Raw genomic sequence first — 288358 nt, forward strand, 5'->3', positions numbered from 1 at the left:
ATGTGCAGCCCGGTACAGCATCCTGTACAGTAGGCCCCATTCACATCTGTGTTTGGGCTCCGTTAGGGCTTTCCGCTTCTCTGTTCCGTTTTTTTTTAACTGAAGTTAAACTGAATTTAAATGGATCAATTTCTTTACCCATTGGGAGACTGAAATCCGCAATTTTGTAAAATAAAAAAAAAAAAGGCGGTATGTTTTTTAAAAAGTGGGCGAGGCCTGGCCTTAGTGGGCGGGGTCACACATAGCCCATCATTTTTGCTATGATGTACATCAGAAACTGGTGTACCTTATTGCATAAGTTGGTGTAGGTTTGTATCCACCACACAAAGGTACCGCTAGAAGAGACAAATGTATTAGGAGGTGCCTCTTGCTATCTTTGTTGCTCTGAGCCAATGGCAGAATTTACTTAGTCCGACATATGAAATGCCAGTCTATGTAAATATGCTCTATGTTTTTTATGGCAGTGCCAGTGGCGTAACTTAAGCCCCTGCCTCCTCCCCCCCCCCCCCAACCCCCGGGCACCCCCATACCCATATCTAAATTGTGCTGCATGCAGCTGCAAAATGAACTTTCATACATAATCTAGCCCCTGGCGTAATCTTTCCAAACATGACTCATTTCCTGTGTTACATGAAAATTTGTTTGCAGCCCCTTAGGCCACTCTCATACACACATCGTTTTTTACCGCTATCAGCGCAGCGTCCTGAGCATTGTGTTACCCACGTTACAACGCACCCATTGATTTTAAAGGTGTTACGCAGACCTGCGCTCGAATGTGGTGTTTCTAATGCTGCGATTTTTGAGAGTTATCTATTTTATTTTTTCGTTTTTGCATTGTTTAATGCACCACCTCACCATCACAATGATGGGGTGTATTAAAAAGCACTGTCAACGCTGTACCATGGATTCAAAAATGCAGCTCGAAATTACGGTAAAAATGCCACGATTTCGAGCTGAGTTTTCTGAACGCATGTGTGAGAGTGGTTTTAGCGTCTGTTCATCTTTTTTGTTGTACTTTTGAAACACAATTAAGCAAAAAGCGCATTAAAAAAACTGCATACACTATTAAAAACCACATGTGTTTTTTATGTGTTTTTTAAATTGTGTGTAAAATGTCCAATTACAGGATATACAGCAGATCTATAACTTATACCAGTGATATGGATGGATGGATAGATAGATGGATAGATAGATGATACCGTAGATAGATATGAAAATAAATATGAAAAAGATTTGAGATAGATAGATACCCCGGACCACTTCTCTGTGTGGGGAGAGCAGCAGGGTGTGCAGACGCAGCCGCCATACACTTTGTCAGCAGGATGATGATGTCATTCTATGTGTCTACCTCCCTCCTCCTCCCTTCTCCTTCCTCTTCCTGTGCTTCAGCTTCCTTTTCAACTTGCACTATTGGCCGCACCACACCAATCACGCGGCGGCAATGCTACCAGCCCGTAATTCACTGAATGTGCATTTGTATATGGTGGAGGGCGGCCTCTGGGCTCCCTCAGTGCAGGGTCCCAGTCGCCACAGCGACCCCTGACGGAACGCCTATACGTAGTGCTTTTTCTTAGAACTGTCAGCTCTTTGATTCTGAACATATGTCAAGCCTAGGGTCCACACCTGAAGAGGGGGCTACATCCAGATCCAGAACTACGTTTATTGCCGAGCAACTACAGGAGCTTAAGAAGAGCTTCAGTGACCACCGCTACATTGGGTCCAGTGAGAAGAAGCGTCTGTCCAAGGTGCTGAGTCTATCAGAGATGTAATAATGTAATAATCAGATGTAATAATATAATAATCACCTCTAGAAATCTTTCTGGTAAGATTTCTAGAGTTGATTATAACCATTATTGGAAGTCTATAAATCCTAAGCCTTGTAGTGTGTCTAGAGATTGCAAAACATGACCTGGAAGGTTCAAAGACCTCTATATACTGTATCTTAATACACCCTTTAAATATTTTCATACTATGTCTGTTTTTTTTTTAGATTAAAACTTGGTTTCAGAATCGAAGGATAAAGTTTAAATTTGCAAGTTTTAACTTGCTGATCAGTGGGGTTCTCACCCTTGAAATCCCTGCAAATCTTGAGAATGGGACTCCCGCATCCAGTTCTGCATGTCACTGTAGGGGTTGCATCTTCCCCAGCAGTGACATCAGCATGAAGGTAGCTCTGGCCGAACATGCATGGTCAGTACTGCATTCATATCAATGGGGCTGATGGAAATACGTGTGTGTGTGCCACTTACATATCTCACTGAATGTGTGCACTTGTGCGACCACTGCTGCATTTAGCCTCCTCCTTACTGTAGGGGGTGCAGTGACCCCGCAGTGAGAATGACGGTGGACCCAGGATCCCTATTTTTGAGATCGGTGGGGGTGTCAGCAGTGAGACCCCTACATATCTACAAGTTATCCTTTATCCTGTGGACAGGGGACAACTTATAATTCTGTTACAGCCACTTTAAGAAGCCTTGAAAACTTGCCTATAGAATCTTTCTGGTTAGCCAATAACGATCTCACCTCCATAGTACAAGAGTATTTAACATAACTCATATTTTTCCTGGCTAACACTGTTCCACATTTTTTTGTTCTGCATCTTAGCACATACAGTATAATCACTAGGTGCAATTAAGTGCTTTTCAGTCAATGCAACACCTGTCCATATAACCCATTGGGACAAATGGGGCTCCAGTCTAAAAGCCCTTTTACACGCAACAATTATTGTTCAAAATTTCTCCAAATGGCCAAAAATGAGCGATAATCGTTACATGTAAACGCGGGCATCGTGCACTTTTCATTTGAACGATGAATTTTAGTTTACTTGAAATTCATAGTTCAGCTGCTGAAAGACTGAGCAAATACACTCCATTTGAATGTATTTCGCTCATCTTTCAATAGGCTGCAGGAGGTTCTCCTCACGGCATGTTTACATTAGCCGCGAAGAGAACAATTTAATGTCCGGCAGCCGCGAGAATGATAGAATGTGCTGGCTGCTGTTTACACAGCTTGGAGTGTGTTTAAACACAAACTGGGCTCTGCAAACAACTCCTGGAGGTCCTTTTACGTGAAAATGATAAAGTGTTAATGGCCATTAATACTTTACGCAGCTAGATTGCTAAATCTTTCAATCTTTCAGTTGTTTGAAAGATTATCTTGTAAAAGGGCCTTAAGGCTTGTCTCAATGGTGAGACCACTTTAAATACACACAAAATTATTTTAAAAAATGAAAAGGCGGCACTCCTTGGTATTCAGAATTAAAAGCAGCACTTTATTTCATATCAAAAAATAGCAGATGCAAAACCAGGACACAGTGCACAAAAAACAGGCGACCTATGTTTCATCACTTTGTTACCCAAATGTCTGAGATGTGCAGCTCCTTCCCTCATAGCACATCATCAATGAGGGTCTAGAAGAGCCCCGGCGCCCCCATAATGCTTTAATACTATACCATGTTAGCTTCTCACTACAGGGCCCTGTACTCTGTACTCAGTGTTGACCAGACAGGTTTCAGTTTTCGCACCTTTCACCTTAGTAATGCTAACTAATCCACATTAAGTGTAAAACCACAACACTCGACTAAACAAAACAAGTGTGGCCACCACAACAAACCATGGGGGCTCTTTGATTACTTCTGCAGTGATGTGTATATGGTGGCTTGGAGAGATTTGCCTGGGGGGCCGTCAATAATGAAGAATCTCAGTTTCTCTATTAAGTCCACAGCAGAGTATACAAAAACTTAAGGAATAGCAACAGAATACAAATGCTTCGGGCTCCTTCACACCAGCGTATGTGCAAATGCTGATCTGAGTTCATTTTACTTGACCAGCATGGGGGGTGAACGTCTTATGGGCACTGGCGTAACTATAGGGGATGCAGAGGGTGCGGTTGCACTTGTCCCTAGGAGCTTTAGGGGCCCATAAGGCCTCTCTTCTCCATATAGGGAGCCCAGAACTATGAATAAAGCATTATAGTTGGGGGCCCTGTTACAGGTTTTGCATTGGGGCCCAGAAGCTTCTAGTTATGCCTCTGCCTGGCGGTACTGTAGACTTAATTGCAGCAATCAATACCAGTCAGCTGCTGCAAAGGTAAATAAAGTCTTGGGATGCATTAAAAGAGGCATAGGGGCAAGGGACAAAAACATTATTTTTAAAGAGTCTACTTACAAGTGTGTTTTTTTTTTTCGTTTTTTTTTTCTCTCCAAGCAGTGCTGCGAGACAGAAATATTGACGCATTTTCTATTTTTCTGCAGAAATTTTGCCTATTGTTTCCAATGGCTGAGAAATAAAATTGCATCGCACTCACGAGCTTTGCGCGAGTGCCGTGTGATGTTTAATTTGTTCAACGGAAAATACATGCTCAGCATAGCAATGTGATTATTTCGCAAGTCGCTCGCAGTATACACGCCACGCTTGTAAAATGCTATCAGTCCGGGTTTATCGGACCGATATTGCACTCGCCTGTGTGATTGCACCCTTATGCAAATACTGAACTGTAAATCTATTCTAGCCAGCTAAATGAGACCTAAGGACTCCTACACGGGAGAAATGCATGTGCAGAGTCAGAAAATGTGTACAAACTAGAGATGAGCGAGCATACTTGCTAAGGCAAACTACTGGAGTGGGTAGTGCCTTATTCGAGTACCTGCCCGCTCGTCTCCAATTTAAGGTGATATCAGTTTGGACGTGCCGTAATATTACTATTCAACTGTTTTTGGTGTAAAATGATGCTTGGATCTTGACTTCCTCCTGTAAGAAACATTACTTTCCCTCTGTAAGAACCAGCAAAAGTCGCCCATCATATTCGGATTATACTTTCCTTTGTAACGGTCTTCAATGACTGAGACGTCTTGTGTGTGGAATACGCAGTGAATAGAGCCTATGTAAGATCCCAATGTAAGGTTATGCACATGGGCAGGAGAAACGGATGTCACCAATGTACACTAAATGGAGTTCTGCTAGGACAAAGTGAGATGGAAAAAGACCTGGGGGTACTAGTGGATTGTAGACTTAACTGGAGCCATCAATGCCAGTCAGCTGCTGTAAAAGCCAATAAAGTCTTAGGGTGCATTAAAGAGGTACAGGGGCAAAGGACAAGAACATTATTCTCCCACTATATAAGGCACTCATCAGGCCCCACATGGAATACTGTGTACAGTTCTGGACACCGGTGCTCAGCAAAGATGTTACAGTGCTTGAGCAGGTTCAAAGGAGGGCAAATAAATTAATAAACAGAATGAACGGACTGGAATACCCAGAGAGGCTATCACTGAAACGCACTTACGTCCATGGGAATGAGCCCCAATAATGACTCCTATAGTGGCCCCAGTAACAGTAGTGACCCCCATAGTGGCCACAGTAGTAAGTGACCTCTATAGTGGCCCAAGTAGTAACAGTGGCCCCTATACTAGCCCCACACATTGCTCCACACTCTGCTCTGCTCCTACTCCACAGTCTTTCTACTTTCTCTGTCTGTCTGACTGACTATCTCTTTGACTGCTTAACTAACTGACTCATTCACTGTCGTACTGCCCTCCAACAGGATGTGCAGGGCCTTAAATCCTTCCCATCCAGAACTTTCTAGCATCTACCAGCTCAACCCCTACTAAGCCAATCATGCTTCAAGTACTTTTCTAACTAAATTCTGCCCATTATGTTACAAAAAAATAAATTATGTACAGGACAGGCCATGGAAAAGTACCGTAGCATGACACTCATGTCTAAATGTCATGTCTTATGTCCAGTGGGTGTTGATTCACAATGGGAATAGGTGGAGCCTTCTGTTCAGTTTTCACTTTCCACCTAGTTTCACAGGTGGGACATTTCTTGACACCACTTTTCTATGCCCCTCTCATAGCGATCCAATAAAATCTGCGGTGGATTGTAGCTTCTGTCATCTGGACACTGAAATGTCCTGACTGGTCATGGTAGGCGGTAAGGACCATATTTGCATCTCTTCATGGATGTCAATTTGTTGGATACAGTTGGCTGTAATGGGGTCTAAGTTGTTATAATACATTAGACCTTTCCCCATAAAGAGTTGCTTCCGCTTTCCCGACAGAAGACTCAACTTTGAATCTGCGTTGATCTGTTCCACTGGTCAGAAACTCTTAGAGTATTCTACTTTCAGTTTGAAGCCGGATCCGCTGTCCTTCCTCCAAAGGTAGTCCTGCACTTACTTCTTGTGGCTGTGATGTAGAAGTTGCACTTTGTTGAGCAACGCAGGCATAGAAAGTAGACATCTCAATATCTTCCCAGAGGTGTTCCTCTCATGAGGGGTCTATTGCTGTTGGCAAGAAGGGCAAGACATCCACATTCTCATTAGTCTTTCTAGTATGATACTTGATCACAAAGTTGTAGTTGGCAAGTCTTGAGGCCCACCTATGTTCTAGAGATCCTAGATGAGCTGTATTCAAATGAGCAAGAGAGTTGTTGTTTGCGGAGAGCACAAATGAGGTGTCAGCCAAAAAGTCCTTGAATTTCTCTACAACGGCACATACAACAGTGAGGAACTGAAACTTAAAAGAACTGTAGTTCTCATCATAGCGTTGTACTACCTTGAGACATCGGTTTTCACCTTTCCCAGCTTGCACCTTGCTTAAGACTGCTCCTAGTTCCTTCAGGCTTGCATTTGTGGAGAGACAAAAAGGCTTGTTGTAATCGGAGTAGCCCAATATGGGTGGCGCAGTCAATTTAGCCTTCACTTTTTGGAAGGCAAGTTCATGTTCCTCTTCCCAATTAATAGAGATTGGTCTTTTCTATCGCTCTTTTGGGTGACCTCGTACGAGTTCCTGTAATGGCTCACCAATCCAGGCAAAATAAGGTATAAATCGCCGGTAATATCCTGCAAATCCGAAGGAACTTCTGACCTGAGTCTTAGGTGTAGGCCAATTCTTGATTATAAAAGTCTTCTCTGAATCTGGCATCACTCCTTCAGCACTTACAATGTGTCCCAATTAACACACCTGAGTTGGCATTTAGAAGGCTTGACTTTGAGGCCATGTCAAGTGTTGTAGGTGACCTTCATAGGACTTAAAGGGGTTGTCCCACGAAAGCAAGTGGGGGTATACACTTCTGTATGGCCATATTAATGCACTTTGTAATATACATCGTGCATTAAATATGAGCCAAACAGAAGTTATTCACTTACCTGCTCCGTTGCTAGCGTCCTCGTCTCCATGGTGCCGTCCAATTTCAGCGTCTAATCTCCCGATTAGACGCGCTTGCGCAGTCCGGTCTTCTCCCTTCTGAATGGGGCCGCTCGTGCCGGAGAGCTGCTCCTTGTAGCTCCGCCCCGTCACGTATGCCGATTCCAGCCAATCAGGAGGCTGGAATCTGCAATGGAACGCACAGAGCCCACGGTGCACCATGGGAGAAGACCTGCGGTCCACCGTGGGTAAGGATCCCGGCGGCCATCTTCGCAAGGTAAGTAAGAAGTCACCGGAGCGCGGGGATTCGGCTAAGTACTATCCGTTTTTTTTTTTTTAAACCCCTGCATCGGGTTTGTCTCGCGCCGAACGGGGGGGCTATTGAAAAAAAAAAAAAACGTTTTGGCGCGGGACAACCCCTTTAAGAGTAAATGATTACATCATCCAAGTATAACTAGACAGCCTCAAAGTTCTTGTGGCTCCATGAGCTTTTAAAAGGCTTCCAGGACATTACAAAGTACAAAAGGTATACAAGTAAATTCAAATAAGCCCTTTGAGGTGGTAAATGTCGTCTTCTATTGGTTTTCTTCTGACATGGGTACTTGCTAGTACCCACTGGTTAAATCCATAGTGAAGGCTGTCAAGGATTCCTCAATGCGTAGCAATAGATAGCCTCTTCAATACGTGATGTTGCTGATCTTTCTATAGTCCACACAAAATCAGATGTTGCCTTGGATTCCCAATTGGGCTTGGCACCACAGCATGGTTTCAGTCCCAGGTTGCAAGATGACTGGTCCCACGTCACAATCACATCAAATCTGTCCTCTGGCATTTGCGATTTGCTGCTGTTGCCAACAACACCCTCATGGAAAAAGAGAGGGGTGAAGCAAACCTGATGGTCTTGGAGGTTTTGGTCCCAGATGAGTGTCTAGAGACCAAAAATGCCTTAGGGCTCCTGTCCACGGGAAAATTTTCACTGCGTTCCCCGTTGCGATAATCCAGCTGTGAGGAACGCAGTGAACGCTTTCCATAGCATTGCTAAGGTAAGAGCAGCCCCCCCCGTCCACGAGCGGAGAATCATAGGAATTCTTCACTCGCGGGCGGCATGTTGCACTTTGCCGCGATTCTCAGCAGTGAGCCTATCTGTCAGATAGGCTCACCGCCGAGAACTGAGAGTTCTTTCCCCTGCTCCCGGGCAGCGGAATATTGCTAGCGATATTCCGCAGCGCCCGTGGACAGGTAGCCTTAGGAAGGGCTGTGAACAATGAATGAACTGTGGAAGTACGGAGAACCTGGGCATGGCAGATGTGTTAGGAGTTACAGAAAGAAAAGATTTGTGGATAGGTGCAACTGTCCAGAAAAGATGGTGGGACAGTATGATGTATTATCTAACTTCTTTTTTATTAAGTATATTTAAAAAAACATTTTCTGGGAGAAATCCTTCTTCAGTCAAGCAGCGTGGGACTAATACATAACAGGTATACAAAGTCATAGGAGTAGTAGCAACATATAATAGATATGTTGAAAATGCAAGAACAGAAAAAGAATAAAAGATGAATAAAACAAGAAAAATTACAGTCAAATTACAATAAAAGAATATAACAAAAATAAATAGGTAAGTACATAGTTAGGTAATAGCAATAAGTAAAACGGCATGTTGTATCTATTATAACATGAATATAAGGTGTCATATTTGGTTATGCAAAAGTGAACAGTACAATAAAAATATCAGTGTCAGGCTAATAAATGCCTGTATGAGTGTATCTTGACGCCACCAGGAATTCCTGGTGGCGTCAAGATTGACAGGGGGTTGACGCCCCCTGTACTTGATTGGCTGCACGGCAGCCTGCCACATAGGTCCTGAAACATGGCAGCATTTGCAGCTAATGATGTAGAATAACAACTATTTTGCACATCACGCACACATCTATCCACACTGTCCTAGAAGGACCTGCGATCCTTGGCCCTATCAGGAGCTGGGGGTGTGGGAGAGGCGTTCCTCCTGTCAAACCACTAGCTTCCAGTGGCGTCAAGATACACTAATGCCATAAATACCCCCGTATGTACCTATTTATCTTAGTTATATTCATTTATTGTAATTTAACTGTATTTTATCCTTGTTTTATTCAATTTTTCTTCTTTTTCTGCTCTTGCATTTGCAACATATCTATTATATATTCTACTAATCCTATGACTTTGTATATCCTTTTTAGTACAAAACTACAATATTTGCTATATGATATGCTTTTACTACAATATTTTCCATACGATATTTGCTATACAATAGGCTAGTTTAAATGCCACATAGCTATCTTCTTGGAGCTCTGGAATTACTCTAGGCTTTTTGAGTAACTATTAAATATCTATACGTTGTCAAGAAAAAGGACAAATGAATACAATGAAAAGAGGCATAAAAGATGGCTAGGAAAAAGGAAAATGGCTACGCATAAGATAAAACATGGAGTCATATCCATTTCACTAACATCCTTTATGTATTAGTCCCACCCAGCTTGACTGAGGAAGGGGTTCTCCCTAAAACGTGTATCATATGCTGTTTTCTTAATATACTTCTTAATAAGAGAGAATTGGATAATACATCCTACCGTCCCACCATCTTTTCTGGAAAGTTGCACCTATCCACCAGTCTTTTCTTTCTATAGTTCTTCAAATAACACTTGATAGTCTTTTGCAGATCTTGGGAAGCTGAAGGCACGGATTTGTAGAGGGCTTTACAGCATCTCGTTATAACAGTTACAGATGACATTCATCCCTAAAACCACAAAAGGGACATCTCTCTCTTGAACATCCACGACAAGTACTCCTCCTTGGGGCATCTTTGTTTCACCTCCAATAATAGCCCAATATGGGTGGCTCAGTCAGTTTTGCCTTCAGTTCTTGGAAGGCAAGTTCATGTTCCTCTTCGCAATTAAGAGAGATTGGTCTCTTCTGTCACTCTTTTGGATCACATTGTATGAGATCCTGTAATGGCTCAGCAATCTGCACAACATTAGGCATAAAGCACCTGTAATATCCGGCAAATACCAAGAAACTTTTGATCTCTTTTACAGTCTTTGCTGAAGGCCAATTCTTAACTACAACATTATTCTCTGGGTCAGGCATCATTCCTTCAGCACTTACAATGTGGTCCAAGTAGCAATCTCAAGTTTGCAGTAAGAGGCATTTAGAATTCTTAACTTTGAGGCCATATCGAATCAAAATCTGGAAAACTGAACCTGGTGATGTAGGTGATCTTCATAGGACTTGGAGTAGATGATAACATCATCCAGGTATAACAAGATCCTCTTCAATTTCATGTGGGATAATCAGCACTCCATGAGCCTTTGATAGGTTTCCAGGGCATTACAATGTCCAAAAGGTATACAAGTCAACTCAAATAAGCCCTTTGGGGTGGTAAATGCTCTCTTCTCTTGGTCTGCTTCTGACATGGGCATCTGCCAGTACCCGCTTGGTAAATCCAAAGTGGAGAAGAAAGCAGCTGAACCTAAGCTGTCAAGGATTCCTCAATGCGTGGCAATGGATAGACATCTTTATGCGTGATGTTGTTGATCTTTAGATAGTCCACACAACTTGGCATACCAGGATTATGGATATCAGCTGGAGGAACAGAAGAAGCATTTTAGACAGGTTTAACAGAACTGGCTTCCTGAGGTGGAGGGCCTGAAGCAGCATATTGGTGTAGTCACGTACTTCGATGCAAAGAAGGGCTGTGGGTTTGTCTTGGACAAGGAATGAAAACATTCACTCAGTGCATGAGAACCCTGTTTTAGGTAGAACGCTGCTAAAAGCTTGGTTTAGCTTGAACCCAAATTGAGCTTTTAGCAAACTTCTACCCGAAACAGGGTTCTACTGGTTCGGCTTGCTCAACACTAGTCTTGAACACTCATGTATAACACTAAGATCCATAAAAGCTCTGTATAACCCTCTCCAGAGTATTATACTAGGCTTTCTTAGACAATATTATATATCAGTTTTAGGGGTTTTAGAGAACTTTCCCTTTCGTTCCAACTAATTCGAACCAAACCAAACTTTGGCAAACCAGTTGAACCGAACTTTTTAAAAGTTCACTCATTACTACCAATAAACGAAAACAAAGGTTGACATTGAGAACAATTTATACATTAATATTTGCACAAACTTAGATATTTTACACAACAAGAGAGATTACGAACAATCAGTTAAAAACTGTACAATTTACCATTAAATTACATAGATATTCATCATTTCATAGAATACATTTATCACAAAATATAATTTATCACAAAACAAAAAAAAATGTGGGAAGAATATTTTTTGACGCCAAAAAGTCCCTACATGTAGTGAGAATTGAAAAATGGACTGTATGGTTCTGGATAGGCATTGTTCATTATAGTCGGGGGTGGTACATGCATAGAAAAGAATCTTGGGTCTGGGGTGTATGATGTCTCTGGGGTTTGATATGAATGTATTGGGGTTTGGTAGAATGGCAGATTAGGAACTGGTATTGGAGGTCCGTGATAGTATTGGAGGGTGTGAGTGTAGTAGACAGAAGATGCGGACAGGCGGTGTTGGTGGTCTTGCATTTGTCTCTTGAGTTTCATCCTGCGATTCTGGAACCAAGTTTTCACCTGTAATGAAATAATACTGTTATAGGTCTATTTGGTGATTCGTCATGTAGGCTTTAGAAATGCTTCCCGTTTTAATATCCCAGATTTTCAAAAGAATCCCCTTAGTAGCTGACTTGTTTGACCTGGTAGGGACTATATACAAATTGCTCCCTAGTGGTGGCAACAAGCAGTCAAAACACTTTAGGCCTCATTCAGTGCAACATATTTGTGCCATGAACGAGGTTGATTTTTGCCCATATTGGCACATTGTAATGTACTTTTTGCCCATGCAGGGCATGTTCAGGTGCACGCCTTTGGCGAACCAGCCCTCATTTAAATGGTAATGTAGCCTAATGTGTTCTTTTTTCTTTTGGGTACTATTCTCTGCCTATTAAGTGTGCAAATATGCCCATGTGAAGGAGCCCTAAGTGTAAGGAAATAGAGAAGACTTGTACTTTAATATTTTTACCAGTGAGTCTGGAACCAGTGGAAATCATTGGGATCTTAGAAAAGATTGGAAAAACATTACATTTTCCCACCAAATTACATGAAAAACTTTCTCACCATTTTCTTACAATCACAATGGTATCAATATCGTCTACTGATAGCTAATAAATAAGATAAAAAACCTCTAGCTATGTGTTTAGGTCAATAAAACATTTCTATAGGTCAAACATCTAGAGAAGGACTACAATTATGAATATCATCAGTTGAATCACTTAAAGGGGTTTTCTGGGACTAAAGGATAGGTCAACAATAGTTGATCAGCAGGGGTCCACTGTTAAGGATTCCTGTAGATCAGCTGCTTAAAGTGACAATAGTGCTCAGGTGTCACTTCAGTTCACACCAGGCACAGCACCATACATTGTGTAGTGGCGGTGCCTGGTATTGCAGCTCAATTCCATTCACTTGAATGAACTGAGCTGTTCTTAGGCCATGTGACAGATAAACATGACATCCTAGGCCGGAGAAGAGGCTGAAGTGCTCACCTGAGTCTTCACTCAACTGATCAGTGGGAATCCCAAGTGGTGGACCCCCACCAATCAATTATTGATGACCTTTCCTGAGGATGTAGAGAGGAGTAGACCGAATGGAGTGGCGGTCAAGCATGCATGGTGCCGCTCCATTCATCTGCAGAGATGCACTTGCACTAAGCTTCTTCCATCAGCCCCAATGAAATGAATTGAGTGACAGCCACACATGACCATCCACCGCTCCATTCAATATCCTCCTCATTGCGCAGGGTGCGATGAGAAGGAGAAATGGATATAGGACCCCTGTTCTCAGGATTGGTGGGGGTCTCCTCAGCGAGACTCCGCCATTGATCAGACTTTTATGTAGATAGGTGATAAAAGCCAATTTTGGGATAATCGCTTTAATCCACGGGTTGGCTTGGTCTGTGCTAAAGCAGATAATAGTTGTGATTTTAATTGCTTTAGTGGACAATATGTGGACTACTATCACATGTAAGAGAACTTTTGTTATTTCATTTTTGATTAGCGTTGTAATATATATATAATACATATAAAATAATTGATGCACTATATAATCTATGATTTTGTCCTCTAGCATAAGACAAATAGTTACCTGAATTTCAGACATTTGCAGGGTACTTGCTAACTTATTCCTTTCCGAAGCCCCGAGATATCTTTGCTTCTTGAACATTTCTTCAAGCTTGCAGATCTGCTGGGGTGTGAAAGCTGTTCTCATTCTGCGTTGCATCTCACTTTTTGGACTGGTGCTCCTAGGGTCGTCGTCATCGTCGTCTTGAAGTCTGCACTCTGGACTGCGAGAACAGGCCTGCTCACTCTCATCCTCAGAACAACTGGAAGTAGATTCATCTGCACTTTCCCAATCTCTTTCAGGAGCTGTGGAACAAAGAACATAAACAATCAAGTAAACATTCCAAACTGTAAACAAACCTGATTGTTGAAGCATTGGGTGGGCGGTACAGATCTTCAACAGTCTTTAAAGCCCCCCCCCCCAGGACTTTTAACATTTTCAAAAAATACTAATGAAGCCCAATAACAAGAATAACAAGTAGAGTCTATGAGGATTGTTGATATAATTGCTTAAATAGGAACCCCAAACTGGGACATTTACAGTGTGCAAAGCTTTTGATTTGTAAGAAGACACAGAAAATCAGTGATCGACCAGTCAACGGGCCAAAGTGTCCATATACATATGAAAATTATATTCAAGAACGTCAAAAGGGAAAAGAGATTTCCTGAAGATCTAAGAATGGCTATATTAAAGGGCTTCTCCCAACATATGAGCTCCACTCGATAGGGGATGAATGTATGGTTGGTGGGGTTATGACCATTCGGACAATGAGAATTGCGGCCCGAGCATCCATGTTTAGGTAAAGGATGAGTTCATATATTGGTAAAACCCCTTTTAATATTTTTGACTGAACCAAACCAGTACAACCCTGTTTCGGGTCTAACCTTGCTAACTTTTGGTTTGGAACAAACCCGGAACGAGCTTTTAGCAAAGTTCTATCCGAAATAGGACTCAACTGGTTTGGTTCGCTCAATACCTAGTTCTGTACACTGTTGTACTCCACCGTCTAAGAGCCATGAAAGCCCTGTTATAATACTCTAAGTGTTCTATAGGGCTTTAATGGGTCTTAGACATAGGCCGCCTGCACACGACCAGATTTCAATTGCGGAATCAACGATCATCACCCGCGGTATTCTGCACCCATAGAACATTCGCAAGTCCGCTCACTTATAACGATTGCGATTTCCGCGAGCGGATTGAAAATCGCAGCATGTTCAATGTTTTGTGTGGACTCTTCACGGACGGCTTCCATTGTAGCCCATCCGCAATTGATGAATATTTAAGAAAAAAAATCTGTAATGCGCATGACCGAGGGCAAGCGTCCGCAATCATCCGCAATACAGAAAGCAAAGGTACACAGGGTCGCCAGCCATGTGCCAGCGGCCATATACCTTTTTTTTAGGTTTTTTTTGTCAACTTCCAGTTCACTTTGAACTAGTTCGGTAGTTTGGGCTGAACTGAAGTTTTCAAACGTTTGCTACTCACTACCCTCTAAAACATTAATACAATGGGATGTTAAATACTTTTGTGTCTATGGGCAGCTTCATACGACCGTATGTGAAATTGCGCATGCTTTAGTGCAACGTATTTGCGCAGTGAACAAGGTCGATAAGGTAGCTTTGTGCACATATCAGCGCATAGTACTGTACTTTCTGCTCATGCAGGGCCTGTTCACATATGCACGCAAAACACACCCGTCTCGATTTAAAAGGCTTTTCAGCCTAATACAATCCAGATGTGTTCTCCCTTTCATGGAATTGTGCAACGTATTGCTCATGTTCCTGCGTTTTGTGCACCTTCCACAGCCTTCTATTTTTTTGCATACCCACAAAATGCATACGCAAAAACCGCTCATGAGAACCAACCCATTGATATCCATGGGTTCTGGTATCTGCACACTGCGCCTGTACATTTTATGCCTGCAAATATGCCTGTCTGAAGCCGTTCTAAGGGTGCATTCACACATGGCAGATTTTGGTGCAGATGCACACCAAGATCCAAGTCACAATCCATACCATTTTCTGCAGATTTTGGCTTTGATCCACAGAAGATATCACTCTTTCATCTACAGGGGTCAAGTCTGCTTCAGATCTGCTTCAAATCCTATGACACGGGTTTAGGGCTTGCACAGATGGTTTAAGTCCTCGGTTGTAAGATTACTGGTCTCACGTCCCGATCACATCAAATCTGTCCTCTGGCATTTGCGATTTGTTGCTGTTGCCAACAACACCTTCATGGAAAAGAAGAGGGGTGAAGCAAACCCGATGGTCTTGGAGGTTTTGGTCCCAAATGAATGTCTAGAGACCAAAAATGCCTTAGGGCTCCTGTCCACGGGCAAATTTTCACTGCATTCCCCGTGGTGATAATCCAGCTGCGAGGAACGCAGTGAACGCTTTCCATAGCGTTGCTATGAAAAGCGCAGGCCCCCTGTCCACGAGCAGAGAATCATAGTGATTCTCCACTCGCGAGCGGCGTGTCGCAATTTGCTGCGATTCTCAGCTGTGAGCCTATCTGTCAGATAGGCTCACCGCAGAGAACTGACAGTTCTCTCCCCTGCTCCCGGGCGGCAGAATATCGCTAGCGATATTCTGCAGCGCCTGTGGACAGGTAGCCTTAGGTAGGGCTGTGAACAATAAATGAATTGTGGAAGTGCTGCCAACCAGGACAGTGGGCATGGCAGATGTGTTAAGAGTTACAGAAAGAAAAGATTGGTGGATAAGTGCAACTGTCCAGAAAAGATGGTGGGACAGTACGATGTATTATCCAACTTCTTTTTTATTAAGTATATTTTAAAAAACAGCATACACGTTTCAGGGAGAAATCCTTCTTCAGTCAAGCAGGGTAGGACTAATACATAACAGATATACAAAGTCATAGGAGTAGTAGCAACATATAATAGATATGTTGAAAATGCAAGAACAGAAAAAGAATAAAGGTTGAATAAAACAAGAAAAATTACAGTCAAATTACAATAAAAGAATATAACCAAAATAAATAGGTAAATGCATAGTTAAAGGGAAGAAAAGGTGTGGGAATCCGGACACATGGATAAAATTTTTCCTTTGCTTTATTTCCTTATCAGGCTTGCATAGTCAGATACATGGTTTCACAGATACATGGCTTTACAAGTACAAGAACGCGTATTGGCGTAAAGCCGAGGTGAACAAGGCTTTACGCCGATACGCGTTCTTGTACTTGTAAAGCCATGTATCTGTGAAACCATGTATCTGACTATGCAAGCCTGATAAGGAAATAAAGCAAAGGAAAAATTTTATCCATGTGTCCGGATTCCCACACCTTTTCTTGCTAATGAACAAGCCACAGGACCGAATGGCTCAGCGGATCTAAGGTTGTTTTTCCTTTGGGCAGACAAACTACAAGCACCGCAAAGCTCTCCTAAAGGTGAGATAATTTTTTCATAGTTAAAGGGGTTGTCCCGCGAAACAAAGTGGGGTCATACACTTCTGTATGGCCATATTAATGCACTTTGTAATGTACATTGTGCATTAATTATGAGCCATACAGAAGTTATTCACTTACCTGCTCCGTTGCTAGCGTCCCCGTCTCCATGGTGCCGTCTAATTTTCAGCGTCTAATCGCCCAATTAGACGCGCTTGCGCAGTCCGGTCTTCTTCTTTTCTGAATGGGGCCGCTCGTGCCGGAGAGCGGCTCCTCGTAGCTCCGCCCCGTGCCGATTCCAGCCAATCAGGAGGCTGGAATCGGCAATGGAACGCACAGAAGCCCTGTGGTCCACCGAGGGTGAAGATCCCGGCGACCATCTTCACAAGGTAAGTATGAAGTCACCGGAGCGCGGGGATTCGGGTAAGTACTACCCGTTTTTTTTTTTTTATCCCTGCATCGGGTTTGTCTCGCGCCGAATGGGGGGGCTATTGAAAAAAAAAAAACCCCGTTTCGGCGCGGGACAACCCCTTTAAAGGGGTTGTCTCGCGAAATCAAGTGGGGTTATACACTTCTGTATGGCCATATTAATGCACTTTGTAATATACATCATGCATTAATTATGAGCCATACAGAAGTTATTCACTTACCTGCTCCGTTGCTAGCGTCCTCGTCTCCATGGATCCGTCTAAATTCGCTGGTGGCTTGCTTTTTTAGACGCGCTTGCGCAGTCCGGTCTTCTGCTCTGAGCACGAGCCGCTTCAGTGTGCTCGCCGCTACAGCTCTTCTGCGCATGCGCAGACGAGCTGTATCTTCTCGGGAGCGCGCTGGAGCGGCCATTCTGCTACCATCCTCTCTTAGAGGAAGGTGCAGAGCCGCCCAGCCGTGCCGAGAAGCCGCCCAGCAGAGCCGCCCAGCCCAGCCCAGCCACCCAGGTAAGTGATGAGTGACGGACTGACGGGGGTGACACGTGACTGACTGCCGCCGTGGCCCCGGAGCCTACCGTTGTGGCCCCGGAGCCTACAGCTGGGCCCCGGGGTCTACCGCTGGGGAGCCTGAGCCGACCGCTGGGCCCCAGGGCCTATCGCTGGGGAGCCAGAGCCTACCGCTGGGCCCCGGGGCCTACCGCTGGGCCCCGGGGCCTACCGCTGGGCCGCCGGGGCCTACCGCTGGGGAGCCGGGGCCTACCGCTGGGGAGCCGGGGCGTAGCGCTGGGGAGACGGGGCGTAGCGCGGGGAAGCCGGGGGCTAGCACGGGGGAGCCGGGGGCTAGCACGGGGGAGCCGGGGGCTAGCGCGGGGGAGCCGGGGCCTAGCGCCGGTTACCTGCTGCCTGGCGGTGGGTGACTGGTCGGCCGCGTTCAATCCCGGGGTCCGGTCGGCGGCTGCGGGGCGTCTGGTTGTCAGGGAGACACAGCTGGTAGCGTCTCGGGAGCGCGCACGTCGGGCTACAGCAAGCGACGGGAAAAGAGCCGGCGGCCATCTTGGGGAAACTTTTTATAAGTTGCTGAAACGCTGGAACTGTAAGTACAAACCAGCTAGAAAAGTCATTTACAGGGGGGCTTAGTCATGTATGCTTAATTAGGGGGACTGGCCAAAAAAAAAATTTCACTGCTTCCTCGAGACAACCCCTTTAAAGGGGTTGTCCCGCGCCGAAACGTTTTTTTTTTTTTTTCAATAGCCCCCCCGTTCGGTGCGAGACAAACCCGATGCAGGGGTTAAAAAAAAGAAACGGATAGTGCTTACCTGAATCCCCGCGCTCCGGTGACTTCTTACTTACCTTGAGAAGATGGCCGCCGGGATCTTCACCCTCGGTGGACCGCAGGTCTTCTGTGCGGTCCATTGCCGATTCCAGCCTCCTGATTGGCTGGAATCGGCACGTGACGGGGCGGAGCTACGAGGAGCCGCTCTCCGGCACGAGCGGCCCCATTCAGAAAAGAAGAAGACCGGACTGCGCAAGCGTGTCTAATCGGGCGATTAGACGCTGAAAATTAGACGGCACCATGGAGACGAGGACGCCAGCAACGGAACAGGTAAGTGAATAACTTCTGTATGGCTCATAATTAATGCACAATGTACATTACAAAGTGCATTAATATGGCCATACAGAAGTGTATACCCCCACTTTGTTTCGCGGGACAATCCCTTTAAGTAATAGCAATAAGTAAAACGGCATGTTGTATGAAATATTACATGAATGTACGGTGTCATATTTGGTTATGCAAAAGTGGACAGTACAATAAAAAATATCATTGTCAGGCTGATAAATACCTGTATTAGTGTATCTTGACGCCACCAGGAATTCCTGGTGAAGTCAAGATTGACAGGGGGTTGATGCCCCCTGTAGCTGATTGGCTGCACTGCAGCCTCCCACATAGGTCCTGGAACATGGCAGCATTTGCAGCTAATGATGCAAGAATAACAACTATTTTGCACATCACGCACACATCTATCCACACTGTCCTAGAAGGACCTGCGAGCCTTGGCCCTATCGGGAGCTGGGGGTGTGGGAGAGGCGTTCCTCCTGTCAAACCACTAGCTTCCAGTGGCGTCAAGATACACTAATGCCATAAATATCCCCGTATGTACCTATTTATCTTAGTTATATTCATTTATTGTAATTTAACTGTATTTTCTCCTTGTTTTATTCAATTTTTCTTCTTTTTCTGCTCTTGCATTTGCAACATATCTATTATATATTCTACTACTCCTATGACTTTGTATATCCTTTTTAGTACAAAACTACAATATTTGCTATATGATATGCTTTTACTACAATATTTTCCATACGATATTTGCTATACAATAGGCTAGTTTAAATGCCACATAGCTATCTTCTTGGAGCTCTGGAATTACTCTAGGCTTTTTGAGTAACTATTAAATATCTATGAGTTGTCAAGAAAAAGGACAAATGAATACAATAAAAAGAGGCATAAAAGATGGCTAGGAAATAGGAAAATGGCTACACATAAGATAAAACATGGAGTCATATCCATTTCACTAACATCCTTGATGTATTAGTCCCACCCAGCTTGACTGAGGAAGGGGTTCTCCCTAAAACGTGTATCATATGCTGTTTTCTTAATATACTTCTTAATAAGAGAGAATTGGATAATACATCCTACCGTCCCACCATCTTTTCTGGAAAGTTGCACCTATCCACCAGTCTTTTCTTTCTATAGTTCTTCAAATAACACTTGATAGTCTTTTGCAGATCTTGGGAAGCTGAAGGCACGGATTTGTAGAGGGCTTTACAACATCTCGATAACAGTTACAGATGACATTCATCCCTAAAACCACAAAAGGGACATCTCTCTCTTGAACATCCACGACAAGTACTCCTCCTTGGGGCATCTTTGTTTCACCTCCAATAATAGCCCAATATGGGTGGCTCAGTCAGTTTTGCCTTCAGTTCTTGGAAGGCAAGTTCATGTTCCTCTTCCCAATTAAGAGAGATTGGTCTCTTCTATCACTCTTTTGGCTCAGCAATCTGAACAACATTAGGCATAAAGCACCTGTAATATCCGGCAAATACTAAGAAACTTTTGATCTCTTTTACAGTCTTCGGTGTAGGCCAATTCTTAACTACAACAGTCTTCTCTGGGTCAGGCATCATTCCTTCAGCACTTACAATGTGGTCCAAGTAGCAATCCCAAGTTTGCAGTAGGTGGCATTTAGAATTCTTAACTTTGAGGCCATGTCGAATCAAAATCTGGTGCTATATCTAATAAAAATAAAAAAGTTCCTGCGCTCCTTTAGGACCCAATTCCACCGGGGATTGGAATTACCAGTGTATAAGTAAATTAAAAACTTTCTTTATTCCATATCCAAGTGCAACGCGTTTCGTCGCATATAGCGACTTTCTCAAGCACAATCATCAAATTCAAAATCTGGAAGACTGAATCAAAATCTGGAAGACTGAACCAGGTGATGTAGGTGATCTTCATAGGACTTGGAGTAGATGATAACATCATCCAGGTATAACAAGGCCGTCTTAAATTTCTTGTGGGCTAATCAGCACTCCATGAGCCTTTGATAGGTTTCCAGGGCATTACAATGTCCAAAAGGTATACAAGTCAACTCAAATAAGCCCTTTGGGGTGGTAAATGCTGTCTTCTCTTGGTCTGCTTCGGACATGGGCATCTGCCAGTAACCGCTTGTTAAATCCAAAGTGGAGAAGAAAGCAGCTGAACCAAAGCGGTCAAGGATTCCTCAATGCGTGGCAATGGATAGACATCTTTATGCGTGATGTTGTTGATCTTTAGATAGTCCACACAACTTGGCATACCAGGATTATGGATATCAGCTGGAGGAACAGAAGAAGCATTTTAGACAGGCTTAACAGAACTGGCTTCCTGAGGTGGAGGGCCTGAAGCAGCATATTGGTGTAGTCACGTACTTCGGTGCAAAGAAGGGCTGTGGGTTTGTCTTGGACAAGGAATGAAAACATTTACTCAGTGCATGAGAACCCTGGTTTAGGTAGAACGCTGCTAAAAGCTTGGTTCAGCTTGAGCCCAAATTGAGCTTTTAGCAAACTTCTACCCGAAACAGGGTTCTACTGGTTTGGCTTGCTCAACACTAGTCTTGAACATTGGTGTATAACACTAAGATCCATAAAAGCCCTGTATAGCACTCTCAAGAGTATTATACAAGGCTTTCTTAGACAATATTGTATATCAGTTTTAGGGGTTTTAGAGAACTTTCCCTTTGGTTCCAACTAATTCGAACCAAACCAAACTTTGGCGAACCAGTTGAACCAAACTTTTCAAAAGTTCACTCATTACTACCAATAAACGAAAACAAAGGTTGACATTGAGAACAATTTATACATTAATATTTGCACAAACTTAGATATTTTACACAACAAGAGAGATTAAGAACAATCAGTTAAAAACTGTACAATTTACCATTAAATTACATAGATATTCATCATTTCATAGAATACATTTATCACAAAATATAATTTATCACAAAACAAAAAAAAATGTGGGAAAAATATTTTTTGACGCCAAAAAGTCCCTACATGTAGTGAGAATTGAAAAATGGACTGTATGGTTCTGGATAGGCATTGTTCATAATAGTCGGGGGTGGTACATGCATAGAAAAGAATCTTGGGTCTGGGGTGTATGACGTCTCTGGAGTTTGATATGAATGTATTGGGGTTTGGTAGAACGGCAGATTAGGAACTGGTATTGGAGGTCCGTGATAGTATTGGAGGGTGTGAGTGTAGTAGACAGAAGATGCGGACAGGCGGTGTTGGTGGTCTTGCATTTGTCTCTTGAGTTTCATCCTGCGATTCTGGAACCAAGTTTTCACCTGTAATGAAATAATACTGTTATAGGTCTATTTGGTGATTCGTCATGTAGGCTTTAGAAATGCTTCACCTTTTAATATCATAGATTTTCAAAAGAATCCCCTTAGTAGCTGACTTGTTTGACCTGGTAGGGACTATATATATAAATTGCTCCCTAGTGGTGGCAACAAGCAGCCAAAACACTTTAGGCCTCAATCAGTGCAACATATTTGTGCCATGAACGAGGTTGATTTACGCCCATATTGGCACATTGTAATGTACTTTTTGCCCATGCATGGCATGTTCAGGTGCACGCCTTTGGCGAACCAGCCCTCATTTAAATGGTAATGTAGCCTAATGTGTTCTTTTTTCTTTTGGGTACTATTCTCTGCCTATTAAGTGTGCAAATATGCCCATGTGAAGGAGCCCTAAGTGTAAGGAAATAGAGAAGACTTGTACTTTAATATTTTTACCAGTGAGTCTGGAACCAGTAGAAATCATTGGGATCTTAGAAAAGATTGGAAAAACATTACATTTTCCCACCAAATTACATGAAAAACTTTCTCACCATTTTCTTACAATCACAATGGTATCAATATCGTCTACTGATAGCTAATAAATAAGATAAAAAACCTCTAGCTATGTGTTTAGGTCAATAAAACATTTCTATAGGTCAAACATCTAGAGGAGGACTACAATTATGAATATCATCAGTTGAATCACTTAAAGGGGTTTTCTGGGACTAAAGGATAGGTCAACAATAGTTGATCAGCAGGGTCCACTGTTAAGGATTCCTGTAGATCAGCTGCTTAAAGTGACAATAGTGCTCAGGTGTCACTTCAGTTCACACCAGGCACAGCACCATACATTGTGTAGTGGCGGTGCCTGGTATTGCAGCTCAATTCCATTCACTTGAATGAACTGAGCTGTTCTTAGGCCATGTGACAGATAAACGTGACATCCTAGGTCAGAGAAGAGGCTGAAGCGCTCACCTGAGTCTTCACTCAACTGATCAGTGGGAATCCCAAGTGGTGGACCCCCAGCAATCAATTATTGATGACCTTTCCTGAGGATGTAGAGAGGAGTAGACCGAATGGAGTGGCGGTCAAGCATGCATGGTGCCGCTCCATTCATCTGCAGAGATGCACTTGCACTAAGCTTCTTCCATCAGCCCCAATGAAATGAATTGAGAGACAGCCACACATGACCATCCACCGCTCCATTCAATATCCTCCTCATTGCGCAGGGTGCGATGAGAAGGAGAAATGGATATAGGACCCCTGTTCTCAGGATTGGTGGGGGTCTCCTCAGCGAGACTCCGCCATTGATCAGACTTTTATGAAGATAGGTGATAAAAGCCAATTTTGGGATAATCGCTTTAATCCACGGGTTGGCTTGGTCTGTGCTAAAGCAGATAATAGTTGTGATTTTAATTGCTTTAGTGGACAATATGTGGACTACTATCACATGTAAGAGAACTTTTGTTATTTCATTTTTGATTAGCGTTGTAATATATATATAATACATATAAAATAATTGATGCACTATATAATTTATGATTTTGTCCTCTAGCATATGACAAATAGTTACCTGAATTTCAGACATTTGCAGGGAACTTGCTAACTTATTCCTTTCCGAAGCCCCAAGATATCTTTGCTTCTTGAATATTTCTTCAAGCTTGCAGATCTGCTGGGGTGTGAAAGCTGTTCTCATTCTGCGTTGCATCTCACTTTTTGGACTGGTGCTCCTAGGGTCGTCGTCTTGAAGTCTGCACTCTGGACTGCGAGAACAGGCCTGCTCACTCTCATCCTCAGAACAACTGGAAGTAGATTCATCTGCACTTTCCCAATCTCTTTCAGGAGCTGTGGAACAAAGAACATAAACAATCAAGTAAACATTCCAAACTGTAAACAAACCTGATTGTTGAAGCATTGGGTGGGCGGTACAGATCTTCAACAGTCTTTAAAGCCCCACCCCTAGACTTTTAACATTTTCAAAAAATACTAATGAAGCCCAATAACAAGAATAACAAGTAGAGTCAATGAGGATTGTTGATATAATTGCTTAAATAGGAACCCCAAACTGGGACATTTACAGTGTGCAAAGCTTTTGATTTGTAAGAAGACACAGAAAATCAGTGATCGACCAGTCAACGGGCCAAAGTGTCCATATACATATGAAAATTATATTCAAGAATGTCAAAAAGGAAAATAGATTTCCTAAAGATCTAGGAATGGCTATATTAAAGGGCTTCTCCCAACATTATGAGCTCCACTCGATAGGGGATAAATGTATGGTTGGTGGGGTTATGACCATTTGGACAATGAGAACTGCGGCCCGAGCATCCATGTTTAGGAAAAGGATGAGTTCATATATTGGTAAAACCCCTTTTAATATTTTTGACTGAACCAAACCAGTAGAACCCTGTTTCGGGTCTAACCTTGCTAACTTTTGGTTTGGAACAAACCCGGAACGAGCTTTTAGCAAAGTTCTATCCGAAATAGGACTCAACTGGTTTGGTTCGCTCAATACCTAGTTCTGTACACTGTTGTACTCCACCGTCTAAGAGCCATGAAAGCCCTGTTATAATACTCTAAGTGTTCTATAGGGCTTTAATGGGTCTTAGACATAGGCCGCCTGCACACGACCAGATTTCAATTGCGGAATCAACGATCATCACCCGCGGTATTCTGCACCCATAGAACATTCGCAAGTCCGCTCACTTATAACGATTGCGATTTCCGCGAGCGGATTGAAAATCGCAGCATGTTCAATGTTTTGTGTGGACTCTTCACGGACGGCTTCCATTGTAGCCCATCCGCAATTGATGAATATTTAAGAAAAAAAATCTGTAATGCGCATGACCGAGGGCAAGCGTCCGCAATCATCCGCAATACAGAAAGCAAAGGTACACAGGGTCGCCAGCCATGTGCCAGCGGCCATATACCTTTTTTTTAGGTTTTTTTTGTCAACTTCCAGTTCACTTTGAACTAGTTCGGTAGTTTGGGCTGAACTGAAGTTTTCAAACGTTTGCTACTCACTACCCTCTAAAACATTAATACAATGGGATGTTAAATACTTTTGTGTCTATGGGCAGCTTCATACGACCGTATGTGAAATTGCGCATGCTTTAGTGCAACGTATTTGCGCAGTGAAGAAGGTCGATAAGGTAGCTTTGCTCATGCAGGGCCTGTTCACATGTGCGCGCAACGCACACCCGCCTTGATTTAAATGGCCTTTCAGCCCAATGAAATCCAGATGTGTTCTCCCTTTCATGGAATTGTGCAACGTATTGCTCCTGTTCCTGCGTTTTGCGTGCGCATTTACACACCTCCCACAGGCTTCTATTTTTTTGCATACCCACAAAATGCATACGCAAAAACCGCTCATGAGAACCAACCCATTGATATCCATAGGTTCTGGTATCTGCACATTGCGCGTGTACTAGAGATGAGCGAGTATACTCACTAAGGCACATTACTCGAGCGAGTAGTGTCTTAGCCGAGTATCTCCCCGCTCGTCTCTAAAGATTCGGGGGCCTGCGGGGGGGCGGGGAGCGGCGGGGGAGAGCGGGGAGGAATGGAGGGGAGATCTCTCTCTCCCTCTCTCTCCCTCTCTCCCAGCCGCAACTCACCTGTCACCCACGTCGGACCCCGAATCTTTAGAGACGAGCGGGGAGATACTCGGCTAAGGCACTACTCGCTCGAGTAATGTGCCTTAGCGAGTATACGCGCTCATCTCTAGCGTGTACAGTTTATGTCTGCAAATATGCCTGTCTGAAGCCGTTGTAAGGGTGCATTCACACACGGCAGATTTTGGTGCAGATGCACACCAAGATCCAAGTCACAATCCATACCATTTTCTGCAGATTTTGGCTTTGATCCACAGAAGATATCACTCTTTCATCTACACGGGTCAAGTCTGCTTCAGATCTGCTTCAAATCCTATGACACGGGTTTAGGGCTTGAACAGATGGTTTTGTCCCATTATGTGGCCGTGAAAATCATGGCTGCATAATAAGACAAAGCAAAACCATTGATTTCAATGGTTTAGTTTCCACTATAGGGATTCTCGGACGAGGATACTTAATACTACGCCCAAGAAAAGATAGGACTTGCCGTCTCTTTTTCACACTTTTTTTTTTTTTCAAACTCGCGCGGAATAGTGTGGACTTTGGAAGGGAAAAGAAGAAAAAGATTTTTACCTTGTCCATGCGCAACAACGCTCCGCAGCAGCGAGCTAAAACAACAAAGCATTATAGGAGTGATACCTCATTTCTTAACCTGCCTCATGAAAGGGGTTCTTGTACTCCCAAAGCTTCCCAATGTAATTTTTCTGATTAGCTGATAAGGATCTCACTCTTATAATCATTTTCGTGTTCGCTAACACTAAGGTATTGAACAAGCTTTTCTGGCCAACTTGTAGATACATTATAAAATTATCCCCTCCAACAAAGTTGGTAACTTGACATGGAGTAGATCAAAAAAAATCCAATCTATTTAAGAATTACTTTTATCCATACTATTATGTTCTATACTTTTTTTTAAATTGAAAATGTATACATTTTAAAAGCCTACTCAAATCTAAAAACAAAGTAAAAAATATTAAAATTATACAAAATTGGTACTTACTGGCTGTGGAAGCCGGATCATATTGTAGACAATTTTCGGGTTGATCGGGGAGGTTCTGGAAGGTCTTGGTATCCTCAGCACATTCTGATTCGTCATTACTCTTGAATTGGCCGGTTGGCCTTTTGGAGAACTTGCAAGGAGCTAGTGGCTGTGGAATACAAGGGACGTGGGGTCTTGATGGCTGTATGTCAGACATGGTCTCCTCTTTACTCCCCGTTAGAATATAGTCTATAGAAAAGCTTTGCCTCACCATGTCGAAGTCCAGTTTGTTTTTTGGATTGAACAAGTCCACTTTGTTGCAGCTGGAAGGGCCAGCTTTGTCCGGTGTGTTTAAGTTTGTTGTGGCCATGGTGAGCTTCTTTTATAGCTCATTGAATACGCAAGTGTGAACCACATCAAAAAGGAAACAAAAACCATGGATAATAGCTGTCAGAAAAATATAATTAACATAACCTTTCCAGATTCTCACTTCCAACAAATGTTGGACAAGGCTCCAAAAAGTCTGCTGGATTATGGTTGTCACCCCCGAGTTTTGGTCCGCACCTACAGCATTGCTGTAATCTAATGGTCGCAGATAGACTATACAGACATGATGGCTCATCCCAACACTTTTCTTTCATACCTTTATTTTATTTACGAGGCAAGTGATAAGATGAGTCTTTTGTATTTTCTCCACTTAGACTCATTTATCTCTAATTATCACTGATAAGAGGAAATCATAAAAAATTAAACATTTGTTTAGAAATTAAAGGATGGGCTAAATCAATAAGGCCATACCAAGGAGTTAGTAGAATGCGAGAAGATCAGATTTTCATTTAACAGGAACAATATATTACATAGTTGTGCAACCTAATGTATCACCAATTATCTAATTATCTTCATGCCCACAAATACATTAGAGTTTAATCGTCCAAACCCGCCGACAACAGCAGAGCCGGACGGCTTCCTAATGGAAGAAACTCAACTTTCCCAACAGATGATGTCAGGCATTGATTTTCAATGTGCAATTCTTTTGTTCAGCAGCTTAATGACTCTTCTACATGGGACGATTATCGTTCAGATTTCCGTGTCCCCGTGGTAATTTGAACGATCATCGTCCCGTGTCCATGCATGAAGCCACTGAACGAGAGTTGTTCAGTCGTTCATTTTTTGCAAACAGTATAAACAACAGTCGTTCACTAGTAAATGGTTGTGCACTTACTGCAAATGGAGGCGGGCTGGAGAAGAACGCTTCCTGGACTGCTCCATCTCTATTCCAGCAGCACCGAAAGTGATACCAACGGTACTCGCTCCTTTGTAATAGCACTGAGATGGTGTCGAGCATTGTTTGCCTGACAGCTCGTCCCGCGTCTAAAAGGACCATAAGTCTCTAAACGCATGAATTCGCGGCCGAGATGAACTTTCACATGTATATGGGGTCTGTGGAAGCAGCTTTTGGATGAATGATTGCTGAAGGTGTATGGATACCATTAGAAGGTCAGAAGGCTACAGGCATAACTTAAAGCTCCTGGGTTAAAATCTGTAACATGGCCCCCATGTGCTATTTATTATACATGTCGTAAGGTGCCTATACACTTTGGTCATCGACTGAATGTTCATTTGGCCAATTGATTCTACTCAGAATTGTCATATTCCTACAATTTGGACATGGCCATCTTAAAGGCCAAAGATCTTCACAATTTGGTTGTCTTTGAGTGATTTTATCAATAACTGGCTGGAATTTAATTTAGTTTTAAATACTCACTTATCAGTATCACTGATCACTAATCTTGAGACTCACAAAATTATGAACTCCATTCTTTCGTGAAAAATCGTGGCATGTTCTATTTTTTCATGTTCCTTGGAACGCATCACCCATTTATTTCAATGGGACCTTAACCCCTTAATGCCACAGGGCATAAGTGTACATCCTTAACGCAACAGGACGTACACATACGCCCTGTGGGTAGCGCAAAAACAGAAGAGATCCCGCGCCATCAGGCAGTGAGAGCCGGCTGTTACCGATAGCTGACCTTCCACTGCAGCAGCGGGGCTGCATAACGATAGCGACCCTGCTGTTAATCCCTTTATGTAGATTGCGCCTTGTAAAAGGTTCACAGAAGGAGCATGCTTCCTCTGTGACGTAATCGGGCCTCCGCAATTTAGTCACGGAGGGCCGACGGGTTGCCATGGCAACAGGACGCTACATACAGATGCCCTTTGCCAGTGCCTATGATCACTATAACAAGCAATAAAGCATTGCAGGACAGAGGTATCAAAAGTGTAAAAAAATAAGATAAAATTAGTGTAACAAAAAATGTAAAAAAGCCCCTTTTTGTGCCCTTTCCCCCTATTAGTATAAAAAATGATAAAAAAATTAAAATTCAAAATATTTAGTATCGTCATATCCGTAATTCGAGATGAGCTAGAATACTCGTTAAGGGCAGATACTTGAGCGAGTATCGTCTTTTTCGAATACCTGCCTGCTCGTCAGAAAAGGGTGGCAGCGGGGGGCGGCGGGAAAGAGTGGGGGGGGGAACGGGGGGAGAATTCTATCTCTCTCTCTCCCACCCACCCCACCCCGCTCTCCCCGCTCACTCCCGCAACCCACCGCTCACCCCTGCTGGCACCCGAATCTTTTCTGACGAGCATACTCAAAAAGGACGATACTCGCTGTATCTGTAATGCTTATTTTTTTTCATTTTGCCTCCCAAAAATGTGATCAAAAAAGCCGTATGTACCTCAAAATGGTACCCCTAAAAACTACAGCACATCATGCAAAAAACAAGACTTCACAGAGCTCCTCCGTCCATGGAAAAAAAAGGTTATAGGACTTTGAAAGCAGCGATTTAGAAACACAAATCACTTCCAAAAAAAAAATGTTTTTGTATTGTGGAAAAAACTAAAAAAAAATAAGAAGAATTTTGGTATCGTTGTAATCATACGGACCCGCAGAAAAAATGTGTAATTTATGCTGCATTATTAACATTGTAAAAAAAAAAAAAACTCCAAAGAACAATGGCAGAATTGATGCGTTTTCTCTCCCTGCTATCATAAAAAAATTAACAAAAGTTTTACAATATAGTCTATGTAATCAAAACTGGCACTAAAAAAACTACAGTTCGCCACGCAAAAAGCAAGCCCTAATGAAAATCCCACAAAAATTGTTGCAACCCCAAAATAGGCCGTGTCCTTAAGAGGTTCTTGCATGCCGTACAATGTGCATGCAAATGCGATGCGAGGTTTCCCATTTGAAATCAATGGGAATCCCTTCCGATCGTCTATCATGAAACTCATGCGAGAGGATCAGAATTTCACCAAAGCGCTATACAGCGTTTTTGCCTTAAATTCGCCATGCATCTGCAGGTAAAGCATACGTTGATGAGGGCGATATCGGACCGAGTTTCTTGGCTAATATCGCGCTCGCCCGTGTGCAGTTAGCCTCAAATTTAGTTTATTTAGATTTATCCACATTTGTTTTGGTAGGGCTTTTACATAGATGAATAGTCATCTGAAGCCCTTTGGTTTCTCTGTAAACTCTGACTGTTGACTCTTCAGCCGAATTCATAAAAAGTTACCAAGGAGTATTATGCATAGAATGTACTTCTCCCATGTGCAAATCTAGCACATGGGAGAAGATTGACTACTGTGTTGTTCTCATTGTCTGACAGCACTTGCCCTTCACTCACGCCCGCTCTGTGGGCTTTTATGGAACTGACTTTTGTGCTGTTTGTTTCGAACGGTTGGCTAGACAGGTGAATAACAATGCTCCCCTGTTGATCTGGACACATACTGGGGCATACTACTGGGATTATGGTCATTTTCATGGTCATCTAATCAGTGTATGCAAATGGCCACTGACCCTAACCCTATTGTACAGGGTCAGATTTGTTTGCACTATGGGAACCACCAATTGTTCATCCATATACAGCTTTTTCCTAATGGACTGAATGAATAAGGCTATTGAAACCAGTTTTTAGTTCCATACTTTATTTCAATATTTTGGAAAACGTTACCATGGGAGGGGGTTAGTTCTCCTTCAATGGAAGGGTTCAAACAAAGGCTTTATCAGGGATGATTTAGTGATCCTGCACTGAGCAGGGGGTCGGACCCGATGACCCTGGAGGTCCCTTCCAACTCTACTATTCTATGACTTTTTTCTAAAAAATGTCCTTTTTTTCCTTCATATCCATGTTTTTGTTTTTTTTCTTCTCTCTCTGTTCATATACTTTCTCCTTCAGTCAACTCATTATTCCGCATTATTGATCATGCTGCCATTTTCTATATTATTATTATTATCATTATTATTTTCATCCACATTTATTATTATTTTAATGTCTTTGTTAATTTACAATTATCGTTCCATAATTATTTATCCAATTGGTTATCATTATTTTTGTATTTTTGCTATGAACCGTTTATAGGTCTGCGTTCAGAGTTTTTATGAATCAGTCATTTATATACAGGAGTTTTTTATTAATGTTTTTATGCATATTAGTGTTCATATGGTCAATTGTGTAACTGTTTTTAGATCCGGGATCTTGTTCATAGACTTATTCATTTATTTGATCACTTACTTGCCTTACATGTATATGTATTTACTTGTGTTCTTCTGGTCACTCCATCCATAAAATGTGACTTGTAAACTTATCCCTGCATAAAACGAACGCTGGGCGAGAAGCGAATGATTCTTGTTCGTCTTTCAGTTGTTAGATTGAATTTTACGAGTTCACTTTTGGGATGATCGTTTTGTTTAAAATCCCCTTAAGGCCTTAGTCAGACAGGCGTTTTTAGCCGCGATTTGCGCATGCGCATGCGTCCGGCGATTTTTTAAAACCATTGCTTTGCAATGGTATCGGACACATGAGTGCTTTTTATGCGCTCGTCCGATAAATTATAGAACAAAAAATCGCAGATCGCACCTATCTGCGATTCCTGTTCTCTTCTCTATATGCGCTCAATGGGGCCGGCGGCAGCAGCGCCGAACCCATTGAGAACATATAGAAGACAAATCATTCTTCTCTGCCACAGCTGTAACAGCTGTGGCAGAGAAGAACAATGTTTGCCCATTGAATTCAATGGAGCGGCAATACAGCCGCTCCATTGAAAGCAATGGGCTGCTGGCGTGCGCGGGGTGAATTGTCGGGAAGGGGTTAAATATATAAGCCCTTCCCTGCAATTGATCCTAAAATGTGTTAAAATAAAAAAAAATTGTATACTCACCTTTCCGCTGCAGCCGGAGTCCAGCCGCGGCCGCTGTCAGTTCTCCTGAACTGCTTCTTGGCACTATTCAGCCGACGGGGCTTTAAAATCCCCGCCTGCTGAATGATCTGCCTCTGATTGGTCACAGCCCTGACCAATCAGAGGCTGAAAACACTCACACACCCATTCATGAATTCATGAATGGGTGAGTGACTGCTGCCTCTCAGCGCTGAGCCAATCAGGGGTAGGTCTGACTCACATCCATTCATGAATTCATGAATGGGTGTGAGTGAGGCATGCCTCTGATTGGCTCAGCGCTGAGCCAATCAGGGGGCAGGTCTGACTCACACCCCCTTCACACCCACTGCAGGACGGCCGCGCGGAGCTCCGGCTGCCGGCAGAAGGTGAGTATACAATTTTTTTTTTATTTTAACACATTTTAGGATGAATTGCAGGTAAGGGCTTATATATTTAAGCCCCTACCGACAATTCATCCCGGGCTCGCCCGCAGCGCATTGCTTTCAATGGAGACGGCTGTATTGCCGTCTCCATTGAATGCAATGCGCTGGACAGCTCTGGCCCGTTTCTAATGAAACGCGGCTAGGAGCAGATTTTCGGGCGATTTGCGGGCGACTTGCGCGCACCGGTCACGCGATTTGTGGATGCGCATCCGTCATGCGATCCGCAAATCGCGCGAAAAAACGCCCGTCTGACTAAGGCCTAAGGCTGCATTCCCACGAACATATATCGGCTCGGTTTTCACGCCGAGTTGATATATGTTGTCCTCGTGTGCAGGGGGGGGGGTGGAAGAGCCAGGAGCAGGAACTGAGCTCTCGCCCCCTCTCTGCCTCCTCTCCGCCCCTCTGCACTATTTGCAATGAAAGGAGGCGGGGTGGGGCTAATTCTCGGAACTTAGCACTGCCACGTCCCGCCTCCTTTCATTGCAAATAGTGCAGAAGGGTGGAGAGGAGGCAGAGAGGGGGCAGGAGCTCAGTTCCTGCTCCTGGCTCTTCCATCCTCCCCCCCTCCCTGCACATGAGGACGTGAAAACCGAGCCGATATACATTTGTGGGAATGCAGCCTAAGGGTGCATACTAGAGATGAGCGAACGTACTCGTTACGAGTACTTACGCACCCGAGTACCGCCATTTTCGAGTACTTCAGTACTCGCGCGCAAAGATTCGGGGGGCGGCGTGGCGGCACGGGGGGTAGCAGTGGGGAGTGGGGGGGAGAGGGAGAGAGAGAGGGCTCCCCCCTGTTCCCCGCTGCTACCCCCCGCACCGCCACTCCTCTCCCCGCCCCCCGGCGCCCCCCGAATCTTTGCGCGCGAGTACTGAAGTACTCGAAAATGGCGGTACTCGGGTGCGTAAGTACTCGTAACGAGTACGTTCGCTCATCTCTAGTGCCTACCCACTGGCGATTTTTTTTCCTGCGATGCTAAATTGCGTTTTGCGTTTTTTCTGAAGAGCAATTAGCATAGAATCTGTTCTTGTCCATTTGGGTTTTTTTTTCGTTTCGTTGCAATTTTTCATATAGGAACTGTCAGTTGCATATGTGTCCTTATTTTTCTCTTAATGCACCCATGATTGTCAATGGAAATTAACGAAAAACGCTGCGAAAAAGGAGTGAAAAACGCTGCGAAAAAGGCACGGAAAACACGCGAAAAACGCTGCGTTTTTCACGCACGAAAATCGGCAACGCCAGTGGGTAGGCGCCCTTAGGTGTTTTTTTTTAGCACATTATAGGCGCCCAAAGAAAGCTCTTCTATTAGAGCCAATGCTTTCCTATAGAGGCGTTCAGATGAAGGAATATTAGATGCGCTAAATCCTCGCACCTAACAAAGACAGGACATGCGACTGCAAAGCTCGCGTCTAAGGTCCGTGGTGCGTGAAAAGATGGACCTGACCTATCTGTGGTGCATGCTTTCCATAGACTCCTATTGAAGCTTGATAACACGCACCTCTGATCGTGTGAATGGGCAATTTCAATGTTAATTAAAATAGCTGGAAATCACCCGTTCATGCAATCTTTAGTGCAGTATAGCCGCGATATTTTCACGCACCTATTCTGCGCTAAATCCATGCTCGTGTGAATAAGGCCTTATATAGGGAGACATGGAGCTGACCAGCAAGCATTTCTATACTTGTCTATCTGTCAGCCAACAAATGACCATTTGCTCACTCATGGGGCGTTTTCACATCGGAGTAAATACGTTCGAACGGTGGTAGCGTTTAATCGCCCAAAAAGCTTATTGTGGCCTCCGCCGTATTTCGCCCAAAACATAGTTCCAGAATTATGTTTTGGCCAAGCGTATATGTGCCGGCTGCATATGTTCTATTTTCCACACTGCTGGCGTATTTACGCACAGTATTGTCGCCTGTGTGAATGATTGCATTGAAAATCTATGCCTCTCATGGGCTCGTATAAACGCCCGGGCGTAAAAACGCGGCGTGTATGCGCTCGTATGAATGAAGCCATAAGCTGATGGTTGCTCCCTTTATACAACCAATTAGTCGGACGGATAAGCATTTGGAGGAAAGCTCAGGCCTGATAATTGGCCCGTGTAAAGGGTCATTAGTTGCACTTTTTTGTGCAAATCAATTTAGACAAATTTACTATTAACTTGCCCCAAAAAGAACAGATGTTACGCCACTCACTCCAGTTTTCAAACATGTGTGTAGCTTGCTGCTTGACCAGGAGTTAGAGACATTTATGTAATTTGATTTCTTAAAAAAAAAAAATTGCAACATTTGTTACAATCTCACTCCAGTAGCTGGGTAGTGTACAAAGTGCTGGACAAATATCTGTCTGGGATGATTTAGTAAATCCTGCACTGAGCAGGGGATTGGACCAGATGACCCTGGAGGTCTCTTTTAACTCTACCTTTCTATGAACTAGATCTAGCATCATTAATTGGATGGTAAAGAGAACATAATTTTTTGAAATCACCCGTTCACATGATTTCTGCACAAGCAAGATGCAATGTTTTAGTGCGGTTATTTGAGCATGAGAACAGCTCTCATGTGAACGAGAGTGGTCAGTGCTATGATTTATAATAAACTTATTAATCACCCTATTGATTGTCCTTGATTGGCTCCAGTGTATATTGATCTGGAGAGATCTATTTTCAAAAATAAAAATCTATCTTCTTTAGGCTGCATTCAGACGACCGTATATCGGCCGGGTTTTCACGCCCAGCCGATATACGGCGTCTCTCTCTGCAGGGGGAGGAAGCCGGAAGAGCCAGGAGCAGGAACTGAGCTCCCGCCCCCTCTCTGCCTCCTCTCCACCGCCCTGCACTATTTTTAATGAGGAGAGGTGGGACGGGGGCGTGGCTAATTTCCAGAACTTGGCCCTGCCCCCGTTCCGCCTCTCCCCTTTGAAAATAATGCAGAGGGCCGGAGAGGGGGCAGATCACTGCTCCTGGCTCTTCCAGGCTCCCCCCCCCCCCCCACAGAGAGAGACGCCGTATATCGGCTGGGCGTGAAAACCCAGCCGATATACGGTCACCTGAATGCAGCCTTAGGGCGCCCACCCAACGGCGTTTTTTTTTCCTTTGCGTTTTGCGTTTTTTCTCAAGAGCAATTAGTTTTGAATGTGTTCCTGTCCACTGGCGTTTTTTTTTTCGGTCCGTTGCGTTTTTTAACATAGGAACTGTCAGTTGCATATGTGTCCTTATTTTTCTCGTAATGCACCCATGAATGTCAATGGAAATGGCGCGAAAAAGCCGCGAAAATGCCGCGGAAAACGCGCCAAAAACGCGCCGAAAACGCTGCGTTTTTCACGCACGGAAATCGCAAACGCCAGTGGGTGGGCGCCCTTAAGCCGCTTTCAGATGGGCAACACAATCGCATGATTTTGCCATGAGGGAGGTAGCGCTGCTATCTCACTCCATACAGCGCAAGCGTCAGCTGTTTATTTCAGCTGACACCCGCGGGCAATAGCCGCGCTCGGCCGTTCGGCTGATCGTGGCTATTAACCCTTTAAATCGCTGTTCGGGGGTCCCGCACGCCCCCCCGCGGTGAGATTGGGGGAGCCGTGCAGGTGTCATGGCAGCTGGGGGCCTAATGAAAGGCCCCAGGGCTGCCTTAGCAGACTGCCTATCAAGCCATCCACACAGAAAGACTGCCTGTAAAAAAGCAGTATGACGTAATGCAATAGCATTATGTCATACTGCAGGAGCAATCAGCGCATCGCATGTTAAAGTCCCCCAGGGGGACTTCAAAGTAATGTATGAAAAAAGATCAATAAAGTTTTTTTAATTGCAAAAAAAAGTTATAAAAGTTTAAATCACCCCCCTTTTGCCATATTAATTATTAAAAAACCGAAATCATAAAATAAAAATATGTATTTGATATCGCTGCTTCCATAAAAGTCCCATCTATCAAAGTTGTGCATTATTTTTCCTGCACGGTGAACGTCGTCTGAAAAAAAAAAAAAGAATGCCAGAAATACACTTTTTTAGTTACCCTGTCTTCCAGAAAAAATGCAATAAAAAGCAATCAAAAAGTCGTATGTATTCCAAATTGATACTATCGGAAACTACAGGATATCCCGCAAAAAATGAGCTCTTGTACAACCATGTAGACAGAAAAATAAAAAAATTATTGCGCGCACAAAATGACCGCAATAATTGACCACAAATAATGACCGCAAATAATTGAAAAAAATTAAATATCTTTAAAAAAAAATTCAAGTACTACAGCAAAAAAAATACTATACAAGTTTGGTATCGTAGCAATTGTACTGACCCATAGAATAAAAATATCAGGTCGTTTTTGTTGCAGTTTGTGGGCCGTAGAAACAAGACGCACCGAAAGATGGTGGAATGTCGTTTTTTTTCCATTTCTCTCCGCTAAGAATTTTTCAAAAGTTTTTCAGTAAATTACCGTATATACCGGCGTATAAGGCGACGGGGCGTATAAGACGACCCCCCAACTGTCACCTTATACGCCGGTATTCAGTGGAGAAAAAAAAAAAAGGCGCACGTGTTAGCAATCACACTATTCAATGATGTCATTGAATAGTGTGATTGGCTGAAGCCACGTGCGCTTTAGCCAATCACAGCCATTCAATGATGTCATGGCTGCCGGCGTGTGTATTAGCTTTCTGGAAGCGGGGATTTCAAGCCCCGCATTCAGAAAGCTATGCTGCGCCGGGGACGAGGAGCGAGCGACAGCCTGCCGGAGCGAGCGACATCCTGCCGGAGCGCGACAGAACGCCGTGGGAGGTGAGTAATGAATTTTTTTTTTTTACACTTTTTTTTTTTTTGAATTACCGGCGTATAAGACGACCCCCGACTGCAGAGCAGATTTTTCGGGGTTCAAAAGTCGTCTTATACGCCGGTATATACGGTATATGGTACAATAAATAGTGCCATTGAAAAATACAACTCATCCTGCAAAAAACATGCCCTCATACAGCGACGTCGATGGATAAATAAAGGAACTACGATTTTTTAAAAGGGAGTAGGAAAAAACAAAAATGGAAAAAAGCAAAAGAGCTCCGTCACTAAGGGGTTAAAGAAATACAAGTAGTACCGCAAAAAAAAACTATACAAGTTTGGTATCGTAGTAATCGTATTGACTCATAGAATAAAGTTATTATTGTTGCAGTTTGTGCGCCGTACAAACAGGACGCACCGAAAGATGGCGGAATGTCATTTTTTTTTTTTTCATTTCTCTCCACTTAGAATTTTAAAAGTTTTTCAGTACATTATATGGCATAATAAATAGTACCATTGAAAACTACAACTTGTCCTGCAAAAAACAAACCCTCATACAGCGACGTCGATGGATAAATAAAGGAGTTACGATTTTTTTAAAAGGGAGGAGCAAAACGAAAATGGAAAAAAGCAAAAAAGCTCCATCACTAAGGGGTTAAATGTCCCTGTCAGACTTGACAGCGAGGTTAACAGCTGAGCTGTGATGGAGTTATCCTGCTGTTGTAGGAGGGTGTCAGCTGTCAAAGACTGTTACATAGACCTCCTGAGTTATGTGACTGCTGACCTCTACAGGTCACATGCTGTAATGATCTACCAGACACGATAATTAGCTAGCTTGTTACAATGGGTTGGCAGATTGTTAGAAGTAGGCATGCAACTACTTAGGCAAGTAAGGAAGATAGAACAATACCTCTGCAGCGCCACCTATTGGATGGCAGCATTCCTGAAAATTAATGCCCGGCCCTTTATACAGGTCTTTTTAACAATAATTGGGAATGGTAAACCAAGCCAGAATCCATACACAGACAGCTATTTAGGGGTGTTTGCCCCTTAGTGTGCTGTAGGTTTTTAGCTTTGCTAGCGAGAGGCCTATGATGTGAGTCGGGAGGGGTATAATCACTCCTTAGGGGAGAGCACCAAGAAGGTGAGTGAGGAGAATTTTAAGGCCATTCATGCTCCTCTGGGAAATATATGTAAATAAGGAACAATACCTCTGCAGCGCCACCTATTGGTTGGCAGCTTAGGCAAGACAAACAAGAAAGAAGTTTGAGACCTGGTAATTTGTGATATAATCTTTAACCCCTTAAGGAATCGGCCTATTCTGGTCATGAGGACGCAATGAATTTTTTGGATTTTTCATCTCCACTTTTCAAAAGCCATAATGTTTTTATTTTTCCGTCGACACGGCTGTATGAGGGATTGTTTTCTGCGTGGTGAACTGCAGCTTTTATTGGTATTATTTTTGGGTACATGTAAGGTGTTGTAAAACTTTTAGTATTTTTTTTTTAGAACTGTGAGAGAAAATGCATCAATTGTGCCATTGTTATTTTTTTAGCAGCGTTAATCATACAGCATAAATGGCATGATACTTTTTTTCTCCGGGTCAGTATTATTACAACGATAGCAAAAATATTATAATTTTTTTTAGTTTTTTTCACTTTTACACAATAAAAATTAAAAATATATATTTTTTAAAATTATTATTATCTTCATATCACTGCACTCAAAGTCCCAAAACTTTTTTTTCCCATCGTCGGAGTTCTGTGAGAGCTTGATTTTTGTGTGACAAGCTTTACTTTTCTAATTGTACCATTTTGGGGTGCAAATAGCTTTTTTGATTACTTTTAGGGTGAAGTCACACGAACGTATATCGGCTCGGTTTTCACGCCGAGCCGATATACGTTGTCCTCGTGTGCAGGGGGGGGAGGATGGAAGAGCCAAGTGCAGAAACTGAGCTCCCGCCCCCCTCTCTGCCTCCTCTCCGCCCCTCTGCATTATTTGTAATGGGAAGAGGCGGGGCAGGGGCGTGGCTAAATTCCGAGAATTAGCCCCGCCCCCGGAATTTTTATTCCGTACAAGTGGGCAATGGGTCCTGGAATTTATTCAGTTGTACCCTGCAATCCAACGGGTGTTCCCTCCATTATAGGCCTTGCCATGTTTCCTGTAAGTAGATTAGGGCCACAAGGGGTATGTTTTTGAACACGGGACAAACGGGGGTATCCATTTTCGGGTGAACATCTTCATTCCTATGTACACTGTACAAAAAAACTGTTTTTAAATTGACAAAATTGCCAAAAAATAAAAATCGTAATTTTTTCCTTTTGCTTTGCTTAGATTTATTCAAATAATGTGGGGTCAAAATACGCAGTACACCCCTAGATGAATTTGTTAAGGGGTCTAGTTTTTAAAATGGGGTCATTTGTGAGGTTCTTTATCGTTTTGGCTGCTCAATGGCTCTATAAGTGGGCGATGGGCCTGGAATTTATTCCGTTGTACCCTGAAATCCAATGGGTGTTCCTTCCATTATAGGCCTAGCCATGTGTCCTTTAAGTAGATTAGGGCCACTAGGTGTATGGTTATGAACACGGGACAAACAGGGGTATCCATTTTGGGGTGAAAGTCTTCATTCCTATGTGTGCTGTACAAAAAAACCTGTTTTTAAATTGATACAACTGCCAAAAAAATGAAAATTGTAATTTTTTTCCTACTGCTTTGCTTAGATTTATTCAAAAATTGTAGTGTAAAAATACACAGTACACCCCTAGATAAATTCGTTAGGGGGCCTAGTTTTCAAAATGGGGTCATTTGTGGGGGTTCTCTGTCGTTTTGGCCACTCAAGGGTTCTACAAGTGGGCAATGGGGCCTAAATCACCTTCATGCTAAATTTCTGTTCTGAAAGCCACTGACTACTCCTTTCATTTTGGGCCCCATTGTGCATCCAGACAAAAGATTAGGGCCACAATGGGTATGTCTCGGAACACGGGAGAAACAGGGGTATCCATTTTGGGGTGCAAGTCTTCATTCATGTGTGTGCTGTACAAAAAAAGCTGTTTTTAAAATGACAGAATTGACAAAAAAACGAAAATCACAATTTTTTCCTTTTGCTTTGCTTGAATTTATTCAAAAACTTTGGGGTCAAAATGGGCAGTACACCCCTAGATAAATTCCTTAAGGGGTCTAGTTTTCAAAATGGAGTCACTTGTGGGGGTTCTCCATCGTTTTGGGCACTCAATGGCTCTACAAAAGTGCTATGGGGCCTAAAATGCCTTCAAGGAAAATTTATGTTTTGAAAACCACCGACTACTCCTTTTGTTTTGGGCCCCGTTGTGCATACAGACATAAGATTAGGGCCACAATGGGTATGTTTCTGAACACGGGAGAAACAGGGGTATCCATTTTGTGGTGTAAATCCTCTTTTTTATGGGCACTATAGGAAAAAAATATGTCTTTAAAATGATATATTTGCAATAATATGAAATTTTATTTTTTCTCCTCTAAATTGAATTAATTCCTGAAAAAAACTGGTGGAGTCAAAATACTCAGTGAATACATTAAGGGGTGTAGTTTTTAAAAATGGGGTCATTTGTGGGGGTATCTATTATTCTGACACTCATGAGCCTTTGCAAACTTGGCTTGGTGCAGGAAAACAAAGTGCTCCTCAAAATGCTGAAAAGTAATGTTAAATTTGTACCTCCTCTAAATGGTTAAAAAAAACACAAAAGTTTTTCTAATGTGCATTCAGAATAAAGTAAACAGATGGAAATATATATCTTATCAAAAATTTGTACCGTATGTTTGAACATATTTGAGATATTACGGTTGAAAATGTGAAAAAATGACAATTGTTTCAAAATTTTTCCAATATTGGTACTTTTAATAAATATACACAAATTATATCAGTCTCTTTTTTCCACCTAAATAAAGTACAACATGTGGCGAAAAAACAGTGTCAGAATCACTCGGATATGTAAAGCCTTTACAGAGTTATGCTACGTTGAACGACGCATGTCAGATTTCCAAAATTTGGCTCCGTCACTAAGGCGCAAACAGGCTTCGTCACTAAGGGGTTAAGTTTGGTCTAGCCAAAGAAATCGTTGCATGTCCTCTTCTCATTCACTTGCATCAAGCAAAATAGTACATCCAATATGTATAATTCATGAGTGGTGGGCGGTGTGCTTTCAATGTGTTTTGCATCCGATTTTTCATGGGCGCAACATGTGAACGCAGCCTACTGTAAGTCACATAAGGGGCAGACAAATACAGCAGAGGGCTCCAAATAAAGAACAGTAAGTCTCCTCTTACATATGACGATAATTGCTCATATTCTTGTTGGATCCTATGAATCTAAATGATCATCGTTTAATGTAAATGATGGCGGCAACTGAACGCTGACGTTAATGCGTTCACTTACCAATCGTCACTCAGTTTCAGTAGTCATAAAAGTCAAACAATGCTCAGCCAGTGTAAACAGGCAGTCCTTCATCTACATGCCCCAACATGCTGTCTCTTGTCTATTGAGTCATACTCCATGAAGGCTGTGAAAACACAGCAGGCCATTGGCTCCAACATTGTTCCGTTCATAATTGCAAATGCTTAGGTCATTATATTAATTGATAAGGTGACACAGTGTTGCTAGACCAACCTTACTTTGTGATCTGATATTCATATCCCACCCTCCTCTTCAAGGCCAGTCTTTAGCTGATTTGTATGTGATAATATACAGTAGATGACATAACCGTTAAGTCAAGAAGAGCACCACTTAACCACTAACATCGGACTGCATGGGACATTATAGATCTATGACACATCCAATAAACTAAAAAAAGGATTTGTGGGATTGATCAAAGAGTCTCTTAATGGGAAACTCTCACCTCAACCTGTTTAACTTTTCATTGTCTTCTTCCATGTCGGCTGAGTGAAGACAATGGGGTAGAGCATTTAAATGGGTCATTTAGAATAGCACCTAATTATCTGCCATGAATGGAGCCAGCATTTAAATATGACTGATAAGGAAATTGATGACTGCTTGTTGCTGTGCTCTCTTCTTGAAGTGCTAAACCATTTATGCTCTAGGCTGTTCTACCGACTCCGGTTTTAATAAGCAGTGACGTCACCCTAGGAGTCAGGGATGACTCGGTGCTTGCCCCAAGGGACTTTACCTTTACCTTACTTTTCACTAAAATATCATGAAGTCATTCATTCATATCTCAGTATCTTGCTTTGTGGCTAGAGATGAGCGAGTATACTCGCTAAAGGCAATTGCTCAAGCGAGCATTGCCCTTAGCGAGTACCTGCCCGCTCGAGACGAAAGGTTCGTGTGCCGGCGCGGGGGAGCGGTGAGTAGTGGCAGTTAGCAGAAGGGAGGCCCGCTCTCCCCCGCAGCTCCCTGCCCGCCGCCGGCACCCGAACTTTTTGCCTCGAGCGGGCAGGTACTCGCTAAGGGCAATGCTCGCTCGAACAATTGCCTTTAGCGAGTATACTCACTCATTTCTATTTGTGGCTCATCTATATATCAACTGGGTATTGGAGTCAAGATACCAAGAAGAATGTACTCTGTTAAGCTCCATTTAGCCGGGGCAAATGATGCCCTATACTCTTCCCTGTGTGTCCTCGCTCCCGTCCTGCTGCACGGGAGCTATTTTTGTTGGCTCACAAAGCGACCAGCCGGGAGGGGGCGGCTGCAGGAGATTTCTCTCCTCGCGCTTACCCACCTCTCTCCATTGACTTAACATAGCAGACGTTCGGAACTGAATGGCTGCTATTTACACTGAACGATGATCATTCAGCTCATCGGCCATCGTTTATGCTGCATAAACGATGGACGATGAACAGTGTAAATAGCGGCCGTTCAGTACTGAGCAGCCGCTATGTTATGTCAATGGAGAGGGACGGGGGAGAGTGAGGAGCGAAATCTCCTGCAGCCTCCCCACTGTGAGCCAGTGATACTAGCTCCTGTGCAGCAGCACGAGGGCGAGCATGTGCCTGGACGAGTGTCAGCATTGTTTGCCTGTCACTCGTCCCGTCTAAATGGAGCTTAAAGGGGTTGTCTCGCGCCGAAACGTTTTTTTTTTTTTTTCCATAGGCCCCTCGCTCGGCGCAGGACAACCCCAAGGGATGTGTTAAAAAAAAAATACATATTACTTACCCGAATCCCCGCTCTGCGACGTCTTCCTTCTTCCTTCACCAAGATGGCCGCCGGGATCTTCAACCACGATGCACCGCGGGTCCTTTCCCATGGTGCACCGTGGGCTCTGTGCGGTCCATTGCCGATTCCAGCCTCCTGTTTGGCTGGAATCGGCACACGTGACGGGGCAGAGCTACGCGATGACGCGTAGAAGGGGGCGGAGCCAGAACGCCGCTCGTGCCGGACAGAGCAGAAGGGGAGAAGACCGCACAGCGCAAGCGCGTCTAAAAAAGCAAGAAGACATCAGAATTAGACGGATCCATGGAGACGAGGACGCTAGCAACGGAGCAGGTAAGTGAATAACTTCTGTATGGCTTATATTTAATGCTCGATGTACATTACAAAGTGCATTAATATGGCCATACAGAAGTGTATAACCCCACTTGCTTTCGCGAGACAACCCCTTTAAGAAATTTATTTTTTCTTGCCATAGATAAGATGATTTAAAGGGGTTGTTACAAGATATGAAGTACCCCCTATCCATAGTATAAATCTCTGATTGGTGGGTCTGGACGGCTGGGACCCCAACTGCTCAAACACTTATGCCCCTGTGGATAGAGAATACATTCATCTCTTGGGATAACATCATTAAATAGTGATAAAAAGGATTTGAAGACAATAGTTTGTGAGTCGAGATTATTGAAAGCCTACACAACACAAGGCCACAAATTTGATAGCCACACCTTGAGCTAAAGCACAAATACACATTAGACAAAAGCCGTCTAAGCCTGCCGATTTCAGTCTGTCATTTGTATGTGGGGTGGGCCTCCCAGCTCTCCCTTAACAGATGATGTAGGGTGAAAGAAGAATTGGGTGCATTGAATTCCAGTGCCCAATCCTTTTTACCCAACCCCCTGGAAATAAGCCATCGCCAGAACAAGTGTTTGGCTAACAGCCATTGAAGGTGTATGGGCACCTTAACTTCTCTCATCAGTAGAAGGTCATATGTATTAAGGTTGCCTTATTTAAAGCTACAGTACATTGCAACGTGTATGGTATTCTCCTCGTAAAATTACTTGTGGGTCATAATGAGAATCCGTGAGAGTCTTTCATGGACCTTGAGGTATTCTTTGAGCTTTGAAAATCCCCTAAACATGACCAAAGTATAAAACATAGAATAACGTACATAACATGTTGACATTGGCAGTTATGGCAAAGCTGGGAGGCCCCCCCCCACTTACAAATGACAGTTGTCCGGTTCCACTGAAATGGGCAGGTTTAGACACCTTTTGTCTAATGTGAAGATGATATAGAGCAGTGTTTCTCAGTTCGAGTCCTCAAATACTCCCAACGGGTCAGGTTTTTAGGATCTCCTTAGTATTGTACAGGCGATGTAATTATTGTCCGTGCCTCAGACATCGCCACAAGTGTTCTCTTTATAGGATGTCCTCAAATTATGACTTGTGAGGGAGCTTGAGAACTGGAATTGGGAATCACTGATCTAGATGCACCAGAATTTCATGCTGTCCCAGACTGTTTCACCATTGAATGACTTTGATCACACAATTCATTATGATGTTGCAGGGTTTCATCCTTCATTTTACATTAGTAGAGTTAAGGAAGCCGTAGATGCTAAGTTTTCCCTTCTTATTTCATGGGGGGGTTTTTTCTCTTTGGGAAAGGGCTATGTAGATATGAGTACATATTTCCTATACTATGAGTAATTGTTACTAGGAAAAAAATGTATTAATGAAAACATTGTATCTTTCTATTGCTTCACGTAGTCAACTTAAAGTTGACTACGCTATTCTGTTGTATAAAGTAATGGAAATGAATGGAAACCATATCAAATGGAGGCCAAAGCTGGCACCTTTGATGAATTAAAGTCAATGGTTCTGTACAGGGTTCCCCTGAATATCAATTTTGACTATTCAGACAGAATCATGGGATGGAAAGGCACAGTGTACACTGAAACAGTGTGTGAAAGCAGATTTACTGCTAAAACATCTTAGGTAGCCATACACATTAGATACGGACTGGCTGATTTTCTAATTTGTATAGTGGCCTCCCAAATTCAGTGGCAGATGTCAGGGATGACTAGGATTGGCATTTGGATGGTAACTGCCCAATTCTTTTGTTCTCAGTAGGCAAGCCACTTCCAGAGACTTCTTCCAGCTGCTTTCTTCCCTTTGCACATTGAGAACACATGAAGGCATGCAAGTGTATGGTTGGGTCATGAGAAACAGCTGTAGACTGAATGAACATTCACCAACAGCTATCTAATACATATTGGCAGCCTTACCATCAATATATTCTCTTGGATCATAGAGCCATTGAGGGTATTAAAGCCTATATAGGTGGGAAGGGAGCTCTTCTTGCCAGATGCATTCTTGACTTGTTGGGGGTGCCAGTCATTGGCCAACATTATCCAACTCAACAAATGAGCACTATTATTATTGAGACTCCTCAACTGCATGTGACTCAAACTTTGAAGATGGTCACTGAAGAAATTGGTTATCAAAACCAAAATTTCCTTTCAAAATACTATGGATTTGCAGGAAGTACATGCCCCAACATGCTGTCTCTTGTCTGTTGAGTCATACTCAGTGAAGGCTGTGAAAACACAGCAGGCCATTGGCTCCAACATTGTTTCATTCATAATTGCAAATGCTTAGGTCATTACATTAATTGATAAGGTGATACAGTGTTGATAGACCAGCTTTGCTTTGTGGTCTGATGTTCATATACCACCCTTGTCTCCAAGGCCAGTCTTTAGCTGTTTCACACAGTCCCAGTCTGCCCCATGTATACAGCGAAGGAGCAAATAGGCTGAGATATAAATGTTATCACTCTTTAGGACTGTTTGCCATCTAATTGGCCATCAAAGGGTGAGATAATATGGGGCAATAAGATCTAATGTCTTAGATGTGTGAGATGGGACTAGATTAGCAAGTAACACTTTGGTTTGCAAATGTGCTAATCGGTGGCTCCACTCTGTCTGCTGGGTCTTTTCCACAATCTGATGTGAATCTTGAGGACATCTCCTGCACTTGGATGGCGGGACATCCTGGAATAGCAGTGTATGATGGGACTCACCTGTGAACATAAACTACTCTCACTACAATTTTTCCCATTTATGTCATTTTTTGGGGGGTCATAACCTAAGCAGCACTGGAAGTACACAACAACCACTTATTTCCCTCTTTTTATTGAATAACATGCATACTATACTGGGTGAGATGCAAGTTAGGCCCAATGCACTCGTCCGTATTTGAAGTGTGGAATAACTGCCGCCTAGAAACCCTATTAGTGCATATGGATGTCATAGAGAAGGGTCCTTAATTGGGGACTTCCATTCGTAAGCCATAGTGGAGAGACGCTAAGAAGTCTTGGGTCTCAATTTGACCAACTTGGGTCATCCATGTATTATGTAAGGAAGCAGGTCCTATCTGCAGATTCAAGTGGTGCGGCCACTTCATGCAAAGCCCTGTCCTCTTGATAACACAGGCACGTGCCATTTCACTAGAGGAACATACCAGTCCCCTTCTGATGACACCACTAGCATCAAAAGAAGAAAATTAGCCAGGGCCTACAAACATTTCAGTTGCTCTCAGGCCTGGTGCTTATGGAAGGTCAAAGACCCACATAAGAAGACATCAGTGTTCCATATGGCACGTGGTAGGTGTGGACCCTTTTTTGCAGATTTTCCATTGAGACACTGAAGCTTCAAGTTGCACCTCTACAGAAAAGCAAGTAATCGTGTATGCTAGGACATAGATAGGTTAATTGGTATTGTATTAAATTGGATCTAATGCTTCAGTGTGTGTTGAAATAGTGAAATTAGACCGTGCCAAGGACTTTCATTGTCATTGAAGAAAGAAGGAAGGGTCTACCTATATGTTGTAGCATGAGGCAGGGAAATGTCGCACGGACTACGGCCCTTTTACACAGAACGATTGTTTTCAGATAATCATTGAATCTTCCAAAATTAAGCAATAATGATTCAGTGTAAGCATGGCCAACGATTGGGCGATGACCGATAATTCATTCATTTTATGTGGACATAAAAAAATCATCATTGGCTGTTTGCCGGTCGTTACATGCAAAAGGCAATCGTTCAGTTATTTGGTAACCATTCCCAGGCATTTCCAGACTAAAGAAGAGCTGAATGAGCTTTGAGAAAAAAAGAGGACAAAAAAATTTGAACGATTAGCTGCGCATGTAACGACCCGTTTGCTTTTTCCAGCAATGAATTGCTCCATGTAAAAAAAACTTAATAAAGCAGATTGCTATTCCAGGTAGACTGGCCGACACATCTCCCCTTCTTTTGTTTATTAAGGGGGAACTGTAGGGTAGCCCCTGAATGGGTTCACATGAAGAAAGGGGATTAGGCTAGCTAGAAATTGGGGTTCTCTCAAGGACACCATAGCAGTTAAATGGGCAGGCTCTGTGCTGCATGTGTTCTTAGGTATTAATATTAAATCATGAGTAAGGGTCTCATTAAAGGGGTTTTCTGACCTTTAAATATCTTGCCCCACTGTAGGGAATGGAAACAAAAAATAAAATAACCATCATTACTCAATCTTCCACTGTTCCTGTAGTCCAGCGCTACCGACCAATTACCATCCTCTTAGTCCCCTCTGAAACAAGAAGCAATGACATCATATTCATTGCTCACTGTAGCCAATCGCTGGCCTCAGAGCTCATGGGCTGTTCATGCTCACATGACCACCAAGGCAAGGGATTGGCAGTAGCAGCTATGTAAGCAATAAACGTGACATAATTGTTTCCTGTTTCAATGGAGATTGGAGCAATTGAGACTGGATTGGCACACATTGCAGGGATGAGCAATGCATATTTAATTTTTTATGCCAGTTCTTACCCCGGGTGAGTTTTTTTTTACAATCAGAAAATCCCTTTAACAGGACAATTTTTTAGATCAGTTTAATAACCAGGCAAGGACCAAGCTGTCTACTGGGAGATATTAAGCAGTTCCACTAATTCAGACTGTATTATAGTATCACACAGCAACATTTTCCAAAAAAAACTCCTTCTTTAGCGTCCCTTTGAAATAATGTGAAAAAGTTTTTTATTTTTTTTCATAACAGGTCTGCACTTTTCTAGCTGTTGTAGAAATGATCCTTTCCAAATTCTGAACAGATCTGGGAGGCAGCTGCAAGCGATGACATCTTGGTGTAATTTTGCATTTATTATGTACATATTTATATTTCCGTTAGCAGGTATTTAAAGGTCGTCAGAAATACACATAATTGGTCTCTGTAAGCATAATATTAAAATATGTATGAAACATCAGTTATCGGCAAAACTGCAAATATTGCACCTCAAAGTAGGGCATATGTATCATAGGGGAGACTTATAATATGGCTATGGGCACATGAGCACCAACAATGGGGGGACAAATCATCTTGAGCACCCCAATACCATCTAGATGTTGACATGACCTGGATTTTATAATATTAGCCCTTTCCAATCCACTGTCTGACCTCTGAAGACATTATGATTTAAGGCTGTACAGCTCCAATGCTGGAAGACGTCCGTCGGGGTTCTCTTACTGTATATTGCCAGCCTCTCTGCTGTTGAAGCCTATCCAACGTGTCACCTTATGCAGTACTGGCTTTAGCCAGCAGATAGCGCTATTGTATAACAGCAGAAAAAGACTAAGCCCCCTAGGAAAACCAGGATACAAATTGGATTGGAAAGGGTTAAATTGTTTTTCCATTTTGCGCTGGCACTAATTATGCAAATAGGGAATGGACAAGTACCACCCCTATGTCACCTATTGGAAGGTGATGTCCCTATAAGTCCCTCTCCTCAAAAAGAAGCTTTATTTCCCTATGCCTCTGCAATAAAATCTACAAGATGGTTAACTATCCGCCCTCTGTAATTTTCTTTATAACTTAAAAGGGGATGTCCACCTCTTAATTTTCTTATGCTTAGGATCAGTAGTTAATCGGGTAGGTTCTCCAGCTTGGGATCTATTTACAGGGTTATTGTGAACAGGAAGCAGACAGCTCCATACGGATTACAGTGGTCAAGGTTGGTAATGCAGGCACTGTTCCCATTGAATTTAATGTATTACCAATCCAGGGCACTGCATTGTGTACAGAGCTGGAACCTGCAAAAATACTTCCAAGCATATAAAAACATGGGTAGGACTACAACTAAAAAAACCTATAACAAAGGCAACCAGATGACAAAAATGGCCCCATCATATAGGCATCACCGAAGACATGCACAGAACTTGTGCGCAACGTATGCATCAGCAAGTAATATATATATACCCAAATACACGGTTCAGGTGATGGTAATGACTATTAGCCAATAAATCCCACAAATTTGGTGGCCTACGCCAAGTAATACAGAGATAACTGGGTAAAACTCTGTCTAGATCAGCATCTGCTAGCAAAATAGGCCAATGCTTCAGAAGAACATTCTCCCTTAGGGCGCCCACCCACTAGCGTTTTTTTAATGCGAAATTCGCAGCGTTTTTTTTTTCTGCAGGGGTCTTTGGGCTATGGGACATGCAAAGCTAAAATCGCGATCGCGCAAAATCGCGATATCGCGGTAAATCGCGATTTTGCGCGATCGCGATTTTTACATTACAAGTCCCATAGACCCCCTGCAGAAAAAAAAAACCTGCGAATTTCGCAGTGAAAAAAAACGCCAGTGGGTGGGCGCCCTTAGACTGCAACTAGTGTAGAATAAAACAGTTTACCCCACCTTACTGTTCCCCATAGAAAAATAGTGTCACAATGTAACAAAAAAAAACTGATATTCACCTTCCACAATTAATCTAGTGTCTCAGTCTCTTCAGGTCTGCAGACTATGAAATGTATGATGAAATTCCTGCACAGACTGTGTTGCAATGACATCAATGCATAGATTGCTGGTTTAAAGGGGCCTGTGGTCTATGAGAGAGAATGGCCGAGCGAGATGCTGATAGCTTTCCGCTTCACCATAGTATTCAACTGTATTTCTATCCTCAGGATACAAATACAGTTGACGGTAGCAGTTGATCGGAGGTCCAGGGCACCAGGGCAAAGATCTAGCCTTTGCTCCCTGGTTGCCTGGTGCTAACAACGCCCCTGGTGCTGGATCATATTAATTAAGGGAAAACCATCTTCAATTAGGAAACACTAGCTTGACAGGAATGTAATGGCAATAGTAACCCCAATGTCATATGGTAAGGTGACCAGACGTTCTGATTTAGTTGGGACAGACCCGCTTTGGAACCCGATCTCCCGCTTTCCGCCGGGACCCCAGTGGGACAGCCATTTGTCACGCTTTTGGGACATCTGGACACTATTAAAGTGATTACCAGCCAGGGTGCTGGCCGGTAATCACTCTACAGCGCAGCGGCCGGATACACACACTAACGGCAGTTGTGCATCTGGGATCTTCCTCCCCTCACCTCTACTCTGGTTCTCTCAAGAGAGGAGGCGGCGCTGCTGCTGGCGCCCACACTTCCGCTCAGAGGAGCAGCGGCGCTATGAAGATCAGAGGGAGGATAAGTATATGGGTCTTAGGGGAGTGCTAATAATATTGGGACTACTGTGAGGGTCACTATTTTTGCTGGGGCTAGTATAGGGGAGCGCTAATTCTACTGGGGCTACTGTGGGGGATACTATTATTGCTAAGGCTGGTATGGGGGAGCGCTAATATTACTGGGGCTACTGGGGGTCACTATTATTCTCAGGCTGGTATAGGGGAGCACTATTACTCCTGGAGCTACTGTGGGGGTCACTAATATTGTTGGGGCTGTTATAAGGGAGCACTAATACTACTGGGGCTACTGTGGGAGTCACTATTATTGTTGGGGCTGGTATAGGGGAGCAGTATTACTCCTGGGGATACTGTGGGGGTCACTATTATTGCTGGGGCTGATATAGTGGAGAACTAGTACTGCTGGGGCTACTGTGGGGATCACTATTACTACTGGGGCTGCTATAGAGGACACTATTACTACTGAGGTGACCCTGCATGTGGCAGCATACCTCAAGCTGACTTAGGAGATGTTTATACATAGTGGAAAAGCTGTGGAATGTCTGCAGCGGAAATTTCTACAGCAAATTCTGCATCTAAAAAAACTGTCAATATCCCTACCATTGGTGCAGAGCTTGACTGGAAACCAGCACATATCCGCAGCTGGTTTCATACTATGTGGTGCTCCCCCTCACCACCTCTGAAGGCTTCCCACTGGCAGCACTCCACGGCTTCCGGTTCCTGGTCAGGTATGGCTCCGCTGGTAAGGTGCAGTGCCGCTGGTTAAATGAAGCCACTACAGGTCGCTGGGAGCCAGAAGTCGGGGAGCGCTAACAGCGGAAAGCCTTTGGAGGTGGAGGGGAGCTACACATAGTATGAAATCTGCTGGGGATACGCAGCCGATTTCTAGTCAAAATCCGCAGCAATGGTACTGATTTTGACTGGTTTTTGGATGCAGAAATGCTGCTGAATTTGCTCCCTGTCTTTTGTTGAAACAGTCCTGTATTTTTTATAACGACAGAGGTAAAATCATACATTGTCATAAGCCCCACCCCTGACCACACCCCTTTGTCCAGCTTTAACCCCGGCAAAATCTGGTCACCTTATGTATAGTTCTCTAGAACCTTAGTATGTTCTCTAGATGTCCCATATGACTCTTTCACATGATTTCTGGTTATTGAGTAGTCATTTTTTGGCATTTTTGCCCCTACCCTATGCAAGTAATACAAAGGAGGACAAAAAAAACACTATTTAAAGCAACTTTATGTGAATACTGCAGTTGCATTTAGAGGGATATTCCAGAGGCTGGTAATCTTTTCATTTATCCACCAGATAGGTAAAATCTAATAGATCAGAAGGGGGTCTTATCCCTGGGGCCTCCAGTCATCCCAAGAACGGGGGTTCTGTTTTCCCCATCCTCCTCTCTATAGCCCTGGCAGCAAGGAGGAGTTTGAATGGAGCGGCGGCCGTACATACATAGTGCTACTACATTCATTTTCAATAGGAATGTCGGAGATAGCAAAGTACAAAGCGCTCAAATATTTCAGTAGGCCCCATTAAATAAATAGAGTGGCACAGCCAGTGCTTCATTCAATCTACTGTCACTGCTGGTGGGAGAAGCCATCTGGAATTGAGGAGGAATGGGTAAACGACTCCTGTTCTTAGGATTGGTGGGGGTTCCAGCAGTTGGACCCCACCCCATTAATCTATCAGTTTTCACCTATCCAGTGGATGGGAGAAAACATGAAAAAAAATGTCCATTCTCCAGAAAACCCCTTTAATATTCTAATGAATAAAGTAATAATATGGTGAGTACCCTTAGAATAATATCCTTACATGACAAGGGTAGTAGTATAAGGGTACTTTCACACGGGCCAACTGTCAGGCTCTTAAGCTCACTTACCTACCCTATCAGGTCCCTAATTGCTCTTACTTGGGCAATGCCGGCCCATGTAAAAGTACCCTAAGCCTTAACCCTTTCCAATCCAGTCTGCCGTCTTCCTGCATTCTGATTGAAGCTTGTACAGCACCAATGTCAGAAGACGTCCGACAGGGTATTCTTACCCTCTATTGCCAGCCACTCCGCTGTCAGAGCCTCTCTGGCACACACACGCTGGCTTTAGCCAGCAGATGGCACCGTTGTATATTTCAATAGGTTAATTGTAATGCAATGTACTTAATGGGGGCCACTGAATATGAACCCCCTATAGATGTCTGTAGGGGCTTCATAAACATTAGCCACCTTCTGCTGGAGACTATAGGCCACCATAACTCTACTACTATTGTGTGAAGAGTTTAATGTAACCCGATAGACCAATTATACGTCAATGAGATCCAATGGCTTCTTTATTGATAGAAGACATGATGCTAATTTGAACTGAGCTTAATTAACACAAGTGCATCTCATGACATACAAAATAATAAATACACCATTTATAATTGAAATTAGATTTTCAAAAATTACTCAAAAGCTGCAAAAAAGGCACATTTAAATAAAATCTTTATTAAACCCTTTAGCCATAATATTAATAGTACAATTTATTACATATATTTAAACTGCCGAATACAAAACCTGAATATAAAATCTTTATATCTATTCAATATGAATAAAGTGTGGCAGAAAAAATATCTCCTTCTAAGATAAAATGTTCGATATATCTCTTGGTATTGCAAATCCCACAAATGAAAATTCAGTGCAAGTATTTCTTCTTTCCTCAAAAAGAAAAATAAATGGGAAACTCTTTCTTAAAAGTCTTATTTCAGTTCAGACTCGGAAATAAAAGTTCAATCCTTTATGCTAATACCTCACAAACTGCTGCTTTTCATGGTGGACTGCAGGGGGCAGGAATGGAGGCTGGGGCAGGTACATCATTTGAACAGTGGGTGAGCTGAAAGTATTTGTAGAGTCAAACACCACAGGATGGCTGGGGTAGTTGTAGGACATGGGATCCACCACGGGGTTATGAACATGGAGCTGCTGCCCAGGGTGGGTGTACTGGTAGGTTGGCATGTGTTGAGTTGCATACCCATACATGCTGTAGAACTGTGCTGGATGAAATTGCATTTGTCTTCCTTCCTGTATTTCTCGCTTGTGTTTCATTCTTCTGTTCTGGAACCAAGTTTTAATCTGAAGAAATAAAGAAAGAACATGGTTAATATCATATAATAGAGGAGATATCACATAACCTTTTAAATTAGTGAGCGATTAGCAAACTTTTGGAAAGTTTCAGTTCATTAGTTTGCTGAACTTTTGCAAAACGTTCTGATCTGTCCGAATTAGTCTAAACAAAACTGAAAGTTCACCAGTAGCCCTAAAAGTGGCATATAACACTGTTAAGAGCGATAAAAGACCCATAAAACCCTATAAGAATGTTAAACAGGGCATTTATGGCTGTTAAGACAGTGTCATTCATTGGTGTTGAGCAAACCAAACCAGTAGAACTTGGCAAAGTTTGACCCAAAACAGGGCTCTACTGGTTCAGTTCACTCAACAATATTTTTGACAATGACTAGAGTATAACTACATAGCTTGGAATCAGGGGCGTAACTATAGGGGGTGCAGAGGATGCGATCGCACTTGGGCCCAGGAGCCCCATAAAGTCTCTTCCCCATATTGTATATCAATGAAGCTCTATAGCTGGGGGGCCCAGTACCAGTTTTTGCACTGGGGCCCAACAGCTTCAATTTACGCCTCTGGCTTGGATCATAACTGAAGAGTAGGTAACATGCTTTACATGAACTAGATAATACATAATAGGAAATAAAAAAACGACATACCTGGACTTCGGATAGATGGAGCTTGTCTGCAAGTTTGCGTCTCTCTGAGGCCCCCAAATATTTGTGTTTTTGGAAGGTGTTCTCCAGCATGGTTATCTGCTCTGTGGTAAAAGCTGTTCTCTGTCTTCGGCCTATTTTGCCCTCTTCATCAGATGTGTCGCTAGACTCCTCTGACCCACCACTTACTGGGGTTGTGGAGCTGGAGCGACTGGATTCACTGTCATAGCCAGAATCAGTGCTAGGACTGCTGCCTATTGTAATAAAAAGAATAATTAGTTCACATAGATCATAAGTATAAGAAAAAACTCTAATGATGAATTAACTAAGAGACATCATTACTTGACAATATCTATCTGGGACCATTTTAGTAGATACTGGCTAAGCTTGTACTATAGCTATTACAAAGTATGGTATGGTGCTCATTAACTTACCAGGATGGGCAAAGTCCTCATTAAGGTTTGTTTGTTCTTCTTGATTTTTAGAAGACCCTTGGCTTGATGAAGGAAGATCTTGCGAAACGTTGGAGCTGAGAAAATTCTCTGATGCCTTGTATTGTCCGTTATAACTTGGGGTACATGATGTTTCCACATCTCTCTGAGGTAAGTCATTCAAGGCAGATACTTTTTGACCATCCAATGTGTAGGAGGGCACCTCATATTCAATGGAATGAGTAGGCTGCTCATTGTCCCGTAGGTAGGATGATACATGGTTATTTTCTGTATGAGCCAGTCTCTGGGTTGCTGGATATGGAGCCATATGGGCAATTTTTGGAATTGGTGTTATTACCGGACTCCAAGGATGGAATGTAGTTTGCTGATTCTTTAAGATCGAGCTGGTCTTCTGGTTGTCCTCTTTGGAGCTGCTTTGAGAAAGCCATTCTACCGAAGCAAAGGACTTGCTGGCCATTTCTTCTGTGTCCTTGTGCTGTGCAAGCTAGCTGAGGAAATCTTTGAATGGCTGAGTAGAACAAGTTCAGCCTTTTTATACCCCAACCCCAATGAAAGGCAATGATTGTGCAAATACACATCAAAGCAGAGATCAGTAACACCTAATTGTCATCAATTACCTCAAAGAAAAGAGTTTGTGTCCCTGTATTCACACATACTGCACCACACTGGGGCCTGGCTCCACTGTGTCTGACTTCAGTTGTCTCTCCCAGTAGTACCTGATTTACATTAAATGTTATATCCTTTCCTATATTCCTTTTGACCTGCCTATAATTCTCACATTTGCAACAATGTCCATTGCCAAAACCCATAGCAGCATACACATAGGGTCCATGTGTACATTGTATATCATCTCATCACTTCTAAATAGAAGATAGCTGTGGAATTTCCTAAATAAGTTAGTAGTAATGAGGGCTGAATGTCATGGCTTATGGTCATTTTATATGGGCCAATTATTGGGTACGACCTTTCCTCCGAATGCTCATTCGCTCAACAATTTGACTATATAAAAGGCTTCCGCTCCAAACTCTGTGTATTTGGAGCGCTGACAGCATGTGCCCACTCAACTGATCGGTCAGGGTCCCGAGCGACGGACCGCAGACGATCAACTATTGATGACCTATCCTGATGAAGGTAGTTGGCGCTTGTGCAGAGCATTCAAACCGAATGTCCTGCTGGCGGCTCGCCAGGGATCTAGCGAGTGCTAATGAGTTTTTTTAAGCTGACTTAAAAGTTAGCTTAAACAACTGTGAACGACAAGTGGGCGATTATTTTTCGCTTCACACTGAACGATTTTCGCTCATTTGAATGAATTTTGAGCAATAATCATTGGGTATAAATGGGCCTTTAAGCAGATTTTCAGCCTGTATGAAGGAAAATGAAGTGAGTGCCGATTAACATGCTTTTTAATCGACGCTCATTAGATTAGACCGAAAACTTGATGAATCTAAAGGACCTTTAGACTACATTCACATAGTGCTTGGAACCCATCAGAATTTCCGTCCCAGGGCTCCATCTGAATGGCTGAAAATGGCACCCATGGCACCCTCGATGGCCCCGTAGACTGCTATTAGTAAATCAGACACCAAAGCTGAAAGCTGGTTTTAATTCCACCATAGTTGTAAAGTCTGTAGACAGAATGTGTGTATATATACACAGGTTCCAGTAGGATTCTTGTAGGTATGTGTATATGTATATATACATACACACACACCTACTGGAACCTGTGTATATATACACACACATATTCTGTAACATCACTGTATATATGTGATGTTACAAAATGCGTATGTATATATACACAGGTTCCAGTAGGTGTGTGTGTGTATATGTATATGTGTGTGTGTGTGTATATATATATATATGTATGTGTATATGTATGTGTATATGTGTATGTGTATGTGTATATGTATATATATACACACACACATATATATATCCAAGCAGCAAGCTGTGTGGGTTGCAGGTCTAAAATTTGCTTTAGGGACCATTTGGTTTTAGCCATACCCCTGTAGGATAGTAAATATTGCAATATACTGTATATTAATATAAAATGTATAATATATAGATAGATAGATAGATAGATAGATAGATAGATAAAAGTATGGTAGCAAGCCTATGCTTTAATTGAACTTTATCGACAAGCCATGTATAGCAATTTGATACAAACAATCTAAGTTCTACTTATATATTTCCCTACATTATACTTATATATTATAATTATGTCATATCTTTAAAGAAAGTCTTGCAGTATAAGTAAAATAAATAAATAATAGACACCGGATATACAGATAAGCCTCTGTTCCCACCCCCATTGGAGGCTCCAATTGGAATCTATGCATCAGAGTCCATCCAATAATGTAGCATGTGGCATAATTCTGTCCTGTAAAGTGACAGACCCCCATTATAAGTCAGTGGGGTCCTTTAGGCACCATAGGTGACCTTTACACAGGGGATGCAGAGGACGCGGTTGCATCCGGACCCAGGAGCCTTAGGGGGCGATAAGGCCTCTCTTATAGGCAGCCCAGTACTATGAATAAAGCATTATAGTTGGGGGCCCTGTTACAGGTTTTGCATTGGGGCCCAGGAGCTTCAAGTTACTCCTCTGCGGTAAGGGGTTAAGAGAAGTTGGGGGCCCCAAGATAAACTTGATAAACTTCACGTAATAGAGCCAGTACTTCATCATTTTCAATTTTCTGCTCGTATGATGGAACAGAAAAATTGAACTGATAGAACTTTACATGGCTAGATTATCAGACCCAAATGTTCATTTTTCCAATAGTTGGCCCCATGTAAATGTGAAAAAGATCCACCTGGTGAGGGCGCACCTATGTAGTCTGCAAGATGCATGCAGCTGTGGCTTTGCAAGAGGGCAGTGGGGGAATGCCGAGGAGGGTGAATATATAAGTTACATCGCCTCCCGGCACTTCAGCTCCTATGAGCCCCCATAACTTTAGTTTATGGGTCTCATAGAAATTGACAGATTCCCTTTAAAGACTCATCATGTGCCCCAGTGTTGGATAGGCTACATTCTCCATAAGCCCCCCCCCCCCCAAAAAAAAATCCAATTGACATTTATGGACTTTCACAGGATCACAATGAGAACCTTATCTGAATGTAAATGACTAGAAGTAGAATGAAACTATGAAGCCTGCAGCAGAATCTGTTGGGCGGCAGCCAGAAGCCATGACTATAAACACCAATGTATATATATGCAGATCTGTAGACTTTGTATGCCCAACAAAAACCTACTGGAACCGTAAACAGTAAATATCCATGTCTATCTCATGGAAAATACATTCACATGCCATAGTGACAATGCTGACCAAGGCAATTAATTACAACCAATAAACAACTCAATATTTTGTCTATTGGGATGATAGGGGAATTGAACCTGGAATAAAACAATCGAATGGTAGGGCAGAACAATTTTCAAACAAATGTATTCATAGTACAAAGTTACTATATGCCAGTTCATGGTTCACTAGCTTATCTTGTAGAGCTACATCCATGGGTGAAGAGAGAACATTTTGGGGACAGTGAGGATGAACGATCATTACGTAATTGCAGCAATACGCATTTTAATCCACATTGGCTGCTCACACTGGCCATGCGTATTCAATGGCACCTGATGAAGGATGAACGATCTTTCCTAGACAGATTAGTTGTGTAAGAGCTGACTGCACCATATACTAGCAACTGTCTTACGGAACTTTCAAATGTGGCCAACTTCTTTGAAGATGTTGACTCTCTCTGTCATCAACTGGCCAAAACTATTGGTCTTTGTTATATTTCAGCCGACAAAGAGTCATTTTGGTTGGAAAAGTCCTTTTTGTTTAGCTTTAGACAATCACGCAAGCTGAATGATCTTTAGGATAGCCATACATGTTAGATGCAAATTTGTCAAATCCGCTGATTTTCATGGGACGAGCCAATCATCTGATGTATATGAGGCCTCTCAACTCCCCCAATGACAGATGTTTGCGGTAGATATGGACCAGGTAGTTGGATTTCAACTGTTTGTTCCTTTTGTTCTCGGGGAGATAGGTTGCCACCACAGCAGGCTGGAAGCCACTTTCTACCTTCTCTCGATGTTCAGAGCACATACATGATCAGCCAAGCGTGCATTGTGTATGGGAAACTCGGGAAAGAGAGCTGTGAGCCCAACAAGCCTTCAGCCAACAGCTGTCTAAAATGTATGCACAGCCTTATGGTAGCCATACACATAAGAGAAAAGTAGGTTGATTGCTGAACAAACACTTGCCATACATATTTTAGTCCATACTGACTGTTACAGTTATGCAAAATGCCCGGACGTGTTCAATGATTTCAGGCAATTGATGAAAGATCTTTCTGAGATGGATCATTCATCCAAAAATTTCAGCAGACTTCTTTCCAGCAATGAGAGTCTGCCATCTCATCTATTGACTAAAAAGACCGTTCTTTGTTATATTTCCCCCATCGAGCGATCACTTTGATTGAAACTACCCATTTTAAGGAACTTTGAGTATATATATATATTAGATAGAAGTAGACTGATGGTTGAAGCACCATTGAGCAATTGTCTGGTTTCGCCAACTCAGCCATATACATTTTAGTCCATATTCGCTGTACAAGTTGTTCAAATTGGCCATACATGTTCAATAGCACCAGGTGACAGACAAATAATCTTTCTGAGAATGTTCTTTCAAAGAAAGATCGTTCATGGGCAACAGATGGTTTATGAAAACAAAAGATCTTTCGACCAACTACCGAATGAAAAATTCAAGCTTGGTTGACGTATTTCCAGACTATAATGGTATGTCATCACTTACTTTTCACGGCATATGACTGTTTTAGTTTAAATCTTCCGCTTCCATCAAGTTGAGTCTAATGTCTGTGGGCACCCTTAGGGTCCTTTTGGCAGATAATGTGCCCGTGCAAATGACCGATGACCGACAATGAAGATATCAGTCACCGCTCATTCCCTCTGTGTACATTGCCAGAATATCTGCTCCATAGGGACGACCGATTGTTAACACGATCATTCACCCCTATACAGCTGTCATTGATCGTCTGCACATCACATTTACACATGAAGATTAGAGATGAGCGAGCATACTCGCTAAGGGCAATTGCTCAAGCGAGCATTGCCCTTAGCGAGTACCTGCCCGCTCGAGAGGAATGGTTCGGGTGCCGACGCGGGGGAGCAGTGAGTTGCGGCAGTCAGCAGGGGGAAGAGAGGGAGAGAGAGATCTCCCCTCCGTTCCTCCCCGCTCTCCCCCACAGCTCCTTGCCCGCCGCTGGCACCCGAACCTTTTCTCTCGAGCGGGCATGTACTCGCTAAGGGCAATGCTCGCTCGAGCGATTGCCCTTAGCGAGTATGCTTGCTCATCACTAGTGAAGATGTGCAGCCAACCGGCGAGGATTCTTATTCTCATCCACATGACACGATCAGCCGATGAACTTGCTTGTTCTTCAACCGATCATCTAACTTTTTATGCAGCCCGAACGTTGCTTAAATATGCGTGTTTCTAAGTTCGGGTCTAATAATTGGCCTATGTCAAGCAACTTTTACTATATAGATGTTAAGACAGATTTAGTAATTCCATCTAATAGTTAGTCCAGACAGTCTACAAATTTGCCAAATTTAGTAGAATGGTTCAAGTTGGGTTATTAATTTGTCACATCTTTGGTTTAGCTTTATATCACCAATTGGCTGACTTAAATTTTGCCCTAATTTTGGCAGACTTTGTCACATTTAAGTCACGCTATTATGTATTGCAACAAGTGCTAGGCGCAGTCACAATGGTCAATCTGCCTATTGTTGAGATCGATACTATACTTATCCAGTAACATTAGTGCCATTAATGAAATGACAGAACCATGAATGTAGATGTGAATTCCATCGTCTCCCAGACCTCTTTCGGCCAGACTCCTGACCTGTCCTATTAGGTATCATTATGATGGCTGGACGCTGTAGCACTTCACATTCACATTCCTAATCACACTTGAACTACCCCTGCCATTATCTTTTAAAGATCAGTTTCCTAAATTTAAGGAGACAATAGAGAAGTTCTCAGACACTTCAGCGGAGACTCTTTGAAATGCCTTTTCTGTGATCTTAATCTGCAGTCTCTGTACTAAAGGTGCTTTTATATGGTACGATTATCGCTGGATTGTTCGAATTTGATATAATTCCATGTAAACATGTCCCGCGATGCACGAGGAATGATAATTTATTTACTTATGTGCCGCAGAGTGTCAAGGCAGCAGAATACAGTCTTAAGCTCTCACTCATGACCAGAAGGTTGTGAGTTCAATACCCACATGGTTCAGGTAGCTGGCTCAAGGTCTACTCAGCCTTCCATACTTCCGAGGTCGGTAAAATAAATGCCCAGCTTGGTGGAGGGTAATAAACAAGTTACCTGAAAGCGCTGCGGAATAAATTGGTTTTATACAAATAACCACTAGTTTCCCTTCCCTACTAATCGTTCATTTCATGCAAGCATGAAAATCATCGTTGGCTCGTACGCTGATCATTCGGTTTAACCATCGATTGCGCAGTCGTTCTCATTCACTAATACAGTGAACTGAACGATCCTGTTAAAAAAAGCAAAAGGATTTATACTTGTGATTTCCACAATGTCCCTCCTAATCTGCAGCCACCTCTTCCACCTCCTTTTACAGCTCCATTACATACAGACCAGGACACTGGATTCAACTACCACATAATGTAGTGAACACAATAAAGTACCATTTGCTCAAAGGTCATGACAGGTTCCCTTTAACCCCTTAATGGCAAATGACGTACGTTAACATCCTGGCAGGGTGGTACTTACCTCAACAGGACGTAAACTTACGTCCATGTGAATGGCACAGGGTCAGAAGTAAGCCTGCACCATCCAGCAGTTGGAGCCGGCTGTGACTGACAGCAGGCCCCCCACTGCAACAGCGGGGATCCGTGAGAGCACCAATCCCCACTGATAAGCTCTTACATGCTGCGATCAATGTAGATCATTGAGCATTACTGTGTGAGTCAAAGGAGAGGATATATCAGCAGAACTTCCTCCGTCCATGTATGGTGAGACGATATTAATGCCATAACCACTATGGATCCCAAATCAAGGCTTCAAATCAGGGTAATAGAAAACACATGTGGCAGCATAGGTGGTGTGATAAAACAGCAAAATTCCTCTTTATTCCTCCATAATGCACCCAGCAACATTTCAACCCTTATGGGTCTTTCTCAAGAAAGACCCATAAGGGTCGAAACGTGGCTGTGTGCATAACAGTGTGAGTCATTCTTCCTCCTCTCCCTCCCCTCTCTATAGAGTGCATTTAAAGGGGTTGTCTCGAGGAAGCAGTGAATTTTTTTTTTTGCCCAGTCCCCCTAATTAAGCATACATTACTAAGCCCCCTGTAAATGACTATTCTAGCTGGCTTGTACTTACAGTTCCAGCGTTTCAGCAACTTATAAAAATTTTCCCAAGATGGCCGCCGGCTCTTTTCCCATTGCTTGCTGTAGCCCGACGTGCGCGCTCCCGAGACGCTACCAGCTGTGTCTCCCTGACAACCAGACGCCCCGCAGCCGCCGACCGGACCCCTGGATTGAACGCGGCCGACCGTGGCACACAGTCACCCACCGCCAGGCAGCCCCCCCCCCGGCACAGCGGCAGCCCCCCCCCGGCACAGCGGCAGCCCCCCCCCCGGCACAGCGGCAGCCCCCCCGGCCCAGCGGCAGCCCCCCCCCCCGGCACAGCCGCAGCCCCCCCCCGGCACAGCGGCAGCCCCCCCGACCCATCACTTACCTGGGCGGCAGGACGGCAGGACGGCGGGACAGCTGGGCGGCTTCTCGGGACAGCTGGGCGGCTCTGCACCTTCCTCTAACAGAGGATGGTACAGAATGGCCGCTCCAGCGCGCTCCCGAGCAGTGACAGCTCGTCTGCGCATGCGCAGAAGAGCTGTAGCAGCGAGCACACTGAAGCGGCTCGTGCTGAGAGGAGAAGACCGGACTGCGCAAGCGCGTCTAAAAAAGCAAGCTGCCAGCGAATTTAGACGGAACCATGGAGACGGGATCGCTAGCAACGGAGCAGGTAAGTGAATAACTTCTGTATGGCTCATATTTAATGCACGATGTATATTACAAAGTGCATTAATATGGCCATACAGAAGTGTATAACCCCACTTGATTTCGCGAGACAACCCCTTTAAGGGTCCTTTTACATTGCTAGATATATTCCAAGTGATGAGCGCCAATCAATAAGACTGAAATAGAACAGACATTATATCATTATGTGTTCTACTAGTTTAGCAGTTCACCTGGCAGGCAGATGGGGATCCACCTTGCTACACACCGGTTTGACTTTGAGGTATCTGTGGAGGCAGCACCTGGGGAACCCTAGTTTTCACCCTTGACCCCTGCAAGCGGGATAAAGTCTTTGATGCTGCAAGATGCTACTTACTCAGATAGTCCCAGTAGTGTGACTGCTAATGTGGCACTGGGCCAGGCATGGTTCATGAAGGTCTGAACAGGAGCGTAGCAGAAAGACAAGCTGCATTTAGGGCTGGCAGCACCAGTGCTATAACACGGTTCAGGATGTAGGTGAGGGCAGTTAATAATGAAATCTAGAGTACAGAGTTGAGGTCATGGAGCACAGAAGTCAGAATAGTCAAAGACAGGCCTATTCTATCTCAGGGAGACCAAATTACTAAGGCAACCTCCACGAGGAGAGAATGCTGAACATAGCCAGTGATGCTGTGCAACTGGGGGTGGGGAGGTGGGTGGGCAGTGGAACCGAATTAGAGAACAAGAGCTGGCCCTTTAGTAAAAGGGACAGGAGCACATAGGAGCCCGGTGGTCAGAGACTAGAGAAAATGAGGAGAAAGTATGTTGAGCAGGACATGGAGAATGGCAGCATCCAACCGTAGCTCCAGTGACAGGTGAGCCACGGCGGCAGTGCACCGTGACACAATTATTTTAGCAGTTTAGCAATTAAGCGGATATTCCAGAAACATGTTTTAAAAGTTTTCACCCATCCACTGGATAGATGAAAACTGATAGATCAGTGGGATTCCGACCACTGAGAATCCCACCAACTCAAGAATGGGGGTCCGGCTGGTCTCTAACGGAATTGAGTGGAGGTTGTACAGACATACTGCTGCTCCATCCATTTCAATGAGAGCCCCAGATATTGCCAAATTCAAGTGCTTGGGAATCTTGGGCGGTCTCCTTAAAATGAATGAAGCACCAGTGTGCCTGTGGGACGTCCGCAAGATTCCCTTGGAGGCCAACTTGACCCCCGTCCTTAGTATTGGTGGGGGTCCCAACGGTTGGATCCTCACCAATCTATCAGGTTCCCCCTATGCAGTGCATGGGTGAAAACTTGAAAAAAGATTAAGTCTCTCTTTAAGTTTACTAGTGTAGCAATTAAAGAACTCCATGAAAGTTTTCTTTTGCTATTAGTGGTAGCCTATGGTGAAGCAGATGCTCCTTGGCCAAGTTTATTTGTGAAAGGCCCAACATTTGGTTTTGTCTTTGGACAACACTGGGATAAAACGTCATAAACTATCATGGCCCCATAGATGGTGGAACCATAAGTTATGGTAGAAGAAGTGATGGCCATCAACTAGACAGCCTCATCACACTTGAACTATTGGCTCTATTAGATCACCTTCATCAATGTGAATCACGGACACTTCACCGGAGACTCTTTGAAGTTTACTCACTAGGGTCCCAATCTGAAGTCTCTACCCAATTGTGTTTTGTTCTCACCAACTTTGCCCATACAGTCAACTTCAATATACTTTAACAACAACTTCACTTAAGGGGGAAAGGGATGATGAGTGTCTTACAGTAACAGGACTTTGTATTTGCTGACTATAAATGGTGGAGACAGGTGTTTATTCTGGGACAATCTTGTCACTTACAGTGGCTTATGCTAATATCCCTATAATAGACCAAGCTCTCTCCGCAGGAGGCTGGAGCCGGCGTCCTTACCATAGCAAGAGAGAGACACTAACAACTTCCTATTCTAAACTGTTTACATCAAAGACATTAGATAGGAATTGCCAAAGTGTTTAGCACCTATAATCCAAACAGCAAATCAAAGGAAAGCAACTTCTGCAAGAGCCGGTGAGATCTGCTGCTGTGGACATGAATCATATGGAGCACCAATCCTTCCCATAACAGCTAATAATGACCCCTTCCCTCATTATATGTATATATCAGAGACCATAAAACTATTTCATGTGTCATTCCAAGGCCCCGGCTCTTCCATTAACTTTGATTTAATTGCTGCCATAAATACAAAAAGTTAAAAAAAAATTTGTACAAAGAAGCTGAAATTATTGTAATTTATGCCGATTTCATTGAAACCGTCTTCTCTGGAGGACGACGCTACAATTCGTAAGGTTTGAACAAGTTTACTCCCAGACTACAGAATACGACTGAATATCATATATAATAATAATTAAAAGGGATAATTATGATTCCCAATGCATTATATATTTGGGAACGGCTTTGGTTAGACATCCTTTACGTTTTTTTCACACGACCGTATTTGCGAATGTCTTTGTACACCTAAAATATACATAAGCTAAATATAGAGAATAGAACGCATTTATTTTAATGGGTTTGTTCTCAAGAGTGTGTTTTGCGCACGTGGAGAAAAAGAGGACCTGCTCTATTTATCTGTGTTTTGACCAGCAAAGGTCCCCATAGACGTCTATGGGAGGTGCGCAAGGGGAAAAGTGAAACACTGCGCAAAACTGCATAAAAAAGAGCACAACGACGGAAGGGGGATGCAGCGTGTGTGTGTGAAGAGGCCCTGTGTGCGCAAAATGTACAGTACTGTGCGCAGACGTGAGCACAAATGTACCTCATCCAATCTCGTTAATGATTGGGTGAACGTTTTTGTGCATACGCTCATGTGAAGAAACCCTTGAATTGTAATGGGGTACGCCGGTAGCACAGAACAGCAACCATGAATAATAATGCCCGCCTGTAGTCGGTGTCCTATTTAAAGCCCATATGTTGCTGCACATTTGATATTTTTCATCATTAGATAGATAGATATGAGGTAGATAGATAGAAGATGAGAGCAAAAGAAAAAGAGAGAAAGAAAGAGCGAAAGAGTGAGAAAGAAAGAGCGAAAGAGAGCGAAAGAAAGAGAGCGAGAAGGAAAAAAACGGAAGAAAGAGAGAGAAGGAAAAAACGGGAGAAAGAGAGAGAGAAGGAAAAAACGGGAGAAAGAGAGAGAGAAGGAAAAAATGGGAGAAAGAGAGAGAGAGAAGGAAATAGAAAGTAAGAGCGAAAGAGAGAGAGAAAGAAAGAACTAAAGAAAGAACGAAAGAAAGAGAGAAAGAAAGAGAAAGAAAGATAGAAAGAGAGAAAGAAAGAGAGAAAGAAAGAGCAAAGAAGGAGAGAAAGAAAGAGCAAAGAAAAAGCTAAGAGGGAGAGAAAGAAAGAGAGCAAAGAGGGAGAGAAAGAAAGAGAGAGAGAAAGAGAAAAAGGAAGAGAAAGCAAAAGAAAGAGAAAAAGCAAAGAGGGAGCGAAAGAGAGAGAAAAGGAAAAAAACGGAAGAAAAAAAAAGACAGAAATAGAAAGAAGGAGCGAAAGAAGGAAAGAAAGATAGATATGAGGTAGATAGATAGAAGATGAGAGCAAAAGAAAAAGAGAGGGAAAGAAAGAGAGAAAGAGAGAGAAAGAAAGAAAGCGAAAGAGAGCGAAAGAAAGACAGCGAGAAGGAAAAAACGGAAGAAAGAGAGAGAAGGAAAAAACGGAAGAAAGAGAGAGAGAAGGAAAAAACGGGAGAAAGAGAGAGAGAAGGAAAAAATGGGAGAAAGAGAGAGAGAGAAGGAAATAGAAAGTAAGAGCGAAAGAGAGAGAGAAAGAAAGAACTAAAGAAAGAACGAAAGAAAGAGAGAAAGAAAGAGAAAGAAAGATAGAAAGAGAGAAAGAAAGAGCAAAGAAGGAGAGAAAGAAAGAGCAAAGAAAAAGCTAAGAGGGAGAGAAAGAAAGAGAGCAAAGAGGGAGAGAAAGAAAGAGAGAGAGAAAGAGAAAAAGGAAGAGAAAGCAAAAGAAAGAGAAAAAGCAAAGAGGGAGCGAAAGAGAGAGAAAAGGAAAAAAACGGAAGAAAAAAAAAGACAGAAATAGAAAGAAGGAGCGAAAGAAGGAAAGAAAGATAGATATGAGGTAGATAGATAGAAGATGAGAGCAAAAGAAAAAGAGAGGGAAAGAAAGAGAGAAAGAGTGAGAAAGAGAGAGAAAGAAAGAAAGCGAAAGAGAGCGAAAGAAAGACAGCGAGAAGGAAAAAACGGAAGAAAGAGAGAGAAGGAAAAAACGGAAGAAAGAGAGAGAGAAGGAAAAAACCGGAGAAAGAGAGAGAGAAGGAAATAGAAAGTAAGAGCGAAAGAGAGAGAGAAAGAAAGAACAAAAGAAAGAGAGAAAGAAAGAGAAAGAGAGAAAGAAAGAGAGAAAGAGAGAGCAAAGAAGGAGAGAAAGAAAGAGCAAAGAAAAAGCTAAGAGGGAGAGAAAGAGAGCAAAGAGGGAGAGAAAGAAAGAGAAAGAGAGAAAGAGAAAAAGGAAGAGAAAGCAAAAGAAAGAGAAAAAGCAAAGAGGGAGCGAAAGAAAGAGAGAGAGCAGGAAAAAAACGGAAGAAAGAAAAAAGGACAGAAATAGAAAGTAAGAGAGAAAGAAAGAGCGAAAGAAGGAAAGAAAGAACAAAAGAAAGAAAGAGAAAGAAAGCAAAGAGGGAGAGAAAGAAAGAGAGTAATAAAGAAAGAGAATACTCCTGTAGTACACTTCTCAGTAGGATGGAGCAGCTCTAGTAGTTGGTGATGTATTTTTTACAAGGCCCGTTCTATAGAATGGAGCCTACATATAAGGCTGTGATCTGGTATTATAGAGGGGGTGGTGATGGGGGGAGACTTTGCGGTTAAGATTTCGCTTTGACTTGGATCATTTAGCTGAAGTTTCTTTACTAATCGCTTGATAATATGCTACATTGAAGGACAAAGGAACTTGCTAATTGGCACTCCATTTTCCAGAAGTCTTCCTTTGAAAGAGAAGCTGTGCTTACAATTCAAGATAATCTGCTGTAGTTAATGAGTTATTTAACATCTCAACAGGAAGCTGATGAGATGTGAAGCTCAAGTCTCTGATCTCTGTTTAGTATTCAATTAGAGGGGCTTTGAAGGGCCCCACACCTTCAGTGACTGGCAGCCTGATGTTCGCCCTCCAACACATCCAGCCATTGTCTCCAGCACTCACATGAAAGGGGACAGATTCTCCACATTGCAGCCATAGACCTTAAGATTGTCCCCAGATAGGACCCGAGCTCTGATCTAGATGCTCACCCAGAAGGGACAAATACATATTTCTCTTCATATTTCCCCATGGAATACTCTTTGTGTCATGGGAAAGTTCATACATAGTCGCATTAACCCCCATGTATTGTCTTAGGTGTGGTATACCTTCTAAGAGTGGAAGGTATCATTCGGTTGTCATGGCAATACAGGACTACCATGTACTTCTACCTGTGGCCTCTTGGCCCATACTAATAGAATGCCGGCAGTTAGACCACGTTCTGCAGTACTGAAGTATTGCAGTATATGGTATGTCAAGGGTGTCAAACTCATTTTCACTGATGGCCACATCAGCCTTATGGTTGCCTTAAAGGACCAATTGTATTTGTAAGACTATATAGTAATAGTGATCCCCCATAATAGCTGTAGTAGTAATAAGTGTCCCCCATAATGGTCCTAGTAGTAATAATGACCCCCAAAGAGAGCCTAGTAGTAATAGTGACACCCATAGTGGCTCCAATGATAATAGAGACCCTCATGGTATCCTCAGTGGTAATAGTGACTCCTGTAGCAGCCCCAGTAATAATAGTGACCGCCATAGTGGCCCCACTAGTAATAGTAACCCTCATATTTGCCCCAGTTGTAATAAGTGATTCCCCCCATAGTGGCCCCATTTGTTATAATGACTCTTTTATTTGCCTCTGGCTGGGCAGCTCAGGTCCATCAGCCTCTGCTGATTTTGTGACCGCTAACCTTCGGCACCTGCGCTGTATACAGGATGGAGCTGGGGGGGGGGGGTGAGGTTAGCAGTCACATACTCTGCAACACCGCCGAACTGCTGCTGAAGGCTGGGTGAGTGGGATGTCTGTAAGGTTGCTGCGTGGCCTACGGGCCACATAACATGAGGTGGCAGTCCGGATGCGGCCCGCGGGTCTTGTGTTAACATGTGTGGTATAAGTGATGAAACAATCGCAAGTTTAAGTCCCCAAGATGGACTAAAAAAAGGTAAAAATAAGTAGAAGAAAAGTTTTCTAATATTGTAAAAAAATGAAGGATATTAAGAGTTAAAAACATATCTGGTACTGCCACATCTGCAAAAGTCCGACCTCTCAAAATAATGCATTATTTATCCTGCACGATGAACACCATCAGAAAACAAAAAATATACAACGCCAGAATTGTGCTTTTCGGTCACCCCTTCAAGAAAAAATGTAATAAAAAGCGATCAAAAAGTTGCATGTACTCCAAATGGTACCAATAGAAACCAAGTAGTACAGCAAAAAATAAATAAATTTAGCATCACCTGACTGGCGGCCTTTAGTAGCGGTTGTCGGGTGAGGGATACGAGGACTACTTCGTGAGGGGCTGCCGATTGCGAGGTGGGAGGAGCATCAGGCCGAATCAGCTGCAGATGTGCACCAATTATTTTGATGCAGAAATGCTGCAGAAGTTTCCACTGTGGACGATCCACATTTCCTCTCCATGTGAACGTACCCTAAAAAGGTGTTGTCTTCTGAGAAAAACCCTTCATCTTTGCCGTTTCTGAAAAATGTCTAGAAAATAATAGTTGACAGAAGAAAATATGGCAGTAAGAACTCCTCACAAGAATCTCTGTAGGATACATTGAAGTCGTAAAAGAAAATATTGGTCCTGAGCAAACTCTCCAGCTTCCTAATGCTACATCAGCCAAATCCTCCAGCTGACTGCTGCCACCTACTGGTGCATGGTGTCCAACCTTGGCATGCGTCTCACATCCTGCGTCTGCGGTGGTTCATTCACTCATAGTGAAGAGTAAACTCTTCAAAAATTTAGTTGGGAAGATTGACAAAACTTCTGAAAAAAGTTCGGTTCGCTCCAAATGAAGGCCTCTTTCACACGAACGTCGTGTTTTTTCGCTTAGCAGATTGCGACCAAAATCGTGTGACTGGACGATTTTCCACTAACAAGTCCCAAGGTTAATTAGAGTTTTCTCCTCCATTCACATGGCCGGGTGTGAAGTATTGCCGAAAAAATGTGTTGCTGATTGGAATTCCCTCGGTTGGCTCCTTCTCCCTCCTTTTTTTTTTTTTTTTTTGCAGCTCTCATAGGAGTCTATGGAGGCACCAGTGTCCTACTTTTTTCTGCATGAATGAAATGCGCTCATAAGTAGGGTTGCCACCTTTGTGACCAAAAAATAGCGACCATGGTTAAAAAAACGGGGCGTGGCTTATGGGGCCAAAATTGTGTTCTGCGCATGAGCAGCGGCCGCGGACAGGGGGCCATAAAGAATCACACATTGGCGAGCGCGACTAAAGGACTGACTGACTAAGTGAAGGATAGACGGACTAAAGGACTGACTGACTAAGTGAAGGATAGACGGACTAAAGGACTGACTGACTAAGTGAAGGATAGACGGACTAAAGGACTGACTGACTAAGAGACATACGGACTAAAGGACTGACTGACTAACTACGAGACAGACGGACTATATGATTGACTGAGAGATGGACAGACTATAGGACTGACTCACTAACTGAGCGACACACTGCCTATAGGACTGACTGACTCTCTCTTACACCTGACAAAGTTACTGAGGCAGGACTTCCCACCAACTGCCCCCCATAGCGATACCCCTCCCCCACTGTCACCTGTCGCCATCCTTCTCCGCAGCCCCCCGCAGTTACCATACACCAGCTTCTTTATCCACAGGCTGTTGTTCTCCTTCTCTGGGGCCCCCATTGGGCTGGTACCACATTCAGCGGCAGGAGAACAGAGGTGAGCCTGCGAGGGGGAGGGAGGGGAAAGGGGCGACGACATGGTGACCTCGGCATATATGTGCCGGAGCCCATGCCATGTGAACGGGTGCACAAACTGTAGATTTGTGTGCCCGTTTACGAGCTTCTACGCTCCATATGGTTGCCTATATCGTCCGACTGTGAAAACGCCGGCCGATATACGCTCGTGGGAAAGAAGCCTCAGACTGTGTTATACACCAGTGTTCAGGACTAGTGCAAGTAGAACCCTGTTTCGGGTTGAACTTTGCTAAAAACTTTTAGCAAAGTTCAACTTGAAACAGGGTTCTACTTGTTTGATTCGCTCAACACTATCCACAGGCAAACAAGCTTCACCGCCCAATTAACCCCCTACATGAATTTAGTATTATAGCTTTGGGGACACAGGGCTCACCAGTGGTGGCCAGACCTTAATGACAAGTCTAAAGGAGAAGTCAAAAAGTCAATTAAAAAAAAGCTGCTATGAAACAAATCAGCAGATGACGTTACATTACAGGAGTGGGTGGGAGTTAAAGGGGTTGTCCCGCGCCGAAACGGGTTTTTTTTTTTTTCAACCCCCCCCCCGTTCGGCGCGAGACAACCCCGATGCAGGGACGTACAGACAGCTTACCGGAGCGCTTACCTTAATCCCCGCGCTCCGGTGACTTCTATACTTACCTGTGAAGATGGCCGCCGGGAACCTCTTGCTCCGTGGACCGCAGCTCTTCTGTGCGGTCCACTGCCGATTCCAGCCTCCTGATTGGCTGGAATCGGCACGTGACGGGGCGGAGCTACACGGAGCCGCTCTCTGGCACGAGCGGCTCCATAGAAGATTACAGAAGACCCGGACTGCGCAAGCGCGGCTAATTTGGCCATCGGAGGCCGAAAATTAGTCGGGCTCCATGGGAACGAGGACGCCAGCAACGGAGCAGGTAAGTATAAAACTTTTTATAACTTCTGTATGGCTCATAATTAATGCACAATGTATATTACAAAGTGCATTATTATGGCCATACAGAAGTGTATAGACCCACTTGCTGCCTCGGGACAACCCCTTTAAGGCTCCATGTATTCTTTTTTTGTCCCACTTAGCTTATTCACATGGGGTTATGCAATCTTAGGTCTTATTTACCCGAGTGTATATCAGCCAGCGCTTTCACACCCGGCAGATATACGCTTCCATCGGAGCAGTTCCCCCCTTCCCGACTCTCTGCCTCTCTCCTCCACTCTGAGTGGCCTGCAATAGGAGGGTTGGGATGGAGGCGGGGTGGAGCTAAGCTACAGCCCCTCCCCGCCCCTTGTCCATAGCCAGCAATAGGAGTGGGCGGGGCAGAGCACAGCTTAGCTCCACTCCCTTCCCGCCCTTCCCATTGCAAACGCCGGACTGGAGGAGAGAGGCAGAGAGCTGATGAGGGAAAGGGGAATGGGGAGACTGCTTATATGGAAGCATATATTGGCCAGCCGTGAAAACGCCGTCAGATGTACGCTCGTGTAAATAAGTCCTCAATCTGTAAAAAACTCACCGATCTTAACGCTTGTGTAAACGCACGTTGTATGTGTTTTGTTGCAGTTATTTTTACACCGTGTCATCCATTTTTCATCTGCAATATACCCAAAAAAGCAGCGCATGCATGTAATATCCTTGTGCGCTGCCTTTTTTTAATGCTCCCATAGACTTTTATGGGTGATTTTTGGTATGGGAATCCGGACCAAAATAGGACATGTTGTAATTTATTTAACTTATTTATTTATTTTAAGTTAAATCGGACCACATAAAAAAACCACAGATCTGAATCCACCAATTAACTATAATGAGTCCCGTGTTATCTGTATTCAATCAGTAAAAAGATGCAGACATAAAAAAGCACGTGTGAGGGCGCTCTTATGCTGGGTTCACGCAGGGCGGATTTGCCGCGGAAATTCCGTGCGGAATTTCGCTGTGGCAAATCTGCTTGCGGCCACAAATACCGGAGTTAGCCAGCTATGTGAGCGAGATTTGTCAAAAATCTCGTCTACACGGGACGACCAATCCATCGCGGCAAAGCCAGCATTGCAGCGCGGATTTCCCGACCGCAGCATATCTATTTTTTTTCCCGTTGCAGCCATGCTCTCCTCTATTGAAGCGCCGGCTGCAACGGAAAAGCATGCGGCCAAGCCGCTTCAAAGCCTGTGGCTAAGTGTCGCCGTTTTGCAGCTGCGCTTTCCTGTCGGAAATTGTTTTTTTTGCTATGGCAAAACCGCAGGATTCCGCTCTGTGTGAACCCGGCCTCACCGTATGTTGGACATTTAATTATGGGCACAGTAGAACGATGGACCTGTACAATTAAAATACAGGAGATTTTCACACGTGTAAAAACCGCAGTTTCAGCTATGCGAATTTCTGACAAACTGCAACGCACCAGCAGTGAACATTGCAATTTCACAAGCGCAATATCGTCCCTAGAAACTCGCACTCGGACGTGTGAATGAACCCTGAGGCCTCATGTCCACGGGCATAATTGAATTGCGGATGATCCGCAGTTCAATATGCCGCATTGAGCATCCGCAGATAATTAAATATCTGCGGATATCATTCTTCCCGATGTGCGGATCGCACTTGCAGGAAAAAAAAAAAGCGTCGTGCTCCATTTTCTGCATATTCCTGCACGGGCGGAAGCCGTCCAATCCACGGCAAACTCTCAGCTGACTCTGCGGGAAAGCAGACATTTGGGGAGGAAAACAAATGCACAGTGCATGCACGCGGCACATCAGTAGTGCAGAAGAAAAAAGATCCAGCTGAGACAGAGAAGACCCGCACCGCATCCGGACAGGTGACTAAAATGTCCATGGCTGTGGGCACGGGTGGATTCCGCTGCGGATTTCTGCTGGGTTCACATGGGGCAAAATTGCCACGTGGACTTCTACTTGTAGTCTTGCACCTGAGACTAAGCGGCAAAGTGGATAAGATTTGCAAAAATTCTCATCCACACGCTGCGAACAGCCCGCTGCGCTGAAACTGACACGCCGTGCGGAATTCGAAGCCGCGACATGTGAATTGTATCGCCGTTCCCGCTGCAGGCTCTCTCTATGGAGAGAAATGGCCGCAGCAGAATAAGCCTCTTTCGCAACCCGCACCAAATGTCTCGGGACTTCAGCTGCGGAAATCTCGCAGAATTTCCATGGGGTACGGCTGCAGACATTCCGCGAGATTTCCACCCAGTCTGAACCCAACTTTAGGAATTCTGATGTCTCTGGGGATGTCTTGCAAGGTTAGACTGTACGCGGTGTGGTCCACTGATTTTCCCTACGATGCTATGAGCACTAGGGGTGTCTGAGCGCCGCTTATCTCTACTTCTGCGTAAGGCCAACTACACACAGCCAAGTGCAATGTCGCGTTCATGATCGTGCAATGTACCCGTGGATGCGAGGTGTTTTTCAGTCAAAACCGCCTGCCATGAATCCTGGGTGGTTGCGATCCTCCGGCGCGCCCTTCAACCGTGGAGTTTTGGTAAGTGTTTCCCATTGTTTTTAATGGGGAACCTCACATCGCAGGCCGTGCCATGTGTTTTATAGTCCCATTGAAAAAAATGGGCAATACGTTCCGAAGACTGCAAAAAGTCAGAACAAGCCACGGGAAAAAAAATAAAATTGCTCATGTCTATGACTCCATTTAAAAAGGGTAGGGTTTGTATTCGTGCGAGATTGTAAATTATAAATGGTCACTCCTCAGGATAGGTCATCCTTTGCAGAGTGTCAGGGGTCCGTCGTCCAGGACATCACATGGGCTTGTGTACTCGTACTTCCCACTGCAGTGGCCAAACCTGGTATTGCAGGCACTGAAATGAATGGGAACTTGGTCTGCAATACCAAACCTGGCCTCCGCAAGGAGAACAGTGCAGTCTACTTCCTGTAGAAATCACTTGAGTGCAATGGACCTAGATAACAGCTGATCAATGGGGGTCCTTTGTAATGGACCTCCACCAATCTGCTATTGATGACCTAGTTTAAAACCGGACAACCCTTTTAAATCCACGTAAGAGTAGGTTATGTAGAGTCTGCAGATTTTCTTTTCTTTCTGTGTAGGAATACAGCTGGATGCGTGAGAAGTTCAGCAGTCCGCTATCAGTCAAAACACATTCATTGTCCAACATTCATTAAACTCAAGGTTGGAGATATCACAGGGAGATAGCCAGAACTTCCAGGAGCGGGAAACTTACTGCTAGTAACACAGAGTTAACACTTCACAGACCGACGCACCAGGAATATGGAGAACGCCCCACAGATATTCCAGAGCATTTAAAATGCATGATACATTAACCCCTTCCCGCTGGCATCTTTTTCATTTTCTTGTTTGCCACACGGGATTAATAATGCGATAGTTTAATAAATTGAATTTTTACAAATGCCGCCATACCAAGCTTTTATTTTATTCTTTGATGTAATGACTCGGAAAAGTTTTTTTTTTTTTTTCAACTCTTAGTATTTTAACTTTTCTTTTTTTCCTGTGATTGTGTGTACAGTGTAAGACCATAGAATTGCATTATACTGCATTCTGACAAGTGTTCTGTTAAGACATGCCACTGGATGGTCTTAATAGGCACTCACTCATTACAGCCATGGGGCCTTTAGAAGGACCCAGGCTGCCATAACACCCAAACAGCATCTGGCAATCTCAGCATGTGTCTGAGGGGGGGGAGGGGGGGGGGTTGTAGCTGCCCGTCCTTGAGAACCAAAAGGAGCATTTAAAAGGCCACTTTCAGAATTGACAGCAGCATTTACAGTGTTAGGCCGGCTTCACACGAGCGTGACAGGCTCCGCCGCGTAATATTCCGCAGTGAAGCCCGTCACGGCGCCCCCCAGAGACCCCATACTTACCAGCGGAAGATAGCGTGAAGACGCTTCCCCGCCCACCGCCGTCGCGTCATGTGACACGCCCACCGCGTCACATGACGCGGCCGGCCGTATCACGTGACGCGCCGGCCGCGTCATATGACGCGGCGGCGGTAGGCGGGAAAGCGTTTTTTTACGCTATCTTCCGTTGGTTGCAGCGGAAGGTAGCGTGAACAGACGGCTTCCATTGACTGCAATGGAAGCCGTCAGCGCGTACACCCGCAGCAAATAGAGCATGCTGCGGGTGAGGACGGGAGATTTCACGGTACGAAATTCCGCGGTGGAATTCCGCACCGTGAGCATTGTGCTATTAGGTTCAATAGAACCTAATAGCAGGGGGCAACGCAGCGGATTTTTGCCGCGAATTTACGCGGCGTAAATCCGTTCGTGGGAAGGAGGCCTTAGGCTGGGTTCACACTGGGCGGATTTGCTGCTGAAATTCCTCACGGCAAATCCGCCTGCGGCCGCTAATCCCGGGATTAGCCAACCATGTGAACGAGATTTCTCGTCCACACGGGACTGTGAATCCGCCGCGGCAAAGCCGGCGCTGAGGCGTGGATTCGACAGCCGCAGCATGTCCATTTTTTTCCTCCTTCGGCTGTAACTGCGCTCTCCTCTATGGGGACGCCTGCCGCAGCTGAAGAGCATGCGGCCAAGCGTCTTCAAAACCCACGGCTTAAGTGCCGCGGGTTTTGAAGCAGTGGATTCCTGGTAGAAATCTCGCAGTTTTTCGCTGCAGCCAAACCGTGAGATTTCCGCCCAGTGTGAACCCAGCCTTAATATTCGCAATTGGCTGTTATGCTGATCAAGGCTGTTGGGGGCAGGCGTCAAAAACAGCTGATGCCCACTGTATATGGAATAGGCTTGGCTCCCAACCATGCTTGAAACACAGATACCGGATGTGCACCATGTACAAACGGTGCATGTCGGGAAGAGGTAAAGACTGATCAGATTTAGGCATTGAAGAGTAACTGCACTTTGAAAAAGAAAAAAAAATAAACTTTTGAGATGCCAGAACATGTTAAAGGTCTTGTTTAGAGGGGGGCAAGGTGCTAAGACCCCCACTAATTGCTATGCTAAAGGGGTTGTAGTGCTAACCTGAGTACTGTGCCCCTTCAGCTGTCCATTTGCTCTACTTGTCTATAAACGTCTATGCATCCATATTCAGCTGCCATTTATATGCCAGACTTCAGTATTGTTGACACCCAAAGGGGCATAGCATTTGAAGAGGTACTGCAACCCAGAAAGCATCTGTTCCCACCCCAGAAGCTGGCCAGCCTTGGTATTACAGGCCATTCCCTTTAATGGGAATGTTGCCTGTAATACCAAGCCTGGCCACTGCAGCGAGAACAGAGCTGTCTGCTTCCTGCAGAAACAAGCTCAGTGCACTAGCCTGGTGAACAGCTGATGAGCACGGATCCCAGGTAACAGATCCCCACCGATCTTCTATTGATGTCCATTCCCCAGCTAGGCCATTAATAGTTTATGACTAGACAACCCCTTTAAGATTGCACTATAAATATTATATATAATGGAATTTTTTTAAGCACTTTTGCAAAATGAGCCCACCTTCTATGAATTTTTTTAGTTTAGTTTATCACTTCAAGGTTATAAACTGCACATGTGCCCTATGATGCTTGTGAAAGGGTAGTGAAACCCATAACGGCACGGTCAACATAAAAAAGCCAGGTTCTTAGCACATCATTTTATATGTGTTTAGTGTATACAGCGGTGCATTAAGTGTTTGTGAGTGCTGAAGCGTGTGTTTGTCACTACAATTGTGGAAGCCTTAATGTACACTTTCACACAATTTTTTTTTTCTCCATCTCTATAGCAGTGGCTGCCTGCATGTGTTGTGCGCTGCATTCACCCAGCTGTCCCCGGTAGTTCATTAAGGTCTCATGAAGACGAGTGTGTTTTGTGCGCACATAATGCACGCTTCTAAAAGAACTAATGGGTTCCTATAGAAGAGTTCATATGAGAGGAATTTGAAGCACAAACCAGCACGCACCTAAAACAGATGGGACAGGTACACGTTTTGCAGGAGTTTCCATTGACTCCTATGGGAGCAGGAGTTAATGGAAACTCCTGCGCAGGGAATACCTTCCCCGCTGCTTACATCAGGGCATTTAAAAGGTGCTTATGGCCAGAATATAAGCCGTACCCCGAAAATCATCCCTAGCTGTAGAAAAAAAAAGTTAACTCACATATGAACGCCGTCCGGCTCTTCTCCTCGGTAGTCTTCTGTATTCTGGTGGCTGGGGATTGAAAAATCCCCGCCTCCAGAAAGCACTGCCTCCGATTGGCTGAGTGCTGTGATCAATCAGAGGCAGCACTCAGCCATTCATTTTTTTTTCTGCAGCTAGCGAGGGGGATAAAAAATAAATAAAAAATTTTTTAAAAAATCACTGCGGGGGTAGCCTTCATCCCATTGCTTTCAATGGGGCGGCAGCAGTGCCGGCCCCATTGAAAGCAATGGGATAGCATTGGGATTCTCTGCCACAGCTGTGGTAGGGAATTCTTTCGTCCCCGCTGCAGTCCCACTACCACTGAACACTGACAGTGCTGTCACAGTGTTCAGTGATGAGGGGACCTTCGTGGAGCAGCTGCTCCAGTGAACGGGGACAGCGGGGAGCACATTTTTTCCACGCACATAGGCAAGCAAAAAAGCACGCTCATCTGAATGAAGCCTAATAGTATAGAGCCAGCTTTTCCATCCCAGTGGAGGTTTTTAGGGCCAAACGGAGGCTTCTATAGAACCCATCCATTAAGTTTCTCCTGGATGTCGCGGATGGGCCTACATAGCTTGATCAAATTATGCGTTAAGAACCTTGCATTTTGTGATGCGGCTAGCATAAATAGTTGTGCATTTTTATGTGGATATTAACCCTCTCCAATCCACTGAATATAAGAAAAATGAAAAAAGATCCAGCGCTCCAGAGAAACCTTTCTGACTCAAATTAATCAGAGGCTCCTTGAATATCCATCCATACTTTTATTGAAAATGTATCCAAATATGTCCGACGCGTTTCGTCGCCTAACAGCGACTTTTTCAAGTGACATATACAACCATTACTGACCTTATATACTCTCTTAGAACAAGTCTTACCTAAGAGGCATGATCCGGAAGTACTCTGTAAACCCTCCGATGCGCCGGATGCGACTCGGGTGATTGATCATGGAATGAACGCCGGGTGCCTCTTAGGTAAGACTTGTTCTAAGAGAGTATATAAGGTCAGTAATGGTTGTATATGTCACTTGAAAAAGTCGCTGTTAGGCGACGAAACGCGTCGGACATATTTGGATATATTTTCAATAAAAGTATGTATGGATATTCAAGGAGCCTCTGATTAATTTGAGTCAGAAAGGTTTCTCTGGAGCGCTGGATCTTTTTTCATTTTTCTTATATTCACTGATACATCGTCGCATCACCACCCAGTGGTGCGACAGATCCCTGCTTGCTCCTTGTGTTTTATTTTATTTTTTCTGGACTGGAGGGAGGAGTTCTAGGAAACTTGGATCAAGGAATTCCAGTAATATATACAACGCCTACCAGGACGTGGGGGTGTTTGGTGGGGGGGGGGGGGGGGGGTCACATACCAGGCCCACCCACCTACACCGGGTAAGTCCCATTTATATATTTACCACACTAACAATATACCACAGTGGGAGGAGCGCTGTCTCACAATAGTCTTTTTGTTTTTGCTCTCCAATCCACTGTCTGACGTCTAAAGACATTATGATTTAAGGCTGTACAGCTTTGATGTTGGAAGACGCCCGTCGGGGTTCTCTTACTGTATATTGCCAGCCTCTCTGCTGTCGGAGCCTATCCAACGTGTCACCTCATGCAGTACTGGCTTTAGTCAGCAGATAGCGCAGTTGTATAACAGCAGAAAAAGAGCAAGCCCCCTAGGAAAACCAGGATACAAAATTGGATTGGAAAGGGTTAAAGTGTATATGAGTGCTGAAGCATTGTTTGTTACTGTAAATTTCCTAGGCTGTGTGAGATTATTACATGGACCCTACCAGAGAAACTGTGACAGGAGTATCTGTCCCTCTCTAGGCAATTACTGATGATGCTCATACAGCTCCTGTCACACAGATATAATGGAGATCACAGCTCATCCTCCTGACTGTATACTTATGGCCTGTAGCTTATTTATGTGAATACAGAAGGTAATAATTAAACTGTCTTCCCAGCAGGCAGAAATGGTACAGCTAATGCTGTGCATAATGCGAGTGATCTGAAAGTGAAAGCAAAAAATCTGACCATCAAGATGGTGCCTGATAAGCATCAGACAAGGGTATGCACTGCATAGAAGTGGCTGCAATATACAGAGGAGACCTCCAGAGTGTGACGGGCAGCAGGAAGAATGTGTTTTTGCCAGCATGGCCCTTTAATGAACTGGATAAGAGGGGGCAAACCGTGGCATGGTTTTCCAAAACCCTTATAAAACAAGAATGAGAGTACAGAGGCATGAAAATGCAAACACCAACACCTAACAAGTGAGGCGCATTTATTTTACATATACACAGATCAGACATGACAAGTCAGCATTACACCAGGGAAACTAAACAATAACCAAATCCATTGGAAGAGAGATTTATTTTTGTTTCTTTTCAACACATAATACTGAGCAAAAGGATCATACATACAAGAGAAGTACAGACAAGGGGTTAAAAAGGGGCAGAAAACACAAAGACTAGAGAGCATTCAACACATTACGTCTGTTTTATGGGACATGGATAACAAAATCATACAAAAATAACAATATAACCATAATCCTCATCATGGAAGGTTCCTGTCCCGGCCCGCTGTACCGGCCTCTTCACCGGGAGTCACACTCTACATACAAAGCCTAGCAATCCTTTAGAAGCCTTTCACACACTGAAGACTCACCAATATCTTGCAGATCTCGGTTCCAGTAAGACAAAAATATTTCTGAAAGTTACGCATTACCTCATGCTGATCTCAAGCAAAAAAATATCGATTTGACTTTAGTACCAAAATATTAAGAAACATGCTCGTCATTGTCTATTGGATCGCGAATGTGATTTCCCGTTCACATCCAGATATGTTCACTCCGGGCCAGTTGTCGAGTATACAAAAAATATTTATTTTATTTTTGCTTCATGTCTTTTTCACTTTTTTTTGTCAGGACAAGTATGGCTTCTTCTTTATGGCATATTATATTTACACTATCCAGGAAAAGGTGAAATTGGAATAGAACATGCCAACAAGATTTTGCCTCTTACTGTTCTGAAGTCGTATCCGGCACAAGTTTTCTTTTTTTTTTTTTTGCAGAGTGCCAAGCATGTATATTCTTATAGTTCATACATACACAGAGAAACCAATGGGTGTTATAGGCTGCACGTGTTAAAAGTCTTCGAGATTCATGCCCAGGGTAAAAGTGTACATACCATAAAGGCAGACCATGCAGCTGCTATGGAGAGAGGGGGTCTCCCACTTAGTTTTTCCATTCCCGTTGGCCATCGAGTGGTGGAAACCAGTGCAGGATTCCTCTAGACTGTACTTTTGGCAAAAATGGAGGTAGGGAATCAAACCCTAGACCCTTTTGTTCTAGGTTGCTAAACCGGACTTCATAACGTAGGGCCTTTTTGGAAACGTTGTTCTAGGACCCCCTCTCTTCCACGTATGATACTGTTCTAGTGTGTACATTGTAATATACATTATATTTTACGCAAGTATAGAACCCTGGAAACATGCACTCATAAGCCAAGAACAATTGTAAGAAATGCAAGATGAAAAACTTTAACATAGGTTTTCACTTCTTGGAAATCCTAGAATACCATTTGGCCCCGCCCATGAGGAGTCAGGATGCTACATATTCTAAGGAATAGGCCATTCTTAGCAGTTTCCTGCTTTGTACAGCAATTGGTTAAATTGATTTGTTCCTGTCTCTCTAGGCTAAATGTTATATAGCCATCATACAAAATACGAGAATCTGAATGTGGAAGACGATTTCCTTGTAAACGTTGGATTTGATCATGTAATCCTATGGGCTGAAGAACCTATAGATACACCTGAAATGTCATCAATGAAACAAAAGCTTTCAATACAAAAGGTGGCCACACATGGTAAGGGAGTCTCTGAGCATCAATAACACCTAATACTGCATATATTACCAAATGCTAGAAAACATCCATGTGTTGGTTCCTATTAGTCACAAAGGTCAATCGAAGTTGGAAATTTGGACCTACACCGTGCCAAAGGCTCAGAGGATAAGCTGTTTCACCAAGTGTTGGTGAGATAGCTTAAAGATGTATGGCAAGCTTAAAGGGATGAAGGAAAAGATCGCATCATTTCAGTCTATGAACATATTTGAATAGGTTGAGTGAACTATACAAATGGCACTTCATGAGTTAATACTAAAATATCTGCCACTTTATAAGCCAGAACATCCTAATATTATACAGAACATCCTAAGTCCCCGTCATTGCCATGCAAATCTATGCACATGGACTCTGAAAAGGATTTCTACTCACAACCTAAAAAATGGTGGTCTCCCAGGCATCTTAGTTATTTTAGGGATTTGTATGTATTTAGACTATTTTAAATGGGGTTTTCCAAAATCTCCACCAAAGTGGTCCCATTACTGACTCCCAATGGATAAGTAGCCACATGTTACAAGTCTTTTCGGAATATCCCTTTAAATGTATTACCCCTAATCATGCTTGCTAAAGTATACAAGCACAATTATTAACAGATTCAAGCAGGAAGAGGTTATATCTCTAAGTAACATTAACAGTCAGTTAACAGTCAAAGCTCGAATTGCCGAGGAACGCTGAACAAGAAATTTCCATGTGGTTCCATAAGGTCTATATGAAACACTTTAAGTGCAAATGTTTAGGGCTGGAACATACCTAGAACAGGCCAACATTAGGAATCTTAAGCATCTTCCCTTTAAGTCCATATTAAACAACGCCGGAGTGCGATATCTTAGTATCTGCCCATCATTGTTATATTGGTATGTAATGATATCTAACAACTCGAAGGGGATTCCAACATAGGATTAAAGAAACCTCCCAACGGTATGAAAACTCTAAAGTGCATCTTCAAAAAGAAAGTATATTCTCCTACTTGGTAACATACAGATTTTAGTTCATAGGGGGCATTTTGCTTGGCCAATTGATGAGTAGGCTTGAAAAGTGACAACCACTTATCCGAATCAGAGGTCATTGTGACTTCCTCTACCCAACACCTCGTCAGGTCACACATAGTGCACTACAGGCCTCATGTATCAGGGATAATACTGCCAAAAAGTGGAGCAGATGCCAATTACTTCCCCTCTTATATACAGCAACTTTTCTTTACTCCAGTATGTGAGGATTGAGGTATGCTGCTAATTTTCCATGTACCCAAAATATCCCCATTCTGGATTATCAGGAGTTTAGAGATAACACCGCATCTGTATTGTAGCCTCCCAACACATATGCAGACAATGAGCCATGTAGACACATGTTCATGTCAGTATCAGGGCTGGTGGCTGTGGAGGAGCACCGGATGACCTATGCTATGACTCCCCTCCAATCATACACAGATACCTCCTATATACCGGCACTGTGGTACTGGCAAATAATCATTTACGCTTCACTTTTTTTTGGTGGTGACCTTTCTATGCAGTAATTAATTTTTACATAAAAGTTAAAGAGGTATTTCCATCACTTCCCGTCTGAGGTGAAAAATGTGCAGCTGGTTTCCAGACCACCTCAACGGGTGTTACAGAACCCGCCGAGCACGGCAGCCTTATTAGTTTCCGTAACTCCCATTGAAGTGAAAGCGTAGCGCAACGTGTTACAATTTTTTCGTAACTCCAATGTAACAGAAACTGAGTAGCGCACTGTGCTACACCGTTTCTGCAACTCCCTTACACTTCAATGGAAGTTATGGAAATGGTGTAAGGCTGCCGTGCTCGGCTGTTTCTGTAACATCCGGTGGGAAAACTAGCCAACTGCATTTCAAGAACTACATCATCCAATTACTATGCTACTAATATCCCAAATGCCAGTATAGGAGATATCCCAGTAAAAAGGGAAAAAAAAACATTTTGTAAATGGCGATGCCAGCTATTAGCCTAGACTTCCTACTGCTACAGGACAATCCTATATTATATTGCACTTTGCCGCTGGTTGAAAGACGACTGTCAACACAGGGTGAACAGGATAATCAAAAAAAGTAAAATAAAATATTAACATGCAGCAAGTCTGCCATTAAAATTTTGCGCATGCGCGGTTTATCCCCAGCACATGCGCAGCACATAAGGGGAAAGGGGCAAATGCTGGGTGGGACTAAAAAATGGACAATCGGAGCAGTTATTGGAATTGTGACTGCCTTCAGGGTACTTGCCAGCTAACTTGCATATGGAATAAAACCTTATGAAGGGTAACAAAGGTCTCAACCTGTGTAGAAGTGCCCTACCAAGCGCTGGCAGTTGTTGCATGGGCATAATTTTGCTAACAGACACCCTTTCATTAAATGAATGGAGTCTGCAGGTGCCTATCCTAAGAGGTCATCACTCAAGGTATGTTTAACAGTGACCCTCCGGTCCCAGACAAACCAAGATAGCAGTTTTTGACTACATGATACACTCTGTTAATCAGTAGTCAAAGAAACTACACGCTGCTCTGATTGGCCAATGCTGATCACAAAAGAAGCAGTGTGGCCCTCATAGTTTGTCCAGGATCAGAGAGTTGCTGTAAGAAAATGTAAGCAACAACCAACCCTCTGGTACTCTCACATTTGCTCTCTGATTGCCAAATATAGGGTTTTTTCCCAGAAAAAGAGTGAAATGGTGACAAATACTGAAGGTTTTCCTCTGAAATATTTAACTTTTTTTTCCTATAATCTGATTGACATATTAAAATCACATTTTTAGAATTATTTTCAGTTTAGCTTGTGTTGGCAACCTATGGATTGAATTTAGTTTTCATCCTCATAACCAAGACTAATGAAGTATGTCACTTGAAGCCAGAATATTCTAAAGCTCAATGGACATGGGTAATGCACAGTGCTACATGTCCTTACTGATCAAGCAGAAGCCAAAAATAAGACTGAACATGATCTGAAAAACGCATAATGAATTACTGTATACAAAATATATGAGAAACTAGTCCAGACCTCCTTCAATAGTTGTGTAAGACGTAGTGACATGGTCACCAGTAGAGAACCAGGAACCAAGTATATATAAACCAAGTACAGTACGTAACAGAGAGCCTACATTAAATATGAGCCCTTTGCGAATATTTGTGTCCCCCAAACCACTACCAATATATAGACAAAAATAGCCCATCCAACACCCAAAACCTTGGTCAGTTCTTGGTTTACTCTTTGGTTCTTTTGAAGGGATACAAATGTGCAGGTACAGGAATGTCTATGGCTTTCACTGAAATGTTGCCTTCATCCTGCGCAGAGTATCCTGTATCTTACGAGAATGTTTCTCGGAGTTCAGATGATGGAAGTTGGCGTTGTTATCAGCAGCCAGGACGGAGATATCTGCATCGCTGAAATGGGAAATGCGCTGGCGGAAGTAAAACTGTAATTCTGGATCTGGAGTGAAGGAGTATGGGATTTCCTGAAATGCGTGAACCTGGCTCACAACTTTTGCAATATTCCTGTGGAGCAAAAGACATGAAGAAATTTCTTGGGGATATTCCAAAAAGAGACTGTTCTAGAAGGTCAAAAGTAGGAAGAAATAACCTCATTTTTTTAGGGACTTGTGTTATCATGGCATCAATTCCTGAAAACAAATATTTGATAAAGTTTCCATACTTTGTATTATTGTTTTAACCACTTTAGTGATTATTAGTATTGAGCGAACGGAACCAGTAGAACTCTTGTTTCAGGTTGAACTTTGCTGAAGAAGATGATGACGATGGTCTTTTACTTTTCCTCCAGGGGAGGAAGAAGAAACATGGCGGCTCAGTTGTTAGCACTGCTGCTTTGCAGCACTGGGGTCCTTGGTTCAAATCTGACCAAGGACGATTATCTGCATAGAGGTCGAATGTTTCTTCTTCACCACCGCCACCAATTGTTATAAACTTCCGGTTCAAACTAATTTGCACTGAACCAAAGTTTTTGATGAAATTTGGTGAACTGACCGAACCAAATACTTGAAAAATTCGCTCATCTTTAGCACTTCTTAATAAAGCAGTTAAATAAAAAAAAACAAAAAGTATGGATTCATTTTATAATGCACCTTTATAAGGGTTATCATTCAGGTTTTTTGTTATAGGGCTTCAAATCCTCTATCTAGCCACAGAGAGTCTCTAAAAGCCCATTTACACTGAAAAGATAAAATCGCTCAAACGACAGTTTGAGTGACAGTTTTGAGCGGTCATCTTTGCATAACTCTAAAGTAGCTAATTAGCTACTTTAGAGTTAATGCAGGTGGAGAGGGACATCACCACAATAGCTCCGAGAACAAAGCAGCTGTTTTGCATATGAAAACAGCTGCATTGTTCTCGGAGCTTTCAACTAGTGTGCCGCTGAGAACTGCCAGCGGGATACCAGCTGAAAGAATACTATCAGCACTACCCGCTGAGAAAAATCAGCATGCGGCGCTGAATAGATGCAAAGATTATTGCTCAAAAGATGGCTTTTGACCGAATTTTGAGCAATAATGGTTGTGTCTGAATGGGCCTTAAACCTTAATGCACATTTTATATTCTTCTCACATTGAGGTCAACAATAAAAATAAATAAAATCAGTATGCAGTAAATTTAGAGCTTTGATTTCTGTTACACAACTCCAGTATACTCCTATATAGCTAAAGCGTACCTAAACTTTCAGGTAAGTTTTCAGAATAAGCTGCTTTGTGTATATGAGGAATAATAATTTCTGAATGTTAAAGGACTTGTATCCTGGATTCATCACCCGTTTTCTCCTTTGCACGCTTCATAACAATTTCTTATTTTGCCCACAGCTTGTGGGAGAATAGCTGCTATGTCTCCAGTAGGCCCCCTGCACACGGGCGGAAATTCTGCAACGGGATTTCCGGCAGAATTTCCGCCCATGGCCGCTGCCATAGGATTGCATTAGAAAACGCAATCCTAGGCAGACGGCCGCGATTTGTCTGCGGAAAAAAAAATGCGCGGAAAACAAATCGCGGCAAGCTGTATTTCTGTGCCGGTCTCGCAGAGGCCCGCACAGAAATGTCAGTAGTGCCGGACTGGCTCCTCTCTGTGCATGCGCTGGCTGGCCGTCAGCCAGCGCATAGCAGAGAATGAAGACGCCGGGAGCGGGTAAGCCGCAGGCCTCTGCAGGGGCACGGGTCCGCATCCCACTGTGAGAATTCTCGCAGCGGGATCCGACCAGCTGTCTGCAGGCGGCCGTACACAGAATTTTCTCTTCTCTGTGTACTGCTTTCCGACCGCTGTCTCTCATATGTAAAGAAGTAGCAGCAGCAGCATGGAGGTCATTATACAGCAATACTGAGCAGTGTAGATGTGATTCCAGTAGTTGTGAGACAGTAAAACACCTAACGTTAGCTACAGCCCACATCTCTATGCAGAACCCTCTGCCTCTGCTCCCCTCTAGCAGCTCTCTCCTGCTCTTCCTTACCTATCCATAGACTTCTATAGGCAGCATGAGATAGCAACAAGTAACCCCCCACCCTGCCTTATAGAAGAGGCAATAGAACTTACAATCAGAGGCTCAGTGGTAACCCACCCAGATATCTTCACTCAACTTTCTGCACTCTTCCCTCTGCAACAGTCATTCAAGTTCTTGTGAACTTAAAAAAAACATCTTTCTGAGTTAGTCAAACTATTTGCAGTAGGCTGTAAAGTGATTTTCTTTCAACCAATCAGGAGTGCAGTGTGTTTAGCCACTAGAGGTCAGCAAATTAATAAAAAAACGATATTATATAACTTCTCTTTACTTGACATACTAAAAAACAAATAAAGGATTGTGTCCTTTTAAAGTTGGTTGGCATGTTGAATTCCGTGCAATATCGGTTGCTACCAATGGCGGTGATATACTGTACCTGCATGTAACGGTCATCGGTTTAACCCCTACCACCCCTGTAGAAAGCTCATCCTTGCAGCACTCACCTTAGCTTATTCCACTTAAATGCTCCGTTTGCCATAGTAAAGCCACCGGTCTCGAGCTGCTGAATATGCATGGCTAAGAGGTACGCAGAAGGAATTGTGGGTAATGTTCTGAATCTGTCTCCTTTCATCAGACACAAGCTGTCACTCTTTAAAAACACCTGGCGAGAAGCAAGTTGGGAAACACGGCCGCTGATTAATTATGCCACGTGAAATGTGTCGCTGAGGACGGGACATTGACAGAGAACTCAAAAACTACCAGAGGCGCCGCGGTAAACATTGTCATTATACATATGGAACAGGCGCAATTATACATTTCCATGGAACTCGCATTTCAAAGATTTTAATTTTATGTAAAATAAATGTTTACAAGAACATTGAACAAGTAATTAGAGTGGAAGCGTCAGTCGTCAAAACCGCACAGCGGAAGGTGGGGGAGCAGGACTACGGGACACCTCGTTATTGGTACGGGTTTAGGTTTTCAATGGACTTGGGTTCTATTTTAATAGGAGAATAGCAGTGAAATGGAATAAGCAAAAAAAACAAACAAAAAAAAATAGCTTATTTTTTTGTTAACTGCAGCACTACAGGCATAGCAAATGTTAAAGGAATTGTCCAGTTGTAAACGATTGATGGCCTATCTGCAGGATTGGCTGTCAATAGTAAATTGGCAAGGACCTGCTGTCAGGGTCCCTTGCAAGGCTGGTGTGCTTTTGCACCGAGATATTTTCTGCAAGAAGCAAACAGCTCCGTTCCCACTGTAGTGGTCAGGTGTGGTATTACAGGCAAAGTTCCCATTGAAGTGAATTGGAAGGTTGCCTGTAACACGAAGCCCCTGCAGTGGGCAGTGATGAGCGAACTTTTGAAAAGTTCAGCTGACTTGCTGAATTTCAGCAAAAAGTTTGGTTTGGTCTAAATTGGATTGTACCAAAACGTCAGCTAACACCCCTAAAACCAATGTAGAACACTACTGAAGGGTCAAAAAAGTCCTGGGAAAAGGAAACCGAAAAAGGAAAAGAAACAGGATGAAGCAGTTTTCTTCTTCCACTTTTTTTAATGGGTTCAGCGGAGTCAAAGTGTCTGAGGTTCGGGGTCATGCCAAACTGAAATTTTGGTAAAGTTCAACCCGAAAAAGGGTTCAACTGTTTCACTTCGCTTAACACTAGCAATGGGAATACTTCCTATAGAAATCAACTTAATACATGAGTGCCCTGGTCCAGCGAACAGCTGATTGGCAGGGGTCTAGGGTGGTGGAACCCCACCGATCTACTATTGTTGGACTACCCTACAGTCTACAGCTGGACAACCGCTCTAATAGGACTGGAGCATTGGAGTGAGTTAGCTTGACACTTATTGTGTTATGCTAACTGCTGCTACATCTGTCACTCAAAACTCAGACTAGCGGTCCTAGAAACATGGAATTAAATGGTTCTGACTACTGAGCATTCTGGGGGATATTTATTATGTTGGGTTTCCACAGAGCATTTTTTAGGGAGGTAGTGTGAAATCATACGCAGAATACCATTGTCATGGAGCAAATCTGGACGAGGCACTTCTGTTACGTGCTTCACCTGTTCTTGCTACAAGAAGGTGATGCACAGCACAATATAAAGGTTGGTGTAAAATGCATGTGATTTTGCTACTTCGATGGCACAAGCCTGTAGTACTCAAAATGACCACTAGAAATAATGCAACACTCTGAGTATGGACAGGTATGTGTTCAGATGTAAACACTGAAGAGACTGCAGGGCTCACACAAGCACCATGGCTCCTTCAAGCAGCTGATCGATGGGGATCCCAAGCAACACCCCCACTGATCAGATATGGATAGCCTATCCTGAGGGGAGTCCATCACTTTTTAAAGGTTGGATAACCTCTTTAATAAATGTAACCCAATAATGGCCACTCTCCCCTTCCCACTGGACCCCATCCATTTTTATCAACAGGTTTCAAAAACAGAACGTGCAGAGAAAACCAGCACTGATGAAATATAAGTTCCCCCTGTAAGTCAATTTTGGAAGAAAAAAAAATGAATTTGTTCTCCCATCTTAAAACAGTTTTCTATAGGTCCTATGAGGGTCTTTCATCACCATAGGAGTGGGTCCAATGCAGAGGACCTGCTCAGGGCTATTGCAAAGAGTGGCTTCTGCTCCAGCAGACTCAATGTGACTAAAGAGGGATCTTCACCATCAATGTAATACGATGTGCAAGAAACCTGGCATGGGTAATAATGACGGATTACCGGTAGTAGAGTACTCCAAGTCAAAAGATTAAACCACCATCCCCCTTACTAAAGGGATTGATTCAAGATATAAATTATCCTCTATCAACAGCTTAGGTGTCCGATTGGTGGAGATCCAACCACTGGGACCTCACCGATCAGGAGAACAGGGGTCAGTGTTCCATATATGAATTGGCAGATGGACAACCATGTGCGCTTCTGCTCCCTAGAGCTACGGGAGCTAGAACTTTGCCTCTCTTTGGCAGATTGATGAAGATGAACCTAGCAGCACATATGCCCAGATACTGTTCCATTCATACAGAGCGGCATGAGGGCCCCCATTCTTGTGATCAGTCGGAGACCCAACGATCAGATCCCACCGATTAGACACTTCCTGTGGATAGGAGATACATTCTTATCTTGGGACAACCCCTTTAAATGTACCTTCACACATATGTGAACTATATCCAAGAAAGGTAGACAAGTCTCACCACAAGGAGAGAGATGTCATTTTGATAAAATTTGGAGTAATTTGCACAATTTTTGACGAATGTTAAAAAGGCAAAACTATTCATAGATCTTATTAGGGTGCCAACAATAATATTACCTCCACAGCTTTGAGTTCCTCCAGAATTTCTGCCACCTTTGTAGTTAAATTTTTCCAAGCCTTAATATATAAAAACAAAAGATGATACATTTTATGTTAAATAAAAAATATATTAAACCCGTTTGTTAGGAGCAGAAACAGATCTCACCGGTAGTTGCCGCACAATAAGGTTTTCAAGTCCCCCGAGGATTTGAATAGCGGTTGCGAAGTCTCGTTGCTCGTAGCATAATTTGGCAACGAGAAGAAATTTAGTCAGGATGCTCGTCTGTAACTAAGAAGCAGAAAGACTAAATAAAAGGATAAACTACATGAAAAGGCTATAAAACAAACAGCGCGGCCTCCTGGGAGCCGATACCTCGCTAAATACTGAATTATTCAAGGCGAGATTTTCTTTTTAATCCCTGGACAGAACACTTCAATAATACATTTATATAGACTAACGGAATCTGTAGCGTCTAGACTATGTAGATGCACACAATGGTCTGTATGTGACCAAAAAAAGGAAGCCCAGAGGGGGGGGGCAAAAGAAGGGTGGCCAGAGGGGGCAGAAGAAGGGTGGCCAGAGGGGGCAGAAGAAGGGTGGCCAGAGGGGGGGGGGGGGGGTGGGCTACGGAGGGAACAAAAGGAGGCCAGATGAGGGGCTACAGAGGGAACAAAAGAAGGAGGCCAGAGGGGGGCAAAGGAGGGAGGCCAGAGGGGAGGCTACACAGGAAAAAAAGGAGGCCAGAGGGGGGCTACAGAGGGAACAAAAGAAAAGGGCCAGAGGAGGGGCTACATAGGGGAAAAAGGAGGCTACTGAAAGATAAAAGGGAGAAGAGGCTAGAGGGGGCACAGAAAGAAAGGGGGCTACAGGGTACAGCCAGAGGTTGCTAAGGGTAAAGATTATAGATGAGCGAGTATACTCGCTAAAGGCAATTGCTCGAGCGAGCATTGCCTTTAGCGAGTATCTCCCCCGCTCGAGACGGAAGGTTCGGGTGCCGGCAGCGGGCAAGAAGCTGTGGGGGAGAGCGGAACGGATGGGAGATCTCCCTCTCTCCCCCAGCTCCCTCCTGCTGACAGCCGCTACTCACCGCTCCCCCGCGCCGGCACCCGAACCTTCAGTCTCGAGCGGGGGAGATACTCGCTAAAGGCAATGCTCGCTCGAGCAATTGTCCTTAGCGAGTATATTCGCTCATCTCTAGTAAAGATACATCTCAATACATCTGTGTTAAAAAACTGAGTCCTAAAGAACTGTACTCTGGGCTAAACCATAAAAGCATAAAAATAAAAAAGATGTACAAGTCACTCAGTGAGACAATGTGGAAAAAGCAGTTTTGATCCAATTATTAAGATTAAAGTAACAAACATATGAAACATGTGAACCGACCTTGGATGTGTGGCAGGTTACGATCTCCGCTGCCACCCACGTACTAACATTGTCTGCAAATCGTAACATCTGTAGCAGATACTTGTCCTGCGTGCAGTTAGGGGAGAAGAGACTGCAGACGTCGACAGGAAGCGGCTCCATGGAGAAAGTTCTATCGAGAAATGCATAAAAACATACAACATGGGGTGTCGGCATAGTGATATTCAGCAATGGAAATAGAAAGCCAAATTCTACTAAAGAATCTTAGATATTATTGTATATACTACATAACGGTGACAGGGCTAATAAGCGTCTACCCAGTGATCGTCCGGCTTTCCTGCAATGTTCGGGGTCCATGCGGCTAAACGGCTCGAGATGGAACCCATTGACTATAATAGAGTCCGTCCGCTTTCCACTCAGTTGCCAAGCTTTTGCTCCCGGAACTTTGAGCCAGATCTGTGATGGAAGGTTCCGGCACAGATGTCCAACCAGCCCTGCCCCATGTTTCTGGTTTGTAAAGCTGTTCGAATTGCGTGCTGGTTATAATTACATTTCTATAAGGACTTTATATGATGACATTTGCAAGATATAGTTATGACACTTGGGAACTTTGGTTGCATAGTAGATTGTTAATGTGTCCGTACATACAGATGACTTTTCAGAATAAGCGACCACAAAATAACAATACTTTGAGCCATTATATGAATGCTATATGGTATTTTCACCAGTTTACCAATGTAAACTGGTGAAAATACCATATAGCATTCATATAATCCGTATCTCTAATTTTCAGTCTTGTGAATGGGTGGAGACTAGAGATGAGCGAACGTACTCGGTAAGGCCGATTTCGCAATCGAGCACCGCGATTTTCGAGTACTTCACTACTCGGGTGAAAAGTACTCGGGGGCGCTGTGGGTGAGCGGGGGGTTGCAGAGGGGAGTGGGGGGGGGGGGGAGAGGGAGAGAGAGAGAGCTCCCACGTGTTCCGCGCTGCTACCCCCGCTCCACCACGCCACGCCCCGCCCCACAGCGCCCCCGAGTACTTTTCACCCAAGTAGTGAAGTACTCAAAAATCGCGGTGCTCGATTGCGAAATCGGCCTTACCGAGTACGTTCGCTCATCTCTAGTGGAGACTTCTGCTAAGAGGTCTTCTCCAGACTTCATATGGATAAAACAGCAAATCCTGCTCCCTAACTCTCTGTAGCACACACACAAAGACAAAACAGCGTTTGGCATATCTGACTCCACTGCGTTATTTTAGGTCGTCTAGAGTCACCAGCAGCGCATATTGAACATTTTGCAAGGTGCATTAAAAAACTTGCAATGGTGCCTTTTTTTGTAAGTGGATTTAAGTGAGAATTTTCCATTGTGAAAAATCTGCACCATTTCCGCTACGTGAGAACGCACCCCAACTGACCCAAAGGTCACAAAAGCTGGGCTATAAACCGGTCAGACATGACAGCTCCATTTACAGAGGGAATCAGAACATTGGTTGGGGTGGGGTAAATAGGCTCAACTAGAAAGAAATATGTCTTTTTTAGTCTAACATGGGGTTGTTGATCCAGGAAATATTCCCAATTGCCAGATTGGAGTCAGGAAGGAATTTTTTCCCCCTTAAATGGTGGAAATCGGCTTTTACCTCATTGGGGTATTTCTTTGCCTTCCTCTGGATCAACATTGAAAGGGGGGGGGGGGGGGGGGGGTGAATAGGCTGAACTGGATGGCCATACATATCTTTTTTCGGCCTTACATACTATGCTATGAGTGTATACATACATAAATAAAAGAAAATTAATACAATACTGAATGTGTAAGACCTCATTTACAAGACAGATGATCACTCAAAAGTTGCTCAAACGATAGTTTGAGTGACAGCTTTGAACCATCATATTTTCATAGTCTATAGTAGCTAAGTAGTACTAAAGAGCTATGCAGGTGGAGTGGGACACCACCGCTATCACACGGCGAACAATACAGCTGTTCTGCATAAGCAAACAGCTGCATTGTTCTCCGTGCTTACAGCTTGCGTCCTGCTGTGAACTACCCGGGCTGTAAGAATCTTAACAGTGCAGCCAACTGTGATAACAGCCTGCACCGCTGCTAAGAGTTCATTGCTTTATTCAAGAAAATTAGAATTGAACGATGAACGACTCGTACACGAAAACTGCACGGTGTCCATGCATTTAGACACAACGATGCTTTGGGCCAATTTTGAGCGAGAATCATTGGGTCTGAATGGGCCTTTAAACGCCACCAATCTTATCCAGTCCTGATGGAAATTTCCTGAACCCAAAATATCAAAATAAAATGCTAAGTTTAATTTAAATAAATCAGCAGTCTAATAATAAAAACATCAAAAACTTTTTTTTTAAATTGTAGACCCCAGTCACCGTGAGTGTTGGGGAAGGGGGGGGATGTTCCGTTCATGAATACAGTAGTCTGTGTATTCTTTCATCACTCCTATCTGCCAAATCACACTGCCGAAAGGGTGCAGAAATACTAATATAATGACATATCATGTAAGCTAGAATCCCCCCCCAATCTCTACAATAAAGGGGTCATACCGTTCTCATGAGCACCGTGCCCCTCCAGCTCCACATCATTAGCGCACACCACCTGCATCAGGCTGGCATATCTCACTTGGCCCGACACTTATCTTCCTCCCCCCCCAACACAACACCGCTCCATGATGTGCCGACTTGACCTTGGCTTGCTATCTCCAGACTTACTTGGGAACATTGCTGGATTTGTCTTTAACTCCTAATGCCCGCGAGTTCAGGAAGTTGACAGGGTGGCACTTCTGAAAGATTTCCTACCAAACATACATGCAAAAAAAGCGTAAGAAATCATTAGATTGTTTAGTAATAATTACCCTTGAGGAGAAAAATCAGATGTAATGATAGCATAATGGCAGTATAATTAGGCTGAGAGGTGGCGGTCGGGTACAGCAGCCGTCAGTTACAGAGTCATTTCCATGATTATAGCTAATAATCTGTAAATGGAAGTAGAGCTGTAGGTCACCATCTGCATATTCAATTACCAACGCCTGACACCTATTTGAGTGTAAACCCACTAAATATTCCACTTTTCACTCCGTAGATCTATTGGTCCTTTCTCTTCAGTTTATAAGGGTACCAGATGGGGGTCTTCACAGCGTACAGACCAATATTATCTGTCAACTCTTCAGGTAGTCAGTGCAGGCGCTGCCGACAGTCAGTCTGCCGTTTGGTGAACGGCGCCTTTGCGGATTAGGGATGGCTGACGTGGGCTAAAGTGCCTAAACCGGCGTCCACACCTTATCTAAATGGCGAATGAGAAGCGAACGAATTATGCAGCATTTACACTAAGGCCTCAGGTCTACAGCATAGATTTACAAAGTCCACGTGGGTCTCGCGCACGCAAGATCCGCGCCCATAGGGAATCATTCGGCAGCCGCAGGTAAGTAAATGACTGCGCATTTTATTTTTCCCCAACGTGTGGATCGCACGCATGGGGAAACTACAGCATGCTCCATTTTTATGCGGTTTTCCAGCATGGACTGCTCTCGCAGCTTCCATTGAAGCCAATGGAAGCCATCTAGATCTGCGGCATGTCCGCAGCTGTCACTGCGTCCGTGCTGCGGACTGCAGGAAGCAAGATTGAAAAAACAAATAAATAAAAGGCAGCACGGCGAAAACAGTGCGGGCCCGTGGACATGAGGCCTAAATGATTGCCTGCGAGAATCTGAAGGATTGGTCCGTTAGCCCCCCCAAGGCCTCACGTCCACCAGCCGCACAGTTTCCCCTTGCAGAATCCTGCAGCGAACTCCACCCGGCCCGCAGACATGAGGCCAAAAAATACATTATACTTGTCTGTCCGGGCGCTGCGGGGCTCTCCTCTACAATGGCCGGATCTTCTTTCTTCTGCCCAGCGGATGTGCTCGGGACGCCGGCGGCGTGCCAGGCGTATGCGCAGTCTTTTTTTTCTTTTAAATTCCTGGACACAGTGTCAGCTGCGTCTCTGTCGCAGGGTTATGGCTTCCATCGACTTCAATAGAAGCCGTGGAAGCCATCTGTGCAGAATAACAGAACAAAATGGAGCATGCTGCAGGTGTTTTCCTGCACGTGTGATCCGCGTGCCGGGGAAAAATGACATCCGCAGGTATTTATTTACCTGCAGATGCCCAATGATTCCCTATGGGCGCGGATCACGTGACATAGTATGTAAGTCCGAATGAAGACAATGTCCATCTAGTTCAGCCTGTTTCTCCTCCTATGTTGTTGATCCAGAGGAAGGCAAAAAACCCCAAGAGGCAGGAGCCAATTAGCCCATTTGGGGGAAAATTCCTTCCCGACTCCCTAATGGCAATCAGACTGTTCCCTGGATCAACCCCTAATCATTCCTACCTGCCTGTAAACCCGGATTAACAATTAACCTAAGATTTATATCCTGTAATATCCTTCCTCTCCAGAAAGACATCAAGTCCCCTCTTAAACTAATCTTTGGATTTTGCCATCACCACATCCTCAGACAGAGAGTTCCACAGTCTCACTGCTCTTACAGTAAAGAACCCTTTTCTGTGTTGGCGATGAAACCTGCTTTCTTCTAGACGTAGCGGCACGTGCAGATTTTTTATGCCGCTATCTGCAACGGATGCAATGCAAGTCATCATTAAATTGATTTTTTTTTAAATTGCTTGCAGATTTTTTTTTTCTCCTGCGCAGAAAACCCCCCCAAAAAAACGCAATCCCACCTTCCTAATGGATTTTAACCTTCAAATCCGCAGTGAATCCACAAATGTGTCTGCAGATGCACTGCAGATTGTAAGCTCCCATAGAGATGAGTGGAGCACATCCACACGTGATGCTCGGTAAAGTGAAGCATGCTGTGATTTACTTATCCATGTGTGGAGTCCGCAAATCAAATAAAAACACATCTGCAGGTGTTAAATTAAGTGACTCCCTATGGGCGGCTTGGTTTGCGGATCTCACTCACGTATTCCGCAAATCATATCCGCCCGTGGACATTGGGCCTTAGTCCACTGCTTCTGTTCATCAGTCCAGTTTAAGACCAGCGCTACCTGGCGCCCAGTAACTTCACAATCTAATAGAAGTTACTGTGTTTGTGTCGCCATCTTGACTCCATAATGACAGTCAGAATAATCCCTGGAACAACATTGGAAAGTTCCTACCTGACTGAGACCTGGATCAAGAAACCAGCTGGTCACCTAATGTCTATGTCCTGTAATACCATAGTGCTCTAGAAAAAAATCTAGCTCCCTCTTAAACTCCTCTATGGATTTTGCCATCACCATGTCCTCAGGCAGAGAGTTCCACAGTCTCACTGCTCTTACAGTAAAGAACCCCCTTCTATGTTGGTGATCAAACCTACTTTCTTCTAGACGTAGCGGATGCCCTCTTGTTACCGTTGCAGTCCTGGGTATAAACAGATCATGGGAGAGATCCTTGTATTGTCCCCTCATGTATTTATACATAGTTATTTGGTCGCCCCTTAGCTGTCTTTTTTCCAGGGTGAATAATCCCAATTTTGATAGCCTCTCTGGGTATTCCAGTTCCTTCATTCTGTTTATTAATTTAGTTGCCCTTCTTTGGACCCCCTCAAGCACTGCAACATCCTTCCTGAGCAGCGGTGTACAATACACTGGGCAGCACTGATCTGTGGTCACGCATCCTTGGCAGCGGGCAGCCCAGTGTAAACAACGGTCGGTGGTTGCAGTCCAGTGTGATCACGGCCTTTACTTTCCAGGTAATAAAGTGGATTTGGCTTCCAAGTGTTTTGTATGATTTTGCCATCAGGCCGGTTTAGCATTTCATTATGAACATGATGGTTCACAGAAGGACCATACAGGTGTTTAAAGGGACAGCGTCAGCACACAACTGCATCATAAACTAAGTTATCGTGCTGTAAAGGCACCACGTGATGTATTTTTTATGCTCGCCTGCTCCCGGGTTTTTGCGCTGTCACCCACTGAAGATGGTGCACCGCAAGGCAAGGTGACTTCTTAGATTGCCGTTTGCACACTCTTCCATACAAGTCTATGGAAAAGCGCGCACATGTCAATCTGAGAAACGTCTGGCTGTAGTCACGGGGACAATTTTCCTGTACAAGTTCTGTTCCGATTGCGATATGTACGGAACTGGCGCATTAAAGGGACAAAGAATTTATTCACAAGTGATTTTTGTTCTCGGAGAGATAGTCCAAGATAAAAAAATAAATAAATGAATAAATAAATAAAATATTTTATTTTAATGCAATTCATTGCAAAGAATTGCGCATGATTATCTATGGGATCTTCAAAAACAAACTATAGGGCACATTTATAAAATGGTTTATACCAGAAACTGGCGTAAAAAAAAAAAAAAAAAGGCTAACATATTTGCACAAATTGGGTATTTGTGCAAAAAACTGCAACTTTTCCTCTTTTCGTGCAAGCCCTGCCAGTTTTTTTTTTTTTCTTGTAAGTGGGCGGAGCTTGGTGAGAGGGTTGTGGGCGCCTAGACCGGCAGATTTATGTATAACATACACCGGAAACAGGCGTAAAATATACCAAAAATTTACACCAAGCCAGACCTGGGTAAAATTCTCTAAAGCTGCATGGAGGTGCCAAGATATGCCTAATACATGGAGAGGCGTGTGCACCGGGGGAATCGTCCTAAGCTGGGCGCCGGCAGTGCAAGGCTTTTTTAATCCTATATTAACTATAGAAACATCGTGCAGTTTTTTTCATGCGCTTGAATGATGCCATCCGGTTTTTTTGCACTCACTGAAAAAATTGCAGGTTTGAGTGTGCGATATTGGTATTGCCCTCACCTGTGTGACTGCAGCCTCCCACCGCCACGCTTCGGTGGGCAACCGTACAGGAACCAGGCGAGAATAAAAAAAAATACAGGGAGGTGACAGGTAGATGTCATAGTGACATGTCAGGTTTTGATCAGTGGAGCTGCGGGTGCCGAGACCCTCACAATACTAAAGAAGAAGGGGCAAATCTGAGCTAAAAAGGGGTTCTCTGGGGTTTTTCCTACTGCAGTCAATGGGAGGTGTACCTGTACTACCGAACCAGGCCGCTGCAATGTTGACAGCGCTATCTGCTTCCAGCACTGTTCGCCCTGACAGCGGGTCCAGGAATCAGCTGATCGGGGGTTCCCCAAGTGGTGGACCTCTGCTGATCAACTAGCCCATCCTGAGGACAAGTCATCAATAGTAAAAGTCCCAGAGACTCCCTTTAATCCACCATCAGCCTCTCCCGGGAGAGTCCCGATTAGTTTTGTACAACACCCCCACCAATCAAGACTATGAATTTTCTTTCAAATGGTAGAAACCATTTAATAAAGCGAACAGCGCACAAATGAAGCGGCTGTTATATGTGTAGCAGTAAGAGGGAACCTTTAGCGCCCTCTAGGGGTTTTAAAATATATTACATCTGCTCTGTTAATGAATTAACAAAAAAAAATATATATATTTTTTTTCCCCTGGAAATTTAATAGAAAGGTGATTTCAGAGACCAGCCCAATCTTATATGCAGCAGAGCAAGACTGCAGCTACTACATAAGGAGTTCTCCTCACTGTTCTGAACGCAGGTACACGCTACATAAAGGGGGATGTATCAGAAAAAATGCATCCCCCTTATCAACAGGATAGGGAATAAGTGTCGGAATAGTTGGGGTCCGACCGCTGCCACTCTGCTCCCCCCAAAATACAGAAAGTTGGCTTCCACCCCATAGGGTGTTTTTGTCTTCCTCTGGATCAACACTGCAGGATAGTAGGCTGAACTAGATGGATGTGTGTCTATTTTTAAGCCACAGGCCCAATTTACACGGGCAAGCTCGATATCAGACCGATATGGTGCACCGAAACCTGCAATTTTTACTGCAATGGGATTTGAAAGAAAATTGCATTGATTTTCCGGCGCATGACAAATCGCATGTTACTTTAACAAGCAAGATTAAAAAATTCTCCTTGCACTCGCATGCAAATCCCATATGAGCGTGGGGCAGTTTTTTTTCTTTTATGCTTCCATAGGAAAGAATGGGCGATATCACCCCCTGAAAAAATAGGACATACTGCTGGGTAATTTTTTGTGTGCGATTTCTGTGCATCTCGCAACGGACAGAGATTGTGCATGCAATGCGCCCTACTATACTATTTTAACCCCCTCCACCACCATATGAATGGAGTGACAGCTGAGCATGGCTTATCTCTATATGAGATGGCCATAGACAGAGTAGAACACTTGGATATGTCCAGCAGTGCCATAGAGATGACTCAGCTGTTGCTCCATTAATAGAGGGGGCACAGGACCCCCAATCTTGTGATTAGTGGATGTCCACTAATAAGACACGCTTATCCAGCAGAAAGGAGTATATCTCTTCAGAAAACCCCAACCCAAATCACATTAAAGTACCCCCTAGGCTATGATCATATTTAGAGATGAGCGAGTATACTCGCTAAAGGCAATTGCTCGAGCGAGCATTGCCTTTAGCGAGTACCTGCCCGCTCGAGACGGAAAGTTTGGGTGCCAGCAGCGGGCAGGGAGCTGTGGGGGAGAGCATGGCGGAACGGAGGGGAGATCTCTCTCTCCCTCTCTTCCCCCCGCTCCCTCCTGCTGACTGCCGCTACTCACCGCTCCCCCGCGCTGGCACCCGAACCTTCCGTCTCGAGCGGGGAGATACTCGCTAAAGGCAATGCTCGCTCGAGCAATTGCCTTTAGCGAGTATACTCGCTCATCTCTAATCATATTCTATGCTGTCTGTTAAAAGCCCCAAATGAGCATAGTACAAGTACCCCAAGAGATACTGCAAGTACCCACCGGAGAACAAGTACTGCAGGTTGGAAGTCTAGGGTGTGCCAGCACAGGAGGGTAAAGCTGCCAAAACATTGGGGATTTCAGATGGTCGTTGAATGACTTCATGGTTGGTCTAGGACAGTTCTCCTAGGGGACAACATTTTGCCAAGAGATCCCTGCCGTGCTCTGGGCTGATGGGATGCAGATGTGCGATTCGGCATGAACAACTTTCCAACAACTAATTGCAACTTTCTGACATATCTGCGCCAGTAGGCAAAAGATGGTCCAAAATGAGCTTTACAGCTATTTTTTGACACCTACAGACTAAAGCCCCTTTTAAACTGCACGACTGTTGTGTGTTAAAGCACCCAGGAGCGGTGCCAGCGATCATCGGTTAGGCGGAGCGGGTTGGAGAACGTTCTGGCCCGCCTGCCTCAAATCACAGTAAGCAGACTGTTGTTCCTAAATGGCGGAATATAATAAATAAGCTCATAATCGCCTCTCCTGGCAAGCACCCAGTCAGCGGCTCTGGGAGTCCCGCATGGTCTACAGGCTACAGCAGCCTTTGTATGGAACGTCACAGGTTGCTGAAGTCAATGACAGAGCTCAGCCCTGGACTCTACAGAGGCTGCTGCAGCCTGTAAGATAAATACGTCACAGAGACCCGAAGCAGCCAACTAGGGATTTACGGGGAACCGGGAGAGGTAAGCATTAGCACCTTTACGTTATTTTGCTGTAAGAGTCCGAAAAGAACTCAGAACGCCCCTATACCTACCAGAAAGCTGTCTGGTTCCAAGTAAATTAGCTCATTGAGTCGATGCTTGTCTATTGCAGCGTTTCCCAAGGTGCAGTCCTCACGAACCCCCAACAAGGTCATGATTTGAGGATATCCTACAGAGAACACCTGTCTGAGGTGCTGACAATAACTACATCACCTGTGCAATACCATGGAGATCCTGAATACCTGACCAGTTGGAGGTTGTGCCGAATGGAGCTTGGAATAAGTGGTCTAATATTTGTAGACACCTTAGAAGGACCTTCTTAGTGGTCTTCTGATGGATATCCCTTCACATTCCCATATAGTGGCATACAAGTACATACTAACCTCTTGGAGTAAAGTCAATTGCGTGGCAATTTGCTGTACACTACACTCCTGTATAGAGTACGTTCCACACTCCTCTCCCTTGATATAGTACGAGGACAGGTCGTCAACGAATCCAGGGTAGCACGGCCGAGGCAAGGCTGCAGATATGGTGTACTGTTTATCCCGGTGATGAGGTATATGGAGGCCATTACCCTTGGAGAGCCTCCAGTTAAAGCTCTGAAAAAAAAAAGGACTTGGTAAATCTACATTCACAGCAAACAATGAGGGGCGGATGATATTTCCATTATCACCCTTCTCTTACAAATGGTAGCAGTAATGTAGTTCAAGCAACGTTTGGCTGAAAAATATCGTCTGTACGTCCTGTGGACAAATCTAACACAGTGTTATGCCCAACGTAGGGCCTGAGGGGCCAGTGCACGGCACAGGGATCCTCACTTTGGGGTTCTTCACATCCCAGTGCCTTGCACTGCTGCACTAGATTTAACAGGGTGGAGCAGAATTACTAAAGTATTCAGACTGTTAGAAAATGTGCCAAACGTGTTACAAGACATCTTAAGACACATCTGTACAGCAAAGGAGCCAAAAAGATGAATCAATTTAATAAGGAGGTGCGGCTCATTGGAAACCGGACGTGGCAGAGGTAGAATGGGACATGGTTTAAATGGAATGTGCGCCAAAATTTTAGAATGCAGATGATACTAAATAAAAGGTGGCGCAGAGTTCTGCTGGATTCACATCAGCATTTTGCTTTCCGTTTTTCTGTTCTGTCTTCACGAACCCCCAGCATGTGCAGATGGAAAACTAGGGCTAAAAATTAAAACAAAAAGTGATCCCTTAAAAATTGGGAAAAGAAACTTTAAAACAGATTCATGAAAAAAATTGGTTCTGTTTGTATCAATCTGTCAGAATACCAGATCTGTTTGCTTCAGCTAGGCTCCATTCACACTGGGCAGTTTGGTTGTAATAAAAAACACACCACAGTACATTTGCAAAACTTTGTGTGGTTTTTTTTGCCACATTTTACTACAAACTTAGTAGAAACACACATGGTTTTTACCTATGCACATTTTCATCGAGGGCCATATCAGCCTAATGGGTGCCTTTAAAGGGCCGATAGTAATTGTAAGACAGTATAGTAATAGTGACCCCCATAGTGGCCGCAGTAGTCATAGTGACCCCCGTAGCTGGCCCATTAGTAAGTGACCCCAGTAGTGATAGGGATCCCCATAATGGCCCCCATAGGATTGTAACCCCATAGTGGCCACAGTAGTAACAGGGATTCCCATAGTGACCCTAGTCATAATAGTGGCCCCAGTAGTACGCGACTCTAGTAATAAGAGTGACCCCCATAGAGGTCCCAGTAACAATGACTCCCATAGTGGCCTCAGTAGTAATAGTGCTACCCATAGTGACCCTAGTAATAATAGTGTCCTCCATATTAGCCCCAGTAGTAAGTGACCACAGTAATCAGAGTGGATCCAATAATAAGAGTGGCCCCAGTAGTGATAGGGTCCCCTATTGTCTCAGTAGTAAAAGTGACCGCACTGGTAAAAGTGACCGCCCCCCCCACCTCCCATAGTGGCCCCAGTAGTAACAGTGACTGCCACAGTAGTATCGACAGTAATTATGGCCCCAGTAGTAACAGTGACCCCCATTGTGGCCCCAGTGATAATAGTGACCCCCCACATCAGCCTCAGTAGTAATTGGCCCATGGCCGGCCAGCATTCCTACAGACATTCCACTCGCCCAGCCTGTAGCTCCGGTCCGGCAGCAGCCGCTCCAGAGCCTGCAACCTCTCCTCTCGGCATCCTCGTTGCATACAGGATGGCACACAGACACGGCAGGGAAGAGGTCAATGATCACAGACTCTGCACTACCACCGGACTGGAGCTGCAGGCTGTGTGAGTGGACTGCCTATTTGGTTGTTGCACAGCCGGCGGGTCACATAAAATGTGGCGACGGGCCGGATTCAGCACGTGGGCCTTGTGTTTGACACGCGTGGTGTAAACACTGCCAGCGACTGAATGACGAACCAGAATTTGTCAAGTATAAAAATCAAACGATCGGCACATATGAACAGGCAGTGGTTCATCTATGAACTGCCTGTTTACTGTAAATGGAGGCGGATGGCCAGAAGGGATCTCACCTCCATTCACAGGGTGATAATCATTCGGGAGAACAATTGTTCAGGGTCCTTTTAGATGAGCCGATTCTCGTTTGAACAAGTGAGTGATGTACCGCTAGCTCGTTCCTCTTGTGCAGCCTGTTTAGGCAGGCAGATGCATCGCTGGCTCATTCAAACAAGAATCGTTCAGTCTTTCACATTCGCTGTATAAGTGCATGAGAAGGACTGAACGAGCGCTGGTTAAACTGAGTAATTAGTGAACGAGCCAACGCTGGTTTTCATGCCTGCGTAAAATAAACGAAGGAACGGTGAACGACTCCTTAGTTCGCATTTAGACTGAATGATTTTCATTCACTTTCACTCGTTTGAACGATTGTTGGAATAGGAATAATCCTTCTATCTAAACGCAGTTTTCACGTCTGGCCGATATACGCTATGATCTGAGGAATAAAAGCTCGTTAATGAGCGCACAAATTTAATGTTAGTGCGCCAGTTCAGACGGCATGGGCCCCGACGCATATACGCCAAGGCCGCCATGCCGTCGCCCCTTCCCCTTCACTCCCCCTCACCAGCTCACCTCCTCTCTGGCTGTTTGCAATGGGAGGGGTTAGGAAGGGAGTGGAGCTAAGCTTCCACCCCCTCCCCACAGCCAGCAATGAGAGGAGGCGGGGCTGCACATAGCTTTGCCCTCTCCTATTGCAATCAGCCGGAGGGGAGAAGGGGGAGTGAGTTTAGCAATCACGCTGCTGAACTCCCTCCCACCTCCGGCCGCTGTCATTGGCTCCCATAGGAGCCCATGCAGCGGCCGACTTATTCCGGCTGGAAAGATAGTTCCATGACTAACTTTTGGGCCCGACGTAAAAGCGCCCAGGGCTTTACTGGCCACGGCCGAGCGCTTTTACGTTGTGGGAATACAGCCATGTGATCTAATGCATTGGAATCCAATGTATCAGGTCGTAGCGTATATCGGCCGACCCTGAAAGCAGCGGGCCGATGTACGCTCAAGTCAAAGAGTCCTTAGACAAACTTTCCTGAATTCATCATGCAGCTTGAGACGATCTGATCGATTTGATGAGTTTTCTACTTTTTTTCTACTGCCTAGACAGGAGGAGTAAATGTGTTGATCCTGGAGGATCGTTTCTTTAATAATTAGTAAAATGTGACCCGTCTGTTATTAGAGAATCTCGTTAAGGAGGCAGAAAGTTTCCAAGAAAGTACAAACCTTTCTAGAGATGCTATCTTCAGAGAACTTGGTGCACAAGGAGTGCAATGATTTGGTGTCGTCCTTCTTCTCGGAACCATGGGTGGGAGAGGAAATGGTGTACTTCTTACTGGAGACTTCCTGCAGCAGCGACGCCAGGTATTCGCCGCGCTCGTCTTTTGGAAGAACCTGAAATGTTTTAAGGAGATGTTCCTAAGCCTTCATAGTAACATCCACGTGCCTATGTACCATACTACATGAAACTGAAATTCAGAAGATATACTTAAAGGGGTTGTCAGAGTTCATAGTTTTTGGTAAAGCAGTGTTCCCCCATGTGTAAACACAATACTATACTCACCTGTCCCGGATTCCTGCTGTGTCCAGTAGTCTCTCCTCCGACGAGAGGTTGACAGGCTGCAGTCAGACTGTGTACAGGATGTCGCAGGCTGCTGCAGCAATCACAGACCTCGATACTTGAACATCAAGGTCTGTGATTGTTAACAGGACGTCACAGGCTGCTGCAGCCAGACTGACTGCAGCCTGTGAACTCTGCAATCATTGTCAATCACTGCATTTAAAAGCATGCACACTTTATTTTCTAAGGGTACGTCTATACAGGACACAAACTGTTGATGTGAACGAACCCGTAGACTGGTTCCACACGAGCGTTTTATCGAGGCTATTTTGCCGCAATAGAACGCAGACCCAAAATCGTGACCACCTGAAGCATTGGATTCCAATGCATCCGTTCCACGGCAGCGTAAATCGTCCGTATCGTTCCCATAGACTCCTGTGGGAGCCATCAGAAAAGGGAAGGGGAAGGGAGTTTAGCAGCGGCTCGCGTTGCTGAAGTCCCTTCCCATCAGCTCCCATTGGGTGGGGTGAAGAGGGGGAGAAAGTTTAGCGTACTAGCTCTGCTAAGCTCCCGCCTCCTTCCTTTGCCGGCAAGGGGTGGGGAGGTGGAGGTAGTTTACGAGAGCTGAACTCTTTCCCCGGCCGTCTGAATGGGCGAGAAAACGGGAGATGCAGCTGTGACTTGGTCACGGATGCCTCTCATTGATGCAACTTTCAGCCACGATGCGGACGGCCAAAAATTACAGCGCCCGTGTGAAAGAACCCTTAGACGTATATTAGCTGAAACTGCAGATTTCAGCAGTTCAGACTAGTATTTAATGTCTATGGGTGCGTCACTCTCCCGCCAGGCAGGTTATGGGAGAAATAAGGATCAGATACTGGATTACACCAACCCTGATACTTCTGTTCTCGAGAAGATGGCCAACACCAGAGATGCCTGCAACGACTGAAGGCACTTTTAATTGGAGCGATTCATTCAAAAAAGCATCACAATGATAATTGTTCGGTCTAAATGCGAGCCAACGATAATTCTCATTCATTTTCTGCAGGCATAAAAACCATCGTTGGCTCGTTCACTTATCATTGTGTTTTACCCAGCGCTCGTTCGGCCCTCTCATCAATTATACAGCGAATGTGAAAGAGTGAACTATATCTGCTGTATAAACAGGCGGCCCGAGCAAACGAGCTAATTGTTACGTCACTTGCTCATTCAAACGATATTCAGTTAGTCTAAAAGGACCCTTGAGGCCCATTTACATGTAACAATTATTGCTCGAAATTTGTTCAAACAACTGCAAATGAGCGATAATCGTTGCACGTAAACGAGGCTATCGTGCACTTTTTGTCTGAACGATGATTTTAAGGTGAGCTTAAAATCCATCGTTCAGCCACAGAGGGATAAAGTATCTCTCAACAGACCATATGTTGTGTTTTTTGGTGGGAGATAACATTGTATGCCTAGGAAAACAAAGCAGCTGTGTGCAGAGCCCAGCCTACGTGCTAAGATCTGCAAACAGCTCCTGGTGGCCCTTTTACACGCAAATGACATTAGTGTCCATTAACACTTTATGCAAAATGATCGCTAAAACTTTCAATCTTTTGAAAGATTATCTTTGCGTGCAAATGTGCCTTTACGTGGGACGACTGTCAGGAGCTTAGGCATCTGATAGTCATGCTAATGATTATTGCTCCTGGGCTTTCACACAGGAGTGACGATTATTCCGAGTGGAGATCTCTTTCAGCCAATTGCCTCCAATCAGTGTAAGGCGGGCTTCACACGACCGGATTCCTATTGCACAGTCAGTCATTGGCATCTGCAGCAAATCGCACGCATGGAAAGGTATATAACTTTTGCTTTTTCCTTCACACTTGCAGATATGAATTGCACATTCTACAAGCGGAGGAAAAGGCACAGCATGCTCTATTTTACTGCAGAAAGCCTCCATTTACATCAATGGAAGCTGTCGGACCCGCAGCCCTTACATAATTAATATTGCATATGGGACACGGGTACCGCTGTCATTACCTAGTGACACCGCAGAAATTACAACTATCGCAAAAAATAAATTATATATATCTGTACTACACATGGCTGACTGCACGCCTCCACGGTCATGCTCAATAAAGATAATTTAGCTACGTGGGGTCGCCAGCGGGCGTCACGAACGATAAGTGAACAAATTATCGTTCGATTGTTGCCTATGTTTACACTGAACAATCATCATTCAGTTTCACATGATCCAAAGATTAACTGAACGATGATCGCTCCGAGTTAGGCTGGCTGCACACGGCCGGATTTGCATTGCAGAATACGGAGCGGACGTCTGTCACAGAATGCTATGGCAAAGCGAGATTTCCTCTACACGAGCGGAAATAGATTGCGATTTTCTGCTCGCATCAGAGAAATCGCAGCATGCTCCATCTCTGTGTGGATTCTGCATGGGCGGCCTCCATTGAAGTCAATAGAAGCCGTACGATCCACGACCCTTCTGCAATCACATTGCAGAAAGGTCGGGGATTCCAAGTCATTACTAGGCGAGGACGCGGGAAAAGCAGAGATTTAAGAGAAAAAAATCTGTACTGCGCACGTCCGACGGCTCGCCGTGTAGCCCATCCGCAGTACAGATAAAAAGACTTCAGGACAGGTACGGGCGGATGCCGGCTGGGCACAGGGTCGGATTCAGCACCCGCCTAAAAGGGGTCTTACTCCTCTCACTCAAAGCAGAACGCATTGACCTTTGGTAAGGCGGGATGAGAGTGGCGGTAGAGATAGCTGTAAGCCGAATGAGTAACTATATAATGTACTGTATGTATAAGGGACCTTTCGCATGGTATGATTGTTGGGCGCCAAAGTGCCCGACAGCCATCCCGGTGATCATCGCTTCTGCGCTTTCACATAGGGGTAATGAATGCAGGTGGAGCGGCCGGAGATCTCTTCAAGCCTGCCCACCTCCATTCACAGTAAACAGGCAGTCACTCATAAATGAACGACTGCCTGTTTATACAGGCCAACTGTCATTCATTCGCTGGCAGTGTTTACACTATATGACCATCATTCAGATTTGCAGACCTAGTGAGAAGCTTAATGATAGCCGCTCCATGTAAAGTGGCGCCCTTAGGCCAGTGACAGACTGTTCAACGTCAGTGTAACAGTGTAGTTGTTCTTCCATCAAATCACCTGAGAATGACTCAAGTCTTCGAGCTTGTCTAGAAGATCTGGATTCATGGGAAAGTCAATGTGCCAGCATTCTTCAATCCAGGCTTGTAGGAGCACCAGTGACCGATGATAGATCTTGGCATCCATACAAGAGGGGTCCGTATCTTCTCTGGAATCATAGAGAACAGAATACTGTAAACTAATGACAGCCGTATCCTATTACCTTATATACAGCAACACACAAGCCAGTGCAGCCCCCTCCTTCCTCTTAGACAAGGCAGCAGCGACATTTCCCATGTGGCCAGCCTGTAATGTCTTTAACATGGCCTTTTTGGCCGACAACCAGTAATCTGGTACTCATTAGCTGCACGGTATAAACAGCACTGCAAGCTGCGAGCGCCATTTTTAAGTAAAATTCCGCCTTTTATTATTACTGTATGTTGTATTAGGGTCTAAAAGTCTCTGCCGATTAATTTCTTAGCACCCCTTTATAGGGGTCGAAGTGTTTTTCCGCAGGAGTTTAGTGCATACTGTGCTATTACTGAGTTCAACAAGCAGTGAGCGCCCTCTGGTGGTGGCTGGAAGTTATACAGGGGATTTGAACAATTAAAAACTAAAAGCTCTAACTGCGATAAGGATTCAGGTCAAGTTTCATTTCTTAGGCGTTTCCTTTAAATGATGCTGTGGTTTTGCATCAGTTCAGAGAAATCATGGCAAAACCTACCACCACCTGACCACAATCTAGGAAACCCAACGATATATCACATCACAGGTGCGCTCAGAGAATAACATGGTATTTAGAGGTAGACATTATTAGTATTTTTTTATTTTTTTTAAGAGTGAAAGGACAATTAATTTTTTTGAAGCGTTGCTTGCAAAACGGACAGACCGGGAATAGTTAATTCTGAATTCGCTATAGCATCCGTTTTTTAAAGGGGTTGTACTATAATAGACTTATCACCTATTCATAGGATAAAAGTCTGATCAATGGAATTTTACCGTTGGGACCCCTGCCGACCCTGAGAACGGGAGTCCTATGTCCCGCTCTACTTGTCACTGCGGGCTTGTTGTGCTCACGTACAATGGCGTTCGATTGAGCGAAGCAGCGGTCTCACGGTGCGGCGCCATTCATTTTGGTGAGGCTGATGGAATTAGCCAAAGACAAGTGCTCGGTTATCTCCGGCAGGCCTATTATAAGTGGATGGGGCGGCAATATGTATTCTGTTCTGCTACTACCGCAGGCTCGGTGAGGGTTTGATCAAGGGGTTATTTGGGAAAAAGAGGTCTCAACACCCAGCTGTCTAAGTGTTCATTCATTTCTAAGAGGAATTACAGAGGAACGACAGCACAGAGTTTAGGGCGAAATGCTCCAGAATTGTTGTTCCGTAGGGAATGCAAGTATTCATCACATGGAGAAGATCCGGCAGCAGAAAACACAAGACTTTATTTAATCCGTCAAAACAGCAACTTCCCAACTCCTCCGCACTTTTAGCGATGACACTCTTACTCCGAGAGCGAGGAGGGCTGACCGACGCCATGGATATTGAAAAACATAACACACATGCCCAATAAGACCTCGGAGCAGGAATCCATTCCCACATCGTGAACCCTTGAAGGACCACAAGATAGCTGCTAGTATATAACAGATGAGAAGGCATAAGAAAAGGAGGAATAAACATTTTTTTTCCTTTTTTCGCTTTATGGCAAACATAACATAGTATGTAAGGCCAACCAGTTCAGCCTATTACCCCCCATTGTTGATCCAGAGAAAGGCAAAAAAAAAAAAAACCCTGAGGTAGAAGCCAACTTTCCCCATTTAATAGAAAAAATTCCAATCTGACAAATCGGTATAATCCCTGGATCACGACCCTTCTGAAGTAATTAGTGACTGCAACGTGTAATATTGTATCACCAAGAAAGGCGTGACGATATATCATGATGCCAATTACATAACTTGACACATGTTCTCTATTAAATTGGGTTGTCCAGGAGCTTTTTTCCTATAAAACACAACTTCTCCTGCCATAAAACAAAAAAGGCATATACCCAGCCCTCCTCGCTGTGTACTGCTCAGTGCTCGCTCCTGTTGCTCCAGGCTGCAATCCTGCCTGGTTAACTGGATATCACAGGCTGCTGCAGCCAATGCGCGGAGCTCGGTTATTGGCTGCAGCAGCCTGTGACGTCCTGTAAATAGGGGGGCAGCCTGTAAACGTCACAAGGGAGACCTGGAGCAGCAGCTTGGATCCCAGGGGAGAGGAGGGTATATGCCGGTTTGTAGCTGGGTCTTATAGAGAAAAACAGATCCCATTTAAGACAAATACAACACAAAAAAAAGGGGGGGGGATGACATTTTTCATCTTTCCCATCATATATACCCCTATATAACATATTTAGACTATCAATTATGCTGTGATTCTTCAAGAGTTAAACGGTTTTAACAGCACTACACTACTGATGATGTAGCCTCAGGATAGGCTGTCAATAGTTGATCCCTGCTGATCAGCTGATTGAAGGTTGAGTGACAGTGCTGCCAGACACAGCGCCGTATAGAGTATAGCAGCAGTACCTGGTATTGCAGCTCAATCCCACCACGTCCAAAGCTTTAGAAGAGGCCACAGCGCTTACTTGAGCGTCACTGCTTCCTCACTCTGCAGATCGGCAGGCATCCTGAGCGGCAATCAGCTTCTGATGAGCGATCCCGAGAATGGGCCATCAATAGCAGTGTGTTGGAAAACTTCTTTAATGCTGTGGAATGTGGTAATTCAGCATGTGATTGGTTCATCGAGGGCCGAATTGATTGGCTGAGCAACGACGCTCGAGAACCAAATCAGAGCCATCGCATTGAACTGCTGAGCAACGGCGCCAATCAGAGCCATCGCTTCCTAGGAGGTGGGGTTTACGAACTCCGTTACCAGGAACTGGTCTTCTGTCGGCTGCCAAGGACTACAAGCAAGCTGCCGGAACTGCAGAGACCAGCAGGAGGGAGTCGGACGGCGCTTACTAGGTAAGTATTGCTTTTTTAAAATGTAGTGTAGCTAGGGCTTATTTTCAGACTAGGACTTATATTTCAAGACCTCTCTCCCCGAAAATTAGGGTAGGGTTAATTTTCCAGGTAGGTCTTATTTTCAGGTATATATGAAACACGGTATATATGGAAAGCCGATTACCGGATGGAGAGATGTATTCTCTTTGGACATATTTACTAAATTAGACCTGCCAGCAGATACGACAGATCCTCTTTAACAATCCAAACATGTCATGAGCGCAGCCAGCTTTCCTGGGAGGACGACACAATGATGGATATTCCATCCCAACGTGAACACAGACATTTCAAAATGATCTTTTAACACATGGAAACAAAACCTTGGCAACGTGTGGTTAATTCTGTCAGCAAGGAACTGCAGAAGATCTTCCTGGGAACAGAAGTATCGGAAGACGTAGAAGAACTGCTGAACGTAGCCGTCCACAACTGCGTTCCTAGAGGAAAAAAAGAGCATTGAGCACAATGACAACCAGTAAGAGAGCAGCAATGACCAGATCATGATAGGGCAAGTAATGGTAACACTATCCCTAGCCAACTATGGCATGGCAGACCCTGCCTACAAGCAGGGCAATCGCCCCGATAGTTTAATCTCCTATTGCTTAAATGGACTTTTCAGAACTAGAAGGAAAGGTCTGTATGCTAGAAACAGCGCCACATCTGTCCATGGGCTGTGTCCGGTACTGCAGCTCGTACTGGAAAAACAACAGACCTGTGAGCCCCTTTAAGGCCTCATTCACACAGTATAAATCTGCAATGAAAAAACCCGAACGTGGAATTCAATAAAAATTTGCATCAAAGATCCAGCGTGAAAGTTTTTTGTCACTGCTGCCCGCTTACTGAGAAAGAGTCAGTCACACGGAGAGTCAATGGTGCCCACCAGCCTCTCAGGGACAGAGCACTGGAACTGGGGCACCCGGTAAGTATGAGACAGCTCCCAAAGGCTCTACACTTCTTCACCCAAAACATAGTTTATAGGACTCAAAAGGTGAGGACAGGTTCCTTTAACCCCTTAAGGACCAGGCTTTTTTCTACCTTAAGGACCAGACACTTTTTAGAGATTTTACCAAATTTAACTGCCCTATTTTCTTTCCTTCAGCTACCAAAATTATTTTTGCTGCGTTTTTTTTTCCGTGACATATAGGGCTATTTTTTTAATGCCCTTTTCAATCACTTTTTTCCTCGTTTTTTAGTATTTGGGGGGCAAAAAGCTAAAAAATAATGATAGTCACTGGCAGAGCTGATCGGGGTCTACTAGGACCCTGCAGCTCTGCTGTGCCAGGGAATCCTGGCGGTCATGTGACTGCCGGCTCGTGTAGTAGAAGAAACATTTCCACTTTGAAAGCTATGTACCCAAGAAGGGGGATGACAGAAGTGGTTAAAAAACCCTCCTACCTTCTCCTCCGGGTTATCAGCTATGACTAACTGCTGACAACCCGTCCTGCTTCTGATTGATTGCAGGAGCAGAGGCTTTAATCCCCCTGCCATATTTTTTACTATCAGGCGGGATTAAAGCCCAGGACCAAGCGTCGTAAATTTACGGTGCTTGGTCCTTAAATGGGTTAAAGAGTTATTTAGTCATTCTTAGGATCCGCACAGCCAACAATGATGCAACTGTTTTAACCCGATTAGGACAGATTTTTACCCCCTAGGAATAAACAATGTAGGTGATTCTTGGAAATCACGAGGAATTGATATCTTTCCCTATACAAAGAACATTTAGTGTATTGGGTGAAAGTAGAATACTCCTTTAAATACTTCACACAACAGGACAATATACACTGAATGGTCATTTTATTAGAGACCCCCACCTAGTAGCAAGTTGGACCTCCGCTGGCCTTCATAAATGCAGGAATTCATTGTGATATAGATCCCACTAGTTGTTTAAATCGTTCTGCAGGAATATTGGCCCATGTGGACAGGAAGCTTCTTATAGTTGCCAAAAAGTAGCTGGAGGTACAGACACGTTCTGGACAACTGACAAGAAGGGGTCATCGATTCATGCTGCTTGTGTCAAATTCTGACCTCCCATCAGCATGTTGCAACAGAAATCTGGATTCTTCTGACCAGGTGATGTTTTTTTCAACTGCTTAGTAATCCAATATTTGCCCACTGGAGTCTCACCCTTGTGTTTCTCTTAGGCAACAATGGAGCTAGAACTGGTTGTCTGTTATAGCCCATCTGAGCTAAGGACTGGCAGAAGTGCAATCAGACATGTTAGTTGAAGCACCCATGTTGTATTCAGCTACAATTTGCTTGACTGTGCACCGTCTTTTTATCAGAATGATTCCCGACATCCTCCTATGACCCCTTTTATGACACGGTTTTCCTCCATATGAGCCCCTTTTGCTGGATATTTTCCCTCGTTCACACCAATTATGGTAGATTTGCCATACTGAAAAGCCCCACAAAGGTGGCAGTATATAATCTAATCTAGGAACGATGACCACACGCTCATATTACTGGATTCATCCATTCTAATGTGGATTCCCACTAAAATGATCCAACAGAAAACGGTTTCATGTGATTTTATGTTGAACTCTGGGGTCACGGGTCTATTTTTCGTACAGGGAAGCTCCGATTGTGAAAGCGCCGCAGTTTCTAATAAAATGGCCATCCTATGTAGAAACCATGTTGATTTTTTGCTCTACTTTAGGGGAAAAAGATATAATCAAAAGCAGTTAGAAAGCGAACAACACAAAGATAAAAGTTTAAACTCTGTCATTTTCAGCACTGTGGGTTTTTTTTTTTGGCAGCTTCTGTCAACGGTTCGTTTTTCAGCGTTGCAGGCTAAACTATACAGGGGAGATGTTTATTCCACAAACGCGGCAGATCTGAGACTAAAGCCGGAGATGAAAACGTAATCAGAGCCACATTACCGATATTAGATGTGATGTCTTTTCAGCATCAGAGATTATTTGCTGTGTTGTAACTCGCGTGATTTGCGCTGTTTTTGTGGAGGTCTCATGGGGCTTCGGAATATTAAAATGATAAGAGGAGGCAGAACAAACACTTGTGTCAGGTTATTTGTAGTTATCTCTGTACTGCAGCTCGCTAGAACCCAACAGAGAAACTCCACGGCTTGTGTTGCTGTATTTAAATTGGATCCATTATTTAAAGGGATGGATGACACATACGGAAACAATGTTGCATCGCGGCAAACTAGAATAATCCAGCAAGTGCTGCGTGCTTCATACAACTCACAGCTCTATCGAGAAACTCTTAAAGACGACCTAGATTCAAAAATTGGTGGATAGCGTTATTTTAAAAGCACCCCCCCTACACCAAAAACATACAGACCTTATTAAACGCTATGTGGACCCTTGCACTTTTTTTTTTTTTTTTTTTTTTTTAAATCAATACATTCTGGGCGTGGCCTGGACGGCTTTAATGGCGGCTGCTTTTCACTAAGCTCCGTTTGGAATACCACCCCAAGCAACTTCTAAGCTACTAAGAAGATCCCCGAGGACTTATAACTCACAGAAAAGGTGTCGGAGGAGCGGCTGCACGCACCGATGAGCAGGAGAAGGCAGAATAGAACGGGACCTAAGAGGCTGACTGACTTCTTCCCGGCGCGCGGTGCTGAAGGGGAGCTGTCAATGGAGGACAGAGCACTGAGCGGTGAGGAGGCAGGGGCGGCGGGAGGGGGGGACCTTGCTCCTGACAGCGGCGGGAGGCGGGCTTCCCCCGGCCCCTCGCCCCCACAGCAACCCAAAACAAGTAAAAAGAATAAAAATCAGAGCACTTACATACCTCCACAGGAGCAAGCTCCGGCGGAGCGGCAGGAGCAGGAGAGGGACATGACAACCCGGCAGAGCGCAGTGGAGGGAGAAGGAGGGGGGCTCACAGGCTCAGCGCCATCTTTCCCCTATCCCCCACTGAGTATGCAGCACCAACAACCCCTCCAGGCTGCCTCAGAGGAGGAAAATGTTAACACAGACTCCCCCAGCACAAGTCCAGAAAAGAGGAGGCCAAGGAGAGAGGAGCCTGGCCAGAATATGCCCTTATTTAATAAAATCACTGGGGAAGTTACATCAGACCCCATACTAAGCATAGCTTGCTCCAGCCAAGCCGCCTCTGAATTTTTTATCAGAGATATGGTGCTGGCATTAAGAGGATCCCTCAAAAATGATTTATCTGCGCTCAACACACAAGTAAGCTCAGCAATTAACGGCCTGGGTGAGAGAGTCGATCAATTAGAAAACAAAACAGGCGAGATAACAAGCTCTCACAATGAACTCATCGACGCCCACTATAAATTAAAGGAAGAGGTGGAGATGCTGAAAAACAAAATGGCCGACATGGAAGACCGCAATAGGCGCAACAATATTAAGTTCAGAGGGATCCCTGAAGATGTGGGCCCAGAGAAACTTAATAGCTATGCACAAGATATTATTAAAGCGCTATTGCCAAATTCCAAACCAGAAGAAACCATCCTAGATAGGATACATAGGCTCCCCAAGCCCAAAAGCCTACCAGACAACATCCCTAGAGATGTGATAGCCAGAGTGCATTTTTATCATATTAAAGATGAACTGATGCGGGTCTCCAGGAACTTAAGAGAATTCCCGCAACCCTTCATTAACATTAAACTGTTCTCGGACTTTTCACAAGTCACCATGCAAGCCCGGAAAAAACTCTCCCCTATAACAGCAATACTGAGAGACAATAAGATCCTGTACAGGTGGGGCTTTCCAACAAAGCTATATGTAAACAAGGAGGGCTCCCCCAATATCATTACCTCATTCGAAGAAGGCGCATCTCTACTAAAGAAATGGGGCCTTCAAGCACCACAAGAAAATGCTCCCTCCTATGTACCCAGGGACTGGTCACACAAACAAACCTCCAGACCCAAAAGACAGCCACCGGCCCACCGCTAGGGCAACTTGCATAACATTACCTCGGATAGAGGTCCTCGAAAAATTTGAAGGGGTGCCATCCGTCCAGTGGCCGAATCTCAAATAACCCCCTTTCAATGGCCTTTATTTGCAGGGCCATGGCAGGCCCTAAGATCTACAAAGGTCCTTTTTTGTTATATTCTCACGGGAATCCAACCCAACCACTGAGAATCCAAAGCAATACTCCGTTGTTGAACCTTATCCTTTCCCACAACCTACTTCCCACCAAGACCCTGTCAAAAGAACCACAACTCAACAGGTCCTCATTCGACCTAAACAAACCTAACCAGCCAGGAAACACCCGGGGAAACCACAAGACATCACTAGCTCACAACTCCACGCATAAATGGAGTTGAATCTTCTATCAATAAACGCCAGGGGCCTCAACTCCCCCTATAAGAGATCCGCACTATGGAGAGAAGCATTGGCCGCCAGGGCGGACATACTTTGTGTCCAGGAGACCCATTTTGCAAACGACAGGGCCCCCAGCATGACACACCGCAAATTCCCGAAGATTTTTCATGCTAACGCCATCAGGAAAAAAGCAGGAGTACTAGTTGCAGTTAGAGACTCTGTGGACTTCCATCTTATAAAAGAAATAGCAGACGTAGAAGGAAGGTATCTAATTTTGATCTGCAAAATAAGAGACATTCTTATCACTCTGGTAAACATCTACGCCCCAAATTCTAAACAAATTAGTTTCCTGAACAGAGTGATGAGGAAGACCAAGAAAGAGCAGAGAGGTGATCTGATCATATGTGGGGACTTCAATCTTGTTGCAGACGGGACGGTGGACACCAGCTTCTCGGGCAGACGAAGAGGCCCTACCCTATCGCCTTGGATCCAGAAGACAGATATGTATGACTCATTTAGATGTTGCAATGCGGGCTCAAGGGAATACACCTACTATTCATCCTGTCATAGGTCCTTCTCCAGGATCGACATGTTCCTGGTGGACTTTCAAATTCTTAAGAGAGTGCAAAAAGCAAACATAGGCGTAACATCCTGGTCGGATCATGCACCGATCACTTTAAAGCTAAATCTAGGTACCCAGGTTCCCATTTACGGAAACTGGAGAAACAACACATTTTTAATGAAAACCCAAAAATTTCAGGAGAAAATTCACAACGCACTCAAAGAATATTTCGAGCTAAACGACTCCCCAGGAACGTGTCGATTCAATTTATGGAACGCTCATAAATCTGTGATTAGGGGGGTGATGATCCAGCAGGGGTCCATATACAAAAAAGAACAGGGAAAATTACTTAAAGATACCCTTTCAAAACTAGCCACACTAGAAGAGGAGCTCCAAGATTCACCATCCCCTGGTAAACATGATTTGCTAATAGAAACAAGACTAAAAGTTAGAAACATCCTTATAGACAAGCATGAAAAAAATTTGAAACACTTAAGATCCACATACTACATGAGTAACAACAAATTCACGCGAGTAATGGCTAATAGAGTCAAACAAAAAAGGATCAAAACAAAGATTCCCTACATAATAGACCCAGCTTCAGGTAACAAAATATCCAATCCACTAGAAATAGCGGAAATATTTAGGAGGTTCTACGAGTCACTGTATAACCTGGATAGGGAGCCCTCAACTTCGCAACCTACAGAGGAGGAAATAAATCGCTTTCTGTCCTCCATCCAGTTGCCAACTCTTAGCGAGTCCCAACAGGATAAACTAAACGCACCTATTTCCCTACAAGAAGTAGTACAAGTTATAAATAAATCTAAGAGGGATAAGGCCCCGGGACCGGATGGTTTTTCCTCCGAGTACTACAAAACATTCCAAAAACAATTGGCACCCCACATGCATGACATGTTTAACCAAGCTATGCAAAAAGGCTATCTCCCCCAGGAGATGTTGCAAGCAAATATAGTCACACTACCAAAACCAGGCAAGGACACCTCATCCCCTGCCAATTTTAGACCGATATCATTGCTTAACAATGATACCAAATACTACGCAAAAATTCTAGCCCTACGACTTCTTGAGGTGGTCCCAGACCTAATCCATAGCGACCAATCGGGGTTTGTGAGGGGAAGACAGACATCGGACGCCACTAGGAGACTGCTGGACGTGTTGGGGGAGGTGGAGGCCTGTCGGACGCCTTGTCTGCTCCTCACTTTGGACGCGGAGAAGGCGTTCGACAGGATCCACTGGGGTTACGCCTTTTCGGTATTGAGGAGGTTGGGTTTTGGGGGAACATTTTTGGGGGCGATCCAAGCCTTATACGTAAACCCAACAGCAAAAATTCTTATCAATGGAGTTATATCAAACACATTCACGATTACGAACGGAACTAGGCAGGGATGTCCTCTATCCCCCGCCTTGTTTGTATTAACAATGGAACCCCTGGCCGAAGCAATTCGCATGGAGGCCAACATCAGAGGTGTCCCTTTATCCTCCAGACAACATAAGGTGAGCTTATTTGCAGACGATGTCATCTTAATGCTAACATCCCCCATTGAGTCTCTAAGAATAGCCTACGACCTACTACAAAAATTCGGGAAGATTTCATATTACAAAATAAACCCAACAAAATCCAAAATCTTAGCTTTTAACATACACCCAGAACTCCAATCCCAAATTGGGAAGGAATTCCCATTTGCGATGGAATCCAAAGAAATACAATACTTAGGTATATCAGTGACATCGCCGGTGAGGAATATAATGAAATCTAACATCACGTCCTTGTTGGAGGAGATTCAGGGCGACCTCCAGAAATATAGTGGGGCGGAATTCTCCTGGATAGGGAGAATTGTATTATACAAAATGCTAGTTTTGCCAAAAATACTGTATAAGTTCCGCACACTTGCAATTAATTGTCCCTCCAAACTCCTTAAGGAACTACAAAAGCAGATGATGAAGTTCATTTGGGGAGGAAAAAGACCAAGAGTAGCGGCATCTATTATGTACAGCCCTAGAAGACACGGAGGAATGGGAGTCCCCAACTTAACTGCATATTACAATGCAAACATAACCTCCCAACTAAGAGCATGGTGTATACCACAACCAGGGATTAGCTGGCCAAACATAGAGCAAAGCATACTGGGGAAGAAATCCCTTAAAAACCTACTCATGGCGACAAGTTTAAATCCCAATCTCAGACCAACAAAAAACCTTTTGATCAACACAGCATTAACCACATGGAAACTTTTGATACAAAAATCTGGGAAGCACGCCCCTAGGAGATCGGTTCCCCTCCCGATAGACATACTAGAATATTGGTCAAAAAACCTATGCGTACGTACGTGGTCTAATAAAGGCATTAAAATAATTTCAGATTTAATGGAAGGAAATGGAACAACCATGAAACCATTTTTATCCTTACAAAAAGAATTTGGTCTTACAGAGGGGGAGTTCCTAACATACTCCCAAATTCGAGGAATCCTAGCGTCAGCAACTTCTTGGAAATTATATCTACCATCCTATCTATACAGCTTTATTTTCAACCCCCCACCGTATAAATTAAAGCTTAAATACATTTACGAAGTGTTCTGCGGGGAGGCAGACTGCGACCCCAACCTACAAAAGAAAATCCATATTCTGAACTGGGAGAGGGAAATAGGCCAATCCTTTCCGACAGAAAAATGGAACACTGCTCACCAGGGGGCCATGAAAGCATCCTCAAGCGCATCATTGTTAGAGGTCCACAATAAGGTGATAACCAGATGGTATAGAACACCAGTCAGGCTTTCGGACTTCTTCGCAGAAGTGTCTGACAGATGTTGGAGAGGATGCGGAGGCCGTGGTTCGCTCCTCCACATCTTTTGGGGTTGCCCCAATATCCAAACATTATGGAAGGAGTATTTCACTCTTTTCAAAAGAATCACTGGAGTGGGAGTGCCACCCATACCTGAACTGGCAATCCTTCTACTGGGAATAAATGAGATCCCAAGGGAAGTTAGAAAACTGGCGTCGCACAGTCTTCTTTCCATTAAACTATTAATCACAAGGAACTGGGGAACGGCCCATGTACCTTCAATAACTGAGTTAACCCAACTACTCTCCGAACACTGCATTTATGAAAAAATTTTTGCTTACAGAAACAATAAAGTCGAACAGTACGGGGAGATGTGGAAACCCTGGCTGAACCATACCCAACTAAACGACTTCCAACCTCAGTAAACAACATCCTAACCCCCCCGGGCGGTACATGAATCACCAGCATAACAGGATACACTAGGGAAAGTCTAGGTTCAACACATAATAGATAAACTCTGAGTTGTGGTTCAAATCATCTGACAGCACCCCCCCCCCCCAGCCCCCCCCCCCTTTTTCCTACTCCACCCCCCCCCCCTTTTTTTTTTAGCATCTATCTCTAACGTTCTATTATGTTCCAGCCTATTAGTAGATGTAACACAATATCAGAATCAAGAAACAAATGTACACGAACAAAGCTTATAGTATCTGGATTGTTAAACGCAAGGAACTTTATGTCAAAAGAATTGCATATGTTTGAATGTTAAGTCATATTAATATCCAATTAAACTTATTGAATAACAGAAATATGAGGAACTGTGACGATCAATGTGAGACCACATAGTATGGATCCCATTTACCTGTTCCCCAGCTCCCCTAACCTCCCCCCCCCCCCACCCCACATCCCACCCTCCGCTCACCCCCCCCCCTATAGAGTTCAAATATAACAAGTTATTTGTAAACAAGTTTTATTTTCCAGTGCACATACGCATGTTAAGAATATTACAGCTCAAATTGTATTTGTATTTTGTATGTATGCACCATCCTTTTTTTACAATAAAAATCATTGAACACTAAATCAATACATTCTCAGTTGCGAATGTACATTCACTGCTTTTCCATTAAGCTATTAGAGGGCTGCATGACAGTGCCGTGGAATAGGGGAGGAGATCAGAAGGACGAAGAGCAGAGAAAGCTACTATTACAGAGGGCTGGAATTCATTCCGGGTGAAAGTTTTGCTCTGATTAGCAGTGAGAAGGAACAAGCCAGCAGCTACTTAGAGAGGAGGAGACAAAAATAGAGGTAGCTGTGTAGTATTGCGTGGGTGTGGTTATGCTACACAGCCTCTGAAAGAGGAGAGGGACGGGCTTGTACTTGTTCATTAGAGAGACCGGCTGATCAGTACATCCAGTAAAAATTTTAAAAAGGTGTGCAGAGAGGTCCATGTAGTGACCTTACCCACGTATATAGCGGATGTCCCATTGCGTACAGCCTATGAGACACCCACTGCCATAGTGGATCGCATTGCAACATGGTCAGAAGCATGGCACGGTAAGCCTCTACCATAGCCGATTGCCTTAAAAGGAGATCTCAGAGTTCTGGAGCTGAAACAGCAATCTTGAGACTCTACATCAGAGGTGATGTAATCTAGATTGGCTTGCCGATATACTATTTGTATCTTTTGATCTTACCTGTCTTGCATCTTTCTTGATATCTTGGATGTCTTTTTAGATCTTGCACGTAGATCTACTTTTATCACTTTACGTAAACTTGATTAATATTTGGCCAGTGTGTATATGAACCCATTTATTCCTGCCATGGAACTCGCCATAAAGCACATACAGAGTATAGACACAAGTGCGGCATCCATTGTCCCACTGAACCTACTGATGTAACAGAAGATTCCTCTGTACCCATCTCTTATGTAAAACTCACAAGAAGTATAAAATAAGCGACGTGCCCTCCGTATTCATCCATGCAGCTTCATCTTCGACTTTCACTCCTGATCCCTTTGAATGTTGACTTCCCGCAGGATCAATCCCACTTAAAACTATATGGTCTCCATATGATTAATCTGCCTCACACAGTAGACTGTACCTGGAGTAGAGATGTACCAGCAACCCAAGAGGGGTCCCGGCCTGGAGGTTCTTTGATGTATTGTCTCGCTTGTGACCTTTTTCATTATACATGAGCAGAAAGGCGTCATTTTCAGAAGAGCTCAGAGATGCAAGACTTGCAAGGTTAGCCGCTGTAGGAAGGTCCCGTGACTCCAAGCCCCACTGCTCAGCATAGGAAACCTCCAAGTAGAGAGAATGCAATTAATGATGGAATGAGGAGACTCAGTCATTGCAAATCTATTACACAGCATTGCCTAGGATTTACCAGGTACATGAAAGGCCTCATGTTTAGTGCAATTAAAAGGGGTTTCTGAAATTAGGAAAAACAAATAGTCTTTTTAATTTTAACTTCCAGATGTTTAACATTTTTAACCCTCTAAGGCCTCATGTCCACGGGCAAAATAGCATTTTAAATCCGCAGCGGATCACCCGCACGCGGATCCGCACCCCATAGGGATGCATTGACCACCCGCGGGTAGATAAATACTCGCGGATGGTCAATAAAAGTGATTTTAAAAAAATAGAGCATGAAAAAAAATGGACCATGCTCCATTTTCGTACGGGTCTCCCGCGGGGACGGCTCCCGCAGGCTTCTATTGAAGCCTATGGAAACCGTCCGGATCCGCGGGAGACCTAAAATAAGAATTACTTACCCGCAGTGGACCGGGCAGATCTTCTCTTCTTCACGGCCGGATCGTCTTTCTTCGGCCCGGCGGATGTGCCTGGCGCATGCGCGCGGCACGCAGCCGGCGTGCCGAGCACATCCGCCGGCCGAAGAAAGAAGATCCGGCCGTGAAGAAGAGAAGATCTGCCCGGTACGCTGCGGGTAAGTTAATTCTTATTTTAAGTGCTCATGTCCGCGGGGCAGGAGGGACCCGCTACGGAGTCTCCATGGAGATTCCGTAGCGGGCCTGATTTTCCCCGTAGACATGAGGCCTAAGGGGAACGCTCCCCCCCCCCCCTTTCCTCCATTTTTGGTTTCTTCTCCCCACTTTTCAAAAAGTCGTAACTCTCATTTTTCTGTAAACGCAGCCGTTTGAGGACTTAGGGATGAGTTGCATTTGTCATTGGTACTATTTAATGTCCCATATAATGTACTGAAAAACACTAAAAAATTTCTAAAGTGAAGTGAAATGGAAAGAATCCAAAATTTTGGCATCTTTAACCCCTTTCCACTGCAGTGTCGGGGTATATATGAAGAAAGATCGCGGGGCGATCTCTCTTCATACAGCGTGGGCGCCGTCTGTTTCTTACAGCAGACACCAACAGCTCCAATGAGCCGCAACGCTCATCGGTGCTGTTAACTTTTTAAATGCCGTTGTCACTTCTGACAGCAGCATTTAAATCCCCCGAATAATTGTAGGGAGCCGTGGGGTGGCTTGATAGACTGCCTGCCCAGATTGCAGGGAGCCGTGGGGTGGCTGGATTGACTGCCTGCCCAATAGCAGTATGATGTAATGCTATGGCATTACATCATATTGCAGGAGTCAAAGCACTGCAGTTGTGGCCCGTACCAGGTTGTGACCACAGAAAAAAAAAAAAAAGGGAAAAACGAACAATAAATTTTACTAATTATTAAAAAGAATGTTAAAAAAAAAAACAACCTTTTGCCATATTTACAATAAAAGAATCTAAACAATAAAACAAAAATACATATTTGGTATCGCCAAGTCCGTAGAAGTTCGATTCATCAAAGTAGCACTTTATTTACCCCGCACAGTGAACGTCATCCAAGAAAAAAAAAAAAAAAAAAGAACGAACGCCAGAAATGTGCTTCTTCGGTCACCCAGTCTCCAAGAAAAAAAAAAAATGCAATAAAAAGCGACCAAAAAGTGCTATGTACTCCAAAATGCCACCAACGCAAACTACAGGACATCCCGCAAAAATTGAGCCCTCACATAACTATGTCTACAGAAAATAAAAAAGTTATTGCACGCAGCAGATGGCGGCAGAAAATAATTTTAAAAAAAATTAAAAGGTCTTTGAGAAAAATAAAAGTAGTACAGAAAAACAACCCAAAAAAAAAACTACAAAACCTATACAAGTTTGCTAACGTAGCCATCGTACTGACCCATGGAATAAAGTTATCAGGTCATTTTTGTTGCAGTTTGTGCGCCGTAGAAACAAGACGCAGTGAAAGGTTGAGCAAAAAAAAAAAAAAAAGTGCAATTCTGGCATGAATTCTTTTTTCCTATTTGATGACGTGCACTATGTGGGATACATAATGCGCTATTTTCATAGATCAGGCGTTTTTACTATTAATTATAAATATGGAAGAAGGGTGGGTTTTATCAAGCTTGATAAAGACTCCATACGGGGGTCGAAACGTCGCTGACCATGGATGTGAGGATGTCCTGAACAGATCGCTGACCTGTCATTGTCCCTTGTACGACTACTAGGGGTGACCAGCTGTTGTATGCGATTGCCCTGCAGACCATCACACCAGTAGGGGGCAGTGTGCTGCTCCACAGCAAAGGCAGGATTGAGGCGCTTCACCATAGGTCTCCAGACATGAACACATCCGTCGTCATTGCCCAAAATAAAGCGCGATTCATCGCTGAGGACAACTCTGTTTCCCTCCATAGCAGTCCAGTATAGTTGTTCACGACACCACTGCTAACAGAGGCGACTGTGGGTGTCATAGGCAGTACATATAATGGGTGCCGTGAGACCAAGTGTCCTTCAGACAACTGCCTGGAAACGGTTCCGACAAACACAAGGGCTTGCAACAACAGTGCCACCTGTCTCTGGATGGTGGATAACGAAACACCCGTGGGACAATCAGACGATCCTCTGTACTAGTGGTCTGTCGGGGGTCCTGAGCCCGGTCGCCTTGTGTGCCCTCATGCATCTACTGGTCCTAACACCTCCTAACAGTCTGGTCAGAACGGCCCGGTGGGGGACAATTCATCCATACGACCATCCAGCTTCTCACATCGCAATACTGCGCCCCCCCTTGGACTCTGGTAAGGGGGTGAAATCCCTTCTCTGCTTCGCAGAGACGTCTAGTGGTCAACAAGCCCTACAAGAGCGGAAGAAGAGGTCACTACACACAAGGAGCCTCTGAGAGCCTTTTATAGGCCAAGGGTAAACAAGTTTTAGGACCTCAGGTGACAAGACCGTTCATCTAATCACCCCACAACTCTGATCATTTGTATAGCTGCCTGAGATGTAAATACAAAGTAGATTTACTAAAACAGGGGTGTTACAAGTCCTATTAAGCAGAAGGATTTATGACAATAGCCTTACCTGAAGTAACTTTTTGGCCAGTTCAAGAAATTGCACTTTTGATTTCATTTCTTCCAAATGACCTTTAAGCTTGGGTAACAATTCTTTTACATCTGAGCCTACGGAAAAAAAAAATATTAAAAAGTCTGGATGATGAATACAAGGTGTCAAAATACCACATTTTGAGATTGTTTTAATTTAAGGAATAATCTGGCGATGGGACTTTTTCTCCAGTTTTTACTCATCAACTAGATGGTTGAAAACTGATAGATCGGTGGGGGTCTGACCGTGGGGACCTCCACCAATCCCAAGAATGAGGGACCTGTGTCCCTTTATTTCACAGTTCAAGATACTCATTTCTGTAGTGCAGTGGGTGAATGAAGCCGCTGGTCACACATGCACCGCAGGGGATACATTCGCCTCAATGGCGCAAGCAGAGAGCGGAGTGCTGTTTAACCTATTAAAATGAATAGAGCATTGCCGCTCCATTCATTTCAATTGGGCAGACAGAAGTAGCCAAGCAGTATACTCGACTCTGCCTGCTACATTAATTTCAAGGGGCACAGGAAGGTGAAATTCCTTTAATCTGGCATACAGCAACCTATAAAGTAATAATAATAATATAAAGTATAATAATTAACCATTTGTTTCCAGCTGCACTTTGAAGACTTTCCTAATTTTCTTCTGCATCTGGTTATCTTAGATTTAGGTCTATACAATAGTTTTCCTGAAAGCCCCTACAACTGGGTTTTATATAGTTGCCCCTTGTCTGCCCAATAACCCAGAGTATCTGATAATCTGCCCACTGATCTCAGATTAAAGGCTTTCTACCCTGGGCACCCCATGTCCCACAATCCTGTACGTGACGCCATCATTGCAGCGCCATTTACCTTTATTCCTCTTTCCCTTCAGCATCAGGTTCTGGTAAAGTTTTACGGTTTTCCTGTAGTTTTTTGTTTCGATCATCAGCTGCTGTTCAAGTTCCTGCAAAGGGAAATAAAATTACATTTGCAATTTCACATGTATAAAAATACCTCAGTAGAAGGTAAAGGTTCGGCCCCAGCAGAATATTACCGGATTATTTTATTCTCCTTATTTTATGAGATCATGCTAATTTCGCTGTGATGTTCCAGGGACAAATCCCAGAGGACCTAAACCTGGATGCAATTAATTTTTACATCAGCGTGGCACGACTCTATACCACAAGTGGTTTCAGCTGCTGTTGCCGAAGTGTTATATGATGGTGTTAAATATTAACGAGAAGGGGTATTTTTAGGGTGTTGTAAATGACAGGCTGACAAGTCACCTATAACCGAGTACAGCTATATGGAGATGTATTTGAGAATTATAAACTGTGTATATCATCGAATTGGACAATAGTGAGAATCACCACACAGGGCCACTGCATTTGTGAACAGTGGAGGTTCCAGAGGTCCGGACCCAACCAATCAGGTACTTATCTCCAGTCCCTAGTATATGTATGGGCACTTTGGAGGGGTGATCTCAATATATGAACACATCCCTTAGCCACAATCACATTGAATGGCTGTGATTAGTTCATCGAATGCCGCAGTGACTGGCTAAGCCGCGACGCTCGAGAACCAATCAGAGCAATCGCTTGCTGGAGGCGGGGTTTACAAAGCCTGTTACCAGCAAGCGATCTTCTATCGGCGCTGAGAACTGCAAGGAAGCCTGCCGCAACTGCCGAGACTAGCGGGAGAGACCCAGATGGCGTCTGCTAGGTAAGTATTGTTGTTTTTTTTAAATGTAGTGTAGCTAGGGCTTATTTTCGGGGTAGGGCTTATATTTCAAGCCTTCTTAGTTAATAAGAGGGGTCCTTTGTTCAGGAGCCTCATCTCTTGGCCGGAATGGAGAATTGCTACAAAGAGTGTCTTCTGCTCTGGTGGACTGTCCTGTCCTGTATTACACAGAGAAACAATGGATTTGAATAAAAATAGTGTAATGCTTCATTTGCCCTGTAGAGGCGCCACAGGAAAACTACTACCAGGTTTCCCCACAGATTATTTGTGATAAGCGACCTTTATGAAAAGAAACAGGAGAGCTACCATGAGACGGACACAGAAGACCAAAAAGTCCAAAAAGGAGGTGATAAGGGGCAGAAGACAGACAAGAAAAGGTCAATACTTTGTTCAGTAAGGTCTCAAAAATGGCTTCCTATGGTTGTAGAGGTTGTTTCAGAAAAAGAAGTATCTGATCAATCGGATAAGTTATCACCTATCCTGTGCATCGGGGATCCAACTACTAAGATCCTCACCAATCATGATAATGGAGGTCCATAGTGACCCTAAATGAAGTACAAAAAAATCCTGCGTTCCTAGGATCGCTTCTTCAATTGGATTCATCCATAAATAGCTGTATCCCGGCACTTACTTTGAAGGAGGGGGATATGTACAACACAGAAGCCCCCTCCTAGTGATGGTATATCAGGTAAACGTGAATGGTATAAACACGATCCGCTAATCTGTATACAGATGAAGTTAGTTCCCTTGATTGGACAGACACAGATTGCTTGATAAAGGTGTGATTATGCACAGAAACGCATTGCCATAGTTATGTCTGCCAAATAAAGGGCTTCTGTGTTGTACATATCCCCCTCCTTCAAAGTAAGTGCCAGGAGTACCCCTTTATACAGCTATTTATGGATGAAACCAATTGAAGAGGCGATCCTAGGAGCGCAGGATTTTTTTTGTAACTGTTGCTTTATTTCTCATTTATGTGCTGGGGGGAGCCTCAGAGAGGTCCCCCTTAGCCCATGCAGCTCCCCTCTTTTACAAGTGGATATCATTGACATAGGATGGAGCCGATCAAGTATACTTCCAAGACCACAGGTGAGACACCTGGAGACCCCCACTGGGTCCAGGTGTTCACACCAGGTGAGTCTAGACCTCAGAATCTAATCATTTCTGTAATATACTTGCATTAAAAATGTTGTTGCTTTACCACTGTAAATCCCGTTTGAAGCGGCTGCCACTAGGGGTCCCATTCCATCTTCTCTGCAATATACTGCCTGTCATTAATAACAGAGCTTCTGTAGTAACAAGGACACAGGGATTTTTTTTTTAGCAATGAGAATTGGGGGGAGTGGAGCATCTTCACAGATAGCTCCTCAGCAGGCTGACAGATCTGCAGACACTGTGATAATGATCACTACAATCTCTGCCTCTCCTGAGGGTGTGTCTGTGTGCACACATTTGGTTTACTCACCATTTGGCCAGAATGCCTGAATTGTCCTGGGAAATTAGAGGAGTGGCTATTCAGATACTGCTCCCCTACCGATCAGACCATAAACTATGTAATGCAGCATGGGAAATCAGGGCAAGGAAGACAGGACAGTGAACCACTGGCAGAATGCTAGGCTTGCTACATGCCCCCTACATAAAAAGTGGATTGCAAACAGAAAAAAATGGGGAATACCACCTGAAAATCTGAACTTACAGCAGCAAATAAGAGGGTAAGGAGAACCTGGTGTGTTTTAGAAAACTTGGTACACTTTTAATGAGAAATCCAGGAGTAGAAAAAGAAAAAAAATAGGTGCTTTCTTCCAAAAAACACACAATATCTGGCCACAGAATGTGTGGTATTGCAATTCTGCACCATTCCCCTTATTAAGCTAAGCTGTAATACCGGAAAAAAAACAATCCATGCACAGGTGCAGAACTTTTTTTTTTTCCCCAGGTAAAGAACAGCTGTAATGCCTGCCTGCAACTTATCTGCGCTTACGAGAGTGCAAGTCTGAAATCTATCTCTGGTCTCATCACCGACAGTGGACCTGACTCTCCACCATGCTTTACACTACAGCTGTCAGTTTGCAGTGGTACAGTATATAAAGAATCAAAGAATTATGAATTACAAGCCATTAAATAACCAGTGAACAAAGTGGATGAAGGGGACCATTTTAAGTTCACTGGGGTGAAGGGACCCCCTTTACCTAAATCCATATTAGTTGCATGGGCTGCACTAGGATCTATGCGCTGCTGGAGCATAAACCATAAGCACGAGCAGCAGTAGACACACTCACCAGCCTCTTGGCCTCCATACTCTTTGAGCACTTCTCTTTTTGCCGTCCAAGTATAGTTACGTAATGCTGGACATCAGGGTCAAACATCTCCGCCCCGCAGAAGGCGCTGGACCACCCAGGGCTGCACTTGTACACCTCAGACGGGCTTATGGACATGCTCTCACGTTGCTTCACTTCTTCATTTTCTTCACTGAAATCCGGGCTGACACACAGACTGTTACAGTCCTGGAAGGCTCTGTAGGCGCAGTTCTCCTCGCTTCCCGATGGCACTCTAAGGGCCTGTGGCTGCCGATCCTTATCAGTGGTCTGCGCCAGCGAATCAGTCATGTCTGTCTCATCAAATGAAGAGCGACTCTCTACGCCAGACGCCATCTGCGTCTCAAGACCTTTAACGGGAACAAGGAAAGGTCATGTGTGGGAGAAGTCATACTGGGATTTCTTCAGAAGACCAAATGCCATAAAATAACAGAGCTAAGTCACATTATGCGCTTGTCAGGAAGAGGAATTTACGGTTGAGCAACCAAACAAGCGCAAAAAAAAAAACAAAAAACACAACTCGCCGGCGTTCAGATTGCAATGCGAACTATAAATTAGCAGCAATCGATCCTCCTTAATCTACTTCTGTGAGAATTGATATTATTAAAAGGGGTAGTCGCAGATTAGAAGGAATAAAGAATTCTGCTGCCCCCCTAAACAGTGCCACTCCTGTCCACAGGCAGTGTCTGGTATTGCATATCAGCCTTATTCACGTTAAGGGGTTATCTGAGGTTTTTTTTGTTAAAAACTTGTTCCCCATTCAGTAAGATAACTTACTGGTATATGTGCACCTCTGCCCGTTCCCGGCTGTGTCCCAAGCCACTGCTCGGTCCTCGGCACCACTGTTTAAAGGTTGCAGTGCCACCTGTTTATGGAACGTCACAGGCTGTTGCAGCCAATGACAGAGCTTAGGTGGACGTAGCCATTGGTTGCAGAGCCTGCGACGTTCCGGTTGGGGCAGCCTGTAAATAAACAATGGAGCTGAGGACCGAGCAGCGGCGCGGGACACAGCAGGGAGCGGGGAGAGGTGTGTATATGTCGCTGAGTTATTTTACTGCATTGGGAACCCGTTAAAAAAAAAAAAAATAATAATAATAATTTGGAAAACCCCTTTAAGGTTACCCACTCGTTTTGTGACACAATTCTGTCCCAGGACCGGAGAATGGAGGGGGTATATTACCTGCACTTGTATTTATGGACCTACAAGGGTCTTTACGAAGCCAGAACTCATACTGCCCACTTCTACATGTGTTCCGCATAGAATATGGTTATCACGCTTTTAAAGAACACCCCTTGGGTTACAGGTCAGACGCCAGGAGTAGCGGCACGAGACGGAGGCACGAGCGAGCGGGGAGCTGAAGGGGACAGCGGAGCAGCTCAGCAGCCGAAGCAGGTGCGGGGGCAGCGGCAGCCGAAGCAGGTGCGGGGGCAGGAGTGACCAGTGGGACCGGAGCGCAGCAGCCGGCGCCAAGAGGCCACCAGGAGTTCAGCGGAGCAGCTGAGACAGGAGGGCAGAGTGAGCGGCCGCCGGGACAGCGGGTGACGTCACCAGGAGGAGCGGAGGAGCTGAGTATCTACCTCTGTGTGTGTTTGTGAGTTGTGTGTCTTCTGTGTATCTGGTTAGTTGTGTCTTCTGTGTGTGTGTGTCTGGGGGTCTAAGTGTTTGTGAGAGGGGGGAAAAAAAAAAAAAAAAAAAAAAAAAAAATTTTTGACTGCTTGCGCATAAGTGTCAGCGGGTAAGAGGTTGCGTGAGAGAGGCAGCGGGTGAGGGGTTGCAGCAGCGGGTGAGGGGTTGCAGCAGCGGGTGAGGGGTTGCGGCAGCGGGTGAGGGGTTGCGGCAGCGGGTGAGGGGTTGCGGCAGCGGGTGAGGGGTTGCGGCAGCGGGTGAGAGGTTGCGGCAGCGGGTCAGCGGTTGCGGCAGCGGGTCAGCGGTTGCGGCAGCGGGTCAGCGGTTGCGGCAGCGGGTCAGCGGTTGCGGCAGCGGGTCAGCGGTTGCGGCAGCGGGTCAGCGGTTGCGGCAGCGGGTCAGCGGTTGCGGCAGCGGGTCAGCGGTTGCGGCAGCGGGCCAGCGGTTGCGGCAGCGGGTCAGCGGAGTGTGAGCAAGTCTATCTTCACTACTTCCACAAGTAATTGTAGATCCCCATTAGGATGAGCTCCATGCCTGGCAATGTCATCCAGTGTGCTACTTGTGCAATGTATGCGGTCCTTGATCAGCCGATCGAGGGTGCATACTGTTGCGCAAGATGCATGCACGTTGCAAATTTAGAAGCCCAAATTCTGGATCTAAATGGGCAACTGGCAACACTGAGAGCCATTGACATCATGGAAAGGAGTTTGGTGCTCACTGAGCAGGCACTCGCTGGGGTAGAGGCGGGGGCGGATGGCAGTACGGAAGTGCAGGGGGAGCAGGCAGTCAGCTGGGTGACAGAAAGAAGGAGGGATAGAGGGAAGAGAACCAGGGAGGCTAGTCCTGAACTGGCACAACCCAACAAGTTTGCACGATTGGCAGATGAGGGGGTTGCCATTACAGAGCCAGCACCGCTGCAGCACGACACGCCCTCTGAACGCCAGGGGGATGACTGCTCCAGTGAGACGGGGACGGGGAGCGCAGGGCAGGCTAGACAGGTTCTAGTGGTGGGGGACTCAATTATTAGGGGGACAGAGAGGGCAATCTGCCATAAAGACCGGGATCGTCGAACAGTGTGTTGTCTTCCTGGCGCTCGAGTTCGACACATCGCGGATCGGATTGACAGATTACTGGGAGGGGCTGGTGAGGATCCAGCAGTCATGGTGCACGTTGGCACCAATGAACAAGTTAGAGGTCAATGGAGGGCCCTCAAAAATGATTTCAGGGACTTAAGGTCCAAGCTTAGGGCGCGGACCTCCAGGGTAGTTTTCTCGGAAATACTACCTGTACCTAAAGCCACACTAGAAAGGCAGCAGGATCTTAGGGAGGTAAACAAGTGGCTCCGGAGTTGGTGCAAGAAGGAGGGATTTGGGTTCCTGGAGAACTGGGCTGACTCTGCGGTCGGCTACAGGCTCTACCGTAGGGACGGGCTGCATCTAAATGGGGAGGGTGCAGCTGTGCTGGGGGAAAAGATGGCTAGAAGGCTGGAGGAGTGTTTAAACTAGGGACTGGGGGGGGAGGGTAAAATGAGAAATAGTGGGGTAGCCAGTGTAATTAGCGACCTGGGTCCAAGCAAAGGGAATGGGGGACGAGCAGGGGGTGGGGTTAGTACAGTTAGAACTGATAGATCAGCCATAAGTACGAATAGCAACAAAACAAATTTAAAAAACAAAAAAAATGAAATAAATTGTATGATCACGAATGCACAAAGTCTGATCGGTAAAGTGGGCGAGCTTGAAGCAAGAATGACTGATGAAAGTTATGATATAGTCGGAATTACTGAAACATGGCTTGATGATAAGTGCGATTGGGCGGTGAATTTGCAGGGGTACAATCTCTTCAGAAGAGACCGAAGGAACCAGAAAGGGGGAGGGGTATGTCTGTACGTCAAATCGAACTTGAAGCCGAGGCTACGGGAGGATATATGGGTAAGAGAAGAACAGGTGGAATCTCTGTGGGTAGAAATACAGGGAGGAAAAAATAACAAAATCCTGATAGGGGTCTTCTATCGACCACCAAAAGCAACAGAAGAAACTGAAGACTTACTACTAAGGCAGATAGAAGAGGTGTCAAAACGAAACGAAGTAATTATCATGGGGGACTTTAATTACCCAGATATAACATGGGAGAACGAAACCTGCAAATCTCACAGGGGTGATAAGTTCTTGAGAGTAATTAAAGACAATTACCTGAACCAACTTGTGCAGGAACCAACAAGAGGGAGAGCCATTCTGGACCTAGTGCTAACTAACAAACCGGAACGTATAAAGGGGGTGCAGGTTGAGGGGCACTTGGGGAACAGCGACCACAATATAATCAACTTCCAGTTGTCAATCAATAGGAAGCCTTATCAGGGAGTGACAAAGAAACTAAACTTTAGTAAAGCAAAATTTGATGAGCTTAGAACTACTATCGGTAACATTAATTGGGACAACATCCTCAAAAATATCAGTACGGAGGAAAAATGGGAAAAGTTCAAAAGGATCCTAATCGCCTCATGTGAGCAGTTCATTCCCTTTAAAAATAAAAGAAACTCAACTAAAAGGAAACCAATGTGGCTCGACAAGACGGTACGAGGGGCAATAAACGAAAAGAAGAAAGCGTTCAAACTACTAAAGCAACAAGGCAGCGAAGAAGCGCTAAAATCATACAGGGAAAAAAACAAAATATGCAAAGATACGATCAAAACTGCCAAGGAGGAAGCAGAAAGACGGATCGCAAAAGAGAGCAGAAACAACCCGAAGCTATTTTTCAACTACATAAACAGCAAAAGGATTTGCAGGGAGAGCGCTGGCTCTTTAAAAAACAATGCAGGAGAAATCATGGATGATGACGAAGGGAAAGCAAATCTACTAAACAGTTTCTTCTCAAGTGTGTTCACCAAAGAAAAGGAAATGCCATACGAGATGCAGGGGAATAAAACGAACCCCTCACAAAATATCTCATACCTAACGCAGGAGGAGGTGCGGAAGCGTCTAAAGAAAACTAAAATTGATAAATCACCGGGCCCAGATGGATTACACCCAAGGATACTAAAGGAACTAAGTGACGAGATAGCTAGGCCGCTATACCTAATATTTCTAGACACTATCAAGACCGGAGTAGTACCATTGGACTGGCGCATTGCCAACGTGGTCCCAATTTACAAAAAAGGGAGCAAAAGTGAGCCTGGTAACTACAGGCCAGTAAGTCTCACTTCAGTAACGGGAAAAATTTTCGAGGGGATTCTGAGAGACGCAATCGATGAGTACCTCAAGGAGATTAAGGGAATAACTCCTCACCAACATGGATTCATGAAGGGTCGCTCATGTCAGACAAATCTGATCAGTTTCTACGATGAAGTGAGCTCTAAGCTGGACCAGGGAGAATCTATTGATCTTGTATATCTGGACTTCTCTAAAGCCTTTGACACCGTGCCACATAATAGGCTAATATACAAAATGAGGCAGCTCGGACTGGGCGAAAACGTGTGTAAGTGGGTAAAAAATTGGCTCAACGATAGAAAGCAGAGGGTGGTAATAAATGGTTCGTACTCCGATTGGACCACAGTCGCTAGCGGGGTGCCACAGGGTTCAGTATTAGGCCCCACTCTGTTCAACATATTTATCAATGACCTGATAGAGGGGCTGCACAGCAAAATATCAATATTTGCAGATGATACAAAATTATACAATATAATTAATGCAACGGAGGACAATGTGCGGCTACAAACGGACCTGGATAAGCTGGGGGCTTGGGCAGAAAAATGGCAAATGAAGTTCAATGTTGAAAAATGTAAGACTATGCACATGGGCAAGAGGAACGGATGTCACAAATATTCACTTAATGGGGTACCACTAGGGAAAAGTGATATGGAAAAGGATCTGGGGGTATTAGTGGATAATAGACTAAACTGGAGTAACCAATGCCAGTCAGCCGCTGCAAAGGCAAATAAAGTCTTGGGGTGCATTAAAAGAGGTATAGGGGCGAAGGACGAGAACATTATCCTTCCATTATATAAGGCACTTGTCAGACCTCATATGGAATACTGCGTACAGTTCTGGACACCGGTACTCAGGAAAGATGTCACAGTGCTTGAGGGGGTTCAAAGAAGAGCGACTAAACTAATACATGGAATGACGGGACTGGAATACCCAGAGAGGCTGTCCAAATTGGGACTATTTACTCTAGAAAAAAGAAGGTTAAGAGGCGACCAAATAACCATGTATAAGTACATGAGGGGACAACACATGGATCTCTCCCGCGATCTGTTTACACCCAGGACCACGACGGTAACAAGAGGACATCCGCTACGATTAGAGGAAAGTAGGTTTCATCACCAACACAGAAAGGGGTTCTTTACTGTAAGAGCAGTTAGACTGTGGAACTCTCTACCGGAGGAAGTGGTGATGGCAAAATCCATAGAGAAGTTTAAAAGGGGACTTGATGTCTTTCTGGAGAAGGATATTACAGGATATAAATTTTAGTTTAAGTGTCAATCCTGGTATATAGGCAGGTAGGAACTATTAGGGGTTGATCCAGGGAACAGTCTGATTGCCATTAGGGAGTCGGGAAGGAATTTTTTCCCCAAAAGGGCTAATTGACTTCTGGCCTTGGGGTTTTTTGCCTTCCTCTGGATCAACACAGTAGGATAGACAGGCTGGACTAGATGGACAATGTCTTCATTCGGCCTTACATACTATGTTACTATGTTACTATGTATTGCAGGAGGAAGAGGAGCAGAGAGCTCTTATTGTTATACAGGAAGTGACTGCAGGAGGCAGGCAGAACAGGAAGTCAGTGTGGTACAGCTTCAGCCAATAGCCGCAGACCAGGAAGGGAGGGGCGTGTCATTTTGGCCATTTGTCCTGTACAGCCCAGCAATATTCAGTCATTTTAATACTGCATGTGGTTTTATAAAGGGGTCGTACCACAATTATAAGTTATCCCCTATCCCATTGGGAGTCTCTCCACTGAGACCCCCACCCATCCCGAGAACTGGATCCCATATACCCCTCTTTCTCTCATCACTGCTGGGACACTTTACACACCCACAGTGATGTCAGAATGAATGGAGTGATGGCCAAGTATGTGAGGCCAGCACTGAATTTGTTTCAATGGGGCTGACGAAAAAAAAACTTGATCGTGTGCCGCTCAGCTATCTCCGCCAGTCCCACTGAAAACGTATGCACTGGCAATGCTTGTGCGATCCGTGCTTCATTCTATCTCCTCCTTAGTGTAAGGGGATGCACCAAGCCTGCAGTGAGGAGTATAGGGGACACGGGACCCCTGTTTTTGGGATCGGTAGGGGTCTCAGCGGTGAGACTGCTACTGATCAGCAAGTTACTCCCTATCCTAATTCGGGCATAGCCCCTTTAAGAAACTTTCATGTAAAGAGCATCTTGGAAACTTGAATTTGATGGACCAGTGTAAGAGAATTAATTACAATTCAACAAGTCTGATATTTTTCTAGAGTTCCACTTTAGCCGCTTTGGCCACAATCATCAGCCACTGAGAATTCATGTCTACTAGGTGTGGGCTGTGAATGGAGAACGTGGCAGCATCAATGGGTGTAAAAAATAGCAGAAAATGTATTCTCCCATATTACAGAAAAGGCGACGTTTCGTAATACCTGGTGCTTTTGTTTCTACTGTAGCGTCTACGTCCTCAGGCGACAAAGAATAGTGCGACTCAGATGGCGATTCCTGCTGTGCAGCGTGTAAGGAGCTGTCGGTGGCTTCTTCTGCATCTGAAACATTGGTGTGTTCGTTGGTTCTCGGTCTTCCTTGCTTATTTTTGCGTGTTTTTCTCTGCATCTTCTTTAGAAGTTGAGCAGGATTGTTGTTGAGAGTAGAATCGGTTGACGTTTTTCTGTAGAAAACAAGAAAAAAAAAAAAGTAAAAGATATTTTATGGACAAAAGCATATAAAAAAAAAAAAAGGATATCTGAAACTAGTGATGATGGTAAAGATAGGACATCACTTTATGATAAGTGGGAGTCTTACTCTGGGACCCCCACTGGTCCTGAGAATGAAGGGGTTGCAGTGCTGATTCAGTCCTGACCTCCAGCTATGAATGGGTCAGCTGCAGTACTGGGCACAGCCAGATGGGAGGGAGTGTCACTGCAGTGAAAAACTGTGGAGGGGCCACAATATTGGATCGAAAGGTTATAAAACGCAGCTGGGAATAGACAAGCCGCTGTTGCCAAATCCTGAAAGCAGAATGACCACGTCCTAACCATGAGGGTCAATGGGAGAATCTGAAAATTTCCGTGGCTCCTATTCAGTGTGAATGGGTTTGTTCAAAGAAAGGGACTTTTGATTCTTTATACCCAGCAACACTAAAGCGCTATTTACATGGGGCGATTATCGCGCAAAATTTGTTAAAAAGAAGAAAATTTGCGCAATAATCGTCACATCTAAATGCACAGCCATCATGAACTATTTGTTTACAGTTTGTTGGTCGCTCACATTCAACAAGCAAGAAAAATAATTGCCGACTTCTCGCTGCGTGCAAACACTTCCCGCTAAGCGCTTCACATAGAATGTGAAGCGCTGAGCGAGAAGCCAGCGAGAACCCAACAGTGAACTGCTTGTCTAAATGCTCTGCATGAGCGCCAACAACTAGCCGTGACGTCAGTGCTCGTGCAGTCGTTTACTCTATTCCAGTCTAAATGGGACAAAAGGTGTCCCAGATATCTATCAGGATGTCTCAGATAAGGCTAAGCTGCAATCCCATGTACAGCCCTTACACAAGAGTGGCGCTGTTTTTTTGGGGAAAAAAAACTCCTTTTTCTCCAATGCCAGAAACAGCCATTATTGTGTTTCAAAGTCTAAAACAGCTTTACTACTTTCTAATGGGAATTATTCTGCTCTGCTTTGTTCCCCCCACAACAACTATATGGAGTAAAGGACTGACAAGTGATTTCAGTCCATCTATGGATTTGTTATGCATGTCACTAATCCACCCATTATTATGGGGGGAAAAAAATCCATTAAATTGAAACTCTACTTTAATATCAAAATAATGATCGTTTTGAGAACTAGAAATACTGATTTTTGTTGAGCTTCAGAAAAATAGGTTACATGTAGCGCACCTTATGGGAGGAGATTTGCCGTTGATAATCTTGTAAAGGTTCTCCAGTAGGTGGTCATCCCAGTAGAGGTCACAGAACTTTTCACATATAGCACTACAGAAGGTTGTATGCTGGAGACCCTTCAGGGCAAAAATGTATTCACCTATATGAAATGGGAGAAACCGAAGAGGAGAAAAAGTGGAAGGAGGGGCGGAGGAGGGGGAAAAGTGGAAGGAGGGGCGGAGGAGGGGGAAAAGTGGAAGGAGGGGCGGAGGAGGGGGAAAAGTGGAAGGAGGGGCGGAGGAGGGGGAAAAGTGGAAGGAGGGGCGGAGGAGGGGGAAAAGTGGAAGGAGGGGCGGAGGAGGGGGAAAAGTGGAAGGAGGGGCGGAGGAGGGGGAAAAGTGGAAGGAGGGGCGGAGGAGGGGGAAAAGTGGAAGGAGGGGCGGAGGAGGGGGAAAAGTGGAAGGAGGGGCGGAGGAGGAGGAAAAGTGGAAGGAGGGGCGGAGGAGGAGGAAAAGTGGAAGGAGGGGCGGAGGAGGAGGAAAAGTGGAAGAAGGGGCAGAGGAGGAGGAAAAGTGGAAGAAGGATGGGAGAGAAGAGGAAGGAGAATTAGTTACACATCTATCAGCTGTAAAAAATGTTGAGTTTAACCAGCTTAAAGGGCCACCACATCTAAGGTCTACAGTATAATGGGGTAGAGACTTTTCTGGACCTTCAGCCAATGCCGTTATTGAAGAATACAACACAGGCAGTCTCTCCCTCGCCTGAAATTATTGGTTACATGCAACAACTGATTGTGCGCCCCTTAAGGTGGCCATACACCTTAAGCAGACTGTCAGCTTAGCTTATGGGCTCAAAGTAGCTGACCCACTGATTCCGAGGAGGTAGGTTTTATAAATCACCTTTTCCATCATTCACCTGTTGTCAGTGCAACACTCAATACATTCAGCAGTGGGTTTGAGCACCAATCTTCCTCCCATTCTATTCGGAGGACAACTTGGTACATCGCTCAATGTGCTGAAGATCTACTATTGATGACCTATCCTAAGGATAGGCTAGAGTTTACAGCAGAGCAACATCTTTAAGTCCTAAGACTATCTGGTTACTTACCCATTGCAAGATCTTCAATGCCATTTTCTAAGTAGCCGTCAAATGCAAACTCCTCATGTAAAAGGTTCACCACTTTCTGCAGGGGAGAGCATGTGTTCCTTCTAGGTGGCGATTCTCCATTAACCAAAGTCTCATGTGAGGTATTACTGGAGGGGGAGTCTTGTTTCTCCTGTGTGCCATTTGTCGTAGAGAACCCATCGGTGAGCGCGCTTTGTGATTCTTTACATTTGGCAAATGAGGCTGTCGGAGGACTTCTGGAGGACTCATGGTCATTACTAACCAAATCTTTATTTATGGTCGTTCCAGGAGGGGGCACAGCGGAGGTGTTAATGGTCTGAGAGACAGGCTCAGCTTCCAGAGACACACTTGGGATATGTTCTGGAATACTGAGCTGTACACGGACAAGGGTAAGAGTCCCAGTTTTAGGGTCCTGCTTTAATAAATAATTATTTACAATGGGGCTGCTGGTGAGGGTTGAGGAGTTTGAAGTCACTGAAGAGGTTCCCGAGGGGCTTTTCTCTTTCTGATCATATGAATAGTCCAAAATACTGAAGTCTGGTTTAAAAGAAACTTTGGTTCTTAAGGAGTTTCTGCCAGATTTTAGTACTTGGCTTGTTTTATCTTCGGCCAATTGGTTCTCCATCTCCATCACTGATAGGTCTTCTTCTATGTGGTCGAGGTCTCCTGAATTGACATGTGGTTTCGGGCAAGGCGATGGGCTTGGTACTTCATTGCTGGAAGAAATTTACATATATTTAGATTAAAGATCACAAAATGTACATGAGGGCTGGTAAAAGTTATGACATTTGTACCTGTTAAGGTCTGTGTTTTGCATAATAACGATAGGCTTAAAATACGTGGCTGGAGATGTAAACGCAGCAGGTAAATTAGTAGGGAGGTCCTTGAGTGGAACTGGTCCTTTTACTGCCATCAGTCTAGTATGGGTGGTCACTGGAACAAACCCTATGAATACAAACGCTTTTTTTTTATAGATATTCAGAAAAACCACAAAACAATGACTAGCTAAGGGTCAAATCACAGCGTGTCTGCAGTGCATTTCAGAGCTAAATGAGAATGTTCCCATGTTAAACGTATACCAAGATATTCCATATAGCTGAAAGAAAAAAAAAAAAAAAGAGGTTTACCAAAATATATCAACCTAATTAGGGCCACAAGGATACGCTTTTGGTCTCTGTTCGGTGAAAAGAAGCTTATAGAGAATATTATTGTATATATGCTAGGAGCTTTCCCGAAGCAAACGGCAAATGGACACGACAATCGCGGTGTGATTATAACTAGAGATGAGCGAGCACACTCGCTAAGGGCAAGTGCTCGAGCGAGCATTGTCCTTAGAGAGTATCTGCTCACTCGAGAGGAAAGGTTCGGGTGCCGGCGGGGGGCAGGGAGCGGTGAGTTGCAACAGTCAGCAGGAGGGAGCGGGGGGGGGGGGGGGGGGGGGCACCCGAACCTTTCCTCTCGAGCGGGCAGGTACTCGCTAAGGGCAATGCTCGCTCATCACTAATTATAACCTAATCGAGACTAACCTTGAAAATGATAGGATGCAGAATTTAAACAATGGTTTCCATTGCTTTCATGCATCATTCATAGTACCACGGTCCTCTCCTGTTGCAAGAGGGGCCCTTGCGCCCCTGCCGCCCTCCCCTGTTGCAAGACTCATGGACACCGGTCTCAAGTGTAATTCACACCTTTGCACTTGGTTATGTCCCAACTAATGAGAACACAACCAAAGATGAAGTGCCATCACACTACATATGGACACTTTTGCAATATAATCCACCAAGAGTTCCTCAGGCTGCCTGTCCACAGGCGTTGAGGTATCCCGTGGCGGAGATCCACCGCGGGAGCCGCTGCCGGGGAGCAGGAGCCAGAGGAAGGATCTCCGCCGTGAGCCTATCTGGCAGATAGGCTCACCGTGGAGAATCACGGCAATTCGCAGCATGTTGCGATTTGCCGGCCGCGAGCGGAGAATCGTCATGATTCTCTGCTCGTGTACAGGGGGGCTGCGCTTTCCATAGCAACGCAATGCAAAAACACCCGTGGACAGGCAGCCTTAACAGGTCAACAATGCCCTTAAAATGCCCTCTTACCCCATTATCCAATTTCAGTATTTTAAAATAGGTTGTGTGATCTGGTATAGAAAGCCCATTGCAAATAACATATTAGAGTATTCAGAGTGATGTTCTGGTTCAGCTTCCTCCTCCATAAGTCAGACCTCAGATCTGCTTCTGGATATGGAGGACCCTGCCAGTCCAGGCCTTCCAATGACAGCCAATTCAGTTCTACAAGAACTGTGTAATGCTTCATTTCCCCTGTGGTGGCGCTATAGGAATACTGAACATGCTACACCAGGTTTTCCCTGTGAATACAGGTGACCTCTGTGGTTCATAGGAGCTTATAACTAGGCCACCCTTCGAACAAAAAAAAATAGTCCAAAGCGGACTCCTGTAGGCCCCCTTAATGACAAGGCATTAACATAAGAAAATATTGTGAAATATTTCAAACTTTTGAGTGACATTCCACCATTTAAGCATTGGTGAATAATACGGGAATATGAGGTTACATAATAAAAGTATCCGCTCTTAGATTTACCCTTCTAGCAGTCTGGTTCTATAAACGTACATGATTGCCAGCTTCTACTTACCGGCTGAAGACCCCGATAGGTGAGGACTGTCCGCTTCAGGGTATAGGCAGCTCTGCATAGTCTAAAAGAAGAGCACAATGGGAGTCAATAAAGTGTATGGGCAGACCGCTGCATACATATGGGGCATACGTTTGGTGGGACATAGTGTGAACACAGCCAAGGAACCGCCAACTTTTAAATAGGGCCAAATGTATTACATTACAGTCACATCTTTGGGAGACTTCGGCTTTTTTCCCCTTTTTTTTAGTAACAGGGCTAGATTAAGGTTAGTTGAGCTCTAGAGCAAACAATTTGGTGGAGGCCCCATTCTACCTTCTGGACCTAAAGCCAACTATCCCCCTATTGCAGCCGCAAATAGGAGAGGTGGCCAAGCATGCCCTTGTGTCTGTGTACCTAAAGGCCCTTTACACGGGACCATAGTTAGATACAAACGTTCATATAAAAAAAGCTTGTTTGCCCAACTGTGGGCCCATGGAAACCAAAACCTGATCAGTCGATGAACAAGTAAATACACCATCTTAGCCAAGGTAATTGGACACCTGAACAAGAATCAATAGCAGTTTTGATTTCCATATCTTAATAAGTAGTGGGCTTTCTTTGGCCCTAATGGCATTACATACGTTTCGTGGCATATTTTCTACCAACGTCCGATACACCTCAGCTGGTATTTCCTTCCATTCATCCTACAAACGTCTGTCAAGTTCTCTCAAAGAAGATGGATGCTGTTCATATTTCCTAACGCCACATTCCAGTTTATCCCAAAGATGTTCAGTAGGGTTCAGGTCGGGACTCTGGTGCAGCTAATCCAATTATGGAACATCCATATCCTCAAACCAATATAAAACAGTGTTCGATTCGTGACAAGGTGCGTTGTCTTGTTCGAAGTATGGCTGGCCATTCCCAGAGTATTGCTACATTGTCTAGAATGTCAAAGTACACCTTTGTGTTTCTGGTTCTTGCCACTACAACCAACGGACCAAGACCATGTGATGTAAAACATCCCCAGACCATAATGGAACCTCCGCAGTACTTGATTGTTGGCCCAACAAACTTGGGCAAAAGGCGTTCCCTGGGTATCCTCGATACCCAGGTGCTGCCATATGATCTGAAGATGTAGCAGTACGATTAGTCACTCCATAGAACGTTCTTCCATTGCTCAACTGTCCAATGAGGGCACTCCCTGCACCACTGTAGATGGGCTGATGCGTCTTCTTTGAGAGAACTTACTAGACATTTGCAGGATGAATAGAGGGAAACACCAGCTGAAGTGGATCAGATGTTAGCATTAAAAGTATCCCATGGAGAGTATCCAATGTCATTAAGGGCAAAGAAGGCCCCACTATGTAATAACACATGTGAATAAATACTACTTTTGATTCTTCCTAGGTGTCCAATCATTTTTGGTAGGATAGTGTATTTGCTCGTTGGTTGATTGCATCATTATGCAGCCGACTGCACATCTCTCCATGTGAATGGGAAAGGTGCTGCCCGTAGCGATATTTCTCTACGCGAGACGAATGATCACATGAATAACCATTCATCCTCTACAGTCTCAATCAGCCCGTATAAAAGGTAGGCAAACAAGTACCTAGCGTTTGTTTAAATGTCTATATCTACCTGTGTAAAAGGCCCTTAATCTATGGAGGTTCTAGAGCCAACAGTGCCAATGATTGCCTTGCACTTCAAAAGAGAGCGCCCCAACACATGCATGTCTTCACAGCTAGAAGGCACCACCAAACGGCCATCAGAAAGAATGGGCAATACGGCCCTCCTGGACTACAAAGGGTAATGTAGGACTCATGGCAGGTGCCATCTAGGCCCCCAGGGTATTATAGGACCCAAGGCATGTGCCCCATTATTTGGCCCTGTTGATTCCTATTGCGATTCACTTTGCTACCTCTCAATGTGACTCATGAGCTAAAAAAAAACTGGTGACCTCCTTTTTTGCCCTCTTAGGCATGAATACCACTTTTCTATATCAATAACAGTATTTAGGTGTGAAATAGGGAAATTGGATCCTAAGTCCCCCTGCGATGAGGATGAGGACATGAGTAATTAGAATTCTGTGTACAACGCTATAGAATATGTTGGCTTTATGAACAGTAAGCTTCTAAGCGCTCTTGATCTACTTATCTGCCCACCTGATCTGTTAGGCTGATTAAATGTGTCCAAATTGCTTTACTGTCGAGATTCTTTTGCTCCAGATATTTCCTGCAGACCTGAAATGGGGAATTATAAGTTTACATCATTGATATATCCAGCTCTGTAGAGATATATGCCATATACTGCGTACCCTGATGTTTATATGACGCTGCCCATACACCAAACATTTTAGATGACCGTATATGACAACTGAAGGCCCAATGTCCACGGGCAGATGTGATTTAGGTCAGCGGTCCCCAACTCCAGTCCTCAGGGACCACCAACAGGTCATGTTTTCAGGATATCCCATAGTAAGAACACCTGTGGTAATGTCTGAGGCACCGACAATAATTACATCACTTGTGTAATACTGAGGAAATCCAGAAAACATGACCTGTTGGCGGTCCCTGAGGACTGGAGTTGGGAAACACAGATTTAGGGCACCCACACGGAGGATCCGCAGTTCAAGCCGCCCATAGCGAAGCATGGGGGGTCCGCACCTCAATTACCACATGCGGATTTGATTTGCGGATGCCATGTGTGGAAAAGAAAATCGCAGCATGCTCTATTAATTTCTATGGAAGCGAGTGATCGCAATGCAAAAAAAAAAATAAAATAAAATCACTTAAAAAGCATTTTCACACTGACTCGCAGGTCTCGCTGCGGAAATCCACGAGTGCCGTGGAGATGAGGCCTAAGCTGTTTTCCATCAGCACTTCTTCATGACACAAAAAGAGTATACTGGGAGTGGGGTACCAAGAGAAACAGGAATTCATGTATTAAAAATAATCTCTCTGTGTATTTTGAAGCTTTGGTCTCCTTCAGTCGTCTCCATTCGCATCAATAGTCAGAACATTTTTCCACCGCTCAAGGCATTTTTTAAGCTTGTCGTAATTGATGTCTTTTAGTATTTGTTGCATCGGGTAAATATGGGTGAATACGGAGGGTGCCAAGCTATTTTTGACAAATTAATAGGCTAGCACTCGGCGCTGTGTGGGCCGGTACGTTGTCATGATGGAAGAACCAGTCACCTGTTTGCCACAAAATCGGGATATTTTCTCCGGACATCGTGATGCAACTTTTTCAAAACTTTCGAATAAAAACTTTAGCTGTCTGCTACCCTGTGTTACGATCCCCCTCACATCACAGAAACAAGTCAGCATCATTCACACGTTGTTCACGTGAATCAACCATCACGAGATAGGTGAAAAACTGAACAACTTGTTGAAAAAAAAAAATCACTAAAAAAGGTCGAACCAATCGTCCTCAACTACATCAGCGGTCCTACGGCCTCAGAAGGGTCCTCAGACATTCACCTGGCAACAGAAGACTGTACTGGCAACACCTTGCCCGCCAGAAGAGTCCTGAATAGAGATGAGCGAACATACTCTGCCGAGCTTGATGCTCGTTCGAGTATTAGCGTACTTGATGGTGCTTGTTACTCGAACGAGCATCAAATCGTGTTCGACCCCGCCCCAGTTTTTGTCTCCTCCCCGCTGTGACATGCCTCTTTTGGCCCCTCCCCGCTGCAGCGCGCCATTCAAAAATTTTGGTCTGGCGGGAAGGGGAAGGGGGAGAGAGAGAGTGAGTGAGAGAGACTCGGGACCCGGCGTCCCACATACAAAAATGCTCGAGTCTCCCATTGTAGTCAATGGGGTTCGTTACTCGAGTAGAGCTCTCGAATTTTACGAAAAGCTTGACTCAAAGCATTTGGGTGCTCGCTCATCTCTAGTCCTGATGCTTTTGGGTACCCCCTCGTATATAGTATATATGTACATATAGTCGTGGACCAGAAATCATATACAGCTATGAGGGCTATAGGTCCATCTTAGGTTCTGATCGCATTTGGCGTATCCCGCAGGAAGGCTGCTGATGCACGCACAACACAAAGCCATAGGACTCTATTTATCTGACGGAGGAGTATCTTTATGGCTCCGTTAAGATGGTATACTTTTTCCTATGTAGGAGGAATCCGATTAACCCCTTGAGTGGCACGCCCGGAAAATTTCCGGGATGAGCTCCACTGCTCATAGCAACATAGCCCGGAAGATTTCCGGGCTATGTATCACTATGGGAGCTGCAGCGCACAATGCCACAAGCTGTGACAGTGTGCTCTGCCTGCACAGACCCACACAGAGCAGTGCAAGGGCTTTGAAAAACCAGCAGAAGATATTGCCGATATGCCGGCAATGTCCTGCTTTGTTTACAAGTTACCATAGAGACCATCGGCTTGTCAGAAGCAAGCCGATGGTCTCTGTGGCAGGGAGAGCTGGTTGTTAGCTGTCAGAGGACAGCCAGGCACCAGCTCTTACAGCAGAGATCAGAGAAAACCTCCGATCTCTACTGTGTTAACCCTTTACATGCTGCAGTCTATGTGACTGCAGCATGTAAAGGGCTGTCACTGCAGCATGTAAAGGGCTGTCACCATCGGACCCCCGGAATGTGATCAGGGGTCCTGATGGGTCCCTGTGGAAGTCCCCTAAAGGGACAAAAAAAAATAAAAAATTTAAAAAAAACGAAAAAAAAAAAACACTTGTCTCCCTTTACTTTGTAAAAAATCAAAAATACAATCACACATGTGGTATCTGTGTGCGTCGTAATGACCCAGAGAAGGAAGTTAATACATTATTTAACCCCTTAATGACATGGCCCCTTTTTTCCCCATTTCTTTTTTTCCTCCCCCGTTTAAAAAATCACAACTTGTCCCGCAAAAAACAAGCCCTTATATGGCCATGTCAATGGAAAAATGAAAAAGTTATGGCTCTTGAGACGCAACTGCAAAACTAGTTGAAATTCAATGATTAGACCATTTTAAAAAACCTGCCCTGGTGGGCACGACAGGGTGGTAGGAAACCTGCCACTCAAGGGGTTAAAGGAAACAAAAACACACACATCATATACCCTACTGCACTAGTTTTATTTTAGTCATGCTCTGGCCGTCTCTCGGAGGTTACACATCACGGCACCGTCCCACTGTACACCCACACAATGTGAACAGAGCCAAAGGGCGAGCCCAGAAGTAGGATTTTCCCCTGTATATTTTGCAGCAGCACTGCGTCCAATAACCGTTCCGTGTAAACGCCAGCCCACAATCAAATTGCGAATGACAGTCGTTCGCTTCCCGTTCGGTCATTTTCTGCAAATTTAGTGCAGATCCGCGGCAGATTTCACCTTTTCGACTGAATTCAAATTGAAGGGGTGAAATTTGCAGCGCCAAAATCTGCACTGTGCGAACGCGCCCTGAAAGTGGAGACATCTGCGGCATTTCTGCCACCAAACGAGCATTCTGGTTTTTCCGCTATGTGCAAATGGACAGGTGAAATCCAGCGCGTGCGACCACAGTCTGAGGGGTGGGGGTGCAGCACAAGAAGGAACTAGCTCTAACTTTTTCTGTAAAGTTTTTGATCTTCCGCCCAGACGACCAACGTACCTTACTATATATAATCCGCTGCCATATATGGCATACAACCATTCATTCTAACTATACGTTTCCTGAGGTCTGGACTTGGCCACACAGATGGCGGGTTTATTTATACAGTCTGCACCGTGATTACATCTGTAAACCGAGAAGCCTCAAAGCAACATGTGGATCTCCAGATGTGGGGAGGGGATCTCCGCCCTCCCAGGCACGGATACATCTCGGACCGCTTACCTGCAAAGCTTCCGCTAAACTTGGCCTCTCGTCACAATCCCTCTTTGCCATCTGCAGGAGGAAGCGCTTCAGCTTTTTGGGCAGCGCCAGTTTGTGATTAGCTGGGAAATTGAACTTGGCTGCTGACCATAGAATGGCTGCAATGCCATAAACACAAGTCTGCAAAACAGTCAAACATGGAGGAGAGATGAGCGACACAGAGATACAACACTGCATACAAGCCATCAGTAAGGGGGGCCGCAGACTCCGGGTGTGCCAGGAGAATGATTGGTAGCGTGCACAGAGGACCGCTCCCCTCTACAGACACCGCGGTGGACGGAAATACTTGTGTTCCCCATTAAATAAAGTTGCAGCAATTTTTATTTTTTATTTTTTTAACTGTGCATTGTGCCTTTCCTCTGTTATTCCTCCTGGAAATGTATAAATAAATTGACCATTATTTTTATTTTACTTTTTTTTACAGACAGGAAATTGGATGGAAAAATAGTTAACTACAAGCGTAAAGAAGTAAAACTATTATTTTAAATGGCTAGATTTCCAAGTGCTTTTTTTTTTTTTAAATCCGAGCCAAAGAAAATGTAAAAAATGCAGCAGGTCTTATTTTGTTGCGACTTTTGTCCGAAAATTGCCCATTTAAGTCTACGGGTGCTTTCAAAAAAATGGATTGCACTCATTTGATACAATCTGCTTTAATCGAATCATGTAACCATGGTGACTTTTCAAAAAAAAAAAAAAGTGTGCAGAACACGTCCTGCCTTGTTTTCCCCGTTCTTTTAATAATGCAACTTAAAAATAAAAAATTTATATTACACACACACACACACACACACACTGCATAAAAATTAGGTGAAAAGTCATGAAAAAAATGGGTTTAACTTTGTAGGACTGGAAAAAAAAAACTTGACCAAATCGAACCAATTTCTTCACGCAATTTTCATGCATTTCTGCGACTTTTATACACAATTCTTAACCATTTTGCATCCAATTTTTATGGGTGCTAAAAAAGTGCGCAGAAGCCGTCATGCCTTTTCCCCCCCAAGGTTACGATAATTACACGAGATCAAACAGATCGCAATCACATCTAACCAGCGCAATCCGTTTCTACGCACCCACAGACTTAAATGAGCAATTTTAGTCTAATAATTGCAACAAAAAGGGGACATGCTGCGTTTTTTTGCTTGGAACGTTCATCTGACTAGCAGCACGTGTGACTATAGCCGTTTCCAATAATGTTTATTTCCGATGTTTATGTCCGGTTTCGGTCTGATGTTTACAAACAGAAAATCGGATGGAAAAAGGTTTCCTGTGACTAAACACCCCTATAGCGTTCAATCTGTCAGTCACACAATGTAGAAACGCACAGCAGAGGGAGTCGTAACACGCAGTGCCCATTTATTCATTCATTTCCAAGAAGAGTAACAGAGGAACACAATGCAGAGTACTAAGACAAGTTGCTGTTTTTCTGTACAAAATACAGGTATTTCTTAGGATAGACATGTCCGGAGAAGTGACAGGTAGTCATTAAAATGGTTATCGAGAGAATTTAAAAGCAACCCTCTGTTTTTCGCGACAAGATTCTGTCCCGGGACCAGAATTGTTCCTCTGATCTGCTAGCTCGGTATTTTGTTTTGAACCATTGAAAATTGTTGCAGCAATTCTCTAGCTATCTGCTGCATACTGTGCACTGCTATCTGATTGGCCAGCACTGATCACATGAGCAGTGCTGACCAATCAGAGAGGAGATATAGTGCACTGGTAGTCTAACACCAGCACTGAACTGTGGGGATTAGGTTGTCTGAAGAGCCTGCAATTTTGGATGGCTGAAAGCAAGACCCAGAATCAGTGGATCAAAGGGGCGTCAACAGCGAGGACCAACAGCAAGTAACATAATTGGTTCCTCTGGTCCAGGACAACATTTTGTTCCGAAACCAGAAAGCTGCTTTAACTTATTCCCCATTGGCAGTCCCATAGGGATGAATGGAGTTGAAGCGTGCATGCTCAGCTTCCACTCCATTCATATTAGGGAAGTGGGGGCACAGAACTCCATTCTCGTTATCACTCAGGATCCCTGCAGTTAAAGCCCACTGATGTCCCACTTATCTTGGGATAACCCCTTTAAGGGTGTGTTCAGACGTAGCTGATTGCTGCAGATTTTGGTGCAGATCAAATTTAATTGAAAGGATGAAATTTGCTGCAGAACTGCAACAAAATCTGCAGTACAATATACATTCTGTAGTGTTGTGGGGTGGTGTTGCAGACAAAGTGCTCATTTACCCTGTTGTGCAATACCATTTCTAGCCACTGCAGTGTGTATGGAGCTGTGCGTTTCTGGCAACACAAAACTCTGACACTAGAGAAGTGGCCTGGTGATTTGCTGATAAACTGCGGTTCCAGGTGGCAGATCCCTAAAGATAGTTCAGTCTTGGAAATTCCTTTAAGGTATCCAGACACATAGGGTTACCACCTGGTCGGTAAACCAGCGGCCCGATTGGGAATTTATGGTAGAGGCTAGTGCCAGTATTGATTTTGTACCGGGCGGCAACCAGATAATCAAATGCTATAACTCATCCTGAAGTTCCGGTTGGGACGCTGCAGCAGCGCTTAGAGAGAATCCTCACTCAGCCCGCATACCCCTGCATATCCGTTCCTACTTGTTGTGTACGCAGCACAGGTGCCGAGGGTGAGTGAGGATGCTTGATGGTAGAGGTTCAGGGGTGAGGTGGACACTTAGAGAGGCATCATTACTACTGGAGCAACAATTACTGCTGGGGCCACCATAGGGGACCCGTATACTACGGGGCCACCCAAAGGGGCCCCCCATCACTACTAGGGCCACCCAAAGGGGCCCCCCATCACTACTAGGGCCACCCATAACTACTAGGGCCACCCAAAGGGGCCCCCCATCACTACTAGGGCCACCCAAAGGAGCCCCCCATCACTACTAGGGCCATGGAGAGGTGGGCATTATTACTAATGGACCACTGGAATAATGAAGGTAAAAAAAATATGTTTTGATAAGCCACGCCCCTAACCACACTCCTAAACCATGATTCCTTTCACCTTGGCCAGAATTTTTCGATGACAAGGTGGCAACCTTACGTGCACCTTGGATTCATAGAATGGTAGAGGGAAGGGACCTCCAGGGTCATCGGGTCCAACCCCCTGCTCAGTGCAGGATTTACTAAATCATCCCAGACAGATATTTGTCCCGCCTTTGTTTGAACACTTCCATTGAAGGAGAACTTACCACCTCCTGTGGCAACCTGTTCCACTCATTGATCACCCTCACTGTCACAAAGTTCTTTTCTAATATCTAATTTGTGTCTCCTCCCTTTTAGTTTCATCCCATTGCTTCTAGTCTTTCCTTATGCAGATGAGAATAGGGCTGATCCCTCTGCACTGTGACAGCCCTTCAGATATTTGTAGACAACTATTAAGTCTCCTCTCAGCCTTCTTTTTTGCAAGCTAAACATTCCCAGATCCTTTAACCGTTCCTCATAGGACATGATTTGCAGACCGTTCACCATCTTGGTAACTCTTCTCTGAGCTTGCTCCAGTTTGTCTATGTCTTTTTTAAAGTGGGGCGCCCAGAACTGGACACAGTATTCCAGATGAACTCTGACTAAGGAAGAGTAGAGGGGGATATTGACCTCATGTGATCTAGACTGTATGCTTCTCTTAATACATCCCAGAATTGTGTTTGCCTTTTTGGCTGCTGCATCACATTGTTGACTCATGTTCAGTCTATGATCTATTAGTATACCCAAGTCTTTTTCACATGTGCTGCTGCTTAGCTCAATTCCTCCCATTCTGAATGTGCTTGTTTCATTTTTCTTGCGCAGATGTAGGACTTTGCATTTCTCCTTGTTAAATACCATTCTGTTAGTCATCACCCACTGTACAAGCTTTTCTAGATCTTTTTGAATACTCTCTCCCTCTCTTCCCTAGTGTTAGCTATCCCTCCTAGCTTTGTGTCATCAGCAAATTTGATCAGTTTCCCATCAATTTCCTTCTCCAGATCATTTATAAAAATGTTGAACAACACTGGGATTAATGTAGCCTGAACCCGTTGATTTCAGCAGGACCAAACAATCTAATGAGTATAGGGTGCCCGACTCCCCCTTAGCGGCAGATGTTAGGAGTGATAAGGGTCAGGCTGTTGGATTTCAACAAGTCCGAGCCTTCTGCTCTTGAAATGAGCTGCTGCAAAATTGTGTATGGCAGCTGTTTACTAAACTCTCCCAATTGAGAACACATGTACCCTTGCCCAAAACTACCATTTACGTGTATGGGTAGTAGTGGTAGTGGGGGAAGGAGGGGTGCAGAAGGAATAGCCGTCAGCAAATGACAGCGATTTAAGGTGTACGGCCGGCTCTATTACACCCCACCCGATGTTGGAACTCTATGAGCAGTAATTTGGGGTAACGCTACTACCATAACTCTGTACTGGAGGTATACATGTCTGCTTAATACAATGGACATCTCCTGCTAACAACCGCTAATTAGCTGCAATTACAGGAAAACCCCATCCCTTGCTAACAAGCAGATTAAATCTTGTTATCCACTTGACTTGCTCTTATTCTGTAAGCCTCGGCTAGAGAGAAGGAGAGAAGCCTGGTGCGTTTTTTTCATCCTTACTTCTGGCAAAGCCTTCCTTATGGGAATTACATATTGTGTGAAAATGCCAGCGCCCTAGGAGGGGTTTACAGCGATTTTAACCCCGACCACGGCGGATGCTGGACGGCTCCATCATCTCTATGGATACTATATATATCAGCCAGGAAAACAGATTCATCTGCGTGCCAGATGTCCCTTCCCCGCGCCTGCCGGGTTCCTACAAGTCTCACATTACATCGGGAAGGACTTTTCATGTTTTACCTTTTCAGACCCAGCGACGTCCCCATCAGGGTCGTATTCAGGAGGTACGCAGAAGGCATCGTAAGGCTCTACAGAAAGGGGAAATAGACAAGGTGAAAGAAAAAAAAAAGTTTGGAGTGAAAACCTAAACAGATTTCCACTTAACCCCTTAAAAGACCAGACACTTTTTTAGCAATTTTATGCATGTGTTGGTTTTATTGCCCGATTTATTTTTCCTTTGGCTGTCAAAACAATTTTAATTGCTTTTTTTGTGACATATGGCTATTTTAAAAAAAAAAAACAAAACAAAAAAAACAAACATTTTTTCACTTTTTTTTGGCCATGTTACTGGGAAAAACATCCCCCCAATGTGACGTTAGTCACTAACCAAGCTGGACTGGAGTCTGCTAAAACTATGTAGCTCTGACAAGCCAGGGGTCCCTGGTGATCATGTGATCATAGAGTCCCATGCAGTCACGGGCACAGCCGCTTCCTGTGCTATCTACATAGTGATCGTTGGGTACTAAGCAGCCTGTGAGAGACAAGGCAGAAGCTGTTAAAGATTGCAGAAGCTTTAATTCTGCACCACATTTTTACAATGGCACAGGATTAAAGTCCAGGACCAAGCACTGTATACTTACTGCGCTTGGTCCTTAATGGGTTAAACTATTCTACCAGAAGTGATAGGTCTTTGTTTGGCCTTACATAGTATGTTAACGTTTTAAATATGCACTAAACTACCTTAGATATATATGTCCATCCAGTTCAGCCTATTAACCCCCAATGTTGATCCAGAGGAAGGCAAAAAAAAAAAACTCCAATGAGGTAGAAGCCTATTATCCCCATTGAAGGGAAAAAATTCCTTCCTGACTCCACTATGGCAATCAGAATAATCTCAGGATCATCGACCCTTCTGAAGTATTAATGACATGAATTCTTAAAGGAATCTTCCAGTTTCAGGACAAATTAGGCTATGCCTTGCGCTAGGATTGGCCACGGGTAAGCATGTGAGCAGAGCTAAGGGAAAAAAAAATAAAATTACAGAGTTGTTACTACTGTATTGTGCACTGGTAATCCTAACACTACTAATTAACTATGGATGATTAGCTTGTCTAAAGATGGTGGTGGCCGTCTCGGCCACCCGAAAGAGAGGCCCCGAGCTGTCGATACAAAAGGACAACTGACAAAATCAACTATAGGTAATATATCCCCCCCTGCACCCTTCGGCCCCAAAGAATAATTTTGTCCCAAAACCGAAGGGTCGCCTTAATATTTCAGATTCTAAATGCAGCCCATCTGCTACTGTGCCCACTTGACACTTTCCTGTTTCTGGCTTGGATAAGGTCAATTGATGAAATTTATTAACATATTCAAGCCAGTGGATGTAAATGGACCTGCACATGGCGAGAGAAGACTGGTGAAGAATGCAGCTTCCTCTTCATGTGGAGGCTTTTTAGCCCAAAGAAGGGCTCTAGAAGAGCTAGGAACCCACCCATTAAGGTTCGTCTGGGCGTGGCAGATGGGCTCGCATAATTTGATCAACTTGTGTGCCAAGAACGTTGCATTTTTTATGCAGTTAGTCTAAATAACATTTGTGCAATTCATTTTACCAAAGCAGAATACAAAATTAAAGCTGTGCTATGATTGGTTGCTTCGGGCAACTAAGAGTTTTATAAACTTTCCATCCACATGTTCAGGGAGTTAAACTGCAACAAGATATCTCTGGCACCAGCTGATGTCACGGGGTACAAAAAAAAAAAAAAACGGGCACAAAAGCGTCCCAAACATTTTTTTTGGGACAGAGCTGTGTAAGGGCTTGTTTTTTGCATGAAGAGTTGAAGTTTGGTTTTATTGGTACCATTTTAGGGTACACATATGACCTTTTGATCACTTTTAAAATCGCCTGTTTGAGAGGTGGGGGAAAAAACAAAACAAAAAAAAAACACGACAGCTTTTGGCTCCATTTTTATTTTTCTACAATGCAGTGCCGTCATCACTATTTGTAGGTGCCTCTCAGCGATCAACAGGGGTATCAGCGTCCCCACTAATATATACAAGTCTACGTCATATGTTTTTAACCCCTTAAGGACCAGACACTTTAGGGATTTTAGCCATGTGGTGGTTTTACTGCCCAATTTTTTTTCCTTCAGCTACTGAGTTTTTTTCCCCAGTGACACACATTTTTTTAAATATCTTTTTCACTGACTTCTTTTTCTGTTTTTTTTTTATTTTATTGGGGATAAAAAGCATTTTTTTAACATTTATAGGTTTTTTTTTGCAAAAATAAAGTATGGAAATGGGTTCCTCATATTGTTGGAGGTTTTGATATATAATATGTATGGCTGTGGATTGCAGGGCGCATACGGCGACAGTTTTAGTTGGGTCTTTTTCTTTTTTTCTGTAATTTTTTTTTACTTCTTTTGTAATTTTTTTTCTTGTGTCCCCTATGACACCATATAAGACCTCTGGTGGACACTCGCATGGATTTTTTTTATTTGACACTTTCCCACTGTAGCTGGGGCATCCATAGGGGCCCCAATTACATGGAAAACATCCTCTGTAGTAACAATACAATGAATTGAATAGTCACTGGCAGAGCTGATCAGGGTTTGCTAGAACCACACAGCTCTGTTGTGCTAGGGGATCTCGGCAATCACGTGATCGCCGGCTTGCATAGTGGAAGAAACACTTCCACTTTCACTTCTTAGTACATAGTGCTCATTCAGCACTGTGTACCTGAGAAAGGATAAGGCCGAAGTGGTTAAAAACCGCTTCTCCCTTAATCCCGGGTTTCGGCTGTGACTAACAGCTGACAACCCGACCTTCTCCTGCTTGATTGAAGGAGCATAGGCTTTAATCTCACACCATACTTTTGCGATCGGGCGGGATTAAAAGCCCAGGACCAAGCCCTGAAACTCGCAGTGTTTGGTTCTTAAGGGGTTAAAAGGCTTTGCGCCATTTTGAGGAACGCAGCGTGCGTTACACTAGCGTGCATAAATAGTAAGCTAAATACAGTCATAGCCGTGTCTCTAGTTATCTTGGTATTTTTAGGGCATCTCAATACTCTCACGTTAGTAAGGCTCAGAGTCTGACGAGCATCTACCTCCTCCGGGGAAATCGCTGTTTTAATTTGCAATTCTCATACAAACACTTATTATACATACGGTTACAAAAGAGGAAAAACAGACGCCGGGCGAGTCAGCATGTAATGAGGTTATTTAGCTCCACTTTCATGTGCGGCACAACAACACGTAATAAGCTCCCACTTTCATGAGTCACTTTACCTTCATTCTGATGACTAACAAAGAGAACTTCTCCCCGGCGGTCAATGAACACCGATTCAAGACATAGAATGGCTGCAAAACAAGAACACACACAACATCAGCTTCACAGATACGACAACCAATTTCTGCTTAACCCTTAAAAGGACCAAGGCTAAACAAACAGATTTACTGGAAAAGGTAGCCGATTAGTGGTTGCATTACACCGAGGACACCGGCCTCTAAGGCTGTTGACCCGATGTCACCTTGTCGAATTGACAGAAGCCATCATCACTGCTGAATTCTGCCAATCCTGATATTTCAGCTTGATGGCTCTTGGCTTCTAACTTGGGTTCTGTTTTATTGTCAAAAGGGGTTTTGCCACATTTTACTATCAATTACCTATCCTCAGGATAGGTCATCAATAGTAGATCGGCGGGAATCCGTACCGATCAGTTGATCACCCAGAATGCGGGCAGTGAGGCAGGACATATGAATCAGTGGTCAGGGCTGGAAGTGCACACCGACGGCTTCACTCCTATTGAGATGTCCGCATTGGTTGTCAAGGCCAAAAGTGTAATAGACAGCTTCAGTCCCATCGTAGCCATCTATTACACCTCTGTCCCTGACCACCGATGTGGCCGTACGGCCCACTGTCAGTCCAGACGATCAACAGATCGGCGGGGATCCTGAGTGGTGGATCTCTACTAATCAAATATTGATGACTTATCCCGAGGCTAGGACATCAATAGTAAAAAGTCAAAACCCCTTTAACATATTACTATTGTTATAATGTACTCCAGTAGTGTACATATAAAAGAGGACCCCTCAGCAAAGATCAAAATGGGCTCCTTATTAAAGTGCTGGATTTTAGCACTCAGGACAGAAGGGTCTAATGTAGGTTTTCTCTTACACTCCCTTTTCAATGACCCTTAAAACGATTTCCAACCTTCTTTCTCCAGAGAACTTTCTTGAAAACAAGAAGTCCTGCACTAGCAACTAGAGATGAGCGAGCGTACTCGGTTCGGGTGTTTTTGGACCCGAGCACCGCTTTTTCCGAGTAACTGACTACTCGGACGAAAAGATTCAGGGGGCGCCGGGGGTTGCAGAGGGGAGTGGGGGGGGGGGGGGAGCTCCCCCTGTTCCCCACTGCTACCCCCCGCTCCACCACGCCACCCGCCGAATCTTTTCGTCCAAGTAGTCAGTTACTCGGAAAAAGCGGTGCTCGGGTCCAAAAACACCCGAACCGAGTACGTTCGCTCATCTCTACTAGTAACCCATCTGAAGGCTGGGTGAACCAAACATCGCTGGAACACCCTTTTTAGGAGACCCATAGCAGCCACACGGTCTGTCTCTGTCCTCTTTCTATATGTACGCTACTGGAGTACATTATAACACATAATTGTTGAAAAGGGTTTTGACTTTTTACTATTGATGGTGTAGACCCCATTTACACTGACCAATCGCTCAAAAGCCACTCAAACGATAGTTTGAGTGACAGTTTTGAGCAATCATCTTTGCATAGTCTATAGTAGCTAATTAGCTACTATAGAGCTATGCACCCGGAGTGAGACACCGCCGTGGCCACTAATAGAATACAGCTGTTCTGCACAAGCAAACAGCTGTATTGTTCTGCAGGCTTACAGCCCGTGCCCCGCTGTGAATTCACAGCAGGACACAGGCACAGAGAATCTTATCAGCGCAGTCTGCTGTGATAACAGCCGGCTGTGTTGATAACAGTCGATCGCTCAATTCAAGAAAACTTGAAGTGAGCGATCAACGACTTGTGCACGAAAAAAAACCTGTGCAATGTCAGTGCATTTAGACGCAACGAGAATCGCTCAAAAAGACTGCTTTGAGCGATTCCCATTGTGTCTAACTGGGCCTTTAGCCTCGGGATCTGCAGTGAGATTTTTTTTTTTTTTTAACTAGAAGGTTGATTGGCGGTGACTCCGGAGAGGAGTCAGATCATTTGCATTAAAACCACATGCTAAATAGTTAATTACAATGGTGATTTTTTTTTAATATACATTTTTAATTGAAATGTATGGCAATAATAATAAAAAAAAAATTATATATATATATATATAAAAAAAATTTTTTTTTAATTGTGATATTATATAATAAAAGGTTTTAGTTTTCATTGCCGCAGCTGCACTCACTGGACATCCTCATGTTTTTGATGTACAGGCGTGAGATAAGACAATACAGCATAGTGGTTCTGCCAAACAGTGCACAATGGTTTCCACACAGCTCAGAACCAGACTCATGTTCTGATGTAGGCAATTACATCAAAATGACCCTGTCATCTGCCAGCAAGAAGAGACTTTTGTTGAAGCGGCACAAGCAGCCTCTGTCAGCATTTTACTGCCGGCCAGAAGTAATGAGGGTCTTGTTCTGTGCCCGGGTCATGTTCCTGGGCAACGTAAGGGATGACGGCATTCTACACACAGGACCAGACTATTACAGGGCTGGGAGGTTCATCGCGCTTTGCAGGAACACACACAAAAGCCCAAGACACACAAGCAATTTTTGATGCAGTTTTTTTTTAGCTGGAGCCTGGAGCGAATTCAAAAAGAATCGTGAAATATAAAAAGGGGAAAAAAAAGTTAAACTTCTGCTTCCTGCTGGATCCACTTCTGGCTTCGGCTCAGAAAACTGCATGTGTGTGTTCCCACCCTAAAGACTTAGTCATACTGTATATCCCACTAAGCTTTCAAGTGCTTTTAAATGGCGTTTTAGGGGCTTTACATCTAAAATACATGTTTTTCTGGCGTATATCAAGTCCTACACAGAAGACTTTAGGAAACTTATAATGTTTTGCAAAGGAAGCCAAAAAGGAACAAAACCGGTATGCAGTGCGCTTTATACTGCACTATAAACTTTAGCTCCTTAAGGCTGGGTTCTCACAGGGCGGATTCTCGGCGGAAAGCTCGCGGTTTGGCCTCAGCGAAAAACCACGAGATTTCCGCCGGGAGAACCGCCGCTGCAAAACCCACGGCGGCTTGAAGCGGCCCGGCCGCTCACTCTTCCACTGCGGCCGGTGCTCCCATAGAGGAGAGCGCGGCCTCAGCGGGAAAAAAAAAAATGAACATACTGCAGCCGGCAAATCCGCGCCGCCACAGTGTATTTGCTGTCCCGTGTGGACGGGATTTCTGAGAAATCTCGTCCACATGGCTGGGTAATCCCGGGATTAGCGGCCGCATGCGGGTTTGCCGCGGCAAAATTCCGCACGGAATTTCCGCGGCAAATCCGCCCTGTGTGAACCCAGCCTAAAGGGAATCTGTCACCATGTTCTTGCAGTCCTCACCAAGAGCACATTAAGGTAGTGCCCATAACACTGATTACGGTGATATATCTGCTGTATGTATCTGTGCAGTAGTTTAGGAGAAACTTGAATTTTACTGCTAGCAGCCACAGAACTAGTCCTGCATATTAATAAGCTGCAGAGTAGCCACACCCACCCCAACCTCCAGCCAATGATCAGCTGCTCTCTCTATGCACAGTAAAAGGCAGCAGCCAATCAGTGGCTGGAAGGCAGGGTGGGTGGAACTAGCCTACAGCTCATGAATGTCCAGGATTACTTTAAAATAGTCCTTTATACATCTGCTGCTACTGATAAATTATAAAAAGTACTGCACAGAAACACATAGGAGACTTATCACCGTAATCAGCATGACCGTCACTGAGTAATGCTGAAAAACTTAAATATTTAAGAGGAGTAAAACAATAAAAAAGGCACTTTAGCCATCTTTGGGTTATATTGTTTTTACTGCGTACACTGCGGCAATTATTACACAATGCTTTTATTCTGCTGGTCAATAGGATTATGGCAATAGCAAACTTTTTTGCTACACTACTTTAAAAAGAAAAAAAAAAAAACTTTAAGAAGAAAATAAATAAATAATTCTGCCAACGTCTTCTGACCGCCATAACTTCATCTTTCCATCAATGAGGTTGCGCTCACACTGGGTTTTTGGTAGGACAACCCATTGTTTCTACTGTTGCCATTCTGGAGTGTAAACAAGTTTTTGATCGGTTTTTAATTTAAAAAAACAAAAAAAAAACAAAGAAAAAACACATTCTGAAGTAGTTTTTTTTTGTTATTCTGAAGATGCTCACTGGGTGGGATAATATAACTTGTCATTTTGATAGATCAGACTTTTATGGATGCTGCAATACCAAATATTTTTTCAATTCTAAATACTTATTGTCCCAATAGGGGCCTTGAACTCACAATTGTTTGATGGTATTTCTGCCAGCATTGCATTAGGCCATGCCACAGGCCTGTCTTAATATAAATAGTAACAGTGTTTAAAGCTGAAAAAAAGACCTATATCCATCCAGTTCAGCCTATTAACCATGCCCCTCCCATCCTTATCCCCGGTTGATCCAGAGGAAGGCAAAAAAAAAAAAAACAATTCATGAAAGGTAGAGGTCAAATTTTCCTAATTTAGGGGAAAAATATTTCTTCCCGACTCCAATCTGGCAGAATAATCCCCGGATCACCAACTCTTCTGAAGTAATCAGTGATTATAATTTATAATATTGTATCGCCCAAAAAAGGCGTCCAGGCTCTTCTTGTACTCTTTTAGTGAGTTCTCCTTCACCACGTCCTCAGGCAGAGAGTTCCCTAGTCTCACTGCTCTTACAGTAAAGAACCACCTTCTATGTTCATGTAGAAACCTTCTTTCCTCTAGCTGTAGAGGCCGCCCCCTTGTTACAGCTACAGTCCTGGGTATAAACAGATGATGGTGGAGATCTCTGTATTGTCACCTGATATATTTATACATAGTTATTAGGTCGCCCCACGGCCGTCTTTTTTCTAAAGTGAAGAACCTCAATTTTGATGACCTCTCTCGGTATTGTAGTCCGCCCATTCCATTTATTAACTTTAGTTGGCTGCCTTTGTACCCGTTCAAGCTCTGATATGTCCTTCTTGAGTACCGGTGCCCAAAACGGTCTACAATATTCCATGTGTGGTCTGACCAGTGACTTGTAAAGAGGAAGAACAATGTTCTTGTCATGCGCCCCTAGACCTCTTTTAGTGCACCCCATGATTCCTATTTGCCTTGGCAGCAGCTGCCTGACACTGGTTGCTCCAGTTAATTTTACAGTTAACTAAAATCCCCAAGTCCTTTTCCATGTCAGTGTTCCCCAGTGGTTTCCCATGTAGTGTGTAATGATGACATGTATTTCCTCTGGCCATGTGCATAACCTTACATTTATCAGTGTTACACCTCACTTGCCATTTTCAGCCCAAGCCTCCGGCTTATCCAGATCTGTTTGCAGCCATATATACACTGTCCTCTCATATTAATTGCAATGTCCCCTCAATGTTATTAAAAAATTAGGCAAAAGTACAGGGTAGCTCTGGGGGCCCTCAAAACGCCTCAGCTGTCATGACAACCAAATGAACCTCATAATCTCATTGTGGTGGGAAGCGTTCGGGACCCCCAAGCTCCTATTAGGGAATTTGTACTGATTACAGCTGTTTTGCAGGCGGGTGTCAGTTGGCAAAACCAGCTGGAACCCGCTGTGCCTCAGAGTTCTGCATCAAAATTTGTGTCAGATCTGCATGTGTATTTAGTACCCATACACACGTGGCATCCCTACATGGAAATCATGCCAAGAAGTGACCCGTCTATTCTTTTTGTCCACGCAACGTGGATTTCAGAATCCGTGTGCAGAAAAAGTCTCATCATATCAATCACAGCATTCAAGAGAAGGCCACAATGCTGCAGATTGCACTGTGGTGCCCTAGTCTACATTGCTACTTCAGCATGGATACGTGATCACTCCCTAAAGAAATCTATGGCCGTTACTGAAATATGTAGTGGCAATGGTTACCATGATCAGAAAACTAGGAAGGTAGTCAAAGAAGCGGCTTAACCATCTTTGTACAGGATTGGATGGTCGCTTTAAGCCAAAAAAAAAACAAAACAAAAAAAAAAAAAACACACAATTTTGGTCTTCACCATCCACAAAACATTGTTTCAATAGCCTTCTAGCTTGCGCAGGCGATCTTTAACCAACTACAGATGGATCTCAGCGGCTTTGTCCTTACATTCCTGCCATGCACACCATTGTTGTTCACTGTCCTCCCGATTGTGGACTCAAACATTAACATTAGCTAATGTGAGAAGGGACTTTAATTGCTTGAAGGTTACCTTGGGCTCCTTTCTGACCTAGAGGACTACCATACACCTTGCTCTTGGCATGCTTTTTGCTGGTCAACCACTCTTGGGAAGGGTAAAAATGGCCTCGAATTTCCTGTATTTGTACATGATCTGACTGTGGATTGGTAGAGTCCAAACATTTTAGAGATGGTTTTGATTGAAAAAAAAAAAAAAAAAATCAATTTCATCCTTCAAATTAGCTGCTTATTCTAAAGGTTCACATACTTTATAAACCCCTTAGACATATAATATTGGATTATTTTCCTCAAATAAATGACCAAGTCAATATAAATTATTTTTGACTCATTTGTCTGACTTGATTCGCCATTTACTTTTGGAACAATGCGAGTTTAAAAATTTATGTAGTTTTAGGTCAAACATAAGCAGAAGTATAAAAAATTCTGAGGGGTTTACAAACTTTGAAGCACCACTGTATATGGCATATTCAACAATATGGCTGAGCCTTTACCTGGATAATCCACATAGGTCTGTAGAGTATGTAAACATTCAGAGCACAGGGCCCACAGCTCATCTTCTTGTAAGGGCTTTCCATAGTTTAACAAAACTTCTTTCAATGAAACCCACTATAAAGAGACAAGAGAGGTTAGGGGTTATGGGACTCAGTAAGCGATGCATTAGTACAGCTCCACCATTCATCGTTTTTGCTAGATTTTCATGGAACAGTGAATCAAAGAATTTATACAATCAAGTGGTCTCGTGACACTCCAAGCTGTTGGTAAACTACAACTCCCAGCAGAACAGCTGGCTGGGGCAGTAGTCCTAGTTCAACATGTAGATTTCAGAAAGATATTGGTCGGGAAATCGTGTTAAAGGGGTTCTAGAGCTTTGGAGTTTACTGCACACATTTGGACCATGAGAGTCAATACAGACCTTCACCAATTATTTTCTCTACAAAGTCAAAAATTAACATTTAAAAAGTGCCCTTTCACCCAAAAGCAATAAATGCCTATCCACTGGATAGATAACTGCTAGATTGGTGGGGTCTACCTGATGGGATCCCCACTGGTACTCCGATGCTCCCAGCAGGAGGACCACTTCTAGATGGGGTTTGAATGGAACAATGGTTAAGCATGAACCCTGGCACTCTATTCAAAGCATATGGGACAGACTAACAGCCAAGTGTGGAGTAGCATGAAAAGTTTTACATCCTAGTTGTGGCGATGAGTAGGGAGAGGATGAAGCTACTCGGGACATTAGGAAGATGGAAGCCCAATACAGTTGGCTTTCCCCCGATACAACCTCCAATCACCCTAGGGTTGGATACAACCACCTCCCCCCACCTCCTTTCCTTACCCAACAAGGATGTGCCCTCTAATTATCATATTTTTTATTCCTATTAAGGGGATGAGTGTATCAGCAGTTCTACATCTAATCAGTGTCCATTCACATCTGCGTCAGAGATTGCGTTCGGAGCCTCTGGTGCCGATCCAGCAGAACATCTCCAGTAAAATTCAGGTCAGAAGGACAGAAGCCAGATGAACCCAATTAGTCAATGGGGTTTGTTCAGCACCATTCAGTTACAGTATTTTATTGCGCAGCCCAGAAAATAGAGCTGAGCAACAGAAAATATCCTGGAGCCCCCGATACAGATATGAATAGGGCCTCAACTCTTGGATTCATCCGGATGCCTTTTGACTTCATGACTCAAATGGTTACTAACTCCTGAATTACACAGATTTCTGGTCTATTCAGTTCTGGTGAATCCACCATCTTGCCAAAAGTATTAGGACACCTGAGAAAGAGTTAATAGTATTTTTTCCCATATGTTACTACTTGGTGGAGCCTCCTTCGGCCCTAATGACATTGCATACTTTTCGTGGCATACTTTTTACTAACATCTGATACACTTCAAATGGTATTTCCCTCCCTTCATCCTGCATTGGCTTATCTACAATGGTGCAAGGAACATCGTCATTGGACAGTTGGGCAATGGAAGAACATTCTATGGCGTGACAAAGCATACCACACCCCGGTATATCCATCTGATTCGAAGATGGAGTAGAGCATGGGGAACACCTTTAGTGTGAGTGTGTTGTGCCAGCAGTTAAGTACGACAGAGGTTTCGTTATGGTCTTGGCCCGTTGGTTGTAGTGGCAAGAAACAAGAACATGCAGGTGTACCCTGACATTCTAGATAATAATGTGTTGTTGACAGTCTGACAATATTCTGGGAATGGTCGGCCATACTTCCAACAAGACAATCCGCCTTGTCAAAAATCCAACGCGGTTTTTCATTGGTTTGAGGATGCCCCACGATTGGACTGGCTGAGTCCCGACCTGATCCCTACTGAATATCTTTGAGGTTGGGAAACATGAACTGCATCCATCTTCTTTGAGAGAACTTGTCAGATGATTGCAGGAGGAATGGAGGGAAATACCAGCTGAAGTGTATCAGACGTTCGTAGAAAGTATATCATTGAGAGTATCCGATGTCATTAGGGCCAAAGGAGCCCCACTAAGTATTAACCTATGGAAATAAATACTACTTTTGATTCTTGCTCGGGTCCAACTACTTGGTAGGATAGCGTATGTATTGTGCATTGACATAAGGGACATGTACAAACTCTGCCCATCCTTAACGTTTATTTTTAAGTATTGTTTGTCTCAGGCTCCTCTTGGCTTAGACTTTTAGCCACAAACTATAAATTTGTATACTTCTCTTTCATAAAATGCTTTGATGCAAAACTGCCTGAAGGCGCCAAGCGCCGGGTGCCATTTTTAAAAAAATGCACCAAGTGATTACCTTCACAAAATGTATGGGTGGAATAAGATTTTTTTCATTCTATTTTATAATTTCAGGTTTATATTTGCGTTTGTCAAGAGTGTGAAAATTGCCCTGAGGGCGAAAGGGTTAATTTAACGTGAAATTACTGTAGCCGAACCGGTCCTGCTGTTGTGCATATGTCCTGTCTTTTATACATAACTCTCCAAGTAGCTTTGATGCCTACAACTCCTGAAGATGATGGGACCGCAGCATACTTTGTGGGTATTGGCGGAAGTTCAAAGTCAGATTAAACGAAGTGTTAGATTTGTAGAAAATAAAGTTTTACTATGTAAACTTGTACAAAACACCAGTAAGGGAACATTCACAATTTCTGGGATTAAAAAAAGCCCTTCCAGACAGGATCAGGGTTGCTTCTGCAGTATGTGCATGGCTTTCTGCAAAACCCTCTTCAGATAAATGAAAATGCTGCAATAAATCTGCTCTGTGTGAATGTACCCCAAAACCGCAGCTGAAAAGTAGATGAGCAGCGATATGCAGGGAAGAGCTCAGCTGCAAAACTGCTCGCATGTCAGACCCCCAAGGCTGGGGTTACAAGGGGTGGAAATGCTTCAGAGTTTCCGTGCGGATCCTCCGCACTGAAATTCTGCATGCATTTTTAAAACTGAGACTAAGCAGCAAAGTGGACGAAATTTGCAAAAATCTCGATCGCACGCTGCGGACAAGCCGCTTGGAAACTGACATGCGGCATGGAATTCAAATTTGCGACATGTCAATTTCAGCGCAGTTTCCGCTGCGAACTCTTTTCTCTCTATGGGGAGAGATTTACGCGGCAGAATATAGGCTAAAAAAACGCTTCAAACCCCGTGCTATCTGGCGTGTGTTTTGAAACAGCCTTTCCACTGGGGAAATCTTGCAGAATTTCTGCACGGTCCCGCTGCAGACATCCCGCACGATTTCTGTCCTGTGTGACCATAGCCTAAGTGTTGAGAATAAGGGATATAGTTCTCACCATGTTCTAGATCAAGGGTGTCCAACCAACAGCTTAGAATGGCCATGAATGCGGCCCAAAGGTGAGGGTGGCCCGCGCAAGCTAAATCTGGAGAAGGCGGGGCCATAGGCAATACCTGGCAGCGTCAGGTTATGCGTTTCCACTGACGCATAGGCTCGTACAGTGAGGCGGCACTTGCAGCTCTGTGACTGTCTGACCGGGTCTAGAATGCCACAGAGATTCTCCTTCCTGTCCTCCAGAGTCCTGACCGCTCCTATCCAGTATTGAAATGAGGAAGAGAGACGGTGATCTCATCTTGGCCAAGTGATGCTGCGAGTTCCTCCCCTGGTGGCAGAAATGGGCCCGTGGTTGCAAACTGCATGGCAGCCTGGACAGGCAAGACCTCCAATCCACATGGCCTGGCAAGGGCAGTGGGGGTTATTTGGAGGACAATGGGATGGGGGGGGGGGGGGGGGGGATTCTGGAAGAAGATGATGAGGGATTGTTTAGCATTTGTGTATTTAATGTATAGCCCAAAACAACTTCTTCCAGTGTGACCCACAGATAGCAAAAGGCTGGACCCCCCTGCTCCAGAGCCTTACGGGACACTTCTGTATTGTTCTTCCCCTGTAAGGATATCCATTACAGTCCCTTATTTATGCAGATAATGTACAAGCCCCACTATTGTCTAACAAGAAACGGGGGGGAATGTCACGGTGATATCATTGCGTCTTTCAATGTACTTCTGTCCTTGCTGTTCATATTATGGAACATATCAGCCGAAACAAGCAATACGTTATAACATGGGTTTACAAGAGCATTTAAAAGGCAACGAAAACAAACGGAAAAAAAATAAAAAGCTCTGTAGGTGGGATACAGTCAGACCGGTTTCATATCTGCGTCGGAACCTCCGGCTGGGGGTTCAATCACAGATCCGGCTCAAAATACTGGAAGAAAAAGCGCTACATGAAGTGCTTTTTCTTTCGTCCAAAAGTTGGGCAGCTGAGGGCGGAACGCGGACTGACTCCATTACAGTCAACAGGGTCCGTCTAGCACTGCTCGGTCCCGTCCAGAGATGGAGCCATTCGGCGGCGGTGTAAAAATTCCCCTTTCCTGCTGCCCAAAGGGAGTAGGAAAGTGAAATCCCCCAACGCGGGTGTGAAACTACCCCAATTCATAATCAGTAGTGTATAACCGAGTCCAGTTTTCAGAATGACACCTTTTACAAGTCATTTCAGAGCGTTCGAGCCCATAGGGACACCATAGAGGGGTAGAGGCCCTGCAGCCCGTCTGCAATGACAGAGTGACTTTAATACGTACCACGTATAGGGACCAGGAACTGAGCATAAAGTGGGTGTCCCTCCTTTAACACGATCTTGGAGGTGTCCCATTCCCAGACTAATGGTGCGTTTACACCAAACGATTTAGTGGCAGGATGCTCAGGTAGTCCGTTGACACATCATTGGCTCATTCAAACGAGAAATCGTTCACATTCGCTGAATAAGTGAATGAGAACAACTGAATGATAGGCCTTTAAACCGAACAATTGTTAAAACGAGTCAACAATGAGTTTTATGCCTGCATAAGGGTGCATTCAGACAAACGTATATCGGCTCGGTTTTCATGCCAAGCCGATAAACGGTGTCCTCATCTGGAGGGGGGTGGGGAGGATGGCAGAGCCAGGAGCAGGAACTGAGCTCCCGCCCCCTCTCTGCCCCCTCTACAGTATTTGCAACGAAAGGAGGTGGGACGGGGGCAGGGCTAAGTTCTGAGAATTAGCCCTGCCCCTGTCCCACCTCTCCCCATTGCAAATAGTGCAGAGGAGCAGAGAGGAGGCACAGAGGGGGCGGGAGCTCAGAGCACTGCTCCTGGCTCTTCCAGGCTTCCCCCCCTGCAGAGAGATGACGTATATCGGCTGGGCGTGACAACACAGCCGATATACGTTCGTCTGAATCCAGCCTAATGGTGTGTTTACACCAAACGATTTAGTGGCAGGATGCTCGGGTAGTCCATTGACACATGGTTGGCTCATTCAAACGAGAAATCATTCACATTCGCTGAATAAGTGAATGAGAACAACGGAATGATAGGCCTTTAAACCGAACAATTGTTAAAACGAGTCAACGATGATTTTTATGCCTGCATAAAATGAATGATGAACGAAAAGTGAACAATTTATTGTTCGTCATTCAACCATTGGCTGCGGTTACACTGAACAATTATAACAAAATGTAAAGGCTATGTCCTGTACACCTTTGCACTTTTTTTTTTTTTTTTTTAAATCAATGTATTTTTGGAAATGAAGACTTTTTGTAATTGGTTTTAATTATAAATTTCTGATTGGTTTGTTTCTAGCTAGCATTGTTTTACAAGTCACTGCAGACTAGAGCAGTGAAATCGGTACCTTGAAAATGACATGATTATTGGAATTCGGGCAATAGGGGTCTTGTATACCTGCTGACAAGGCACAGATCAAGAAATCGCTCACTTGGTAGTTGCTTGGTTTTTAGTTCACCTAGATACCAAGTGACTGTCAGGTTCTGTAAACAGGAGTCACTCAATTATGAGCGACTGCCTGTTTACTGTGAATAGAAGGGGATGGTTGGAACGTTCCCAGGCCCGCTCCAACTCCATACACAGACCAACTATGGCTCCTGTGTAAAAGCACATCAGCGATAGTCGCTGGAATGACTTTCAGATGCTAAAAGGACCTTTAGCAAATTCTGTCAGTCAGCGTAAACTGTCCAACTCCTCCTTTAGCTGGGTCCCCTGTTGTGAACATGCATGCACTGACCTATTACAGAAGCCTGTATGACAGTGTTAGGGCATGGTGGAAAAGATCAGGCAGGCAGGCAGACAGGGTTGTAATTCACTCTTGGTGAATCTTCTGAATTCATCAGCAGTGAGTGAGAACAAACTGTCACTACTCAGAGAGAGCATGGAGAGAGCATGGAGAGATAGCTGTGTAGTACAGAGTGGGTGTGGTTATCCTACACAGCTTTATGGAGGAGGAGAGGGGAGCTAAACTTATGCAGGTTCAGGAGAGATACCTGCTGATCAGCGCTGGGAACATTCCTGAGCCAGAACAGAAACTTGAATGTAAGAGAGCACACAAACCAAGTGTGGAGCTTTCTAAATGCAGGAGAAGGAAATCTCATTGCAAAGAATTGCTGATGGTTCTCCTTCAGCATGCTGTATGAGAATGATCAGCCTTATCAGGAATTCACAGCAGGATACAGCTGAAATTATTTCAGCTGTATCCCACTCCCTGAACACAGGCGGGGTATGAAGAACAGAGAGGTCCAGCTCTGCTCTGCATCCCCCACTTGGAGCGCTCAGCTGTATAACAGCCGGGCCTCCAAGCAGAGAACAGCTGGATGCAGAAGACAAGCAGCCCCCCTTGGCTTCTGCATCTCTCTCTCAGAGCGAAAAAGTGATCGCTCAACGTTTGAGCGATCACCTTGCGCTGAATGCACACAACGGTTATCGCTCAAAAGTCGCTCAAAAGACATCTGTTGAGCAATAATCGTTCCATCTAAGCCAGGCTTTATACATTTACAATGGTTGGACCTCCATTTTTCTGGCACAAATCTTCAAATCTCCTACATAGACAGAGCTAGATTATAAAGTTTCTTTTCTTGCTTGCCTGCCTGTGCAGAGGAGTTGGAGCTGCGTATCAGAGAAACAAAATTTCAATCCTTATAAAAAAAGGTATATGAAATCCAGAATTTCAGGTTTTCTAGGATCACATAATTTGCCCAAGAAGGAAAATGGAATAAAATATTAAAAGAGCAGGTTAACCTCCACTGGCATTCTAGTTCGCCCTTAAGTCCAGTCCTCCCCACATGCTGCTGATGGAAGTTATTATCCGCAGCGGTCATGTGTTATAGATGCAACGTCATCAACCCCTTCAGTGGCAGGTTTAGGATTACCATGTCATGCCTCACAGGGCAGTTTTTTTTAAATGAGTCAACAATGCAATTTAAACCCCGGAAGATTTCAGATGACAGCTCAGCCAGTGCTCTGCACATTTCAGCACAAGAGCTGTCCACAGAAATCTTCCAGGGTTCAACTGCATGGTCAGTGCAGCAAGCCCCAGAGATTTTCCGGGCATGCCACTAAAGGGGTTAAGTGTAACTGTACATTCACAAACCTTATGGTATGTCAAAGAGACGTCAAAAACTTTGATCGGTGGCGGTGAAGTTGCCGACCAAAATCGCTAGAGAGAAGCAGCTTTAAGTGGAGGTGGGCTTACAGACTATTTACCCATCTTCAGCTAGCAAGCAGACAGAGCTCAGCTGAGTTTTCTGCAGCTTCGGTTTCTAGAACAAGCAGCAGAAATACTTAGCCAAGTGCCAACTATGCTCTTTAACCCCTTAAGGACACAGCCTTTTTTTTCCCTCCCCACGTAGAAATAAAAATTATAACTCTTTTATCCATCAATGCAGCTGTCTGAGGGCTTGTTTTTTTGCAGGACTAGTTACGGGTTGTATTTTTCAGTGATGCTATGTAATTTACTACATAATGTACAAAAAAAAAAATGTAAAAAAAAGAAATTCTAAGTGGCATGAAAAATAAAATAACTAACTATTGTCATCTTGGGGCTCATAGTTGTGCGAGGGCTCATTTTTTTGTGGGACGTCCTGTAGTTTCTAGTACATATGACTTTATTGCTTTTTATTACATTGTTTTCTTGGAGACAGGGTATAAACAAAAAAGAGCACAATTAGTATAATTTAGTCCCCATAGGGGACATGAACTTGTGATGGTCTCCTCACTCCTGCAGTATGAAGTAATGCCATACCAGGCATGGCTTGATAGGCACTCTGCAGTGGTAACCCTGGGGGCTTTCAGAAAGCCCCTGGCTGACTCGGCAACTGAACAGCACCCCGCAATCTCATTACGGGAGACCGCTCGGGACCCCCGAACATTTGAATGCCACTTAAAGAATTAATGGCGACATTTAAATGGTTAAGAGCTGCAATCAGTGGCACTGCTGATCGGAGTTGTTGCAGGCAGGTGTCAGCCTACCTGCCGATCCGACCAAAGACCGTGCAACGCAGCATGGGAAGTAAGGGCAAGACAGTGCTCAGGCGAGTGCTTCTGCTACTTCATTCGGTGAGGTCTCAGCACCCCACCTGTCTAAAGTAAAGTTACACTTTAAGGTTACAGGAAGAACATAGCAATTGAAACACAGTAAAAGCTTTCCACAAACTAGCATTAAATTTTCCTGCCAAATTTTCGTTTATCTGCCCCGCAAAAGGATATTTATTTTTACCCGCTGTTCCTCATTCACAGCAGTTGATTCATATCCGTCACTGAAGTCAGGCCGCAGTTCGGGGCTGTTAACGTGTCTTGACATAGATAAACTATCTTCTTGATAAACGGTTGTAGATGCAAACGTTTCCTTGGCTTTACTGTGTTTTATATTTAACCGGATACTGTCCAGAACAGGATCTTCAGAAACGGTATATTTTTTGGAAACGGGGTTTCTATCTGTACAAAGAAAATGCTGGTTTTCTTGTTCAAGAGCCGTAACTAGATTTTCATAAGAAACTTGAGAATGGCACTTAGATTGTCCAAGAGGGGATAAACAGTTTGTGTGGTTTGGCACAAGGAGACTTGACTGGGTTATTTGTTCATCTCCTAAATCTTGGTCTTCACCGCCTTCGATCGGTGATAGACAGCTAGGTACAGATGGCCAACTTTTTAAGGTGACCATTCCTACACCGGGTGGAGACTGAGAAAGAGACCGTCTTTCAACGTTATTAACCAAAGGGGAGGGCTTATTTCTTCTATATCTTTTTAAAGAGAGCTTTGCCATTTCATCTTCAACCTTTGCCCTTTCAAAGCCTTCGGGGGAAGACGACTTGCTCCTCTCCCGTTTATTTTTCTTGAGATGATGTCCAAATGAGATCGGAGAAGAACATGGCTTCTCCAGTTTGAACTCTGTTTCGCGCCATCCATTGTGATGCTCTTCTTCTAGCGCAAAGTCCGAACTGTGGCAGAAACCGGTAGGACTGACAGAGCAGTTTTCGGGTATAGTGGAAATACGGTTAGGTGCCTTCTCAGCTGTGGGAACTTTCATACAATGGTCCTTCTTGTTGATGCCCTTCCATAGACTTTCCCAGCCATCTACATCAAAACATAGAAGTAGATTTTAATTTCGATTACATTCTTGTACAAGGTCTGGTTTTATACATCATTACATGTACTTTATTTCAGGAAACATTACCATACGACAGTGTACAAGATTTACCTTGGAAAGCACTGACAGATTCTATTGAGAGGACTCTTCTGCCAATGGACGAGAGGCTTCGACAAACAGATGAGGAGCAACTAATCTTTTCTTCACATAGAGATATAATGCTCTATAAGGAAGATTATGAGAAATAATGTCATTATGCAGGCTGCATGTGTAAATGTACAGATCAAAACATTTTACATACAGAACGCACCCCCCCCCCCCCCAATACCCCCAAAACAGAATAAAAATATAAAGATTAAAACTCTCAATAGTGCAAACATGAAAAAAAAAAAAAAAAAAGACTTGACTGTTACCATAGCATTAACCCTTTTAATCCACTGTCTGAAGTCTTTAGACATTCTGATTGAAGACTGTACAGCTCCGATGTCAGAAGACATCCGGCCGGGTATTCTTACTGTATATTACTGGCCGCTCTGTTGTCAGGGGCCTCCCCAGCATGTTTCATAATGCAGTACTGGCTCTTGCCAGCAGATGGCACCATTGTATAATAGGAGAAAGAGAAAGCCCCCTAGGAAACCCTTAATCCTAAATTGGATTGCAAAGGGTTAAGGCTGGGTTGACAGCAGCAGTGCTGTCTTCCGTTCAGCTCCTCCGGCCTTAGAGCTGAATAGAAAAAAAATGAAATCCCAGACCGGAACAGCATTGACTGGACCCCAATAATGGAGTTCACCCAGCTTCAAGCATAGGGAGAGAAATTTTCCCAGACAAAATAGATCAGCATGATGCGTTATTTTAAACCAAATTTGTGCCGGAGACTCTGGCCCAAACGTGAACATTGCCCAAGACTGGAAAGAGTTCATCAATATAGACCTAAAGAATGAGTCATAGTGGGCGGGAGAGAGCACCAAGATTCGCAATTTTATATATATATAAAATATACATTTTTTTTTTATTTTTTTTTTTTTTTACTCCAGAAGCTGGTGCATGTGCTTTGATAAAATCCCTCTAAGCAGTTTTTATTGCTCCATGTGTAAAGCCTTGACTAAAATTCGGCCACGTATTTGTTCGTCCACAACTCCTCTGCAGATCTATGGTTACAGACTACAAGCATACCCTGTGTAGTGTGATCTCAAGGTCAAGTTCTTTCCATCTTTCTCCTACCTCTTCCAAGTTGAAGAGAATGTTCTCAGCAATACTGACCACACCTAACTGCTACCGCTGCTAAATAGGACCTGGGGAGTGAGTCAAGCTTAATCATACCTGCGCTGCCAAATACTACTACTGGAAAAGAAAAATAAAATATTATCCACTCGAGCTGTATACTAATGAACTGTCAGCTGTTTGTTGGGGTGTACCTGAACCAGGGAGGCATCCTAGCATCTTGGGTGCAAACCCTCTGCAACCATCCCCCCCTTCTCTTTATTGATGTTCCCAGCGGTCTTCTGAGAATTAAGATTTCGTATGATGCCTTTAGTAGCACAGACCTCAGTGAGAGCTGCAAGCATTTGCAGCTCCCACTTCAAACTGCTGTAGCTCAGGCTAGATTGTAACTAGAACAGCAATTCTAGTCTTGTTTTAAAGCCAAAATTGTTTAGAGACAAACTAGCCTGAGCAACAGCCTTTATTAGCAATAAGAGAAATGCTGTGGCTTCTTGGATGAATAAAACTCTAGACAACTCATCCCTTGTGCTCTTGATTGACAATTCCAGTGGGTCTCTTGCTGGTTAGGATGTAGAATGACACAGGAGAGGGGAAGAATTGTGAAGAGTTTGCTGCTGAGAACTTCATTTTTTCTGGTATCCTAGCAGTATGGCCAGCGACAAAGGTCTGATTATTTTTAATTCCTCAGGACCTATTTAGTGGTGTTAAACGTTTGGTGTGGTCACAACTGCTGACAGATTCCCTTCACCAAAATGTAGGGAAATAATAAACAGGAAGTATTGCAGCAATATCAGACTATGCAGGATTTGCAGTCTGCAACCATGGAGAGACATAAGTCTGCATACCGTGTTTCCCTGAAAATAGGTCCTACCCCGGTTTTCGGGGAAGGCTTGAAATTTAATTCCACACACTCTCCCCCCCCCCCCCCCCGCCGAAAAGAATACTTAGCTAGCCTGCATAAAAATAAAAAATGAAAAGTCAATACGTGGCGTTCCGATGGTCTCCGGCGGTGCTGCGGCAAACTGCAGTGTCCTCCCAGTCTGCCATCTCAGCTTCTTTCTGGTGACGGGGCTTTGAATACCCCGCCGCCAGCAAAGCGAGTGCTGTGATTGGCTAATCGAGTGCCAGCAGCCAATCACAGCCACTCAGTGTCTTGTAATTACAGTCTACAAACTCATTTTTTTTAAATTTTCTTTAACAGTCTTGTATCGCTGTTTCCATACAGAGGCACATCTTCTGTATTTTATAAATTACTCATTGCGTCTCAGGGCAAACACATAGGATTTTTTTTTCTCCTTCTGCCACTGCTATCAGGATCAATCCCTTACCAAGTCTATATTTGGGAATTACAGTTTAAGCAATTCACAAATATTCTTCCTTAAAAGTGTATGTGAAATTTTATAAATGAATTTCTATACAAGTAAGGATCTATATTGTATCTACTGCTGAACAAAATTATAAAAGATGAAAGCAGACATTTATGGCGGAAATCTCCATCTCCACCTAGACAGATGATCCCGGGAATAGGAAGAATTAGGCATGTTGAATTTTACATTTCTGATTCGGACTATGCAAACACATTTAAAGGGGTTGTCCCGCGGCAGCAAGTGGGGTTAAGCACTTCTGTATGGCCATATTAATGCACTTTGTAATATACATCGTGCATTAAATATGAGCCATACAGAAGTTATACACTTACCCCCTCCGGTGCTGGCGTCCTCGTCTCTATGGCGCTGACTAACGCTGTCTTCTGCGCATGCGCAGACCAGCTCTCCGGCGCGAGCACGCCGGAGCGGCCCCATTCAACAGAACAGAAGACCGCACAGCGCAAGCGCATCTAATGGAAGGAGAAGACAGCGTTAGTCGGCGGAGGGGGTAAGTGTATAACTTCTGTATGGCTCATATTTAATGCACAATGTATATTACAAAGTGCATTAATATGGCCATACAGAAGTGTATAACCCCACTTGCTTTCGCGGGACAACCCCTTTAACAATCTCATTGATCAGCGTCAATTGTTGGCAGAAACAGCTGTCAGCTGAAAAAGCATTTGGCCAATAGGGATTGAAGGTGTAAAAGGTAGCACAAAGAGAACCTCCAGTTCAGGGAGAAACTTCTGCTCTGGGACAGGATAGGCAGGAGTATATAGTTCTGTACACTGTGTACTGCTCTATGATTGGCCAGTGCTGATCATATGAGCAGCTCTGGCCAGTGAGAAAACAAGAATAGCACATTGGTAGTCTAACACTACCAATAAACTGTGGGGTTAGATAGTCTTAAAATTGTGTCGGCCATCTTGAATGCCCAAAAAAAAAAAAAAAAAAGGACCTAGAACTGGCAATCAGAGGGCTGTCAGAGAAGAACAATTACATGTCAATATATACCCTGTCCCCTCTGGTCTCAGGCTAGAATTCTCTCCCAGAACCGGAGGGGCGCTTTAACTTTCAGTAGCAGTGGGGAGGGGGGGGGGGGGGGGATGTGTCTGCTTAATCATCCTACCTCAATGTCCGGTCTGTCTGCCGGGTTTTCTTGTTGCATAGAGTCCAGCAAGGAATTTAAATCTTGGCAAAATTCTGTCTCGGAATCTGGGTCGACGACAAATTCTATCGCTGCTTTCAGTGTTGCACCCAGAGAATATATGTGTCCCTGCAAAAGTATATATGAACAGAGGAAATAAGTTCAAATACATGGGGATTTTTACTTTAGCTTTTAAAAAAAATAATCAAGAAATGGTATGCTAGAGAATACATTAGGTTGTCAAGGATTAAAAGGGCTTGTCTAGCTTAAAAAAAAACCATTTAAATATACATTAGTGAACTCCCAGTCTACATTCAGGATTCTTCTCTCTTGGCCTTTCTTATCTTGCATTACACAAATAGCCCATTGATATGAATTGTGTAATACTTTATTTCACCTGTGGTGGCACTGTAGGGAAATTGAACACTTGCTGTTGGGCTCCCCACAGATTACAGCCGATTGCTGAAGGCCTTAGCAAGGGGAAACTCTGTAATCAGCTTATTGAAGCCTTCACCACACACACGTACCTCTATAGTGTTACCAGTCAGATCAAACTCTGGAGGTACAAAGGCCCCTTCAGGATCATCTAGAAGATAAAATGTAACCCAGTTTTATAATTGCTTTACTGAATTCTTTGTAGTCGATATCACTCTTACTGCACAGTTTTCCATGAATCAGATCAAACAGAAAAAGTGACATCGAAAATACATCACAATGAATATTTCATATGAATGAAAATTACACACAAAAAAAAGTAAGACGAAAATCATCAGTGCCGCCATGTCCAGCAGTCATGAAGACAAAAGGTAAAAAGTTTGGAGGTTGCTAGAAATATATTATCAGCAAAACAAGAAAAATGAAATTCTGATTTTGGAAAAAAAAAAAAAAAAAAAAGAAGAAACAGAAAAAAAAAAGAAAAAAAGTGTACCCCCAGTTCTAAAAGTCTCAACACATCACCCTAAAGGGTGTCCATGGATAACAGCCTCCACCAATAGCAAGAGCAAGAAGGACACAGATTCCCTACAGCTCCTCTAGGCTTCAAGAGTCTTCAGTCATGAGCTTAAGGCTGGATTCACACAAACGTATATTGGCTCGGTTTCCACACCGAGCCGATATACGTCGTCCACATCTGCGGAGGGGGGGGGGGGGGGGTCGAAGAGCCAGGAGCAGGAACTGAGCTCCCGCCCACACTCTGCCTCCTCTCCGCCCCTCTGCACTATTTGCGATAGCGAGAGGTAGGATGGGGGCGGGGCTAATTCTCAGAACTTAGCCCCGCCCCCGTTCCACCTCCTTTCATTGCAAATAGTGCAGAGGGGCAGAGAGGGGGTGGAGAGGAGACAGAGAGGGGGTGGGAGCTTAGTTCCTGCTCCTGGCTCTTCCATCCTCCCCCCCCTGCAGATGAGGATGACATATCGGCTTGGCGTGAAAACCAAGCCGATATACGTTAGTGTGAATCCAGCCTAAAACTGATAAGCAAATCAGTACCTACAAGAGACCTTTCCTCAGGTCTTCTCCTTAGCTGCTTTTTTAGCTCATCTCTATTCGGACAGAGCCGCTCATTGGTTCACGAAGATACACCCCCTACTTCTTCTGCAACCTGAGCCAATGATGAGTCAGGGGGTGTGTCCAAGACTTAGGCACCTTAGCTGTAGTCAGGGATCACAGCTCTGTCCTAATAATGCTTAAAAGCAGCCAAGAAACAATGTCAGAGGAAAAATACATAGCCGGTAATCATCTCCTGTAGGTACAGACTTGCATATCTATTTGGAGCTCCTGACCACTTTAATTTGGGAAAGGTGATTGGGCCATAGGGCGTGCTTTGGTGAATGCCAATGCACCTTCATTCTAGCTGTTGGTGAAGGCTGCAGACCTCATCTTAGAACTTTATTGCTAATTCTCATTTGCCTTGCAGTGTCCTACATCAGGCTAGGTTCATACGAGTCTGATTTCATGCAAATTTTGGCCCAAAATCAGAGTTAAAATCCAATGAAAATCCAAACACCATGCATGTAATGGGGGGTTCCGCAACCCCATTGATATGCAACGGAAGCTTTTGCGGGTGAATTTTTGGTGTTGCCAAGAAAAAAGTCCACCGCGGAAATAATTTCAGATGGAAACACTGAGGATTAGCTCTATGAAATGACAATAGGGCAATTCTTGTGCAGTTCTGTTTGGACCTTGCAGCAACTCTGTGGCAGAAATTCCTTCGAAAAATATAAGTGATTTTAAAGAGGTTTCTGGATCTGTGATATGGATGACCTAATTTTAGGACAGCTCAAAAATATCAGAATGGTTGGGTGGGCCGGCTCCTGGCACACCTGCCATTCAGTTGTTTGAGGGCGCTGTGACGACTTCTTCGGCCTGTGACATTACATTCATGGGTTACATAGCCTTCGTGCAGCTCAGTGGTGTTGTAGTGAATGTAACTGAGCTGCAATACCAGGAACCGCCACTATGAATTGAATGGTATAGTCCGCAGCACTTGACCACTTCAGTGAGATGATCTCTAGGGGATCAGGAGTTGAGCCCCACTAAAAATCAGATATTGACCTATCAATATCCAAGCCCTGGAAAACCCCTTTAACCCTTTCCAATCCACTGTCTGACGTCTTCCTAGATTCTGATTGAAGCTTGTAGAGCTCCAATGTCAGAAGACGTCCGACAGGGTATTCTTACCGTCTATTGCCAGACGCTCCGCTCTCAGAGCCTCTCTGGCACACACACACACTGGCTTTAGCCAGCAGATGGCACTGTTGTATAACAGCAAAAAGAGAAAGCCTTTTAGGAAACCCTGAATCCAAAATTGGATTGGAAAGGCTTAAGCCAATCCATGCATACCCTTAAAATTTTGTCTGCCTTTAGCTACCACTAGAGGGAGCTTACTTGATCTACAGGAGTTGTATAAATTTGTTGGCGTATGACCCCCAACCCCAAGTGGTTGTCCCAGAGCTCCATCCCTTATAATGATATATTCGTAATCAGCGCAGAAAGTGGTGACGAAAGTTGGGCATTCACTTCATACACTTTTCATTCTTAGCATTTGCTGTGTAACACTGCATTTCTTTTACGAGTCGCTCATAATTGATGCACTGTTGTCATTGAGAAAGCCGCTCGGGGACTTGGCACTAGTGGATGAAAGGAAGACTTACCACTAAGCTGCTCCATGAAGCAGACGTTGCCGCTGGTGTTAAATGCCAGTGTGTCTGGAGTAATGCACAGCGTCTGGAAGATGGCTGCGTGAGAGATGTCCTTCATGGAGTAGCAGCATTCCAGGCAGATTGCCCAAATATCCTGCTCAGTGAGACCGTTATCTCGTAGCGACAGAATATCGGCCAAGGACACGTTTTCCTGCCAAGACATTTCACAGCACTTCAGTAATGGTATAAACACTCAACGTCTCGCCGTGGCTTCATTTGTAACCAATATTTGGGGATTGAGAATGACCAAATCGCATCAACAATGAGCTGCGAACTAGGAAATTACAATAAATTAGAAAATCGCTCTCTAGTCTCCGCTCTACATTAAATCGGCAATAGATCCGTAAAATAGATGTAGAAAGGAGGGTATAGAATACGGGTCACAATATTAGATGAAATTCCATAAAAATAGATGATTTTTTTTTTTTTTTTTTTAAGTAGACATCACGGTGACCATAACCACGTCAAAGAAGTGAAGAGCATTCCATGGTGCAGAAGGGCAGTAGAACTAAATGAAACAGAGAGGAGGAGAGCAGTCACTCAAAAGCAGCCTCCCCCCAACATGGACCGGAAGAAGCGCCCGACAAACAGCTGTTGAAAGCTTAGACCATAAATGGGAATCACGGCGCACTTAAGGCTCATTTACACGCAAAGACAAACTGAAAGATTGACAGTTCTAGAGATCATTTTACATCAAGTGCTAATGGACACTAATGCCCATCAGCACTTTTATCACCCTTTGCCTGATAATAAGACCTACCCCAAAAATACACCCCAACATGGTTTTTCTATGGTTTTAGGATGCTTGAAATATAAGCCCTACTCCAAAAATAAGCCATAGTTACAGTTAATTTTAAAATTATACTTAAATATAGTGTCCAGGCAGCTAAACATGTATGAGAGTTAAATATTTTGGAGCAAAAATTAATATAAGACCCCGTCTTATTTTTGGGGAAACCGGGTAGGTTCAATTGCATGTAAATGAGCCTCCAGAAGCTGCTTGCAGAACCCAGCAGGTGGTCTGGGCTTTGCAATCAGCTCCTTTGTTCTCGCATGGGCTGTCAGCTGAATACAATGTAATCAGCGCTCCCATGCAGAATACAGTGTGCGATCCCTGTTATTTACTCTCCGGCTGAAGGATGGATTTTAAAGCTCACCTTAAAATCATCGTTTAGCCGAAGAGTAAACGATGGTAGCATTTACACGCAACGATTATCGCTCATATGCCATTGTTTGAACGAAATTTGAACGATAATCGAAGCGTGTAAATGGGGCTTTACTGGAGTGGAAGTCGTTAGGGTTAAAAGGAACCCTCACTGATATCAGTAAACGCATTTGAGTTTGGGATTGGGACCATCATCTGGCTAATTCACAATCAAATAGGCTCAATCACACGGGCATCTTGCTTATGTTGGTCCGTGAATACACAGTGCGTTCATGTACAGATACAGATTCCCTGTGTATTTCTGCTCATCTTCTTAATGCAAGAAATCCCATTGATTTATTTTGTAATTACGCAGCGGAGACGCAAGTTTCCTATGTATTTACGCATTTCAGTGAGTATTAGGGCCCAAAATAGGAGGTGCTGCGTTTTTTTCATGTGACTAAGGCTTTATTCACACAAGCGGTGATACGTGGCTATTTAGCCGCGTTTCACGCCGTCTGAAAGCAGAGACCATCTGAGGCATTGGATTCCAATGCATTCGTTCACATGGGCGATTTTGCAGCCCATAAAAACGTTGCACCGGAAAAGAATAGCACATACGCTGCAGAAATTATACGCTGACGGAAAAGATAGGTCTTGCTCTATCTTTTGACCAATATACTCTGCCGGCTCCCATAGACTCCTATGGGAGCTGCAAAAAAGGAGCGGGAGGCAGTTTAGCTGCATCCAATGCAGGGAAAAGCTTCCAGGTGCCTTTATTTAGACATTTGAAGTCGGTCTAGGCGCGGTATGGAGAATGCAGCTGGACCGCTCTGTTCTTCAGACCCAGCGGCCATTAGGGAGCGGGATACAGCTGAAAGACCATGATGAGCGATGGCTTAACGAAAACTGCACAATGTAATTGCAGTTAACACAACGATTATTGCTCAAGAGATGGCTTTTGAGCGATAATCGTTGTGTCTAAATGGGCATTAAGACCCCCAAAACTTGACCACTTCTACTCCTGTGAATGTTCCCCATTATTGTTAACACTTTCAACTGGGTGACAATAAGGTACAAAAACATGTGAAAACAAACAAACTAAAACAAAAAAAAAAAAAACACAACAAACCCACAAAACATAAAAAGAAAACACACATATAAAACACACATATAAAACACACACGACGCCTCGTTGGAGGTCCATCTAGCACCAGATTAGAGTGTTAATATTTCCTCATTACTCACAACTAACGAGCACACATGCATTAACAAATAGTTCCAATGGAAAGAAAGATCCGGCACACTCGCTGCGTCTCACCAGGGAAATCCTGCCCAAGTGTTAAGATACAGCAACAACCACTAACGGCTAAACTATTTTTGGAGAAAGTCCAAGAACGCTTGTAAGGAAAGGAAAAGATCTCGGAAACAACTGCTTGTTACTACAGACACAGATTGCTACAAGACATCAGCAGCATTGCTATTAGATGGATCATCAGTGGATGAATGACCACCAGGGCTAAGGAGAATCTTAAAACCCCCAAAGTAAGGCCCCTTCTGAGTGTCACCCTTACCATAGGTCATCAGGGCATTTAAACCCAAGCCCAATGTCTACGGCTTACCCATCTCCCAGACTGCAAGTACAATGTGACCGCAAAACGATAGAGCCCTTCACAGGGTGATCCTTATGAAACAAAGGCCTTTTCAAGGGGTGTGGCTTATGTAAAAGGGTGGTGCCAAGTCTAGTCAGAATCACTATGAAGTTAAAACCCCAGATTAAACTGCCTTTAACCCCTTAATTACATGGCCTATTTTGGCGGATTTTCTTCTCCATTTATCAAAAGTCATAACTTTTTTATTTTTCCGTCGACACAGCCGTATAAGGGCTTGTTTTTTGTGATTTTTATTTATTTTTTTACAGCGTTAATCATGCAGCATAAATGACACGATCCATTTTTTCTGCGGGTCGGTACGGTTACAGCGATACCAAAATTCTTACTTTTTTTTAGGTTTTTCCACTTTTCTGCAATAAAAAGCCCTTTTTTTGGAAATCTTTTTTTTTCTCTATATCGCTGCATTCAAAGTCCTGTAATTTTTTTTTTTTTTTTTTAATGTACAGAGCTTCGTGAGGGCTTAGTTTTTGAGAGACGAGCTGTAGTTCTTATTGGTACCATTTTGGGGTACATACTGCTTTTTTGATCACATTCATTGCGTTTTTAGTGAGACAAAGTGCTAAAAATTAGCATTTCGCCTCAATTTTTTTTAGCGCTTTTTAACATGCAGTCACGTCGTTACGGACGCGATAATACCAAATATGTGGGGTTCTAATTTTTTTTTTTAAGCTTTTTTTATGCTAATATAAGAAAGCATAAAAATTGGGGGTTTTTTTAACATTTTTTTAATCATTTTTTTTCTGAGGGACTTACAACACTGCCCTGATTATCGCTGTGATAAGGCATGGCAGGGCTACCGTTCTGCCATGCCTTATCGCTTATACAGCGACCTCAGGCACTGGCAACACAGGATGATTATATTGCGAGAGCCCAGCAACTTCTCCCTCTGTGAACCCTTCCCATGCCACGATCTACATAGATTGTGGCAGGGAAGGGGTTAACAGCGGGGGGGGGGCGCGCATCTCCGATGCACCCCCGCTGTTGCAGCGGGAGGCCGGCTATGACTGACAGCCGGCTCCCGCTGCGGGATAGCGCGAGATCATGTGATCTCGCGCTATCCCTATGACGTAAGGGTACGTCATTTTGCGGGAAGTACCCCACTCCCATGACGTAAGGGTACGTCATGGGGAGGGAAGGGGTTAAAAAAAAAAAAAGTTTTCCAGGCAAATACAGCTGATTGTCCGGCCCAATTTCCCTGCAGCAGGGCCAGACATAGTCATTAAGGTCGGAGCATGAAGTCTCAGAGGCAGCTACTATTGAAATCAATGAGAGCGAAGTCTCCTATCACACTTCCAGATCCACATTGGGATCACAGCAGAAGGACTCACGGGTGGCTTCACTCCCACTGATTTCAATAGTAGTGATGCCACCTCTGAGGCACCCTGCTCCTACTCCAATAACCATATCCGGCCCTGCTGCAGAGACAGTGGGGTGAACAATCAGCTGATCGCTGGGGATCCCTATAAGTTATCAATACTGTTTGCCCGGAAAACCCATTAAATGTCAACCCCCCCCCCTCCACCTCCATAGTCAAACCCTTTATTTTAATATCAGACCCCAAAACAGACTCCCTACATATATTCAAATGCCAAACCCCTGTTTTTATATCAAACCCCAGATGAGATGTCCTACATATATCCAGACCCCAATATTAACCTCTTTATGCTTTTAGTCATATATGCACACCCTCCAACACTGAATGGCTATGATTAGTTCTCGAGAGCCACGACTCTGAGCCAATCAGAGCAATCACTTGCTGGAGGCTGGGTTTACAAGCCACGTTACCAGCAAGCAATTTTGTGTCAGCGGCTGAGAACTGCAAGGAAGCCTGCCGTGACTGCGGAGATCAGAGGGAGGGACCCGGATGGTATCTGCTAGGCAAGTATTGCCCCCCCCCATGTAGTGTAGCTAGGGCTTATTTTCAGCATAGGGCTTATATTTCAAGCCCCCGCCCCACTCCCACTGAAAATCAGCATATGGCTTATTTTAGGGCTAGGTCTAATTTTCAGGGAAACACGGTAGAAACCACGTCAGCCCACAAGAAACAAGCTCTCACACAGCACAGTCAACTAGAAAATAAAAAACTAAAATTATTTTTCTCCGCGGTGTTTCACTGCAGCTTAGGTTCTATTGAACCTAATAGCTCAATGTTCATGTTGCAGAATTCCACCACGGAATTCCATATCATGAAATAACCCACGGCATGTCCCATTTGTAGTCAGTGGAAGCTGGCCGTCACACTATACTTCCGCTGTAGCACAGTGAATATGCGCCCCGCCCACCGCGTCATATGACACTGCCTGCGCGTCATGCGCTGTACTACGCCGAAGCGTCATCGTGGGAGCTGCACAGCAGATCCGGAGGCGAGTATTTTTCAGAAAGCCGCACCAGAGGATCACAACCCCACAGAAGCGATGGGAGACTTTTTTTAAACAGAAAAAACATCTTGCATCCACCGGTACATCGCACGTTCACGAGTGCAGCATTAGGCTGAGGTTCACGGCCCGATATCGCACTCGGCCATGTGTCGATAGCCTTAAGGGGTTAATTTCATACCACATAAACCAGATTAGGTAAAATAATATTCAGTGATCAGACCAGACTATGACCTTATCCTGGCAGGAAACGACACGTTCAACGTTCTATAGAGCCAAGCCCATTAAACGGGTAGGTGCACAACATGCGTAGTAGCAGAACTGGGATGAAAGTTCTTGCAGCTGCTTTTCGTGACGTCAGCGCCCGTGGAGCTAGGAATGTCACAACAATGGTTGTTTATGCAAAGGGAAAGTTTCTGGGAGACCGTTGTAGCCGAGGAACAAGTGGGTTGTGTTTGTGACAAGGCTCACACAGTCATACAAACCTACTAGAAGCATGTAGCCATCAATAATACTTCGGTTTCTGTAAAGTGTTATTTCCTCAACAGTAACCCGGGAAGTTGGACTAATCCGATACATAATGGCTGATTTTGTGGTTTAGTTTCTTTACTTGTTTCGCTGCACCTGCGCCCTATTTTTAGTTTCCCTCCCTGCCAAAAGGGGAAAGACTATATATCACAGTAATCAGCAGAATGGGCGGACTACAATACCCAAAGCAGCTTCCAAAATTGGAGTTCTTGAGCTTAAAAAAAAAAAAAAAAAGACGGCTAAGGGGCGACCTAATAGCCATGTATAAATATATCAGAGTGTGATGGTTCTTGTAATCTTGTAGATTGGATACCTTTTATTGGCTAACAAAAATACATGATGTTAATGCGAGCTTTCAGACCTCACAGGATTCTTCATCAAGGCAATAAGGAAATGGATCCGAAGAGGCATGCAATATATATCTATATCTGTCACATACATACACAGTAGTGCCTTGGCTTACGACTTTAATCCGTTCTGAGACGGAGCTCTTAAGCCAAAACACTTGTGTGTCAAGTCCCTTTTCCCCATTGAACGGAATTGAAACGCCATTAATGCGTTCCGCAATAATGGCGTTTCAATTCACTTTAATGGGGAAACTACACGTAAAAAAAATCATCAATACTCACCTACCACCAGCGTTCTCCCAATGGTCTGTGGCGCTGCTGCAGGCTGTTGCACTCTCCTCCGTGCCAACAAAGCATTTATTCCTGGAAGCGAGGCTTGAAAGCCTCGCCTCCAGCAAGCTAATGATCTCATTGGTTAATTTAGCGCCGTTTTTTATTGACTGATGCGGCACTGGTTTAACCAATCAGAGCATTAGCTTGCTGGAGGCGGGGCATTCGAACCGAGGACGACGACGCAACAGCCTGTAGCAGCGCCGCAGGCCATCGCGAGGACCGTAACGCCGGTGACCGGTGACTATTAGACTATCCCTCCTGAGTCTCATTTTGCAAGCTGCTTAACTTGCGAGCAGGCTCGTAACTCGAGGAAATTTACTTGGACCGGCATTTAATTTGCATGCCTCTTAATAAACCTGCCACAAGTCTTGCCAGTCCATGCTCCAGATTAAAATCTATGCTAGCTGGGAGCGGTCAGAAATTTCAGCTATAACATATGTCAGGTTACGGCATAAAATTACAGTAAATCCAATGGGTCCATGAGGCCACTCCCCCTTTTGTTAAGCCCCACCTTCTTTCAGCAAAGTACCGAACAGGATGCAAAAAAATGCAAACATTTGTGCAAAGATGTACGGTACATTTTGTTAATGCCAAAAAAACTGGCATAAAAGATCTCTGAATTCCCCCAGACGCGTCTTCATATTTTTAGCTTGTTAAGAAAAATAAAAAGTAAAATTGAGATTACAAATTGGAAAACGAAAAACAAGATTTAAATTTTAGGTCAAATCATTCAACCCTACCTGGGCATTTAAATGTAGGAGGCTTCCTGTCTTCCTTAAACACTCCTCCCTCCCCACCTACCAACCTGTTCAGCTTCAATCGCACCTGGAGGCTTGTGGAGCTCCCAGGTTGCCCCCGCATTGCAGCCTATTAAGCCCTGCCTGTGCCACAGCTACATGAGCTGATGTTAAATATACAATGTACTGCAATACAACATTATTGCTGTAGATTGTAAAAGCGACCAAACAATCACAGGATCAAAACCTCTATAAGAAAAAAAAAAAAAGTTTAAAAAAGTTTTATAAAAGTTGTTTTTGGTTTTTTTTTAAATGAGAAATATACACATTAAAAGATCAAAAAACCTCACACATTAGGCACATTTTAATAAATTCCCCCCATATTTTTTTTAGTAGCACTGATGCACACATTATAGGCATGAAAGCTCATACCGCCCAACAGACTGGCCATAAAGGCTCAGACAGGAGTGTCTATTCTTCTAGTGTGTTCAGGTAACATAAATCAAGAACTTAGGCAGGTTAGTCTTGTACCAGTACAATTGGATTAACCTCATTAATTGTAGGACGTCCTTACATAACCCACATGCTGCTGACCTACATATTACACCGAACGTGCTGATAAAAGCAGATCTCCTATATGGTGTCTGGCTGCTGTGACAGCTTTAAATACATAAAGAATATGATAATTTTAAAGTAGGAGACGGAAGAGGAGCGCACTCTGTGCGACTTTGATCTATAATTGAGTGATCAATGCATAACGTATGAAAGCAACGTCTACATTTCTACTCTACATGGGAGGACTCCCTTCAGAGGTAATGCTCTATGAAGGGCTTTTCTACGGGAACATGTGTAAGCCTTCTGAGATGGCGATAACCGGGGAAGAATGAGACTGTGCATCTCGAGACGCTGCCCTAATTAATACTAATGAGAGCGGCATCACCAACAGTGAAAGCAGCTGATGATACAATGGAGCCACAATGCGGGTGACTGGACAGGTTTCCTATGAAAAAGGGATGTGGACTCAGGGCGCCTTCACACTGGCGAGAAAATTGGGTGATTTTTTTGCGCTGCGAGAGTGAGTGAAAACGCATGATTATGAAACCAATAAATTTCAATGGTTTCAGTCTAAAAAAGAAAAAAAAATAAAAATCACATTCTCATTCTTTTTGTTATATTGCCCATTGTTTCCAATGGGGCCGGCGGTAGCAGTGACGGCCCCATTGAAAGCAATGGGACAAGATTGTGATCCTCTGCTGCAGCATGGGATTCCTTCAACCCTGCAGGGATGTGAGGCTGTCGTATCCAGGGGTTTAACCTTGTTCTCAGCGCCAGCCCCATTGAGAACATAGGGAGAACATTGTGATCTCCTGCCACTGTTGTGACAGCAGCAGGGGATCCCTTCATCACTGAACACTGACAGTACCAGCAGGGGATCCCTTTATCCCCACGGGGGGGGGGGTCCCCTCATCACTGAACACTGACAGCAGGGAATCCCTTCATCCCTGCGGCGTTCCCCTCTTCACTGAACACTGTGACAGCAGGGGCAGGGGATCCCTTCATCCCTGCGGGGGAGGGTCACCTCATCACTGAACACTGACAGCAGCGGCAGGGTGTTCAGTGATGAGGACTCCCCGTAGGGATGAAGGCAGGAGATCGCCTCACAGGCCTCTCGCTAGCCAAGCCAGAAACCTACTGCACACTGATGAGGGGCACTTACCCCGAAACAGCTGTCTGTGTATGGATTTTGGCTTGGCTTTCAATTCCCAGTCATTATTACAAGGCTTGTATAAAGAGTCTAACATTGACTTGAAACAATGCTGCCTTCCAAAAGGTTGCACTGCAGAGGTATTGTTCCATCTCCCTTATTTGCATATATCATTCAGTTACATTAGCTTTTTTTGCTATGTATTTTTACATTTTTTCTTAGACGGGACTTATGGAAAAAGCATAGTTCGGCCGTTTCTGTAATCCCAGCCACCTCTTCATTCAGCGGGGGTCTGATGTGACAGCCAGTAGTAGGCGGCACGGCCACGTTCTGGATACAAGTGTGGGTCCCAGAAGTGGGACCTTAATCTAGTAGGCATTAATGACATATCCTGTGGACGTGCTATTAATGTCTTTAATGAAAACAAGTTCAGCAGTTTGTACTGCAGACTATTCTTTCCAATTCCCTATCCTTGTCTGCCGTGTTACAGATACAGTGGAGCTGCAGACCGGTCACACTCACTAATCTACAAGCCTGCTAGCTCACATTACACTTGCCACACTGCAGAAAATGCTTCATTGAACCAGTGCCAATGCTGCTGTGATCACAGGACTTTAAGAAGCAAGTTCCCTATATAGACAGCTTGTCAGTCTCTGGGTAAGATATTTTGGTTGTATCCCTCTTAGCAATTCTCCTCATACTTGGCCCCTTACTTTACATGCAAGGAGCGTACAACTTACAAGTGAATGAAGCTAATAAAACAGCACAGAGTATTATTTTTTTCATTCTAGACTAAGAAAATTGAATGAATACAGTGAGGTGCATATGCTCAGAGGTTTGTAGGTGAATCACTGGAGGTAAACTTGAACCACATCGGTACAACATTTTGTATGTTTAAAGGGAACCTGGTTTTCGCCATACTACACCGACTACAGTGGCAGACTACTGAACAACAGGCCTTTCCAAATAGTTTTTTTTTCATTGAAGGTATGCTTAGAAATCGGGCGGTTACAATTTTTAAAACCTTCCCGCACCGCATGCAAATAGCACGGTCCGCCCCAGTAGTTGTGCCACTTCACACATGCTGTAAGTACCGCGGACCAGCACATCTACTCCCATTGTGGAGCACTCGCTGGTCCGTGAAGTTCAAAGCCCGTGAATGACGTTACAGCAGCCAACGGGATGGGTGGGTGAATGCTAAGACCTGCTGCCAGAAGAGATGGCCTGGGCTCGTCCAACGGATCGCAGTACGTAAAGTATTCTGCAAAAGGGGTGGGTTACAAGTTTGGAATAGCCTGTTACTTAGCAGTCTGCCCCTGTAGTAGGTCTAGTAGCGTTAAAACCACTGACAGGTTTCCTCTGAACCTGGTCAACAAACCTGTGCCGATGTGATAGTCAATGCAATACGAGACAAAAAGTTCAAATCACTGTAGTGCAAATATTCAGCAAAAACAAAAAAAAAAAAACATTTCAGGTAAAGTGTGGGCCACTAGGGGTCCTTCTAAGTTGTTTCCAAGGAAGTGAGTCTTTGATTTCTGCTGTCTCATGCTGCCCATAGAAGTCTATAGAGAGATCAGTGGATGGAGGCCGAGACAGAGAGACTCACAGAGGTGCTGATGCCGCTTCTACGGTTTCATCTCACTCCAGTGAAACTTTCACAGCTGTACTCCTCTGTACTACTGTATAATGTCCTCCATGCTACTGCTTCTAAGTGTGAGAGAGATAGGGGAGAGCAGGATCTCCTCTTCACTGTGTGCAATGTATGGGAGACATCATAGCTGCTAGTCTACACCTACTAGCTGAGGGAAAACCGAGAATTAGGGATGCAGCCTGTATAGAGGAAAACTTTGGATAAACATATGTAAGATACATGACTATTATAAAAAAAGTAAAAATTCCCCAATATCTAGGTCTCCCAAAGCCACAAAAAATAAAAAATTCATTCATTCTTGTTGTCCATTTTGGTTTCTTGCTGTCCTGTACAAATCTGCTGTAACACCACAAAATATTTGCAGCGTGCTGATCTAACATCTACGTACAGATGCTAAAGCGATGCCAAGTGAGGGGGCAGCGCCAGAACATGACTGGAGAGCTTTGTCTGGGGCTGGGTTATGTCAGAAGGAAAATAACCTTTACAAAGAGGATTCATGCGTCCTGCAGTGACCATCGCGGCTCGCCTCCTCTCGGCGTCTTCTACGCTCTATGTGCCGGCTGGCACAAGCACAGAGTGGAGCCAGCACGTCACCAGTCACCTCTGCGAGGCTCGCACAGCAATGGGACATGCCGCGATTTGTTTACTGCGCGAGTTTTCACGCGGTCAAATCGCGGCTGTCTGCATAAGATTGCATTATCTAATGCAAGCCTATGTCGGCGGGCACGGGCAAAATTTTGCGGGAAATCCTGCCACGGAATTTCCGTCCGTGTGCAGGAGGCCATAACCCGTTTAACAAAAAAAAAAAAAGTTAAAGGGGGTCAAAATATGGTGATAGAATTTTTAATTTTTGAAAAAGTTTTTTTTGTACTACATTAAGATAACTATTAGAGATGAGCGAACGTACTCGGTAAGGGCGATTTCGCAATTGAGCACCGCGATTTTCGAGTACTTCACTACTCGGGTGAAAAGTACTCGGGTGCGCTGTGGGGCGGGGGGGGGTAGCAGCGGGGAACAGGGGGGAGCCCTCTCCCTCTCCCCCCCACTCCCCGCTGCAACCCCCCGCTCACCCACAGCGCACCCGAGTACGGAAGTACTCGAAAATCGCGGTGCTCGATTGCGAAATCGCCCTTACCGAGTACGTTCGCTCATCTCTAATAACTATATAAATTTGATATCACTAATTGTACGAGCCCATTAAAAAAAAAAAGAGCAATTGCATTTTTCTTCCATTTTACCCAACTTTGAATTAAAGAAAAAAAAAAGTTTTCCAGCACATTATATTGCATGTTAGATAATACCATGTAATAATACGAGTCATTCTGAAGAAAAAAAAAAAAGGGACAATGAAAAAAGGGCCACAGCGGTTAGAAGTTAGATGTCCCAAACAAAACTTTGTGAGGGCTCATGCCCATGAGCGATGCAGGGTACACCCATGGATTTACGCCGTGGGAGTACAGCGATTATAAATGAAAGAGTGCCTGCGAGTGATCGCGGATTTCCACGGTCTCTATTAATGGAGACCTCCCATGGCGTAAATCCGCGGAAAATAAAAGACGCCATGATTTTTTCCCCCGCTGCGAAAATCCGTGGCAAAATTCCCCAAGAGGGCATTGGCAGGCAGAACGCTAGTCGGTTCAATAGAACTTATAGCTGCGGAAATCATGAGCGTTTTAGCGCAGCGGGAAACGGGCAGAGATTCCATTCGTTGGCATTCACCCTAAGTCACGATGGTAAAATACAGCAGTGGCCAATATGTATCAACACTGCATCATAAATAAGGGTATGCTGTAATGAGGGGACTGGTTCCCTTTAAATACCGTTGTGATGAGTCGCGGAGGGGAAACCGTTTACCCCACCATGACACGGCACCCGGCCCCCACCATGACACGGCACCCGGCCCCCACCATGACACGGCACCCGGCCCCCACCATGACACGGCACCCGGCCCCCACCATGACACGGCACCCGGCCCCCACCATGACACGGCACCCGGCCCCCACCATGACACGGCACCCGGCCCCCACCATGACACGGCACCCGGCCCCCACCATGACACGGCACCCGGCCCCCACCATGACACGGCACCCGGCCCCCACCATGACACCGCACCCGGCCCCCACCATGACACCGCACCCGGCCCCCACCATGACACCGCACCCGGCCCCCACCATGACACCGCACCCGGCCCCCACCATGACACCGCACCCGGCCCCCAGCACCCTTCCCTTGTTTGCTTTTCTCAATCAGTTAAAAGGCCTGCGGTGTGTGGATATCTGTGTCATCACTGTAGCCAACAGTCTTCGCAGCCTGGCAACCATTAGAATTAGCTTCCCTGGCTCGTCTTCCAGATTCACAAATAACAGAACATAAATGGATTGCTGAGCGCCACAGAGGACACCAGGGCCATGTTTAAAGAGGAACTCTGGAAGGTGAACATAAGGTCCCCTGACACTTACAACTTCTTCAGCATATTTTAAAGGGACCCCGCCTCCACAATCCAGCAATGTCCCCCTCTCATGCTAGTGCACATCACAAAAATCTTGTTTACCCTCGGAAGATCACTTCTTGGTTGCGTGAAGGAAGCAATGGTGTGATTGGTTCTTTAGCTGCTGCTCAGCCAATCAATGCTGCGCTGGATGAACCAATCAATAGCTTTGGTTCATCCGCTGCATTGGTTGGCTGAGCAGCGCTCGAGAACCAATCAGTGCCATCACTTACTGGAGGTGGGATTTATGAATCTCGCAGCCAGGAAGTGATCTTCTGCAGCGAATGAGGACTGCAGGATCCGTGGCAGAGCTCCAGAGAGCAACGGGAGGACCCGGACCGAGCCTGCTTATTCTCTAATGTCGAAGTTGCATCGCATGAAAACACTGCGAATGTGAAGGAACCCATGGGAAAGCACGGGCCTCACATACATGCAATTTGTAGCACGGTTACTTCGCAAAAAAAATAAAAAATAAAAAAATCGTACAATTTTGTCGCTCACGTGAAAGCAGCCCTAAAGGCGTTGTCCCACAAAAACTACTCACAGATCAGTGGAGGTTTGACTGCTGAGACCCCCCCCCCCCCCCCCCAACAATTAATATAGTGGGCTATCTCTGGCAGTCCTAGTGAACTGAACGGTAGTGCGCAAGCAAATGTGCATTTTTGCAATTTCTCTAGACAAAAAAAGTTTTTAAAAGCTCATTTAAATACAATGAAATAAATGGGGCCGTTAAAAAAAATTGCAACTTGTGCCACAAAAAAATGCCCTCATACAGCCATGTCGATGTTTAAAAAAAAAAAAAAAAGTTCATAGCTCTTGAAAGGTGCAAGATAGAGAACTGAAAAATTGCTACACCTTAAAGGGGTTCTTCCACTTCTAGTTGTTTGTCGACAGCTCCGTGCATTGTGCAGTGGTCGAGTTTGGTACTGCAGGCTGAACCCTATTGAAGTGAATGGGATTCAGCCTGCATTACCAACCCGGGCCACTGCACGGAGCTGTCTAAAAACAGCAAAAAGTGAGAGAATCCCTATAAGGGGTTGAACCAGGGAATTCAAGAGCTTATCAAAATTTAAAGGATAGGCTGACCATGATCTGATCTGGCTAATAGATGAAGGTCTGGCCCGGGAGGCCAAATGGCCTAATACGAAAAGAGAGACTGCTCAGGAGCAACAACTTATTTAACCCCTAAGGACCAGTCAGTCACCTGCACACTAAGCATTCTCAGGATCCAAATGCCCGATACCAACAGCCCTTTTAGACACAGGGAATCTCACAATTCCCGCTTGTGCGAGCGAATGTGCTGGTAATGTCATCACCAGCTTGTTCGCGCTCAGGCAGCCCGTTTAGCACACGATTCTTGTTCGATCAGTCGTTTTAAACATGGCTCGTGTTTAAATTGAACATTAGCGTTAAAGGGGTTTTCCAGGGAGAGTACTACCGATCACCTATCCTCAGGATAGGTCATCAACAGTTGATTGTCTGGAGTTTGCCACTCGGGACCCCGACCGAACAGCTGAAAGGGCGCATGTTGTCAGCGCCGCAACAACACAGAGGTCGGAGTGGAAGTCTCCGCGACGACCTCTATATAGTGGCCGGTGCTTGTAACTGCAGGCAGAGCTTGCGTTGATTTCAATGAATTGGCTAAGCCGTGGCATTGAATAGCCAATTTATAAATCCCACCTTCACAACGTGATTGGCTGAGCAGAATTTGAAGAACCAATCAATGCAGAGCTGGATGAGCCAATCACAGCCCTCGCATTGGTTCATCGAGCACTGCCTTGATTGGCCGAGTAGCGCTGGATGAACTGATCCGAGCCATTGCTTCCTGGAGGCAGGATTTATAAATCCAGCAACCAGGAAGTGATCTTCTGTGGGTAAGCAAGAACTGCAGGACACCCGGTGGAGCTCCGGAGAGCAGCAGGAGGACGCGGACCAAGCCTTTTTTTCTCAGTTTTTTTTAGGGAATTCAGCTAGGGCTTACTTTAGGGGTAGGATTTAGCCTTGCAAGTTTATCGCAGGCAGCAGCGATGCGCCATTTTCTGCAGAAAACGCATTGCTGTCGCTACAAAATCGCAGGGTCAAAGCTGCGATTTTATAGCGGCGATATCGCTGTCGCCCGTGTGAAAGAGGCGCAAGTTTCACTTCTTTGAATGATTTTTTGAACAATAATCATTCCATCTAAAAACGCACCTTATGGGCTCTTTAACACTGAACGACGATCATGCAGATTCTCACTAAGGCCTTAGTCACACGGGCGTTTTTTCACGCGATTTGCGCATCGCATGACGGATGCGCATGCGCAAATCGCGTGACCGGCGCCGAAAAATCGGCCCAAAAATCGCCCGAAAATCTGCTCCTAGCCGCGTTTCATTAGAAACGGGCCGGAGCTGTCCAGCGCATTGCATTCAATGGAGACGGCAATACAGCGGCTCCATTGAATGCAAGCGCTGCGGGCGAGTGTGGGATGAATTGTCGGGAAGGGGTTAAATATATAACCCCTACCCAGCAATGCATCCTGAAAAGTGAAAAAATAAAAAAAATGTATGTACTTACCTGCTCCCGGCAGCTGGAGATCCCGGCGGCGGCGGCCGGCCTGCAGTGGGTGTGAAGGGGGTGTGACTCAGGCTTGCCCCTAATTGGCTCAGCGCTGAGCCAATCAGAAGCAAGTCTCAGTCACACCCATTCATGAATTCATGAATGGGTGTGACTGAGATCAGCCTCTGATTGAGCCAATCAGGGGCAAGCCTGAGTCACACCCCCTTCACACCCACTGCAGGACGGCCGCGGGGATCTCAGGCTGCCGGGAGCAGGTGAGTACATCCTTTTTTTTTTATTTTTTCACTTTTCAGGATGCATTGCAGGAAAGGGGTTATATATTTAACCCCTTCCCGACAATTAACCCCACGCACGCCGGCAGCCCATTGCTTTCAATGGAGCGGCTGTATTGCCGCTCCATTGAATTCAATGGGTAAACATCGTTCTTCTCTGCCACAGCTGTTACAGCTGTGGCAGAGAAGAATGATTTGTCTTCTATATGTTCTAATTGGGGTCGGCGCTGCTGCCGCCGGCCCCATTGAGCGCATATAGAGAAGAGAACAGGAATCGCAGATCGCAGATAGGTGCGATCTGCGATTTCTGTTCTCTAATTTATCGGACGAGCGCATAAAAAGCGCTCATGTGTCCGATACCATTGCAAAGCAATGGTTTTAAAAAAAATCGCCGGACGCATGCGCATGCGCAAATCGCGGCAATAAACGCCCGTGTGACTGAGCCCTAAATCGCGGAAATCAGATTAATTTTTTTTTATGCCTGTACGATTCAAATGACGATTGTGTAAACAGGCAGTTGTTCGTATATGAAGGACTGCCTGTTTACTGGGAATGGAGGCGGGCAGATCAGAGCGATTTCTGGCTCACCCTGCCTCCAGATACTGAGCGATGATCGCGCTTGTGTAAAAGCAGAGTCATGATGATCGCTGGGACGACTGTCGGGTACTTCTGTGTAAAAAGGCCCTTATGACCCCAACATCTGCCATCGGAGGGGCACATTAGGTAATCAGCAGCATCCACCAAACTGGCGGATATACAATTAATGTGTATAACCAGCATCAGAAGGTATTGCATGTGTTGTTTTTTTTTTTTTTATTTACATCCCTGCATAGCAAAAAAAAAAAATTACTTTTATGTACACATTGACTTCAATGGTGACCGTCGTCCAAGAAGCTGAACCAGAATAGGGCATGCTTTACAGTCCATGTAAAAAAAAGTCTATGTAGCCGCATTAACTGTAATGGGTCAGTGTGAAGGTGGCTCACATGAGTAAGCCCTTCCTGTAGCCACACAATGGTGGCGCTGTGTTCTGCTACTACCACAATGTATCTATACAGCAGCGTTAGGTGCATCACCAGGGGGTCACTTCTGTGACAGGTGCGGCTGTATAAGTCCTTACATGTCTATGGAAATTAAGCGCTTCTTTTTACAAAAGGGTAGAATCAGCCGCCATCCAACTCCTACGGCGTTCGGCAGAGTAACGATCACTACGGGGGGGGGGGGGGCACACAAAGCAGAGACGGAGTTTGCTTTCACGTGTGCCGTTTTGATGTCAATGTTGGAAGTGGATCATAAAAGCGTATTGGAAAAGATTCTGCTGCTCCTCATCCCCCTCCTGCGGAAAATGGCAAATATGAGAGCATCCCGAAGTTGCATTCACATGTAACATATTTGGTACTAAATTTATGGCAGCAGAAAAAAAAATAATATATCAGCATCAAAATCCGCATCATGAGGCTTTTGTATTGATGACTGATCCTCAGGATAGGCCATCAATAGTTGATCGGTGGGGATCCACCACTCGGGATTCCACATGTCCATGTGGACAATGCTGGAAGGAAACAGCACTGTCCGTATTGCAGTGGACCGGTTTGGTACTGCAGGCACAGCTCTCACGTAATACAATGGGAGTTGTACCTGTAGTTCCAAAACTGGGCTGCTACAATGTTGACGGCGCTATCCGCACTCAGCACTGTTTACATTGACAGCAGGCCAACTACTGATGACTGATCCTGAGGATCATTGAAGTCAATGGAAGCCATTCAACCCGCGGCCAATCCGCAATGAACATTGCGGAAAGGTTGTAGATTCCGTGTCGTCGCCTAGCGACATCGCAGGAACAAAAAAAAAAAAACTGTTGAAAAAAAAAATCTGTACTGCGCATACGTGACAGCGAGCCGCCGGGTCCATCCACAGTACAGTAAAGCCAAAGACAGAATAGGTGCACGCGGACACCACTACTGCCAGAGCTGGATTCCGCCTCCTCCGTGTGAAGGCGGCCTACAACAGACATGTAAGGCTGCATCGCTAGGTTTACTTATCTTGTAGCGATTCCTAATTACAGCGGTCTATGAATGGAGGTGGAGCAATCGGGGATCGTTCCATCTGCCCGCATGCATTCCCAGTAAACAGGCAGTCCTTCATAGATGAACAACTGCCTGTTCACACGGGCAGATACATGCTTTAGTTTACTGCATGCTTTTACTCCGAACGACAATCGTACAGATGCCCACCGGGTACAAGAATCTCAACCATTTATCGGTCCCGTGTAAAACGCAGGGACCATAGAGATCCTCATTCTCAGGATCGGTGGGGGCCCCAGCTGATCTTTAAGTTACACCCTGCCCTGTGGATAGGGGGATAACTTTACAGATGCAGCAAAGTTTAACTTGACTAATAACTTTCTACAAGTTATTTTACGCCATGGAAAAGCTCTTGATATTTTAGCACAACGAAGCCCAATGTAAAGCGATTGAAAGGGCAAATAAACGGCAGGCCAGAAAGTTATGCGTTACAAGTAGAGATGAGCGAACGTACTCGTTTCGAGTAATTACTCGATCGAGCACAGCGATTTTCGAGTACTTCAGTACTCGGGTGAAAAGGGGGGCGGCGTGGCGGCACGGGGGTTAGCAGCGGGGAACAGGGGGGAGCCCTCTCTCTCTCTCTCTCCTCCCCACTCCCCGCTGCAACCCCCCCCCCCCACTCACCCACGGCACCCCCCGAATCTTTTCGCCCGAGTACGGAAGTACTCGAAAATCGCGGTACTCGGGCGAAAAAGGGGCGTGGCCGAGTACGCTCGCTCATCTCTAGTTACAAGTCAAGTTCAAGTTTGCTATGTCTGTAGATTTTGGTACAAACGCTTTAAGGCATCCATATGACTGCAACAACTACTAGACGAAAGATCACTCCCTCGACAGCCGCTTGCTTCCCCGTGTATCGTTAGTAGCTTCCCCAACCACACGTTAACTTTCGGTTAGATGGAGCATTCGTGTATTTAGGTGCGCTCACATGTTGCGGAAATGCTGCGGATCCGCACCATATGATCAGGGGCGGAGCATGCAAGTCATTCACTCGAGATGAGCGTCAGTCATGTGATCAAGGGCGGAGCATGAGTGACATCACAGGTCCTTCATCTCCAGTGCTCACAGAACTCGGAGGGTGTATTTGCCTTTAGAGGGTTAATCCACACATGTCCAGTGCGCGCGGAGTACTGCCAGCCAGGATCGGGAGGGAGAGAGCTGACAGCAGTCACTGCCCAGTACTACAGTCCTAGTTTCTACATTTTCCAAACTCTGAGCACGCTCGGAGTACAATGATGAATACAACATTTATTGGCATGCACAATAATGGGTTTTGGGGTAATCCCCCTTAAAGGAAACTTTAAAGGGATGAATGAGGTCTTCCCTGAAACCATTTTTGTGGACTTCAATAAAGGCTATGGTTGGTTAGTTTTCTTTGGTTCCAATGAACTTCCCATGGACCCCTTGGGCAGATGGTTTGTTTCTAGGGTTGACACAGACGGACAGGCTGCTTGACTTAAGATCATTCCTACGTAACTGCAGTGACTCCCCACAAAGGCCCAATGTGAGCGATATCTCAGTTAAATACCTCCGCCTCTCCCTGGACAGCGTTACCCCATGTGGCACTTGGTTACATTCTTTCCTCCGGACTTCTTAAAAAGTTCTAGAATTACTGTGGAACTCTCTGCCTGAGGACGTGGTGAGGGCAAAATCCATAGAGGAGTTTAAAAGGGGACTTGATGTCCTTCTGGAGCGGAAGGATATTATAGGTTATTAATCTTAGGTTAATTGTTAATCTGGGTATACAGGCAGGTAGGAACTTTTAGGGGTTGGTCCAGGGAACAGTCTGATTGCCATTAGGGAGTCGGGAAGGAATTTTCCCTCAAAAGGGCTAATTGGCTTCTGCTCTTGGGGTTTTTTGCCTTCCTCTGAATCAACAACATAGGAGGATAAACAGGCTGAACTAGATGGACATTGTCTTCATTCGGCCTTGTTACTATGTTCTGACAGCAAGAACAGCTTTGCATGCTGGGTATGCTTCCCCTCAAAAATGATGGAACCCCTCATGTGGCTGCTAAAGGCAGGTCTGACTATAGCCCAAGCGAGACGTCCACAAGACTGGGGTCCATAAACCAAAGGTGGAGAAGGATATCAATATTTAACGCTGTAACAAATAACAATCAAGTGCCCTAGCCACTGCCACGGGGGATATGCAAATGAGGGATGTCACAAGGCCTCTACAGCGCCACCTAGAAGGTAGCTTTCCTACAAGACAAGATCAGACCTCTTAAAGGGGGTTGTCCAATTACTGGACAACATTGCCCCTATGCCTAAATACCACGAGGATCAGTACTTACCCGTTCTCTGTATTAGTGTATCTTGACGCCACCAGGAAGTCCTGGTGGAGTCAAGACTGACAGGGTGGTGACACCCCCTCTAGCTGATAGGATGCACAGCAGCCACTGTAGGTAGGTCCTGGATGGTCACTACAATGTGCAGGAAAATACATGGAGTGGTCCGTGGTGCAAAGGCACAGCCGGAGCGCTCTCCTGCCTGCCAGCGACCTCAAATACAGCTGTGGAGGGGATGATGTGCCCTCCATCATCCCGACCCCGCTCTGCGCTTCACAAGAGATAGTGGTGGGTGCCATCTGCACGCGCACCGTGGAAAGGGGTTACAGCATCCACAATGGCCGCCTGCAACCAACAGACCGCGGCCCGTGGGGGGGGGGGGGGTTGGGGTTAGATGTGGCAGAATGCCTGAGTGCACCGGGCGCCGGCGGGCAACAGAGCACACCCCATCAGGGAATGGGTTTGAGCTGCCAGAATGGCCGCCTGCATCGGGGCTGGCGGAAGGCATCAATGCAAGGCTGGGTCCGGAAGCCTATGGAGCTGCAAGGCGGCCTGACGCCGGCATGCAACCGAGATTACTTAAGCCGTGCAAAGGGGTTTGTCCCAGGAGCGCACGGAGCATTGCAGCAGCATCAGCGTTGTGGGCTGCCAGGACCTGAGGCAAACCCACATTTTCAGCCAAAACAGCTACAGGGGGTGTCACCCCCCTGTCAGTCTTGACTCCACCACTTGTTCATGGTGGCGTCAAGATACACTAATACCCCTTTTCTCTACCACCGCAATCCAACGCTACAGCACCGCCGTGGTCTGGGTGTTGGAGGGGGAAGATCATGTCCTCAGAAGTCACGTGACCACTGTAGCCAATCAGAGGCCGCAGAGTCACTGCCATTTCTCTTGGCATCAGCACTCCTGTTATTTTAGTACAGTGGGCACAGTAAGGGGAATGCTACCTTCAGGGGAAAGTGTGCAAAAAAGGGGACTTTAGGTTTTGGGGGGGTTTTTTTACATTTTTTTTTATTTCCCTGTAGAGGGGCTTGAACCTTAAAAGCTCTCATCACTATGACAATGCATTGCAGTACTTTTATGTGGCATAGTCACTCACAATAGCAATCACAGGCCGTGGCAGAACCGGACGCCAGTGTCTGGTTGCCATGGCAACCCATCGGCCTTCTGCAGAATGTACATTGATCGTGGCATTTAAGGGGTTAAGAGTCCCAGCCAACCCCTGCTGCGGGATGGCGCGGGCTCACTTCTAATCTCACGCCATCCACAGAACACAAGTTTACGTCCTGTAGCATTAAACTACCACCCTGGCAGGACGCAACGTTACGTCCTGTGGAGTTAAAGGGTTAAAGGGGTATTCCCATGTTGGCTTTTTTCATGGAGAGATGGGAAAACACGCCCGGCCATGTGTTTCCGACCACCTCTGCTGGTCACACTGGGGCGTTGCAGCCCAGCGCCGTTTGCGTAGCCCTCGCGGAAGTGACTGCTGGCTATGGAAACCGTGTAGCAAGGTGCGTTACGCCGTTTCCATGGCTCCTACTCACGTCCATGAGTGCGATGTAAACAGTGCTGGGCTGAGGCGTCGGCATCATCAGACAGACGGTAACTATAGCAACAGCTTCCCATCTCCGCTATACCCCTTTATAGCGACCCTCCGGTCCTGAACAAAGATGGCCGCCCTGCTTTTCACTATACTAGTGCCCATCACTAGCTGATTGGCCAGTACTGCGCCTAGGAGACGCACGTAGTTTCTTAGGGCCATGTCCATACGGGGACGATTTTCCATACGGACCCTCTGGTAGGAAAATCCGCGACATTTACAGAAAGCAGCGGTCTTGAGATTTTCAAAATCTCGTCCTCACACTGCGAAGAAAAATCTGTACAAAACCCGCGCCGAAATTGGCAGGCGGTACGGAATATATAACCACTACATGTCAAGCTTAGCACCAGACGCACTGCGGCAGTCGCTCCTTCTCAATGAGGGGTGAACTCCGCGCCCTAACTCGCGTTAAAAACCACGCCATACAGTGCCGGCTATGATGGAGACTTTCCGCCGTAAATCCGAGCGTGTGAACGCGCCCTTAAGACTTCCAATGCAGACTACTGCACGGTGCGCAGGAAATAGTCAGACACGCCGAGCGGCCATCTTTGTTTGTCCAGGGTCGGAGCGTATTCCAATTGCGCAAAAAAAAAAGATAACACCGCAGCGCGCTCTATTTTTCTATGCATTTGCGCGCCAAAGGTCCCCATAGAAATCAAAGGGGGCGGCGAATCCAAGGAGATGCGTGATATGCGGTGTAATTCCGCTAGAAAATAAAACACATCTGGAACTAATTAGGCAAATTAGTCACCTCCATCGCTGCGTCATTGTTGGCCGCGCGCCAATGAGCAAGGGAGGGCAAGAAGTACAGTAAGATACGCCGATGGGTGTGCAAAAAAATGTCTCCTGTGCGTAAAAAAGTTGCGCTGAGGGCGTACAAACGCGCATCCGCTCGTGGGAAGGGGGGCTAAGGCTCGGGCTGCATGGCAACGCTCGCTGGGGCTTGTGCCACATCTTTCTGTCTCCATCTATGGAGGGCGCCGATGCCCACAGACTGGCATCAGTGACCGAGGTAGTCACTGGTCCAAGCAAACGGACATTGGGGAAAACGATCTGCTTTCTAGTCCTGGCGGTACTACTGATCCCAGCATGCCCTCTTAAACGTGATGTGCTATTCTGTATGAAGTTTTGCATAAAGGCGGATGCTACTGAAAAGACTACAGGAGGGGGGACTACAAGTCTCAGCATGCCATTCCAGTCTCCGTGTACCACAAGTCCCATACACGCTCCCCACGGCACCACAAGTCCCAGCACAGCATCTAAGACTCCAGTACTGTCCAGTCTTACAATCTACACTTCCCAAGTGCGATGGAACTACAAATCCCATCATGCCCTGCAGCGCCTTGTAACCTAGAAGCATGTGTAGTACCACAAGTCCCAGCATGCCACCTGAGCAGCAGGGCCTGCAGCATCAGTCTGGCCCCTCCGTACCAGTCCAGGCCTCTGACAACCGGGGCCTGTCACTAGCTGACAACTACAAGTCCCAGCAGCAACCTGGGCCTGCTGGGGATTGTAGTCCCACCCTTGCAGAGGAGCTACAGGTGGCCTGCAGGAGCCCATGCAGCCGGGGCACTGCTCACATTGACGCGCTCTCACCTCGTCCTCCAGCAGTGTCGGCAGCGGCTGGAATTCATAAAACTCTTTGCCGCCTCCTCCGTCCTCCTCTTCTCCCCCATCCTCGTCGTCTTCCCGGTAGTACTCCGGCATCTCCACCTCGTCGGCCTCCTCCATCCCCGCCGGCCCCAGCAGCTGCCAGCTCCGCGGGCTCAGCCGGCCAAATTCTGCTGCTGCTTTGAAAAATTATTGGAAGCCTCCGTAATGCGCATGCGCCGCGGCCGATCGCTTCCGCATTTCGACTAATCTCAGCGTCTCTCCCGTCACCTGGTAACGTGACGTCATCCGCGCCCCGCCTCCTCTAGCGTTATGTCGGATCTACAGCGCCCTCTGCAGCTAGTAGCCGGGATCGCGTACTTTTTGCAATAGAATTCCGATGTCTGATCAAGATGTTGTTTTTTTTTTCTTAAATCTTTTTTATCCTCAGGATTTTAATAGTATTTTTGCGTACAGGATGGGTGTAATAATGACCTCTGGAGATTTTGATTACCTGCCAGGCATGAACTTTACCACATTTTTATATGATTGTATGCCAATGAAGTAAACGGCAGTACAATATTTAGCAAGCGCAAAAAAATCCGCCACTGTAGTTCTTGTGCACCTTAGGGCCCCGTCCACATGGGTGTATTTTTTGTCCGTATTTTTCACGGACGGCACACCGAAGCATTAGGGCGCCTTTACATGGGCAATTAAAAACTGGCGTAATGCGAGAGTGAGTAAACACAGAATTATGAAACCAATGGTTTTCAATGGTTTCCTTCACATTAGCGATGTTTTCACTGATGCCATGTTGCAAAAAAAAAAAATCACGGCATGATCTATCTTTCTACGATTTAGGTATAACATATGAGATTAGCGCTCCAATAGGGGGTGGAGAGAATGGCAATGTATTAAGAAAAGAGAAATCAGATAGAACTCACCCCAGACGAAACCAGACCCTACAGGGAAGGTCACGGTTCGTCTAATGGTCCTGGATAGCGGGTGGTGTCAAAAGTTGATCCTGAGTGGCGGGTGATGTCATCGGTGTGTCCAAAATACTGGTCAGAATGACATCCCAAGAAGGGAGAGCATCACAGGGTAACTCTAGGTAAAAGTGTATACCAGAGGCAGCAGGAAACAATAAAAAAAACGAGCAAAAAAACCCCAGTACTCCAGTAAGAGGATATGATGATATAGCAAAGAGAAGGACTTACTTCGTAGGGGTGTCAGTGATATGACACCCCTAAAATCCTGGTCGGCTTGTAGAAATGAGATCGTATCCGTGTAGTACCAAAGAAGCAACGTTTGACAGGCGGGTACGCTTGTCCGTGATGATTCCCACAGCTGCACTAAACACCCTCTCTGATAAGATGCTAGCGCCAGGGCAAGCCATCACCTCCAGGGCATACAGCGCAAGTTCGTGCCACGTGTCCAACTTTGACACCCAATAGTTGTATGGAGCAGAGGCGTCACGGAGGACGGTGGTACGATCGGCTGCGTACTCCCTCACCATCTTTTTACAGTGCTCCCTCAGCCTTGACTGGGGAGTGGTGACACAGTCTTGCTGGGGAGCCATAAAACTGGCAAAGGCCTTGGATAGTGTTCCCCTGCCTGCACTAGACATGCTGCCTGATCCCCACGCCTCCCCTGCTAGTTGGCACTCTGAACTGTGTCCTCTACCGCTAGAGCTGTCAGATGGGAATTTTAGCATCACTTTTTCCACCAGGGCCCTGTGGTATTGCATCACTCTTGTACCCTTTTCTTCTTCAGGAATAAGAGTGAAAAGGTTCTCCTTATACCGTGGGTTGAGAAGAGTGTACACCCAGTAATCCATGTTGGCCAGAATGCGTCTAACGCGAGGATCATGAGAAAGGCAGCCTAACATGAAGTCAGCCATGTGTGCCAGGGTACCAGTACGCAACACATCGCTGTCCTCACTAGGAAGATGACTTTCAGGATCCTCCTCCACCTCTTCAGCCCATACAGGCTGAACAGATGAGTGGCAAGCACCATGGGTACCCACTGCAGTGTGGCCAGCAGTCTCTTCCCCTCCTCCTCCAAAACACGCTGAGATATAGACATGAGGGTGGTCAAGCGACATACTGTCATCCCCCATCTCCTGTTCCAACTGCAAAGCATCGGCCTTTATGCTTAGCAGCGAACTTCTCAGCAGGCAAAGCAGCTGGATGGTAACGCTAATGATGGCCGCATCGCCGCTCACCATTTGGGTAGACTCCTCAAAGTTTCCGAAGACCTGGCAGATATCTGCCATCCATGCCCACTTCTTACTAAAGAATTGCGGAGGCTGACTACCACTCTGCTGCCCATGTTACAGCTGGTATTCCACTATTGCTCTACGCTGCTCGTACAGCCTGGCCAACATGTGCAGCGTAGAATTCCAGCGTGTGGGCAGGTTGCACAGCAGTCGGTGTTCTGGCAGCTGAAACCGACGTTGCAGGGTCCTCAGGGTGGCAGCCACCATGGTGGACTTGCAGAAATGTGCGCACGTTTCTGAGCAAGCCGGACAAGTGGGAGTAGTTTTTCAGAAACTAGCAGATTGAAGACATGGGCCAGGCATTGCACGTGTGTGAGGTTGCCGAGCTGCAGAGCCGCCACCAGGTTACGGCCGTTGTCACACACAACCATGCCCGGTTAGAGGCTCTGCGGCGAAAGCAGGGGTCAGTCTGCTCTGTCAGACCCTGCAACAGCTTGGGGGCCGTGTGCCTCTTGTCACCTAAGCTGATTAGTTTCAGCACGGCTTGCTGATGCTTGCCCACCACTGTGCCGCCACACCGCACGCTACCGACGTGCTCACACTTCTTAATTGAGAGGTAGACGTAGCGGAGGAGGAGGGGCATAATACGCCACAGATACCAGCACCGAGGTATGGGTGTGGGTAGGACGTGAGCGGTCCCAGGCTCTGACATGGTCCCAGCCTCCACCAAATTCACCCAATGTGCCGTCAGGGAGATATAGTGGCTCTGCTGCCAGTACTTGTCCACGTGTCCATGGTTAAGTGGACCTTCCCAGTAACCGCGTTGGTGAGGGTACGATTTATGTTGCGGTAGACGTGCTGGTGTAGGGCGGGGATGGCACACCGGGAAAAATAGTGGCGACTGGGGAGGTAAGGGTGTGGGTGCAGGCCGGAAGATGCTCGTGCCTGTGTCCTGGGAGGGGGATTGGATCTGTGTTGCAGCTTGTGGAACAGGGGAACAGGCAGTAGTGTGACACGGAGGTGGTGAATGTTCTTTGTCCCACCTTGTGGGGTGCTTGGCCATCATATGCCTGCGCATGCTGGTGTTGGTGAGGCTGGTAGTGGTGGCTCCCCGGCTGATCTTGGTGTGACACAGGTTGCACACCACAGTTCGTTGGTTGTCCGTGCTCTCACTAAAAAACATCCACATCTTTGAACACCTAGCCCTCTGCACGAAGGCTTTCTGCGAGGGGGTGCTTTGGGAAACAGTTGGTGACCGCGTTGGGAGTTGGGGGATTCTTCGCTCTGGCCCTGCCTCTATCCGTGGCCACTCCACTGCCTCTTCCAACCTGTCCTGCTGCTGCACTTGCCTCCCCCTCTGAAGCCCTGTCCTCAGTAGGCTTAGCAAACTAGGTGGGGTCAGTCACCTCATCGTCCAGCTTCTCTTCCCTTGTATCCTCTGTGTGCTCCTCCCTGGGACTTACTGCCCTTACTACTACCTCACTGACAGACAACTGTGTCTCATCATCCTCACCCACAAAAAGCTCTTGAGACAGTTGCCGGAAGTCCCTAGCCTCATCACCCGGACTCTGAGAACTTTCCAAAGGTTGGGCATCGGTCACGACAAACTCCTCAGATGAGAGAGGAACCATTTTTTCCCACTCAGAACAGGGACCCGAGAACAGTTCCTGGGAGTCTGCCTGCTCAGAATATGTCATTTTCATGGAGTGAGGAGGCTGGGAGGAAGGAGGAGCAGCAGCCAGAGGATTCAGAGTTGCAGTCCCTAGGCCGGGAGTAGTGGACTGCGTAGAAGACTGGGTGGTCAATACATTGCTGGACGCGTTTTCTGCCATCCATGACAGGACCTGCTCGCACTGCTCTGTTTGTAATAAAGGTCTACCACGCGGACCCGCAAATTGGGATATGAAGCTGGGGAGCCCAGAAACTTGCCTCTCTCCTAATTCCTCAGCAGCCGGCTGTGATTCACCACGCCCAGGAACTCGGCCTGTGCCCACATCCTCACTTGGATGCCGGCGTCTGCGTCCATGTCCTCGACCCTTACCCCTAATGCTCATCATGGCGCATTAAGTGTAGAGCAGGGCCCAAATAAATTACCCCACTGTACAGCACTGACAACTGTGGCTAATTCACTGCACACAGAGACTTGTAGATAGCGGAGGCTTTATGCTGTGACTTGAAAAAAATTAACCCGCTGTCTTGCGCTGATACCTAGGGGTAATTTACCGCTCACAGAGACTTGTAGATAATCGAGGCTGTGTGGAGTAGGAGAAGACTTTAAAGCCAGTGGATAGTGCTGGTAACTGCGGCTATCTCAACCCACCCAAGGAAAAGGTATTGTGAGACGCTCTGCACAGTGGCAGAGCTGAAATACTTTGCAGTGACCCAGGAAATATTAGAGTACTGTTTAGCGGTGAGACCTCTGTCTAATGCACTGCAGACTGGGAACGATATAACTGAAATAGTTTGCAGTAGCCTAGGAAATATTAGAGTGCTGTTTCACGGTGAGACCTCGGTGTTATGCACTGCAGGCTGAGAATGCTATAACTGAAAGGCTGGGAACAGGCCTAGATGCGTAATAAAAAAATTGGTGCACTACTGCTCTCAGCCAGCCACAATTATAATGCACATGGTCAGAAGTAGCACTAGGAAGGACAGTTGGGGATCTTGTAGAAGATCACGACTGTAAAACTGTCCCTATCTCAGCAGTTCTGTCCCTAAACTCTGCGTTATGCACTGCACACACAGAACAGTACAGCTGAAATGGCCTGCACAGCCCTAGATGCTTAAAAAAAAAAAAAAATTGGTGCACTACTGCTCCCAGCCAGCCACAACTGTAATGCACACTATGAGGAGTAGCCCTAAGAAGGACCGTTGGGTTCCTGAAGACAGGATCCTACTCTAACACTTTTCCTATATCAGCAGCAGCACTTTCCCTAATCCCTGCCAGCATGTGTCTGAGGCGAGCCGCGTGCGGGACCGTTTTAAGTACTCGGCGGTTACTTGATCCCGCCAGCCACCCACTTCTGTTGGCGGGCAGAGGGCTGGCACGTCACAGCAGGAAGTGGTAATGCCTTCCCCGCATGTTTATTGGCTAGAAAATGGCGTTAAAGATGCAGGGAAGGGAAATGCAATTTAATCGAGTACCGCGTGGTGTACGACTCGAGTAACGAGCATTTCGAGTACCCTAATACTCGAACGAGCATCAAGCTCTGATGAGTGCGCTCGCTCATCTCTATTGAAAACATATCAAAATTGAAGATTTTTTTTTGTATAAATTCTTTATTTATAAATTTTCGGGTGGATACAGAAAGAAAAAAAGGAAATCCGCTTATCGGGATCGAAACCCGGGAAGCATGTGGGAAAGAAAAACAAGAAACAGTTTCTCTGCGAACATGCAGAGCATTATTAGAATAACTAATTAAAAGTGGACGATTCTGTTTAATTAAGAGGGAATCTTTTGCCCCCTGACTGCATTCAGCAGATATACTGTCTAATTCAGAACTGCAGATTTTGTTAGTCTGAAATAAAAAGCAATTAAAATCTTATATGTTCCCAAAAATTGGATAAATGAAGACTAGAGTTCATCTCACAAACACAAGCCTTTATAGAGCTGCGTCTAAACGTTGTGTCTCCGGATCGTGCCGACCCCGAGAATAATGTTAGCATGGGATTTATTGTGTAAAATATTATAAAAATGAAATCCAAAAAACTAAATGACAGAATTCCCTTTTTTCCCCCCAATCCCCTAAATAATTAATAAAGCTTCTACAGTGCATTATACATATGTAAAAATGATGCCATTAAAAAATGAAACTTGTCCCGGACAAAACAAGTCCTCATACTGCAACGGCGACTGAAAGATTAAAAAGTTATGGCTCTTGGAATGCGAAGATGAAAAAACAGAAAAACTAGTTGGCCATTAAGGCGCAAACAGTCTCGGTCACTAAGGGTTAATATTTCAAACTTTATACACACAACAGCCTCGGCGACATGACAAGCAGATGACATCATAGACATCACGTGATGTCACAATTGATGCAGATTAGAGATGAGCGAACACCAAAATGTTCGGGTGTTCGTTATTCGGAACGAACTTCCCGTGATGCTCGAGGGTTCGTTTTGAACAACGAACCCCATTGAAGTCAATGGGCGACCAGAACATTTTTGTATTTCGCCGATGCTCGCTAAGGTTTTCATGTGTGAAAATCTGGGCAATTCAGGAAAGTGATGGGAATGACACAGTGACGGATAGGGCTCACTCTGCCCTCCTGTCTCAGCTGCTCTGCTGCTCTGTTCTGGTCCCCTCCGCTGCAGCTGGCGCTGGACTCCTGGTGGCCTCTTGGCGCCGGCTACTTCTCTGCTCCGCTCCGGTCTCACCTTACTGCCCCCGCACTTGCTTCGGCGCCGGTATCGGCTCCTGCGCTGCTCCGATGTCCCCTTCAGCCCCCCGCTCGTGCCTCTGTCTCGGCGCGCTCGTGCCTCTGTCTCGGCGCGCTGCTCCTGAGGACAGGTCTTCAGAGGGGGAGGCAAGGGCAGCAGCAGGACAGGTTGGAAGAGGCAGTGGGGTGGGCAGGGGTAGAGGCAGGGCCAGAGCAAAGACTCCCCCAACTGTTTCCCAAAGCACCCCTTCGCGCCAAGCCACCCTGCAGAGGCCTAGGTCTTCAAAGGTGTGAATGTTTTTCAGTGAGAGCGCGGACGACCGACGAACAGTGGTGTGCAACCTGTGTCGCGCCAAGATCAGCCGGGGAGCCACCAGTACCAGCCTCACCACCACCAGCATGCGCAGGCATATGATGGCCAAGCACCCCACAAGGTGGGACGAAGGCCGTTCACCGCCTCTGGGTCACACCACTGCCTTTCCCCCTGTGCCCCAACCTGCCACTCAGATCCAACCCCACTCTCAGGACACAGGCACGAGTGCCTCCCAGCCTGCACCCACACCCTCACCTCCGCTGTCCTCGGCCCCATCCAGCAATGTTTCTCAGCGCAGCGTCCAGCTGTCGCTAGCGCAAGCGCAAATACGCCGCCACGCACCGGCACGCTCAAGCGATAAACGTGCACATTGCCAAATTGATCAGCCTGGAGATGCTGCCGTACAGGCTTGTGGAAACGGAGACTTTCAAAAACATGATGGCGGCGGCGGCCCCGCGCTACTTGGTTCCCAGTTGCCACTACTTTTCCCGATGTGCCGTCCCAGCCCTGCACGACCACGTCTCCCGCAATATTGTACGCGCCCTCACCAACGCGGTTACTGCCAAGGTCCACTTAACAATGGACACGTGGACAAGCACAGGCGGGCAGGGCCACTATATCTCACTGACGGCACATTGGGTGAATTTAGTGGAGGCTGGGACAGAGTCAGAGCCTGGGACCGCTCACGTCCTACCCACCCCCAGAATTGCGGGCCCCAGCTCGGTGGTGGTATCTGCGGGGGTGTATGCTTCCTCCACTAAACCACCCTCCTCCTCCTCCTCCTACGCAACCTCTGTCTCGCAATCAAGATGTGTCAGCAGCAGGACGTCGCCAGCAGTCGGTGTCGCACAGCAGCACAGCGGTGGGCAGGCGTCAGCAGGCCGTGCTGAAACTACTCAGCTTAGGAGAGAAGAGGCAGACGGCCCACGAACTGCTGCAGGGTCTGACAGAGCAGACCGACCGCTGGCTTGCGCCGCTGAGCCTCCAACCGGGCATGGTCATGTGTGACAACGGCAGCTCTGCAGCTTGGCAGCCTCACGCACGTGCCATGCCTGGCCCATGTCTTTAATTTGGTGGTTCAGCGCTTTCTGAAAAGCTACCCACACTTGTCATACCTGCTCGGAAAGGTGCGCCGGGTCAGCGCACATTTCCGCAACTCCAAGACGGACGCTGCTGTTACGGCACTCTGCCCCCCGAGCGCCAGATGGGGTGCCCTGATCTTCCCGCACCCCACTGTCCCTGCCTACTTGCCTCGGCCCTGGCTAACCCCAGGCGGACAACTGGACGGCGGTCCCTGCCCTGGCTAGGGACCTGGCGACTGACAAGAAGCAAGCTACCTAATGGGTGGAACAGAGTGCCGACAGGGGAACCGACCAACAAAACTACCAAGCTGGAGATGGAGCTCACAGGCAGACTGACAGGATACTGGATAGCAACTAGTGCTGACTGGGCCAGACTAAACTAGAGGCTAACAGAACCGACAAGAGCAGACAGAACAAAAGGGAACCAGAGGGAGCTGACCGGCAACTAGGGACTGGCTGAGGAGCCCGCAGACAGACTGGCTAGGTGCAAGCAGAACCAATAACTGGCAGTGAGCTCAATTCACTGCCAGTCTTTTAACCACAAGGCTCCGCCCAGGGGCGGAGAGTGGGAGGAGGCAACTCCACCCACTGCTGTATAAGAAGAACGGAGGAGTGCGGGCGGCACCCTACGGGCGGACACGCCCACGCCACCGCCCACCGGCCGCCCCAAGCTGCTGGGATAACCTCGACACAGGGCTCCAGACCGAAGGGACAACAGGTTTCGACAAAGACTTATGGACCCCCCTGCGACCCCTCCTTTTGCAATTTCCAGAGGACCGGTACCCCTTCTGTCCCACCCTGTACGGCTCAAATACCGACAGACTCTCCTCACAACGCAACTGCATACGAGACCCCACCCCTTTCTTCCGTCCCCCCTGCAGGGCATCAGTGGCGACATCAGCAGCAGGGCAGGCGGACGGGGTGTGAAGGTAAGTGAGACCTCGGGGACTGAGTGCGGTATCGACTGAGCAGGGAGGACGGGAAGTGCGATGGCTATGGCAGAACGCCCCCACTGGGTTAGCTCCCCAGTGGCCCAATCGAATTGGGGGTTGTGCAACGCCAGCCACGGCATCCCTAGTACCATGTCTACTGACATTCTCTCCATCACCAGGAATGATAGACCTTCCGAATGGCGACCCCCCACAGTGAGTTGTAACACTGGGGTCCTCCATCGTACCAAGCCCGAAGCAAGAGGAGTAGCATCAATGCTAGCAAAACGAATTGGCGTCTTCAGCGCCACAAATTCAGCCCTCAGGGGCTCAACGAGATGCATGCTTACCAGGTTAGCGGCTGCTCCGGAATCAATAAACGCCTGCCCTAGGCGGGAGAAGTTCCGGAATCTAACCTGGCAGGGTATCAGAAGTCTAGGACGTACCTGTGGTCCTAGGCGACCCTCCCTGCAATCGTCTAGGACTGGGAGTCTTTCTGCTGATTCAGACTGTGGGCGCTGAGGCCTCAGGGGGCAGGTTATCACCCGATGTCCAGCTTTCCCGCAGTAGAGGCAGAGATGATGCAATAACCGAACTCGGCGTCACTCCATGGGGTCCAGCTCCATAGGTTTGGGAACAGAGACTGGTACGGAAGAGGAGGGAACAGGACAAACGACCTCCCTGACTCTACTGGTCTGCCTGTCCTGCTTCCCAGCCCTGAGCCTCCTATCTGCCTTCACTGCTAGCTCCATGGCCTCCTTTAAGGACCCGGGAATGGGATGGGAGATCAACAGCTCTTTGACCGCGTCCGAGAGACCTTGCAGAAAAACGTCCTTCAGGGCACTATCGTTCCATGCAGTGTCACCCGCATAGCGTCTGAAATTGGAGCAATAATCCTCCACACAAAGCGACCCCTGATGCAGCGCCAGCAACCGTGAAACCGCCAACCCCACTCAGTCCGGTTCATCGAAGATACCCCCGAGTTCCTGAAAAAAGGAGTCCACCGACTGCGGGGAGGGGGAACCCTCGGGAATGGAAAAGGCCCAAGTCTGGGCAGAGCCCCGCAGCAGGGACATTATAAGCCCGACCCTCTGGGCCTCCGAGCCGGAAGAACGGGGACGCATCCGAAAAAACAGGCGACACGCCTGTTGAAAAATGAAAAACTTGTTCCTCTCCCCAGAGAACACCGCAGGAAGAGGGCACTTGGGTTTGGGACTGATAACGGCGTTCTGCCCCTGCGACAACGCCCACTGCTCCTGGGCCACCATGTGAGCTGACAAATCCCGGATCACCGGCACCAGGTTTTGCAGCTGGTTTGCAAGGGCGCTGATCGCCGCCATGAAAAGAAAAACAGTATTTTAAGGGCCAGTTATTATGTTACGGCACTCTGCCCCCCGAGCGCCAGATGGGGTGCCCTGATCTTCCCGCACACCACTGTCCCTGCCTACTTGCCTCGGCCCTGGCTAACCCCAGGCGGACAATTGGACGGCGGTCCCTGCCCTGGCTAGGGACCTGGCGACTGACAAGAAGCAAGCTACCTAATGGGGGGAACAGAGTGCCGACAGGGGAGGCAGATGGAACCGACCAACAAAACTACCAAGCTGGAGATGGAGCTCACAGGCAGACTGACAGGATACTGGATAGCAACTAGTGCTGACTGGGCCAGACTAAACTAGAGGCTAACAGAACCGACAAGAGCAGACAGAACAAAAGGGAACCAGAGGGAGCAGACCGGCAACTAGGGAATGGCTGAGGAAACCGCAGCCAGACTGGCTAGGTGCAAGCAGAACCAATAACTGGCAGTGAGGTCAATTCACTGCCAGTCTTTTAACCACAAGGCTCCACCCAGGGGTGGAGAGTGGGAGGAGGCAACTCCACCCACTGCTGTATAAGAAGAACAGAGGAGTGCGGGCGGCACCCTACTGGCGGACACGCCCACGCCGCCGCCCACCGGCCGCCCCAAGCTGCTGGGATAACCTCGACACAGGGCTCCAGGCCGCCGGAGCGACGCGCGCCGACCGCGGGACCCCGTGCCGCGCTGTATGGTAACAGCTGCCACCCTGCGGACCCTGCAACATCGGTTTAATCTGCCAGTGCACCGATTGCTGTGCGACGTGCCCACACGGTGGAACTCTACACTCCACATGTTGGCCAGACTCTATGAGCAGCGTAGGGCTATTGTGGAATACCAACTCCAACATGGGCGGCGTAGTGGGAGTCAGCCTCCTCAATTCTTTACAGAAGAGTGGGCCTGGTTGGCAGACATCTGCCAGGTCCTTGGAAACTTTGAGGAGTCTATCCAGATGGTGAGCGGGGATGCTGCAATCATTAGCGTCACCATTCCTCTGCTATGCCTCTTGAGAAGTTCCCTGCAAAGCATAAAGGCAGCCGCTTTGCACTCGGAAACGGAGGCGTGGGAAGACAGTATGTCGCTGGATAGTCTGAGCACCCTCATGTCTATATCTCAGCGCGTTGAGGAGGAGGAGGAGGAGGAGGGGGAGGAGCATGAGGAGGAGGGGGAAGAGACAGCTTGGCCCACTGCTGAGGGTACACATGCTGCTTGCCTGTCATCCTTTCAGCGTGTATGGCCGGAGGAGGAGGAGGAGGATCCTGAAAGTGACCTAGTGAGGACAGCCATGTGTTGCGTACAGGTACCCTGGCACACATGGCTGACTTCATGTTAGGATGCCTTTCTCGTGACCCTCGCGTTACGCGCATTCTGGCCACTACGGATTACTGGGTGTACACACTGCTCGACCCACGGTATAAGGAGAACCTTTCCACTCTCATTCCTGAAGAGGAAAGGGGTTCCAGAATGATGCTATACCACAGGGCGCTGGTGGACAAACTGATGGTAAACTTCCCATCCGACAGCGCTAGTGGCAGAAGGCGCAGTTCCGAGGGCAAGGTAGCAGGGGAGGCGCAGAGATCAGGCAGCATGTACAGCGCAGGCAGGGGAACATTCTCCAAGGCCTTTGCCAGCTTAATGGCTCCCCAGCAAGACTGTGTCACCGGTCCCCAGTCAAGGCTGAGTTGGCGGGAGCACTGTAAAAGGATGGTGAGGGAGTACGTAGCCGATCGCACGACCGTCCTCGGTGACGCCTCTGCCCCCTACAACTACTGGGTGTCGAAGCTGGACACGTGGCCTGAACTCGCGCTGTATGCCCTGGAGGTGCTTGCTTGTCCTGCGGCTAGCGTCTTGTCAGAGAGGGTGTTTAGTGCGGCTGGGGGAATCATCACGGATAAGCGTACCCGCCTGTCAACCGACAGTGCCGACAGGCTTACACTCATCAAGATGAACAAAGCCTGGATTTTCCCAGACTTCTCTTCTCCACCAGCGGACAGCAGCGATACCTAAGCAATATGTAGGCTGCACCCGCGGATGGAAGCATCGTTCTCTATCACCATCAAAAACGGGGACATTTTTGCTTCATCAATCTGTGTATAATATTCCTCCTCCTCCTGCTCCTCCTCCTGAAACCTCACATACTCACGCCGAACGGGCAATTTTTCTTAGGCCCACAAGGCTCAGTCATATAATTTTTGTAAACAATTTTTATACGTTTCAATGCTCATTAAAGCGTTGAAACTTTCACCTGAACCAATTTTTATTTTAACTGGGCTGCCTCCAGGCCTAGTTACCAATTAAGCCACATTAACCAAAGCGATTAATGGGTTTCACCTGCCCTCTTGGTTGGGCATGGGCAATTTTTCTGAGGTACATTAGTACTGTTGGTACACCAATTTTTGGCGGCCCTCGCATACAGTGTAATCCAATTAATTTTTAGCCCACCTGCATTACAGCTGACGTTACATCAGCTGTGTTGGGCACTGCAATGGGATATATTTATGTACCGCCGGTGGGTTCCAGGGAGCCACCCATGCCGTGGGTCCACACGGAGTTGTAACTGTATGTGTCCACTTCTAAAGAACCCCAGTCTGACTGGGGCATGCAGTGTGGGCCAAAGCCCACTTGCATTAAACATGACATTACCTCAGCTGTGATGGGCACTGCAATGGGATACATTAATGTACAGCCGGTGGGTTCCAGGGAGCCACCCATGCTGTGGGTGCACACGGAATTCCCATTGCGGAGTTGTACCTGCCTGTGACTATTTATAAAAAACCGCAGTCTGACTGGGGCATGCAGACACCTTGACAGAATGAATAGTGTGTGGCACATAGGTTCCCCATTGCTATGCCCACGTGTGCAGCTCCTGATGGAGGTGGCACAGGATTATATTTCTCATTGCTTCTGTACAGCTATCGCCCCACCCCTTTTAAAGAGGGTCGCTGCCTAGCCGTGCCAACCCTCTGCAGTGTGTGCCTGCGGTTCCTCCTCATGGCAGACGCACTTATAAATAGACATGAGTGTGGCGTGGCATGAGGGCAGCTGAAGGCTGCACAGGGACAATTTGGTGTGCGCTGTGGACACTGGGTCGTGCGGGGGGGGGGGGGGGGTTGGGCAGCATGTAACCCAGGAGAAGTGGCAGCGGAGTGTCATGCAAGCAGTGATTGTGCTTTGTTGGAGGTAGTGTGGTGCTTAGCTAAGGTATGCATTGCTAATGAGGGCTTTTCAGAAGTAAAAGTTGTTGGGGGGGGGGCCCACTCTTGCCGCTATTGTGGCTTAATAGTGGGACCTGGGAACTTGAGATGCAGCCCAACATGTAGCCCCTCGCCTGCCCTATCCGTTGCTGTGTCGTTCCCATCACTTTCTTGAATTGCCCCGATTTTCACAAATGGAAACCTTAGCGAGCATCGGCGATATACAAAGATGCTCGGGTCGCCCATTGACTTCAATAGGGTTCGTTACTCGAAACGAACCCTCGAGCATCGCGATAATTTCGTCCCGAGTAACGAGTACCCGAGCATTTTGGTGCTCGCTCATCTCTACTTAGAACTACTATCGGTAACATTATTTGGGACAACATCCTCAAAAATAACGGTACAGAGGACAAATGGGAAAAGTTTAAAAGGATCATAATCACCTCATGTGAGCAGTTCATTCCCTTTAAAAATAAAAGAAACTCAACTAAAAGGAAACCAATGTGGCTCGACAAGACGGTAAGACGGGCAATAAACGAAAAAAAGAAAGTGTTCAAACTACTAAAGCAAGAAGGCAGCGAAGAAGCGCTAAAATCGTACAGGGAAAAAAACAAAATATGCAAAGATAAGATCAAAACTGCCAAGGAGGAAGCAGAAAGACTGATCGACAAACAGAGCAAAAACAACCCAAAGCTATTTTTCAACTATATTAACAGCAAAAGGATTTGCAGGGAGAGCACTGGCCCTTTAAAAAATAATGCAGGAGAGATCATTGATGATGACGGAGGGAAAGCAAATCTACTAAACAGTTTCTTCTCAAGTGTATTCACAAACGAAAAGGAAATGCCACACGAGATGCAGGGGAATAAAATGAACCCATCACAAAATATCTCATACCTAACGCAGGAGGAGGTGCGGAAGCGACTAAAGAAGACTAAAAATTGATAAATCGCCGGGCCCAGATGGATTACACCCAAGGATACTAAGGGAACTAAGTGACGAGATAGCTAGGCCGCTATATCTAATATTTCTAGACACTATCAAGACCGGTGTAGTACCATTGGATTGGTGCATTGCCAACGTGGTTCCAATTTACAAAAAAGGGAGCAAAAGTAAGCCTGGTAACTGCAGGCCAGTAAGTCTCACTGCAGTAATGGGAAAAATTTTTGAGGGGATTCTGAGAGACGCCATCGATGAGCACCTCAAGGAGAACAAGGGAATAACTCCTCACCAGCATGGATTCATGAAGGGTCGCTCATGTCAGACAAATCTGATCAGTTTCTACGATGAAGTAAGCTCTAAGCTGGACCAGGGAGAATCTATTGATCTCGTATATCTGGACTTCTCTAAAGCCTTTGACACCGTGCCACATAATAGGCTAATATACAAAATGAGGCAGCTCGGACTGGGCGAAAACGTGTGTAAGTGGGTTAAAAATTGGCTCAATGATAGAAAGCAGAGGGTGGTAATAAATGGTTTGTACTCTGATTGGACTACAGTCGCTAGAGGGGTGCCACAGGGTTCAGTATTAGGCCCCACTCTGTTCAACATATTTATCAATGACCTGATAGAGGGACTGCACAGCAAAATATCAATATTTGCAGATGACACAAAATTATACAATATAATTAATGCAACAGAGGACAATGTACAGCTACAAACGGACCTGGATAAGCTGGGAGAAAATGGCAAATGAAGTTCAATGTTGAAAAATGTAAGACTATGCACATGGGCAGGAGAAACGGATGTCACCAATGTTCGATTAATGGAGTACCGCTAGGAAAAAGTGATATGGAAAAGGATCTGGGGGTATTAGTGGATAGTAGACTAAACTGGAATAACCAATGTCAGTCAGCTGCTGCAAAGGCAAATAAAGTCTTGGGGTGCATTAAAAGAGGTATAGGGGCGAAGGACGAGAACATTATCCTTCCATTATATAAGGCACTTATCAGGCCTCACATGGAATACTGCGTACAATTCTGGTCACCGGTGCTCAGGAAAGATGTCACAGTGCTTGAGGGGGTTCAAAGAAGAGCGACTAAACTGATACATGGAATGACGGGACTGGAACACCCAGAGAGACTATCAAAATTGGGACTATTTACTCTAGAAAAAAGACGGCTAAGAGGTGATCAAATAACTATGTATAAATACATGAGGGGACAATACAAGGATCTCTCCTATGATCTGTTTATACCCAGGACCGCGACGGTAACAAGAGGACATCCGCTACGATTAGAGGAAAGTAGGTTTCATCACCAACATAGAAGGGGATTCTTTACTGTAAGAGCAGTTAGACTGTGGAGCTCTCTGCCGGAGGAAGTGGTGATGGCAAAACCCATAGAGGAGTTTAAAAGGGGACTTGATGTCTTTCTGGAGAGGAAGGACATTATAGGATATAAATCTTAGGTTAACCCCTTCCCGCTCCATGACGTACCGGTACGTCATGGGAGCCTGGTACTTCGTGCAAAATGACGTACCGGTACATCATCGGGATAGCGTGAGATCATGACTGACCTCGTGCTATCCTGCAGCGGGAGCCGGCTGTCAGTCACAGCCGGCGTCCCGCTGTAACAGCGGGGGGACATCGGAGATGCGCCCCCCGCTGTTAACCCCTTCATTGCCGTGATCTAAGTAGATCGCAGCAGGGAAAGAGTTTACAGAGGGAGCGCGCTCCCTCTGTGTCTCCGGCCGGCTCTTGCGATGCCATGCTTTATCACAGCGATCATAGGCACAGTGCTGCAAGTCCCTCAGAGGGACTCAAATAGTGAAAAAAAAAGAAAAGAAAAGTGTAAAAAAAAGAAAAATGTAAGAAAAAATGTAAAAAAAACCCCTTTTTTATGCTTTTTTTAATATTAGCATAAAAAGGTAAAAAAAAATTAAAACCCCACATATTGGGTATTGATGCGTCCGTAACAACGTGTACAAAAAGTTGAACATGCTTTTTATTTTGTACAACAAAAAGCGTAAAAAAAAACGCTAAAAAAACAGAGGCAAAATGCTAATTTTTAGCATTTTGCCTCATAAAAAATGCAATAAAAGTGATCAAAAAAGCCGTACATTCCCCAAATAGGTACCAATAAAAACTACAGCTCGTCTCGCAAAAAATAAGCCCTTATAGAGCTCCGTGCATAGAAAAATAAAAAAGTTATAGGACTTTGAATGCAGCTATAGAGAAAAAAAAAAGATTTCCAAAAAAAACCAGGTGGGGTCAGTCACCTCATCGTCCAGCGGTTCTTACTTCGAATCCTCTGTGCGCTCCTCCCTCGGACTTACTGCCCTTCTCATCATCAACGACCTCACTTGATCTCGCCAGCCACTCACTGCAGTGGGGTGGGATAGGGCTGGAACGTCACAGGAGGAAGTTGTAATGCCTTCCCTGCATGTCTATTGGCCAGAAAATGGCGCAAAACATGCAGGGAAGGAAATGGAATTGACTCGAGTACTGCGTGGTGTTCGTCTCTAGTAACGAGCATCTCGAGTACCCTAATACTCGAGCGAGCATCAAGCTCGAACCAGTACGTTCGCTCATCTCTAGTTTTTAACATTGAAAGGTCCTGTTGACTTTTGCGATAAAAAAAAACACACGATGCTACCGCGGGCGGCAGTGATGCGATGCCAGATTATTCTCAAGAAAAAGCATCGCTGACGGGGGTGTGGCCAAGCAGCTGAGCTGACCGGCCGTATGTAAGGAGAGCTCCCGCACAGACCGGCAGAAACCACCATCCTGCACTGATACTGAGGGCCCTTTGACCCGATCATACCTTCCCGAAGCAGAGGGAGAGAGAGCAGAGCCGCCTGCGGCGCTTCCGCGGCACCTCCGACAAGCACGATACCAGTGGCAGACCCGCGGCACTGTGGGCGCCGCCATCTTGTGGCAGAGCCGACCGGCCTCGGAGAGAGGGGGGATGGCGAGAGAGGACGCAGAGAGGTCCCTCTGAACGAGGAGAAGAGCGGCAGAGACAGCACAGGTGCAGGCAAGTGAGCAGGGAAGGAGAACTGCAGAGTTGAAACCCCTGTATAGCTCCAAAGACAAGAGCCGAACTTTTCCCGCCATAGCCCGCGGAGGGAGGGGGGGCAGCGGGGGGAGCTGCAGAGCACACACTACAGAAAGGCAAAGGGGGGATTATCCCAGATAAGGCAACTCCTATAAACGCCAAGTAAAAACCAGATCCCTGCACACAACTGATTCAGAGAAGCATAACTTCTGACAGATAGGGAAAGGAAAACCCTGCACCTAATCCTACAATAGCTCCGCAAATAGGCAAAGAGAGACGCTCCCACATTACTGTTCTCATAAACACAAAAGACCTACCGCAACCCCCTATGTCAAAAGCGCCAGGCAGTCACTGCTCTAAACGGACACTCAAAGTAACCCGCACCACAGACTGGAGCCATTTATAGGCCCCCTATGTGGTACCTTGCATAACCTGCAGAATTCTCTTTAAAGCCCAAAATATATAACAGCCTTACCATGGGTCCCACCAGGCAGAACTCATCCGTCAACAAGCTTAAAGCATTCGCTAGAGGGGAAACCCGCAAAGACCCTGGCCCTGAACCCACTGTATCCGCTTCAGCAGCAATACCAGCAGCGAAAAACGCAAGCCCAGGCCCACCTGAAGGCCCGGTCCAAACCCTACAACAGTTATCTGAGCAGCTTCTGACAGCAATTCAAACGTCCACGGCTACTCTCACTGGAAAAATAGACAAAGTCAAAATGGACGTGAGTCTACTGAGACAAGACCTCCAAAACTTGAGAAAACGAGTCACTAACACAGAAGAAAGAATCTCTATCTTAGATGACACCGTCTCCCCAATATTGGCCACAGTACGTGAACTCACACAGAAAGCCGAATATTGGAGACAAAAAGCGGATGACCTTGAAAATCGTTCGCGACGAAATAATCTACGCATAGTGGGACTGCCAGAACGTGCAGAGGGACAGAGACCCGAAGAGTTTATGGAAAGGTGGCTACATGAACTCTTCCCCAATGCCAATCTATCACAAGTCTTCGTGGTGGAGAGAGCCCACAGAGTGCCTATGAAGCCGCCTATACCAGGTGCCCCACCTAGACCTCTACTGGCAAAACTACTGAATTCCCGAGATAGAGATACGATCCTACAAGCTGCCAGAAAGGGAGGCCCTCTACGATACGACAACACTACAGTATCCATTTTCCCAGATTTTTCAGCAGATCTTCAAAAACAAAGAGCTTCATTCTTCGGCATTAAACGACAACTTCGAGACCTACAGCTCCCATACTCTATGGCCTATCCGGCGCGCCTGCGAGTGGTGGATGGAGACCACACCCGCTTCTTCTCTTCACCATCGGAAGCAGAAGATTGGCTGAACATCAGACGCCGACCAGAATGACTGTAATGTATACATAACCACGTTATTATCCCTCTTTAGGTAATGAAACTCCTATGCAACAAAGGGACATATCCTTAAACCACCTAAATGCAATCCAGAAATTTTATTCTAGGTATAACTTGATCACAGTGTGCTTTGTTTGTCATGGGTCGCCGCGCTTCTTCTCCCTGCAAACAGTGGCGGGCCCCCCCCCCCCCCCCCAAATCCTCGGCCTCCGGCCTCTCCCCTCCACCCTCCCCCACCCTCTCCCTTTATCTCCCCATTCCGCTGACACCACGACTGAGCACTGACATAAAAGAAATGATCTTGGGGTGCTGGAGGGAGAGATGGGTCCCCCCCCCACCTCCCCTCTTCCCCTTTGGTTCAAAAGGGCTCACCCAGACAACACTCACTGGGTTAATGCCGGTTTTTGTTTCGTTGTTTATTGTCTACAGATTACTAACCTAATAGTACCTCAAGCATTGCCGAAATTTAAGCTATGCTATGTAGGTTCCCCCTAATGCTAGTTTACCGCGAATACTAACTTTATAGAGAAAGTATTTGGTGATTGTTTAACTACAAGTTATTTAAGTTCTAAAGTTAATAGTTCACTACTGCAATGATAATATACTGTATGCATCAAATGCTCTATATCTGTTTTAAGAGACTGTGTGCACCCACTATTTTACCTCCTAATGAGCTCAATTAACTTAACGAAGAAAAAACTCTTACTCCTTCTTTTGCTAAATTTTGTGGGTAGGCCACAGCTTTATTAATTATCGTAACTTTAACTTCAACTTTTAAACTTCAATATCACCAACAATCTTCCATGCTTGAAAACCCTTTCTTTTAGTATGAAAAAAACAATTCATCCTGAGGTGTTTGAAAGCCCCGTACTTGTTACGTGCTTGCCAACCATCCTCGATAAACACCTCAGGCATGGAAGCTTTACGCCATTCCAGCTGTGACGACTTCCTAACTCCTAACCTTCCTTAACACCAATGCCCATTCCTCCCTTCCCTTCTAACAGGGCTGGGCGGGAGGGCTTTTCTCTCTTCTTTACCCATTCTTTCATCCTCTCTTCTTCCCACGTCTTCCTTCTTCTTCTTCCTCTTCTTCTAGGCTCCTCCTCTTCCTGTTCCAGTTCCACCTTAACTCTATCCTCGCTCTACTCTTAACCCCTTTCTGCCCACAGTCCCTATGCATCTACACTAAACGTTGTGCTGCATTCCCGACTGTGTGCACCCACTATTTTACCTCCTAATGAGCTCAATTAACTTAACGAAGAAAAAACTCTTACTCCTTCTTTTGCTAAATTTTGTGGGTAGGCCACAGCTTTATTAATTATCGTAACTTTAACTTCAACTTTTAAACTTCAATATCACCAACAATCTTCCATGCTTGAAAACCCTTTCTTTTAGTACGAAAAAAACAATCCATCCTGAGGTGTTTGAAAGCCCCGTACTCGTTACGTGCTTGCCAACCATCCTCGATAAACACCTCAGGCATGGAAGCTTTACGCCACCAGGAATGTGGCATACCTCTATGCCACAGGCCGGCCCACCCCACACGCCCTTACTAACGCTGCTTCTACCTCGTCCTGCACCTCTAGTTCCCAAAGCCTAATAGCAATTCCGCCCAATGACTGTACAAATTGGAACATCTTCAAGTTTATCCGCTTCCTCTCGATTGCCTCCGGATTCCTGGCATCTCTCCAATATCGTCTCGCCACGATGTCCGACCAAACCATGATGATTCTTGAAAACAGTCTCTGAATCGAAAATTGACAAGCTTCCTGAGAACCAATAGCTCCCCCATCTTTTTCCTCCTTAGGCCATTCCCCCCAGCATGTATCCCGAACATTACTCTTCGGGGGGTCCACCTGCCTATTTGCATCACTTCCTGTAGCAGCCTTGGCCATAGAAGTCCGCGTATTCCATGCCAGTGCACCTTCATACCTTACAATCCAAGCTTCCTTCCAATTGGGCGAATCGTAGCCCTCTTCCCTGCCCAATGCACGTAGGAGTGCCCAACAAACCATATTGTCCATTGATCCCCCACTGGAATAACAAAACTAAAACTTCCGTACTACCGCAAAACGTAAAACTTCCTTTAGCCATACACATGCAATACATACATAGAATTGGTTGTTTTTTTTTTTGTTTTTTTTTATAACAATGCTTGTTCATATATCTATTGCTACATTACATATTACCTCTAATTCATCTAACGATCAAGTCCGGTCTAACATATGACTTGTGCGCGCTTCCATACTTATCTGTCTTTGATTTTCGCCCGCATATCTTTTCCACTTTATCCGACACTAGCACGTCCTAACACTGCAGGCCCTCCGGTTTCTTCTTACTTACCGGAACCCGCTCACTTACTCGGAGGGCCGCAAAAATGCCAATACAACCGCAACTCTAGATAATAATGTTTCGTGACCGTCTCGACATACCACCCTCAAGCTTTCCAGTAATTCTAACAAGATGGAAAAGGAGATGGGGCGACGAGAGTCCCCCGTCCCCCCTCCTTCTTCCAACCTAGCATTAACTTTTTTTTTTTTAAATCAAGGAATTTTTATTGGCATTTGTTTCATACAACAAAACAAGAATTAAGTGTTAAATTCACCATCAACATTTTACAATGTAGCATAATACAACTTTATTCCTGAGAGGGAAGAAAGGGAGAGTTGCGGGGAAACAGCAGGGGAGGAGGGGGGGGGGGACAATAGGGAGTAAACTTAATCTTAACTTTAAGGTACTTTAGATCAATAGCATTGTGGGTATACGTGCTGTTCTTGTGGAATCCCTGTTCTCGCCGACTCAGCGGAAATATGGGGATTATAATAGGGGATGAGACAGTTCACAACACCTCAGACCATTTGATGTGTTTACTGTGTTTAGTGTGTTTGGTGGAGGGGGGGGGGGAGGGAAGGGTATCGGACTAGTCAAAACCCACAGGCATTTTCATTGCTTGGGTCCATATTAACCAGTTTTTGCGAAACTGGGGTAAAGTGTCTCTCTGATGAGCTATCATTCTCTCATTTACACAGTTTAGTGACACCGTGTCTTGCATTTCTTCGATAGATGGGATATGTTTGGATCTCCAGTTTCTCGCTATAAGGCCCCGCGATGAGTGTAGTATGTGAGAAATTATTACTCTGTGGTTTCTATGTACGTTTCCCATACCTACTAGAAGCAAGGCAAGTTCAGGTTCTAGTTTGTTTGGTATGTGTAGGAGGTTGGAGATGAATTGTGATACCTTAGCCCAGTATTGGCGTATACGGGGGCAGGACCAGAATATGTGGAGTAGAGACCCGGTTCCTCCACATCCTCTCCAGCAAAGAGGTGATATGTCCTTTCTCATCTGTGCCAATCTTAGTGGAGTGCAATACCATCTGGTTATAAGTTTTTGGTACTGTTCCCAGTGAGAGGCACAAGCGGAAGATTTGTGGGCCCATTTAAGGGCGTCGCACCACACGTTTTGAGAGAATTTCTTGTTTAAATCTTTTTCCCAGTTAAGGAAGTTTACTGTTTTCTTAAAAAATTGGGTGCCAGAAAGACAAGTGTAGATAGTTTTGGTTAGTTTTTTATGTGTTGCTATTTTAGCGTTGAGCAGGTCGTTGAGAGGGTCTGGGAGGGTTATGGAGGTAGTTTTATGGGCTTTTAAATAATTGCAGATATGGAGGTATGTATACTGCTCTGAGGGAGGAACTGCATATTTTTCCTGTATCTGTCGAAAGTCGAGTAAGTTGTTACCCTGGAAGAGGTCTGAAATAGTCATGGAAGCTTTATGTGGTCAGTTGTGCAAGGAGAGATCAGGAACTAAGTGACGTAGAGTGGAAAGTGGGAGAGCAATTTTTGTTGTGCCTTGTTCTGAGTTTCTTACGTCGCTTATTGTATGCCATGCGTGTAAGGAGGCCCTCACTGGTGGCAGGAGTTGTGGGTCGCTTTGTGGTTGCATTGAGTTGGCCAGGAGGAAGGCCTTCCAGTTGGGAGCTCCTGTTGTGGTTGATTCAACAGTCGCCCATTTTTTGTCTGTCTCCAGATTACACCAATGTCTGGTGTGATCGATCAAAAAGGTTTTATGGTAATTTCGGAGGTTGGGAATACCCAGTCCTCCGAATCTCAGAGGCCTGTTTAGGATAGAGAATGCCACTCTGGGTCTTGCCCCCCTCCATATGAATCTGCACATTTGCTGGTGAAATTGGGCAAGTATGGAGTCCGGGATGGGTACCACAATAGTCCTAAAGTAGTACAAAATTCGAGGAAGTATTGTCATTTTGTACAGTATCACTCTGCCCATCCAGCTAGGCTCGTATGCGGAGAGGCGATCTAATTCTTTTTGAATTGAGGTCTTCAAAGAAGGGAAGTTTGCAGTTGGTAGGTCGTCAGTTAAGGGGGTTAGGGCGATTCCTAAGTAGGGGAGAGAGTTAGGGCACCACTGAAATAGGAAAGAAGATTTTAGGAAGTTTTCTTCCCGCTTAGTTAGGTTGATGCCCATCATTTGCCCATAAATTCGCTGGCAGCTTGCTTTTTTAGACGCACTTGCGCAGTCCGGTCTTCTCCTTCCAGCACGAGCCGCTTCAGTGTGCTCCCCGCTACAGCTCTTCTGCGCATGCGCAGACGAGCTGTCACTGCTCGGGAGCGCGCTGGAGCGGCCATTCTGTACCTTCCTCTGTTAGAGGAAGGTGCAGAAACTGGAGCTGCCGTCCTGAGAAGCCGCCCAGGTGTCCAGCTGTCCCGAGAAGCCACCCAGGTAAGTGATGGGTCGGGGGTGATGTTCACTGACAGGTGAAGGCCCCGGAGCCCAGCGCTGGGCTCCGGAACCCAGCGCTGGGCTCCGGAACCCAGCGCTGGGCTGTGGAACCTAGCGCTGGGCTCCGGGGCCTTCACCTGGGCTCCGGAACCTAGCGCTGGGCTCCGGAACCTAGCGCTGGGCTCCGGGGCCTTCACCTGGGCTCTGGAACCTAGCGCTGGGCTCCGGAACCTAGCGCTGGGCTCCGGGGCCTTCACCTGGGCTCCGGAACCTAGCGCTGGGCTCCGGAACCTAGCGCTGGGCTCCGGAACCTAGCGCTGGGCTCCGGAACCTAGCGCTGGGCTCCGGAACCTAGCGCTGGGCTCCGGGGCCTTCACCTGGGCTGAGGGTCTAGCGCTGGGGAGCCGGGAGCGTAGCGCTGGCGAGCCGGGAGCGTAGCGCTGGGGAGCCGGGGGCTAGCGCCGGTTACCTGCTGCCTGGCGGTGGGTGACTGGTCGGCGGCTGCGGTGGGTCCGGTCGGCGGCTGCGGGGCGTCGTGTTGCCATGGAGACACAGCTGGCAGCGTCTCGGGAGCGGGCACGTCGGGCTGCAGCGAGAGATGGGAAAAGAGCCGGCGGCCATCTTGGGGAAACTTTTATAAGTTGCTGAAACGCTGGAACGGTAAGTACAAACCAGCTAGAAATGTCATTTACAGGGGGGCTTAGTAATGTATGCTTAATTAGGGGGACTGGGCAAAAAAATCTCCTTTAAGTTCTCTGGGGGGATTGAGCCTGATGTCATTATGTTGTTAAAGAAATTGCGTATATGTGGGAGTAGGGTCGGTTTAAATATTTTAAGATATTCATTGGAATATCCGTCCGGCCCTGGAGATTTACCCTTTTTAAGGGAGCAAATAGTTTGGTCAATTTCCTGAGTTGTAATAGGGAGATTTAGTTGTTGAGTTTGATTTTGTGAAAGGGATGGAGGAGAGAGTGTAGAAAGAAATGAGTAGATTGTCTCCTCATTGGGCTGGGGGGCGTCGTTGTCTTTGTTTAGGTTGTATAGCGTTTTGTAATAGTTACTAAACTCGTCGGCAATTTCTTGTGGGCTATAGACTTTGTTTTTAGTTGTCTGGGAAATTAAGAAGGGGATTCTTGCGTTTGCATTCATTGCTTTAACCTTGTTGGCCATTAATTTGCTTGCCTTGTTATGCATGTAGTAATGTTGCATTTTGAGTCTTTTTATGTGTTTCTCGTAATTAATTGCAAGATGGGCTTGCAGTTCTGTTCTTGTTTTTTTTAGTCAGAGTAAATTTGTTAAGGAAGGGTCCGATTTGTGGATTTCGGCTAGATTTGACACCTTAGCTAGTAGGTCATTTGTCCTAGCGTTGCGCTGTTTGTTGTAATGGGCCGTTTGCTGGATGAGAAGGCCTCTTATATATGCCTTGTGTGTGTTCCATAGAGTGGCTGGGTTGGTGTCGGGCAGAGCGTTTAAGGCAAAAAATTCAGAAAGCAATTTTTCAGTTGTTGAGATGTTGTCTTTTAGGGACATTACGTGAATGTTGTTTCTCCAAATGAAAGTATTTTTGGTTGGGGGGGACAAACGAAGAGTCATGGTAATTGGGGCGTGGTCAGACCAGGAAATAACTCCTATCTCGCACCTTTCAACCAGAGGCAAAAGCCATTTGGTTGTTAAGAACATGTTGATGCGGGAGTAGGTGTTATGTCTGTGAGAGAAGAACGTGAAGTCTTTCTCAGACGCATGTTTACATCGCCATACATCATACAGGTCCTCCTTGCGGAGCCACTGCGAGAGATAAGCGGGAGTCCTGTCTCTTTTGGACGTGGAGTCCAAGTCTGGGGTATGGATGATGTTAAAATCACCGCACAATACAAGTTTGCCTTTCGCTATTCGAGAGATCTGTTTAAGGACAGAATTTAAGAAAGCCACCTGTGCAGTGTTGGGCGCGTACACACTCACTATAGTGAATGTCGCATTATTAATCTTGCACACCAAAGCGACGAATCTACCTCTCTCATCTAGAACCTCCTGGAGAAGCTGAAAGGCAACGGTTTTTTTGATTGCAACGAGGACTCCTGCCTTTTTTTTGGGTCCGTTTGCATAGAAAATATGAGGAAAATCCCTGTTGTTTAGTCTATTGGTGTCAGATTTTTGAAAATGGGTTTCCTGGATGCAGACCACTTCTGCTTTTGATCTTTTAATTTCCTTCCACAAAAGGGATCTTTTGAAGGGGCTGTTCAAGCCCCTTGCGTTAAGAGACAAAATTTTTAACGCCATTTAGATTGTCAGGGGTCTGCATCGAGGGAGCCACAACCCAGCACCACGTACCTCCAGAACAGCGGGATATATTCATTTTTGTCAGTGGTATACAATTCACAAGACAGCAAAAGTTAAGTACCTTATAGGGGATAAGAAACATTAAAACATTTGTAAAGAAAAACAAAAGCATAAACGTGCAGTAGGTTGAAACTGCGCAGACTCGGGGAATATCTGCAGTAAATGTGACAAAACCTGTACTCGGGGTCCAGTATTCAGCAAGTTGAGGCTTCTAGGTTGCTTCTCTCCACTCCTGCACAATCTTGGGAGAAGAGTTGTTGTTCTTGGATTGGCCTTGGTTCGGCCGTGGTGAGCAAGGAATATTCCATTCTTTCAAAAGATCCATGCCTTTATCCAGGGTAGAAATTACGTGGGTTTTCCCATTTTTTACAATAATGATCTTAGTTGGAAAACCCCATTTATATCTTATATTGTGATTTCTTAAAGGGGTTGTCCCGCGCCGAAACGGTTTTTTTTTTTTTCAACCCCCCCCCCGTTCGGCGCGAGACAACCCCGATGCAGGGACGTACAGAAAGCTTACCGGAGCGCTTACCTTAATCCCCGCGCTCCGGTGACTTCTATACTTACCTGTGAAGATGGCCGCCGGAATCCTCTTCTTCCGTGGACCGCAGCTCTTCTGTGCGGTCCATTGCCGATTCCAGCCTCCTGATTGGCTGGAATCGGCACGTGACGGGGCGGAGCTACACGGAGCCGGCATCCTGCACGAAAGGCTCCATAGAAGAGAGCAGAAGACCCGGACTGCGCAAGCGCGGCTAATTTGGCCATCGGAGGGCGAAAATTAGTCGGCACCATGGAGACGAGGACGCCAGCAACGGAGCAGGTAAGTAAAAAACTTTTTATAACTTCTGTATGGCTCATAATTAATGCACAATGTATATTACAAAGTGCATTAATATGGCCATACAGAAGTGTATAGACCCACTTGCTGCCGCGGGACAACCCCTTTAAGGCTGAGGTTATGGGGTTGAGTTTCTTTCTTGCTAATATTGTAATTTGGGAGAGGTCTGCATAAAGTGAAATGTCCTGGAAAGGAGCTGGAAGCTTGGTTAGTTGTCTTGAAGCTTTCATGAGTTGTTCTTTGATATGAAAGAAGTGTATCCGAGCAATCGTGTCTCGGGGGAAAGAGGACGGGATAGATTGGGCTCTAGGAAGTCTATGGGCCCTGTCAATAGTGAGGTCGACTGGGGAGCACTGTGGGATGACCGCTCGGATTAAGCTTTGAAGAAAGGAAATGAGCTCGGAGGGGGGAGTCGATTCTGGAATACCTCTGAATTTGATATTATTCCGGCGATTTCTATCTTCAATATCTGCTAGCTTGTTGCACAGGGATTCCACATCTTCTTCCAGAGTGTTATGTGAGTCCACCAGTGTGTTATGGGCCGAGGCAAAGTCGCCCATTTTACGCTCTGTATGGTCCACACGAGATCCCAGCTCCTCAACTGACGCATTTATGCCTGCAAGGCTTATAGCAATGTCTCTTTTCATAGAGGACTGCAGCGCTAGCATTGCTTCTTTCATGAATCTTTCTGAAGCTGCATAGTTGTGAGCCGGAATGTCTTCTAGTAACATTTCAGAGACTGGCTCTGAATCGTTAGAGTAGCGTAAGCGTTGCTTTTGCGGACTGGTGTCGTTTGATTTATTGTTATGTAACATTTCTGCAATTGGTGAGAGCTTTTGTAGTGCTCTTTTGTTGTTTATAGGGCCTGCGGCCGCCTGAGATGGGTCAGGGGAGCCTGCATGGGACCAGCCCGGAAGGCTTTGGACTGTTTTAGCAGTGTTACACAATGGTGGGCTTTCCGTATGGGAGGAGGGGGGGGAGGAGCTTGTATCCGGGGGGCTAACTTCCCCGTCCCCACAGCTCCCCTGGAGTGACAGCAGGTTGGTGGCATTCCCTGCATTATGGTGAAGGACGTTGCTTGAACTGTGGAGGGGCCCTGTCTCCCCTTTATTTAGGTTGGCTGATGTGGCTTCCTGGAGGTCTCCCAAGAGAACATTCTGCAGTAACCTGCAGCTTGAAGCTCCGCTGGGAGCGTGGGCTGTGTGGGGTGGGGGGGACTGCCCCTTTAAGATTGTGGCTGCCGCCGCTTGATAAGGATTGCTCTCATTTGGAGCTAGCCCTGGGGGACCCCGTTCACCCACCTGCATATTTTGGGACCGGTCTTGATTTTCATCGGCAGGACCGGGAAGCCATGGAGGAGATGAGTGTGTCGGCGCATCAAGCAGGTAGGAAGAACCGCAGCGGGCGCTGCTCTCGCTTACAGCCCCCGCGCCGTCCCGACGAGCCCTCGGTGGCTCCGCATCCATCTCTGAAGCAGCGGCAGGCGCTCCGAGCTGCTCTTTCAGGCGGGTCCCGCTGTCAGCAGCAGGGGGATCCTCCGGCAAGCGATGGGACACGCCGGGAAGCAAGTGCCGCGGTTCGCTGGTTGAGCGGTCCGGCAGGGACCCTTCTTTGTTGTTCCCCGAAGGGATCGTGTTTGGCACAGCAGAGGAAGGCTTTCTTATGTCAGCTGGGATTGCGGGCAAGATTTCACCTCCGCTGTTCTCCTCTGACAGCGCCGGCTTGGGGGAAGAGAGGTTCTTGTTTATTGCCAAGCGCGGGAGTCTGGCGACGCCATCTTTGGGGTCTTCTTCCCGGCCTCTCGTGGCGTAGAAGTCTGTCAGCTTCTTTGGTGACAGCTTTTTTGATCTTCTCGGCATGTTTCCCGATGCCCGACGTCCTCAGGAGAGATTTTGAGAGTTTTGGGCTGAATAAATGTCCGGTTTTATAGTCGCTAGACAGGTTTGGACGGGAGCTAAGTTAAGGTGCAACCAGCCAGATCTCCATCCAGGCCACGCCCCGCATTAACTTTTTTGACGACAAAGTCCTTTGTCACGTCTCCTTCCATTTAATTGTAAGAAAAAAGGCCACACCCGCCAGGTGCTTCCTTGCAACTCCCACTGAAACTCTTCTTGCCGCAGCGACGCTAACATATCAAATGTTGCCATCCGCGCCTGCTGTTCCTCCATCCCGGTGTCATTGATGAAACTCAGCCATGTATACCGTATAGCCTCGTAAGCTTTCCATGTTGCCTCAGCTATTGACGTCCGAACCAGAGACATTAACTCTCGTCTGCCAGCGTCCACAAGTGCGGAGGGCAACGCACCCCTTCCATATCTGCCGCCAGGTGCCGTTCCCTGAATGCCTTCCTCTGTGAATGAGATAGCGCATCAGCTCTCCCGTTCTCCCAACCCGGTATGTGTTTTGCTCTAAAACAGATACTCCGCTGGAGGCAACGCAACACGAAATACCTCAGAAATGCCAGCACAATTTCAGATGCCGCCGGCTGCTTGTTCACGATCTGGACCACTGCTGCATTGTCTGACCAGAAACATATCTTTTGATCCATTAACCTAGTACCCCAATTATTCCCCCGCTACCACCAGTGGAAGAATTCCAACAGGGTAATAATATTCGTCCACTTCCTCTCGACCCCAGCATCTTGGTCAATCCAATCCTTGCACCAATGATCCTGGAAAATCACGCCCAACACTGAAAGACTCGGACGCATCCGCAGAAAGGCTGCGCTCTTTGCTCGACCTTTCTTCCTCTTGACATAGACCAGTCCGTTAAATTCACGTAGAACAAATTCTCCACTATGAAGATCCGCTCTAATACCCCGCGTTATGCGCACCAAAAGGTGGGGCTCTTTTGCCCCTACCATGTCTAGCGACCACCTCATGGCAAAATTTTTTCCGGCCAAAAGCACTTGCAATTGACGCCGTGTCGCCTTTTTGCTCCTGCTACTGTTGAAACTGTCTACCGAAGCCACGCCACTTTTTCCACCGATAGCCGGAAAAAACATATCAACGGTATCTATTTCGATGCCCAGGAATACCTATGGGTTTTTTTTTCTTTTTTTCTGAGAGCGGGACCCCCGCTCGAAACCTGCGCTTGCGACAGGAAGACAACACTCTTTCGCAATCTCCCGACGCTTCCGACCCGACAAACAGGAAATCGTCGAGGTAGTGAATTGCCGGTGGCATGTCCGTCTCGTAACTTACCATCCATTCTAGAAACGAGCTAAATACTTCGAAATAATAGCAAAAAATAGAGCAACCCATCGGTCGACACCTGTCGCCAAAAATTTTCTACTCTGCAACCCAGGAGATGAAAAAACTCTTGAAGGACTGTGAGCAAGAGGAAGGCAGATTCGATCTCCGCTTTTGGTAGTAAGGCCCGCCTTACCGCAGACCTGACCAGCCGCACTGCACCATCAAAGGATGTGTATTGTACCGTCGCTTGTTCCTTCGTTATCCCGTCGTCCACCGATTCGCTGCTTGGGAAAGACAAATAGTGAATCAATCTGAATTTACCGGGTTCCTTCTTGGGGGGTAACCCCAATGGGGAAACGCGCAAATTGGGAAACGGCGGGGGCGAGAAGGGGTCGGCCATCCGGCCCAGCTCCGCTTCTTTCGTCAACTTTCTTTTACTACCTCTGGCTTCTCCAATGCTGATTTTAAATTTGTACAAAATAGCCGCGGGTTGATCCACAAAAGGGGTCCTAAATCCCTTAGTGAATCCCTCCCTGAGCAGGATTGCTTCCCGCTTCCTGGGCTATCGTTCGAGCCCCCCGAGCAGATAACTGCTTTTCACTGGGGTGCGCCAGGTTATCGGCACCTCCCACTGCCACCGAGCCTGAATTGCTGTATGTAATTTTCCGCAAACCGAACATTCGTGGCCGAATTTACGCCTCGCGAAAAAACCTACAATGCCCTTCGTTATGTAACCAGCACGATCCATTATGTCGCGGGGCGGCCGCGGCTGGCTGTTGCCCGCCTGCCGCGGCTCCCCCTGGAAAGGACTGTTTTTGTGGGCGCTGAGACAAAATCCGCTGTATCCAAACGTCCACTGCTTTGGACGCCCAGCTGACTTGGCGCACACCTGACACCCGACGCCTGAAGTCTTCATCGTACCTCCAACACGCCGATCCGCCATGTAGTTTGTATGCACTGTATATAGTATTTATGTAAACCATCAACTCCGGACCCTTACTAGGGTTGTTTTCTCCGCGCCTTGTTCATACGTGCGCTATTTTTCTATCGTCATATGGTCGGGTGACCGCAGTGACCAAATATCAATGTAAAAGCTTTCCTTATCTTCTCACCGTCTCCTCAGACAAACCAACCCCCTAAGGGGCCACACCGCAGAAAAGTGAATCTGCAAATTTTTAAACCATCATTGTGTTCAACTGTAACATCTTTACCATCAGGCGGGACCGTGCCCCCTGGCAAGCAGGACACTAAAAGCCCTTGTTTTTGTTCAATTTTTCCAATAACGACTTTATGCGTTCCGTTACAACATCTTTACCATCAGGCGGGCCCGCGCCCCCTGGCGGCAGGAATAACAACTTTAGTACTGTTACACATCACCTTTTCCGGCCTCCTTTGCCGGATCCATAACATTTTGCCATGCTGCAGAGCATGATGACTCACCACCACGATCACGCTCTGGCACCGATGTAACGCTTGCGATATCTCCGATTGTCGATCTGTACGCTTCTCGTACGGATACCTCTGATGTTCTTCTGGTAGTGCCCCTCTGTCACTGTCCAACCATGTTGTTGCCTCCTGGCCCCTGATGGACCGCTCCCGAGAGTGCCTGTGCCTCCTTCGGCGCTGTTGCCCCTCGCTGGCCGCCGACGCTGGGGAGAAAAATGTCTGTCAGAAAATGTAGGGAGACAAGGCCTGCCTGAGCGCCTGCTCTCGAATCCGCTACCGCTCTGTGTTGGAGACCTCTCCGACCGCCGCGAACCTAACGCGCGCTGCCTTGCGCGCTGCCCTACTTGACCTGATCGGGGGGCTGTGCTGACGCATTCTTTATTATATCTTGGTGGGAATTGCCTAACTGCTGACTGGGATGCTGCGCTGTCAATGTCGCTATATAGGTCAGAGGCGGCATCACGCAGGCCTCTGACTCGGGAGGGGATGCCATAGAGGGACATATGTTCCCTGGGCCTGAAGTGGTGGGAAACACGCTGCGAAGAATGGGACCTAGGTGAGAGGGGGTCCAGATCCCCAAGGGGGGTTGGAACAATATTTTATATGGAGCTGTTGTGCCCCCTGCTGGCTGTGATCCATAGCTGGGGGGGGGGGGGGGGAGTGACTGCTGGCTGGTGACATCCTGTCACCCGAGCTGAACAGGGGGCTACTGCCCCCCATGCCCCTGCACCTATATCCCCTTTCCCCCCCTTCTGTCTTTGCTGAAGGCCCCCCTTCTCTCCCCCTATCCTCTGTTGGAGCACTCCTGCCTACCCTTTCCTTCTCTGCGCCGCGCAATCACCGCAGGAGCCGCTCCCCCAGGACACGTGTTGCCCCGGCTCTCCGACATCTTGTGTCCCCCCGACTGCGGCTCACGGCGACACCATCTCGGCTGCCCACGTGGAGGGCACCTGCGCCGCCATCTTGGGCGCACGTGTGCTGTTTCTCGCGGCCGCCATCTTGACCGCTCCCGCGCTGCTTCCCGCGGCCGCTCTCTTGACGCTCGCCCCGCTGAGTTCTCCTACCTCTCCTTGCTGAGCGCCCGCCAGCGCGCTGCTCCGTCTCGAACGCCCTCTCGTCTCCCTCGTTTGTGGCTCCTCGGCTCTTCGGTGAGTACGGCTCCCTGTTGCGGAGGCTCTCCACTCCTTGCCATCTGCTCCCGCCGGCGTTCCTCTGTGCCCCCGCCTTCTGGGTCACCGGTCTGTTCGGCGGTGCGGGTCCCGGGGCTTTTCCTCTTCCTGGGCTGTATCTCCAGGCTCTTCTTTTTGCCACCGGGCTCTGGCTAAGGCATACCGGGGGGTTCTTCCTCCTCTTCGGTCTCCCCCTTGTCTCCTCCTCCCGTTCTGCTTGCCGCGCCGCCGACACTGACTGCTGTTCCTCCTCCATTCCTCCTGGCAGGGCCGATGCTGCAGCTTGTGGGGCTCTGACTGTTTCGAGCAACCGCTCCAGCCATCCCATTCCCTCTTGGCAGACTGTTTCCCCGATCTTCATCCGTAAGTCATCCATCTTCTTTTCTTCGCCGTCTTCGGTCCTCTATCTTCCGCTCCTGCTTATCTTCCGACTTCTGTCTTCTGCTCCTTCTTATCTTTGGTTCTCTGTCCTTTTCTCTCTTCTTTACCCATTCTTTCATCCTCTCTCTTCTTCCCACGTCTTCCTTCTTCTTCTTCTTCCTCTTCTTCTAGGCTCCTCCTCTTCCTGTTCCAGTTCCACCTTAACTCTATCCTCGCTCTACTCTTAACCCCTTTCTGCCCACAGTCCCTATGCATCTACACTAAACGTTGTGCTGCATTCCCATACATTGAAATACTATTACATGGTGTATGATGAAAATGTTGTCGGGTGTTGTGGAGGGTCACCTAGCAAACAGAAACATATAGAAAGATCTATCCGGACTAGACTGACCTGTCATCGCCCATGGCGGAGGTAATCATTGTGTCCTGGAATGTCAGAGGCATGGGATCAGCCAGAAAGCGATCAATAATAAATTCCTTGGTGCGCTCCTGGAGACCGCATATATTATGCCTGCAGGAGACCCACCTCACATCCGATACTACGAAAATTCTGTCAAAACCATGGGTCCAGTGGTCTGCCCATTCATGTCACACGTCATACTCCAGAGGGGTATCCTTACTGATAGGGAGATCTCTCAGATGGGAGGTGGAACAGCTAAAAAAAGATCCAGAGGGCAGATTTATATTTGTGAGAGCCAAAATTAACAATGAACCCTATGTTCTCTTATGCTACTATAACCCACCATCTACATCCACAACCCTCTTTGCCTCATTCTCGCCAGATGCAATGACTATCTGCATGGGAGATATGAATATGATAATGGACCCCCTTTCTAGATAGATTAGGAGGCACTGCCCGAAAGGAAGTAGATCCAAGCATAACCCGACTGGCCTCCATGATCTCAGTGACAGGATGGCTAGATTTATGGCATGTATTTCACCCACAACAACGGGAATTTTCTTGCCATGCAGCCCACAACCACGCTCTCAGTCGCATAGATTATATATTCGGATCCCCCTCACTATTCCCGAAAATTAACTCTATAGAATTTCTGCCAGGGGGGATTTCAGATCACTCGGCGATCCGTATGACCCTGAGAAACCCAGGTCCAACCGCCATTAAGAGAGTGAAAATACACCCATTTTGGCTCTCGGTATTCGGCCCTAACGACCGAATACCGGACCAGATTCAAATATACTATGAGGCACATGAGGCACACTTTGATAGGATGCTGGTATGGGAGGCGTTTAAACCTTATCTTAGAGGCTGCTTCAGGTCCTCAATCTCTTTTATCAAAAAAGCCACAGCACGAGAAGGGGAACACCTAGCGGAACAATGTCAACTATTAGAAAAAGAATTTATCTCTGACCCCTCAGACGCTAGAAGAGACAGATGGTTACAGATAGGTAGGGATTATCTGCTATACCTGAGAGAAAAGGCCCAAAGGAACCTATTTTTCACTCGACAGTCATTCTTTGAACTGGGCAATCAGTCCAGCAAACTACTTGCCTTTATGGCCCGACAGGAGACTGCTCCCCCATCAGTGCTTCGGATCAAATCAACCGAAGGAACAACACTTGCAGACCCCAAAGACATTCTAGACAGATTCAACCAATTTTATAGTGATCTATACCAGTCCCAAACAAACTATTCCCTCATAGAACTAGAAAACTACCTGACAGACATAAAATTCCCAGTACTGCAAGATACCCACAAATCCCTATTAGACTCCCCTATTACATCAGAAGAAAGAGAAGAGGCAATGGGAGACATGGTGAAAGGCAAGACCCCAGGGCCAGACGGCCTGCCAATAGAGGCTTATCTACAATACAAAGACAAAATTATACCAAACCTACTTACTTTGTATAGACATACATTTGAGAAAAACCACCTCCCAGAATCAATGCTGGAAGCTAACATAATCCTTATACTAAAGCCAGATAAAGACCCGGAGGAATGCGGCTCATACAGGCCCATTTCTCTCCTAAATACAGACTATAAAATCCTTACTAAAATACTAGCTACCCGTTTAAACAAGGTTATAAAAGATATCATACACCCAGATCAGGCCGGCTTTATCCCTGGAATGTCCACATCAGATAATATCAGAAGGACACAGGTGATCATGCAGGTGGGCTGGAGGTGGAGGACAGAATGGGCCTTGGCCTCGCTAGATGCTGCTAAGGCATTCTACTCTGTGGAATGGCCATATTTAATGGAGGGCCTCCGAAGATTCGAATTTGGAGATTCATTTAAGTGGATCTCTATTCTGTACAGATCACCGACGGCCAGAGTAGTGGTGAACGGCTTGACCTCCACCTCCTTCCCACTCCACAGGGGGACTCGACAGGGTTGCCCGCTTTCTCCCCTCCTATTTGCAATTGCCATAGAACCGCTAGCGCTGAGAATCCGACAACATCCACTGTACAAGGGCATACAGATAGGGCCCAGAGAAGATAGGATAGGTCTATATGCAGACGATATAATATTATATATGTCAGACCCCAGGTCCACCCTACCACTGGCTATCTCACTAATTGGCGACTTTGGGAACTTTTCAGGACTACGCATAAACTGGCAGAAATCTGCTTTTATGCCCATAGTGCCAGAGAGATGACAGATGGAGGACGTATTTTGCAAATTACAAATCACCCCTCAATTTAAATACCTCGGGATCTATATCACCAGAGACCACACCCTAAGCCTCGATCTAAACATCACCCCTTTATTAACATCTCTACAATCAAAACTAAAAGCCTGGAGCTGCTTACCACTATCTGTGGCTGGCAGAATAAACCTCATCAAAAGGATAATACTCCCCAAATATCTATACTGTTTAGAACATGCTGAAACAACTATACTGCAGAAACTCTTCAAAAAAACAAACTCACTGATAGTATCATTTATCTGGGGGAAATCTAGAGCCAAACTCCGTTTGGACACCGTACAACAACCTAAAGAAATGGCAGGAATGGCACTACCTGATTTTAAGATCTACTACCTAGCAGGACAGGTCAGATACATCCGCCACTGGCTGTCGGGCACCCCTCTCCCAAACCTCGAACACCATCTGATGACCTTTCTCTCAGAGGCATCCCTATGGATCCTCCTGGAAAAATCAGGACTACTGACTAGACAGATGCTACCTATTCATAAGCTCGCGGTCAACGTATGGCAGGCTTGTAAATGACGAACTAAAAAGGAGGGCGCCCCACTGGAAACCCCCCTGTGGGACAATAGAGCGCTACTGCACTTGATGAATCTGCCAGACAAACAGTTCTGGTTAAATCTGGGAGTGACTACATTGGAACACTTATACATTGACAGGGTACTGGCCTCCTTTGAGCAACTACAACAAATTTACCAAATCCCAAGAACGGGCTTTTTTAGATATCTACAACTTAGACACGCCCTCACAACACAATTCCCAGAACCCAGGCAATCCTTCTCCCTATACCCATTGATAGGTATACTGCGTACTCAAGGACTGAAAGGCCTGATATCAGTGCTATATACTCATCTACTACATTCCAAGATCCCCGACACACCAATGGCAGTAGTAGAGAGATGGAGAGAGCTTATCCCCTCCCTCACTATTGAGGACTGGGAAACTGCAATGGCCACATACACCATGGTTTCACGAGCCGCAAATAATAAATTAACCCAATTATATATATTACCCCAATGTTACTTGACACCAACCAGGCTTCATAAAATGAATAGGACAGTGACTAGCCAATGTCATCGCTGCCGGGCACCCAACGCAAACTTTAATCACCTAATATGGAACTGTCCAGACATCTATGCATACTGGGGAGAAATCACAGAATTCTTGAGCCAAATACTAGAACTACCGGTGCCAATTGAACCAGCCATATGTTTATTGGGCATATTGGATGAAGAACAGTGGCAGTTTCACGATAGGATATTTCTTACCAAGGCATTATTCTTCGCCCGTAAAGTGATAGCGCTACGTTGGATGGATAGGCGCCCCCCGACTGTGTTGAAATGGCAGAATATCATCAACTCTACCCTACCATACGAAAGAATAGTCTACAAAAACAGGAAATGTCCAGAAAAGTTTAATAAGGTATGGGAGAAATGTTGCGGGTCAACAAACACAACCTTTGCACCTGAAATGTTCCAAAACTTATTAGCGGGAGCCATGTCCAGATCTACCTCCTAAAGTGAGGACTAAATATTAATACACATCAGCACCATGGATAGATGTACGAAACATGATGTATGTATATATACAAGATATGCAATGTACCTTGTCTCTACTACCTGATTTCAAAGAGTCTATGATGTATACAATGCTGCTTTACCACATATTGTACAAAATATAATTGTTCAATAAAACGAGTTAAAAAAAAAAAAAAAAAAAGCATCGCTGACGCTCAAAAATTGCGGGAACAAAGACGGATTCTCTCTCGGCAAAATTGCAATCACATGTGAGTTCTGACCGGTTGCAATATGGACAGAACTCGCACATACAAAGAATCCAGCCCAGATTGGGGAGGAGTGACTGCATATAAGGATAGCCTGCACATGTGAACGATACCGAAGATGCCAGCCATAGATGGATGGTGACTCACCATACAGGATATCAACCCTGACTGATATAGCAGCAGGTTGCCCTGTATCTCTATAGTGGGCCACACTGGCTGACATCTTGGGCTCCTCCAACAACTAGCAAACTGCATACAAAGATACTAATGCATACTAATAAAATGCGGGTGTTGGTACTGCATTTTGGCCAAAACGCATTGGCTGACGGGCCCCATCGAGGCCACACCACGTCCGTCAGTACCTATGCTAAGTCACTATAAATTACTGCGCTGGGTTGAGTGGGTGACTGCATATTAGCCAGCACTGAACAACTTGCTCCTCCACACTATATTGTCTGGCTGACTGCATATCTTTAGGGCTTATGGCCATTGCGCCTGCCCTACGGCGATTGTGCCTGCCTTATGGCGATCGTGCCTATGGCGACCGTGTCTGCTTTGCAGACCTTCAGGTATTGTATTTTTGGCTTTTTCAGTGAGTAAAATCAAATTCATGCTCAGAACCCACAACAATGTAACAATGAGGGAAATAATCAGAGACCCCAATAACGCCGTTGGAGGGAGATACTGCTGAAGAGCCTCAGCTTTAGGTCTCTTTAACACGGGCAACGGCGATATCACCACAAGAACACTGCAACGACATCACATCTGTGTTCTGTGAGATATTGATGCGATTTTGTATTGCTACAAAGTCACGCATGGCACTATGAAGTCATGATGGCTGTGATTGGGTTCATCGAGTGCTGCCATGATTGCCTGAGCTGTGGCGCTCAAGACCCAATCAGAGCCAATGCTTTCTGGAGGCGGGGTTTGAACCCCTGACAAGGAAGCACTGGGGAAAAACTACAAGCAAGTGTGCCAGGGGCCTGCAAGGAGATGTGCAGTGGAGCAGACAGCGCATCTTAGGTAATGTATTGTATCACATGGCGAGGGGGGGTGCTCCGCAGACGGGCACTTGCTCTTCTAGCAGGGACGGAAGAGAAATCTAATTCCCGCTATTTAACTCTTTACACGCCGCGGTCATAGCAAAATTAGCTAAAGAAAAAATAAATTTCTTTTAAAAAGTGTATTAAAAAAGTTGCCAAAAATTTGGTATTGGTGTAATCGTACTGGCCTGCAGAATTATATTAACATGTTATATATACTGCATGGTGAACACTGTTAAAAGTAACATTAAAAACATAGCAAAATTGCAGATTTTTTTGTATAAATTCTTTATTTATAAATTTTGGGGTGGATACAGAAAGGAAAAAAGGAAATCTGCTTATAGGGATTGAAACCCGGGAAGCATGTGGGGAAGAAAAACAAGAAACAGTTTCTCTGCGAACATGCAGGGCGTTATTAGAACAACTAATTAAAAGTGGACGATTCTGTTTAATTAGGAGGGAATTTTTTGCTCCCTGACTGCATTCAGCAGATATACTGTCTAATTCAAATCTGCAGATTTTGTTAGTCTGAAATAATTATTTTGTAAAATATTATAAAAATGAAATCCAAAAAACTAAATGACAGAATTCTCTTTTTCCCCCCCAATCCCCCATAAAAATAATAAGGGTTCTACAATATGTAAAAATGATGTCATTAAAAAATGAAACTTGTCCCGCAAAAAACAAGTCCTCATACTGCAACGTCGACTGAAAAAAGTTATGGTCTTGGAATGCGAAGATAACAGTCTGGGTCACTGAGGGTTAATATTTCAAACTTTATACACACAATAACAGCAGCGACATGACAAGCAGATGACATCATAGACATCACGTGATGTCACAATTGGTGCAGATGGTTAAAGTTCTAATGCTGAACCACCTTGTGTCATTTCAGCCTGACATCCTGAAGAGGACGAATCCAAGTATGTGACTCCTCGCTTAGTGCTGAGGCCTCGTCACACATCGTATAGCTGAGAACGTGTGTACATCTGGGGGTTGGGCCCTTAGAGTGTAAGCTCTTGGGAGCAGAGTTTCTACTGTATCGTATTAGTCTGTAAGCTCTTAGGAGCAGAGTTTCTATTGTACACTAGATTGTAAGCTCTTAGGAGCAGGTTGTATAACATGTCGCTTTCTTTACAGGATCCTGAGCTTATAATAATATACAGATACAGCAATATGCAGCAGGACAGATTAGATCCGGGGTGATATCCGATCGCCACATCTGGGGTCAGGAAGGAATTTTTTTTCCCCTGATGACTTTCCGGGGGTTTTCTTCGCCTTCCTCTGGATCTCGGGGGCCCAGGGATTCTCATCTCAGAACAATGGTGTGAACGGGCGCAGCAAGTTCTGTGGTCTCCACCGGGCTGACATTAGAGTCTCTGAGAGCCTTCTGTTATTTATTAAAGGGCCGGTAATGTTTTATTACAATGTTGCTTATTGCTATTTCAATAAAGACATTAAAAATATACATATTGTGCTGTTTGTTTTTTATCCGCTCGTCTTACATGCCATAATGAGAGCGATTGCTGCTGATCAGTGTTCCAGAAGTACAAATAGACTTATCCTGCATACATAAAGACGTGTATCATCTCCTAAAGACATGGCGGCAGCTGCTGAGGGACAGAAACTCTGGTGGACTCCATATACAGAGCAGAGAACATATCACTCCACCCATAATGCCAAATCCCGTCTCACGTTACATAACAAGTGTTATGGGGTTCAGTCTCTATTCTAGGGGGCGCTAACATTGTGTGTCCTCAAGTCTACACAACATTCTACCTGATAGCTGAAGGTTGGGACAGGAAGAGTAACTGAGTACAGAAGACGAAGAGGTCTGGTATGAAAACAGGAAACAGACTGACGAGGTATCATTCAAATGTTCTTTCTGTGTTTCTGCCATGAGCCGCAGAGCTGCGATCCATTGGGGATGCATCCTGTGGCTATGAGGAAATGTTGTGTGGGGCAGAGTGTTAAGGCAGAAGAATGCAGTCTTAAGCTCTCGCTCACAATCTGAACGTTGCGGGTTCGATCCCCACATGCTTCTGTTACGTCCGCTGGGTGCACTCAAGCGCTGCTCCACAGGTAGGATGCAAACGTGTCCATTTGAAACCGCAACCACACAGATATAGTGCTTGCACGGACCAATTGCATCTCACCAGGAGGCAGAATGAACAACTCTCCCTAACTGATCAGGGAAAGGCGGCCCCACTGTCTTCTTCTACTGACCGGGCTATCCCTGATCAGGGAGCTGGAGAGATGCACTAAACACTCAGAACATGACATTGTTCACACACACACAACAGGACTACACATATAGAACATGTCTAGCACCCTGCACAGACCTAACATACGTCACTGTTCACACCATATAGAACATGACTGTACACATCAAATGTCTGGCCACTTGCACAGACATACAACACACGTCACTGTTCACACTAACATACAACAGGTAGTGCATACAACACGGACCCCACCCAGAGCTCACATGTATACCAATGGCAAACTAAAGCAGTCCAAGTGTCCCCACTCCAGGGGTATAGGGAGAGTCAGCCACCATGCTGACATAGGGAGCAGTGTCAGGCATCACCCATCTGTCACACACATAGGATATCAGACATCTGTGGGCCACACCTGCCTAGGGATAGAGAGAAACCTGCAGGCCGCCTGCTTCTGTGTGGTCACAGTACCGCACACTACACAATGCACTGACCCCAGAAACTGTAAAGAGGGGAGGGACCGCAGGTGTCCAGATCATCTTCTTTTTTTTTTTTTTTTTATTTCAATTCTTTATTCAAAGATTTTTCATAACAGTTATCATAACTAGACCCTGGACAACTTCGGGTCTTATACAGTACACTTTTGTAAACAATTAAACCTTTCAACAAATGCGTAGCGGGTACTGTGCTTATTTATATCTGTGGTCCATAGTAGTTCTTGGGTCTACTAAGATATAGTAGCCTAACGTGCGGCTTTTCTAATCAGGGGATATTCAAAACATAACATGACAATCTTCACACCCAAGCCCCGGACAACTTCAGGTCTTATTCAGTGCTCCCTAGGGATGTATGAACATATCTAAATTACTAGGGGACACTGTGCTTATCCAAATCTTTTGTCCTTAGGGTTTCCCAGGGGTATCAAAATATAGTAGCCTAATGTACGGCTGTTCATCACACATAAAACATAAAACACATAAAACATTTAACATTTGACATAGGGTGGGGGGGTAAGAACAAGTGGGTGGGGGGGGGGGGGGTAGTGGTAAAGGTGGTACCTCCAAGTTTGCCTCTCATGGGAATGTTCTCACAGGCTTTGTTCTCAGTCTCCCGATGTCTCTGGGGTCAGGAGGTTCCGATTTTTACATTGGGCGCTCCTCGCGGATGAACCTCGCACTGGATCTCCTTCAACGTCCGGGGTGTGCTCTCCCAACGCGACATGGCAGTGAGCCCTCTACAGAGGTGAGAAAGCTCCTCGAGAGGAAAAAGGGGGGGAAGTAGCGGGGGGGACAGGCTCTCCCCCCTCGGGGTGGGCGGCCTCGTGTTGGGGTTCAACTGATGCGCTTCCACCACTCCCACTCCTTTGTGAATTTCTCACGGGTGTTTCTCTTCCAACTAGTGAGTTCCTCCAAGTTGTAGATCAGGTCAACTTTGTCTTTCCATTGGGTCACGGTAGGGGGCAGTTTTTGCAACCATAATGTCGGAATGAGTGCCTTTGCTGCATCTATGAGCAGGGCAATCAATTTATCTTTCAAGGGATGGAAATACTGTGAGGGCTTCCACAAAAAGATTATTTCTGGTGAAAGCTTAAAGTTTGGCCTGATGCTTTTTATAGAGCGTTCGATCTCTCTCCAGAACAGGACAATGATCGGGCAGTCCCACCAGATATGTCGATACGAGCCGCCGGCAGCTTCGCAGCACCAGCATCTGTCATGGGTGGCAAGCTTATGTACATACAGCCATTGTGGTGTTCTGTACCATCTAACTAGAGCTTTGTAGTGGGTTTCTTGCATTGAAACGCACGGAAAGAGACCGAAAGCTAATTTCAGGATGAGCTTTCTTTCCTCTGAGGGTAGGGAGATATTTAGTTCCATTTCCCACGAAGTGAGGAACGCAGGCTTGTAACCTATGGGTGGGTCGATGAAATTTCTTTGTGCTTTCGCTATTTGTTTCTTTTTAGGGGCGCCTTCTGAGAAGAATTTCTCAAAAGAGGTGGAAGGTCTGGTAGACCTATGTTTCTCTAGGAATTCCTCAGTAGTTTTACTGAGCGATGTGCGCTTTATGTAGGAAAGAGCCACGAAGGTTCGCGGCCAGAATCTGCCCCGCTTCCCTCGGGCTCTGATCAGCTAATGCTTGGGCGTCCGCTATTTTGGCGTCTGCGATTCCCAACCAAATGTTCCTGATGTTCGAGTCTGTATCTATGCCTAGTATGTTGCATATAGTGCTCAAAGGTGCTATTGGAGAGGGATCGGGCACCAGGCTGGGCCTCAATGTATCCCAGGTCTCACAGGGGGCCCTCAGGAGGGGGTTAAATTTCTTGGAGATGTAGCGGTGTCTGGTGGGGGACCATAAGTCTTCAACTCTGGTATCTCCATGTGCGTTGGCAGCTAGTTTTTGTAGGATGGGGTCTCTAGTTGGGTGGACCAAATCCAGCCAGTATGTGAGCTGTATGGCTCTGTATATGTTGTGTACGTTTGGTAGATCTATCCCTCCTTCCTCTCTTCTTTTGGAAAGTAGACTAAGTGCTATTCTTGGTTTTTTTCCCCTTCCACACGTATTTAGATATCAATGTATTGAGGGCCCGAAAGAATGAACCGGGGATATGGATTGGGAGCATACGTAGTTTATATGTGATGATGGGGATCACGTATGACTTAATGATATTCTTCCTCCCAAACCATGATAAATATGGCAGGTCGTATGTGTTGAGTAAATTCTTAGTTTGTATCAGGAGGGGTAGGATGTTAGTTGTGTAGAGATTTTCTATCTTCTTGGTAACTTTTATACCTAAGTACTCAATTGAGTTTTTTTTCCAGATGAATGGTGATTCGGACCTCAGGGTGTTGCTATATTTCAGAGGGACAGAGACGTTCAATATTTCTGATTTTGCAAAATTTATTTTGAAGTTTGACATAAAGCCAAACGTTTCCAGTCTGGAAATTAGTGCGGGGATTCCTGTTCTTGGGTTAGTTATTATAAACATGATGTCATCAGTGTAGGAAGCTAGTGATAGCCTGTGTCGACCTATCGTTAGTCCTTCAATGTCTGGTCGCCTTCTTATCTCCTGGAGCAAGGGTTCCAGTGCTAAGACAACGAGGGTCGGGGAGAGCGGGCACCCCTGACGCGTCTCGTTGCATATGTCAAACGCCTGTGACAGGGAGTTGTTGATTTTTAACCTTGCGTGGGGGTCGCTATAGAGGGAGAAAATCGCTGATACCCAAGGAACTGGGAAGTTAAAGTTAAGGAGTACCCTCTCTAGATATGTCCAATTAACGCGATCAAACGCTTTTTCTGCGTCTGTACTTATCAGTACTGTGGGGATTTTATGCGTTTGAGCGAACTTGATTGCGTGTAGGAGTCTGAAAGCGTTATCTTTACCCTCTCTTCCTTTGATGAAACCTGCCTGTTCCTTATGTACCACCTTAGGGATATGATCTTCCATCCTTTTGACCAAAAATTTTGCCCATAACTTCACATCTATATTGATAAGTGAAATTGGTCTGTAGTTTGCACAGTTTTCTGGGTCTTTGTCTCCCTTCTGTATGAGAGAGATGTGAGCTTCTAAAGCTTGTTTGGGGAATGTCTCACCTTGTAAGAGTGAGTTAAAGAGGTCCTTCAGTCGTGGGATGAGTGTTGATTTAAAGGTTTTGAAGTATGTGTCCGAAAAGCCATCAGGGCCAGGGCTTTTGCCTGATGGAGTAGATGTTATAATGTCCTCTACCTCTTTGTCCGTGGCAGGCGTCAGGAGGGCTTGTGTGTCTGTCTTGCTTAGTTTAGGAAGGTCTAGTGTCTCCAGGAAGGCATTTATCTTACTTGGGATGAGGTCATTACTTTACCCGTGTGGTCTTTTATTGCACTAATCTGATTTCTAGTTTTGGCTTTTTTAAGGAGTGTCGTCATGTACTTACTCCCTTTCTTCCCCTGTATGTACACTGTCTGCTTGAGAAAGAGGTGTTTCCTGTTAAATCTGGATTGTAGTAGCCGATTCAATTCCCTGCGTTTTTCTGTTAGGTCATCCAGGTTACTTTTAACCAGTGAGAGTTTAGCAATTTTTTCGAGTTTCGCGATTTGAGAGAGTAGTGTGTCTATCTCCTTGTTTTGCTGCTTCTTACGTTTAGAGCCCAGGGCGATGAAAATTCCTCTCATATAGGCCTTATGGGCCTCCCAGACCATAGGAGCTCCGAGGTCGTTCTCACCATTCAGCTGGAAGTATTCCTCCAGGAGCTCAGTAAGCTTTTGTCTATCTTCTTCCCTATCTAGTAGAGAGTTATTTAGACGCCAGGTCCATTCTCCCGGGCCCCCACTTGCAATTCTAATGTCTATGTGGATAGGTGCGTGGTCCGATATAGAAATTACATCTATTTTGGCTCGCGTAACCTTCGGAAGGAGGGTTGAGGAGGTGAAGAGATAGTCTAAACGTTGGAAAGATGTATATTGTTGTGAGAAATGGGTGTAATCCCTATTCAGGGGATACAATGTGCGCCAGACATCTACCAATCCTAGATCTGCTACTGCTCTGATAACTTTGCTGATGTGTCCCTGTGAGACCTGGGATTTATCCCTGGAGGAATCTAGGAGGGGGTTTAAGGTTATGCTCCAATCTCCTCCTAATAAGATTTCTCCATTGGCAAACTCCTTGAGGGTAGTAATCTGTTTATAGAGCCAATCCGTTTGGTGGGTATTGGGAGCATACACATTTGCTATGGTTAATTTGACTCCATTAATGGAGCCCTTCAGGAATAAGGCTCTGCCCTAATGATTGGAGTATTCCGCTGAGAGGGTGAAATTCACCGACTTGTGGAAGAGGATTGATACCCCTTTGGAGGCTGACAAGGGGTGGGAGTTGTGGAAGGCTTGTGTGAACTGCTTACCGGGTAGGGAGAAGTGTTTACCCCCCTTAAAATGGGTCTCCTGTAGGAGTAATATTTTTGAGTTGTATTTTTTCAGTCACTGGGATACTTCATACCTTTTCCGCGGAGTGTTGAGCCCCCGGACGTTGAAAGATGTACATCTCAGCGCATCCATGTGCGAGTTCAGGCAGGGGAAGATATCGTGTCATTAAAAGAGAGAGTAAAAGAGTAGGGGTCTGCGGGTTCCTCTTCGAATTTAGGGATGCAAGAGTCTTCTGACGCTGTAGGCCTTGTTGTTCCTCTCACAACCTACTTATGTGGGGCCAGGCGGGACTCAACAGAGGTTGTGCGGTTTACTCGTACCTGGGTAGTGCGTTGGGGTGGGAAGGCTCAGATGGAGGTTGGGTGTCCCTGTAAGACAGGTTAGGCTTGTGGGGAAGAGGGATGGGAAAGAGAGTTAGGGTAGTAGGGTTAGACACAACAACAAGACAAGACAAATTTGTTACAATAAACTTTTCTCTCACTATGCAGGTGAGAGACGGACGTAATTTACGTGAGACCTATATACGTCCGTTCTTAGGAGACAGTGTTAAAAAGAAAAACTTGTCAGGTATTGAAACCTATGTGCCTGATCCGGATGAGGCAGAAAGACACCCCTTATCTATAAGGGCAATTCTAAAACAAACGTAGACAACCAGGTAGTCCTGAGCGCATAGGTGGAGCGAGGGGATAGGAAAAGAACCCAGTCTCTTTCCCCGCCACCCAGTCCTGGGCAAATCAAAAACGTTTCATGAGCGTGCTCAAACTGCAGCTCTCTTTCTTCGCAGGACTCCGTTTAAACTCAGGAAGGGATGGGGGTCATGTTCCTGACGTATGCATCAGGTATCCATCTCGGTGACCTCTTCTATTGATTTTTTCTTATTTTTATTCTTAGATGATTTCGAGTGGGTTACCACACTCCAGTTCTCCGCAGTCGGCAGACGAGGGAGGGAGGGAAAGTCAGGCAGGGGGAGCCAATTAGGAATGTCTATGGGTTCGAGGTCTAGTAATTGGCAACTATTGCGTAGGTCGTCAGGAGTCCTGATGTTAATTCTTTTTCACGCAAAACAATCCAATTGCAGGAATACAGCTTATTGTGGAAAAAACTTGCTTTTTATTTTCTTTATGGTGCTTGAGTAATACAGAGAACGCGTTTCGGTTATGAAACCTTGTTCACCTCTGACTTACAAAGCCATTATGCAAACCTTAAAAAGGTTTAGTGAAAATAAGTGAATTAAAAACATATGTGCAATTAACCCATGGCAATCTGCTATTTCAATTACCAAAACCTGTCCCTCCTGCAGGAACTTGTCTTGGTTTCTACATATATGCATAGTATATCCAACAATACATAAACACGAACATTTATCTATAATATGCTCCACTTAATAACATGAGATATGAAATCAATATGACATCGTTACAGAAGCAAGAAAAAATAATAAATAAAAATAAAAATAAAACAATGAAAAAATGAAAAAATGAAAAGGACTTTCCAGCAGCAACACAGAAATTAGACACAAATTGTTAATATGAGGTAATGCGAGTAGCAACATATTGTAATTAATAACAGTACATTATATGTTATTGGCCAAGTAGGATTATGTTGGGATCAATAACCATTTTTTAATGAACAGTATCCACTGTAACTAATAAATGTATAAAAGGTCTGTTTTATAATTCATTCCTTTCGGGAATCTTGTGTTTAAGTTTAATATCCAAAATGCTTCCCTTTTAAACACTTTATCCGGGTTAATCGTTCCAGAACCAGGTGTATCCGGTTTAAGCATGAGAAAGAAAATACAAAAAAACGAGGCAACTTTAAACAAAAGATATCCCAGCAGGAATCGGAGAATGTGAACAAAAATGTTATTGTTCTAACACCATTTATTATTTCAGAACAACAAATATGTCTCCTAAACAAAGGTTTAAGTTTTTCACCGGAAAATGACTTTTCTCTATTTGATACACTATTGGATGTAAACAGGTTTATCAGATCCTTGACAGTTAAAAGATATTTTTTTGATAAAAATTGGAGTACAAACACGGGTCCACATGATATCTCGTCTAATTATCAATACACAAATGAATTTGAGGACTGTACCTTTAAGGAAATTCTGGCAACCAAAGATCTAATAGAGTTGGAAAAGGAAGGTGGAAGTGAATCGGGTGATACGAAAAACGTAAATAAGATCAATTTCCATATCCCCAACCCAAGTTTCTACCCCCTGAATGCCAGAACAAAATATATGGATGACTTTCAACTGGCCATAGAAAAAGAACTTTTCAAAATAAAAGAAATCAATGTGCATAGAAAAAAGAAAAAAGACAATCTTACTACTAAAGAAAAAATTGGCTTGAAAGAATTTATGGATAATAAGAACTTAGTCATACGTAAATCTGATAAAGGGGGTAATATAGTTCTGCTAGACTCTGACCTTTATGCAAATCTTGTTAAAAATATATTAAATAATACTGATATATATAAAAAAATTGATACTAATCCGCTACAAGGCTGTCTGAAAGAACTTAACAGATTATTGCATAGGGGAAAAGAGTTTGGCATATTGGATGATAAAATTATTTCATATCTGTCTCCCACAAATCCTGCTATGGCTTTATTCCATGGCCTCCCTAAGATTCATAAGGGAATATTTCCACCTCCACTGCGACCGATAGTTGCAGGGATCGGCTCACCCTGTGAACAATTGAGCTCGTGGGTGGACCGATCCCTGCAACCGTTGGTATATAGAACTCCTGGTTTTTTAAGGGATAGCAAGCATGTATGACAGAAATTGCAGTATATGAAGTGGAGTGATAATTTATGTTGGATCCTGTGTGACGTCAAAGATTTGTATTCTTGCATACCACACCATGCGGCATTAGAAGCAGTGCGTTTTCATTTACAAAATTTTAGCAATTATAGCAATGAATTAAAGGAGTTTATTTTGTTATCTACGGAATTTTTGTTGACACATAATTTTTTCTCCTTTGACCAACAATTTTTCTTACAAGTTTCTGGAGCCCCGATGGGGTCTAAATTTTCTCCGGTTATAGCCAACCTCTTTATGAGTTGGTGGGAAGATTCCTTTATATTTAATCACAACAATCCGTTTGCTGACCGCATGGTGTGGTATGCAAGATACATTGATGATATAATAATTATTTGGAACAAGGGTTCGGAACAAAATAGTGTGCATGAACAAATTGACCAGTTTGAAAATTATATCAATAATAATTCTGTGAATTTACAGTTTACTGTGACACATAATGATGTGGAAGTACCGTTCCTTGATTTAACCTTAAGGGGTAATTGTATTAAAGGAATAGAGACCAAATTATATAGAAAAACAACAGCAGGTAATACCATATTACATGCTAACAGTGGGCATCCCAGACACACTATTAAAGCTATCCCCGTAGGGGAACTAATACGGGCAAAAAGATCCTGTTCAGATGATGCTTCTTTTGATGCAGCTAAAGTGGACATCAGAAATAGGCTGCATCAGAGAGGTTATAAACAGTCATCATTAAATGAGGCATGCACTAAAATAGAAACAGTTCATAGAAAAGAATTACTTAAAGATAAATGTACAAAGAAAAAAGGGAATAATAATAAGGGAATGGTTTTCTCTACGGCATATAGTAGGAATTTTTATGAGATCAAAAAAATATTTTTCAAATTTTTGCCTGTCTTAAGACAGGATGACACTGTTGATGAGATATTAAAAGAAGGGATTAAATGTGTTGCAAAAAGAAGTAAAAACTTGGGAGATCTTATAGCACCTAGTACTTTTTCCTCCAAAAAAGAAAAACCGCAATGGATGAAATTTCAAGGTTTTTTCCGCTGCGGAGATCCTAGGTGTACTGTCTGTCACTTAGTGGACAAAAGAAAAACCTTTTCTGACAGCGATAACAATAGAGAGTATAAGATTTACAATTTTATTAACTGCAACACTATTAATGTAGTTTATATAATTCAATGCAGAGAGTGTAATCTGAACTACATAGGTTGCACTACACGAAAGTTGAAGACCCGTATCAACGAACATATTCGTGATATTAAAAAGGATAATGTGAATAGTTCAGGTGCGGTAAAACACTTCTGTGAGAAACATAAAGGAAATTTAAATACTTTCTCATTCTTTGGCATTGAAAAAGTTACAAACAATAAAGAGAGGAACGATTAACCCGGATAAAGTGTTTAAAAGGGAAGCATTTTGGATATTAAACTTAAACACAAGATTCCCGAAAGGAATGAATTATAAAACAGACCTTTTATACATTTATTAGTTACAGTGGATACTGTTCATTAAAAAATGGTTATTGATCCCAACATAATCCTACTTGGCCAATAATATATAATGTACTGTTATTAATTACAATATGTTGCTACTCGCATTACCTCATATTAACAATTTGTGTCTAATTTCTGTGTTGCTGCTGGAAAGTCCTTTTCATTTTTTCATTTTTTCATTGTTTTATTTTTATTTTTATTTATTATTTTTTCTTGCTTCTGTAACGATGTCATATTGATTCATATCTCATGTTATTAAGTGGAGCATATTATAGATAAATGTTCGTGTTTATGTATTGTTGGATATACTATGCATATATGTAGAAACCAAGACAAGTTCCTGCAGGAGGGACAGGTTTTGGTAATTGAAATAGCAGATTGCCATGGGTTAATTGCACATATGTTTTTAAACACTTTATCCGGGTTAATCGTTCCTCTCTTTATTGTTTGTAACTTTTTCAATGCCAAAGAATGAGAAAGTATTTAAATTTCCTTTATGTTTCTCACAGAAGTGTTTTACCGCACCTGAACTATTCACATTATCCTTTTTAATATCACGAATATGTTCGTTGATACGCGTCTTCAACTTTCGTGTAGTGCAACCTATGTAGTTCAGATTACACTCTCTGCATTGAATTATATAAACTACATTAATAGTGTTGCAGTTAATAAAATTGTAAATCTTATACTCTCTATTGTTATCGCTGTCAGAAAAGGTTTTTCTTTTATCCACTAAGTGACAGACAGTACATCTAGGATTACCGCAGCGGAAAAAACCCTGAAATTTCATCCATTGCGGTTTTTCTTTTTTGGAGGAAAAAGTACTAGGTGCTATAAGATCTCCCAAGTTTTTACTTCTTTTTGCAACACATTTAATCCCTTCTTTTAATATCTCATCAACAGTGTTATCCTGTCTTAAGACAGGCAAAAATTTGAAAAATATTTTTTTGATCTCATAAAAATTCCTACTATATGCCGTAGAGAAAACCATTCCCTTATTATTATTCCCTTTTTTCTTTGTACATTTATCTTTAAGTAATTCTTTTCTATGAACTGTTTCTATTTTAGTGCATGCCTCATTTAATGATGACTGTTTATAACCTCTCTGATGCAGCCTATTTCTGATGTCCACTTTAGCTGCATCAAAAGAAGCATCATCTGAACAGGATCTTTTTGCCCGTATTAGTTCCCCTACGGGGATAGCTTTTATAGTGTGTCTAGGATGTCCACTATTAGCATGTAATATGGTATTACCTGCTGTTATTTTTCTATATAATTTGGTCTCTATTCCTTTAATACAATTACCCCTTAAGGTTAAATCAAGGAACGGTACTTCCACATCATTATGTGTCACAGTAAACTGTAAATTCACAGAATTATTATTGATATAATTTTCAAACTGGTCAATTTGTTCATGCACACTATTTTGTTCCGAACCCTTGTTCCAAATAATTATTATGTCATCAATGTATCTTGCATACCACACCATGCGGTCAGCAAAAGGATTATTATGATTAAATATAAAGGAATCCTCCCACCAACTCATAAAGAGGTTGGCTATAACCGGAGAAAATTTAGACCCCATCGGGGCTCCAGAAACTTGTAAGAAAAATTGTTGGTCAAAGGAGAAAAAATTATGTGTCAACAAAAATTCCGTAGATAACAAAATAAACTCCTTTAATTCATTGCTATAATTGCTAAAATTTTGTAAATGAAAACGCACTGCTTCTAATGCCGCATGGTGTGGTATGCAAGAATACAAATCTTTGACGTCACACAGGATCCAACATAAATTATCACTCCACTTCATATACTGCAATTTCTGTATTACATGCTTGCTATCCCTTAAAAAACCAGGAGTTCTATATACCAACGGTTGCAGGGATCGGTCCACCCACGAGCTCAATTGCTCACAGGGTGAGCCGATCCCTGCAACTATCGGTCGCAATGGAGGTGGAAATATTCCCTTATGAATCTTAGGGAGGCCATGGAATAAAGCCATAGCAGGATTTGTGGGAGACAGATATGAAATAATTTTATCATCCAATATGCCAAACTCTTTTCCCCTATGCAATAATCTGTTAAGTTCTTTCAGACAGCCTTGTAGCGGATTAGTATCAATTTTTTTATATATATCAGTATTATTTAATATATTTTTAACAAGATTTGCATAAAGGTCAGAGTCTAGCAGAACTATATTACCCCCTTTATCAGATTTACGTATGACTAAGTTCTTATTATCCATAAATTCTTTCAAGCCAATTTTTTCTTTAGTAGTAAGATTGTCTTTTTTCTTTTTTCTATGCACATTGATTTCTTTTATTTTGAAAAGTTCTTTTTCTATGGCCAGTTGAAAGTCATCCATATATTTTGTTCTGGCATTCAGGGGGTAGAAACTTGGGTTGGGGATATGGAAATTGATCTTATTTACGTTTTTCGTATCACCCGATTCACTTCCACCTTCCTTTTCCAACTCTATTAGATCTTTGGTTGCCAGAATTTCCTTAAAGGTACAGTCCTCAAATTCATTTGTGTATTGATAATTAGACGAGATATCATGTGGACCCGTGTTTGTACTCCAATTTTTATCAAAAAAATATCTTTTAACTGTCAAGGATCTGATAAACCTGTTTACATCCAATAGTGTATCAAATAGAGAAAAGTCATTTTCCGGTGAAAAACTTAAACCTTTGTTTAGGAGACATATTTGTTGTTCTGAAATAATAAATGGTGTTAGAACAATAACATTTTTGTTCACATTCTCCGATTCCTGCTGGGATATCTTTTGTTTAAAGTTGCCTCGTTTTTTTGTATTTTCTTTCTCATGCTTAAACCGGATACACCTGGTTCTGGAACGATTAACCCGGATAAAGTGTTTAAAAGGGAAGCATTTTGGATATTAAACTTAAACACAAGATTCCCGAAAGGAATGAATTATAAAACAGACCTTTTATACATTTATTAGTTACAGTGGATACTGTTCATTAAAAAATGGTTATTGATCCCAACATAATCCTACTTGGCCAATAACATATAATGTACTGTTATTAATTACAATATGTTGCTACTCGCATTACCTCATATTAACAATTTGTGTCTAATTTCTGTGTTGCTGCTGGAAAGTCCTTTTCATTTTTTCATTTTTTCATTGTTTTATTTTTATTTTTATTTATTATTTTTTCTTGCTTCTGTAACGATGTCATATTGATTTCATATCTCATGTTATTAAGTGGAGCATATTATAGATAAATGTTCGTGTTTATGTATTGTTGGATATACTATGCATATATGTAGAAACCAAGACAAGTTCCTGCAGGAGGGACAGGTTTTGGTAATTGAAATAGCAGATTGCCATGGGTTAATTGCACATATGTTTTTAATTCACTTATTTTCACTAAACCTTTTTAAGGTTTGCATAATGGCTTTGTAAGTCAGAGGTGAACAAGGTTTCATAACCGAAACGCGTTCTCTGTATTACTCAAGCACCATAAAGAAAATAAAAAGCAAGTTTTTTCCACAATAAGCTGTATTCCTGCAATTGGATTGTTTTGCGTTTATTCAGAGCCAGAAGTAGCCGGATGGCAACAGCTTGTGAGTATACTTGCTTGCGGAACTGAGGCTTGTAGCACATGAAGATAAGGTGGGACTTTTGTTAATTCTTTTTCCCCTGTGGGTCACTCCCAGACCAAAGGGGAATAGCCAGGCGTACCTGATGTTTTTTGCCTTTAGGGCGTCCAGCAGGGGTCTTAAAATTCTGCGTTTTGCCAACGTAGTAGGGGAGAGATCCTGATAGATTTGAATTTCTGCTCCCTCGTGATGCAGGCCCCTCTGGTTTCTAGCAGCTTCTAGTATAGCAACAGCGTCCGGGTATGCTAGCAGCTTGGAAATTAAGTCCCTTGGGGGGTCTCCTGTCACTGGTGGCGGGCGTAGTGCCCTGTATACCCATTCCACTGTGATGTTAGCTGCTCTGTCTGCGCCCAGGAGAGTAGAAAAGATCTCCATGACCACCTTATGGAGGGCCTCCACCGCCCAGGATTCAGGGACCCCCTTAATGCGAACATTACTGCGGCGACTGCGATTCTCCAAATCTTCCTGCTGTAACAGAGCCCTATTTAGCTGCTGGTGCTGTGCTTGGAGAACCTGTGCTATTTCAAGGGAGTGTGAGGTAATGGCTGCAGCTGACCCCTCCAGGTCCTCCACTCTTCTGCCCATGTGCCTGACTTCTTCTTTTATAACTGTTAGGTCTGCTAAAACGGGACTCAAGGCCCTGGCTATGAGGTCCCGCATGAAGTTCCTAGAGAATCCCTGTTCTTCTTCCCCCTCTGAGGATGACTCACCCCCTCTTGTAGTCTGCGGAGTCAGCTCTGCTGCCTGGGGCGCGGGGAGAACAGGTGGCCCTTTTTCTGAGATATTTTTGTAGGTCCGCTTGTCCCAGGGGCGGTTTAGGTGTTCCTGAGGACTCTCCACTTCTCTCCTTGGTCAGTTTGCCCATCTTTGCTGATGATAGCTGCAGCGGGGTGTCTTCTATGCTGCCTCAGCGACGGAGCAGCTCTAACATGCAGCCATCTCACTCCGCGGTCAGGCTCCGCCCCCCCATCCAGACCATCTTCAGAGGAGGAGAGAGACACTTCAAACTAGCATGCAACCACTACTGGTAGTTCTGGGTGGGATAAACAGTGATACATAAGGCACTAAAATGACTAGAAATCTTTCCCAAGAGAGAGCCAGCTCAATTAACCCCTATCTGTGAAGGTGTGCACAAGGAAGCCTGTAGAACCACAGGTCCCAGATGCACACATTAAATAGGTTCGGGTAGCCGACTGAAGGTTGACTCAGCCTTCTATCCTTCCGAAGTCGGTAAAATGAGTACCCAGCTTTCTGGGGGGGAGGGGGGGGGGGGTAATAAATAAAAATTATTGGAAACTGCTGCGGAATAAGTTAGCACTTTACAAATAACAAGTCCATTTCCCCCACTTTTCTGTGCTCAAGCTACTTAACATTCTATCCTGATAGTGCTGCATTTTGAGTTACCTATCCACTGCTGGAATGACATTTTTCATGTTGGCCTTGTAGCGAGGACGGTAGCCACCCAGCAATGATCTGATGTTTAGATGTGGGTTATGTGGTGGTCCTTCTGCAAGCACTGCAACATTAAAGCACCTATTTACTTTATATACCTTTGAAAATAGGAAACACACTCACAAGGAATCATTCAAATGTGCTTTCTGCTTTTCTGCCATGACTTGCAGAACTGTGATCTATTGGGGATGCATCCTGTAGCCATGAAGAAATGCTGTGCTCAAGCTGTGCTTAATCTACTTAACAGTCTGTCCTGTGCTGCATATTGAGCTACCTATCCACTGCAGGAATTACTTTTGTCAATTTGGCTTTGTAGCGGAGATCAAGAAAGGTGGTAATGATCTGATATTTAGATGTGGGCTATGTGGTGGTCCTTCTGCAAGCACTGCAACATTAAAGCACTTATATGCCTCAAAGTACCTAAGGGTTATGGTCACCACTCCTCAGTGTCAGGCCTAAGAGTGTCATCCAGCTGGTCCCGTCATCCATATGAAATAGCTGGGGTTAGTGATAGATGGAAGAAATGTTGCATAAATCCCTCCACTGCCTCTGGACCTATATTATCCCCCTCCTCTTTCTCCTCTTCTTCCTCCTGTATACTTCTCCCATTGATGTAGAAACGTGTTGGAGAAGACACCCCCCTTTTTGCCTAAAGCCACCCATCCTGCATTGTCGAGTAATGGCAGACTGGGCATACAACTGGAAGATTGGTATCCATTCTTCCTGTGACAACAACACCTCATTATCTGTGAGGCCATATAGCGTCTGTTCCAGCAGGCAGACAACAGGGATGGTGATACTGATCAGTGCTTTATCATAACCGACAATTTTGGTTGCTTCCACAAAGGAACACACATCTTTGATATACACCTTCGCTGCAGCTGTCTAGTAACCAACCTCCATGCAGTGTCTGTTAACGGCATGCACCACCTGGTTCTCTATGATTGCTCTCTGCTGCTGGCTTAACATGGAATTCCACCGTGTAGACACATCACAGATGATATGGTTGGGTGGAAGCCTAAGCACAGTTTCCTGACCTTTTCCAGCACTGGATGTGAACCTGGGTAATTGTTTAGGAAGCACTGAACAACCAGGTTCATCACATGGGCCAGGCAAAGTACATGTGTGAGATTGCCGAGGCGAAATGGTTGCCAGGAGGTAAGCTCCATTTTCCCCCACAAACTTACCTGGCTTCAGATTGTTCAATATCATGTGACAGTCATTTGACAGTCATGTGACAGCCTGGGTCTGCAGAGCTGTCAATAGCAATTTGGTTGTGTTGCTGCGCATCCCTAGACATATGGGTTTTAGGACAGCATTTTGCTGTTTGCCTCGTCCAGCTGTATGTCTGCCAGGTTTTGTCACATATGGATATCTCTCCCAATGTGGAGGATGTTGAAAAATGGTATGAAGAGGTGGAGCAAAAGAAGAGTGAGGAGAGAACAGACAAGGATGAATGTCCCACAACTCTTTGGGTACCATGTAATGTGGACCACAACTTTTGGCTTCACACCCCACCTACCAGATATTAACCCAGTGTGCTGTTAAGCATATGTAATGCCCCTGGTCATGCTTGCCGGACCACGTGTCTTTGGTAAGGGGCTTGGACTAACTGGATTTGATTTTGCAAAATTTGTGACAATTTTATGGTCCAGCTGATCAAGATAAGCAACGATAAAAGAGACTCAAGTAGTATGAAATGACCTGAAGTTGGTATTGGGGCAGTTGCTATTACCCATTGATGGGGATCAACTGACAACAATGTTCAGCCTTGTTACAGAGCAGAGTGTCTGGTTAGTTTCATAGGGGTTGTGGGTCCCCCAGGCACTAGATGTGGTCCTCTCTAGGGTGAGACCTTGCAGGGATAACATAAGCAGCAGGATTCTTGATAAAGTAAAGATTTAATCTTCACAGTACTAACACACAGGAACAAAGCTAGAATTAGGCAGAAACCCAGGAACAAGGCATGGAGATGTTGCAAAGCCGGAGAACAGAACCGCAGAGCTGCATGGATCAAATACCACATGGAGTGGCTAACTGTCATGGACTCTGTTTATTAAGTACTTTTGTTCCTGCAGTGTGGTATAGTTGATGATATCATATATCTATCCAGAATTTCTTGTTCTAGTTCCTAGTACCTACCTCTAGTCCAGTCTAGTTTAGTCTGTTCAGACAGTGTATAGTTTGTGGTTTGTCTAATCTTTCATTGTTTCTGTCTGCCTTGGGTTATTCCAACATTTGCTTCTTTAGCATCTTGTCTGGGCCCTAGTGCCCTTCTGTTCTCAGGGATAGTGCTTTACACAACCTCATCCATAGGGACAATTTAGGGCTGGTAAGGGACAGCAGGGTCTAGTGTTTAGGGACAGTGTCAGGGAGACATTAGAGAAAGCTAGTGTTAGGGTTAGCATTTCTATTGTTGTTATTTCAGTACCATATGATCTATTTCAGTCTCCAATGCTGGTTTGATTATATTCATCATCAACCCTCTGCCCCATCATCTAATGGTGAATCCCTAGTTACATTTGTGTTTTCACAGTCGTTATATGTTCTTCATATCAATAGTTCTTGCAACCTCCAGTTGTTACACTATTTGCCTCTATTATAAGTCCTGGAGGGTATGTGAATACTGGGAGACGCTGTTCCCCAGCTTAGCTTCCAGCTGGCATCGTTACAGTAAGTCACTATTTTTAACTTATAATTTTTGCTTTTTACCACCTGAGGAGTTGCAGAAGTGATGTGGATCACGAGTTACCATTGGATTCATAAACTGCTGATGGCTTTCTTTATATTAATTTCTTTAACAGAATCTACAAATTATATTATATTCCTTGGAATCAGTTCTGCTCCGATATGATGGTTGTGAATGCCTTATGTAGAATCACATGGCAATATAGCCCTCTGTGCTCTAAGCTCCCTGGTGGAATAATGCATTACATGTTAACCAGCAGATCATTAGGCGTACCTAAGCAATGTTGCATAACCGCAATAGGAATTTGACGTGGAAGGTTGTATGTTATTGTAAACCATTGATTCTGTTGGTCGTGGTTTTATAGCGCTGCTAACTTAGCCACGTTATAACGCTCGTGTGAATGAAGCCTTAAGAAGCTAACTTGTGGTTCTCATATGACCAGATTTGGATTGTGGAATCTGCGATCGTCACCTGCACGGATGATCCACGGTATTCTGCATCCCTTAACAAGAATAGAGCATGGAGATGTGCGCTCACATGAGCAGACAGTGATTCCAATTTTTGCTAGCGGAAAAAAACATTGTAGCAAGCTCTATTCCTGTCCAATCAATGGAAGCCGACTGACCGGCGGACAATCTGCAATTGACTCCTGGGAAAAGCAGGAGTTTAAAAAAACTCTGTACTGCGCATGTCTGACGGCGACCATCCAGAATACAAATAATTTCCATATGCTGGCCGGGGACAGGGTCGGATTCCACTGTGGACACCCGTATACAGAATCTGATCCGTTTGTGTGAGACCGGCCTTATAGATCCCAAAGGGGTGGAAAGGAATGACAGGAATGTGAAAATCAATGTATTTTCATTATCTAGTAGGAGGGACGACATCATACTTTTTTCTGTAGTAGCTGCTGCCGGGGCACTGGCCCTCGCCTTTGACTGTTACTATCCTGGGTCCCTCTCAGTACTCTGCTGCCGGGCCCTTGCCTTGGATTAGTGGCCCCCTGAGCTCTATGAGCCAGTAATACATGTTCAGGCTGCAGAATGTTTGTTGATAAAAGTCCCTGCAGCGACATAAAAAAAAAGAGGCCGAAGACAGAGGATGCGGGTTGGTCCTTCAGTGCACCTAGATGTCATCTTAACAAGATACTGCATCTATATCTAGTGAATAAACTATATGGAAGAATAGATTGGCTGAGATGCTGTCGCTGCTTATCTGTATGTAGCGCAGGTGCCAACCTGGGGATTCACCTGTTCCCCTATGGGTCAGTCCAGGCTTGCCACAGTGGTGTTCACAGAAGGTCTAATGACATGGCACAACTTCCAAAAAAGATGTAGAAGGATGGTGCTAGAATGATGAGCTTTCTGATTGATGCAGAACAAAATAATTATAATCCCAGGTGTCCACTACAAGTACAAGATGGGGTCCAGCATGAAGAAAGGAGTCCATGGGATATCAATCATTAATATGTAAGGATTCCACACACTTCTAATGGTAGCCTTGGTCCCTGCACCATGCCAGCTGGTTGTGTGATACATGGTCACGCTACAAGCAGGGCTGTAATCCAAGACACAAGAGAGCAGTGGAGCCCCATGATGAGCATCTCTATGCCGTCACCGAACCAATTAAGCTTCTGAACTATTAACAGTCATCGTCATGTTGGTGGGAAATACAAGTCATAAATACTTGCTGTTTTCTACAGACGAAACATTTACTGACGATTACTAATGTAAGACGTCTTAATAATAAAGTGGAGACTTGGATCATTTTCATTCATATCGAAACAATGAAAATCCATTAAAATTGATGTTTTGCGCAAAATGATATGTTGTTCAAGTCTTTCTCGTTTGAATAGAAGTAGTATATGTACTGCATAGAGATGAGCGAGCGTACTCGCTAAGGCAAACTACTCGAGCGAGTAGTGTCTTACGCAAGTACCTGCCCGCTTGTCTCAAAAGATTTGGGTGCTGGCGGGGGACGGGGAGCGGCGGGGGAGAGTGGGAAGGGATGGGGGGGAAATCTCTCTCTCACTCTCTCCCCCGCTCTCCGCTGCTCACTTCCGCAACTCACCGCTCTCCCCCGCCGGCACCTGACCCTTATGAGACAAGCGGGCAGGTACTCGCATAAGGCAATACTCGCTATAGTAGTTTGCCTTAGCGAGTACGCTCGCTTATCTCTAGTACTGAAGTTTCACCTCTGCACAGTAGTCAGGAAGGATAGCTGGTGGGCTAACAAGCGTTGGGTTGACCGCTGTCTAAATGCCTGAGGGCGGCTTCAGACGACTGTATTTGCTTGTGTTTTTGCATGTGTGAAATATTTTTCTGCAATATGCAGAGAATAGAAACCATTAATGAGTGTGTTTTATACCTGCTCTATTATTGTGCGTATCTGTGCACCAAGGGCCTCATAGAAGTCTATGGGAGGTGCCCAAATGTGCACTTAATATATATGCGCAAATGTGCAATACACCATGCAATTCGGGCAGTATGAACTCTAGATATGGCGCTGGCTAAGCTGCCAGATGAACTAGTAGAAGTTTGCCTGTGAGTATCTATATGTGCTTATATGTGTGCATACACGTGTATATTTAGGTGTGTACGTACTTGGATGTGTCAAGAGAATAAGAGTTGGGTGAGTATCATTACGGTAATATGGACAGAGCATATAAATATATGTTATACTATGATAAAACCTTCATGAAACTCCTTAAAGGGCATCAATAGGGGTAAAAAGTAATACAAAAATTATAGGTAGTAACAATGAGGGAAATAATCAGAGACCCCAATAACGCCGTTGGAGGGAGATACTGCTGAAGAGCCTCAGTTTTAGGTCTCTTTAACACGGGCAACGGCGATATCGCCACAAGAACATTGCAGTGACATTACATCTGTGTTCTGTGCGATATTGCTACAAAATCACGCATGGCACTATAAAGTCATGATGGCTGTGATTGGTTCATTGAGTGCTGCCATGATTGCCTGAGCTGTGGCGCTCAAGAACCAATCAGAGCCAATGCTTTCTGGAGGCGGGGTTTGAACCCCTGACAAGGAAGCACTGGGGAAAAACTACAAGCAAGTGTGCCAGGGGCCTGCAAGGAGACGGGCAGTGGAGCAGACAGCGCCTCTTAGGTAATGTATTGTATCACATGGGGCGGGGAGGGGGGAGAGATGCTCCGCAGACGGGCACTTGCTCTACTAGCAGGGACGGAAGAGAAATCTAATTCCCGCTATTTAACTCTTTACACGCCGCGGTCATGGCAAATTTAGCTAAAGAAAAAATAAATTTCTTTTAAAAAGTGTATTAAAAAAGTTGCCAAAAATTTGGTGTTGGTGTAATCGTACTGGCCTGCAGAATTATATTAACATGTTATATATACTGCATGGTGAACACTGTTAAAAGTAACATTAAAAACATAGCAAACTTGCAGATTTTTTTTGTATAAATTCTTTATTTATAAATTTTGGGGTGGGACAGAAAGAAAAAAAGGAAATCCGGATCGAAACCCGGGAAGCATGTGGGAAAGAAAAACAAGAAACAGTTTCTCTGCGAACATGCAGAGCGTTATTAGAATAACTAATTAAAAGTGGACGATTCTGTTTAATTAAGAGGGAGCTTTTTGCCCCCTGACTGCATTCAGCAGATATACTGTCTAATTCAAAACTGCAGATTGTGTTAGTCTGAAATAAAAAGCAATCAAAATCTTATATGTTCCCAAAAATTGGATAAATGAAGACTAGAGTTCATCTCACAAACACAAGCCTTTATAGAGCTGCACCTAAACTTTGTGTCTTTGGATTGTGCCGACCCCGCGAATAATGTTAGCATGGGATTTATTGTGTAAAATATTATAAAAATGAAATCCAAAAAACTAAATGACAGAATTCTCTTTTTCCCCCAATCCCGCATAAAAATTAATAAAGCTTCTACAGTGCATTATACATATGTAAAAATGATGTCATTAAAAAATGAAACTTGTCCCGCAAAAAACAAGTCCTCATACTGCGACGTCTACTGAAAGATTAAAAAGTTATGGCTCTTGGAATGTGAAGGTAAAAAAAACAGAAAAACTAGTTGGCCATTAAGGCGCAAACAGTCTGGGTCACTAAGGGTTAATATTTCAAACTTTATACACAACAACAGCAGCGACATGACAAGCAGATGACATCATAGACATCCCGTGATGTCACAATTGGTGCAGATGGTTAAAGTTCTAATGCTGAACCACCTTGTGTCATTTCAGCCTGACATCCTGAAGAGGACGAAGCCAAGTATGCGACTCCTCGCTTAGTGCTGAGGCCTCGTCACACATCGTATAGCTGAGAACGTCTGTACATCTGGGGGTTGGGCCCTTAGAGTGTAAGCTCTTGGGAGCAGAGTTTCTACTGTATAGTATTAGTCTGTAAGCTCTTAGGAGCAGAGTTTCTATTGTGCACTAGATTGTAAGCTCTTAGGAGCAGGTTGTATAACATGTCGCTTTCTTTACAGGATCCTGAGCTTATAATAATATACAGATACAGCAATAGGCAGCAGGACAGATTAGATCCGGGGTGATATCCGATCGCCACATCTGGGGTCAGGAAGGAATTTTTTTTCCCCTGATGACTTTCCGGGGGTTTTCTTCGCCTTCCTCTGGATCTCGGGGGCCAGGGATTCTCATCTCAGAACAATGGTGTGAACGGGCGCAGCGAGTTCTGTGGTCTCCACCGGGCTGACATTAGAGTCTCTGAGAGCCTTCTGTTATTTATTAAAGGGCCGGTAATGTTTTATTACAATGTTGCTTATTGCTATTTCAATAAAGACATTAAAAATATACATATTGTGCTGTTTGTTTTTTATCCGCTCGTCTTACATGCCATAATGAGAGCGATTGCTGCTGATCAGTGTTCCAGAAGTACAAATAGACTTATCCTGCATACATAAAGACGTGTATCATCTCCTAAAGACGTGGCGGCAGCTGCCGAGGGACAGAAACTCTGATAGACTCCATATACAGAGAGCAGAGAACATATCACTCCACCCATAATGCCAAATCCTGTCTCAAGTTACATAACAAGTGTTATGGGGTTCAGTCTCTATTCTAGGGGGCACTAACATTGTGTGTCCTCAAGTCTACACAACATACTACCTGATAGCTGAAGGTTGGGACAGGAAGAGTAACCGAGTACAGAAGACAAAGAGGTCTTGTATGAAAACAGGAAACAGACTGACAAGGTATCATTCAAATGTTCTTTCTGTGTTTCTGCCATGAGCCGCAGAGCTGCGATCCATTGGGGATGCATCCTGTGGCTATAAGGAAATGTTGTGTGGGGTAGAGTGTTAAAGGGGTTGTCCCGAGCCAAAACCTCAAAATTTACTATTAGCCCATTCCCCCTGTCACCCCCCGGCATAAAGCAGCCCTTTAAAGCGGTTATAAACCGCTTTCCTACTTACCGTTTTGAAGAAAGAATAACTTATAAAGTTCTTCTTCCAAGATGGCGCCTGTGATGTCCCAGGGTGCGTTCCACGGTGCACCGCGCTTCCAGGAGGCTTTATGCGCGCTCCTGAGACGCCGGTCACGTGAGCAGGTGACTGATGTCATTGGTGAAGGCGTGCACTTGTACTGAATGAAACGCCGCTTCCGTGCAGTGATAGCTCGTCTGCGCATGCGCAGACGAGCTGTATCGCGCGGGCACGCTGGAGCGGCTCGTTCACAGCGGGGAGAGGACAGTCTGCGCAAGCGCGTCTAAAACAGACTGCTGAGGAAGAAATTAGACGACACCATGGCGATGGGGACGCAGAGACAGCGCAGGGACGGAGACAAGTGAGTGAATAAGTTCTGTATGGCTCATATTTAATGCACAATGTATATTACAAAGTGCATTAATATGGCCATACAGAAGTGCTTACCCCCACTTGCTTTCTCGGGACAACCCCTTTAAGTCAGAAGAATGCAGTCTTAAGCTCTCGCTCACAATCTGGTTGTGGTTTCAATCCCCACATACTTCTGGTACGTCTACCAGGTGCACTCAAGCGCTGCTCCACAGGTAGGATGCAAACGTCCATTTGAAACCGCAACCACACAGATCTAGTACTTGCATGGACCAATTGCATCTCACCAGGAGGAACAATGAACAATTCTCCCTAACTGATCAGGGAAAGAGGGGCACCTCTGCCTAAAAGCGGAGTGATAAAGGCGGCCCCACTGCCTTCTTCTACTGACCTGGCTATCCCTGATCAGGGAGCTGGAGAGAGATGCTTTAAACACTCAGAACACGACACTGTTCACACACATACACACACACACAACAGGACTGCACATATAGAACATGTCTGGCACCCTGCACAGACCTAATATACGTCACTGTTCACACCATATAGAACAGGACTGTACGCATCAAATGTCTGGCCACTTGCACAGACATACAACACAAGTCACTGTTCACACTAACATACAACAGGTAGTGCATACAACATGGACCCCACCCAGAGCTCACATGCATACCAATGGCAAACTAAAGCAGTCCAAGTGTCCCCACTCCAGGGGAATGGGGAGAGTCAACCACCATGCTGACATAGGGAGCAGTGTCAGGCATCACCCATCTGTCACACACATAGGACATCAGACATCTGTGGGCCGCACCTGCCTAGGGATAGAGAGAAACCTGCAGGTCGCCTGCTTCTGTGTGGTCACAGTACCGCACACTACACAATGCACTGACCCCAGAAACTGTAAGGAGGGGAGGGACAGCAGGTGTCCAGACCATCTTCAGAGGAGGAGAGAGACTTCTAACTAGCATGCAACCACTAGCTCTGGGTGGGATAAACAGTGATACATAAGGCACTAAAATGACCCTCCGGCTCAGCCTTGACTGGGGAGTGGTTACACAGTCTTGCTGGGGAGCCATAAAGCTGGCAAAGGCCTTGGACAGTGTTCCCCTGCCTACGCTGAACATGCTGTCTGATGTCCGCGCCTCCGGTCAAGTGGACCTTCCCAGTAACCTCGTTGGTGAGGGCACGATTGATGTTGCGGGAGACGTGCTGGTGTAGGGCTGGGATGGCATACCGGGAAAAATAGTGGCGACTGGGGACCAAGTGGCGGAGGTGGGGCCGAAGACAGCGGAGGTGAGGGTGTGGGTGCAGGCCAGGAGACGGTAGTGCCTGTGCCCTGAGAGGGGGGTTGGATCTGAGTGGCAGGTTGGGGCACAGGGGGAAAGGCAGTGGTGCGACCCAGAGGCGGTGAACGGCCTTCGTCCCACCTTGTGGGGTGCTTGGCCATCATATGCCTGCGCATGCTGGTGGTGGTGAGGCTGGTAATGGTGGCTCCCCGGCTGATCTTGGCGCGACACAGGTTGCACACCACTGTTCGTCGGTTGTCCGCGCTCTCACTGAAAAACATTCACACCTTTGAAGACCTAGGCCTCTGCAGGGTGGCTTGGCGCAAGGGGGTGCTTTGGGAAACAGTTGTGGGAGTCTTTGCTCTGGCCCTGCCTCTACACCTGCCCACCCCACTGCCTCTTCCAACCTGTCCTGCTGCTGCCCTTGCCTCCCCCTCTGAAGACCTGTCCTCAGTTGGCTTAGCGAACCAGGTGGGGTCAGTCACCTCATCGTCCAGCGGTTCTTCCTCCGAATCCTCTGTGCGCTCCTCCCTCGGACTTACTGCCCTTCTCATCATCATCGACCTCACTTGATCTCGCCAGCCACTCACTGCAGGGGGGTGGGATGGGCCTGGAACGTCACAGGAGGAAGTTGTAATGCCTTCCCTGCATGTCTATTGGCCAGAAAATGGCGCAAAACATGCAGGGAAGGAAATGGAATTGACTCGAGTACCGCATGGTGTTCGTCTCTAGTAACGAGCATCTCGAGTACCCTAATACTCGAGTGAGCATCAAGCTTGGACGAGTACGTTCGCTCATCTCTAGTTTTTAACATTGGAAACTCCTGTTGACTTTTGCGATAAAAAAAACACACGATGCTACCGCGGGCGGCAGTGATGCGATGCCAGATTATTCTCAAGAAAAAGCATCGCTGACGCTCAAAAATTGCGGGAACAAAGACGGATTCTCTCTCGGCAAAATTGCAATCGCACGTGAGTTCTGACCGGTTGCAATATGGACAGAACTCGCACATACAAAGAATCCAGCCCAGATTGGGGAGGAGTGACTGCATATAAGGATAGCCTGCACATGTGAACGATACCGAAGATGCCAGCCATAGATGGATGGTGACTCACCATACAGGATATCAACCCTGAGTGATATAGCAGCAGGTTGCCCTGTATCTCTAAAGTGGGCCACACTGGCTGACATCTTGGGCTCCCCCAACAACTAGCAAACTGCATACAAAGATACTAATGCATACTAAAAAAATGCGGGTGTTGGTACTGCATTTTGGCCAAAACGCATAGGCTGACGGGCCACGTCGAGGCCACACCACGTCCGTCAGTACCTATGCTAAGTCACTATAAATTACTGGGCTGGGTTGAGTGGGTGACTGCATATTAGCCTGCACTGAACAACTTGCTCCTCCACACTATATTGTCTGGCTGACTGCATATCTTTAGGGCTTATGGCCATTGCGCCTGCCCTACGGCGATTGTGCCGGTGGCGATTGTGCCTGCCTTATGGCGATCGTGCCTATGGCGACCATGTCTGCTTTGCAGCCTTTCAGGTATTGTATTTTTGGCTTTTTCAGTGAATAAAATAAAATTCATGCTCAGAACCCACAAGTAGCCCTCCACCGCGCCAAACAAGTCTACTTCACCTCTCGTCTCCTCACTATCTCACAACTCTAAACGACTCTTTGACAGTTTCCGCTCTCTTCTCAGCCCAAAACTGCAGCCTTATAAGCCATCTATCAGAAAACTCTTCTCACCCCCTACAGTCCAGCTTCCGCCACCTACACTCAACAGAAGCTGCCCTTACAAAGGTGTCAAACGACCTCCTGACAGCCAAATCAAGGGGTGACTACTCCCTAATGATCCTCCTCGACCTCTCCGCAGCATTTGACACTGTTGACCACAAACTCCTCCTCAGTATGCTTCGCTCCATCGGCCTAAAGGACACTGCTCTCTCCTGGTTCTCCTCCTACCTATCTGACTGCTCCTTCAGTGTCTGCTTTGCTGGCTCTACCTCCCCTCCTCTCTTATTCTTGCTGTTGGGGCTCCCCAGGCATCAGTCCTTGGCCCTCTCCTCTTCTCCATCTACACAGCCCCCATTGGACAGACCATTAGATTTGGCTTTCAGTACCATCTGTACGCTGACGACACCCAGCTATACACCTCTTCCCGTGACATCACGGCAACATTCCTCCAGAATGCCACCAACTGTCTGTCCGCTGTCTCTAACACTATGTCCTCTCTCTACCTAAAACTAAACCTCTCAAAAACTGACCTACTGGTGTTTCTGCCCTCTACTAACCGACCTCATCCTGACATCTCCATCTCAGTGTGTGGTGCCACCATAACTCCCAGCATGCCCGCTGCCTTGGGGTCATATTCAATTCCAATCTCTCCTTTACCCCCTATATCCAATCTCTCACCCGAACATGTCACCTGCACCTCAAGCTAAAAATGTTCACTGTTGCCCTCATACACTCTCTGCTCGATTATTGCAACTCGCTGCTGATTGGCCTTCCCGCGCTAGCCTCTCCCCCCTCCAATCCATCCTGAATGCAGCAGCCAGGCTCATGTTCCTCTCTAGCCGCTACTCAGACGCCTCTGCCCTGTGCCAGTCACTGCACTGGCTGCTTGTCAAATACAGAATACAATTACTCACCACCCCCATCCACAAAGCTCTCCACAGCACTGCTGCACCCTACATTGCCTCCCTCATCTCAATCCACCACCCTGTCTGTGCCCTCCGCTCTCCTAACAAAATCAGAGTAAGTGCTCCTTTAATTTGAACCTCTCATTCCCGCCTCCAAGACTTCTCCAGAGCAGCACCTGTCCTCTGGAACGCACTACCCAAAACTATCCGGACAATCCCTGACACACGCCTGAAGTTTTGCGAGTCCTGGATTGCTTGGGTAGCCTTTGGTAGTGCGTTCCAGAGGACTGGTGCTGCTCTGGAGAAGTCTTGGAGGCAGGAGTGAGAAGTTTGAATTAGAGGGGTGCGCGGTCTAGTTTCGTTAGCAAAGCGGAAAGCCCGGGCTGGGTGATGGATTGAGATGAGGGAGGCAATATAGGGTGGAGTTGCGCTGTGGATGGCTTTGTGGATGAAAGTAGTGAGTTTAAATTGAATTCTGTATTTAACGGGCAGCCAGTGCAGTGACCGGCACAGGGCAGAGGCGTCTGAGTAGCGGCTGGATAGGAATATGAGCCTGGTTGCTGCATTCAGGATGGATTGGAGAGGGTAGACTCTGGTACAGAGGAGACCGATCAGCAGCGAGTTGCAATAATAGAGTCTAGAGTGGATGAGGGCAACAGTGAGCGTTTTAGCGTGTCCACAGTGAGAAAAGAGCGGATTCTTGTGATGTTCTTGAGGTGCAGCTGACCTGTTCGGGCGACAGATTGGATGTAGGGGGTAAAAGAGAGATCAGAGTCGAATATGACCCCAAGGCATGTTGTCTAGGAGTTATGGCGGCACCACACACTGAGATAGAGATATAATAATAATAATCTTTATTTGTATAGTGCCAATTTATTCTACAGTGCAGATGTCAGGATGAGGTCGGTTAATGGAGGGTGGAAACACTAGTAAGTCAGTTTTAGAGAGGTTTAGTTTTAGATAGAGAGAGGACATAGTGTTAGAGACAGCGGACAGACAGTTGGTGGTGTTTTGGAGGAAAGGTGCAGAGATGTCACGGGAAGAGATGTATAGCTGGGTGTTGTCAGCATAGAGGTGGTATTGGAGGCCAAATCTCCTGGTGGCTTGTCCAATAGGGGCTGTGTAGATAGAGAAAAGGAGGGGGCTGAGGACTGAGCCTTGGGGGACTCCAACAGTAAGGGGAAGAGAAAGAGAGGTAGAGCCAGCAATGGAGATGCTGAAAGAGCGGTCAGATAGGTAGGAGGAGAACCAGGAGAGAGCAGTGTCCTTTAGGCCGATGAAGCGAAGCATACTGAGGAGGAGTTTGTGGTCAACAGTGTCAAATGCTCTGGAGAGGTCGAGGAGGATAAGTAGGGATAATCGCCCCTCGATTTGACTGTCAGTAGGTTGTTTGATACCCTTGTAAGGGCAGTTTCTGTTGATTGTTGGCGTCAGAAGCCAGGCTGTAGGGGGTTGAGGAGAGAGTTCTCTGATAGATAGCTTACAAGGTGGGAGTAAACCAGGCGTTCTAGTAGTTTAGAGATAAAGGGGAGGTTTGAGATGGGTCGGTAGTTGGCATCATCAGTCGCGTCAAGAGTCGGCTTCTTTAGCAGTGGGGATATGATGGCGTGTTTGAAAGAAAAGAGAAAGATGCCAGAGGTCAGAGAGAGGTTGAATATAGTGGTGAGATGGGAGATGACCACTGGGGAGAGGGATCGGAGGAGGTTTGAGGGGAGAGGGTCGTTAGCGCAGATGATAGGGCGGGCAGAAGAAAGCAATCTGGAGACTTCTTCCTCTGTCATTGGTCTGAGTATAGACAGTGAGCAGGAGCTAGATGCAGTGCTGACAAGACTAGGGTCAGGGCTAGTCTGGGATTAGGAAGTTATTTCTTGTATTTATAATTATTTGTGGACGGGCCACAAATCTGACTGCATAAGAAAAACGCAGCATGTTCTACTTTACCACGTATTACGCACAAAAGAGACCTATTGTTCTCTATAGTACATATGTAATTACATTGCGTATGTGCGGCGTTTATACGCAGCGTCACTAAGCAACAGAGCAGGAAACGTAAAAGAAACAAGTGAGATTGCGCATGTTAGATAGCCTGTGATGCGCAGTACAAAATCGCTGCCCTTTCGCAGCGATACGCCTGCTCACCACCGCTTCACGCAGGGATAAACGCAAGCGCTCATGTAAGTTGGCCCTAACTCTGATTGTGGCCAATGCTAACGACTGTCAGCTAATATCTGCTGGGTATGGAGTGGACTAGAGACGAGCGAGTAGTGCCTTAGCCGAGTATCCTCCCGCTCGTCTTTAAAGATTCGGCGGCTGGCGGGGGGGGGGGGGGGGGGGGGAAGGAATGGAGGGGAGATCTCTCTCTCCCCCCCCCGCTCCCCGCCGCAACTCACGTGTCATTCGCGCCGGCCCCCGAATCTTTAGAGACGAGCAGGAGGGTACTCGGCTAAGGCACTACTCACTCGAGTAGTTAGCCTTAGCGAGTATACTCGCTCATCTCTACAGTGGACTCAATTAGTGAGCCCGCTCCATACACCCTTCGTGACAGCATGTGGTCAGATAGGGGTTAACAAAATATAGGATGACTCCTGCTAACCATTTTTAACCCCTTCCCGCCCCCATGATGTACAACATAGGAGGAAACCAGTACATTCATAGCAGACCTGCAGACATAGAAGCTGAGCCCGCATTAACTTCTGCAGGAGCTGGCTGTAACTGAAAGCTGGGGTGCTGCCGCAGCGGGGTTAACTTTCAGTATTTTAGAAATCCAATTAAAAAAAATAATTAATAATTTTATTTTCCACTGACTTTTCAGTCCCCGTAAGAGACTTGAACTTGCAATAGTCTGATCATCTCGGCGATACGCTGCAACAGTTCTGTACTCCAGTATATAGCACTTTTATTGTTGCTTGTTGTTGTCTCAGGCAGGGCTTAACCCAACCCCTTCCCGCCACCGGGCGTAACTGTTCACCCTGGCTACGAGGAACTTAAAGGGGTTGTCTCGTGAAAGCAAGTGGGGTTCAGCACTTCTGTATGGCCATATTAATGCACTTTGTAATATACATCGTGCATTAATTATGAGCCATACAGAAGTTATTCACTTACCTGCTCCATTGCTAGCGTCCCCGTCGCCATGGATCCATCTAAATTCGCTGTCTTCTGGTGTTTTTAGACGCGCTTGCGCAGTCCGGTCTTCTCCCTGGTGAATGGGGCCGCTCGTGTCGGAGAGCTGGTCCTCGTAGCTCCGCCCCGTCACGTGTGCCGATTCCAGCCAATCAGGAGGCTGGAATCGGCAATGGACCGCACAGAGCCCACGGTGCACCATGGGAGAAGACCCGCGGTGCATCGTGGGTGAAGATCCCGGCGGCCATCTTGGTTAAGGAAGAAAGAAGTCGCTGCAGCGCGGGGATTCGGGTAAGTAATAAACTTTTTTTTTTTTAACCCATCCCTTGGGTTTGTCTCGCGCCGAACGGGGGGCCTATTGAATTAAAAAAAAAACCCGTTTCGGCGTGAGACAACCCCTTTAACGCAGCAGGACGTACAGTTACACCCTGAGGATAGCGCGAGATCAGAAGAGATCCTGCGCTATCCAGCAGCGGCTGTCATCAATAGCCGGCCTCCCGCAGCAACAGTGGGGGTGCATGAGGACAGCGACCCCAGCTGTTAACCCCTTACATGCTGCAATCTATATAGATTGCGGCATGTAAAGGGTTTACAGAGGGAGCACGCTCCCTCTGTGACGTCATCAGACTCTCGCAATGTAATCATGGAGAGCCTGATAGGGTTGCCATGGCAACAGGACGCCAGCTACAGGCATCCTGCATTGCCTGAGCCTATGATCGCTAATACAACCAATAACGCATTGCAGGACAAAAGTCCTGCAATGCTTTATCATAGCGATCACAGGTGCTATGGTGCAAGTCCCCCACAGGGACACATAGTGTAAAAAAAAAGATCAAAACAGTGTCAAAATAATAAAAAAAAACTTTTATTGTGCTTTCTTTATTAGTATAAAAAAAATTTTTTAATCAAAATCCCACATATTTGGTATCATCATATCCATAATGACTCGCACAACAAATCAAACACACTTTTTAACCTGCATGGCAAAAAAGGTAATGAAAAAAAAACTCTAAAAAACTATTTTTTTCATTTTGCCTCCCAAAAAAAGCAATAAAAGTGATCAAAGAGGTCCGATGTAATCCAAAATGGTACCCATAAAACTTACAGCTTGTCACGCAAAAAACAAGCACTCACAGACCTTCGTCCATAGAAAAATAAAGAAGTTAAAGGGCTTTAAATGCAGAGATTTAAAAAAAAAAAAAAAGTTTTTTTTTATTGAGGGAAAGTGCAAAAACCTAAAAAAAAATTTGTATTGTTGTAATCGTATCAACCGGCAGAAAAAATGTATTGTGTCATCTATGCTGAATGATTAAGGGCTTATTCCGACATGCGTATATTGGCTGGGTTTTCACGCCTGGCCGATATACGGGGTCTCTCTCTGCAGGGGGAGGAGGATGGAAGAGTTGGGAGCAGTGCTCTGAGCTCCCGCCCCCTCTCTGCCTCTCTCCGCCCGTCGCGACTATTTGCAATGGGAGGGGCGGGACAGGGGTTGAACTTAGCTCCACTCCTCTATTTGCAAATAGTGGTGAGGGGCGGAGAGAGGGTGGGAGCTCAGTGCATTGCTCCCGGCCCGGCCTGCCACCTCTCCCTGCAGAGCGGGACAGTATATATTGTCCGGGCGTGAAAACCCAGCCGATATTCGGACGTCTGAATAAGTCCTAGCACTGTGGAAAAAAAACACAAAAAACAATGGCAGAATTGAAATGTTTTCCCTCCCTGCAATCATAAAAAATGTATTAAAGTTTTACAATATAGTTTCTGCACCCAAAAATGCCACCAATAAAAACTACAGTTCGCCACGCAAAAAACAAGCCCCCATATCGCCGTGTCGATGGAAAAATAAAAAAGGTAGGGCTTTTGAAAAGTGGAGATGAAAATCCCCCAAAAATCGTTGTGTCTCCAACGCCAAAATAGGCCGTGTCCATAAGGGGTTAATAGGCATCCATGCATGGCAGCATTCAGCATTGGCTATGGTATCTGATCAGAGACCGTCAGCTGTTGAACAAAGCTGATATCCAGCAGTTAAGCAGCAGGCTCAGCTTGAAGCCAGCTCCATATACTCTGTGTGACTGTATCATGTATATTATGTGGTCAGGAAAGGGTTAATAAATCTGGACCATCATTTATAACTTCGCTCCCTGACAAACTCTTCCATTTTTATAGCAGTATAAAGAGTTGGGGAATCATTTGCCGCAACAACAGCAGAGGGCGCTCCAGGCTCATTAATAAAATATTCTAGAAGAGAATGCACTCTTCACTAAAAGTTAAATTAGAGTTGCTGCTGTAACTCCTTCTCCCTCGCCGTATCACCAGGTTGTCTTGTGCTCCTGCAATCTGATATTTCACAGGTAACAGAATCATAGTATTAGGCCGCTTTTACACAGGCGACAAAATCGCGTGATTTTCTCCCAGTGCGATAGTGCTACTGATTGCATGTATGTGAAGCTCATGCTCTCCAATGGGTTCACATTAGCGATGCTTTGTAGGCTGCTACATTGCGAGAATACAAAATCGTGGCACGCTCTATACAGCCGCGATTTGCGATGTTTTGTAGCCCATGTTTCCCTATGGAGCCTTCCTTTCTGTTGCGATGCAACTTTTCCAGTAGGAAGTCCTATTGTTTGAGCCCTAAAATAAGCCATGGCTGCATAAAAAAACCAAAACACCATACATCACCTAACAGGCGCTGTCTGCTCCGCCGCACTGCTCCTCCGCAGCTCCGGCACTTGTTTGTAGTCTTCAGCCAGCACTTCCTGGTCTGGGCTTTCAAAAGCCCTGCCTCCAGGGAGCTCTGGCTCTGATTTGTTCTCGAGCACTGCGGCTCAGCCAATCACTGCAGCGCTCGATGAACCAATCACACCCATTGCATCGCTCCACATCGGAGCAAGCAGCGCCTGTTAGGTAACGTATTCAGGTTTTTTAAATGCATCTATTCTAGGGCATATTTTCGGGGTAGGGCTTATATTTCAAGCCCCTCCAAAAATCCCAGTAAAAGAGCGCCACAAAGTTGCGATATCACCGGGAGAAAACGCAGCAATTTTCTCACGGCGATATAGTTTTTGCCCATGTGAAAGAGGCCTTAGGGAACAACCACAGATGAGTAGAGAAGAAGATGGTGCCTCCATACATATTATTTACAGACCTACCCAGGAGAGGACCGGCTATACGACTGCTGCTTTTACTACCTATTCCTGCGAACAATTTTCTGCATGAGATCTAACGCAGTGGCATGTTCAGGTCAGCGTGGAAGCTTGTCAGTTTCATTCTAAGATCATTTCTATTATATCGCCTTGTGTTATAATCTCTGGGCTGACTGGGGGAATTCTCCGGAGAATGCCATGCACATATAATACTGTGCAAAACTTTTGGACAACTGTAGAAAAAATGCTATGGTAGTGGCCCAGAGTTAACGGGGCCCCATCCATAAGTATGAATGCATTTGTCTTGTGCCTATATGTCGTCAGTGTCTTCTATGTTGCATGCATTTGATGTGTATTGCACCTCTGCAGCACTGAATGGGTTACTGTCTGGGTTATGTCTGGAAAATGTATCTTGTTGTGTGTCTTGTGACCATATATATATGTGTGTGTATGCAAGGTGTAGTGCAAGGTTCTTCTTCCAAAAGTCAGTCTGCAAGTTGATGAGAGTCTGGAGAAATCTGAGAGACCTTTAGTGATTTGGAGAGACTGTGCCTTGTCTTACAAGGGACCCCAGGGCATTGAGCGATTGCCTTGTTTGTGCCCAGGGCCCAATTCACCCAGACCTTCCCTCTGGTGACCTGGAGGACTGAGAGAGTGAAAGGAACCACCATGCAGCACTGGGTGCCCGTCTTCCAACTTGGACTGCGGACTCATCTGTTATCCTGTGAATCTTCCCTGTCACACCACTTTTGTGTTCTGTACCATTTTTCCTGCTGGCATGTATAAAGGATGACTATAACTAGTTCTGCAAGTAAACGAGCTTAAAGGAGATGTCCCGCGCCGAAACGGGTTTTTTTTTTTTCAACCCCCCCCCCCCCCCGTTCGGCGCGAGACAACCCCGATGCAGGGAAGTAAAGAAAGTTTACCGGAGCGCTTACCTTAATCCCCGCGCGCCGGTGACTTCAATACTTACCGCTGAAGATGGCCGCCGGGATCCTCTGTCTTCGTGGACCGCAGCTCTTCTGTGCGGTCCACTGCCGATTCCAGCCTCCTGATTGGCTGGAATCGGCACGTGACGGGGCGGAGCTACACGGAGCCGCTCTCTGGCACGAGCGGCTCCATAGAAGACTGCTGAAGACCCGGACTGCGCAAGCGCGGCTAATTTGGCCATCGGAGGCCAAAAATTAGTCGGCACCATGGAGACGAGGACGCCAGCAACGGAGCAGGTAAGTAAAAAACTTTTTATAACTTCTGTATGGCTCATAATTAATGCACAATGTATATTACAAAGTGCATTATTATGGCCATACAGAAGTGTATAGACCCACTTGCTGCCTCGGGACAACCCCTTTAAGCGACCATTCCCGATTCTGCTCTGAAAAGTTATCCCTGTGTGTGGGCTCTTTTTTAATCATCTGGATTCACCACAGAGGATGGAACAGTGGCGTCACGAGTGACTAAAGAACATTAAGGTAAACCATCACTTGGGTTACCCTGTGAAACTCCCTCAGCGGTAACTTGGACGGGTCCCTTGGTACCTCCAGGGGAGGACATGATAGAGCCACATGACAAGTCCCCACTCTACCGCGCTATTTCCTCGGCTGTGGGCCAGCTCCTCGGACGCTGCACTGCAAAGTAAAAATGCTTCCGAAATTGAAGTGTTAATAGTCTATTTTTGTCAATTGCCAAAATGTAAAGTGAATGAAAAAATGAAAAATCTAAATCACATCAATATTTGGTGTGACCAACCTTTGTCTTCATAACAGCATCAGTTCTTCTAGATACACTTGCACACAGGAACTCAGCAAGGAGGTTGTTCTGTACATCTTGAAGAACTACCCATTGATCTTCTTTGGATGTAGCTTGCTCAAATCGTCCTGTTTCTTCGTGTAATCCCAGACGGATTGGATGATGGTGAGATCCGGTCTCTGTGGTGGCCATATCCTCACTTCCAGGACTCCTTGTTCTTCTTAACATTGAGGACAGTTCTTAATCACATCGGCTGTATGTTTGCGGTTGTTGTCCTGATGCTATTTTTCTGCATCCCATTTCCTACGATTTTGTGCACAGTTGAGTTGTTTGGCCTTGTTTCTATGTCTAAGATATGGCTGTTTGACTGCAATTTTTCCATGAGGACCACTTCTGGCCAGACGTCTCCAAATTGTGGATGTACCTGGGTCTTACTGGTTTCTGCCAGTTCTAAGCTGATGGTATTGCTGAACATATTCCGATTTAAAAGGGAAGTAAGCATGATGTGTCTTTCCAATCTTGTACTCGGATATTTCTGTCAGCCCACTTGCAGTGAGTGGATTGGCACAGCACATGTGCGACCATCACTCCATTCAATCTGACATCACTGCTGGTGGGTGCAGCAAGTCCACAGTTACAAGAAGAAGGGGGGCATAGGATTATCGTTCTCTGGATCACCAATCAATCAGACTTCTATCATCTACTTTATGAAAAGTGAATTCTGTGCAACCCCTTTAATAGCATGACCAAATAAAGCAAAATTCGGCATATCATGGTGGAGGGGTAATAATTTATATAGGCTGGTGGGATTTGTGTGCCAGGGCTACTGTCTGCAGTTGTAATGCCGGCCACTTCAGGCTTCCAACGTGTCAGGGTCAGGTAAGAGGGGAGCATTTTTTGAGACAGATGTAGGTTGCAGAGGTGAGACTTTCATCTATTAGACACTAATGGCATAGCCACAGGATGTCTGAAAAGGGAATACCTACGTGCGCTACATGCAAATGTCCAACCAAATGCAAGCTGTTGATTGAATGCACTGTATTGAATATCAGCGCTTCTGTGATGTCACTGACCTCTTCAAGAAAAACAATAAGATGGCCCCAAGATGCTAGCCTCTGCTTCGGAAGATGACACGTTCTCAGCCATGATTTTACCTTCCCTTTAAGCATCACTGTGCTATTTTCTTTTATTGCTGCAAGTAACTTCCAGACCATTTGCCTTCATTGTCTAATCTACTTACTGAAGCACCACGCCAACTCCACTTGCATCAAACTGGGACCTGTAATCTGAGATGTTTACACGGAAAATACACTAGTAGAAAATTGCTTTCATTTAATTTTGACAGCAAAATCCCACAAGCCCGTTTTATTGTACAATCCATTGTAGCAAACAAAGCTAAACTGCTTCTATTCTTCAGAAATTAATGCACTTAATCGTACTTTGAATTCTCAGGTGCGCTATAATGTAATGGACATGTGATGGACAAAATGGAAATCTAGCACTATGTGTGTTCGGCTCCACATGCATTCATTTAAAAAGGACCTGTCATGGATGAAGCTACTGTAGTTGGCCGGCTGCATAACTTTCTAGCTGCAGCTCGGCTAACTCTGTCACCATTTTTTCTTTATAATCATCTCCCTTCACCCAAATGGGATCTTTTTAGATCCGGCGCTGTCAATGAATGGTCCACTCCGCTCACTGTCAGTGGGTGATGTCAGACTTGATTGACAGTCCAACATCACCCATTGACAGCAAACAATAAGATGTGTCCACCCATACCTATCTCCAATGTCTCATGAAATCAGTCTAATACACTATCACATCATTTTGAATTCTGCAGTTCACATCACAACCACAGGGTGGCCCCAATAGCCACATGTAGGATAGAGATCTCATGACAGAGTATCACAAAATCATGTTGTTTTGTAATGCTAGTGATCTTGTGACACACATATCTGATCACATCCAGCTAAGATGAAGGATACAAGTATGGGGACTCTCATGGACATCCCCAACACATTAAACCTTGATGCAATTAATGTCTACAATGGACTAACATATATCTGAATTAAAACACCAACACATGGGAAAAACAGATACTGGAGTGGGAACACGCTCCCTAACTAACCACAGCTTGATGGGCACTGCCTAAAAGTACGGTGAGTATAGACCTAGAGGAGCTAGCATGTCCCTAGTTGGAGGACAGGGAAGGATATATAAATATAGTACATGGAAATGCTATGAATGTGTATATATATTGTGGTAATGTCTGCATGGGGTGGTGGGGGTCATCAAAGACACAGCTACTCACTCAGTCCATATAAAAGTCCAAGCAGTCTATTTCTTTCCTGAATACAGCAACAACAAGGAAAACCCAATGGAAACACAGTAGCCATTAGCAGTACATTCACTTAGTGCAGTAAACAAAATAAACGCTTGCCAGTCAACTTGATAGCTAGACTGTAGTTTCTTACCTACATCTAACATGCAACAATTATCAATGATACCATACCCAATCAGGGTGTCAGTCTAGGGGCGTCCTTCCCTGTCAGACTAATCTCATTACAATTTGGTCCGCACCAGAACCCCAGGCTTTCAGCCATCTCAGCTCCTTCTGAGCTATCTCTGTCCCAGAGTAGCTTCCATCAGCAGTGTGGCTGAAGGTTTAATCTCCACCTATACAGCCGTCCCTGCTGATTAGCACACAGTATGCCTGTTCTCAAGCCCCAAGCAGGCTATTCTGCGTAATTCTCCAGCCCCCTTTACTGCACACCTACGCAAAGGTGAATAAACTCCACAGTAAAAGTGTCACCCCTGGTATTTAGCTGCAGATGACCGCTGCCACACCAAACATGTCAGGCAGGAAAAATAACCAGCACCCATGTAGAGGTGGTCCCAAAATAAATACACTTCCATTATGGCTGATTGGCCAGCTAGGGGAAACCTCTCCCATAAACCACAGGGAATCTTGTAGCAGGGAAAAGAAGAAGGGAACATTAAAGACTAACGGATTCCTAAAAGATAACACCTAAGGGAACGACAGGAAAGGGGCACTCATCGTCTCTGAGAACTGAATGACTGGGACTGTGCCAAAGGTGCGCTCACATGGGATGGGACAGGGCTGACCTTGGGATGCCACCTCCATTCCCCTTCCTGATTGCTGCTAGGATGCTGCAACAAATTGCTTTCACTTATTTTCTTCACCAAGAGTTGTACCATCAAGACAACCCCTAAAACACTTGATTATAACAGCCGATCACCAGGAGAAGCGTTATCTAGCCACATTCTATCCCATACAGTTCATAAATATATGAGTAACCATGTAATACATAGCCAGGCTGAGTCCACCAGAGGCAGAGACACTCTTACTTGCCAGTTCTCTACTGTAGCTTTAAGGGAGGAGGTCCCAAGCAAGGACTTCCCCTCTCTATGCTGCTGATGCATCCACACTGGGCATGTGGACATGGGTTGTTTTGTTGAGATAACTTTCCAAACAGAGGAAAATTAATGCATAGACTAATGATGGGATCTGCTACTGCGTATCATCACAGGCCACCAAACACGTTAGCATGTAGTCTTGAGAACCTGCTGGAAGACTCTTTGCTGGATAACTTGTTTATGTTTAGTATATTTTTATTAAACTTTTATGTATTTATGCACATAAACAGAAGAACATTTTTTACATATAGCAGGTCTCGCAGGACCTCAGCAATGGCTTATAGATTCAGAAAAGGAATGTTGTATCAAATAGGGCAACAAAGGCCTCTGCTATAAGTCCTCCCGGTACATCCTGTAGAAATTGCACATACGTAATATGAAACCATGGCACCAGACCCGTGGGTCTAATAATTCTGTATGCTTGCAATAGAAATACAGTTTGCAAACTTCTGAAGCCATAAAAAGAAGTAGAATATAGAAAATTCAGGATATACAAAAGAAGGCATAAAGGGTCTTGGGAAAAAATAAATAAAATAAAATAAAGGAAAAGGGATGGGAGGGGAGATAAAATGAATTAGCAGAAAGTGAGAGAAACCCTCTAGTAACGACCAGCTGTTTAACACCCCACCACACATCATCGGGGTAAGGGGTCTACTCTAGTGCCTCCTCATAGATCCCTCGAGGCCTGTCCTCCTCCCAACCCGCTATATTTTGTAACTTGGGTGAGTCACGGTATGCGTTTCACAGTACCCAGGCACGACCACTTGAGCACATTGCCTCAGAACCTTCGTTACCCAGCTCCTCTATGTACATTAATTGGTTCCTGAACAAATTCCAGAGTCGAGGGGTGATGTTACACCGCCAGTGGCGTGGGATCACAGCCCTGGCCGCGGTGAGGAAATGGCGTAAAAGTCCTTTTTTAATCGTAGCGAATGGGCCCGCTATGTGATGTACATGTATGTCATACAGGTGCGGGGTATGTATGAACAGAGATCGCAGGGCAACCTCTCTTCATATAGTGCGGGCCTCAGCGGCTATTAACTCTTTAAATGTCGCTGTCAATTCTGACAGCGGCATTCCCATACGCCCCCCCCGTGTGAGATCGCAGGGAGCTGTACGGGTGTCATGGCAGCCGGGGTCCTTCTGAAAGGCAACATGGCTGCCTTAGCAGACTTCCTATCAAGCCATCCCCGTGGAGTGGCTTGATAGACTGACTGTCAAATCGCAGTATGATGCAATGCTGTAGCATTACATCATACTGTAGGAGCAATCAAAGCATCGCTTGTTGTGGTCCCCCAGGGAAAGGCTACAAAAAAAAGTAAAAATAAAATCAATAAAGTTTTATTCATTGTAAAAAAAGAAAAAAGTAATTGAAGTTTAAATCACCCCCCTTTTGCCATATCTATAATAAAAAAATCAAAATAAAAAAACAAAAATACATATTTGGTATCGCCGCATCCTTAAAAGTCTAATCTATCAAAGTAGCGCATTATTTGCCCCGCATGGTGAACGTCGTCCGAAAAAAAAATAACTCCAGAAATGCACTTTTTCAGTCACCCTGTCTCCCAGAAAAAATGCAATAAAAAGCAATCAAAAAGCTGTATGTATTCCGAAATACCAACATAAACTACAAGACATCCCGCAAAAAACGAGCCCTCGCATAACTATGTCGATGGAAAAATAAAAAAGTTATTGCGCACAGAAGATGGCAGCAGAAAATAATTTTTAAAAAATTAAATGTCTTGGAAAAAAAATAAAAGTAGCACAGCAAAAAAAAAACTTTACAAGTTTGGTATCGTAGTAATCGTACTGACCCATAGAATAAAGTTATCATGTCATTTTTGTTGCAGTTTGTGTGCCGTAGAAACAAGACGCACTGAAAGATTGCGGAATGTCGCTTTTTTTTATTTTACTCCACTTAGAGTTTTTAAAAAAATTTACATTATATGGTACATTAAATTGTACCTTTGGAAACTACAACTCATCCCGCAAAAAACAAGCCCTCATACAGCGACGTCGATGGATAAATAAAGGAGTTCCGATTTTTTAAAAGGGGGGAGGAAAAACGAAAATGGGGAAAAAAAGGGCTGCGACAGTAAGGGGTTAAAGTAATGTGCAGGCAACCTAATTGGCAGGGTCTGGAAAAGATATAGAAATTTTGGGGCCATATCCATTTTTAATACATTTATTTGCCCGAACCAGCTGAATTGTTGAACAGCATACCTGTTCAGCTCCTTTGTCACTCTCTCCAGCAGAGGAACCTAATTAAGATGGTATAAAGAGGAAGCATCTGCCGCTATATGCACCCCGAGGTATTGGATGGAGGTTGAACGCCATTTAAGATCAAATTGATCCGCTAAGTCTGCTACCTCACCAGGTGGGAAAGAGATATTCATGGCCTCTGATTTGTGCAGATTAACTCTGAATTTGCTCAAGTGCCCAGAATTAGAAAACTCTCGAAGGATCGCCGGAAATGAAATGTGTGACAGGGAAATGAATAAAAGAAGGTCATCTGCATACAAGGCCGTCTTACTGGTTTAGGTCCCAATCTGCAGCCTGTCTTATAGGTCTGGGTCCCAATCTGCAGCATTTGTTCCTCACTGCCACAGCCAAATGCTCAATAACAATGGCATAGAGGAGAGGGGACAAAGGGCAGCCTTGCTTCATCCCGTTCCTAATAGGTACTCTGTCAGACAGGAGGCCATTCACCCGGATCTGCGCCGACGGGTTTCATACAAAGCCAAGATCCAGTTCAGGAACTTAGGCCCCAGACCTAAGTGCGTCAGCGAGGAACTCAGAAAGTCCCAGCTAACGCGGTTAAAGGCCTTCTCTGCATCCACCGAGAGGAGGCAAAATGGCTTCGACAACTGCAGGGTCTGGCTAATCAGTAGGAGGGTCTTGTTGGTATTATCCCTGGCTTCCCGCCCCCTTATAAATCCCACTTGATCATTATGTATATGGGTCGACAGAATGGGAGCCAACCTGCCTGCTAGAACCTTGGAAAATAGCGTAACGTCTAAATTAATGAGCGAAATGGGACTGTAACTGGAGCATACCCCTGGATCTTTCCCTGGCTCAGGGAGCACTGTGATATGGACCATAAGCGACTGAGGAAGGTAAGGAGCTGAGGGCGATATTTGGTTAAATGTCTCTTGCAAAATAGGAGGTTTTCCTGGAATTGTTTAAATAAATGGGGGGGTGAACTCATCCGGGCCAGGGGCTTTCCCTATCAGTGAGGCCTTAATGGCCTTGCTAATCTCCTCTGCCATGAACTCAGACTCCAAGGCCTCTCTAGTCTCTCCCAAGATACTCGAGAGAGCTGTCTTTCATATGTAGTCATCAATCCTATATTTCTGGTTGACAGGGGGCATATCAGCTATGTTATATGTATGTTACAGAGTCCATGATAAGAAGCCCTAAACACCTGTGTGATTTCCTTGGGGTCGTGTTTCTTTTCGCCTGTATTGTCCGCTATGTGGAGTACTACGGGAGCTTAGCCCTACTGTGGAGATAGCGCACCAGTGAGCGTCCAGATTTATTGGCATGCTCGTAAGATTAGCGTTTCAGGCTGTCCCTGAACTGCAAGTATTTTTGGTCTAGGATGTGCCTCAACTCCTCTATGGTGTTCAGTAATTCATTCTAAGTGTGTAGGATTCTTGACCGATTGAACAGTGTCTCCAGGTTTGCCAACTTGGCCAGTAGACAAAGGATTGTGGCTGCCTCTTTCCGGTTTAGGTGCACCCTGTGCTTGATGATGACCACCCTTAGGACAAACTTAAGTGCTTCCCACTAGACCGGTTTAGATGTTGTGTCAACTGAGTGATCATTAAGGAAGGTTTCAATGGTGCTACGCAAGTCTGCACAACACAGTGAATCCTTTAAAAGATTGTCCTTCAACCTCCATGACCAAGGCCTCTGTGGAGCCTCCAGGACCGTCAAGGTGAGAAGAATTGGTGCATGATCTGACCATATTGCTCACCCAATGGATGCAACTGGGCTCCAAGTCAGAGCGTGATGACTCGTGACTATAAGGTCAATGCTACTATGTGAACAGTGTCCCGGGTAGAAATAAGAGCAGTCCCGCTCTGAGGGGTGGGTCACCCTCCAGATGTCCACCAGTTGGAGCTGCCTAAGAACCTTATGAAAAAGCTGAAGTCTGATTGCTCCTCTAAAGAGGGTTCAGGGCGGTCTGCAGGGTGTCTGGTGAGGGGGATCACCCCTATCAATTGAGGCTGCACCCCTTGCTGTATCCCTTCCACCATACCTCCACTCCGGTGCTGTGTGCTTCCAGGAGGCTGGGCTGCTCTCCCTCCTGTAATGGCTGCCTGCTGCTATGTGGAGCCTGTTGCCATGGAGCTGGAGGGACAACCATCTGTGTCTTGCTCCTGACACTCGCTCCTGCTGCTGCTGCCGTTCCCTGTGAGTGCAATGGTGGAGGAGCGAGGGGAGCCCTCATCCACTGCATACTGCTCCAGAGCGGTGCTGTCCCTGTAGCCCCTCCTCCCGCCTGCTACCAGCGCCATCTTCTTCCTTTTCCCAGCCGGGCCCAGACCGCTGCTCACTGAAGAGGAAGGCACTGATCCCCTGGCCCGTGGGGGCCCATGAGTGGACTCCTGGATGCCGCTGCACTCTGCTCTACTTGCTGCTGCCCATGTTAGTTCTGTGGAGGTGAGTATAGCCACACGGCAGGCTGTCAGCGCCTCAAGTAGCTGGATCTCTCAAAGCTTGCTGCCGCTCTCCCCCATGGCCAGACCATGCCTCCTGGATAACTTTTTTAAAGGGTACCTATTAGCAATTCCAAGCACTGAAAAATGCCTACAGCTACAGAACACTCCACCAGAAAGCGAAAGACGACAGCACACGCCAAACCTCAATATGGAGAGGGAGGAAACCACTGGGCAAGAAACTGCGCGCTTCTTTACCAGTCCTGGATCCACTAGAACCGGAAGTAGCAAGAACCAATATAATGGAAGAGAAGCAGCATCCACGGATATTTATCTCAACGCTTTAATTCATCCAGCATAAAACAACGTTTCAACCATGATATGGTCTTTGTCAAGAACTTGACAAAGACCATATCATGGTTGAAACGTTGTTTTATGCTGGATGAATTAAAGCGTTGAGATAAATATCCGTGGATGCTGCTTCTCTTCCATTATATTGGTTACAGCTACAGAACATTAATGTAGAGCTGATTCCAAAACATATCTGGATATAGTTCCTAGACAAGGCATAATAGTGATTGAATGGTCCAGTGGGTGGGCTGACTGTCTCTGCTGTCTAGAGCTTGTTTTATTACCCTGAACTTCTCTGCCTCTGGAATGTAGATGGCGCCTCTGATGTCATCCACTGGATGATCAAAATGTTGTGCATGCGCAATGTTATAGTAATAATATATGTATTCTATTTTTAGAGATGTACCTCCCCCCCAAAAAAAAAATAAGCCCTACCTACACTACATGAAAAAAGGGACGGGGACGGGCACGGTGCATGCGAGGTAAGTTTTAAGACACCCCCTGAAAATGAGACACTGTGCCTCTTTTTGGGCAAAAATTAATGTAAGACAGTGTCTTATTTTCAGGGAAACCCAGTATATATAGCTATTGGTATACCTTCCTTCGTAAATAACAGCATCTAAATGGGTAACTTGCTTAGTATTGTACGCTGGTATGTACACGATGCTTCTCATAACTCCCACACTTCTTTTCCAGAGTAAAGGCTGTCTGAGAGCTCGCTGGGGCTACTCATCCCCCCACCTTTGCATTTTTAGAATAATGAAAACAATATATGTTTAATTTCTTCTTGCTTAGTTAGAAATCACATGTTTTAGTAACACACACCTTAAGGCAGGGGTGTCAAACTCATTTTCACCGAGGGCCACATCAGACTAATGGTGACCTTCATAGGGCCGATTGTAAGGCCACCTGCAGACGGCCGGGTCGGATCCCGCTGTAAGAATTCTCGCAGCGGGACCCAACCCGAGCCCCTGCAGGAACCAGCACGGCACTCACCTGCTCCCGCGGCTCCGGCTCTGCGATGTCCCGGCTGCCCTGCACAGTAATAGAGCATGCCCGCGATTTGTTTTCCGTGCGAGATTTCGCGCAGACAAATCGCAGCCGTCTGCATAGGATTGCGTTTTCTAACACAATCCTATGGCAGCTTCCACGGGCGGCAATTCTGCGGGAAATCCCGCCGTGGAATTTCCGCCCGTGTGCCGGAGGCCTAAGACAGTGCAGTAAGGGCTCGTTCACACAAGCGTATTTGCGTACATAATATGCAGTGAATAGAAGCCATTGATTTCAATCAGTTCATTGACATGATGTATATTTTCATACAGCATGACCTATTTTATTGTGTACTACACACCCCAATAGACCATTAAAGAGAATGGGCCGTGCAAATACGTAGTGAATGCGCAGGAAACCTATGTATTCACTGCATATTTGTGCACCAATTTAGTGGGCCCACCTGCGTTCCTTTTTACGTACGCAAATATACAGGTATAAGCGATTTTTGATTGAGCAAATACGCAGCGCATTTGTGCGACCGAAATACAATTACACCCATGTGAGCCCTAATACTGACCCTGATAGTGGCCCCAGTAAAAATAACGACCCCCACAGTGGCCCAATTAGTAATATTAACCCCCATAGCAACGTTATAATAATAAGCCCACCCCCCAGTAATAAGCTCCCCCCTCAGTAATAAGCCCCACTCAGTAATAATAATAAGCCCTCCTCAGTAATAAGCAGCCCCCCTCAGTATTAAGCAGCCCCCCAGTAATAAGCAGCCTCCCCCCAGTAATAAGCAGCCTCCTCCCCCAGTAATAAGCAGCCTCCCCCACCCAGTAATAAGCAGCCCCCCCCAGTAATAATAAGTAGCCCCCCCGCAGGAATAAGCAGCCCCCCCCCCACAGGAATAAGCAGCCCCCCAGTAATAAGCAGCCCCCCTCCCAGTAATAAGCAGCCCCACCCCCAGTAATAAGCA

General features: G+C 45.2%; 1 protein-coding gene across 1 annotated transcript; it reads right to left on the reverse strand.

Annotated features, from left to right (window-relative positions):
* Positions 1-80274: 80274 nt before the first annotated feature.
* On the reverse strand, positions 80275-202747 carry KNDC1 (kinase non-catalytic C-lobe domain containing 1). Its single transcript, XM_066601011.1, has 30 exons — positions 202575-202747; positions 179147-179345; positions 176525-176583; positions 175980-176126; positions 172371-172482; positions 171390-172246; positions 162848-162962; positions 156224-156295; positions 152961-153028; positions 148083-148241; positions 144430-144507; positions 142289-142349; positions 140439-140589; positions 139627-140360; positions 138538-138679; positions 137074-137312; positions 129800-130185; positions 126651-126744; positions 125782-125879; positions 122513-122712; positions 112125-112238; positions 108783-108930; positions 105272-105439; positions 101925-102140; positions 94767-94849; positions 92060-92210; positions 90842-90964; positions 90694-90753; positions 87869-88026; positions 80275-85429 (listed from the first exon to the last, which is right to left on the reverse strand). Exons 1-30 carry the CDS (start codon positions 202707-202709, stop codon positions 85198-85200), a joined length of 5559 nt encoding a protein of 1852 aa, XP_066457108.1. The 5' UTR covers positions 202710-202747; the 3' UTR covers positions 80275-85197.
* Between the last annotated feature and the right edge of the window lie 85611 nt (positions 202748-288358).

This window comes from Eleutherodactylus coqui, chromosome 4 (genome assembly GCF_035609145.1).
Source record: "Eleutherodactylus coqui strain aEleCoq1 chromosome 4, aEleCoq1.hap1, whole genome shotgun sequence".
Taxonomy (NCBI): domain Eukaryota; kingdom Metazoa; phylum Chordata; class Amphibia; order Anura; family Eleutherodactylidae; genus Eleutherodactylus; species Eleutherodactylus coqui.

Coding starts and splice junctions, on each gene's coding strand:
- KNDC1 (XM_066601011.1), bottom strand. CDS start 202,709: ATGGAGGAGGCCGACGAGGTGGAGATGCCGGAGTACTACCGGGAAGAC. Junction 179,346..202,574: donor CGACACTGCTGGAGGACGAG/GTGAGAGCGCGT, acceptor ATGTCTTGGCAG/GAAAACGTGTCCTTGGCCGA. Junction 125,880..126,650: donor GAAGGGAAAGAGGAATAAAG/GTAAATGGCGCT, acceptor TTTTTTCCGTAG/GCTCAGATGTAAAAGAATTG.